Source organism: Equus przewalskii, chromosome 14 (genome assembly GCF_037783145.1).
Source record: "Equus przewalskii isolate Varuska chromosome 14, EquPr2, whole genome shotgun sequence".
Taxonomy (NCBI): domain Eukaryota; kingdom Metazoa; phylum Chordata; class Mammalia; order Perissodactyla; family Equidae; genus Equus; species Equus przewalskii.
Genome location: NC_091844.1, coordinates 11,284,017 through 11,539,059, shown reverse-complemented (window position 1 = coordinate 11,539,059; position 255,043 = coordinate 11,284,017). Strand labels below are relative to the sequence as shown.

Sequence of the window (255,043 nt, the reverse complement as noted above, 5' to 3'; positions counted from 1 at the left end):
GTTGTTGTGAATGGGATGATTGTATCCTTTTGTATGGCTGAGTAGTATTCCATTGTATATATATACCCTATCTTCTTTATCCAATCATCTGTTGATGGGCACTTAGGTTGCTTCCATGTCTTGGCTGTTGTAAATAATGCTGCAATGAACGTAGGGGTGCATGGAACTTTTGGAATTGCTGATTTCAAGTTCTTTGGGTAGATACCCAGTAGTGGGATGGCTGGGTCATATGGTATTTCTATTTTTGAGTTTTTGAGAAATTTCCATACTGTTTTCCACAGTGGCTTCACCAGTTTGCATTCCCACCAGCAGTGTATGAGGGTTCCTTTTTCTCCACAACCTCTCCAACAATTGTTACTTTTTGTTTTGGTTATTTTTGCCATTCTAATGGGTGTAAGGCGGTATCTTAGTGTAGTTTTGATTTACATTTCCCTGATGCACAGCGATGACGAACATCTTTTCATGTGCCTATTGGCCATCTGTATATCTTCTTTGGAGAAATGTCTGTTCATGTCCCCTGCCCATTTTTTGATTGGGTTGTTTGATTTTTTGTTGTTGAGTTGTGTGAGTTCTTTATATATTATGGAGATTAACCCTTTGTCAGATATATGACTTGCAAATATTTTTTCCCAATTAGTGGGTTGTTTTTGTTTTCAATCCTGTTTTCCCTTGCCTTGCAGAAGCTCTTTAGTCTGATGAAGTCCTATGTGTTTATTCTTCCTATTGTTTCCCTTGTCTGAGAAGACACAGTGTCTGAAAAGATCCTTTTAATACTGATGTCAAAGAGTGTACTGCCTACATTTTCTTCTAGAAGCCTTATGGTTTCAGGTCTTACCTTTAGGTCTTTGATCCATTTAGAGTTTATTTTTGTGAATGGTGAAAAAGAATGGTCAATTTTCACTCTTTTACATGTGGGAAACTTTTTCAGTTTCCCCAGCACCATTTGTTGAAGAGACTTTTTTTTCTCCATTGTATGCCCTCAGCTCCTTTGTTGAAGATTACCTGTCCGTAGATGTGTGGTTTTATTTCTGGGCTTTCAGTTCTGTTCCATTGATCTGTGCACCTGTTTTTGTACCAGTACCATGCTGTTTTGATTACTGTAGCTTTGTAGTATGTTTTGAAGTCAGGGATTGTGACACCTCCAGCTTTGTTCTTTTTTCTCAGGATTGCTTTAGCAATTCGGGGTCTTTTGTTGTCCCATATGAATTTTAGGATTCTTTGTTCTATTTCTGTGAAGAGTGTCATTGGGATTCTGATTGGGATTGTGTTGAATCTGTAGATTGCTTTAGGTAGTATGGACATTTTAACTGTGTATATTCTTCTATGTGCATGGAATGTCTTTCCATCTCTTTATGTTGTCATCAATTTCTTTCAAGATAGTCTTGTAGTTTTCTTGGTATAGGTCTTTCACTTCCTTAGTTAAATTCACCCCAAGGTATTTTATTCTTTTTTTTTTGCGATTGTGAATCGTATTGTGTTCTTGAGTTCTTTTTCTGTTAGTTTGTTCTTAGAGTATAGAAATGCTACTGATTTATGTAAGTTGATTTTATACCCTGCAACTTTGCTGTAGTTGTTGATTATTTCTAATAGTTTTCCAATGGATTCTTTGGGGCTTTCTATATATAAGATCATGTCATCTGCAAACAGCGAGAGTTTCACTTCTTCCCTCCCTATTTGGATTCCTTTTATTCCTTTTTCTTGCCTGATTGCTCTGGCCAGGACCTCCAGTACTATGTTAAATAATAGTGGTGATAGAGGGCATCCTTGTCTCATTCCTGTTCTCAGGGGGATGGCGCTCAGGTTTTGCCCATTGAGTATGATGTTGGCTGTGGGTTTGTCATATATGGCCTTTATTATGTTGAGGTAATTTCCTTCTATCCTCATTTTGTTCAGAGTTTTTATCATAAATGGCTGTTGGATCTTGTCAAATGCTTTCTCTGCATCTATTGAGATGATCATGTGGTTTTTATTCCTCAGTTTGTTGATGTGGTGTATCACGTTGATTGATTTGCGGATGTTGAACCATCCCTGTGTCCCTGGTATGAATCCCACTTGATCATGATGTACGATCCTTTTGATGAATTGCTGAATTCAGGTTGCCAAAATTTTGTTGAGAAGTTTGCATCTATGTTCATCAGTGATATTGGCCTGTAGTTCTCCTTTTTCATGCTATCCTTGTCAGGTTTTGGTATCAGCGTGATGTTGGCTTCGTAGAATGTGTTAGGAAGTGTTCCATCCTCTCTAATTTTTTGGAATACCTTGAAAATGATGGGTATTAAATCCTCTCTGAAAGTTTGGTAGAATTCCCCAGGAAAACTGTCTGGTCCTGGGGTTTTATTCTTTGGGATGCTTTTGATTGCTGTTTCAATCTCTTTCCTTGTGATTGGTCTGTTCAGATTGTCTGTTTATTCTTGACTCAGCTTTGGGAGATTGTAGGAGTCCAAGAATTTATCCATTTCCTCTAGGTTATCCATTTTGTTGGCATATAGTTTTTCGTAGTATTCTCTTGTAATGTGTTGTATTTCTATGGAATCTGTTGTTATTTCTCCTCTTTCATTTCTGATTTTATTTGATTTTTCCCTATTTTTTTCTTCGTAAGTCTGGCTAGGGGTTTGTCAATTTTATTTATCTTCTCAAAGAACAAGCTCTTTGTTACATTGATCCTTTCTGATGCCTTTTTTGTTTCAATAGCATTTATTTCTGCTCTGATTTTTATTATTTCTCTCCTTCTGCTGACTTTGGGCTTTGATTGTTCTTCTTTTTCTAATTAAGTTAGGTGTAATTTGAGATTGCTTATTTGGGATTTTACTTGTTTGTTAAGGTGTGCCTGTATTGTGATGAATTTCCCTCTTAACACAACTTTTGCTGTATCTCATATGAGTTGGTCTGGCATGTTATCATTTTCACTTGTCTCCCGATATTTTTTGATTTCTTCTTTAATTTCTTCAATGATCCATTGCTTTATTCAATAGCATATTGTTTAGTCTCCACATCTTTGTCCGTTTCTCAGCTTTTTTCTTGTAATTAATTTCTAGCTTTTATAGCATTATGATTGGAGAAGATGGCTGTTATTATTTCAATTTTTTAAAATTTATAGAGGCTTGCCTTGTTTCCAAACAAGGCAAGAGAATGTTCCATGCTCACTTTAGAAGAATGTGTATTCTGCTGTTTTGGGATGGAGTGTCCTATATATGTCTATTAAGTCCTACTGTTTTAGCTTTTCATTTAATTCCACTGTTTCCTTGTTGATTTTCTGTCTGGATGACCTGTCCAATGATGCGAGTCGGGTGTTGTGGTCCCTTACTATTATTGTGTTATTTTTGATATCTTCTTTTAGGTTTTTTTTTGAGGAAGATTAGCCCTGAGCTAACAGCTGCTGCCGATCCTCCTCTTTTTGCTGAGGAAGACTGGCCCTGAGCTAACATCTGTGCCCATCTTCCTCTACTTTATATGTGGGATGCCTACCACAGCATGGCTTGCCAAGCGGTGTCATGTCCACACCCAGGATCCAAACCAGTGAACCCCAGGCTCCCGAAGCAGAATGTGTGGACTTAACCACTGTGCCACCGGGCCAGCCTCCTAGGTTTGTTAACAGTTGTTTTATGAACTTTGCTGCTCCTGTGTTGGGTGCATAGATGTTTATAAGCATTATTTCTTCTTGATGTAGTGTCCCTTTGATCATTATATACTGCCCTCTTTGTCTCTCTTTACCTGCCTTATCTTGAAATCTACTTTGTCTGATATAAGTATTGCGACATCTGCTCTCTTTTGTTTGCTATTAGCTGGAGTATCATCTTCCACCCCTTCACTCTGAGCCTGTATTTGTCATTGGGGTTGAGACGTGTTTCCTGGAGGCAACAAATTGTTAGATCCTGTTCTTTAATCCATCTTGCCACTCTGTGTCTTTTTATTGGAGAGTTCAATCCATTTACATTGACAGTGATTACTGATGTATGAGGGCTTAATGCTGTCATTCTGTCACTTGTTTTCCAGTTGTCCTGCATTTCCTTTCTTTCTCATCCTGTGTGTTTTGGTCTGCCCATTGATTACTGCAGTTTCTTATGCTGTGTTTCTTAGTTTTTTCCTTATTTATTTTTTGTGTCTCTGTTCTGCTTTTTAGTTTAGTAGCTACCCTTAAGTTTGTATTCAGAATCTCGTGTATAAGATAGTCCATTTTCTGGTGGCCTCTTATTTCCTTAGTCTGAACTGATTCAGTCCCTTTCCTCCTCCCCTCCTAAGTTATTATTCTCATATCTTATTCCAACTTGTGTTGTGAGTTTGTGGTTAAAGTGACAAGGTTGTCTTTGTTTTTGGTGTTTTCCTTCCCTTTAGCCTAATGTTATATTTGAATATTTGCTATCCTATTCTGATTCTATCTATTTGTGTCCTTACTCTGTGTTTTGTGACCCTTTCTCCCTTTTTTCCTTTTTTCAGGTGTGAGGGCCTTCTTTGGATTTCTTGTAGGGAGTGTCTCGCGGCTATGAAGTCCCTTAGCTTTTCTTTGTCTGTGAAAGATTTAATTTCTCCCTCATATCTGAAGGATATTTTTTCTGGATAGAGTATTCTTGGCTGAAGATTTTTATCTTTTAAAATTTTGAATATGTCATTCCAGTCTCTCCTAGCTTGTGAGGTTTCTGCAGAGAAATCCACTGAAAGTCTGAGAGGGGTTGCTTTGTAGGTTACTTTCTTCTGTCTGGCTTCCCTGAGTATTCTTTCTTTGTCGTTCATTTTTGCCAGTTTTACTACTATATGCCTTGCAGTAGGTCTTTTTACACTGACAAATCTAGGATATCTGAAAGCTTCTTCCACACACATTTCCCTCTCATTCCCTAGGTTTGGGAAGTTCTCTGCTATTATTTCTTTGAACATGCTTTCTCCTCCATTCTCCTTCTGTTCACCTTCTTGGATACCTATAATTCTTATGTTGCATTTCCTCATTGAGTCGGCTATTTCTCGGAGACTTTTTTCATTTCTTTTTAGTCTCAGTTCTCTCTCCTCCTCTGTCTGGAGCAATTCAACATGTCTATCTTTGATTATGCTGATTTGCTCCTTTGTGGTGTCCACACGAGCATTCAGGGAATCTATATTTTGTTTTATCTCTTCCATTGTGTCTTTCATCTCTAGTATTTCTGATTGATTCTTATTTATAGTTTCAATGTCTTTTGTGAAGTAGCTCGTGAACTTGTTCAATTGTTTCTCTATATTCTCTTTTACCTCATTGAGTTTTTGACGATAGCTATTCTGAATTCATTGTCATTTAGTTTATTTACTTCTGAGTCCTCAGGACATAATTCTGGGTATTTATTGTTTTCCCTCTGGTCTGGAGTTTTGATGAATTGCCGGATGCTGTAACTATGGGTTTTTCCCATTGTGATATTATTCAGTTGCAGTTACAGCCTATTGCCACTACATGGGGGTCAAGAGCCATGTATTCTGAGCCCCCAGACGAGATGGCGTGCCACAGCGTGGGTTGGGGTGGAGGTGGGGGGCATTTTCTCTTGTGTGCAGACTGGAGTTCCCACTCAGCTCTCGATATCTGGTTTCCTGGGGTCCTAGTTTGATAAGGTCACCCCACGTGAGAGCTTTCACCCTGTTAGTGGGCTTCCCTCTAGGCTGCAAGGGCCCTAGGGAGTCCTGGGTGATCCTGCAGATGTGTGACCCCTCCCTCACTCCTTCCCTCATGGAGCCTCCTGGCAGCAACCACAGTCTTTAGGGGAGGCAGTCAAGTTCTCTCTTACCCCATTCCAGCTCTTCCGAGGGGGGCTCCAGCCTCTCCACCCTCCATCATTTGGCTGCCATCACTCTGGGGATTCCTGTGTTATTAGGATATCTTCTGTTGGAATATGGTTGCTCCTTTTTGTTGTATGTTGGAGGGAGGAGAGTCCTGGGCAAGGTGACTCTGCCATGATGCTGATGTCACTCTGCAATCTATTCCTATCTGTTGGTCTACATATCTCTCTTTATGCCAGTACCACACAGTTTTGATTACTCTAGCTTGTAATATGTTTTGAAATCATGAAGTGTGAGCCCTCCAAATTTGTTCCTTTCTTTCAAGATTGTTTTGACTATTCAGGGTCCCTTGAGATTCCATATGATTTTTAGGATGGAGTTTCTAGTTCTGTAAATTCATTGGGATTTTGATACAGATTACATTGATTCTGTAGATTGCATTGGGTGCTATTGACATCTTAACAACAGTAAGTCTTCCAACTCATGAACATGGGATGTGTTTCCATTAATATGTGTCTTTAATTCCTTTCAGTGACATTTTGTAGTTTTCATTGTACAAGTCTTTCACCTCCTGGGTTAAGTTAATTCCTAAGTATTTTATTCTGTTTGATGTTATTACAGGCATATCTCATTTTATTATACTTTGCTTTATTTCACTTTGAAGATATTGCATTATTTACAAGACTCTCCACTGGCAAAAACATTACAAAAATTAACTCAAAATGGGGTTAACTCAAAATAACAAAATTAACTCAAAATTCAAAACCTAAATTTAAGAGCTAAAACTATAAACTCTTAGAAAGAAATATAAGTGTAGCTCTTTGTGACCTTGGCTTAGACAATGATTTCTTAGAGATGATGCTAAGAGCACAAGCAACAAAAGAAAAAATGAAGTTGGACTTCATCAAACTTAGAAACTTTGTGCAAGAAAGTGTGTCAAAGGTGAAAAGACAACCCATGGAATGGGGGCGAGTATTTGCAAATTGCATATCTGATAAGGGTCTAATATCCAAAATATATAAAGAGCTCTAACAACTCAACAATAAAAACTAACCCAATTAAAAATAGACAAAGGATTTGAATAGGCATTTCTTTAAAGACACACAAATAGCTAATACGCATATGAAAAGATGCTCAACATTATTAATCATTAGGTAAGTGCAATTTAAAACCACAATGAGATAACACTTCAAAACAATGAACAATAACAAATATGAAGATATTGGAACCCTTATATATTGTTGGTGGGAATGTTAAATGGTTCAACTTCTTTGGAAAACAGTTTGGCAGTTTCTTAAAAAGTTAAATAGATTTACCAGAAGACCCAAAAGAATTGAAAACATATGTTCACACAAAAACTTTTACATGGATGCATTATGTACACAGCATTATTCATAATAGCCAAAAAGTGGAAACAATCCAGATGTCCATCCACTCATGAATGGATAAATAAAATGTGGTCTATTCACATAATGGAATATTATTCAGCCATAAGAAGGAATGAGGCACTGATATATGTCACAACATCTGTTAACCTTGAAAACATTGTTCTGTGTGAAAGAAGCCAGACACAAAAGGCCACATATCTTATGATTCTATTATGTGAAGTGTCAAGTATAGGCAAATCCATGGAGAGAGAAAGTAGATCAGCGGTGGCCAGGGGCTGTGGGGAAGGGAGAGCGGGTAGTGACTGCTAATGGGTATGGGGTTTTTTTCAGGGTGGGGGAGTGGTGATAAAATGTTTTCAAATTAGATAGTGTTGATGGTTGCACAACATTGTGAATATACTAGAACCCAATGAATTGTACACTTTAAAATCGTTAAAATGGTGAATTTCATCTAAAAAAAAAAAAAAAGAATGCTGTCCGAGGAGCATTTATTGAACAGTCTGTCCTGGCAGCTGGGTTCATCTTTTGCCCCTGGGCTGTTGGATGACTTGAACCATCTGTTGTGACAGTCTGCACTGTAGCACTTAAGACCCTGGATGGGTCATATCTGCCAACTGTCATGCATAAAATTGTCAGGGACAAAATGACTATCAGTCCTTGCAATGGTCTTGAAGCCAAGGGCCTAGACTTTAAAACCTAGGTATGGAAAATACTGAGGGAGAAATTCCCAAATTAACGGGTGGCCTGTCACTGAGAAGCTGATAAAGCAATAGTTACGCGGCTTCTGCTTGGCGCTCCACTTCTGCGTGGTGTGACACGATCTACTGTGGGCCCGCACATCTCACCTTCTGATCGTTTATCAGTACAGGCAACGGCGATGTGAGGAAGATTTATTCATGAGGTTGATGGTGGGGTTAATCCTCACTCAGTCATGGCAGGGGACCAGCCCCTGATACTTTGTGTGTTGGTACAGTATTTGTAATGAACTGTCAGAAACTGCTAGTTTTTGTCAAGTTTAAAGCAGGTTTTGAAATGCCTTGGAATAGTTTACCACACTGACCAATAAAAACAGAAATTGCAGGCAGACCCATGGCTGAGTGGTTAAGTTCGCACATTCTGCTTCAGCGGCCCTGGGTTCACAGTTTGGGATCCTGGGCCCGGACCTACACACCACTCATCAAGCCCTTCTGCAGCAGCATCCCAGAGAGAAGAACTAGAATGACCTACAACTATCCGACTAGGATATACAACTAAGTACTGGGGCTTTGGAGAGCAAAAAAAGGGAGACAGGAAACAGGTGTTAGCTCAGGGCCAATCTTCCTCACCAAAAAGCATACTTAAAAAAAAATTGTTGCCACTTATTTATTTAAATTTTTTTATTGAGATATAATTGACATATAACATTATATTAGTTTCAGGTGTACGACATAATGACTTCATATTTGTATATATTGCAAAATGATCACCATCATGTGTCTAGTTAACATCCATCACTGTGCATAGTTACAATTTTTTTCCCTGAGAGAACTTTTAAGATTTACTCTTGTAGCGACTTTCAAATAAGCAATACAGTAGTGTTAACTATGGTCACCATGCTGTACATTACATCCTATAACTTATTTATTTCGTAATTGGAAGTTTGTACCTCTTGTCCTCCCACCCCTCACGCTGGCAACCACCAATCTGTTCTCTGTATCTATGACCTCTTTTTTTTTTTTTTAGATTCCACATATAAGTGAGATAGTACAGATTTGTCTCTCTCTGTTTGACTTACCTTGCTTAGCATGATGCCCTCAAGGTCCATCCACATTGTCACAAATGGCACAAAAGATTTCATTTTTTTTTTAAAGCTGAATAATATTCCACTGTGTGTGTGTGTACATATACATACATACCACATTTTCTTTATCCATTGATGGACACTTACATTGCTTTCACATCTTGGCTATTATAAATAATGCTACAATGAACATGAGGAACATAGCTTTTTGAATATTTTTGATTCCTTTGGATAAATACCTGGAAGTGCGATTGCTGCATCATATGATAGTTCTATTTTTAGATCTTTGAGGAAACTCCATACTGTTTTCCTTAGTGGCTGCACCAATTTACATTCACATCAATAGCGCACAAGGCTTCCCTTTTCTCCACATCCTTGTTATTTCTTGTCTTTTTGATAATAGTCATTCTAACAGGTGTGAGGTGACATCTCATTGTGGTTGATTTGCATTTCACTCTGATTAGTGATTTTCAACATCTTTTCATGTACCTGTTGGCCATCTGGATGTTCTTTGGGAAAATGTCTATGGAGATTCTCTGCTTATTTTTAAATCAGATTGTTTATGTTTGCTATTGAGTTGGTTGAGTTCTTTATATATTTTGGATGTTAACCCCTTATTGATATATGATTTGCACATATTTTCTCTTATTCTGTAGGTTTCTTTTTCATTTTATTGATGGTTTTCTTTGCTGTGCTGTGTTCCCCTGCCTTTGCTTAGTTTTTTATAGCTGTACTCCAACTCATTTATTTTTGCTTCTGTTGCCTTTGCTTTTTGGTGTCAAGTCCAAAAAATTATCGCTAAGACTGATGTCAAGGAACTTACCGCCTATATTTTCTTCTAACAGTGTTATGGTTTCAGGTCTTAACATTCAAGTCTTTAATCCATTTTGAGTTAATTTTGGGGTTTGGTGTAAGATAGTGGTCCAGTTTTATTCTTTTGCGGGTAGCTGTCCAGTTTTCTGAATGCTGTTTATTGAAGAGACTGTCCTTTCCTCACTGTATATGCTTGGCTCCTTTGTCATAGATCAATTGACCATATATGCATGGGTTTATTTCTGGACTATCTGTTCTGTTTCACTGATTTACATGTTTGTTTTTATGTGAATACCATACTGTTTTGATTACTATAGCTTTGTAATATAGTTTGAAATTTGCAAGCACGATACCTCCAGCTTTTTCTTCTTTCTCAAGATTGCTTTGGCTGTTTGGGGTCTTTTGTGGTTCCATACGAATTTTAAGATTGTTTGTTCTATTTCTGTGAAAAATGCCACTGGAATTTTGATAGGGATTGCATTGAACTTGTAGATGCTTTGGGTAGTATGGACATTTTAACAATATTAATTCTTTCAGTCCACAAACATGAGATATCTTTCCATTTCTTTGTGTCTTCCTCAATTTCTTTCATCAATGTCTTATAGTTTTCAGTGTACAGGTGTTTTGTCTCCTTGGTTAAATTTACTCCTATGTATTTTATTCTTTTTGATGCAATTGTAAATGGGATTTTCTTAATTTCTTTTTCTGATAGTTTTTTATTAGTGTATAGAAATGCAACTGATTTTGTTTATTGATTTTGTATCCTGCAACCTTACCGAATTGTTTATTAGCTCTAAGCAGTTTTTTTGTGTGGAGTTGTTAGGGTTTTCTATATATAATATCATGCCATCAGAAAATAGTGACAGTTTTACTTCTTCCTTTCCAATTAGGATGCCTTTTGTCTCTTTTTCTTGCCTAACTGCTCTGGCTAGGACTTTCTATGTTGGATAAAAGTGGCAAGAGCAGGCATCCTTGTCTCGTTCCTGATCTTAGAGGAAAAGCTTTCAGCTCTTCACTGTTGAGTGTGACATAACCTATGGGCTGACATACATGGCCTTTCTCATGTTGAGGTTTGTTCCCTCCATACCCACCTTGTTAAGAGTTTTTATCATAAATGGATATTAAGTTTTGTCAAATGCTTTTTTTCCCTCTATTGAAATGATCATGTGATTTTTATCGTTCATTTTGTTCATTGATTGATTTGTGGATGTTGAACCATCCTTGCATCTTTGAGATAAACCCTACTTGATCATGGCATATGATCCTTTTAATGTATTGTTGAATTCAGTTTACTAATATTTTGTTGAGGATTTTTGCATTTATGTTCACCAGGGATATTGGCCTGTAGTTTTCTTTTCTTGTAGTGTCCTTGTCTAGTTTTGGTATTAGGGTACTGCTGGCCTCATAAAATGAGTGGAAGTGTTTCCTCTTCTACTTTTTTGGAAGAATTTGAGAAGTATTGGTATTAATTCTTTTTTTTTTTTTAGATTTTTAAATTTTTTTCCTTTTTCTCCCCAACGCCCCCTCGTACATAGTTGTATATTTTAGTTGTGGGTCCTTCTAGTTGTGGCATGTGGGATGCTGCCTCAGCATGGCTTGATGAATGGTGCCATGTCTGAGCCCAGGATTTGAAGTGACAAAACTCTGGGCTGCCAAAGTGGAGCGCATGAACTCAACCACTTGGCCATGGAGCTGGCCCTTAATTCTTTTTTATTTTTATTTAAAATTTTTTTATTGTGGTAATATTGTTTTATAACATTATATAAATTTTGGGTGGACATCATTATATTTCGATTTCTGTGTAGATTACATCATGTTCACTATCCAAAGACTCATTACAATCCATCACCACACACGTATCTAATCACCCCTTTCACCCTGCTCCCTCCCTGCTTCTCCTCTGGTAACCACCAGTTCAATCTCTGTCTCTGTGTTTGTTTGTTGTTGTTTTATCTTATATTTAGGAGTGAGATCATATGGTATTTGACTTTTTCCCTCTGACTTATTTCACTGAGCATAAAATCCTCAAGGTCCATCCATGTTGTCACAAATGGCCAGATTTCATTCTTTTTTATGGCTGAGTAGTATCCAAAGTATTACATCTTCTTTATCCATTCATCCCTTGATGGACACTTAGGTTGCTTCTAAGTCTTGGTTGTTGTGAATAAAGTTGCGATGAACGTAGGGGTGCATATATCTACATACATTTATGTTTTCATGTTCTGTGGATAAATATCCAGCAATGGAATAGGTGGATTGTATGGTAGTTCTATTCTTAATTTTTTTGAGGAATCTCCATGCTGTTTTCCATGGTGGCTGTACTAGTTTGCACTCCCACCAGCAGTCAATGAGAGTTCCCTTTTCTCTACATTCTCTCCAACATTTGTTATTTCCTGTCTGTTAATTATAGCCATTCTGATGGGAGTGAGGTAGTATCTCAAATCTTTTGATTTGTATTTCCCTGATAATTAGTGATGTTGAACATCTTTTCATGTTCCTGTTGACCATCTTTATATCTTCTTTGGAGAAATGTCTGTTCAGATCTTTTGCCCATTTCTTAATTGGGTTGTTAGTTTTTTTGTTGTTGAGATGTATGAATTCTTTATATATTTTGGATATTAACCCCTTATCAGATATATGGTTTGCAAATATCTTCTCCCAATTGTTAGATTGTCTTTTCATTTTGTTGATGGTTTCCTTTGTTGTACAGAAGATTTCAGTCCTATTTATTTATTTTTTTCTATTGTTTCCCTTGCCCAGTCAGACATGGTACTTGAAAATATGTTGCTAAGACCGATGTTGAAGAGCATACTGCCTGTGTTTTATTCTAGAAGTTTCATGGTTTCAGGTCTTACATTCTAGTCTTTAATCCATTTTGAGTTAATTTTTGTGTATGGTGTAAGATAATGGTCTACTTTCATTCTTTTGTATGTGGCTGTCCAGTTTTCCCAACACCATTTATTGAAGAGACTTTCCTTTCTCCATTGTATGTTCTTGGCTCCCTTGTTGAGGATTAGCTGTCCATAGATGTGTGGGTTTATTTCTGGGATCTCGATTCTGTTCTATTGATCTTTGTGTCTGTTTTTGTGCCGCTATCTTGCTGTTTTGATTACTATAATCTTGTAGTATATTTTGAAGTCAGGGATTGTGTTGCCTCCAGCTTTGTTCTTTTTTCTCAGGATTCCTTTGGCTTTTTGGGGTCTTTTGTTATTTCATATAAATTTTAGGACTCTTTGTTCTATTTCTGTGAAAATTGTTATTGGAACTTTGATAGGGATTGTATTGAGTCTGTAGATTGCTTTAGGAAGTATGGACATTTTGACTATGTTTATTCTTCCAATCCAAGAGCACAGAATATCTTTCCATTTCTTTATGTCTTCTTCTCTTTCTTTCAACAATGTTTTATAGTTCTCAGAGTACAGGTCTTTCACCTCTTTGGTTAAGTTTATTCCTAGGTTTTTTATTCTTTTTGTTGCAATTTTAAACGGGATTGTAATCTTAATTTCTCTTTCTGCTACTTCATTGTTAGTGTATAGAAATGCAACTGACTTTTGCATGCTGATTTTGTATTCTGCAACTTTACTGTATTCATTTATTATTTCTAAAAGTCTTTTGGTGGATTCTTTACGGTTTTCTATAAAATCATATCATCTGCAAATAGTGACAATTTCACTTCTTCTTTCCCATTTGGATCCCTTTTATTTCTTTTTCTTGCCTAAATGCTCTGGCTAGGACTTCCAATATCATGTTAAATAAGGTGGTGAAAGTGGGCATCCTTGTCTGGTTCCTGTTCTTAGAGGGATAGCTTCTAGTTTTTCTCCATTGAGAATGATATTAGCTATAGGTTTGTCACATATGGACTCTATTATGTTGAGGTACTTTCCTTATATACCCATTCTATTCAGGGTTTTTATCATAAATGGATGCTGTATCTTGTCAAATGCGTTCTCTGCATCTATTGAGATGATCATAATCATTTTTATTCTTCATTTTGTTGATTGATTTGTAGATGTTGAACCATCTCTGCATCCCTAGAATAAATCCCACTTGATCTTGATCTTTTTAATGACCTTTGTTCTGTAATTTTCTTTTTTCGTTTTTTCAAGAGTTTTTTTTGTGTGTGTGTGAGGAAGATTGGCTCTGAGCTAACATCTGTTGCCCATCTTCCTCTTTTTGCTTGAGGAAGATTGTCCCTGAGCTAACATCTGTGCAAGTCTTCCTCTGTTTTGCATGTGGGACGCTGCCACAGCATGGCTTGATGAGTGGTGTGTAGGTCTGCTCCTGGATCTGAACCTGCAAACCCTGGGCAACTGAAGTGGAGTACGTGAACTTAACCACTATGCCATCAGGCTGACCCCCAATTTTCTTTTTTTGTGTTGTCCTTGTCTGGTTTTGGTATCAGGGTAATGTTGGCTTCATAGAATGAGTCAGGAAGCTTCCCCTCCTCTGCAATTTCTTGGAAGAATTTGAGAAGGATGGGTATTAAGTCTTCTTTGAATGTTTGGTAGAATTCACCAGTGAAGCCCTCTGGTTCTGGACTTTTGTTTTTTGGGAAGTTTTTCATTACTGATTCCATCCCCTTACTAGTAATTGTTCTGTGCATATTTTCTATTTCTTCATGATTCAGTCTTGGTAGGTTGTATGTTTCTAGGAATTTATCCATTTCTTCCAGGTTGTCCAATTTATTGGTATATAATTGTTGATAGTCTCTTATGATCCTTTGTATTTCTATGGTATCAGTTGTAATGTCTCCTTTTTCTTTTCTGATTTTATTTGAATTCCTTCTCTTTTTTTTCTTGTGAGTCTAGCTAAAGTTTTATCAGATTTGTTTATCTTTTCAGAAAACCATCTCTTAGTTTCATTGATCTTTTCTGTTGTCTTTTTAGTCTCTCTTTCATTTATTTCTGCTCTGATCTTTGTTATTTCTCCCCCTGTACTAACTTTGGGCTTCATTTGTTCTTCTGTTTCTAGTTCCTTGAGGTGTAAAGTTAGGTTGTTTATTTATGACCTTTCTTGTGTCTTGATGTATGCATATACATCATGTAAATGTCCCTCTTAGAACTGCTTTTGCTGTATTCCATAAATTTTGGCATGCTGTATGTCCATTTTCATTTATCTCAAGGTATGTTTTGATTTCTCTTTTAATTTCTTCTTTGACCCATTGGTTGTTCAGTAGCATGTTGTTTAATCTTCACTTATTTTGTGAATTTTCCAGTTTTCTTCCTCTAATTGATTTCTAGTTTCCTACCATTGTAGTTGAAAAGATGCTTGATATAATTTCAGTCTTTTTAAATTTATTAAGACTTGTTTTGTGGCCTAACATAGGCTCTATCCTGGAAAATGTTCCATGTATGCTTGAGCAGAGTGTGTGCACTGTTGTTTTTGGGTGGAATGTTCCATATATATCTGTTAAGTCCATCTGGCCCATCTGGTGTCATTTAAGGCCAATGATTCCTTATTGATTTTCTGTCTGGATGATCTATTCATTGATAAAAGTGTGTTATTAAAGTTGCCTACTATTATTTTATTGCTGTCTATTTCTTCCTTTAGGCCTGTTAGTATTTGCTTTATATATTTAGGTGCTCCTATGTTGGTTGCATGTTTACAAATACTATATTCTCTCGTTGGATTGACCCCTTTATAGACCTTTTTGACTCTTATTATAGTCTTTGTCTTAAAGTCTATTTCGTCTGATGTAAGTATAGCTACCCTAGTTCTATTTTTGTTTCCATTTTCATGGAATATCTTTTTCCATCCCTTCACTTTCAGTCTGTGTATGTCCTTACATCTGAAGTGAGTCTCTGGTAGGCAGCACACAGATGCATCTTTTTTTTTTTTATTTTTATATTTTTTAATGTATTTAGCCACTCTGTCTTTTGATTGGAGAATTTAGTTCGTTTACATTTAAAAGCAATTATAGTAACTATTGATAGGTATGCACTTATTGTCATTTTATTGTTTTCTGGCTGTCTTGTGATCCTTTTGTTCCTTTCTTCTTCTCTTGCTCTCTTTTTCATTTGATGGTTTTCTGTAGTGGTATGCTTAGATTCCTTTCTCTTTCTCTTTCATGTGACTATGAGGTTTACATAAAACAACTTATATTTGAACAGTCTGTTTTAAGTCGATAATAGCTTAAGTTTGAACACATTCTAAAGCTCTACATTTTTATTCCCCTCCCCACATTTTGTTTTTGATGTCACAATTTACATCTTTTTATATTGTGTATCCATTAACAAATTATTTTTACTACTTTTGTCTTTTAACCTCCATGCTAGCTTTCTAAGTCATTAACCTTTACACCTTTTCACTCTATGTTTACCTTCCGTGAGATTCATACTTTCATATGTTTTCCTGTTACTAATCACTGCCCTTTCGTTTCATGTTAAAGATGTCCCTTCAATATTTCTTGTGAGGCCCATCTAGTGGCGATGAACTCCTTTAGCTTTCACTTGTCTGGAAAGCTCTTTATTTCTTCTTCAATCACGAAGGACAGCTTTGCAGGGTAGAGTGTTCTTGGTTAGCAGTTTTTTTCTGTCAGCACTTTGAATATATCATGCTACTCTGTTCTGGCCTGCAAATTTTCTGCTGAATATTTTCTGCTGCTATTTTCCCTGTAGTGATTACGTAGGTGTAAAAAAGAAGTATTTTCTATGGCATAACCTTGCCTTTGGATAGCTAAGAGCAAAATGAGGGCTGTTATGGTCGTCCTTGACAACTCTGAAGAATGAACTTAGTTTGCTGGGCTTTCAGAGCAGAAAGGGCTTCATTTACGACGTCTGCAGAGATTTCACATTCATTTTGAACCATCCTCTCTAGTTGTTTGGTTCCCTTGGTAGAATGATAGTTACAGAGTATGTGTGAAGACCAAATCAATGATCCCTTTTGGGAAGTTTTTTGACTAACCTATGATAACGTTATTTTGGATTATGGGTAGTCTTTTTAAGAATGGGTTAGTGGAAAGAGGGTATCTGTAAATATCTGGGAACATCCAACAATGCCTCTGAATACACAGGGTGATTGCGTGTGGTAGACAGATATAAGCCTGCTATCCAATAAGCAGCACCCCACCAAAGCATAGACTGGATGGGGAGATAAGCATTACTTAGTACAGTAGGGGTGAATTTCCTGTGTGCCTTTTGCATGGAAGCCTATATCATGCAGAGGTGAGTGTTTTGGATTTATAGTTTGCATCTGTTGAGACAAGGCTGGAAATGAAATGTTTGTAATCACATAGGATCTAAGATTGGGGTGAAATTTCAAACTGTATGAGGTGGCATGTTAGTAATTCAATAAGGAGGTAATGTGGGCCCCAGAGGAGGTTGATCTGATGAACACTATGCTAACGGTAATCTTTTAAGTCACAGAATTTAAAAAGTTTCTGAAAGGTTTGCTAATTTTACTTTTAAAATTTCACTAGTTCTGTTTTTCTAGAGGATTTTGGAAGGACTGGATTAAAGGGAAAACTTGATCATGTTTCTTACCAACAGTACTAGAAAAGTGAGAACCTCTGTCATTAGAGAGCGAGGTGGGGATCTGCCATGTTGGAAAACAAACTTAAGCACTTTTTCTTTTAGTTGGGTCTCTTACTCTCTAGCAAGGAAATGTTCAATCCACAGTGAAAAGAAACAAATCCACAGAACTTATTTCTCATCCCTGGCAGCAGGCATTTGTACAAAGTACCCTCGGAGCTGTGTGAAGGGCCGTCAGCCTCAGGCTCTGCCCCATGTCCGCCTTTACAATTTGCCAGGATTGTTTTGTTTGCAGGGAAGACACATTTAGAGACATCCTTGGCAGTATTTCTACCACCGCCCCGTGAACAGTGGTTTAATATTGTTGTCAACTGACCTCCGCAATTGTGAGTAGTATCAAGAACTTTGTTCGACTGCACTGTCAGTGTTTTTGGTGATGTGCGTACGCTATTCTAAGCTGTAGTGCACATCATAACTTCCCTCCTTTTCTTTTTTCCTAATCAGGAACTTGTTCTGACAGTTAATAATTGCCTCTCTCAATTTCTCCAACTTTTCCTACCACTGAGATTAATGGAGTCTTTCTCCAGGTTAATCTGGTTTCTTCAGCGTGGTGTCAGCCCAAGCATTTACCGTAGGGTCCAGGTCTCAGCGCTCTTTTATTGTAATTATAGCCATGTTCTTAGACAGAATCAAAGCATCTAAAATGTCTTTGTTATTCAACTTTTATAGGCTTTTGTCAAGGTTAGAAGCCTTTTTGTTTTTAAAGCATCCAAATTGGGTGGACTATCCCCCAAACACATTTATTTATTCTACCAGTATAGATATTTGCTTGTATTGTTTTGCCAGTCTGCCCAGCTGTGGGTAAATATTTGCGATCTGAGATGATCTAATTTCTGGAATTGGTCTATATTTTAAGGATGAATTTAAGTCTGTGATAGCATTTTTTTTTTTTTTTTTTTTTGGTGAGGAAGGTTTGCCCTGAGCTAACATCGCTTGCCAATCTTCCTTTTTTTTCTGCTTGAGGAAGATTAGCCCTGAACTAACATCTGTGCCAATCTTCCTGTATTTTCTAAGTGGGACACCTCCACAACATGGCTGATGAGTGGAGCAGGTCTGCATCCGGGATCTGAACCCATGAACCCGGGCCGCTGAAGTGGAGCATGCAGAACTTTAACCACTTGGCCATGGGGCCAGCCCCTGTGATAGCACTTTTAGGTAGGAACAAATAAAATGAAGTCAGGGCTAATCAATGGAATCTCTAATTATAATCTCTAAATTATAAAAGGTGTGTAAAAAAGCACCAAGAGTTAATTTGGTGACAAAAAAGAATCTCTTTTCACTGGCATAATTTAAATCATTTCACATGAAAAACTCAAATTCTAATTTTACTCCTTTGGTACATTATTTATGTAAGAAAAGTTTTAAAAGGACCTATTAATATACCTTTATTTGTATGCATTTAGGAATATAAACATAAAAGAGGTAATGATTCAGTTTTTATAGCTTTAAAATACTCTTCAGTATATTAAGTACTACTATATATCATGTTAAATTTATTAGGATGAATTGTGACAAGTTTTAAAAATCAATAGAAAAGCACATGGTCTATTGTCTCTGCAATGGCTGTACCCAGTGTACCCACCAGCATTAATGACGACCTGTAATAGTAACGGACTTGTACTTTTCTTCTTCAGACATGAGACTTAGAGAAATACAAACTGTTAATATTTTATTAGCATTTATATTTTATTACTTTAAAATTTTGAGATGGCAAAAACATATTATCATCTAAAAATATTTGCATATTTTGTTAATCTATTGACATTTTAAGAAATAAGGTGAATCAAAATTAATTCTTTCTGTATTTTTTCAGAAACTATGTAACTATTTAAAGGTTATTTATAAATTAATTTAGGTCTAAATTTTTAAATTTAGTTACCAATCTGGACATTGAAGTTGTGTTAACATATTAAGTTTTCATGAATTGTAGTATTTTAAGAATTTTATAAAATTAAACTATTTAAATTTATATAAATACTATATATATAAAATTTATATACATAAATCATTTTATATAAGTAATTTTATATATATATACAAAACTTTCAATCTTACATTCAACCCTAGCCTAGTACAAAGCAAAGCATTGTGTTAGGAAAGTTTTCACTGTAAACTGCTAGAATCCCATCAAAGCTTCAGGTTTGGTGGTGAGCATGTTGCTACCACCCGCCCTGAGAGTTATTTGGAAAACCTGGGTAATGGCAGAAACCCCCCATTTTTGTATTTTTTCCTATTTTCAAGTATACGGTGTTTCTCAGTCCTGCTGACAAGAACAGCATGGGGTAAAATTAGAACTTAAAAAAGGATGGCCTCTGGGAGTCTCGGGTGACCCGATGAAGGACCAAGTGGGGAGCCTGGAGACGCCCTCTGAGGTAAAGTCTGCAAATACGGGCTGGTACGAAGCTCACCTGTCATCACAGCTGTGCATCACCTTATTATTTGCTTCGGTGGGGAAAGAAGATCTCAAGCCTTAAACATGTCCTGAATTCGCAAGTGCACACAGAAGACCCCGCCAGCGAGGCTGCACAAGCTCCAGGTCCACCATCCGCCATGAGCCCAGAGCACTGATTGTACAAGAGTCTGGTATGTGGCAGAGCAGAGGTTGGAAAAGCGATGTGGCTGGTTTTCTGAGCTTTGGTGTAAAGCAGAGAAAAGGCTGGACTCAAAAATCACTCCTTGGGGATGGTTGGATTCTTCCTGATATAAATGACCTAAAACAGAATTTATTTCTGTTTCTTTGGTGAGGAAGACTGTCCCTGAGCTAACATCTGTGCCAACCCCTGTCTGTTTTGTATGCGGGATGCTGCCACAGTGTGGCTTGATGAGCCGTGTGTAAGTCCGCACCCTGATCCAAACCTGCAAATCCCAGGCCGCCAACACGGAGCCTGCAAACCTAATCACTACGCCACCGGGCCAGCCCCCAAACAGAACGTTTATGTTCAGCATCTCCTGGTTACCCAGTAAGGGCTGTGTGTCCAAAGGCTGGCTTTGAAATAGACTGGAAATAAAAGGACGAGAAAAGCCAGCCAGAGAGGGCAAGACATTCTGAAGGACCAACCCAGGCCGATGCTGTGGCATCCGGAACTTGCCAGGTGTCTGCAGTCTCCACATGTACCATCTGGAGTTGTGGGAGCTTTAAAATTGGAAAAGGGTCAACACACTTCTACTTAAAAGGAAAAATACATTTTAGATGTGTAGACTTTTTCCTATCAAGGACCTTCAGGGATTACCATGGAAATACACAGAACTTAATCAGAGCACAGCGAGTTCCAGCATGATAGATCAGACTCCACAGGATAAGGCAACCAGAGAACGGTTCACCTGGTGTGAGGGAATCCAAATAAGCGCATCTTGCACGCAAAAAAAAAGACATACAACAACTCAAGGCTTTTGAAAAAAGCATCATTTATTTCAAAGTACAACACAAAGTTGTATTTTTAAGAAATACACATTCAATCTTGTATTTCAAGACTTGGCTATGTGCATTTCAGTTTATCTTTAAAATAAATTCAGGTATACAAATGTTACATACCTCAAGTACAAACAGCACAGAAAATGCATATGGTCTCAACCGAATGGTCTTACAGTCATTCACTGTCTTAAAGGTGACTGCCATTTCTGTAATCTGCTTTTAAACCAAGAGAGCCTTATTTTATGAGACTGAAAAGACAGCCTTATTTTAAAAAAATACTCTGTATTTTTCAGCACAAAGTCCTCGTACATTTTTAAAATTAGATCTTGGTGCAGAATATTGCGAAATTATCAAAAACCAAACTTGGTAATTTAATAAAATTGTCACATGCCAGGACTTCTGATTCAACTCAAATTATTTCCTTAGCTGTAATGTCAAGTTTGTGTTCATACAGATAAATAAAGAATGGAAGAAGACAGGTGGTGGAAACTTGGTAACAGTTAAGGTTCTCAGATGTACAGGTCTTATTAGAATTTGTGGCTGAGTCTAGACTTTTCTCTAAAAGCACAACAGCAAATCTCATTCTCATAATTGCAAGAAAGATCTGAAAGAAGCGAGTGGTACAAGCCTGCCCTGCTGGAGTCTGTTTGCAGAGATGAGGAGGGTGCGGAGTTGGAAGCCACAGCAGCAAGAGCCTTAAAAAGATGTCTCAAACACAGGCACACCATGATGCAGACAAGGGGCCCCACTTCTTTTTTTTGCCTAATTTCAATTCTCATGAGGGAAGTGCGTATTAGACCAAGGGTCGGAGCTTCTCCTTCCGATGGCGGGGCTCCAGATCTGCCACGGGTTGTAGGTTTGCCTCAGATCATCAGCTGGACTGGAGGTGGAAGGAGCATGAGGAGCAGAGGAGTTCTCTGTGCCCATGAGGCCGATACTTGTCAGCGTGTTTGCTGGAGTGGTGAACGGAAGGGCACTGTTGAGGTTGCTGGACCAGATCGAGCTGCTGAACGGAGTGGTGGACCACAAGCCACTGGTGCTGCCAAGGATCGACTGACCAAAGAGAAAGCGCACAACACGGAGCATTAACATCGAGACAGGCAGGCAGACGGTAAAGTGGCGAAGGTTATGCTAAAAAAGGCCATGGAACGCTTCACTTTATTTTAAAGCAAATGTTTTACACATATAGCCATCCCAGAGTCTGAGTAGATGGCTCTGATATTCTAGAGAAGGGCTGGCAAACTAGGGCCAGGGGGACAAATCCAGCCCTGCCTGTCTTGGTGAATAGAAGTGTCTCTGGAACACAGCCACGCCCACTTGCTTCCGTGCTGTCTCCCGCCACTTCTGCACCACCATGGTGGGGCTGAACAGAAATAGTAGGACCCGCGAAGCCTAAAACATTTCCTGATCCCAGTTTTAAGGAATGGCTAAGATGCTTTGAAAACTGAAGCCAGAATGATTCCAAGTAAAGGCAAACTTTGGAATCTATGAAGTTAAAATATCTACCATTAAACCTTGCTTGTCTAATTTAGTTTTCCTGAGAACGAAGAAGTAATCACAGTGGGATCATATTTTTGTCATAATTTTGTGAAAGCTTAAACCAGTAATTATTTTCCTTGGTAAGAATACTTTTTTGGAGTATGATCTTCGCAGAAAAATTTAGCCAAAAAGCAAATAAATGCACACTGGAAAAGCTCAAGTGAAGACACAGGTGTTTCTCAGAAACAAATATAGGCAAGCCCGCAGCCGCTGGCTCCTGGGGCCGCCTCCTGTGGATGGCAGAGGCCGCAGTCAGTCACCGTCTGACCTTGGACACAGCAGAACCTAAGACAGGCCCACAGCCACACTTGGGGTCCAACTCACAGGTCGAGAAGGGGCTGAAATGGCCGTGTGCTACTAGGAGAGAATTCAGAGAGCAGCCCTATAGGCGCTCAGTTGTTCTCCCCATAATTTCTCGACTACATGGGCCACTTTGGCAGAATATGAAGATACAGCAACAGGGATGAAAGGACCAACCCGGCCCGGTCACCCTGACAGCTGTTGTTTATAACTGTGCCGGTGCCATCTGAGTGACAGTGTGGCGGTAATGACGAATGAGCAGAGAGGCCCAGGTCCAAGTACTCACTGTGGCCGTGTGGGTTGGGGAACCAGAACTGGCTGGCCAGGAAGGGCTGGGATCCGTCGCTGGAGAGTCCCACAGGTATGAGGGGCCACTGCTGAACTCATTCCAGCTCCTTTGGGAGGCCTGATTGCAGGACCGAGATAACCCGAGTTTGCTGAAAACTTCTGAAAACAAGGAAGCAACTGTCAAGTCCCTATTTCATTTTGCTGTGCTCACCTAGGACAAGACAGGGCATTCACCCAGTGGCACAAATCCCACCGTGGCTCACTTGGGGCCATCACATCTACTTTGTCAGCTCCCACCACACTCCAGAGGGGATGGGGGACAGGGGGATATTCCTCAGAATTCCAGCACAGAGCACAGGATTTGAACACTTCCCCCACATCTACAGCTGGGTGACATCACATGCAAACACCCCACGACTTGACTACTATGATTGTAGCTAACGCAAAACTCACATCCTTGCTTCTAATTCTGGACAGCAAGAAAAGATAAGGAGCCCCAGCCTAGTCAGGAGGCATATTTCAGACACAGCATCCTTTCCTGAAGCTCTTAAATAAGTCCAGTGGGCCACAGACCCGCTGGGACTCACATGGCATGGAGCCTGCTGCACCGCACATTTGGGCTGGTGGCGCAGCGTCAGGGGCCCTTCCGGGAGCCTCCTGCTGGGCCTCCTCCCACGTGGGCAGCCGTGCCAGGCCCCCGAGCATGTGTCCGGGAGAGCAAGGACAGACCCACTTTCCTGAGGTCAGCTCACTTGTGTCTCTGTGTTAGTGCCTGACCACAGGTACAAAGAAACAGGTCTTCTAAAAACGTCCTCAATGACAATCACGCCCTCCTCTTTCTCAGGGAGCGTCTCCACATGTAGAGCTAGACCTTGTCTGCCTTCCTTCTGTGTCCACAGCTCATTAGTGACAGGGCTAGTGTTAAACACTCACCACCAGTTAGGTTAAAAGAATTTCCAAAGGCCGAGAACGAATTGAGGGGTGTGAAGTCTGGGCTGCTGGGGTTGCTGACGGGACTCCACAAACCCGAGCTGGTGTTACAAGAGGAAAAGGCAACACAAAAATGTATGATGTTAGTGGAAACGGATCCTTACATACAGCTTCACAAACAGGACAGGCCGTGTCAACGAGGGTACTCAAATATTAACAACGAAGACGAGGGCAGAACCGAAGAACAGCTTCCACACCACAAAGGAGTGAGGCACAGACTTCCCGAGCCCCAACGCCCACCACAGGCCGAGAGCATGGTGGGAAACAAGAATTTCGCAGATAAAACAGGTATTTCTTCCTTATGTTTACTTTTTGGTAATGGAAGATTTATTAAGAAACTATTTCAAATCTAGGATGCGTTTCCTTTTAGTGTCAAGCAGGTAAAATTGGGGCTCTACTTATGGACACAGTCTTTATTATTATTGTCGTTATTTATCTGGGAAAAGAAACCCGGGTGACCACTCTGTGCCACCCTGACTTTTGTGGCTGCTCTGGGTCAGGAAAACTGGCATATCCAATAATTTACTGTAAATTCTCCAGTATTTGCTCCAATTTCCTTTCCCTCAAATATAGTTTTGTTCTTCTATTTTTAATTATCAGATCACATCCTTTCTTACAAGAGACCATGATAGTGAGAAAGATGAGAACAAATTTGGAGTGCAGAACATGCATCTCCCTCTCTGCTGGGGGCGCCGTGTTGTGTGTGCCACCTTCTCTCTGTCGGGGAAGCACAGCCCTGGGCTTTCTGCCTCCACCCGACAGGCAAGAGTTCCCAGAGGCACCTGACGCCTTCTGACCACAAATGCCTACTGGTGATCTGGGGGTAAAAATGCCTGAGACACATGTGTGGACAGAAGATGCCGAGCTGACCTGAGAGCCCGCTCTATCTAGGGATTAAGAATGGTTACTGTACCTGTCTGAGCCATCGCTGTCAACAGGAGTGTGTGAAATGCCAAGGCTGCTGGAAAAATCTGTTTTGTTTGAAGAAACTTTAGCAAAGCCATTCCCACCTGTAACAATGGACTCTGAATCAATCAAAGGCAAACGAGCCACAGGTAATTCCACAGTGCCTGAGGCCCAGCCAGGGCTGTCTGTGGATGTCAAGCCACTCACCTGGGCTCTTGTCGTACCCGGCCGCGACCGCAGCGAAAGTGGGGTTGCCGTTCTTGCCAGGGAGCGAGGCTGCTTTTGTCAATCTGTGCTTGCTTCCATTGGGCTGCTTCGTTTTAGGGTCACTTGAAGGAAGTAGCAAAGAGAGAACAACTCATTGCTCGTCAGCACAGCCCACTGGCGGCCCATCGGGGGCACCTGTGCCAGATGACTGGCTCCCGCAGGACCGAGCCCAGGCAGTGCCTTCATGGCAGCCGGGCCCCGGTTCTGCCCGGTTCTGAAAGGGCAGCTCACAGGGCACAGCCCAGCCTCATGTAAATGCTCTGGGATCTAAAACTGTGTAATTAGATGGAAAATAACAGATTTTGGGGGAAAGGTAAGAAAACGCAAGGTCACTAGGAAAGAGACAAGGGCAGGTATCATAATTTAGGGGCTGGAAAAGGCTGCAACCCCATTTTAGAGACGAGCACTGGTGAGGGAGCCAGTAGGCCAGGGAACCAGAGGCAGCACGTGAGCATGCTGGCAGGCAGCAGCACGGGATGGGCCGGGCCTTGGGGCGTCTCCCCACGCTCAGGACGGGGTGGGAGCTCCCAGCCTCAGGGGTTACTGCCTCTTCGGGCAAGAGTTAAAACTGGGCAGGTCTGCTGTGGGTGCCAGCTGGGGCCTCCTCATGTGGAAAGCATGCAGGTGACAGTGCCTGACCTGCGCTCATCAGGAGGAGGAAGTGCGGTGACACCTGCACGGTGCTGAGAACAGTGCTGGTGCCTGGTGAGTACGCAACACGTGGTCACCATTATCCCTGAGGTTCCTGTCACGCCAACAGTGAGGCAAGCGAAGCCCAGCCCTGTGCTCCAGGGAGGCCTGGCAGGAGGCCTCCTTCCTGTGTGCACGTCACCCACCACAGCGCCTCCTGCAGGGGCGGTGGCCTTGTTCCGGACCCTGCCCTTGGGACTGCTAAACTAAACTGCTGTAAGGTCAAAATAAATGTCCCGTGAGCCCATTTCCTCGACTCCCAGGGCGTCTCCTGCAGATCTTCATTTAATGCTTAGTATGCTTACTGCCTCTTCAGTTAGAACCTAGTACTCATAAGTTGAACGATGCATTTCTCAGTCCACGGGTGACAGAAGCTAAAGGATGGAAGGGGCTACTGTGGGAGTCAGGCAGCAACATAGCAGCCAGGTGGGAGAATGGGCCCAGGTAAAGGGCGGAGCAACTGCAAATGGCAGACATACGAGGCAAGACAGGGCAGCGGCCTGCGGCCACTGAGCGTTTCCCTTTAATGGAGCGAGCGTCAGATTTCCTGACATCCAAGGAACACGAAGTGACCAGGCGCGTACCTGCTGTTGACGATACTGCTGTAGCTACCCCGGGCAGTGAAGGGGCAGGGCGCGGCCGGGGGGGACGGAGAGGCAGGTGTCGGTGAGGTCTGGCGTTGTTTTAAGAAAATGTCTGCGTTGAGGGTTTGCAGAGAAAGTTTATAAAGACTATCGGTAGCTGGAAATTAAAAATAAAAGATCTCAATGTGATATTTTGATTTCCACTCTTCAAGAGCAATTACTTTTGGCATTCTATCTAATACTATGCAGAACTCAAGTGCTTCTACAAACAAAAACCACACTAAAGCTTTTATATGTGTTCTGTTTGAAGGTTTTAAAGAAAAAAAGGGAAGTCGTGTCTCTGCTTTATGGGGCTTTTCAGGAACGAACGCCGTGACACATCTCTCCACTGCGCTGTGCGGGCCTCCCGCACCGTCTGGGGAAGTCACTGCTGGGGTCTGCAAGAGTCTCTGTGCTTCCACACAGGCTCACACCCGTGGCAGCTGTGGGGTCCGGGCAACATCCCCCAGTTCCACCACGACGATACCCCGCTCTCCCAGTTCCACCACGACGATACCCCGCTCTCCGCGGGCATACCTGGTCCCTGTTTTACAAGGACCAAACTCCTAATACTCCTGCTGCCTTTTAGTGTAATGTCTGCACAGCTGTTTTAAAATTTTAAAACAGAAAAATTCGGGTGTTGTGAAGCATTCATTCTGCACTCACTAAACGGAAGCACACACACAACTCTGCTCAGAAAAGGGAACATCTGCGCACCCGTCGTGTGTGCCTCGGCGGTGCTCCAGCTACTGCGATGCAGAGAGAGGGCTCTGGTCTCTGCGACTTCAGTCTCCGGGGCCCCAGTCTGCGAAGCCGCCCACTTACCCACAGTCACCCTGGCACAACTGCCCTGCTGTTTCTCATCCCTGCCTGGCACAGCGCTGCCAGCTTGGCGCATTGCCCACCTTCCCCGCTGGCTGGCCTTTCATGCCCGCTGCGAGCCCCGTCTACAGAGAGCATGGTCTGCTTTGCTCCCCTTTCTGAGGGTCCGTTCCACCTCACTTCCAGAACTGAAGCCAGCTTTGCGCGGTGGCCCCACCTCCCTTGCAATTATCTCCCGCACCAGCCACTTCTTCCCAGACCCTCAGGGCTCCAGGCCTGGGCGAGGCTATGCGCTCCTTGTCTGCGTCAAGGCCCCAGTTACAGCACCTCCAAGAAAAGGATCCTTCTCTTTGAAGCCTGAGCCATCTACTCCTTATCCTTGGTGCCACCTGGTGCCCACCCCAGGAATTCTCTCCGACCCTCCTCAATGGTGCTGGCATCTCCATCCCTGTCCTTGTCTCTGCCCCAGCCCACCTCACCCTTGACTACGCGGATAGGCCCTTCCTCATCTGCTGGGTTGTTTGTGGACCTCAGGCCCACGCTCAGGCCCATCTCAAATGCCAACTCCTGGATGAGCCCGGCTCAAATCTCTCCACCCTCCTGCCCTCCTTGGAAGCCCCCACAGCACAGTGTGCCTGTCTGATACCAAATCTGCACGGCAGAGCATGATCTGTACAGCTGTCCTGACCCTTCCCTCCCCACCACCAGAAGTGCCTGCCCCTCGTGAACTGCCCACCATGCTCCGCCCAGTGTGTGCTCGCCCGAGGGGCCTGTCCCAGGGAAGGTGTGCATCCCTCGGCCAGCTCTCCTTTACTGGGATGTGTTTCATTGGACCCAGTGCTGCAGAAGCACCTGATAAATATCGATGGAATGAAACAGGGAAAGTTAAGAAAAGTTAGAAAAAGACTTTATGGAATAATGCTTGAGTAGAAAGAGAAGACGGGGGAGGGAAAGAGGCCAAAATAGCACAGGGGATGTGCAACCAGAGAAGTTTTGGATTTAAATATTAACACATTTCTTCTCTGTGGCTTTCTGTTGGCTTTTCCTTTTAACACCCCCTTGCATTTTTTGTCTTTGTAAATCATGAAATCACTCCAGGGGAGTTTTCTGAGCATCTCATATGGGTCAGGGCACCATGCTACCCTGGCTCGAGAGATCTCTACACACAGGCAGCAAAACTCCCCCTGTGATCACAGCTATGCCTGGGCCTGCACCACCCTGAGTGGGAAGATGCTTTACCCTTGGGAATGCCAGGATGCTAAGCGCTGCTAACAGAGTGCGTGGAGGGCCAACGGTCTATGCAGGACAAAGCAGCAGAGGAGGAGAGGGCAGGAGAGGAGAGGAGAAGGCAGGGAACAAAGAGGTACAAGTGAGAGAGTGTGTCCTGGACTGATTCTTACTGGTTTCATTAGCCATGCTGTGCATCTAGTGGAGGCCTGCTAGAACTTTCTAGTATGGCTGGTGGTGAGCAGAGAGGTTACAGAGCTTGGGACCAGTGTAAGGAATTCCTTGGCTAGAAAAACACAAAAGAATTTTGCAGATGCGAGCTCTGGGCAGAGTAACACACTTTTTCCAGTGGCAGAGCCATCTAGCTGGATGACGTGGAGCTTGGCCCTGAAGCACGGAGCTCCCGGAGCATCAGCTGGCCTTCCTGGATGAGCCTGGGGAGGAAACAGGCCCGGAGCACCGTGCTTTCCACACACATTCCTCTCCAGACTGTCTGCCTGCTGTTTCTCACATTCCTCCCTCCCAATTCTCACAGGGCCAGACCCTGTCATCCTTTTCTCCTTCACCCCAAAGGAGTGATGCCGACATGTGCCTCAGGTGCCACTTGGTAGCAACAATGCCACAGCCAGCTATCTTGTTCTGAAGGCTGTGTGTGGCTGACGTCCCCTTCCTGCACAATAGCACGTGCTCTGTCGTTCCTTACACCACCAGGGCTTATGTTCACTTCATTGGGCCGCAGACAGTCCTAGGAAGCTGGCTCCCTGCAAAGCTGAAACACAGCTTCCGCTGTGGTGGAAGCGGCATCTGCTTAATGGGGAACTGCCTGAATAACAAAGTATAAGCCAAGGACAAATTTCCAGCTGAGACCTCAGATGGGGTCTAAGGAACCAAAAGCATTCAGCCTGGACAGAGGGACCACTCAGTGACTCATTCAAGATCTCTTGAATGACCAGGGCTTTAGGATTATATCTCATCTCGGGCAAAAAAGTTACTAAAACATGCCAGAAAGTCTCAGGGCAAACAGGGGCTCCAAGTTTTAACAGAGAGAGCTTCTCCATGCAGTATGTATTCACACAGGCGAAAAGGTAAGAGGCGGCATGTTTACTGTACGCCTCACCTGAACCTCCAAGTTCTCTGCCCTCACTCAACCTACCGAGGCTCCAATCCCCTGCTCTTCACTGAAATCCCTTCATCTCAAACAGTCTTGTCACTCAACCCTGACCTTCCCTTTGGGACAAACAGGCCAAACGTGAGTTCACTCTAACACCACAGTGAGTGCAGACAACTCAGTCCTAAGGCTAGGACCTCTCTTGATCCCAAATCCCGGCCATTAGGCCCTTCCTGTGCTTGTCCCTGTCGTCTTCTATTTCTGGTCCTAAGTACCTAGAGGGCCAGGACCTCTACAGTATCTCCATGGACTGTGCTACTGTCACGATTTACTGCAGGCCATTCTGAGAAGCAAGGTCATGAAGCCAGTGAGGAAAAGAACAAAACCTTCACAGAGGCTGTTTATGTAAAAGATGTGGGTAAAGTTGAGAGTAATTAAACTTTCACAAAACGATCACAGTGGAGATGTAGAGGGACCAGTCAGGTAAGGATGGCTGAGTTAACGCTCTCGCAGAGGGCCACTTCTCTGGATGCTGCACCCTCCACACACATCTGCCCATTCCGCGCTCCAGGCAGTGGTGCGCCAGCGCACCAGCTCTCTGGGAAGAAGGGCCCTCATGTGAACTGTCAGCTGACTTCTCTGGTGTAAATACTCCCACCTCGGCCAACTAAGCGACAGCAGTTTAACAAGTGGCAGGCTGGTACACGCTGCCAGGACCACCGACACTGGGTCTCCTTGAAAGCAAAAGCCCTTGCAGAGTTTTCATGCCCAGAGCAGGGGTGGGCTGTGGGTGCACGGAGCGCCGCGGTTTCTGAATCATCATACTTACAGCTGCCGGGTTTATGGACTGGCACGGAATCCCACTCCGGTGGTGGAGAGTCTTTTTCACCTTCTGAGCTACTGGTATTGCCTAGTTCTTGACTATTTGGGAGGAATTTTGCTAGGGCAGGTGGCCTGTTGTCCACTAACTTATTTGTACCTGCACAAAAATGAGAAAGGAAAGTTGCTGATGGAGGACAATTCCTTTCTTTCAGGTCTATTTCAACCAACCTTCTAATGAGGACGAGGACAGAACCTTAGCCTTTCATATGACTGAAAACTACTAACTGGTTACTGGTAACTCACAACTAACAACTATTAACTATTAAACCATGAAAATGCCTGTATGACTAAAATGAAAATACCTTTTGTTTTCTGGGCATTCCGTGACTTGGATCCGCTGGTCAATGCAGCTGGAAGCGGAATCTTGGCTGGGAGATTTCTACGTTGCTTACTTTCCAGTGGGGCAGTATACGGTAGCTCTAAGGAACTGAAAGACAACCACGGATGGAAAATTCACATTTATCCCTTTGTTTTGGAGCAGAGAATAGAATTCACTGATTACTGTATAACTTCAATTGCACACTTTACTAATTTGGCTTCCTGAGGCATTATCTCCCCGTGGTCCTAACTTAGGAACGGCCCCGCATTCCAAACATTTCCACGACCGTTCAGGAGACCTACAGCACTCACAGATCCGTTCTGTGCTTTCGAGTGCGACAGTGAGGTGAGCTCTGTTATTCAGTAATGCGAAGGGCCCAGGGCACCCACCTCACATAATGTGTCCAAAGCCTTTAGCACAGACTTGCTGGCTCGGGGCTGCTAAGTGTAAAGTCATTCTGCTTGTGAGTGAGTCTCACCCAGCATCTAGACTACTGGTGGGACTCGAACACAGAGATTCTGAAAGGTCTCAGCCTTACAAACGTCAAAGGTTCTGCTATTCAAACTTTGAACACGTTTTTCTCACAGAATTAGGAAATGAACCAGCGCTAAGCTCCTGGGCTACCTACAAAGGTGCTCTGAGCCCACTGCAGAGGCGCGGGCCTGCAGTACCTGCCTAAGGTCTAGCGGGAGTACACTGAGATGAGTTTTCTTCTTGACTCTTGAACTCGGGGTTATCCTAGGCAAAAATCTAAATATTCTTTTTATTAATTTACTTAGACTGTACATGCTTTCTAAAGATTCAGAGGTAAGTTTAAGATAATAAACATGTGTAAATAGGATGACTGGCTCTGAACTTCCTGTCAGCCAGCACAAAATGGGAGACATGAGGGCTACTTTAAGTTCCTACAGCCCGAAGAAGAAAACACTGGAATCTGCTGGGAGAGCAGCAATCTCCAGGAGAAACGGACTGGGCGGGTGGCCCGGATGAGGGAGCACTGTGAACAATGGAGCTATCTGGGCCACAGAGACATTCTTTACAAAGCCGCTTCTGTAACGATCAAGTCGCAGGCTTGGGAAGGCCTCTGACGGGTGCTAGGCCTGTGTGGTCCAGGAAGGGCATCTTCTGGGGAAAGCTGAGACATAGCTGAGAGAATCCGGTGTCGCCTTACGAGAATTCCTCCCCAAATCATCAGTGATCTCCAGCATGCTCCTGGTGTGGCTGGAAAACTGCCAGTCCAAGGCTCAGCTGACACCATCCTTTTCATTAAAAATCCTACAAAGTTCAGTGACTGACGTACATGCTCTAAAACGGGTATGTCTCTGGCATTTTCTACCTTAGTGCACTTCCTGTCCCCAACCCTCAGGTGAGTGACTCCAACATGCCACTCAGGCCTCCCTCGGCCCCATCTTTTGGGTTCTTTAGGCACCACATTATCCCCCTTCCGTTGCTACTTGACGTTCCACTCCTGGAAGGCAGCCCATTTCTAGGTTCTGAGTCTACTGTACTAATTCAGACCACATTTCAAAGGTCAGAATCATTCAAACTCTCTAGATCCCATGGCACCACAGCACCTGGCAACCCCCCCAAAAGGTGAGCAGATGATAGAACAATACATAAAGTGTGATCTCATAAATAAATATATATATATATATATTTTTAAAGATTTTCTTATTTCCTTTTTCTCCCCAAAGCCCCCCGGTACATAGTTGTATATTCTTCGTTGTGGGTTCTTCTAGTTGTGGCATGTGGGACGCTGCCTCAGCGTGGTCTGATGAGCAGTGCCATGTCCGCGCCCAGGATTCGAACCAACGAAACACTGGGCTGCCTGCAGCGGAGCGCGCCAACTTAACCACTCGGCCACGGGGCCAGCCCCATAAATAAATATATTTTAATGGAGGCTATTTACAAACGTTTTATAAGGTAGTAGGTTAAAGGTCATTTTCTTTTGTTTCTTTATATTTCACAAATTTTCTAGGTTTTATACAGGTAATTATATTTGGAATTAGTAAAAGAGCTAACCAAAAATCCAAAGGGTCTCGGTTAACCCAAGTAAGTAAAATTTTAGGCAGGATAACAAACTGACGTGAAAAAATCCATTGTTTATGGACAGTTTTATAAATCTTCCATCCTTCTACTTCTGACATACATGGTTATTTAAAAACTGCATCTTTTAGAAAAGCCAAGGCTCCACGACACAGACACCTAGCCTCCTGGTTGTGCTGGTGAAGGTGGGCGGGTGTGAGCTATTTAAAGTCAGTGTGGGGGATGGGGGCTGTCTATTTATACAAAGCTTAAGTCTGTGCCACTGTAAAATTAGTTGGTTCTTAAGAAAAACAGCGCCAGACAACTATGTATTTTACTTTTGCTGATTCATACTTTCCTAAATTAAGCCAGAGGATCTCTATCAAGAAATTTTTTTTTCAGGCTTCTGAATAAAATGGCTAAGAGTCAACTTAAGTGATTCTTTCTAAAAGGGAAAAAGAGAAGGGTGGTTCAGGTGCCAGGTTTGACTTTTGCTCATGGAATACATGGGACAGGCCCCTGTCTGGGGCGGCCGGGAGGCACAAGGCTGAGGGCGAGGTTAGGGCCATGCCAGGGCTCATGGGCCTAGAGGTCAGCGTGTGGAATGTGGCACCCACAACCCTAGGCGCGCTATCTGAGCAGATTATTAGAGAGCACGATTATTCTATCAAGCGTTTTTTGCTTATTTTAGATTATTACATTTAAGTTATATAAATGTGTAAAATATTGATGAATATAAACAGCAACCAAAAGGATCAATGGAGAGCTGGTATCCTAACCCAGCAGGTTCTGCAGAAGTCCTTTCAGTGGCTGAGATCTAACTCATTCCCTGGCACACATGACCCAAAATAGCCTCTTTGGGAGGTCTACAAGGTTTACTTCCCTAGTGCTGAAGCTGGGAAAAAGGGATGGAGCGGGTCTCTGCCGTTGCAACCCCGTGCTCCACACTCCTAGCAAGTGATTTCTTTGAAGTCATCTCTTGGGACTGTGGCAGGTTGGGGATGCACGGGCAGAGACTGTGTCTGAGGCACTCCTCTGGCTTTACCACCACTGGTTTTTAGGAAAACGAATTCTTCAACTTTTAAGGATTTAGGTCTCCTGGTCTGGAAATGACATATGCTACAATAAGGATAATATTTAAAGCCTAATTTTCGATAAAGCAAATGTAATCTAAGCCCACAAATACTATTAACACTGCAAGATCAGGTTTTGGCTAACTGATATGTAAGATAAATACTTATTCCCAATCAGATAAAGCTTCCAAAAGACAGTGATAATATATGCCTTATTAATGGTATCTCTTTTAAAAAAGGTGCATATATTTCCTTCAGATATGTGAAATCTGACAGTGACACACTGAAAGCACTCCTGACTGGGGACAGGAATTTCAGGCGTCACTGATGCTGCGACTAACGGCAACTTGACCTGAACGACAGCACAAGCCACTTACTACCACAGCTCAGCGCAGACAGGGAACGGCCCAACTCAGAGAGGCCACCGTTCTGGTTATTAAAAAACCAGTCTTTATTTGTTTAACTCCATATGGGATTGATGTACTAATGAATTTTGATTCTCAATACTTTTATCCTTGAGTTCAGACAACCACAAAACAGTATCAGTGACTTTAAAAAGATTAGGTAAGGAAGGTCAGAAGACTAAGGATATGGATTGCTTACAGATTTCTCCAGTTACAAAAGAGAATTTAAAAAGTTACGATTCAGAGTCCACTGCCTCGCCTGTCTCCTGGTAACGCTTTCTCTCTTAACTGCCTATCTGGAGAAGGCGGGCTGCTGCTGTAACTGTCCCTGACTGGGTGCTGGAGAACTGGCCGCTCCCGCTTCCGCTTTTCCAGAGAACTCCACATCCCTGCAGACGCCGCGGCACTCAAGTTACTCTTCCACAAACTTTCCAAAACCAACTCTGCTAGTGGTCAACTTATTTCATAAAAAGGTCAGAACACAACGGAAGTCAGTGGAAGAGGGATGAGGATTAAGGTTAACGTGTACTATTTGTTTTAAAAATATTCTATCTCAGGTGCTGAGCTCAGGCATCAAGGCTAATTAACAATGCAGATGGGGTGACAGTCACCTATGGAAGGGTTTCACTAAGATATTTCTTAGAAGCTTGGCTTTAAAATTTGTGATCATAAGAATTATAGCATGATTGTCTATTCTCACAAGATCTCTGCATATGTAAAAACTAAGGTTTTTCATAATTTGGATTTTTTGGCCTCATTTACTTTAAAATATCTGATCAATTACCTAAGCTTGAAAAGGGCCTAGAATAATAATCCCTAGCCACCAAATGAATATGATTCCTGTCCTGCGGCACCAGAATATTAGCACCAATTAGGGCCTCAGGCCGACTTTTCTCAGGAGAGATCCAAGTGTCAACCATCCACCCCTTGATATTCCTTCTAACCGGGTCAGATCGTTCTCAAAAAATTGAGGGACTGGGTTACTCAAACTAACAATTTGCACAGGAGTAAATTTTAGGTATAAAGACTTCAATGCTAGTCACTGCCATACGCTGCGTTATTTCATAAGTTCAGGGACAGGGTTAAATTTTACTGCAGTAATCACTAATTTCTTCTTAGCTTTTGGTTCCACAGAACAGACTGTTCCTCTTCAGTTAGACTGTACAATCTAGAGATAGAGTCTAGGTTATTGGTGTTTTTGCAAAGCTCAGGTATTGTTCCCAGAATCAGAGTAAGAACAGACCTTTCACAAATCTAAGGCCGACTGTAATGCTAACAATGTCTTCCTTTATTAACTTATACCTAATTCCTTCAACTTCTTGGGTTAATGCCCACGTATCACACAAGAAGGCAAATATTGACTTCCATGCTGATGGCCATTTTATATGATGAACTAGGAAGGATATTATTAACAACACTAAAACTAAAATTAGTTTTTTTTTTTAATTTTAGGAACATTAGCCTTGAACTAACATCTGCCACCAGTCCTCCTCTTTTTGCAGAGGAAGGCTGGCCCTGAACTAACATCCGTGCCCATCTTCCTCTACTTTATATGTGGGGACGCCTACCACAGCATGGTGTGCCAAGTGGTGCCATGTCCGCACCCGGGATCTGAACCGGCGAACCCTGGGCTGCCGCAGTGGAACGTGTGAACTTAACCGCTGAGCCACCGGGCCGGCCCTAAAATGAGTTTATTAGGTAGATCCAAGGTTTAATGAAAGTACGAAGAAACCTTAGTTGATAACCCAATAATTCAACACATTCATTAACTGCGGAAACATTCTGCAGCAAGCCTCCTTGTGGGGCCCACCAGAATCCCATCCCACGGGGACTGGAATGGAGTTATTTCATGGTAGTAATGTCTGACTGATTGGTTATATCTGCCCTGAGCATTTTTTAGGTAAGAATAAATTCTTCCAAGTTTTATGGCACATTCTAGAATTTATGGAATTCTAGGTCCCACCTGCAGCTGTGGGTTCGTGAGCAGAGTGAGAGTTGTTCCTGAAAAAGGTTATGCTCGTACCTGTGCCTAAACCTTCAAGGTCATCTCCGTGCAGAAGTGAAATGGCTCTCTGCCTAGGAATGAACTGCCACCTACATTTTTGCAATAAGTTGTTAATTTTACCTTTGACATATGTGACATCAGAAGCATGTGGCTGTCCCTCAACAATGACAGTGACTCTTAGGCATTAGAAATAACCCAAGAGGAACGTGATGCGGTACATGGCTTTTGTTGCAAAAAACTCCAAAACACAACCAACCAAACAAAAACATCACCGAGCTTTCACCAGCAATTTCTTTCATCTACCTTACCTCTCTGCACTCATCTGTCTCTCACCTGGGTTTCGCATCTGTTGGGATCTCTTTCTTAACATTCAACAGTTTTCTGCTTTTTTGCTTCACTTGAGACATTTCATTTTCAGGTTTTTCGGGCATGGCTTGTTTTCCCTTTTGCTTTTCTGTATCCTGTAAAAAATTTACATTTAATTGCTGAGAAGGATTAATAAAAATGACTGATATAGTCCCATTTGAAGGTGGAGACACAAACCACAGATGTAGCAGATACACACACTGTATGGATAAAAACGATAGAATCCTTTCTTCAAACTATCTTTGACGACTGTGGTTCTGTCAATTGTTTAGCCTTTAATTTACCATAATTATGTTTTGCTGAGTCTGAGTTACAAAGAAAGTCATGTTAATTTATACTCATATCCTGACTAGGGTGGGTGGTGGCAGTGGAAAATTGGTAGCTTCTTATTTTTAAGTATTGGGGAAGAAACCCTTGCCTTTATTTACAAGAAAAGTTCCAGCTAGGATTAAAATATAAAGTTAAACACTCTGGCAATGTTCCTAATCCCGAGCATAACAAAAATCTAGGGCAAGAAAACAGTGCGTGCACCTCTAAGTGTTCACATCCATTCAGTACGTGCTTACAAGTGACACTGTGGCTTTCAATAGTGTTATCGCGGGTTTAATGCCAACAACTACTCACATTAATGGGAGCGGGCTTAGCTATTCATTCACATAATACACAAACATTTACTGGTCACCCACTTGGTGCCAGGCAATGGGGTTACCAAGAAAGCCTAGTCCCTTCCCCCAAGGACTGTGAAGTCTAGGAGGAGGGAGACACAATGACAGTTAGGGATCAATCAACTTGTACCTTCGTATAGAAATGCTCATTCGTATATTGACAAGTCATGTCTGGGGCACAGAAGAGCTGTCTTGCCTGGCTTGAGTGTGGTGCCTGGACTGAGAAGGCCATACCCAAGTTGCATCTTAAAGCTGTGTTACTCAACTGGTCCAACTACTGTTCCTGGTCTGAGACTGGGTAGATGCAGAAACTGCACTTATGCTTTTTTTATAGTAATGTGACACTGTTGCGGCATCATGAGATCAGTGGACTGTCTCCGGAAGGGCGCCTATTCATTCAGTATTGTTGAACTTGCTTGGGGAGTTGAACATGGAGTGGGTGTGTACTACTTGTGTGCAGTAGGACCACATACATGACACACTGGAAATAAAAAAAGACCTGGTACTTCAGCACAGAGCTTGAGCAGCACTGTGTTTAAGGATACACTGAGGCTAACCGGGGACAGTAGGGGAAGGACATACTCAGCAAAAGGGATCAGCTGTCTGTACAGGGGAGCATAAGCACATGGTGAATAGAGTCTACCCAACAGCGTCCAGCTTCATGGTTTATGGTCATCAAGGCAGCCGGGATTCTAACAGGTCACACCAGGTCAATCTATTTAACTGTCAAGAGTAAATAACCAGAGAAAGGGCTAAAACACCCTCCTGCCCATACACCTTTTGAGACTATTCTGAGTTATTGAAGAAGTATTTCCTGAACACTTGACTCATCAAGAACTTCGTAGACTGTGAGCTCTCTGAGGATAAGAACCTGGTCTTGTGTCCACTGCTGTTCCCAAGCACTCAGCACAGGCCTGGCACTCAGGTACTCCGCACGTTTGCTGAGTGAACGGGCAGAACAGGGTTGGAAAAGACAGACGAGAGAGAATGACCTGTCAAGTTCGTAATCTAGTTGGGAAGAAAACACACACAACTGGTAAACAGATCAGTCACGAAGAAATAAAAGCACACGAACTCTGTGCAAGAGTGCTGAGAAGGAGTAAAAACCGATGAGAGGGGAGAAGGGTAGCGGTATGGAGGCCACACGGAGGATGGCAGTTCCGAGCTGCGTCTGTAGGGAAGCAAATGACAGGGAAGGAGGTGGGAGAAACAGGAGGAGACGAACCCCAGAGAGGTGGGAATTATGCCACTGGGTGCCCAGGACATTGCAGGTGAGGTCAGCTGGAGAGGGGGCCACGGAGGAGGGGTTAGGAAAAAAGCCGGAAAGGCAGAAAGAGAGGAGAAGTTGTAAGAAAGCCTGTGCTGAAAACGCTTTCCTGTGATTGTGGGACCCACTCAAAGATTGGCAGGAGGCATCCTGCTGGCTGAAGCAACACGTTCAAGTGGCCATCAAGTGCGGACTCCACACCAGCTGTGGGCTGTGCCGAGGGCGTGCGGAGAGCCACACCCACTGCCAGGATGCCAAGGGCAAGGCCGCTGACAAGAAAAGTAAGTTACAGACGAAGTTTGTTCTAAAAATTAACACATGCAGATGACACTGAGGGATCTCTGTAAGATGACTCCTTATGTCACTGCATTAAAACTGAAGAAGAAATTCTGGTCTACAACATAAAAGGCTATATTAGCCCCATTTTAAATTTGAAATATAGTTATCTAAATATAAAAATGCCATGAAAGAACTATGCCCTTACTTTTCTTCACATCACTTATACCTCACACTCTCAGACATATTCACAACAGGAACTCAACTCTCCATTTACCTAACACCCACTATGTACCAGGCATTTTGCAATATTATTCCTGATGCTAATGACCACTCTGAGAGCTGAGGACTCTGAGGAGGCAGTTTTCTTTCTTTCATTTTTTGCTGAGGAAGATTGGCCTGAGCTAACATCTGTTGCCAATCTTCCTCTTTTTGCTTGAGGACGATTGTCCCTGAGCTAGCATTTGTTCCAATCTTCCTCTATTTTGTACGTGGGACACCACCACAGCACGGCTTGATGAGTGGTGTGTAGGTCTGCACCTGGGATCCAAACCTGTGAACCTCAGGCCGCTGAAGCAAAGCATGCGAACTTAACCATTATGTCACCCAGCTGGCCTCAGGAGGCAGCTTTCTTGATGTGCTGATGTGACTGCGAAACCTGGGGTCTTTCCCTGGACCACATTTCTCTCTAGGACTGCTCTACCTGCGTGGGCCAGCAGTGATAAGACAGAAGTCCAGTGTGATTAAAATGGTGTAATTCCTTCTCATCCTCTTTTGATACTTAAAATTTGAAACAAACTTCAGGAGCCAGAGTAGTTACTCTTCTAGATAACCCCTAACTTTCAAGCAGTGTCCCCAACTTCTATTTTACTTTATTAACATGTTTCCAAATGTCCTTCCCTGAGGGAAACAAAACATGCACCCCCAGAGCTGTGGCCGCTTTCTGCAGGAGAGCGACTATTCGAGTGACCATTTCAGCACGCCTGTGCACACTGAGAACTAATCCTCAGAACATGGGCATTATGTTAAATATAAAACATTCGTTCTGCATCAGAAAGACAGAGTGTCACGTGCTCCAGGAGACACTTCCTTCCCTCATCCGTTCGCAAGGCCCGGCCCTACCTCCTTGAGGAGAGGCTCTGTGTCGGGGTTGGAGGTTTCTGTGGTGGTGGAGGAGCTGTCGTCGTCAGCCAAGGAGTCTTTCAGTTCATCCTCCTGGCTTTTTCCCTTTCCCTTCTTCTCCTTTTCCTCCTGCTTCTTAGGTGGTTTAACCTTGCGTTGAAGATGTTTTCCTTTCCCTGGGGACGAAAGTCAAAGTAAAATAACTCTTTAATTTTTAAATAGCTCAGAAAACAGTCATTAAAACTTTTTAAAAAAGGCTGGACTCTTTCTGATAATAAAGCTTTCTTTATTTCTTCCCTAATTAAGACTTTCCAATTCACATTTGATTTTTTGATTGGAATATTTTTAAAAATCAACTTTATTGAGGCACAATTTCCGTAGAATAAGATACACCCATTTTAAGCGTAAGTTCAATGAGTTTTGGCAAATTCAGTAGTCTTGACAAATCTGTATGTCTGTCTGTCAGAATACTTTTTCATACCCCAGAGGGTGACGTAGCCTTGAAAAGTCATGGAAGAGAAAATCAGAGATCCTTTCAAACCTGGAGATGGAAGCCTGATGGTGACAGAGGACGAGCTGCCCAGTGTGTCACCTGAGGGGCGCTAAGAGCCCCGGCAGCAGAGCCCTGACGGCCGAGTCCAAATCCTGGCTCTCTCCTAACCGGCTGTGTGGTCTTGGCCTCTCAACTGCAAGCCGGGGGAGACCAGACCTCACAGTGCTGTAAGGAGGAATTACACAAAGCCCTTCCAACAGTGCCTGGCACATAACGCCATGTTGTGTTAAACATGGACGGAAAACAAAACAGAGCTGCAGGAAGTCTATTATTTTACAAGACATGGATGCTCCCAAGACAAATGAGACAACACATCTGAGTGCCCCCTATTTGCCAGGCAGTGCTCCTTGTCCTGGGAAAACAGCAGTGAACACCAACAACTTACTCCTTGCCTCACGGAGCTTGCAGGCCAGCCGGTCCAGACAGCGGCAGAGAAATCTCCAATTCCAGTTCCTCAGACTGCACCCTCAAAACCCCCTGGGCGGGCAGGCTGCATAAAGCCGCAGAAGCCACACGAGCCACAGTGTAGCCCATTCTCTCTTTGTCACTTTAAAATATGTCCTTTTGATAATGGTGGCTTTATGTAACTTATTAAACCCTGATGTTTTATGGTCTCTGTTGATGGGTACCAGACATCCAAACTTTGGCATCGAGAACAGGGGCTGGCAAACTACGGCCCAGGGCCCAAATCTGGCCTGCGGCCTGTTTTGTGTGGTTTGTGAGCTGAGAAAGACCTTTACATTTTTAAGTGGTTGAAAAAAAGAAACAAAGAATATGCAACAGAGACAAGTTTGTGACACACCAAGCCTCCAATATTTACTCTCTGGCCCTTTACAGAGACAGTTTGCTGAGCCCAACCTAGAAAAAGAATAAGTACGGTTCTGACTGATATGCAGGAAATGTCCTTTCATCATTTACTCTCCCACTGACTCCAGGAGGTATCAGAAGTCAAACCATAACTGGGACATTAAATTGCAAAAACAGAGAAGCCTTTGTTTCAGCAGAAGACCGGCCGGTGGTTTCACAGCTCCTGCCCAGCCTGACCACCCAGAGCTCCTCTCCATCCCGCAGAGGGGCGGGGGCTGCCCTGCTCTGGGCCCACGAGCCCCAGGATGTCTCAGATTCTGCGAGTTCAATAATTCGTGCTTAGAACACTTGACTTTACCACAGGACCAAGATCGACCGGCATGCAGCGAGCTTCCCACCTGCAGTTCTACAGTTTTATCATGCTGAGGTTCGCGGGGTCAGAGGCACTGTCTGTATAAGCGATTTGTATTTACAGTAACCTGAAATTTTCTTCTCAATAGGAAAGGGCTGGAAATGTTTTTTCCCTGAAGCCATGGACACACAAATAAAGGGGAAAAAGAAATACTTAAACCAATAGTTAAGTTGAAAATTTGGGTTAAAAAACTTATTTCATGAAGGAGTAGTTTACATTTTTTACCTCCAAATGCCCCTCTCTTATTAACTTCTTAACATGCTGCACTTTGACTTCTGTCCTCAGCACCTTAACGAATATGATTTGAAAAGGTGAACAATAACCCCTTAACGGTCACGCCGATGACCTCCAGCACTCCTCCTCCTCCAAGCCCTCTCTGTTCCGCTGGACGCTCTGGAAGCCCCCCGCCCCTGCTGGACCCAGCCAGCATCTCCTCCTCTTCCGGCACTGTGATTCTCCTGACGTTTCTGTGGCTGTTTCTTTGCTGGTGTTCCCTTGAGACCTACCCTTGGAACAACTTCTCTTTTCCCTTTATATTCTTCCCATGGCTCACTTTAACTAAGTTGACATAAGCAATTCAAATCTAAAATGTCCAAGCCCGAGTTAAATATCCTAAAAGCATCTTTTGGGTTCTCAGTCTATAATACTGGTTCTTAACCTGCTGCACTTCAGAATAACGTAGGAAGCTTTTAACAAACATTGCTGTATGGACTCCACCCTGAGAGAATCCGATTAAAGCAGCTCGAGTGGGACCCAGATGTGGGGATGTTTTTACAAAGCTCCTCTAGTGACTCTGCTGTGCCACTAGGCTGAGGCTCACTGGTCCACAGTATCAACGGCCATCCAACCACTCAGCCTAGCAGCTACCTCACCGTCATGTATGATTTCTCCTGCTGCTTCTATTCCCAAATCCAAATGTCAGCGGGAGGGGAGAGCGTGCTTTCCCCAGAGAAAGGACTAATAATCTGGCTGGGTTAGACTGACGACGGGCCCATGTTCGCCCACAGGCAGGGTCACTGTGCCCGGCAGGCTGCACACACGGGTGACTCAGCCTTCCTTTTGCCACTGGGTGGGGTGAGGGAGGAAGCTGACTCTCAGGCAAGCTTGTGCCCAAGGGTCTCTCCTCTTCCTCAGGGGCTGGTTTCCAGTGTAATGACTGGGCTTTAGGCAGAGGAGAGACCCTTTAAAACCTTTTGTTAGGTCAGTGGTTCTCCAAGCGTTTTTCCCAGACCAGTGGAATCAGCACTACCTGGAACTTGTTAGAGATGCAAAGTCTATGGTTCCACTCTAGACGCACTGAACCAGAAACTCTGAGGGTGGCCCAGCAATCTGTTTTTTAACAAGCCCTTTAGGTGACTGTAATGACAGTTAATTTGAGAATTCCTGGCTTAGGCTATAAATTCCACCTGGACTCAGGAGAGCATCTGTGTTGGGCACCAGGGGCACAAGATCTGCTGGTGATAACGTGGTGCCTCATTTCCTACTTCTCAAGACCTCTGTGTGTCTATATCCTATGGGTATCTCAGAAGGAAAGGTACCTGAAGTTCAGAGTAGAATTTGGGGAATTCTGAGTTATCTGGATGAAATTATCTAAACAACTCAGCATCACCATCAATTAATCAGTCAAACGGATTCTCCCTTTAAAATCTCTAATTCCTTTCTTACCTCACCCCCACGAACACTTCCTCAGCTCAGGACTTCTCCATCTGTTGCCTGGCCTGGAGAAATAATCCAGCACGAGTGACGGGTTCCTCAGGCTTCATACCACTGTCTGGATGAACTGTCCCTGGGGCCACTCACCCTCTGTCTACCTACTCCCACCGTCACTAGACTCCTGATGGAGGATGCCGGCTGATCCCCTGGTCAACGCTGACCTCCTTGGCGCTCTTCCTCATACAGTCTAAGCACCTGAAAGGCAGAGATCAGGCCTTACTGATCCCTCCATCTTCAGCGCCTTGAATGGTGCCCAGCACGTGGCAAGTGCTCAGCCAGTGTCTGCCAAGCTGCACAAGTTGATTTTGTGCCTTTCTCAACAGTGAAATACACCGACAGTGTGACTTGCTACCTCAAGACCAAAAGCTTATCCCTCTCGATGCTTTATGAGGAACTTATGCAGGTTTCAATCAGTCACTCTTCATACCAAACTGCATGATTCCACTTATATAACATTCTTGATACGACAAAATTATAGGAAAGAAGAAGAGATTAATGGCTATAAAGGAGGGGGAAAGGAGGGGGTCGGAGGGGGAGGGAAGTGGGTGTGGCTAGAAAAGGGCACACAGGGGATCCTTGTGGTGATGGAAAAGTTCTGTATCTTGACTCTGTCAATAGCAATACCCTGGTTGTGATACTACAGTTTTGCAACATGTTATTGGGGGAAATGGGGTAAAAGGTACAGAGATCTCTCTGCATTATTATTTACAACTGCATAGGAATCTACAATTATCTCAAAATAAAAAGTAAAAAAAAAAACAGTGCATCTCAGTTAAATTTAAAAGCAAAAAGTCCCCAAGAGCTCACATGTAACCAAGTTGTGGCATGTTCATGGGGTGAGTACTAATCCTTGCCAACTATATTAATTCTTCAGAACGAACCAAGTGTTTACCTTTAAAAAGCTAAACACACTTTTTTTCTCATGCAAATAATAGGTCCATTTGGCCTGAAAGGCACCCTTCCAAACCCTATTCCAATTTTCTTTTCACCATGCCAAGGACTGCATCTCTCATTCTAATCTTGTCCGAGAAAAATGAAAGATTTACAGAGGTCTACCTCACAACTGACCACTGCCATACGCTGCTTCCCTCACTGAGAAGAGAGGAGGAGGACAGTGTATGAAGTGGACAATGGTTTTCTCTCAAAGCCTAATATCACAGATGGACACTCTAGGCATGATTATTTTAAATGACACGCTGCATGAGTTAACATACTGCAATTACAAACCCCGTCCTTAGATATTTAGGAATGTCCTTTTTTTTCTTTTTGAGGAAGATTAGCCCTGAGCTAACATCTGCGGCCCATCTTCCTCTACTTTATATGTGGGATGCCTGCCATAGCATGGCTTGACAAGCAGGACATAGGTCCGCAGCCAGGATCTGAAATGGCGAACCCCGGGCTGCCGAAACGGAGCCCGTGAACTTAACCGCTGCACCATCGGGCCAGCCCCATAGGCAGTTTCCACTTTTCACCATTATAAAATATGGTGTATGTAAGATTATTTCCTGATGCTAAATTTCCAGATATAAGCTTACTGGTTCAAATGATGTGTGTGCATTATTTCTTTTTATGGCTTTTGACATACTTCAGAAAACTTGCTGCTTTCTGCAATCTATGCATACACAAACTTCTTTGTAACATAACTACCACTGAAAATTATTTTCTACATATAATCTATGGGTCCTAGGCTACTAATACTTTTAGAAATATATAATTTGTGTGCCTGAATAAAAGAAAGTGAGAACAGTTATTTGACAGAATGATTTGGGTGTAAGCCCGTCTACACAGCAAATCAGAAGATAAGCCTGCCAGAGACAAGGCTATTATGACGAGCTACAGCAGACTCTGACGTGTGGCTGGCCGGTGCTCTCACGTGACAAGCTCCCCTGCTCTTGTCTTCACGTCCTGCCTCCAGGGGGCAAGAAGAGGTCTAAATGCCCCCGTGCGTCCCTCCCTCAGAAAACGCTGGCCGTTCTCCCTCATTCACATGGCTGGTTGGAAGAGCAAAGCTGGGTGCCTTCTGAAGCCCCAACTATCCACCTCATGCTCTCTCCTGCCATGCCCAAATACACAAGTTCTGATAAGAAGTTTCAGACCTGGAAGGGAAGCAAGAGGCCTCACTTGGACTCTCAGCGTAAGATTCTTTCTCCACCTAAGTTGTCATTGGCAGGGAGGTGGTAGGGAGGAGGTTAAGGGGTACCTGATGGTGATTAAGACAAGCGTACTTCATTGCTCATTGTGTGCACACTTCTATGGCAGAAGACCTGAGAGAAAAAAGGGGTGCACGGTAGAAAGCCAGGCACCAAAACCCACCTCACCCTGCTAACACCTGATAATCATTCAAGACTCAATGGCTAGTACGAAACACTCCCATCCAGCTTGGAGAGGGCATACTTTCTGCAACTCTCCTCAAATCAGATATTCAGTTGGTGGCTGCTATGCCTGCTCTTAAAAATGGTCAGAATGAAACAGTTTCTTCATTGCTTTAAAGCCTAATTAAGTACATTTTTCCTAATAATTGAGTGAATTCAAAACTCTTCATAGACAAAAAACATTTGTCTCTACCTGGAGGGCACCTTGGTGCTAACACGCGTGTACAAGAACACAAGGCAGGCTGCTAAATATTTGTGACCGAGTGCTATCCACTGCTCCTGGGTCTCACACTTTCACCTCGCAGTGAAGTTCTGACCCCTATCAGATACCCCAACTGGGAACTGAATACATACACACCCCAGTCAGCATAAATGCTGTGTGTGTGGGTGCGGCTAGGCGTACATCTGAGAAGCAAGATGCAGATGAGGAGTCATGATTTCATGTTACGAGGCCAGTCAATATAGAGCACCTGTGTGGGGAACAGTCCCATATTCTCCTCAATAAAGACACAATGCCCATTCTATCATTCAGTGTCCTCAGGTTCAAGCAGGAATGCAATGCCAACAAAGGCTGTTTTTTCAGATGAACTCTCATACTTCCTCTTTCTGCATGAGAACTACATAATGATGTTTTACTTTGCCCTTAGCTGCCAGGAAATTTGCAGCTCAACTTAATACTTAATGGTAACAACAAACTTTATTCTAGGTTTCTGTTGAGATAGCACCATAATTAAAAGCAAACAGATAAAAAAATAACTACTTTCTGACTTTCACTGTTTTATAAATGTGCTTTAATAATTTTAACCACCTCCAATCATTTTAAAAGTAGGCAAACTGAATTATAAATTTAAAGAACATGTCCTGCTCGTTGACTTTTTCTTTGTCTTCACTAAGTAGTGTAAAAATGAATTTGTAATCACTAGTTTGGCAAGTTGCTTTGGTTGACTCTCTCTCACTTTAAAGCATTTCATTTAATTTCCACCCAAAAGAACTGCTTCAGGGGAGTGTGAATTACTAGAGCCAATGGTTTCTCTGAACACGTGCAGTCCCCGGCAGCTGTGGACCCAAGTCCAGGCTTAGGCAATGTCAGTGACAACACCTGACGGGAGATTCTGGAGAATCTCTACAGAATCACCAATTCCGGCAGGAATGTGTCTTCCTTCTCATCTTGTGGCTGTTTAAAAGGTCTAAAGTGAGGCCAATAAATTATACAGACCAACACAGAATTTACTTGAGTCAGTACTGGTCATGTAAATTTATTTTCCTCTATTTATTCTGAAATAATACCTTTATAGGAGTATGATAAACTAAAACACGCCAAAAGTGCATATGAAGAAAACTCTTCAGAAGCTCTTTAGCTAAAGTAAATATTATTTTCAAAATTATAGCAAGCATTATTTTTTCTTATTAATCTCTGTGCTTAGATAGCAAAGATGCCTGTTTAGCCCAATAGAAGGTAGAAAAGAATTCCTATTAAGTGAAAAAACCTTACTTCTATCCCAGGGAAGGAGTTAATACTGAGTTTGAAAGACCCATGATCTATTCTGTTGTGGTTCTTCTTTCATCGGTATACCGTTTGCAGCACTAAGCAGAACCCATAACGTACACCAGACTAGGGAAAAAAGGTAGCACAACCCAAACTTCATAGGATACAGAGGACAATTATTTAGGGTTTTCATAAAATTAAGACGTTCAATTAGATTTTGGATTTGTTTATTCTAGAAATAGTATCATGGACATTCATAAAACAAACTGACTACAATTTAACGTTGGGAGAGGACAGCTTTTGTGCTTCTGTTTAGGTATTTCTCTCCAACCCCTTTAAGGGCAGTTCCTTGCCTGCCTAAAAAACCACTAGATGGGACCAGTGCCCACCTCCCAAGGACACTTACTGGTTACTTTCCACTAGTGGGTGGGCTTATAATGGCTAAACACAGGTTATCTAATCGCCCGTGGATCCTGTTAAATGCAGATTCCTATTCAACCCAGCAGTTTGGGCTGGGGCCCAAGATTCTACATTTCTAAAAGTTGCCAAGTGATGTTACTATTGCTGGTCCTGGACTGCAAATCCGGGTAGCAAGGCCTTAACAGACTCACCCCATACCCTCTCTTCCAGGGAATGGCTCCTCTATGTGGGTAAGCCACTGCACTTCCGGCCCCAGGTGGCCAGCTGACCTCAGAGGGCCAGCTTCCCTGGGCCAATACTAGCCCTCTTCTCTGCTCACTCTTGTCCAGCTTCTCTGCCTGTGTTGGACAAACCAGGTTAGACTGACTCCGAGGACCGGTTAGCTCTGCCTGTGGGACTATAAACATTAGTAGAGGAGGGAGTGGGAAGCCTACGGAGCAAGGCCCAGGCTTCACCCATACTTATCAGACGCCCTGCTTCTGGAGGGAGGAGAGGTTAGGATGGGTTTTGTAATTTAGCTCTGAATCTAGTCTGTCTGTCACTCAGCATGCAGCCTGGAAGGCCGGGGGGGTGGGGCGGGGAGGGTGACCAATCAGATCCATGCACCAAGAACGATCTACATCTAGGACAACTACACACCCACTCCATTCCTACACACTCTGTCGGCCTCTCCACCATAGCCTAAGGATCTCCTGGCTCTTCACTAAAGAGCCTGGCATGAGACTCACTCACTGACCTCTCTTATCAGTGACTCTGAAATCCAAATTTCAAAAAGCTCTCAAAGCTCTTTTTCCTTAACTCATTTAGAAACAAAAATTGATGACTGAACTTTTTTATTTTTCCAGGAAGATTAGCCCTGAGCTAACATCTGCTGCCAATCCTCCTCTCTTTGCTGAGGAAGACTGGCCTTGAGCTAACATCCGTGCCCATCTTCCTCCACTTTATATGTGGGACGCCTACCACAGCATGGTGTACCAAGCAGTGCCATGTCTGCACCCGGGATCCTAACTGGCAAACCCCAGGCCGCTGAAGTGGAACATGCGCACTTAACCGCCAGGCCACTGGATCAGCCCCTGATGACTAAACTCTTTTGGTGGCACAGCCTAAGCTGAGCTGACGTGGGGCTACTTTCATAGTCTTCTGAATTACATGGTATATGCACTGTATACCTTTCCAAAAATCTGAATCCCCAAACACAGGTGACTCCCAGACTCGTGTAAGGGACTGTGGACCTCTAGCTCTGTGGCCTTGCTGCTGCCAATGGGCTTTACTTCTGTTACTCTTCCACATCCCATTTCCGAGGCTGCACCTAAGAACCTGTTATTGCCCAGAACTGCTTTTTCTCTGAAACCCTAAACTCTCCTGCCTCATTTTCATGCCTCAGTCTCCTATCATCCTCTTGCTTCCACGATCCCTGCAATTTGACTTGTTGGATCTCCCAGCCCTTGACTTGTTCATGCTCTCCCTGTCTGTGAGGTTTCTTCTGGATTAAGGTCCTTCCCTATCCTGCTAATTCCACACAGCCTGGCACATCCTCCACTCTCCTGCGAGCATCTGTGACATTCTTACCCTGTATCTTTTTGCTGTCCCTGTCCTGTAGAACTCCAACACTGTCTCAATCCATCCACCCAGCCTTCAGTCTGCACCTGTGGACTGCAGAGCATAACGGAGAGAAAAGACAGAGGTTCGCGGCAGTGCCATGGAGACCCTCAGCGGCGTCCCCAGTGTTGCCCGAGGGGCTGCTCTGCAAATCCAACTCTCATGTGCCCTGGACTCCCGGCTACAGAAATCTCAGCTATCTGGAATGTGACTATTCTGAAGTGGCTCTACTTTCTGTTTCTACCCTACCGCTTCTCCCTTTAGGCTCAGCAGCTGTGATTTTAGCTCAAATAAAAGCTCCCCTGTGCCATCTCTTCATCTCTATCAGTTCGCCTGCATCAACATGCCTGAGGAATAAGCGTTCCTGCTTTTATAATCTACTGAACTGGGTCTCATGCCAACCCACCTCCTTGGGCATTTGTTTTCACAAGTATCTCGTTTGCTTCTCCTTTCTGGAGGCGGCAGTGTAGTGCAGTTACCATCTGAGGGGTTACAGTCAGGCCTGGGCTTGGTTCCCATATCTGCCTGACATTACCTTTCTCAGATTGTATTTCCTCACTGCAGACACAGCAACGCCAATCACCAAGGTGCACGAGGCGTGTGCAGTCCTGTCTGGAACATTGTCCTTGAGCCGTAGATATTTTCAAGCACCTTGTTTTCCATTTTTTTTGTCATTAAAAATACTACCACGCGTGGGCCTGGCCCCGTGGCATAGCAGTTAAGTTCGCACACTACGCTTTGGCGGCCCAGGGTTTGCAGGTTTGGATCCCGGGCGCAGACCTATACACAGCTCATTAAGCCATGCTGTGGCAACGTCCCACATACAAAATAGATGAAGATGGGAACAGATGTTAGCTCAGTGACAATCTTCCTCAAGCAAAAACAGATGTTACCTCAGTGACAATCTTCCTCGAGCAAAAAGAGGAAGATTGGCAACAGATGTTAGCTCGGGACCAATCTTCCTCACCAAAAAAACCCCCACCAAAAAACACAAAACAGAAAAAACCACTACCACACAATATATGCATCTCTTATTCTTATTAAAAATTAAAGAACATGGAAACTACAGATTAAAGGGTAAACACTCCCTTTCACTCACTCGCCCCCAACACATACACTAAGCAGTGGCCACTGTTAACAGTCTGATGTGAAAGGTACTCTCCAGCCACAGCAACCTGGTTTCTAGTCCTGTCACTTCACAGAAACTATTCTTGCCAAGGTCAAATAATGTCCTAACTGCCAGGCTCTGTTCTACTTTGCTTCCTCTGGCCTTGCTGGGATATGCTAACCATATCTTCCACTTGCTTTCTGTCATGCTGTCTGCTGGCCGCCTTCTTGCTGGCCTTGCTCTCAGGAGTCTTAGCCCTCTGCTTGTTCCATTTCTTACCCTCAAGACCATGTTCCAAGCAGACATTTCTGCTGGGATGTTCCAGAGCCACCTTCCACTCAGCAGGCTAGAGATGGTGTGCACCATTTCCTTCCCTAATAACTATCATGGCAGTAGCTACACCCTACAAAGTAAGTAGTAGCTATCCTCTCCATCTTAAAGAGAACAAACGGAGACTCAGAGAAGTAATTTTCTCCAATGTCACACAGTTAGTAAGTGGCAGAGACAGGATTTGATCTGGGCCTGACTGATGGTAGCCCCTGGCCTTGGGACCCCACATCACTCTGCTGCTTCCGACCCTACATAAAGCCACCCTTCAGATGCCAAAGGTAGAAACAAGGATGGCTGCAGATTGCACTACTTGTTCAGTTAATGCAGATACTGAGAACTGACTGCACCAGGTTCAAAGCTTTCTGAGGTTTTAACCCTCAATCCAGCAATGGCCGCTGCCCAGTCCCTAGGGCTTACAGTTATCAGGGGAGAAACCACAGAAGTACAGAATCTAATGACTGCCCAACTGTATGAGGCCCTGCTTAGGCCAGGCACGAACAGAGGGCATTTCTGGGCTCCACCTTCACAAGGAATAGTGACTGGAGGCATAACCAGGGAAATGGCTGGCTGGCCTGCGAGCCACTCAACTCGGAGACGGCGGGATCTAGGGAGGTCACATTCATCTGACGAGAGGTCACTGTGAATACTCTCCAAAGCTAGAAATGACAAGAGTCACTAATAATGTGGTATCCACGGTCCATCATTAAATATCTTTTAGTAGGTCGACTCTAGGACCACTGTGAAAATTAAAAAGCATTTTTTAATTGTAAAATTTACACTCTAGAGGAATGACCCTGAAAATAAAAATGGACCTGTCACACTGAGGTTAGAGGACCAGCTTAGACACAGGCAAGGAGCATTCCACTGATTGCCAAACTCCCTGTCAGAAAGGATAATATATGTTTCTATTATCCATGCCCTCAATATGGGAAAACACATTATGTAACTTGATCTAGTAAAAACAAGAACTTTAAGCATTCATTTAATCCCACTATAAAATTACCCTAAAATGTATAAGCTCTATTAATAATGAGTTAACAGAAAAAAAGATTTCTGTGGAAGAAGTTAAATAACATTCAAGACATTTTACTGTTTTACAAATCCAAATGCAGGTAATTCTAAGAGGACTCAACACAACTAGTCTTCGGATCACTGGGATTAAGAAATTCTCTAGAAGAAAACCCTGGGCTCTGGGACGTCAGGTTTCTTCTGACCTCCTGGGGCTGCCATGTTCCCTGTTCCCTGTGTTAAGTCCTTGGTACATCAGCGAGGGAGGTACTTAAATACACTTGGAATAACATTATTAGCATGGCTGCCACAGGAGAGAAGGGAAGATGCAAAAAAGTTCAGGCTCTAAGGGACTGAACTGAAATATAGCTAGAGGACATTTACTAGTTTTTACATTTGGATTTTGGAAGTTACTAATCAGCCCACCTACATATGTGTGGTATGTGGACTTCTAAGGGGGCTCCAATGAGCCCCACCTCCTGGTACTGTATTTATGCTTCTGTGGAATTCTCTTTCCGGGAGCGTGGGCTGGGCCACACTTCTATTGAGCAGAGAATACTGCAAAACTGATGGGTGTCACTTCCAGGAGTAGGTCATAAAAGACTGACTTTCACTGGGCCAGCTTGTTTTCTCTTTTGCCTTCTTGTTTGCTCGCTCTGGTGAAGCCAATTGCTTTGAGCTGCTCTATGGAGAGGACAGGCTGCTGGCCAGAGCCAGCGAAGAATCGAGACCCTCAGTCCAATAGGCCATGAAGAATTGAATCGTACATCAACCACCAGAGTGAGCTCAGAAGCAGGTCCACCTTGAGCTGAACCTTAAGATGTCTTCAGCCCTGGCCAACACCTTGATCGTAGTCTTATGAGAGCCAGAGAACCCAGCCTAGCTGTACCAGATGCCTGACCCACAGACACTGTGAGACAGTAAATGGTGGTGTTTTAAGCTGCTAGGTTTTGGGGTAATTTGTTAATGAGAAAACAGATAACTAATACAGTATGCAGAACTCTAAAGGAGGGGTCAGCAAACTTCTTCTGTAAAGGGCTAGACAGTAAATATTTTCACATTTGTGGACCTCGTATGTCATAACTACTCAACTCTGCTGTTGCAGCACTTCGGAAAGCAGCCAGACATACGTAAACGAATGAGCATGGCTGTGTTCCAGCAAAACTTTATTTACAAAAACAGGCGGTGATTTGACCCACTGGCTGTAGTCTGCCAACCCCTACTCTAAAGTGGAATCCTAGTTTTGAGTTAAAGGGCAGACGATATCCATTTTACCACTACGGTAAAAATTATTTTAACAATTAACAAAAAGCTCAACCTACCACAACACCACAATAATCACAGGCAGGAAAGGAAAACAGTAGATGTCCAATAAATTTCTCAGTGTGGTAAGTAATCTAAGAAACACAAATATCTTTCATGATAAATGGACACCTCTACTTGCATTCTGACAGGGAAGCGCTGAAGTCCAATACTGGAGAGAAACTTGAGCCAGAACACCTACTGAATTAGCTGTTTCTCACAACTACGATCACAGCAGCTCTTAAACGTGCACTAGCTTTCCCCTCAGGCATCGCGCTTCTCTGACAGTGAGAACAGACGATTACCTTTGCTTTTTGACAATGGTGATGGCGGCTGCTCTGTAAACACTTCTAGGGGCGGGGAGTCGTGGTGGTCGAAGTCCTTGTCCATGGCTTCTATGAGACTGGTGATGTCGGAGTCCTCTGAGCTGTGCCTTGTGCTGCTGGCACGTTCTGGGTGGGAAGGGTGCACGAGGGGGGCGGGTGACAGCCTTTCTGGCTGTGGCTCCTGGTGCTGAGGCACTGGCGGTGGTGGTGGAGGTGGAGAGTGCTGCTCCAGCGGGCTGTGGACATGGTGCTGGCTGCTGTGCTGGCTCTGCTTCGGCCCTCGGGACTTTCTGCCTGCTGCATGACTCTGGGCCACTGCACTGGAATCTAAGACAAGGGGGCTTGCTTTGCTAGCCGACTGTGCATTAGTCCTGCTAGAGGTACTTGAGCTGTTTTTGGCTCTGACGTTTTCCACGTCAGCTGAGTTTCTATTGCTGTGGCTGCTGTGCGGGTGGACTGACGGGCCACACTGCTTATGACTTCCTGCACTGGGTCGGGATGACGAGCCACCTGCTCCACAGAACCCCCTGCTGTGACCGGGGTCACAGCTGAGTGTGTTCAAGCTGAAAAAAGGACCAACTGCAGATCAGTAAACAGCAACCTACAAAATCTAAGATTAAAAAAATTTTATTTCATCAGTATAGCCACCACAAATATAAACTACCGTGAGGAAAAAACGGCAAGAAATAGGACGCTTTTCACAACTCTATAGGTTTGTTCTATCTGAAAATTTAGGAATCGAGTCAGTGATACAACCAAGAATATTTTAACCCTCACTACCATAATAAAAACATGGTATTTGCTATGAGTTCTTAGTAATTGAGAGCTATACACAGGGTATTATTAAGTAATGAGAATTAAGACTTCCCCCCCCGAGAAAGGAAGAAACTTGGTTCTTCCTTTAATTACACAAGCCAAATCTACGTATTCTAGAGCATTTATTTCCAGCACGTGCACATACTTTCCTTCAGATGAAATACCAACGATTCTCCTGAGATCAAATGGTCTTCCCACATCAAAGGGCGGGTTCGAGGCCTCAAAAGATAGTCGCCTTCGGAAGGGCTCCCAAATTCCTTGAGCTTCTAAATAGGCCGTTCCAATTACCAAAAGAAACAGTGCACTGCCGGGTACAGAAGTCAGAGAATTGGGTTCATTTGTTAGTGCAAGAATAACAAAAGCTGATATGAAAGGCAGAGCTTCTTGGTAAAGTACAGTACGATATAAAAACCAAACATGCCTGTGACAATTTTTAGTGGAGAAGACACAATGTGCCACAGATAAAAGTGTGCACATCAATTTTTCAGAACGCCGACTTAACACAGAGGCTTATCTAGAGGAAATCACTATTTGTGTCAGGAGGATACTTTCCAAACTTTTACCAAGAAGCAGCTTTTATCTTTTTGGTTTTAACTCTGTAGGCCAACTCTTCTCCCTTAAAGAATGTGTGGGCTAACAATATAAATTAATTTAGAGGTGAGTAACTCTAATTCTCAAAACACATAAAGAAATATACTGAAAAAAAGATAAGGATGTTGAGGATTTAAAAAATATTTCTAATCAGTTTCATGTTGCACAGGTATGATTCAAGAAAAACATACTATTATGTTGAGTAAATTACATATGCCCAAATCAAGAAACTTTACCTGGTAAATTATGAGTGTTTTTTTCCTTGAAGAAATTAACATGTACTTAACGTGTATACCAAATTTCAAAGGCAGAAAAGGCTTCTGTTTATCGTATCTACCACCCAAGATGGGTTCAGTTCTGACTGCTCCTCTAGCATATGTAAGCTCGACTAAGGCAGAGGTCTGCTTTGTTCGCTGGTGGATCCCCAGCTCTCAGAACAGTGACTGGCACACAGTGGGCACTTGAGAAACAGTGTCAAGTGATGCCTGAATACCAACCTCAAAAGAAGACACAAGTACCTCATTATTCCTGAGATGATGATGTACAAAGCCAGCTCCCAGTTAGGTCTGGGGAGGGCTTCTGCACAGGTTGCTAACATATGGTACGGAAGGGATGCATTCAATACAAATACAAATTCAGAGCCACTCGTTGTTATAAACTTCAGTTCACGAATAACTCTAGAAGCTGTGAAATCAGGAGTAAACCTAAAACAGAATGATGGCAGTAAGACTAAGTTTTAAAACCATACCCCAAACAGTTTAAATACAATACCAATCTCATACGCCTTTGAAACAACACAGAATTTTAGTTTGATACTTATACTCAACTTCTTCATTCTAAGAAGAAAACATTATCTCATGAAGTTAATAACAAAAACAACTATATTCTGTGGATAACTGGAGAAATTACAGAAAAAAAGAACAATAATTAGCTCCCCATAATTATTAATTCAGAAAGTGGCCTCTGCGTTTCTTTCCTGTCCCTTTCCCTCTCTCTTCTATCTATATCCACACTCTTCCCCCAGGATACATTCCCAATAATGCCTTTTGTGTACACCATCCTAGCCCTAGTGATCCTGTCTTCATCTCCTGCAGTACTGCTTTCTGCCCCAATTCTTTTATTTTTTGTTAACTGTATGCTCCCCAACCAGATGATCTGCACCTGAGGGAAGGAGTCATTCCTCACTGTGCCTTTGGGTGCCAAGTATTATGCCTTACATGGGGTAAGGTAGTTACTTATTATGTCAATATTCACGGAAGATCATGAAATTACCATTCAATTAAGGAGACAGAGGTTACATTTTACTACATATGCTGCAACTATTACCGATATAATGATTCAAAACCAGAATATCACACATTCTTACACTGCACAACATGGAAAAACTGCACTGGATACAAGCGTTCGCTCTGTTGCTCAGACTGCGAATTTACACTCAATTTCCTACCAACGCCTTATGCTTTAATACGACCCTGAAAATAATTTTGAAACTGGTTTCCTAGATTACCTGATCCACTCTGGAGATAGAGAAAGTTTCACAATTTTGAAAACAAAGACATGAAGATTAAGTGGAAAAAAAACAGCAAATACATTTGTGGATAAAGAGCTTATTTTTCTAAGTATGAAAATATACCTTTCTACAGAGTGTGAACAACTCGAGTATAAAAAGTTAATGAGAAGCTAGTGAGTCATTATACCTTATAAAAAAATACTTACAATATGATTATGTCTTTAGAGGCGTTGGCACTTAGTGCAAACTCTTGACAATTAACAACTTTAAAGCCATATCCCTCACATGAGTACCCACTGACTTCAATGGTTTCTATGTGAATTTGAAGTTGTCCTGTATTCTCTACTTTAAATGTTCTTTTCAATGTGAAATTTGGTTCTCTTAGTTTCAAACCTAAAGGAAAAAAATCAGGAGGGTGCATAAATTTTGCTCTCATGTGCTCCAGGTCCAAACCATTAACACATTCTCCACGAACTACTATATGCCAGAGGTTATGACAACCTCCTCACGCCAAAGACATCAGCTATTACCCAGATTTCATCAGGAAGTACTCCACTTTGCTATGTCATTTTAGATGGCAAAAATTTAATTATGTTTTATTTTTCACACTCAGAGTCAATCACCTAAAGCATGCAAGGAATATTGATACTTTAAATCTCTTAAGATCCAAAACAAACAACCCTGAAAGCAAGTCAGAGTGTTTCCTTAAAATCTTAAGTGTTCATCACGAATAGATACGTGTACACATACAGAAATACTGTCCTTGTTTCTGGAATTATTTACTGTTGGAAACAAATGCTGAAATTTTTGACCTTGGAACTGTTAGGAATACTCACTATCTGTACAATCTTTTAATAATGCTTCTGTGATTTTAAAGCGTAAGGAACTCCCTGGACCCGGAAGCTTGCCTGCCACCCTCAAGCTCTCGGTGGTTCCTTGTCCCTGGACCATCACAGCATCCATCACGGTCAGGTTATTTCTATGCAAACAAGAATTACAGATTATTCTTCCATTAAATTTGCATAATCTTTCGATCTGTAATTTTTGTTGTTATTTTATAAATCACCATGTAGAAATTAATACACTAAATTTAAGAGTGACAAGTTTGGAATTTAAAAATATTTACAGAGAGAAGAGCAAGAGTTTTTCATTTTTAAGAGACACACATAGTACAGTAAGATACCATTCAGGGTCTTTAGGTATAAATGTGATCACAAAAGTGTATTTCATCAGGCATGGTGTGTGTGTGCGTATTTTGGACAAAGTGAATACTTATTTCGTAAATTAGTTATACAAACTCATATTGAAACAAATCAAGTAAGGGCTTGTATATAAGTACCAAAAATCAACCCACACTTACATCGCAGAACATACCTGATTATGATTAGTGAAGAAACAGTTCTGTTGTGAATTGGAGTAAACTTTACTTTGACAGATTTCTTTTCTCCAGGTTTTAAAATGAGGTTTAAAATTAAATGTTGAGAGAGGCCCTCTGTAAATCCTGTTGAACTTTGCAGGGGATGAGCCTTGAATCATTGGGTAAACAAGCTGGAGTCATTAATACAGTCTCTGGAAAAACGTTTTTTTCATTTATCTCATTCACAGTCCAGTATAGTTTCTTGGATTAATTAAATATGTAAACAATTTTATCCCTCATGATTTAGACACTGGTTAGCTGGCAAGCACAGCTGGGCAACCAGTGATGACACTTCATATTCTACATGAAGTCCCAGAAGGGGCTTGGTTTCCCAGGCCACCAAAGTCTTCACATTTGTACTGGGCATGTGTTTTTGTATAGACTTTTTTATTTTTAACTTTTTAAATTTTGAAATATAACACACATACAGAAAAGGACACAAACCTAAGATGAATAGCTCAATGTTTTAGCACAAAGCAAACAGCTGTGTAATCAACACCCAGCATCCCGAAGTTGTGAAGCTGTCCCCACTTTCATCACTGCTCTCCTGCTTCTCCTCTCTGAAGTGTATCAGCTGAAGAGTCTTAAGGTTGCATCACATTTGTTTGTAAAAATATTTTTAACTCACGTCAATCTCTTTGAATTTAATTTTGAAAGCTAAGCACAAGATCGTGTTTCATAAACATGTGACGACTTGAAGATCAAAATATGACTTCCTGCCAGTTACAGATAAGATTAAAAAATATTTATTTATTAAAAAAATAATAGTTTACACATAAGGATATACTGTTCTGATTTTTAAGCAACATTAACCTTAAATTTTTTGAGGGGGGGAGGGCTGGCAACGCTTGGCTATAAATGTCCATAGCTCTTCATTGCTCTGCTAACGTGTGGAAGGAGAGTGAGTTTTGTATAATTTTCTACTCCACTTGGCATAGTTAGGTTTAATAATACAGATCTGTCTATTTGCATTTAGCATGATTCCACAAATATAACTTACAGTCAAGAGACTTAATGAAGCGTACTGCTTTTTTACTCTTGCTTTTGAGGCCAATTTTTTCCTGCATCTAACATTCTTCACCATCAGTGTCTACTAAGACAACAGAATATTCCAAATGCTCCAAAATGGTTGGTAAATAAGTTCCCTTTTAAATAAACTATTCTGAGTAATTGATGGACACATTACATACTGTACATTTATTCCTAGCAAACTCTGATGACTTGGGAAACACTCTAGGATGTCGTGATGGCCCAGGGATATCATTCATGGCCTGAGTAATCCTTAGTAATTTTATAGTGGTGGTTCTCAAACAGTGACCCATGGAGCCCCAGGGATCTCAGAGATCTTTTCAGGGTATCCGTGGAGTCAAAAATATTTTCACCACACTGGCAGGCACTATGTGCCTTTTTCACTGTGCTGACATTTGCACTGATGGTCAGCAAAAGCAACGATGGGTGAAACTGCCGACCGTCTGACATGAAGCATGGCGGTGGTATCAAACTTCCCCAGAAGCCATTGTCTTCTTCACTGCCATGCACTTGTGGTTAAAAAAAATTATTACAGATTAAGCAGCAATAAATAATAATCTTATTAAATCTCAACCCTTGAGCACATGCCATTTTCACATTCTGTGTGATAAAATGGGAAGTCTGCACAGAGCATTCCTGCTACACACTGAAGGGCCACGCTGTCTGGAAAGGCCATCGCTGGAAATGCAAATGGAACTAGCTGCCTTTCTCATGGAATATCATTTATGTTTGAAAGAATGATTGACAGCCAGTCTATGGTTATTCAGACTGGGCTATCTGCTAGACATTTCCACAAAAATAAAACGCACCTGTCTCATTAAGGAAAATCCAAGTATTTGTTGCTAATGACAACATTTGAGTGTTTGAGTAAAATTTAGACTTTTGGAAAACTTGTATCCTGTGAGCTTGACAGCTTCAAAATAGTTAAAGAATTCTCTGATGAGATTGGTGCTTATATTAATGAATATGATTTTCTGGATATTGTAGAGTGAATTGTGTCAACATTTGGAAGCTCTGCATATCTGCTGAATCAATACTTTCCACATGGCTGAAGCATGGTATTATAATTAATTAAAAAGGCATTAAAATACTCCCTTTACAACTACATGTCTATGTCAGGTCAGGTCAGATATTTATCATATACTTCATCCAAAACAAATATCACGAGAGAGTGAATGCAGAAGCAGGTATAAGAATTTATCTGTGTATTAAGTCAGAGTCATTAAAGAGATTTGTAAAAATGTAAAACAATCCACTCTTCTTGCAAAATGGTTTTTTAATATAGCTGTTTTTCATTTTTATGATATCTATGTTAAATGGAATGGGTTTATTATTATTTTAAATGAATTAATATTTTAAGGATCTTTTAATTTATAATATGGTAATATTGATAGATGTAACCCACATAAACAAAAAAAGCCTTTGAAGTTCTTAACTTTTAAGACTATAAAGGAGTCCTGAGACTAAATATTTTGAGAACCAGTTTTATAGCACTGTAGAGAACTGTAATAGAATTTATCCTAAGACCTCCTCCAGAATTTCTTATTTAGAATAAATTTCTCAGGTCTAGAGTATTCTTGTTCATCTTCCTATCTCTCACAGTGTCTACTTTAGAGTTTTACATCTTGTAAGTATCTCTAAAGTACATGCATTTGGTAAGATAAAAAAGTTAAATAGCTCATTTACTTCTTATGTGTATCTCCTCCCTTATAACAGCAAAGTGAAAAGAATTTCTGGTTATTGAGCTTTCTGGTTATGTGGAGTCCAGATAACCTTGGACTTATTACGTTGGCATTTTATGAATGGAAAAGGCAAAGTACAAAAAGATTCCAAGAGAAGGGCACGAGACTAGAATATATGACTGTAAATTTCAGCCTAGTGTTCTATCCATTATTTGGCAGCAAAAAAATACAACATTGAAAATTACTTTCTTATACAAGATTGACTTAAAGACAGACTTATAAAAACTATTATACAAAGGTTTGGCTAATGTGTGCCTTATAGATTAAAACACAAAGCTCTGGGAAAGAATACAGGTATTTCCAGAACTATTAAACATCTGGTTTGACAGGCTAATTAGTGATTCCCAACCAGCAATGACTGTGTGGCATGATGGTATGGGCAAGGGCTCTGGAACATGAGAGAGCAAGACTTGAATTTGGCCCTGCCAGTTATGACAGGTATGAACTTGGGCAGGTTACTTCCTCTTCCCGAGCTTTGCTTTTCCCACCAACAAACAAGGGAAATATTTGTCTCTTAGGGCGGTAGGCAATTGCTCAGCCTGGCTGCTGTAATGATTACATGAAATCATAAATATGAATGCACACTGCATAATGCTGACACATGCTAAGTGCTCATGAAATACTGGGAAGGATTCTTCATTACAGCCCCGAAATACTGAAAATTTCTCCACTGCCTTTCTTTGCCAGCCTAGTTAGCCACAGATTGACTTATCCAGTCAACATTCACTGAGGGCTTCCTATGTCCCAAGAAACCAGTTGAAGGGTGTCCATGTGAGTTTGTTTACTCTGTATCTGTAAAATACACATTATTAACTTCACATTACAAGAGAGGAAGTTGAAGGTTCAGAAAGGTTTATTTACTTGGTCAAGGTGACAAAGCTAGAAGGTACAAACCTTGTTCTAAGTGAGAAATAGCAAAGCTACAGCCTGGCAGGAAGGCCTCCTGCTGCTGTGTGATGACTGTGACCCACAGTGAGCAAGAGAGTCCACAACAAGGAGAGGAAGGAGGTGATCATTTACTGTTTTCACTTCAAGTAATTTAGATGATGGAGGATGAACTAGCTTCCTACTCTTATTCATTCAACAACTTTTATATTATTAATATGGGAAAGAAAGAAGATATAAAGAAGACAAGCCCTCAAGGAGATTATACCCAGATTTGGAAAACAAGGTATCACACATCAAAAAGGAAACAAAAACCAAAATTAACATGGGTGTCAATGCCGAGTCAGGGAGAATGAAGATACCCTAATTGGTGAAGGCTTTGCAGCAAGCAGGCTGGCATAAACAGGAGGTTTAAGGAGGGATGAGATGTAGCTGGAAGGAAGGGCACGGAGGCCAAGAGACCTGGGCCAATTTGCAGGTGGCTTTAGTTCCAAGTGCTGATTTCCTGACTGACACATACCCTAGACTTTAAGGCCTTATATAATCATGACTAGTTAGTGGCTGCTTAGCCTGGCCTGTATGAGAGAGGATTTTTTTTGTTCTTAGAACAAACCAGTTCATGTATACGTTTATTAATTCAAGAATATCTACTGAGTAAAAACTATGCATGCTACTGTGCCAAGTATGAATACAGCCAGCCACGGGTCTGGCATTCATGGAACTTACAATTTTATTAGAAAGTAAATATTTAAATGACCAAGCTCAATATTCTGAGGTGTAATAAAAGTAAATTATGTGTTAGTATATACCTCATTTATATACTCTCAGAGTTTCTGGCAGCCATTATTATAAAGCTTCATGGGCTTCATGCTTAATGCCTGCCAATAGGAACCTTCTACTCAGCGTGTCTCACATCGATCTAAATCCCACTCATTCCTCTCGGGTTTTTTTGCCTCTAAAATAATTAGTGGACTGCTCTGACTTCTCTAGTAACATGCCCTTCAGCCAATTTTAAGGGCAGTCAATAGTTTTCCCTCATATTTGCACTGATTACCTCATAGAACTATTTCTTTGGAATAGTATGAAGTTTGAATACTTACACAGTTTCTGAAGACTTGGAATTCTAGTGTTCTTAAATCTATCTTTGCCACCTTACTTAAGTTAAACCTAAAATAAAAAATGTACACATATTTTTTCACAAACAGCATCATGGTTAAAGGGGTTATAGAGTAATTATCAACCTTGTGCTTTGCTTGCAAATTACCTTTTGGCAGATTTTGAGATCAATATTACCAGGTTAATACCCTTCAAAAAATTAAAGGCTACAACTCATAGTTAATATTTTGTTCACTTTTTAAAACTATCATGTTTGAAAGGTTCCATTTGCTTTCTCTCTATGATTTTTTAGGAAGGAATTCAATATCACTTTTTCTTGTTTTAAACTCAAAGCTTTTCTAGGTGTTTAACATAGTGTCAATCTCTCTCCAGAACCTTCTCTCAACTTTAAATACAGATCTAGAATTTCTATAAACCTAATCTATTACTGCAGGAACTGCAACAAAGTCTTAAACGTATAAAATAATTCAAAGCTAATACAGAAACATTTTGATTATCTAAAGAAATGCTTACCTTGATATTAACTTATCTACAAAGACTGAAGGGTTGGAATATAAAGCCAGAGGAATAAATTGAATATAGATGGGAACATCTGCGGGATTTTCTAAAGTGATCTCTTCTTCCTTAAACAAAGTAATGAAACCGTAAATGAAAGCTTTCCACAGTTAAATGAATAGATACTTTATAATCCTATTACGTATCTCCAAAAGCCGATGTCACCTTGAATACTTACCGAGGAGCAGTTCGTGTTAGTAAGTGGAAATCTCAAGTGCCGGGGTGAGCTAAGTATGGAAGGCCAGGAGAGCTCAGCAGTGATTTTTGATAGTATATTTTTTTGAAGGTCTGTATTTACTTCAAAAACAGCGTTCAATCTAGAAAAAACAATTTGTAAGTCACTGCATCAAAATGAAATATCTGAGTTTTCTAAATACAAGAAATTCTATTAGGCCTGTGTACTTGAGAAATTTTATTCTGGCCCTGAATACACAGGTTTATTTGCTCTAATATTTTAATATGCTTTTAATAGAGACATGTACAAAGATGCCTCTATTTTGGCACAAAGAGCTGTCAAAATATCTGTCACTGATCACCTGCACTGTTTTTGTACTGAAAATACAGAGGAAAAGGCAGGCATATATAGATAACATATGACAATATGGGGATCCTAAAGGACCTCGCACACACGCCTAGTGAAAACATCTAGACACCAATAGCATGGTGCTAAGAATATTTTCAATAGAACTAACAAGAAGGCAGTACTTTGTTTGGCATATTGCTTTTTTTCCCCTTGAGACAAAAAACAAAGCAAAATCCTGACATGCAATGAAGATGCCAGTTGAAGAGGTAACACATACGAGGTTGTGCAGACATCTGCAGAGTCATCAGCAATATTCAGGACCGCATTTGAATATTTCCCTACTTATGAGTGTTTATAAGCCAGCTGTTTAGAACTCAAAACACCTTCCCTAAGGAAGCAATATTATAAATGGGGCTAAGGTCTTTGGGCCCAAATGTTGAAGCCTATTTTAACTCATACCGCCACTGAATTATTACACTCTAATACTGGTAAGAGTGCAGGTTTTATAAGACTAGTAAGAGAAATTCTCTGTAAGATGCACACTGACCAGGTAACACAAGGGCAGGAGCAGGGAGAATGCCACATTCACTGTGCAATGGGGACATGAAGGTGGGGAGACACAGAGCCTGGGTCTTTGGCGGTGGAATGCTGGGCATACAGAGAAGGCAGGAGTTTTGGTGGGTGGGAGGTGAAGAGGTTCCTTGGCAGCTGAACCCAGGGCAGCACTACAAGTTAATTATTCATAATTGGATGTTAATATTTGGAGACTGCCTATATATTATGATGTCCACTATGGAAATGTGGGGGACCAAGGAGTATTTTAATGAGTGTTGTCTTAGTGAGCTCATTAGAAGAAGTCTCTTTGTACTGATTTTAACCATTTTAAAGTAAAAATTTAACTCTTTTGCCTTAAGTAAACTTTCACAGCAGACAGTTCAGATAAACAGAAATCCTCAGATTTAATTGTTAACCGTTTAAAATTTTATAGTACTATAAATTGGAGTATCTTGATGATACTGACAAATACATTTCAAATTAGCCAACTGAGAAGAGCAGTTTTTATCAGTGGTCATATTATCATTATTCTAGTCAAAGTCTCTTCAGAAGTCAAGAAAAGATCAAATTTCTACACTGCTGAATAAGTGTCTGCTTTTGAATCCATATAGTACTGATCCACATAGTACCCACATAGTACTGATTTGTCATTAGCACATCATCTACCTGCCAAAGACACACCGCTGAGCCCATGTGGACTGGGCCGGGCCCCTCTAACAGCTCAGCACTTGGCAACGCAGGAGGCTGTTCTTTTCACAATGAGCAAATAGATACTTGGTCTCCACTGCGGGATTAAACCTAGAAAATGTTTTCTTTGCCTTTAACATAGGTGAGTGGTAGTTAAAAACTTTCTTTCTTATGCAAATAGTATGTCTAAGGTGAACACTGTAGTCATCTTACATAAAGGTAACTTCAAATAGTTTCTTTGATTTTAAGGAAGCACCTAGAGCACTGGAGAAAAGAGGAAAATGGTAGTGTGCATATTTCTGCGTAATATACAATTAAAATGGTGACTCAAGATGCTTCATTAAGAATTTTCTGAAGATAAGGCATATTTTCTTAGCTATAGAGAAAACTACCTAATATAAGAATAACATTCAGAATAATGAGCAAGAACAGCATCAACTGAGCTGTTTCAAACTTATAAAAATAGCTAAAATACTTAAAGCAAAACCACTCACCTATGACCTGAATTTTCCTTTATTCCCATCCATCCTTTGAATAAGCTTTGATGCAAATCCCAGTCAACATCCCATGCATCTTCCTGCATGGCTACACCAGGCTGCACTTTGGGTTCAGCTAAAACAAGGAAACATATGTTATGACATACTCAGTTCTACACTTATATCCATTTGTCAATTTTCCTTCAGATAACTCTATAGCACCAAGAGATGGAGTGCACATTAAAAGTGGCAGCCTTCCATTAAAGAATACTTTGGGGGCGTGATGGGCATGAGAGAGAACGGTGAGATAACTTACATTTGGATAAAAAAGGCAGGCCAACATAGCAATGATCCCCACACTGCAGTCCAGGATCAAAATAAATATTTGCAATCTATAAAGAGGCACAGGAGAACCATGAATCCCAAAGCTACAGAAGGTCACAATAACAAAATACTAACAGATGGGAATTCTCAAATATAACATTTTCAAACCTTTGATTTTTTTCCTGGTTCTAAGTCTTCCTTATTGCCCCGTAATCGTTTGTAGTAAAATCGCACATCTTCTGACAAAGACCGTATTTGTTGTATCTTTACCTTCTGTGAGAAGGAATTCATAATATTTAAACTTTGATGAACTATTTTCCCCTGAAGGAAGAAAAGAAACAAGCAAACTCATTTGTATATGGCTGGATTTTCTTAAGGACACTCACTTTAGAGCTGACAGACATATTTCTAGGAGACCAAAGCCCAAAGGACACTAGGATTTTCAACAGTTAATAATCTCAATTTGTAAGGAGAGCCCCCTCAAATATATATATATAAATACACAAGCACACATGTACATCTAAAGTAAAAATGTTCACATTTCATGTTAAAATATTGAGGATGCTCACAAAGGTACAAACAGAGATAGGGCTGAATAAAGGAACTGGTCACTGTCAGTTTATTAAGCAAGGTTTGTTTATACCAAGGCCAACTTGCCCTAAAAGCATCCAAATTCAGGATGAAATAACTAAATTCTAAAATCCAAACTCAAACAAGACCAAAAAAAAAAAAAAATCAGATCTATTTTCCTTAGAAGAAAGCCGGGACTTGGCAAATGCCTTTAACTAGCTGCGTCTTCCTGGCAGCTACTGGTCTTCGTGCACCTGTAATAACTCCTCTCGTGCCCGTGTCTTGTCTCTCAGGGGTGTCATGGGGATCAAAAGAAGTAACAGTCACAAAAGTTCCCTTTACAATGGTGATCAAATACTAAGAATTAAACTATGAGTTATATAAAATGTTTATTCTGAAGTATTGTTTCCATCACTTAGCTCTAGTAATCTCCACGTGATAAGGGATTTTACAGAATTTGGTAATTGTTATGAACTGAACATTTGTGTCCCACAAATTCATATGCTGAAATTCTAACCCCCAAGGTGACGGAATCAGGAGGTGGGGCCTTTGGGAGGTGATTACGTCATGAGGGTAGAGCCCTAAAGAATGGGATTAGCGCTCTTAAAAGAAGAGACTCAAGAGCTTGCCCTCCCTCTGCTCTTTGGCTATGTGAAGACAGCACAAGACAGCCGTCTGCAAAACCAGCATGAGTACCCTTCACTGTACACTGGATCTGCCGGTACCTTGATCTTGGACTTCCCAGCCTCCAGAACTGTGAGAAATAAATGTTTGTTGTTTAAGCTACCCAATCTTCAGTAATTTGTTATAGCAGCCCAACTAAGACAGTAATATCAAATTAATTTGTAATTCCAAAAAAGATCTGGTCCTGTAAGCCATCTAAAGATACTTGAAAGCTTAACCTGAAGTAGCTCAAAACCAAGACCTTGCTTTATACAGATGCTTTCTCTCATTTACTCTACCCACGGGTCTTTCACTGTGTCATCTACTGAATTACTTCCTTCTAGGATTTATGCAGTAATTAAGGAGATCACTGATTGAAAGGCAATTGAAAGAAGGAACAAGGTCCTTTTGGATAAATAATGAATCAAAAGTTCCATATAGTCAGTGCAAATTGGAATGACAGGAAGACAGACTTAAGTAAGACCCAAACTTAAATGTGCTGAACATATGAATTCAAAATTTATATTTTTAAGGAGCTAAATTTTGAATTTGTTTTACTGTATACAGCATTAAGATCTTCCAATGTATTGTTTCTCTTAACCCACCGAGTCTCCTACCAGAGGATAAGAGACAGGTCTACATTTGCCCCAAGGTGCCCTGAATTGACCACATCCTCTTCCGGCAAACGGGGGCGCCATCTGCTGGTTCTCCAGGCTCAAACCCTAAGTCCAATTTTTGACTACTCTATCTACCTGCCTACCCACACCTGCTTCAATTAATAACCTCCTCAGGATGCTCAGGTACAGTTCAAATAATTCATCTGAAACGCCTCTTGCCAATGTTCTCTTCTCCATCATTTTGCTCCTTCATCCATCCATTATCTACTAAGTGCCTGCTAGTGAGCATAAAAGATCCCTCATCCCTTTCCTAGAGGATCTCAAAGTTGTCAGGGGAGACCAAAACATAAGGCATTATTTATAGCACAATGTGAGGCTTGCTGCAAGAGAGGTAATTTCAAATTGTTCCAAGATCATATGTGTAACCACCATTACCATCTAGAATCAAGAAATCTTCGGAGAGGAGATGACAATGGAATTGAATCTTGAAAGATGTGTAGGAGTTCTCTGAAGGCAGAAGAGGATGGAGGACATTCAACGCAGACTAACAGCAAAGGCTTGGAGGGATGAAAGGGATCTACTGCCTCTGCCAACGCCCTAAGCTCCAACTGCCCCCTTGACATTTTTCATGTGGACTCTGGCCAGAGTCTCTGGGTTGGCCTCCAGGCACTCACTCTATTGTTACTTCTGTATGTCTTCTATATTTACTTCTGCCAGAGAGCCAATCTTTAAAGCTCAGCTCTGATGATGTCAAGCCACCGCTCAAAAACTTTAGATTTTCTTAGACTTAAGTGCATGTAATTTTTTCATGCTATCACTCCAATATACCATTTCCATATTGAAACTTCCCTCCATTCTTGCCAAATGGGGCAACTCACTACTGCCTAAAGCCATCTCAGACTTTACTGCCCTCATGTCTTTATTTGGTTTGTTCCCTGGACACCCCTTATCCATCCCTGCGAGAAGACATTCTAAGCTGGCTCACACGGCACCTTTATCAATTACATGTGTATTTCTCTCATACCACTTTATTTTTACACCTCTTAGGGCAATTTCTCCATCCTGCTTTACATCTGTGAATCATGGGCCCATTTCCCATTCTAGATAGAAAACTTTTTGAGAGAAGGGACTAGCTCTTATTCCTCTTAATAGCTCCTAAAGAATCCAGTACAATGTTTTACCTTAAAATAAATGATTAATAAAGAATAACTGACTTTACTGCTGAATTCTAGGAACAGAGAAGTAAAAACAAAGAAAAAAATTAGCAAGAAGTCTAAAAATTAACTGTCTTACTGGAAAGGAAGGCGGAAGAACCATATGCTTTGGGAAGCAAGTCAGTGAGCCCACTGCGATCACAGCCTTCACTGGAATTGTCAGGATCTGTGGAACGAAGAAGCAGACCACAAGAAATAAGTGCTTCAGTCTGAGATTGAGCTGGACAGTTCAGCACATTATTTTTGGGCATTAAAAAAAACTCATCTTGGGACTTACATTAGCAATAACCAACTCATAAGCAATATTAAAATCATCCATGGATACTGTTAATTTGTCCACTGAACTCCATAAAAGGCAATGAAATACAATAAATTTATATGTATTTCTCAGTGATTCACTGAAAACATGGTAAACAAGACCAAACAACAGGGAAGGAATGAAGAATAGATTTTCCATATTACAGGTTATTTTGTAGATTATTAATTTAAAAGGGAAAGTCAAACAGTACTCTTAAAACAATGTATGAAAAATCTAGCATTTTCTAGAGTTACATAGCTCTCTATTTTTGTATATAGCAATAAATTAACATCAACCAATTTAAAAAAATGAGTTGAGGGGCTGGCCCCGTGGCTGAGTGGTTAAGTTCGTGCGCTCTGCTGCAGGTGGCCCAGTGTTTCGTCGGTTCGAATCCTGGGCACGGACATGGCACTGCTCATCAAGCCATACTGAGGCGGCGTCCCACAAGCCACAACTAGAAGAACCCACAACTACGAATATACAACTATGTACCGGGGGGCTTTGGGGAGAAAAAGGAAAAAAAAAAAAAGAAGAAATTTAAAAAAATGAGTTGAACATTCTAGATTTTGAATCTGTACTCACACTCTATTTGTAACTTTGCAACTCACAAAGATACTTCTCTAAGATATTTTCCCCTAATTCTTATTTTCATCCATACTAAACAAAACTTGCCTTAGCCATGAAATGTACTTATTTCCACCATGAGTGATAAACATGAATCCCTCACTTGTGGATATAATTGACATACTCCCAACAAATCACTTATTATTAAATGAACAATTCTGTTTATTCTGAATTAGTTTTCTTCACATGGGGGTTACATGTGCTGAAAACAGGTAGGAGAACAAGGGCAGCAACTTGTGGAATTGAGCTGTCCTCAACTTCCCAAAGAGCTTTTAAATATTAAATTAAAATATTTAGCTTTGGCAAAAATGTATCCATTCAAAATCTCACTGAATGCAACATGCCAAACCTCACAGAAGTCTTTAAGAAGCTCAATGATCAGCCTGAGAATATAACAGAAAATATGATTCCTTCAGAAGTGTTTACAAAGGACTCTTCAAAGTACTGGCATAGAGATGCACCAACAACTTATAAACATGTAGAGTTTCTATGCAGTTACTGTCCTCACCACCCTACTGGGCCACCATTTGACTCCACTTATCCAACTTTCTTCTGCAGATTTGCATGAACGTAACCTTGTGACAAAACCCAGCTGAAATATCTCCCAGCAAAGTGCTTCCTCCTATGTCCACCCCCTGTAATTTCCAACACCCTTCAAACGCTATCTATTGTTATGTGAGGCTTAAAGAATCCTTCTCCAAACTAACCAGACTAGATTGGTTAAAATTGATCAGTACTAAGTATTGATAAGACTATGATGCAAAAGTACATGGTGTACCCTCATACACTTCCATTAGGATATAAATTTGGAAAATTAGTAGAGATGAATATGGACTCCAAAATCAAAGAAAGTAAAAGAAAGAAACATTTAAAATTTTTAAAATAAAAAATAAAAATTATAAAAAACAATGAACATATGTTTAGACAATACAGAAATTCCTCTCCTAGGCATATTTTCTAGCAGTGTTTCTTAGCCTCCAAGGATATCTATGAATAAAATTCAAGGGCAGTGGTAACTTAGATGTGAAAAAATTACATCTTTATTTTCAATAACCTCTAATTGAAATTTAGTAGATCTTAGGGCCAGACAGTTTTACATATGAGTTTACCAAACTGTCAAGGAACGGACATTCTTATCTTATTCAAGTTATTTGGCAAAAATCAGAGTGAAACCTGCCCAATCCTTTCATTTTTATTTCATAGCTAGATAAAGACAGCACAAGAAAATACAGCTTTTTGGTTTATTTCACTTATCGATGTGGAAATAATAAATAAAATATGAAACAAAATGTTCATATTCTACCAAATAGAATGTTCTGATAATGGCAACATTTGGATCAACCTTTCTGTAGGTAACAACTATAAACTCTAAGGCAAAGTATTTTTTTTAAAACTTCCTGAAATCAGGATCTCAAAGAGATATTTGCACTCTCATATATATTGCAGTATTATTATTCACAATAGTCAAGACGAGAGAACAACCTAAATGTCCATCAATGGATGAATGGATAAAGAACATGTGGTATATCCACACAACAGAATATTATTCAGCCTTAAAAATGAAGGAAATCATGCCATATTGAGAAAACATGGATGAACCTTGAGGACATTATGCTACGTAAAATAAGCCAGTCACAGAAGGACAAATACTCCACGATTCCACTTAGATAATGAATCTAAAATAGTCAAACTCATAGAAGCAGACAGTAGAGTGGTGGATGCCAGGGGCTGGGAGAAGGATAAATGGAGAGTCATTATTCAACAGGTACAAAGTTTCAGATACACAAGGTGAATGAGTTCTAGAGATCTACTGTACAACATTGTGCCTAGAGTTAGCAATACTGTACTGTACACGTAAAAATTTGTTAAGAGATTGTAGATCTCAGGTTTAATGGTACCACCCACACACACACAGCTCAATGATCTTCATTTGGCTTCTTGACGTAGAAGGACCCGTGTAAATACAATTGTGAGAACTCAAATTAAGATTTGTTCTCCTGATTGTATCTTCCTTTTTGGAAATGTTACACAGGAGGATATTTATGAGTGCAGAAAGAATCAGAGATACCTAACAGGGATTTTAGTCAGGATCTGTGCAATGCTATTATAACCATCTGTAAGCAGGTTTCTAGTACAGCAATGCTAAATGTGCCAAAGGCATTTTTCTGAAGTTGTTTTTAGTTAAGAGGTTTGGGTTTTACCAGAAAACTATGAGCTAATGAACACCAATGTTCTGTAAACCATTCTCAAAAGCTCAGTTTTTAAGGTACAAAATTGGTAAACTGTAACTGTACGAATAAACTTAGTTCTCTGCTTCTCCAAAAACCAAAAAAAAAAGGACTGAATTATTCACAAAAATCCCATTAATGTGAATCCTCATGAAGTCCTTACCTCATAGTCTGTTGTGATCTGAATGGCTCCATCGTGAATCCCTTCCAGCTTTTTTGCAGTAAGTTTGACTCTGAACACTGCAAAATAGCCTGAAGCTAATATTACCTGTATGTAGTAGAAATGATTCATTAGTCTTGCTAGTTGAAATTTCTCATTAAAATGAAAAAGAGGGCTATAGTGATAAGCTGACTTCCAAATCCTAACATACACCAGTATGACACTGAATTACCATATCGTCATGTACAAATATCTCAAAATAATGCCATCTCTAGATGATAGCAGATGGTTTATCCAATACACTTATTCCATGGGCCACCGAGAAAACCAGCTCCCTGAGGAAGAGTCACATTTCCGGCTGCCAAGGTGGGGAGGGCAATGGTCCTCACATACCAGCCATGTGGCTGAATGGCCAAAGCAGGGTGATGGCTCGAATAGAGGGACACAGTCTTCCACCAACCCCTCGGCCACAGCAGGGCACAAGTCCATAAAGAGTTGGTTCTGCTTCAAGTTCTGAATTTAACTCTGTCATGTTAATAATCATACCTTCAGAGTAAGAGAGGTTGGGTCATGTGAACATCAAGAATCACAGAAAGAAGGGTTAAGCAATAACAATTTGAAAGAAGAACGGGGATCTTATTTGTTTTCTCAAGCTATTTGCTGTTTCTGGCATTTACTCTCTTCAACTGTGAAATATCCAAAAAACATGAAATTCAATTTATGAAGCTGTACTTTAGTTATTAGTAGTTGTATTTTGTCTAGAATGCACATTTACCTCAAAATAAATGTTGACACACCAAACATACTCACTTCTCTCTTTTCGAAGCATTTCTGCCTTGGTTCTGTGCAATTCTAATGTTTCATCATGACTCCTGACTACCCAAAATCAGAACACGAGTCTGAAGAGCACAGAGAATTGTTGGCAATGTGTGCTTCATAAGGAACAGGATGCCAATTTAGTTCCTAAGTTTGGCTTTTGGGAAAACTGTTGAAAGTTTAGGAATTACATACTTAAAAAAAATCATTCTGCTATTTTGAAGTTGGCAACTCACTACAACGTCTTATTTTAAGTAAGGGCTCATAATAATGATCTCATCTTTCTGTCTCTCGTTTTTATATTTATAGCTTTATTTAAAAGCTAATTCTAAGACCTAAATTGTCTAACAGGCTTTATGTATGTTGTATGGATCTCTCAAATTTAAATAGTATGTGTTAACGCATACTATTTACTGCTAGGAAAGGATCCAGATTTCTAAAATTATTAACTTATAATGTCTTATTAGGAAACTATAATTCAACCATCTGGAATTAAATATACATACAAGTTTACTCTAACTTCATTGTTGAAAGGAACACATTAATGGCTGGTCTCATTATTACCCTTTTTCAGCATTCTCTTTGTATTAAAAATAAAATCTCAGCTGGAGTGACAAATATTACTTCTCATAGGCATTTCCTTTTTTGTTTTAAAAGAAGGCTTTATTTCTGAATCAAATTTTAAACATTATAAATTATTTAAAATGTAATCACCCATAAATCTACCACTACTCACAAATATCTGATTATGTAGCTTGAATGTCACATAGCTGCAATTAAAATATTATTTAGTACGATTTCCCACTTTCTCATGAATCCTTTTCCAAGTTTCTACATGCAATCATGTTTTCAATTTTTTATTTGCATCAATATTCAATCATAAAATCACGATTTACTTCATGCATTTGGCTGTTTCCAGTTATTTGGAATTATTAACAAAGCTATTACAAAAATCTTCATTCTCATAGCTTTTGGCTCTTTAAATTAGTTCCATGGGAAGAATTCCCTGGAGTGGCGTACATTGCCAAACTGCACTCCAAAAAACCTGCTTTGGGGGGGTCCTCCAGCATAAAATGTTTAAATCAACTTTTATAACCTATGGCATTCCACGGAAGTGCGTTTGTCAACAATCTCTGTGTCTCAGGACATTTGCTTTTGCTTCCATAAAGTTGTTGCAAGAAGTTCTCTCCTAACCCACAGATGACATCTGTCATGCTCCTCCTCCCACAAGGCTATTCTGCTAACCCTGTCGTGAGCAGATATAAACTTCAAGTTCTCTCTTCAGTAGGGCTGAGGGCTTAGAGCGACACATTTATTTTCTCTTGTTTTGTGCTCTTTTATGACCACTGCATGTATTAATAAGACAGAGTGACAGTACATGGGTAGGGCTCAAACAATGTTTACCTCATTGACACTCTCTTCTCATCAGTACAGAAAGTGGGCCAGAACTATTACCATATAATTGAAAATATCTTCCACCAATGGGGAGGACTATCTCTTTTGCCCAGTAAATTCAATGAACACAGGGTTAGTTAAGTACTAAACTATGTTAGTTTAGGGTTCATTTAATACTACACTATGGAAATTTCTCCTATAACGACATGAATTACAAAAGTATCATTTAAATTTTGCCTGTTATAGAACATTTTATGACAAGGTAGAACTTAACCCCTTTAAGTTTCGAGTGCCTTTGTCATAAAAGGAGGGGGCTGAAGTAAATTACCTACAAGCCCCTTTCGATATCAAATAACCAAGGCTATTGTGAATTTCGTAAATGTGTTAGCTGAAGCCTGCGACATAGCAAGTCTTTTTTTGGGGTTTAGACATACATCTAAGTTTAAGCAAACAATAAGAAAGCTTACTTACTGAGGACTGGTCTGATAAAGAGGATTTTTCTAACTCTGGAAGGCTTGAAATGATTGTAGTTCTGTTGCCTTTTTCAGTAGCTACGAGTTCTATTGATAAACCGTCTCCTATGATATGCCAACTTTTTATAGCCAACTTAAAAAAGAGAAAGACACGAAAGTGATTATTGTAGCACTAGCATAAAATCCTTAGATGTGATTTAGAATAAAAACAGATTTTTTTACCTCAATTGGATTGCTGTTTATAATTGCAAATAAAATATTACTTGCTTCTGTAGCACTCAGTATGCCAAAATCTATGAAACGTTCCTCTATTTTGGGAGGTAATACAAAGTACTGGAAAGATATAAAAGAACGAGATTAAACAAAATTATTCTTATGTAAAAGAACATTATCAAGAGAAAATAACTATATTAAGATATACAAAGGCTCCTATATTTTATGTAAATATACACATATACAGACACATATAAAATATAGTTAAGAACTTTGCACAATGAAAATATTTTGAGTAATCACAAATGAAACACTCAGGGCCTCCACGGAACAACTATTTCTCCTCTGAAGGCACATGAAAGCAGCAGGTGGTGAAGGCACCAGGAGGGGTGAGGGGGAGCCTGAGGGAACTGGGCAGAGAGTCCGGGGTCTCAGGCAGTGCCATGCCTTCAGGAAAGCAGCTATGGAAAGGTGGTCATTCAGGCAAAAGAAATGAAGAAGGAGCAGGATAACAGTGAAGGGCCTTCCAGCTCTGAAATTCTTATTGATGCTGGCTTTTTGGAGAAGTACATTTCCATATGTTCTAATTTTCTTTTTCTCTTTTCTAGTAGTTTTGTTTCTGATCTAAACTTCTTTCATTGATTACTCCGGGGACAGTTTTGTTCAGAGTTTTTTTTCCCTGGCTTATTTTCTGTACTAGAAACACCTTTATTCTTTCCTTCTGTGCCGTATTTAGATTACTATTCAATTGTGCAGCTCTCCTGCCTTACTTTCATCTTTATTACCTGGTTCTTTTCTTCATCCTGATATTTCCTGGTTTGGGTCATCTCTTCCCTGCACAGTTCCCTCTTGACCCTCCCTGCATTATTTTTTTTCTGCTTATTATTTTTCCTCCATTTAGTTTCTTTTTCTCTTCCCCAAGAATGTAACAATTTAAAAGCAAAGCTGGGGCTGGCCCGGTGGCACAGTGGTTAAGTTTGCACATCCCACTTCGGCGGCCCAGGGTTTGCCGGTTCGTATCCCAAGTGCGGACCCACGCACCGCTTGTCAAGCCATGCTGTAGCAGGCATCCTACATATAAAGTAGAGGAATACGGTCACGGATGTTAGCTGAGGGCCAGTCTTCCTCAGCAAAAAAGAGGAGGATGGGTGGCAGATGTTAGCTCAGGGCTAATCTCCCTCAAAAGTAAATAAATAAATAAATAAAAGCAAAGCCAAGAGAAGGCAGAATGTGGAAAAGATCGAAGTGGAGGCTGTAACTAGAGGAATCAACTGTATCCTGAGGAGAGACGACTGCTGGGAAGGGTGAAAACCAGTTATCCTGGAAGTACTGACCAGGCGAGAATTAGACCAACTTGTACAGCACAGAAAATGGCAAGATTTAAGAGTGTGCAACATGATTGCCTAATAATACCTGAAAACACAAAAGATAGGCAGAGTTATAAATTTTAAAGGTAGATAACATACTTACATCTAAAAAGCCTGTATATACCCGCACAGGTAAATGAAATTTAGAAGCATTGGTAATAAGTAAAATATTGTTATCTATGTGCATGGATGATGTGGATGGCATAAAAAACAGAGTAAAAATGTATTCCGACTCATTTGGAAGAATTAAGACTGGTTTGCTGAAGTTGTGAACCTAGGAAATGATGGGAGAGGAAAAAACAACGTGTCAGCATCATCTATTTGGTAGATCAGTAAAAATAAAAGTATGAGGTTCCCAGACATACTTTAAACATTGTTTTGGCTTCTTCTGGTAGCAACACATCATGAATGAGGATCGCAAAACTGAAAGTGTTTGTAAGGTAAATTGGCCTTTCCACAGCATCTGCAGGACTGTCTCGGATGTGAAATAATGTTGCAGCGTGATCAAATCCCAAATAACTATTTGAAAAAACAAAAACATGAACAAAATAAACCATTTTTATTTCCATATGTTAATTTAAAATCCAAGTTCTTTTGTTCTGAGTGATAATTTATGTTTAGCATTAAGGACTGTTATTAGAGAATTAGAACCTTAGATATTTTAGTGATTGACCACACGATTTAAAACAAAATTTAGCGGCCAGCCCCATGGCCGAGTGGTTAAGTTTGTGCGCTCTGCTTCTGCGGCCCAGGGTTTCCCTGGTTTGGATTCTGGACACGGACATGGCACCGCTCATCAGCCCACGCTGAGGCAGCATCCCACATAGCACAACCAGAGGCACTCACAACTAGAATATACAACTATGTACTAGGGGGCTTTGGGGAGAAGAAGAAGAAGAAAAAAAACGAAGATTGGCAACAGTTGTTAGCTCAGGTGCCAATCTTTAAAAAAAAAAAAAAACTGAAATATAAAGAACAATTCTCTACTAATTAAATGTAATTAAACAATTAAAATCAAGACCGTATTAAAGGAAAAAGTTTTAAGCTACTTAAAAAAAATGTCCATCATAAACAGCTTTGTTAAAATGAGTCCCTACCAAGCTGGATATTAACTATTATTGGTTAAAGTATAATCAGAAAATGAACTATGTATGTTACTGCTCATTTACAAAAAGACGTAATTCTAGACAGTGTTTATGAGTTTATAAAGGAATGTAAATGATTTTTTTTTTCAAGTGACAATACACTTTAAGAGCAAGCCACAACCACTTGCATACAAAAAAATTACAGAAGGGAAATAACTCAAATGATTTAAATATCATTTAAAAATCATAGATTCATTTTTCTACTGCATTAGTAAATCATTAAGACTTCACTAAAGCTCATATCATATGATTCCATTTACCTTTTTCTTCTAAAAGAGTAAAAAATAAACAAAATACAGGAGATTTTTCTCCTTTATAGTTGAAGTTGCTCTTTCAATAATAATTCCGTGGAGTTTACGTGAAGTTGGCTACTACTGCTGCTAAGGTCAATGAGTAGGAAAACAGAACTTAATGATTAGTAAAAAGTTATAAAGCATATTTTAAAGAGAAACTCACCCATCTAAAACTTCTGCTTGATATGGTATTTCTAGTTTGGAATAACTCTTTTCCTTTGCTTTAACAGTTATTTTCCCAGAAAACTGAGATGGTTTTTTGGCTTTTGAGGCTGAAAGGAAGCAAAAAAATAATCTCCGTCGCCTTTTGCCACTAAAGATTTTACAGAGAGGAGTATGAGAGTGACTTCACGTAGACTGACAAAATCTTAGAAAGAAAGTTGAGCTTTCAAATTGGCAAACAGAATACTTTTACAACATTTTAAACCAAATATCAAATTTTTCATACAAAAAGGAAAAATGTTTTAATTTTCTTGGAATGGGATAAACAGATAGGGAATTAGCAAGTAAACACAAGTCAGGAGGAAAAATACTTTATTTCAGCTACTTCTCTATAGCCGTAAGCTTTGGCTTTACTTACAGCAGGGTTTCTCAACCTTGGCATTATTAACATTTTAGGCCAGATTAATTCTTTGCTGGGGGTGGGGCACTGTCTTGTACATTGTAGGACATTTAGCAGCACCCCGAGCCTCTACTTGATAAGCTATCAGTAGCACCCCCAGCTGTGACAATTGAAGTGCCCCCATTTAAGACCGCTGGTCTACAGCTGTATTTAAGAAATAACATTCCGGGGGCCAGCCCTGTGGCCGAGTGGTTAAGTTTGCATGCTCCAGCTTCACTGGCCCAGGGTTTCGTAGGTTTGGATCCCGGGCACGGACACAGGACCGCTCATCAAGTCATGCTGAGGCGGCGCCCCACACAGAACAATCAGAGGCACTCACAACTAGAGTATACAACTATGTACTGGTGGGCTTTGGGGAGAAGGAAAAAAAAAATATTGGCAACAGACGTTAGCTCAGGTTTGAAAAAAAACCCAAAGAAATAACATTCCTTGTATGGCTAGAGTCTTGCTTTAAATACCAATAAAATGTACCACAGTGTAAGCAATGTCAAGAGTTGAACTCTGACTTCTTATATTAGCCAACCCTAACTCATAGTATAAGAGGAGACATATACCCTCTCTGCTATCATGTTGTCCTCACAGATGAAGTAAAACCTTTAAATTTTGTAGCAGTTGTGAATAATTTCATCTGGAATTACAGAAATAGATTCAGCTGGATCCAATCTGGGTACCCATTAGCTGTTCCTTTCAAAGCAAATAAAGAAGATATTTATCTTTATGACCTTTAAAGTACTTCATGAATACTTCCATTTAAGAGAAGAATTTATATGTGAATTCTGCAAATGTGTGTTATCCAACTTTTAGCACAAAAAAGAACAATAAAAAAATGGTATGACATCTAGTATGTGGCTATGTAGATGGTGACTTCAGATTTTTTAAATTCCCATTAAGCCTCATTTCTTTCTGCTTGCTGTACAGTAGTCACCCCTTATCCACAGTGTATATGTTCCAAGACCCCCAGGGGATGGGTGAAACCGTGGATAGTACCACACCCTATATATACTGTGTTTTTTTCTATACATACATACCTATGATAAAGTTTAATTTATAAAGTAGGCACAGTAAGAGATTAAAGAACAATAACTAGTCTTTGGCACATCTGAATTGCCAGCATCACCACTCTTGTGCTTTGGGGCCATTATTAAGCTAAATAAAGGTGACCTGAACACAAGCACTGCCACACCTCAACAGTCCATCGGATAACCCAGACAGCTACTAAGTCCCTAAAGGGTAGGTTAGCGTATACAGTGTGGATACGCTGGACAAAGGGATGATTCATGTCTAGGGCAGGAGAGTGAGATGGCATAAGATTTCATCACACTACTCAGAATGGTGCACAATGTAAAACTTATGAATTGTTTATTCTGGAATTTTACATTTACTATTTTCAGACTGAGATTGACCATGGGTAACTGAAACCGTGGATAAGGGGAGACTACTGTATAGCCATTTCTGGATGCTTTTAATTTTTTGCTGTTTATTCTGACGTAAGGCTGATCACAATGGCCAGAATTTAGGCATTTCATAGTAACTTATCAAGTTGTCTTTTAGCAAATGAAGTGGTCAAAAACCTCAAGAAAATTCAGTTAAAAATGATAAAAATAGTGACTTGATGAGAAAGATGTTTGCTTGGAAAGTGAACACTGCAGAGTTCATATATTTGGCACATTCTGAAAATATTAAACAGTAAGTAAAACACACATTTCCTGACTGATTTTCACAGCATCTCAGTGGCATTTTGCATTGGAATCTGGGGTGGGGGTGGGGAGGTGGGAAGTGGAAGGTGGAGGGATTTTCCCATGATAATAAAAACCATGCGTAAGAAATGTAGCACTTGCTTTAAAACATGCTTTCCCTTTGTCTTTGTACTGGATTTTACAAAATTTCTTTAAAAAACACTTTTTTAGAGTCTATGATCTCAGAAGAACCAACATTACTGACATTCACTCATCTCAAGAATGGACGCACTCACTGGGTTGTCAACAGAGGAGCTGGAGAAGAGCGTGTGGGAGAACTAAGGGCACAAGTGTCCCCAGGACGCACTCCCCTATCCCCTGCGTTTACCAGAAGGGGGTCCTAACTGTTCTGGGGTCAAGAATTACTACTGGCTGGCTGTTCTCTTTCTCAGTGAAGAGAATGTACCTGCTGATACTCATACTGGTGGTCATGACTCTAGTATCTTAGCAACACAGCAGACAATTTATCACAGATTTGGAAATAACTGTGGCATCAAAACTTTCTATAATACTATTTCTTGATAACTGGATTATGAAGTATGCCTCATGTTTAATCTTGATTTCTTCGGGAGTCTTCTCTGAGCTCATGGGATGATACTGAAGCAGGCACCCGGGCTGTGCAGGTGCCCCAGATCCTCCCCAGAACTCTCCACATGCGAGGAGTGAGCACAGCTGCCCTCACAACACTGTGCAGAGTGCCCCGCATCCTGCTGCACTCAGCAGCTTGCCCAGTGATCAAATGCTCGCTTCTGATGAGTCCAGCGTTGCAACGTGGACTATGAGCAGAGGTGGTTTTATCAGAAAGTCAAAGATTGAAGCTTTAGGGCGACTCACTCACATGGGGAGAGAAAAGCCTGTTCCAAGTTTCAGTTCTCATTAAATTTAATTACATATATGGGTTAAACAGCCATTAAGTCACTATTTTAAAAATGTTGTGACAGCAAATTCAACAAATGTTCTAGTAAAGCGGGAAAAACTGAATAAAAATATGCTATTAAAATATGTTAAAGTCTGGGTTAACATTTCAAATGTCAAAATACACAATATAAATGTTTGAAATAATAGTTATCTAATTTGACAATTTTATCATAAAGATTATTTTTAGCTTAGGCAGGACTATCTGTCATGTTTATAAAAGCCAATATATGAAAATGTTACAGAGAATAATTTATTTCTCTTTCAAATTCAAACGTGCTTTTGAAACTCAAATATATTATCACTCAATTATAAAAATTAATGACTTCATAATTAAGGCAAAGTTTAGTAGATATATACGTGAAAGAGGCCAAATTATGAAAATGTAATTCCAATCCTAATGTACTTGCTAATATTAATTTAGGTTTATGAACTTATGATATTATCCTTTATGAAACAAAGAAGAGTCTGTGACAGTTAACAAAAAAATCAACCAAAGCAGTAATATAAAATCTGATTGTGAAACGGTCTGGATTTCTACGTAAGGATGTCAACACAGATGTCTTCTAGTTTATCAAAATAAGACCACTCTAATAGAGAGAAAAAGTTGAATTCTTACCGTCAAAACTAATACTTGCAACCTTGGTATATTTACTTTCTGAAGCTTTTAATGTAATTGGTTTAAAGTGTACCGTTATAGCATCATTTTGCGGTGTAGGTCGAACACTCTGCAAAAAGAAAAATATATATAGCAGTATTTTAGTCTAATGGTTCAGTTACATTATACTGGAAAGTAAAGCAGAATCAAAATTCGAAAAGTGTAACTTTAGGTGTTCCTTTTAAGTGGAGTAGGCCAAAATGGAAAAACTGCAAATAAATTTCATTAGAGTATCTTTATGAAATAAAATCATGACCAGAGGAAAAATGTCTGATAAACAAATGAAGATAACAATCTAAAGACAAACTAGTACACTGGGTATGAATACAAAATAATAGGAAAAAGGTATTTATTTTCTAAACAAATGCTTAATTCGTACAGTGTACGAAGAGAAGACGACAGGAAGATTTACGATAAGGTCCCCCTCAAAGAAATTCACAATGCTAAATGTAACATCTTGACTCTGTGAAGATGAAGAATGAACATGAATTTGGAGCTGGTGCCCCTTTGCCAAGGTGACTTTGCAGATCCCATTTCTAATGGTGTTTTCTCTACTTCTCCAGGGGGCGCCTGTGCGAGCGGGGCGGGGCTGTCGAGAGGCCGGGCTGTGCTCCCGGCTGTGGACTGAGCAGTGGGGTGGACTGTGGCACTGTGCAACATGGAAGAGATCAGAATACTTCAAACTTAAAAAATAAGATCTTTCTATTCAAACAACTAAACCCAAAATAACAAAAAGACAGTAAAAGCTTACACTTTTGGAGCAAGCTTAAAAAATAGATACATTTTAAGGTGCAGTTACTTTTTTATCGATTATCCTTCCTGACACAAAGCATTTTTCACTGGAAGGGATTCGAAAGATCCCAAGCTCCACGCCTATTTTGTAGATGAAGAGACCGTGTGACGCTGAGTGATGTTTCAATAGCTAGGCATCAAGAGGCAAAACTGGAAACCAGGTGTCCTTCACCTGGTATCCTACTGCCCAAACATGTATTAATGAAACTGTGGCACTGTACACAAATCATGATAAAAAATCTTCCACTAGAATGCAATTAGGATCTTACTTTGGTCTTAAAACCCTTCTGGAATTTTTAGGGGCTTTATAGACCTGTTGTCAAAGACTGACATTTCAGAACAGTTCTGTTCCGTGAGACTTATCAGGCATGCCAGGTAAGGTGGGTGCCGTCAGATGCCTGCAGGTCACCGGCTTCTACCCCCGGCTCCCCACCCACCCTCTCAGCTCATTTATAAAGGTGGCATCTGCCTAAACTGAATGAAGGGCAGACCCTTGAAGGCGCAAGAGACACCTGAGAAGAGTGTGAAGAAAAACTGCCCCTTTTGCATTGTGTCTGTGATTCAAAGGGAACACAGTTGATTACATACTAATCACAGGTACTGCTTTTTACGCCCAGTCAGCAGAGCATCTTCCTTCCCACTGCTGGCTAGTCCTTAGTTCTTAGCAAGTCTTTCCTGGGCCTGGAATGATGGCCCTAAGGATGGTTCTGTAGTTTTCTGTGCTGGAAATCCTTTTTTTTTCTTTTGAGGAAGATTAGACCCGAGCTAACTACTGCCAATCCTCCTCTTTTTGCTGAGGAAGACTGGCCCTGAGCTAACATCCGTGCCCATCTTCCTCTACTTTATATGTGGGACGCCTACCACAGCATGGCTTGCCAAGCAGTGTCATGTCTGCACCCGTGATCCGAACCGGCGAACTCCGGTCCGCCGAGAAGCAGAACACATGCACTTAACCACTGCGCCACCAGGCTGCCCCGATGTGCTGGAAATCTTAATGGCTTTTAGCTCTTGCCTCAGGCTCGCTTAGCATTTTGACCCTCCTACCTTTCTTCCCTTTTCTTCCTTGAGAATGCCTCCTCATTTGCTTTGGATCTGCCTGGGGCTGTGAGTTGATCTGTTTATACTGATGTATTTATTATCCATACACTCGCTGTTATTAGCAATCATTCAAAGTACAAATCTCTTCATTCCTTTGAAGGGCTGTATGTCAGTATGTGTGTGCGTGTATTATTTTTGAACAATAAAACAAAGCAATTTGAACTGCAAAATATACTACAAACTGGAGAAAGTTTAGTTTGGTTTCATTATACTACTATACTAATACTTTTTCCAAAGGAAAGGAAAGTAGTACAGTAGTATATGTGACAACCCCATAGAGACCAGTTTATGCAACAAAAGATTATTAACTATTTAACTAGAACGTGAGCTTAAGCGGCCCATCTACTCTGGGCCTAATTTTCCCACCTGCAAAACGCTAGGGGATTGGATTATTTTCTAAGACTCCATCTATCTACAAAACATTGTGATTCCATTAATTTTCATGTTTTGTCAAATTAGCCACTTTTATCCTGAGGTCAAGATTTGTTAGAGAGATGATCATAACGATGATCACGAAGCCTTGTAGTTTGTGGAGGACATTCACAGATACGGCTCGTAATTCTTGCGTCTGCTCCACTGACCACGACAGAGCAGCAATGGGAATGGTCACACCAGCTTAAAGACGGCGGGCGGCACTTCATCAGTAACAACCGCATGCTTTCTGAGTGCTCTCAGCCTGCACGACACCATGCCAGAGACAGCTACGCAACGGTATTTATTAAAATATAGTCACTGTAAGCAGTAAGAGCTTAGAATAGTTGATGGGAAAAAATGTTTCTCTCACATGAGACACACCACTTTAAGATTTTCCTTACCAGAGGAAAACTTTACATTCAGTATTATTTCCTTAAAATATGTTGCACTAATAGGAAGCAACTATTCAGTCGACATGTTTTATACAAATTGTCTGAATTGTTCACTTATTATTAAACCCCCCCTAAAATCAGTTAAAATCCATTTTTTCCAAGGAAATAAAAACAAAGCAAAACAAACAAAACACTTAAATAGTTGGCTCATTTTGGTGGCTTTAAATGACAAGTAATATGTAATCATTAACTTGTAATAAGCATATTTACACTAACAATCTGTTTAGTATCAGTCACTAACTATTGCTTACTTAAAGATAATCAAGAAGTGGAAAAAGTATGGCAAGATTCCCAGGAAAGGCAGCTTGCTTATGTTCTAAATATAGTTCCAGCCTTTTCTCATGACATTCATACCCGCTGATGCTGAGTAACTCTCAAGTGAGACTCAAGGGCTCAGAACATTCTGCAACCATTTACAAAACATTCGAGCAAGCAAGGAAAATAACCTTTCAGTATATAACAATTGTGTTTTTAACAGTAGGTGTACAAATTCGCTAAAGCTCCTATCAAGTTGATGTCGGTAAAATTACTAAGTACCTCTGTGATTCTTACTTATCAATTAGCAAGGAAACTTCACGCAGATGTTCCTCTTTAGACATCTCGGGTAAACTTATTCCATCATTTATGTAGCATGAATGTTCCGCAAATTTTGGGAAAACCATGTCCTCAAAGTTGCATTATAGTCGATGTCAGGAAGGCTTGAACCTGGTCATTTTGTCCATTAACAGGTGAGGAACTTGTACTTGATGCTGCTTGCTTTAGTAGCCCTCTATTTAGAAAGACGAAGAGACTCTGAATTCCCTGAAGTGGAATTTTAAGAAAACCTCCAGAGGCCGGCCCAGTGGTGCAGTGGTTAAGTGCGCACGTTCCACTTCAGCAGCCCAGGGTTAGCCAGTTCGGATCCCGGGTGTGGACATGGCACCACTTTGCAAAAGCCATGCTGTGGTAGGCGTCCCACGTATAAAGTAGAGGAAGATGGGCACGGATGTTAGCTCAGGGCCAGTCTTCCTCACAGAAAAAAAAAAAAAAAAGAAAACCTCCAGCTTCTAGCGCTGCTTAGCCCATCTTAAAAATTCTATATATTTGTCAAAGGGAGGGATGTATCGACCCTGCTAAAAATGCATCAGTCTTTAAGTCTGGCATATTATGCAGAAAAATACAGAAAAAACCTTAGGAAACTCTCTTAAAACTCAGTTTCCATGGTAGACAGCCTTCTCCCCTGACCGATAAGGCAAGAAGTCTAAGTGACCATCACATCTCAAGTGGACACTGCAACACATTTCCAACCTTCCATAGTTCATTCTCCACAAAGTAGCCACAGTGACCTTTCACCACACATAAATCAGATGATGTCACTCCTTGCTGAAAATTCCATGATTTCCCATTGGATTTACAAGAAAATCTCAACACCTTCCAGAGCCCAGGGAGCCCCGCTTGACTGTTTAGCCTTCACCTTTTACACTCAATTCCTTCGTGTCTCCCACTCAAAGCTGTTCCTGCCTCGGGCCTTTGCACTTGCTGGTCCCTTTGCTGGGAACATTGGTCTGCCAGCTTTTCTTACGGGTGCCCACTTCTTACTTGTCAGTTACTACCTCAAATGTCAGCTCCTCATAGACAACCCTTCTAAACCAGCTCCCTCCCCAGCTTCCACACCATTCTGTTTCTTTCTTTCAGAGAACTTGGTTCCATTTACAATTCTGTTGCATCCTTGTTTGTTGTCTATCTCCCAGCTGAAGAGAGAGCTCGATAGGGGCAGAAGCTGTGGTTGTCTGATTCACTGTGTTCTCAGTACTCAGCATAGAAGCTGGCATATAGTTGATGCTCACTGAATATTTATTGAATAAATGAATGAATGAATGAAGAGACGAATGAAAGAGGAAATGCCACAAAAATTACCAAAACACGGGCAGAGTGTAGGCTTTGGATATTAGAAAAAATACATACAAAGGTAGATACAGAAGTAGATCTATAGACATATACCTAGATCAATAGATTTTTAATAGAAATATTGAATACAAAGTTAAATTGATAGGTTCATGAAGACTTGATTAGTGTCATTATATACCTAATTTATTTTCACAGAACTTTTGAGTTTTTATGGTTGAATAAGTCATTTAAAAAAAAAATTCTCTGACTCATTTTCCCTATTTGGAAAACTAGGACCTGTGTACCTTATAGGATTGTTGTAATATATCAGGTAATCCATGTTAAAGATGCTAGCATAGTGCCTGACCCACAGAAAGAGCAAAAATGTTCACTTATAATGTATCCTCAAACTCCTTAATAAGAGAGAAAAGGAGGAACATGATCTAATTCTTCGTCATAAATGAATTGAATACTACTTTTTTTTAATTTGCATTCTTAGGATTCATTGCTAATTTCATGTTTTTAGAAAATGTCTATTGAAAAAGACACTTGTTTTGGTCCATTCATTGTATGTGAAAAATCAGACCAGAGGGCTTGGGCTAAGTAAAAGCACTTTCCCATCAAATCTCTAAACCCTCACATTTGGAGCAGTGACTGCAGGACTGAAGTCCACCCAAGAAGCACGAAAGTTCCCACCCTGACCCTGCTCTGCACAACGGTATCCCACAGACCCTTGAAGAGGCCAGTAACAGACAGCACGCAGAACACACGAAAAATAAAAATGATCTGATGTCTCAAACTGAGGCAAAGTCAAGGGGATCTACCAACAGCCAGTGTCTGCCCCATAGGCCAATGCACTGCCATCCACAGCTAAAGAGGAATCTCCAAACGCTGCCGGGAAGCTGTGCTTCCAGGTGCTTCCTCTGCGGAGGACAGTGACCTGAGCACATGAGAAGGACAGGGCTGGGAAGAAAGGTGTGCAGCCATTACCACGTCTACAGTAAATGTGCTCCATGTAGCCAACTGGGCTAAAGGAGAATCCAGCATCAAAAAGTTCAAAGAAGCTAAGCAGGTTACGGCCAACGCAACCTGGACAAATCTCGCAGGACGAATCACCCTCTCTTACAGAGGAAACTCCGATATACTAACCTAGAAAATTCTGAACAAAAAGAGTCACAATTCTAGGTATAAAGTAAGATTTTAAAATGTTAACACACAGCAGTGATTCTCGGGCCTTTCCATTTCACTGGCAAAGTCTAAAATGTGTGTGTGGGTACTTCTGGAGGTGGAGGGAAGTCTAACAGAAGTTTTCTAACCTTTTATTTTGCAAATGTGAGGATGCTGGTGGCAGGGGGAGGAGGAGAATTTCCTATTATCTACTACCTTTATTCATAAAATAAAGGATATTTTAATGTCAAAAAAGAAAAACGAATAGAGAAAATTAACAAAACCAAAAGTTAGTTCTCTGAAGGAATCAACAAAAGTGACAAATCTTTAGCTAGACTGGCTAAAAAATTTTTTTAAATATAGAAAGAAACCAAATTACTAAAATCAAGAATGAAAGATGGGATGTTACTATCTACTTCACCAGAAAAGAAAACGTGTCATAAGGGAATACTATGAACAACAGTATGCCTACAAATTAGAAAACTTAGATGAAATGAAAAAATTCCTAGAAAGACATAAACTACTGAAACTGATGTGAAAAGAAATAGAAAGTCTGAATAGACCTACACCAAGTAAAGAGAATGAAGTAGTAATTTTAAAACTTCCCACAAAGAAAAGCCCAGGCCCAGATGACTTCACTGGTGAATTCCACCAGACATCTGAAGAATTAATACCAATTCTTCACAAACTCTTCCCAAAAACAGAAGACAAGGGAACAGTTCCCCACTCATTCTATAAAAAAACAAATACCTACTACCTTTATTCATAAAATAACAGATATTTTAATGTCAAACAAAGAAACAAATACATTATTGCAGAATAGTGCTTTTCTAGAAAGGGTGTTTATAATTTCATATTAACATATACACACTCATACTTTTATGACATTTATATTGTTCTTATTTTGCTTACTTTTCTGTAGACTAGTGAAAATTTCAATACAGATTAAGGAGCCAAAACCAATCACTAACCCCTCAATACAGTAGTAACAATCAGCATTATGTATTTTTCAGAAAAATAGAATTATTGCTATAAATAGAAATTACAAAGAAACTGTACAATAGAAATATTCCCTGTAATATTTTCTTATGTAACAGGTCATTACTGGAAGATATGCTGATAGTTTGAATTCCACAGAGACTTTGATGACAATCATTCAAAAAACTGAATGAGAAAAAAAAGAATTAATGGGGCCAGCCCTGTGGCCGAGTGGTTAAGTTTAAGCGCTCCGCTTCGGTGGCCCAGGGTTTCGCTGGTTTGGATCCTGGGCGCAGACATGGCACCACTCATTAGGCCACGTTGAGGCGGTATCCCACATACCACAACTAGAAGGACTCACACCTGAAATACACAACTATGTACTTGGGGGATTTGGGGACAAAAAGCAGGAAAAAAAAAAAAGAAGATTGGCAACAGTTGTTAGCTCAGGTGCCAATCAAAAAAAAAAAGAATCAAGCAAGTCAGTGAATCAAAAAAACGAATATATTTTTGAAAGCAAGCATATACAAACATATACACTAAGGTTGCTATTTAAGAAGAAAAATAACAAAAAACAAGAGATTTAATACTGCTGTTCATTGATTTGGTATCTTGTTTCAATGGTATTAGGAAGGCTAAGTCAAAGAAGCTGCTCCTTGTCATCTGTGGAAGGGCCCTGGGCCCTGGAAGACCTCCCTGAAGAACACGGTGTGAATCACAGCCTGCCTAATACTGGAACTCCAAGTGGGGTCATTGCAATCCCACTGTATAGTGGCGGAAGCTCTCTACCAGACCCCATTACCCTAAACCTCCTCCAACTCTTCTACTCAGCAGGAAGAAATCCTATCAGATATCAGGACACTGCCTGGACTATGACCCTACTAGTGAGCAAGGTCACTATGCATTAAAATGTGGTTACCTGGGATGACCATCTCTCACTTTCTCATTTAGGGTTTGTGTACTCTGCTCTTTTTGGTCTCTACTCCACGAGCTAGTGGTAAACTCTGGGTTTGGCCTTGGATGGACAAAGGTCCCTTAAGTCTCAAGCCCGTTTGATCCACCTCATTTTATCAGAATTTCCTGAATTGAGGTTTATGACATCAGCACAGGTTATAATAAAAATGTACTGCTTTCCTTTTCCATTATTCCCTATGAGTGTATCCTGGGGACCTCATCAGGAGGTGAGGTTGTAGGCCAAGGCAAAATTTGGATATCCCTGTCTCTTTTTTTTTGCCTAAAATCATGTAACGGCACCCCAATTCCACTATAAGGCATAAAAGTCACTTGCTCTGCGTGTATGTGTGAGAGGAAGAGAGGACCCTAGTTTACAGCGTGCTATCTAGGCTAACCACAATAGCTGTGACAAATGTTAACAGCACTCTACCATTACCTACCATTATTATTTCTCTTCCCAACTCACCCGAATCTTTTTTCTTTTTTTACTTACCCATACTTTAAGTCTAACAAACAAACCTGATGGAATCCTTATAACCTTTTTTTTTGTACATGGCACACAGATCCCAGGATTTATCAGACTCCGCAGGCCTCTTACATGACTCTGCCTAAATAGGAACCTCAGGAACTTTCATTCAAAGTTGGCTTGGAGAAGACTGCCTACTTTCCTTCTTATGCTTAAAATCTGGTGGTTAGAGGCAGAGCAACAGAACAGGTTTCTCACATCACACTTAGAATCAAAGTGTCACCAGGTCACCACAAAATGGAATTCCTTTAGAGCAAGAGTTTCATTATTTATAACTTTGTCATAAGTTTAAAAACAAAGAATATATAAGTTAGGAGAAAATAAGTAAAAACTTACTGTTATTGGTACATCTTTTGTTCCTGAATTTAATAAATGAAGATTTAAAACTTTTGGTAGATCTGTTAAAATTGAGGAAAAGAAATATTTCTTAAAAAGGTGTGCTTTATAGCAAGTTAGAATCTTTACCTTATTAGACATCAGACTGAATCCATTCTACAATGTGAAAAAGAATGACAATCACATTAATGAAAAGAATGTGACCCTACCCAACTTATAGGTAGGAATCACCTTACTCATAAACACACTGTGCATTACAAGAATTGCCCCCTCCTAAATAACTAAATCACAAAACAAAATTTTTAGTGAAATTAGACATTATTACTAATCTTCTAGTTTCAGTAAAGCATTATGAAGCAAATTAATAAGGTGGAGTGTGAAACTATATTAAAACCAAATGTACTTTTCAAAAATGGGTCTTCAATCCTAAACAAGCAAATTTTAATTACATACGGCCCACAGAAATCCCAAATTACAAGTACTCCTACTTTTTCCTTAGTAAATCCTCCAGTGGGTTGTTTTCAATTTTAGAATTCGAATTCTTTCTCTGGCCACATGGGACAAATTTTTAACATGCTGTCATTATAATGAAATTGAATACTCCATATCTAAACAAACATCCAGAAGTAAAAAGTTTTATTTCCTTTATTCTACTATTTAAAAAAGATTCAGTATAACTGAATAGGTGAGGAATTGGATTAGATAACTCAGAAGCTACTCTCTGCCTCAATTTTCCATTTTAGAAGACTTTGCGTAAGTTACCCCATGACTCTGCTTCCCCACCTGGTAAGCAGTGGTATCCCCCAGGGGAATGGGGGATACCCTGTGAGGGCTCTGAGTTCCCAGAAGCAGATTTCCACAAAATCATGTAACCCACTGAGAAATACTTTTCAAAGCTGAATTACAAAGGAGTTAAAGTGGAAAGTGGAACCATTCAGCACTGAACATAGGGATTTCTTTTTAAAACCTACAAAGACACTGTCTTTTTTTTTTTTTTTTTTACCTTGTGTTCGTAGCGTACCAAAATCCAACATTTCGGTTGAGGAATAAATTCCAGGAGCTTGGAAAAAAGAAAAGTAAACAATCATATTTCACTTTGCCAGAGTAAGATGTACTGAAAACAAAACGAACAAATTTGCACTTCCTTCAGTTTTCCACTAACCTGTTGTAACTTCAACCTCGACAGGAAGAATGATAAACTCTGTGCTGTCTGAAGCATTAGTCTTTATTCTGATGAAGGCTGTGTGATTATCTGCTTCTCTAGATGAAAAACTGGCTCTCATCACTCCCTTGGTTTCATAAGGAGGAATTTCCTGACAAGTTAACAGACCATAATGAAGCACAGCTTTTGTAATGTCGCAAAACCACCATCGTTTACTGAATAAGATGACACTGACTAAAAGATGCATTGCCAGTTAAACAAATATATTCCACGGATTGTAACACACACTCCAATTGTGGAGGATGTGAAAAAATGTGCATCTTAGAATTGAGGAAGCATGGGATGTGAAGTTGAGCAAAGTGAAAGACATAAAATTATCTGAAAACAAATTGTCAGCTGCAAAATCCCCATTAAAAGGCAGAATTGATCTATAAAATCAGTTATTCTTTAATGTTATGCTTAGGTATACAATTCAGTCCTGAAATTCTTTAACTAACAGAAATGTCACCACCAGAGGGAAGTGCTTTTCTGGACGTCTACAGGAATCTCTTTAAATGATAACCAAGAGAGCTTAGACTCCATTTCCTTTCATTTAAAACCTAACAAAGCTTCCCAAGCCAACTTACAATTTACCAGTTACATTCAGTGAGGCTCTCAGCATGTAAGATAGCAAAGATTTAAAGGCCTGTAATGAGGGAACACTCATAGATACACTAGAAAGAAGACTCACTGAGAAAAATTTTTTTTGAGATGTAATTCTTTCCCTGGTTTTAGAACAATCTGGCTTCCTTGGAACCACTACAACTTCTCTGCACACCTTTCAGTATATTTTAGGAAATCCTTGTGTTTTAGAATTTACTGGTCTTCACTTACCTCTACTCTTAATTTTTTAGTCTCAAAGTACGAAAGAAGTGATTGGAACCCTCCTGGCCACTAGAGATGCACCGTCCATTTCCCCATTGCTGGGGAGCTGACTTGGTCTCTGGGGTTTTCTTACGTACACTGAAAGGGGCTGAGGGTGAGGTCAAGGCCAATTGACATTTTTCTTACTCTAGGTTTGTAGGAATAAGAACCACTATCTTTTCTTGTAGCTGCTGGGAGTATTAAAACACTATGCTATCTCTGCTACCATTCTTTACAGTTCTTAGCTAATCAGAAATGTGAACTCTTATGTTTATTAGAAATCAATTATATTTCATAGTAAATTCTTAGTTGTTCTATCTAGAATTACAATACAAATTTAATAGCTTACAGTTAATTCTCGGAAGCTCTGTTTTATACACTATTTCTCCCAAAGGCTTTTTGAACAATAACATAGTTTCAAGGTAAAACATTTTTGTGAAAGGATATAAATGGACTGTCCATTATATATTTCTACCTGCTACTGTGTTTCTACATCTTAGGAGTTAACCAGATTACTGACAAATTTGTTTCTAAATGTTCAAGTCAACAACCTAAAAATGCCCCTCTACCTCCCTTCCTTGGTTGAGACGCATCAGAAGACAAAATCAAGAGGCTAAGTGTGTTTAACAGAGCAATTAATACAGAAAACTTTGGTCTTTAGAACTTAATCACAGTGGTAAAGTCAGTATATCTTCAATTATGGATGAGCAGTGATTTGAGTGACCTCGGTACAAGAAGTGTATTTATGTCGTCTTTCCCCTCTTTGATTAAAGCATGGTAAACAATGCTAAAAAAAAAAACCCAACTGCCCTAGGGCAGGAACCTTTACAAATAAAGCAGTTACCACATATTGATTAATTTGGTTAATATTTGCTAGTATTCTCCAAAAAAAAGCGGTTCTCTAAAGCACTGACACAACTATTGTTAAATATTGAACAGTATTAAAGGTGGATGTAGATCACTTAAGAATTTAAAGTTTTCTAAGTCACCAGAAGGGCTTGACTACATTCCCTCTGAAAATGCCATCTCTAGCCACAGTAAGTCTGAACGTTCAATTCTCTACTTTCAAAAACATACTGGATCCTTCCCAGTAGTGCTTTTTTTTAAGATTAGTGTAAAACACACATTACAGATGATTAGATTCAGAGGCAACTTTACCAATGTTCTGAAAAAGAAGAGTTGAAATCTCTTCCCTTCCACATAGTGGGTTAAAGCTCCCACCAATTTTGTTCAATGCACTTTCCAAAAATCACTACTTATACTTTTCTCACTCTCTCTTCCAATTTTCACATATATTTGATATAAATTTAATATTAAGAAACTAATTAAGGAAAAGTCACTCATATTTCTTTAGGTGATAAAGAACTAAGTATTTTCTGGTGTATTTAATTGGTTTTATGTCACCACACATGAGAGGAAAATATGTTAGCACTCACCCACAGTTTTCTGGTGCCTCCCTGTTGACCTGTTGGAAGTTCTAAGTGAAGATCTCCTCCACTAGAGTACATTTCTACAACCTGCGACAAAAGAGCACGTGACGATTAAGTTCAAAATCATATTCTCAACGCAAATGATTTGCTGTTATCTAGAAATGAGTTTGACACCCTAATTGTTTATCAGAAAAAATGTGTAAAAACGTTTACAGATATAAAAGCAGTATAAGTACCATGTCATATCACTAGATCAGTGTCTCATCTGTGTAAGCAATGGTGGTTTAAAACAAGATAACTTTGAATATTACACTTAGAACCAGTGTAGCTCTTTCAGAGACTAAATTTTAAAAAATCCATCCATAGGATACTTTTTAAATTTTTTCCAAAGGAAACAGTTTATCAAATTTTAGAACTATAATTTTTGTATTTCTTATACAGTCATGTACCACTTAACAATGTTTCAGTCAATGACACACTGCATATATGAAGGTGGTCCCACCAGATGAGTACCATACAGCCTAGGTGTGTAGTAGGCTATACCATCTGGGTTTGCGTAAGTACTGTAGGAGAGGAAGAAATTTTCCTCTACCCTTCAGGGTTCTTCAAGCTGGTCTAAGAATTAAATTGACATGAGACAGATTAACAGGAGAAAAACAAACAAAGTTTAATAACAGCTAATGGGAGAAACCCAGGAAAATTGAGTAATTCACCAAAACAGCCAAAGCCTTCACATCAAATACCATCCTTAGCTAAAGACAAAAGAAGATGTTGGGGGTGGGGAGAGACAAGGAAAGGTAATTCACAGGAAGGCGAAAAGGAGCAAAGGTTTGGAAAACAACTGTTCGATCACACAGAAACAGAAGAACACAGAGAGGAGCCCAACCAACAGGCTTTTCTAGGATCCTACCTGTCTACCACCTAGTTTACATCATGCCAAGGTGAGCACTCTCTTCCTGAGACAGGTGTTTTTTTAATCTGAATTCTTTTAGGGACTTAAGGAGGAGGTAACAGGAAAACCTGAGTCTTTTGTTTCTTAAAAATAACCAATCTAAAATAATCCTCAGGTTAAAGACACACATTTTAGGGTAGCAAATTTTGTTCCCCTTCAGTACACTCTATGATGTTCATACAATGACAAAAATTTCCTAATGATGCACTCTTTGAAAATATTCCTGTTGTTAACAACATGCAACTGTAGTAACACAAGTGTTTCTTTATCTACACATCTGTAACAAGATCTAGCAGCGGATCTAATAACCAGTATAACTGTGAAATAGTGAAGAGCGTATTATTCGGAGATACACGCAATAATTTTAATGTAGTATGAAAATATTTCGTAGTGGTGGCAAAATCACAGGTACTGTTAATAAAACCTCTGTGGCTTGTACCTACACTCTTGATTATGTGAAACAGTTTTGCTGGGGTATAATTTATGTACGATAAACTACACATATTTAAAGTGTACAACTTGATAAATTCTGACATACGTTTACAGGTGTGAAGCTACATTGCAATTAAGATGTTAAACATATCCATTACTGCCAAAACGTTTCCTCAGGGCCTTTGCAAGCCATCTGTCCCTCTCTGCCTCCTCCCATCCCCAGGCAACCAATGAACTGCTCTCTGCCACTCTAGATTAGTTTGTATTTTCTAGTTTTACACAAATGAAGCATACAGTATATACTCGTGTCTGGTTGCTTTTACTCAGTGTAATTATTTTGAGATCCATCATGTTGTTTCATGCGTTAATAGTTCATTTCTTTTCAATTTTATGGATATGCCACAATTTTTTATCCATTCACCTACTGATGGACATTTGGGTTTTTTCTAGTTTTGGGTCATTACAGAAAAAGCTGCTATGAACATTGCATCACATAAGACTTTGGACATCTGCTTTCCTCTCTCTTGGGCAAACACCTAGGGAGAGAAGGGCCACATGGCGGGAGACTTTCCTTTAAAGGTAGGTAACCCTATCTCTTAAAAAGAAAGAATACCTTTAATTAAATGAAAATTCGGGGTGAAGTAAGAGAATGATGGAAAATCTTCTATCACTTGTTTTATCATAAAAGCCCTCCAGGAGTGCATAAAAAAGGACAAACCAGGAAAAACAGCATCATTTTAGTAAAGTACTTAAAGATTTTTGGGACGTGTTGTTGTTAAAGTAAGGCATTTAGCAAAGACTAATAAGCTAAGATTTTCTCTGAGTATTATTTCTTGCCTTTCAATTTATTACACTGCTCCCCAACAGCTCTGACTGTATTAATAGCAATAGCACCTTAACTGGTGGGGTGACTGCAGAATGTTTTCTGAAAAGTCAGAAAACATCACGTATTATTTCATTTAATCTTCTAAGAAGGAAACAAGCATAATGATTTTGGAAACAAAATATTTAAAGGCAGACTACTGATGAAAGGAAAAAGAATAAGGAAATGGGGACGGAAAAAGGCTATGTCATAAAATCGAAGGAAAGATTACATTAAAACAAGGAAAGTGACACATTCCTGCTTTTTAGTACATTGCTATTTATCCTAATTGTAAAAAGTTTAGGAAAAAAAGGAAGCTAACAATAAATTCAGAAGATAATTGATGTAAAAAAAATTCCCACAAGGAATGTTTATTTTTCTGTGTCCCCATATATGTTTGCACATGCACAGAAAAAGGTGTGACATGACACACACCAAGATCATTCAAGTAGTAACTACGAGGAAGGGTTTGAGATTGCAGCTATGCTAATACAATAGTTAGATACATGTGGCTGTTTAAATTTAAATTAATTAAAATAAAATAAAATTAAATGTTCTTCAGACACCCTAGCCACAAATTCAAAGGCTCAAGAGCCACATGCGGCTGGTGGCTACTGTACTGGACAGAGTAGATACAGAACTTCTCCACCATCGCGGAGAGCCTACCCGACAGCAGTGGATTGCAAGGCAGGAAGTTCAAGGGACTTTTGCTTCACACGTTTGAACAGCTGACTTTTTTTCAGGGAGAACATACTTGTGTTTGTGTTGTATAATGAACCAATCAGATGCAATTTCTTGCTCTACAATATTTTCTTAAATTTAAGGAGAAGACTAATGACACCCTAACATGCTACAGGACTATCAGGTTAAGAGTGCCTTCCAGGTAAATAATTTATTTTGGTTCTAAGAGGGCAACTTTGGTTTTCCATTTGCTCTCCTGTATGATGGTGAAAAGTCCTCTGTGGTAAATCTTCTTGAATTAAAATGTTAAAACTGGAAAAAGAACAGATGAACAACAACAACAAAGATCAGAACTGAATTCAAAGAGATAAAACTGTTCTACATGATAGCTTGATGACTCCAAAGGGTGACGAGAGAAAGTGTAGACTATAAGGCTACTTGGCCAATACTTGCCAAGTCCTGTAACCTCCAGCCTTCCAAGCAGGAAGCAAGGTCCTCGGTCTTTGGCTGGCAGCCAGAGAGAGGGAGTGCCTCCCTGGGGTGCTGCGTAATACTGCTGCCACAGCAGCGGGTGGCAACTCATGCAGCAGGTATGATACAACGAAAGCATATGTTTTTATTTCTTTGACTGAAAACAGTCAAGGAAAGAAAGCAGCAAGAATTTATGAGGTTTCTGTATAGATTTGTAATAAAAGTTGGCCAGAACAGGGAAAATACACCATTACTTAAAGTAGCAAAAGGATATAAATGACAGAGTGATGATGAAGAGCAAACACTTTTTACTCGTAAAAGCAGGACACAAGGGCATTTTCTTTTGTGAAGAAGATATCTAGCTAACAATAATTAAAATTTGGGCAGAGTATTTTTATTAGTAGCTATCCTCACCCAATGTCAGCCAAGTGTTGGGGAGAAACCTCTTTCTTGCTACTTTAGCATATAATTCTTAAGCATTTCACAACTCAGGCTCTGAAAATCTCATCTTCTTCTTCCTCATTTTCCCCTTCATTGCTTATGAACATTTCTACCAGCGGGTTTTAGGATGACAAAAATCATTTTGGTTGTCAAAGTTCTGTAGCTTACCAGCATATATAGCATCTTCCCTCCACTCGTCATTTTCACACTCCTGTTAGGTCCTGCAGTACTGGTCCTAGAGAGCTCTGGGAGCCTTGGGTGTGGATATTATGGACTATTCTGGAAAGCATCCACATCTCCTTCCAACACAGACAACACAACTAGAAACTACAGTGGCAGGAAATGTCATATAATTGGAAGTCACTTGGGATGTGGCGTGGAGATTTTAGGAAACATTTGAAGGAGCAACAACAGCCCCTCCCACTGTGGAAGAGACAAGGAACTAGAGAAGAGATTTCAAATTTGAAGACATTTAGTACTAAAAGATTGGGTAAGATAAGGAGTTGTATTTTTTAAATTAAAAAGTGTTTGCTTTTAATCATGCTTCTCTATTACCTTTCCCTTGGATTTTATTTTCCAGGCTGCCATCACCAAAAAATTTATTATTACAAGAAATAAATATGAACCATGTTTTTAAAAATTTATATTGGGCCAGAAGGAACTTACAGGCAAGAAAAGCAGCGTCCGGGTATAGCTGAGAACCCTTCTTAAGTTAAATGAAGAGCTGCCTAAACTGTAACACCACAGTAGCCACAGTTGTTTTAAAAATGGTTCTAAAAACTCAATATCTGGACCGCTGTAATCCAAAATTCAGACTACAGCAAGCTGCACTAAAAGAACATCCCTCTTCAATACATCTATAAAACTCCACTATTTTAAAGTCTTGAAAAGTACATGAAAACTGTGATTTCATGCTAAGCATTAATTTCTACCAAAATGAAACATTCAAAATCCCCATCATAAACTCACCTGTAAAGGCTCACTGTGAGGATTGTGTATGTTTATTATAGGTGAAAAACTACTATTCACAGGGACTCTGGCCCCAAGAAACGGCCTCAGTCGGTAGGGATTTGGAACTCCAACACCAAATACCTATTTCAAAGGAGAAAGACATTCAGTTTGAGTTGCTTTTATAACTAACACTTTCATAGTTATAATTGATTGATCTAGGGAAAAGTGGTGAGGCTAATTTAGATGGAAAAATCTTAACTCCCTTTAAAAAGAACACACGTAGTTTCTATACTTGATTTGGCTACATATCTGATTTACTATATATATATGTGCATTTGGAATGATTTCTATAATATACTGGAAATTAAAATGGAGCAGTCCTTCATGAGGTCACAAGATAGATGACAGAAGAAAATAGGGAATCAAAAAATTTCCCTACTCCAACCGTCAGAAGATGGATCTAGGGCCAAGACAACCTCTCAAACATCAAGCTGAGCCCCAGGTCACTCCCAGTGGGAAGGCCCTGGGTTCACTAAACAGGGGGAGTCATTTACTCAACAAGTGTATGTTAAATGAGTGTCACCTACACAGCACTTCAGTTACTCATCTATAAGGCATTCAAAAGTTTCCTGACTGCCTACTAAAGAACCATTAAAGACTCATTCACCACAAATAAGCAAAAGTTTCTGACTACATGGAATGTTTACTCTGACACTAATTTTCAAAATATACGAAATGTTTTGGGTACTGGAGAAGAAATTTTCAAAAACAAAAGCATAAAAATTATAAAGTAAGACATTAGCTAAGTTAAGGATTTAAACAATTGAGTTTCACGGGCAGCAGAGCACAATGGTTAAGAGGATGGTTGTTGTAGTTACAAAGACATGGGTTTGAATCCCTTGCTCAACAACCTTCTAGTAGTATAATTGGGGCAAATTATTTAACTTTCCTAAACTTCACCTTCCTTATCTAAACAAATGAGAATAACGGTATCCGCAATGCAGGTAGAAGTGCATGTAAAGCATGTAGTATACTGTGCCATATAAGCAATTATTCTTCCTAATCTCGATAACCTTGATATATAAAAAAAAATCTCGATTCATAAAACATTAACTATCTTTAATAGCCTAAACATTGATTGTACACAAAAAATAAGTATATCAAGAAGTAGGTTTTAATCTTGAAACTTATCAAGTATGCTTCACAAGTGTGCAAAAAGTAAAGATTAGAAAAGTTTAGAGTCAGTATGAAAATATTTTTACTATTCTTTTCCAATCAATCTTACATTCGCACTTAGCTGTAGCTTTAAGATTGTTTGTTCACAGTCTGATTTGAATAGGGATATTCACAGACACAGAAGTTAAGTATAAACTCGACATTTTCTATTATTCCTGAGTTTTTGAAGACAGTTCTTAAAAGGCTATCATGATAAGAAATTAAGACTATATTTTACAAAATAAATGAAAGCTTTAATTCTGTTTCTTACCTGGTAAGTAAATACCCCATGATTAGATGTGTTAATAAATAAAGTATTTTCTACATTTCCCACTACTCTTGCAAGGAAAACTACATCAAATGATGTATTTCCTCCTGGAAGAATTTTCTGAAAAAGAACAGCAACAAACAAAGTTAAATTAGTAACCAAAAGATCAGATTATGCTGATCACAGTTAGACAGCAAAAGTTCTCTAAAACAAACATCTTACAATCATTTCCATAAAGTAGCTTTTTTCCTATAAAGGTTTAAGCTTTAACTTAGTCAAACTATTCTGCAGTGGAAAATAACAAAAAAGATGTCTTCATATTGGACGTCTACAGTCACTATCTTTGTCAATTACAAGTCTAAACCCCTGTACAACAGGTGGTTTCCTTGGATTCTGTTCATTCAGCAATCACTAGGCTAGAATGAAGTGCCTAATGATAGGCTGTTCCTTTATCACAGTCAGGTAGGAGGTGAGCTGAAGCTGAGCTTCTTATACAGATGTACTACTTTACTAACTAAGCAGCAACCTGTACTATTTCGCAGAAGAAATAAGCCCAGGCCTCAATTCCTTGACCTCTGTCACTCACTCTCACGAGGCACAAAATGTGCCAGCAACTTAAATTAAGGAAAGAAGGCAAGGGTGAAAGTATGTGCAGGAACTCACTCCTGTTATTTTGTGCAGACTGAGAAAGTCACTGTAGTTAACAAAATAAAATTTTATTACAACAAAACAATAGGGCTGCTCCATGAACTTCAAGAGACTAAGCTCGCAGTTCTGTCTGCAATGAAGCCTTAAAATGCATTTTAATATGTAAAGTCATCAACCTCTCTCATTGCGCCTCTATGGCTAGAACTCTAAAATGTTCCCCAAATTATACCTTAAAATACATAGCATTGAGACTGCTGGCTTCACCTTAGGATACAGAAAGCTAGAAAGAGCATTTCTCCTTCATTATCAACAATGAAAAGAATAATCTACAAAATCGTAACTTTTCTTGAACCCATCACAGAGTTTGTGTACCAACGAGATCAAAATTAAAGGAACGACAAGCACCTCCAAGGAGTGATGGAATGTGAATACTGGCTCACCCCTGGCAGAGAATGGAAAGTTGAGGCTACCATACAAGAGGGTAAAATGAATTCAGCTACAATTTTTACATGCTCCTAAAAGTCAAGTGTGGGCTAAAATGAGAGTATAGAGCCCCTGGAAGCTGCAGACACTAGATGGAAGTCACATTTGAGCCAAAACCAATAATAAAAAAGTATTTGCTAAATCCCTAAGTAGTTTGAAATTAAATAACCCACTTTCAAATAAGCCATTGGTCAAAGAAATAGTCACAAGGGAAATCATAAGATATTCTGAATCAAGTGGAAATCAAAAGACAACATACCAAAATTTGTTGGCTGTAGCTAATGTGATACTTGGAGGTGAATTTACAGTATTATATGCTTATTTTGAGAAGAAATGTCTCAATTAATCATCTATGTTTATACCTTGAGAAACTAAAAAAACAGTAAATTAAACCCAAAATATACAAAAGGAAGAAAACAATAGACAGGAGCAGAAATGAATGAAATAGAAAACAAAAAAATAGCGAAAAATCAGTAAAACCAAAAGCTAATGTTTCAAGAAGGTCCACAAAACTGAATCCTAGACAGGATGACCAAGAATAAAAAAGACGACAAAAATACAAGTATTTTATATTTGAATGTGGACAGCATTATATAGCCTTTACACATAAAAAGGATGATAAAGGACTATTAAAAACAATTCCATACCCATAATTTACTAACTAGAAGAAATGGACACATTCTTTGAAAAACACAATCTGCCAAAGCTCACTCAAAACAAAACATATAGCCACAACAGTTCTATATCCATTAAAGAAATTTAATTTGTAGTTAAAAATCTTCCCACAAAGAAAAGCCCAAGACCAGATGGTTTCACTGGTAGAATTCTCTACCAACCATTTAAGAAAAAATTAATATCTATCTTACAGAAACTTTCCAGCATACAGAAAAGAAGAGAACATTTCCCACCTCATTTTATGAATCCAGCATTACTTTGATACCAAGACCAAAGACTTACCAGAAAACTACAAGCCAATATCCCTCATGAATGCAGACATACAATTATCTACAAAGTACTGACAAATTAAATCCAGCCCATATGTAAAAAAGGATAATACATCATGACCACGTGGTTTTTACCCAGGCAATGCAATTCTAGTTTAACATTCAAATGTTAAATCAATGTAATTAATATTACCAACTTACTAAAGAAGAAAAGCAATATGTTCATTTCAATGGGTGCATAAAATAGTCTGACAAAATTCAATATCCATTCATGATTAAAAATCTCAGTAAACTCAGTGGAAGAGAACTTCCTCAACCTGATAAAGAGCATCTACAAAAACCCTAGAGCTACCACATCTTACGGTGAATGACTGAATGCTTTCCCCCCAAAATTTGGAATGAGGCAAGGACGTCTCCTCTCACAACAGCTACTCAACACTGTATTGATGTCCTAGCCAGTGCAATCAGACAAGAAAAATAAATAAAAGGCAAACATACTAATTTCCTGGTTTGGCTAAGTGTCCTGTGATTATATAAGATGTCAGCATTAGGAGAAACTGGGTGAGTGATATATGGAGACTATCTGTACTTACTTTTCTACACATCTAAAATTATTTCAAAACAATGTTATAAAAAAATGTTAGTGAGATTTTTTAAAAAAGAAATTGACACGCTAATTCTAAAACTTAGATGGTAAGAAATGGAAATAAGAGAAGAACAATTTTGAAAAAGAAAAACAAAATTGGAGGACTCACAATACCTGATTCCAGGAATTACTAAAAAGCTATAGTAATCAAGACAGTGTGGTATTGGTGAAAGGGCAGATATATTAGAGCCGATATCTATTAGGTACATATTAGAACATAATGGAGATTCCAAAAAACAGACCCACACACATACAAGGTCAATTTAATTTTTAATTAAATTAATACAATTAATCATACAATTAATTTTTGACAAAAATGCAGAAGGATTTCAAAGAGAAAGGATAGTCTTTTCAACCAACAGTGCAGAAACAATGGTATATCAATATACAAACAACACAAAGTAACTCTTGATCCATATCTCATACCATAAACAAACATTAACTCAGAATGGGTCATAAACTAAATGCCAAATTTAAAACCACTACACTTCTGAAAGAAAAATTGGAGAAAATCTTTGTGGCCTTGGTTTGGGCAAAGAGTTCTTAGCCATGACTCCAAAAGCATGACCATAAAAGAAAAATTTGATAAAGTGGACTTCATGGAAATTACAAACTTCTCTTCTCTGAAAGATTCTATAAAAAGAATAAAAAGACATGCTGCAGACTGGGAGAAAAGGTTTGCAAATTACATACGTGATAAAGGACTTATATTCAGAAGGTATAAAGAACTCTCAAAAACTCAGTCACGAAGAAAACAAACCCAATTAAAAAACAGGCAAAAGATTTGAGCAGACATTTCACCCAAGAAAATACATGGATGGCAAATAAGCAAATGAAAAGATGCTCAAAATCATTAGACATCGAGGAATGTAAATTAAAATAAAAATGAACTAAAACTATACACCGATTTGAATGACTAAAATTGAAAACAAATAAACCCAAACCTAACAATACTGAGTGCCAATAAGGATGCTGAACTGGAAGTCTCATACATTTCTGATGGGAATGCAAAATGGTACAGTCACCATGAAAAACTGTGAAATATATATGTAGCATAAGATCCAGCAATTCCACTCCTAAGTATTTATGTAAGGGAAATGAAAATTTATCTTCACACAAAAATCTATACATAAATGTTTACAGTGGTCTTATTTATAACTCCTCCAATCTAGAAACAACCCAAATGTCAAAATGTCTAGGTGAAAAAAAGAGCCTAGAAGTGAGAATACAAGGTCTCTGATAGTTCCCAATATCTAATCAAGACTTGACTCTACTGTTATTTTAATACTTTAAGAAGATGCTGAGAGACACAGATAAAACAAATATTTCCCTAATTTTTTTAATAACAGGGAAAATCTAGTTCTAACTGACACTTAAGGGCGTAACAAAAACGGTGATGAAACAGAACAGCAAACTCAGGCTCAGAAATGTAACCTTCCCATAAGAATTCATTAGATTTGCTACAATTCATCCTTTTGTTCCCTTTGCTACACATTTTCTAGATGGAATGAATTTAGTGTGATAAAAAAAATTAGAGCCAGCCCTGATTGCCTAGTGGTTAAAGTTTGGTGTGCTCTGCTTTGGCAGCCCAGGTTCAGTTACCAGGCATGGAACCACACCACTCGTCTGTCAGTAGCCATGCTGTGGTGGTAGCTGACAGAGAAGTAGAAAGACTTATAACTAGAATATACAACCATGTACTGGGGCTTTGGGGAGGGGGGGATAAAAAGAGAGAGGAAGACTGGCAACAAACGTTAGCTCAGAGCAAATCCTTCTCAACCGAAAAAAAAAAATTAGAAAACAGTAGAGAAAGTAATGAAGACACACCAGGTGTGCTAGCTTTACTCTAACATTATCAGCAGCTAAGTAGCTCATCTTTGTACCAGAGCTCAGTCCCTGGCCTTTTGCTCCCTTGGTCATCTTATCCAGGTCCATGGCTTCATATCTTCACCAGTGGCTCCTACACTTCTATTTCAAGTCCACTCCTCTCTCACATACACCAAACCCAAATACAAACTGCCTACTTGGCACCTCCCCCTGGATGTCTAGGAGACCTGTCAAATCTAACATGTCCAAAACCGAACTATTCACCGTCCTCCTGAAAGCTGCTCCACCCTCAGTTTTCTCTCTCTTAGTTGATGGCAACTCTATCTTTCTAGTTGCTCAGGACAAAAACTCTGGAGTTAATCTTGACTCTTCTCTCACTCAATTCCATATCAGGAAATCCTGTTGGCTGTATCTTCAAGACACATCCCAAATCCAACAGCCTTCTTCACTTCTCTACTCTGGCCCGAGTAGTCATCTCTTATCCTGGAGCACTGCAACAGCCAATGTGACTGCTGTCCCTCATTCTCCCCTGGCCCTTCTTCAGTCTATTCTTATAAACAGTGATCCTTATAAAACATAAGCTATCATTTCATTCCTCTGCTCAAAACCCTGTGATGGCTTCCCATTTTGATCAGGATAAAAGTCAAACTCCTTATCATACCTTGTTAGGCCCTTCACAACCTGTCCCCTCCCAGCCACTTTTACTTCTCCTCTTACCCTTGCTCACTCTGGTCTAGTCACACTGTCCTCTTTGTACAACAGGCATGCTTTCACACTGGAGCCTTTGTACTGCCTGTACCCTCTGTCTGGAATGTTCTTCTTCCATATATTCCACTTCCCTCCATACAGTCCTCTTACTTCCTTCAAGTCTATTCAAATGTCACCTCCTGAATGAAGCCAACCATGACCATCCTATTTGAAAACCGGAGGACCGATGTCAGCATCACGGCAGTGTAAGATACTCTTCCTTTTTGTCCCTCTTTTTAAACAATGATTAGAAGTCCATCCACAAACAGAAGTGCCTTTGTGGAAGTTGTGGGATCCAGCACCATATGCCAGGGGACCTGGGAGTTGTCTCGCCCAGTAATAAGGGGACAGACTTTGATACAGGCTGTGGAACCAGTGAACCTGCCCCAACCCCTCTGGCAGTTGGGAAAAAAAACCTGGAGAGTGCTGGGTAGATACCCAAGGATGAGACAGATTTTGCAGAAGTTGAGCCTTCCCAAGGAGACATTCCATCAAGCCATTAGAGCAAAAAACATATGAGTTTGGTCTCAGTGGAGACCATAAGATGAATTTTCCCAGCACCACCCCTCTTCCTCCACCTGGCCAAGGCAACACTGCACAGGACGGAGGCATCTAACAGTGGTGAGTGCACTGGCTACCCTAGTTGTACAGCACGTGAGCAGAGAAACCTGTTTCTCTCCAGCAGCACCCAGAGTACTGAGGCAGGACCTCCTCAACTGGGGGAGGGATGAGATCAGAAAGAGGCTGATAAGAATATCAAAGGGTGTTAAAGGTACACAGGTCCTGCTGACTGTGCTTAGGACTTCAGCAGGAAGTCTGCCCATGAGCATCTGGAAGTACCTCACCTGAGGATCTCCCCACTAGGTCTATGGGCACCCCGAATGCCCTGAGTACTAAACTCACCCCTTGCCTCACTCTGTAGCTGGCTCCCTATGGGCACTCCCAAGTGAAGCAGTGAGAGCACGTCTGGTAATGGACTGCTATCAGAAAAACATAACAGGGTCTGTGGGCAAAGGAGAAGCTACACACTTGAGCTATGGCACTGCCCTCCAGAAAACCCAAAAGGTGAAGAAAACCTGAGCTATAACAGGACCAATGAAGAGTATATTCTATCTGAAGGCAACTAGTACAGATTTAAGGAGGTGTCTGCTACTTCAAATGCAAAAGCAGCAACACAAAACTACAAGGAATGTGAAAAATCAAGAAAACATGCCACCACCAAAAAAACAATAATTCGCCAACTGAGCTCAAAAGCACAGAATTTTGCAATATACCTGATAAAGGATTCAAAATAGCTGTTTTGAAGAAACTCAACAAGCTACAAGAAAACTCAGAAAGACAATTCAAGGAAACCAGAAAAAAAATACATGAACAAAATGAAATATTTACCAAAGAGAAGAAATCATAAAAAAGAACCAAAAGGGCAAGCCCTGGAGGCATGGTGGTTAGGTTCGGCACGCTCCACTTCAGCAGCCCAGGTTTGGTTCCCAGGTACAAACCTACACCACTTGTCTATCAGTGGCCATGCTGTGACAGCAGGTCATATACAAAATAGAGAAAGACTGGCAACAGATGTTAGTTCAGGGTGAATCTTCCTCAGCAAAAAAAGAACCAAACAGAAGTTCTGGAGCTGAAGATTTCAATGAATAAAAAGAAAAAAATGCAATAGAAAGCATATGCAGCAGAGGAGAGTAAATGGAAGACAGAATAAGTGAGCTAGAGCATAGGAATTATGAAATAACCCAGTTAGAGCAGAACAAAGAAAAAAGAATTAAAGAGTGAAGAAAGCCTACATGACCTATGGGATTCTATCAAAGAACAAATATTAGCATAATTGGAGTTCTGGAGGAGAAGAAAGGGAGAAGGAGGCAGCAAGTTTATTTAACGAAATAACAGCTGAGAATTTCCCAAATTTGGGGAGAGACTTGGACAACCAAGTTCATAAAGATAACAGATCACCTTGTTACCTCAATGCAAAAAGACCTTCTCCAAGACATATTATAATGAAATGACCAAAAATCAAAGATAAAAGAGAATCCTAAAAGCAGCCAGGGAAAAAAGGACTGTATAAACTACAAAGGAACCCCATTAGGCTATCAGTGATTTTTCAGCAGAAACCCTACAGACCAGGAGAGAGTAGAATGACATATTCCAAGTGTTGGGGGAAAAATTACCAGTCAAGAATATTTTATCTGGGGCTGGCCCAGTGGTGCAGTGGTTGGGTTTGTGTGTTTTGCTTCGGTGGCCCAGGATTCGCCAGTTCAGATCCCAGGTGCAGACCTATGCACCGCTTATCAAGCCATGACGTGGAGGCATCCCACATATAAAAAATAGAGGAAGATGGGCACAGATGTTAGCTCAGGGCCAAACTTCCTCAGCAAAAAGAGGAGGATTGACGGCAGATGTTATTAGCTCAAGGTCAATCTTCCTTGAAAGAAAGAAAGAAAGAATACTCTATCTGGCAAACTTATCCTTCAGATATGAAGGAGAAATAAACTTTCCCATACAGACAAAAACTGAAAGACTTCGTCACTATTAGACTTGCCTTGCAAGAAATGGTAAAAGGAGTTCTTCCAGCTGAAATGAAAAGACACTAAACAATGACATGAAAACATACGAAAGCATACAACACACTGGTAAAGGGAAATACACAGACACAGAAAACTCTAATTCCGTAATAGGATGGTGTGTTAACCACTTAACTATAGCATTAAAGAAGAGTATTAGAAATAATTATAGCTACTATAATTTGTTAATGAATACACAATGTAAAAAAGAGGTAAATAATGACATCAAATATACAAAAGGGGGAGAGCAAAAGTGTGAAGTTTTTGCATGCAATTGAGGTTAAGTTGTTATCAACTTAAGATGGACTGTTTTATCTATAAGACGTTGTATGTAAGCCTCATGGTAGTAAAAACCAAAAATCTACTCACTATTGTGTTATATATACTGCTGCTATACACTAACAATTAAGACATCTGAAAAAAGAAATAAAGAAAATTACCCCATTCATAATAGCATCAAAAAATAAATACTTAGGGATAAATTTAACCAAGATCTGTATAATGAAAGCTCCAAACTGTGATGAAAGAAATTGAAGACGGCACAAACAAATGGAAAGATATCCCATGTTCCTGGATCAGAAGAATTAATATCGGTAAAATGTCCGCATTGCCCAAAGCCATCTACAGATTCAATGCAATCCCTATCAATATCCCAATGGCATTTTTTTTCACAGAAATAGATAAAACAATCCTAAAATTTGCATGGAACCACAAAAGACCCTGAATACAAAGTAATCATGAGAAAGAACAAGACAGCCAGAGGCATCACTCTTCAACTTTCAAACTATACCACAAAGCTATAGTAATTAAAACAATATGGTATCATCATAAAAATAGATATATAGACCAATATGAGAATAAAGAGCCCAAAAGTAAACCCCCCGCCTATATGATCAACTAATATTTGACAAGGGAGCCAAGAATACTCAATGGGGACAGGATAGTCTGTTCAACAGATGGTGTTAGGAAAACTGGATAATCACATGCAGAAGAATGAAATTGGATGCATATCTTACACCACTCACCAAAATGAACTTGAAATGGATTAAAGATTTAAACAAAAAACCTTATACCGTAGAACTCCTAGAAGAAAACATAGGGAAGAAGCTCTTTGACATTGGTCTGGGCAATGATTTCCTGGATACCATACTAAATGCACAAGCAACAAAAGCAAAAATCAACAAGTGGGACTACATCAAACTAAAAACCTTCTGAATAGCAAAAGAAACAATCAACACAATGAAAAGGCAACCTACAGAATGGGAGAAAATATTTGCAAATCATATACTGGATAAGGGGTTAATATCTAAAATACATAAAGAATTCACACAACTCAGTAACAAAGAACCCAAACAATCTGATTAAAAAATAGGCAGAGGAACTAAACAGAAATTTTTCCAAAGAAGACATCCAAATGGCCAACAACTATATGAAGATGCTAACAATTCTAATCATCAAGGAAATGCAAATCAAAACTACACTGAGATCACTTCACACCTGTTAGAATAGTTAGTTATCATTAAGAAGAGAAGATGGGGCCGGTCCCGTGGCCAAGTGGTTCAAGTTTCATGTGCTCCGCTTCGGCAGCCCAGGGTTTGTGGATTCAGACCTACTCCACTCATCAGCCATGCTGTGGAGGCATCCCACATGCAAAGTAGAGGAAGACTGGCACAGATGCAGGCTCAGCGCTAATCCTCCTCAAGTGAAAAAAAAAAAGAGGAGGATTGGCAATGGATGTTAGCTCGGGGGCAAATCTTCCTCACAAAAAAAAAAAAAGAGAGAAAAGTGTTGATGAGGATATGGAGATAAGGGAATCCTATACAGTGTTGGTGGGAATGTAAATTGGTTCAGCCACTATGGAAAACAGCACGGAGATTCCTCAAAAGATTAAAAATAGAGGGGGCCCACCCAGTGGCATAGTGGTTAAGTTTGCAAGTTCTGCTTTGGCAGCCCAGGGTTCATACGTTTGGATTCCAGGCACAGACCTAGCACTGCTCATCAAGTCACACTGTGGCGGTATCCCACATAAGATAGAGGAAGATCAGCAACAGATGTTAGCTCAGGGCCAATCTTCCTCACACACACACAAAATAAATAAATAAATAAAAAATAGAACAATAGATGATCCAGCAATCCCACTTCTGGCTATACATCCAAAGGAAATGAAAACAGGATATCAAAGAGATATCTGCACTCCCATGTTCATTGCAGCATTATTCACAATAGCCAAGACATGGAAACAACCAAAGTGTCTGTCAATGGATGAATGGATAAAGAAAATGTGATACACACACAATGGAATAGTATTCAGCCATGAGAAAAAAGAAAATCCTGCCATTTGTGACAACATGGATAGACCTGGAAGGCATTATGCCAAGTGAGATAAGTCAGACTAGAGACAGACAAATACTTTATGTTATCACTTATATGTGGAATCTAAAAAGCTGAGCTTGTAAAATGAGTGGAATAGTAGTTACCAGGGACTAGGGGGTCGGGTAATTGGGGACAGGCTGTTGATGGGTATAAACATGTAACTAGTAGATAACTAAGTTCTGGAGATCTAATCACAGAATAGTGACCACAATACTGTATTATAAACTTCAAAGTTCCTAAGAGACTAGATCTTAATTGTTCTCACCACAGAAAAGAAATGATAATTATGTGACACGATAGAGGTGTTGGCAACCCTTCGGCAGTAATCATGCTGCAATATATAAATGTATCAAATCAATATGCTGTACACCTTAAACTTACACAATGGTATATGTCAGTTATATCACAATAAAAAAATACAGACCGCACCTCCTGCCACACTCCTAATCCCCTAATTTTACCCTTCTTTTTCTTAGCTTTTATTATCTTCTAGTATTTTATAACACTCATTTATTTATTACTCTTGCTTCCTTTCTGCTGCTGATGTCACCCAACCCCCCTAGAGGCAAGTATTATAAATGAAGCAGCTCTGTTGTTCACTGACAAATCCAAAGTACCTGGCACACAGTAGGTACTCAATAAATATTTGTTAAATTAATCAATTTATTTCTACACAGGTGGAAAACTATTTTTTAATTTAAAATTTCTTATATGCCTTCAATTTCAAAAACAATAAGCGCTTATTTTACTCAGTGATACAGTGAAAGGTGTACAAAGTTTATACCACCAACCCTCCTCCATTCTTATCCTTTTCAGCGTACCCAGTTACCCAGGTATATCTATCTGCACCTTACTTTGGCTTTTATTAATATATCCAAATATATACAGATTTTATACTTTTTATAAAAATGGCATATTCTACTCTACAATGTGCTTTTCTTACGTATTAACATATATATCATAACACATTATTCCATACCAACAGATACAGATCTAATTCATTCTTTTTATTTTCTGCATAATAATATTCCATACTACTGCTATCATGATATTTTGTTCATTCAATTCCCAGTAACATGCAGGGATATCACAGTTTAATCTGAAAGAGAATAAATAATGTCTAGGCTTCTACATTTAAATAAAAATAACCATTAATATTCATTAGTGACCTTCAACCCATGAGAAGAGACTGTCTATTATATTAAGCATATTAAAATAAGTGGGCTAAAATATTTTAATTTTAATCACAGATTGAAACAATGTTTATCCTAGTTGATCTTCAGTTTATCTGAAAATTTAATCAACAAAAAGGATCTAGACAATCAAGAGAAAAATAATTTTTGTTTGCTTACCAATGTCTGTAAGATACCCCATTTCTGCAAATCTCATGGTAATCAAAATTTGATGACTATAGAGTATTAAAAAAAAACCCTATTCTTTGATACAAAACATATATTACATATTTCACGGTCAACATATAATATAGCCATGAAAGATGAATAGGCCTAAATTGCAGTCAAGTAATTTTAAGTTATAACTAATTAGACAATTATAGTTAATTAACAGATAATTATAAATACAGGTAATTATTAGAAGTTATATACAGAAAAACAAATTGTCACATAACCACATTCTTACTACTCTCATTCTTCTTGATTTCCAGGTGGTCTTAAAATCAAAACCTTAGTAAGGAGTATTATTTGTGTGTGCTTGTTAAAATATGGTTATGTAAAACTTGGCTTTTTAAACAATAATTATTCTTTTCTGTATTTCTGTAATTACACTGGTTAGTCAATAATCAAAAACTTAAGTGAGTTACAGAAAATGTTTTATTTTCAAAGAAATAAGATCTGACTAGGAATTCTGAAGGTGGCAAAGGCAATCAGAGTTAGAATAAAAATACAGAAAGGCTTTGCTCTCCTGGACATGAGAAACTCTTTCCATTTTTTTCCCAAAGGGTTTTTATCACAGGCATAAAATTGAAGAGGAGGGGAAATAAGGTTACTTCTTCCCCCTCAGAGCTCCTTTCATCTCACCCTTCCACTTCTTGAACTTATCTTACTGTAGTCACTATCTTACTGTAGGGAAAAAAAGACAGAAAGCAACAAAAAGAAAAAAAAAGAGAAGGTAGCACAGATTTTGGATATTTCCTTTAAAGCTAAATCTACATTTCCTAAATGTAGATTTTGATAGGTATAGATTATTTTTATTGTTTAATTCTATCTCCTGATGATGGAAAATACATATTGTTTTTTAACTTGTTCTTTGACTACATACACATTTAGTTTATCTTTTCAAGGACTTTCAGAATAACTATTCTCTTTGCATAAGGTTCATGGGTAGACTTAAGTCCTTGGGAGAGTTCAGAAATGTCAAATTTTGTTTGGTCCACACTATCTGTCTTACTAAAATTGAATTCGTTTTCATCATGTAAAAATTGGGAGAAATCATATAAAAATTCCTATTTCTGACTCTTCTTGGAAACCAGAAGAACTGGGCATGGGCTTACACTCCCACACGGCAACCACTGGCTGGACTCAATAGGAGCCGATTCCTTTGGATGGGCCACATGCTTTCCAGGTCACCCCTTATTCTACTTGGCCTGCTTCTCTCGTCTACACTGTCTACCTAGCCCCTGTAAGAATCTGTGTCTGTTAACTCTTTCTCTAATCTCTGTATTGTGATGATAAAAGGAAAAAAGTGAAAACCTAGGCCTTTAACAAGGGTGAAGCTTGGATGTTTAGAAACAACAAGACGTTGCTTGAACGAGCAAACTTAGTTAACGTGCTAAAAATAAAATCTGCAGTGCAGTTGTGAACTATTTTTAAACTGTTTTCATTTTCACTTCTCAATTTTGCCCTTTAACCCAAAACATTTCTGCACATTAGTAATGCCTGAAAGTTGAGTGGTTCCTTTTACACATAAATGTATCTCTCTCTATAGGTTGTAATGTACACGCCGCACACTGTAGCTCAGTACACGCCGCACACGGTAGCTCAGTACACGCTGCACACGGTAGCTCAGTACACGCCGCACACGGTAGCTCAGTACACGCCGCACACTGTAGCTCAGTACACGCCGCACACGGTAGCTCAGTACACGCCGCACACTGTAGCTCAGTACACGCCGCACACTGTAGCTCAGTACACGCTGCACACTGTAGCTCAGTACACGCCGCACACTGCAGTTTAGTACAATACAAACCACTGGGTAGACCAAGAGAACCCAGACCCTCCCTTGGCCCTTGTCACTAACTGCTAATAACCAGTGGCAAATCCCCCTGGGGTTCAGCTCTTCATTTGTATAATGAGGGTACGGACTAGATGAACGAATACACAGGTCTCTTCCAGCATTGGGATCCCATTATTTGAGACCATCTGTACATTTATAAAAATTGTGAAAATATCTTTTAGGTAATGACATAAAAAATAATTGAGAGAACTATCACTTTAAGAAATATTTTATATAATTATAAAAATTGTGAAAACATATTCTAGGTAACAGCAAAGAACAAGTCAAGGGTAACTTATTTTAAGAAACATTTTAGAAAAGGGATGTTTTCCATAGTATCACAAAAAAATTAAAATTTTTATTATCAAAAGTAATATGCTAATTTATGAATTCCTCATTTATAAAATACTTTTAAATTTAAAAAAGCCAAAATTGGGGCTGGTCTGGTGGTACAGCAGTTAAGTGCACATGTTCTGCTTTGGCAGCCCAGGGTTCGCCGGTTCGGATCCTGGGTGTGGACATGGCACTGCTTGGTAAGCCATACTGTGGTAGGCATCCCACATATAAAGTAGAGGAAGATGGGCACGGATGTTAGCTCAGAGCCAGTCTTCCCCAGCAAAAAGAGGAGGATTGGCAGCAGATGTTAGCTCAAGGCTAATCTTCCTCCAAAAAAAAAAAAAAAAAATTAAAAAAAGCCAAAATTGTATGTCTTTTTTTTTTTTTTTACTCTGGAAGTTGTTAGCTAATGACAACATATGATGAAAGAGGATTTTAGGAAGGAGGATAGTAAAAATGTAAATAATTGATAAATCTTATATGCTTAAAAAAGCTCCTTCTTATTTATTTAGTTATATCTCTTCAAAAGAGTCAGTCAAAACCCTGGGAAGATGAAAGTAGGTTCCACTCATTTACTTTCCTCTGATAACTGCCATTTAGCTAGTTATTTTGGCAGTCTACATAGTAAATCTTAATGTATTATCTCAAATTCAAAATTTATTAAGACCAGTTTTTTTGGTCAGAAAACCTTCTTTTAAATAACAAGTTTGCATACCATCCACAAAAATGATTATAAGTAAAATTTTAAAGGATACTTGTGGTAAGTAGAACCCTAAAATAGCCCTCCCAATTTCCTGTCTTAATCTCTGAGATTGTGAATATGCGCAGACACCACAGTTGCGATCATTTATATTATATGATAAAAGGGATTTTGCAGATGTAATTGAGGGTCTGAGTTAGCTGACTCTGAGTTAATCAAAAGGAGACTATCCAGGTGGTCCTGACCCAACGACACGATTAAAGCAGCATTTTCTCCACTGACGCAGAAGAGGGAAGCCCAAGGGATCTGAAGTATGTGGGAGACACGACGCACCAGTGCAGGCTTGAAGATGGTAACGAGGAATGTGGGTGCCTTAAGGAGCCGAGGGAGGTCCCCGGCTGACAGCCAGTAACGAAACGGGGACCTCAGGTCTACAACCACAAGGAAGTGAATTCTACCAACAACTTGAGGGAGCTTGTAAGTGGATTTCCCGAGTCTCCAGTGAAGGACTCAGTCAGCCCAGCCGACATCTTCATTACAGCCTTATGATATCCTGAGCCAAGAACCCAGTGGACTTATGACCTACAGAACCATGTGCTAATAAGTGGATGTTGTTTTAAGCTATCATGTTTGTGGTAATTTATTATGCAGCAAGAGAAAACTAACACAATGCTGAGAAATAACTTATTATTAGGAAGGAAAAGAAAATCACCTGACTATATGAATGCTACATTTTTCAGTGTTCAAGGTTCAAAGTTGATTTGTTAAGCTGTTTCATGCTGAGAAAAACAATGTGTGTTTAAGAGGAGAAGTGATAATTCTTAGGAAATGGGGCAAACTGAAATCCAGAAGAAATATGAAACATTCAAACCAGATTTTAATTACGGCAAAACAAAATCATACATCAAAAAAAATCTGAACGTTTCAATTTCAAATTGAAGAGAAATAATTTATAACACAGAGAAACTTACCCTATTTTGAAAAAATGATGCATGAAAATGTGATGTTGTAGCAGATATTGATACTAAAGTAATAGTTTCTTCAGAACTAGGGTTATGTAAGTAAACTTTTTCCATTTTTGGCATTCCAACTGGCCTGTAAAAACAAAAAGAAAACTGTCACAAATACTTCAAAGATAATTTCTAGTTGTTGAGTTAACTTCTGGTTGTTAAAAAAATTACACATCAAAATTGTTAGACAAATACATATCCAAACAAATAAAACTACTTATTAAATTGGTTTATATTTAAAGTTACATATAGAAATGCATTTAGCCATTCAATAAATATTTAATGAGTGTCAATTATATGTCACACACTGAGCCAGGTGCTGGCATAGAATGAAGCAAGTCTCCACCTGGCTGAAGTTTACAATCCAGTGAGGAAGCAGGCAGGGGACAAAATGGTCAGATTTTTTCTTTCTTTCTCCAACACCACCCTGCCTCCCTACTAGTTCTGAATCACATCCTCCTCTCCCTAAATGCCACTGATACACGCTCTTCAATTTAGGAGCAGAAATTGAGTGGCAAAGTTAAGTGAGCAGATCCACCTTATGAGTTGGGGCTGCTATTATCCTCATTTATAGATGAGGACACTGAGACCCAGAAAAATTAACTAACTTGCCCAAGTCATACTCGGAGCCTAAATTTGAACCCAGGTCATCTGGCTCTGGCCCATGCTCTAATCCACTGCATTCAACTGCCTTCTCTCAAAGAAACAACGTAAAACACCCTCAATGGTCTAACGTCCACACATCCATTTGAATGTTCCCTTTGGCATCCACATTATAGTTTGTCTTAAGAGAGAAACCTCCTCCTCAGTGTGTTTCAGCACTTATGTAGCTAATCTTATCTGTACAGGCTTCCTAACCTCTACAGCATCAGAGAATTCTGCATATAAACTACGTTTTTTCACAGTGCTCTCTAATCATTTAACTGGCACCAGTCTTATTTCCTCAACAAGATTATCAGCACCTTGGGGACAAAGGTGACATTATAATGCCTGTGTATTCCCCACATTATCTAGCACAGCACCAGGCATGTGGTAAGAGCATACATGGGCGAGTTCGCTCCTCCCAGCCCCCAGTGGTTATTAAGATCCTCCCTAATCTGACATCATTCAACCTGAACAAGTAACTCCTCATGTTTTCACCATGTAACCTTCCACTGGAGGCAGGCTGGCTCCACGTGATGACCCCTGCGCCGTTACCAATCTCTTTGTTCTGTCTTTACTCTCCATCCTCTACGCCAATCCAAACCCTCATTTTCTAATTCAACTACAACTTCTTTCACAAGGTTCTCTCCTCATACAACCCTTCTGGTCCATGTTTTCTGAAATTTTATTTCCTCTGTATAAAGCTCAAATCCTAAGTAGTTGACGATGCAGAGCCAGAACGGTGTTTTATATTTGGTTCAACTGTCCTCCATGCTTTTGTCCTTCAGGAAGTTTTCCCCCACCTTTTCTTCAATTCAGTTGACTGCCTCTAATTTATAGTTTGGGAAAGCTGATAAAACAGTGAACAACTTTCAGAAGCTTAAAAAAAAGAATCAGGGGCTTTGGGTTCCTTTAAAGAATTAGTTAGTACATGCAGCTGGTTCTCCCTGCCCCCGCCCCGCCTTTCACATAAACAACAATGCTGGGAAAATTCAGAGGTTAGAAGGAGGTACCGACTCCAAGGATTAACCAAAAAACAGTAAGAAACCCTTAGGGGTACAGAAGGCTGCCTGGACTGGCGGGTAGGAAAAGTGAGGGACAAAGAGCAGCCTAAGCTGGCAATGAGAGGCTAGAGTAGAGGGAGGCTTCGAAACTCTTTCGTCCACTTCCTCCCGTTTGCCTTGGCACAACCAGAGCCTCCCCCTTCAGGCTAGAAGAGCAGAAAGGCTCACAGGGGTCAGAAGCTGACAGTTGGCTGCCCTCCAGCAGACCTGCCTCTAACTCCTCTCTCTGGGTCTCAAAGCCCTAAGGCTAGTAGATTACAATTTAGGAAGACACCTCTGTTCAGATGGTTCTGCCTAAGCATTGTCAGATAGAGTGGCGGCAAACCAAGGACAATCCACAGTTTTCCTGTGTATTGTGTGTGTGGAGCTGGAGCTCTCCACCTTGGTGATCACCTCCCTTCTTAAATTCACAAGAGACAAAGACCAAGGCTTGGCCTTCTGTCCTTCCTCAATACGTATTACAAGACAGGAACTTATAAATTCACACATCAAAATAACATGATCTGTGAGGAATGCAATCAATTAGGAAACACATACAATGTTGCAACAGACTGTAATGTTGTTCCCAATTTGCTGATGGAACCTGTGAGAGGATTATACTTGTCCATTTCATTAACACTAGGCTTGGCCATAAGACTTGCTTGGGCCAATGAGATGTGACCAAAAGTGACATATTAAGTTTCAAGAGCCTTCTTATACTCTTTTTCCTCTGCCAAGAAAATGGCGTTTCCCAGACACGAGTACTCTTTCAGTCTAAATCCTATCGAGATTTTGGGGTTGGCTGTGGTCATGGCATAACCGAATAAAGGCTGAAGAATACACCCCCAAAACTGGAAAAGTTGAACCAAGAATTTAAAAATAAGTATAATGTGATATACTTAAGGAAGTATGGCAAGATATTAGTAAAATGAAGCAACTAATCACATAGAAAACAAGAGAAAATATTACTATTAAAATATAATGTATAAAGGTAATAGATGGGATAAGTAGACAAAAATCTATTAGCGACCTGGAAGATCAAATTGACAATTTAGTTAAGAATTCAGTGAGAAAGAATATGTAGAATATTTTTAGAGATAGGGTTATAAAAAACCAAACGAAAATCAGGTATGTAGGGCATAACTAGAAGTGGTAATACTTGGAAAATGGAGTGTAGGAATATTTGAAGAATATGGAGAAAAATAATGGGCAAAACCCAAAATTTAAAAAAGGATGACATAATTCTTGATTGAATGGGTTTATGAAGTGTCAACAAAGAGAGAGAAGGAAACCCCTTACTTAAACACACAATAAAATTTAAGGAGTGGCAAGAGTTCTTTATATATTGTAGACATAAATCTTTTATGAGATGCTTGCAAATGTTTTCTCACATTACGTAAGTTGTCTTTTCACCTTCTTGATGGTATCATTTACAGCACAAAAGCTTTTAATTTTTATGTAACCCAATTTGAATGTTTTGTCTCTTGTCGTTTGTGCTTCTGAAGTCATAGCTAAGAAACCACTGCATAGTGGAGATACATTTCAAAGTTTTCTTCTAAAGGTTTTATAGTTTAGCTTTATTATATTTACATTTAGCTCTATGATACACTTGAATTAATTTTTGCGTAGGGTGTGAGGTAGGATCCAACTTAATTCTTTTGCATGTGGATATCCAGTTGTCCCAGCTCCATTTGTGGCAAAGACTATCCTTTCTCCATTTAATTGTCTTGGCACCCTTGTCGAAATTGATTGGCAATAAATGTAAAGTTCCATTTCTGGAATCTAAAATCTCTTCTATTTATCTATATGTCTATCCTTATGGGAGCATGACAGTGTCTTAACTATTAAAGTTTTGTGGAAGGTTTCTGATATTGTGAACTATGAGCCTCAACACTGGTCTCCTTTTAAAAGATTACTTGGCTACTCTGGATCTCTCATTTCAAAGTGAATTTTATGATCAGCCTGTCCATTTCTGCAAAAAAGTCAGCTGGGATTTTGATGGGGATTGTTTTGAATCCATAGATCAATTCAGGGGGTACTGTCATCCTCATTTGTATGTGGATATCCGATCTATGAATATGGGATGGCTTCTATTTATTTTATTAATTTCTTTTGATAGTTGTTTGCTGTTTTTAGTATACAGGTCTTACACTACTTTTGTTAAATTTATATCTAAGCATTTTATTCTTTTTTATGCTACTGTAAATGGAATTGTTTTCTTAATTTTAAGTTTGTTCACTGCTAGTGTATAGAAATATAAGCTATTTTTGTATACTGATCTTATGTCCTGCACTTCAATGAATGCACTTATAAGTTCTACTTATTTTTTAAGTGGATTGCTTAGGATTTTCTATATACAAGAGTATAACTTCCGAAAGTAGAGATGGTTTTACTTCTTCCTTTCCAATCTGGGTGTCTTTTGTTTCTTTTTCTTCTCTAATTGCCCTGGTCAGAACTGCAGTATAATGTTAAATAAAAGCGACAAGAGCAGACATCCTTGTCTTGTTCTCGATATACAGGGAAGTCTTTCAGCATTAACTATGATGTTAGCTGTGGAACTTTCATCCATGCTGTTCAGTAGGTTGAGGAAATTCTCTTTTATTTCTAGTCTGTCGAGCATTATTTTCATGAAAGAATGTTTGTATTTCTTTCAAATGCTTTTTTTGGTGTTTATTGACATGATCAGCGGGTTTTCCCCCTTTATTCTATATTAACATGGTGTTACTGCACTAATTGATTTTAGATGTCAAACTAACCTTCCATTCTTGGGATAAATGCCACTTGGTCACAGTATAATCCTTTTTATGTGTTGCTAATTTCATTTGTTAGTATTTTGTGGAGAATTTTTACATCTATCTTCATAAGGGATGTTATTGGTCTCTAGTTTTCTTTTTGTGTAGTTCTTTGTCGGGTTTTGGCATCAGGGTAATACAGGCTTAACAGACTGAGTTGGGAAGTGTTCTCCCTTCTATTGTTTGGAAGAGTTTGTGAAGGACTGAAATTAATTCTTTGAATGTTTGGTAGAATTCAACAATAAAGCTTTCTGTGGGTCAGAGCTTTCTTTCTGGGAAGTTTTTTGATTACTAATTCAAACTCTTTACTTATTGTATATCTATTCAGATTTTCCATTTCTTTTAAAGTTAGTTTTGGTAATTTGTATCTTTTCAGGAATTTGTCCATCTCAACTAAGCTAATGAGTTTGTTAGTATACAGTTGTTCATGGAATTCCCTTATAATCCTTTGTATTTCTATAAGGTTGATAGTAATGTACCTCTTTCATTTCTGATGTTAATAATTTGAGTCTTTTCTCTTTATTGCTTGATCTAGGTAAGGGTTTGTTAATTTTGTTGTTCTTTTCAAAGAATCAACTTTTCGTTTTGCTGATTTTCTCTATTGTTTTTTATTCTGTATTTCATTTATTTCCACTCTAGTCTTTATTATCTCCTTCTTTCTCCTTACTTGAGTTTACTCTGCTTTTATTTTTTCAGTTTCTTAAGGTAGAAGGTTTGGTTTCTGATTTGAAATTTTTTTCTTTGCTGATTAAAACATTTACAGCTGTAAGTTTCTTTCTGAACAATGCTATTGCTACATCCTATAACTTCTGGTATGCTGTGTTTTCATTTCATTCATCTCAAAGCATTCTCTGATTCCCCTTTTGACTTCATCTTTGATTCATTGATTATTAAGGAATATGTTGTTTAATATCCCAAGATTCTTTTTTTCTGTATGACTTTCCAATTTATTTCATTAGAGAATGAAGTCATCAGAGAACATACTTTGTATGATTTCAACCCTTTTAAATTTATTGGGGCTTTTACTGTGGTCTAGAATATGGTCTATCCTGGAGAACATTCTGTGTGTGTCCGAGCAGAGTAAGGATTTTGCTGTTGTTGAGTGGAACGTGCTATAGATGTCTACTAGGGTCTCGTCATTCTGTACTGTTTTCAAGTCTTCTATTTCCTTTGTTATCTCCTGCTTACATAGTCTATCCACGATTGGAAGTAGGGCACTGAAGTCTCCACCTATTACTGTTAAATTGTCTATTTCTCCCTTCAGTTCTGTCAGTTTTGCTTCCTAGACTTGGGGTTTCTGTTGTTAGCTGTGTCTTGCTGTTTTAATCTGACAATCTTGGTCTCTTAATTAGTGTGTTTAGACCATTTATATTTAATGTAATTATTGATGTGGTTAAAGTCCACCATCTTGATAGTTATGTTCTATTTGTTTTATCTCTTCTTTGTTCATAACTCTTTTATATGTGGAATTTTCTAGTTCTGGTCCAATTAAACTAGAAGTCAATAACAAACACATAACTAGATTATCCCTATAAATACGTAAATAGACCAACATATGTGCAAACAAAGAAGGATCAGAGACAAAATCTGAATAAAAATTAAGAACTATCTGGAACTGAATGAAAATGAAAAAATTAACTCATTAAAAACTTGTGGAATACAGATCAAGTTGTGCTTAAAGGAAAATTCATAAATTTAAATGTACATATCTGAAAAGAAGAAAGCCTGAAAATTAATGAGCTAAGCACCCATGTCATTAGAAAAAGAAAAGCAAATTAAACCCAAAGAAAGTACAAAGAAAGAAATAATAGAAATAAGAGTGGAAATAAATGAAGTAACACACATAAAACAGAGAACCTACAAAGCCAAAAGTTCTCACTTTTTTGTGGAGGATAAACTAGTAAGTTGATAACTACCTGGCAAAATTGAAAAATTAAAAAAGAAGGCACAAAATATCAACATCAGCAGTCATAAAGGAGACATCACTATAGATGCTACAAACATTAAAACAATCATAAAAATATTAACAATTTTAAGTTGGTAATTTGAAAATTATCCTGAAATTGCTAAACTCTTAGAAAAACATAGCTTACGAAAACTGATAAACTAAAAAAATATATATACAAGCATTACAGCAAATAAAACTACTAAAGAAATTAAATCCATAATTTAAAACCTTCCCATGAAGAAAATTCCAGTCCAGGACTTTACTGGCAAATTCTACCAAATACTTAAAGGGAATATTCTACCAAATATTTTGGGGAAAAGGGAGATGCAGCTACAAAATGGAGAAAGAGGAGGCAGAACTCTGTGAGGCTGGATTTGAACTGGGAAAATCTGAATTGGAATTATCAGTAGGAGCCATGATTTATATGTACGTATACATGTATATATATATACCTCAATAGATCTGTCCATGTGAGCCTAGAAGCAATGAGATCCAGGGGCAAGGAGCAGTGACACTGAGGAGCAATGAGCACACTTAGTCCCCGGATCTGGATTTCTAAATGTCGTTCCCCATTAAATAAAACAAACAAACGAAAAACCCAGGACTTCATGTAGTTTTATCTAATTCCAGGTCTGGGACAAGAAAACCAGAAGGAAGTCTAGAGCATTTTGCTGTATCAGAAAGCAAAGAAGTGTTCATAGAGGGACATTTCAAAAAAAGATACAGGAACCAGCTTTAAGAGGCTTTCATTGGCAACATTTATAAAATTTGGAACAAAAAGAATAGTGAAAGTAAAGGGTTATAGCACATTGAATAAAAAGGAGAACCCATGAGTTTATAACAAGGATCAACAGCACTTTTCTAGAAAGGGCCAGACAGTAAATATTTTAGGATTTATAGACCATGCAGTCTCTGTCACAACTACTCAACTCTGCCACTGTTATAAAAAAGCAGTCATAGACAAAATGGAAATGAATGGGTATGGTTATGTTCCAATAAAACTATTTACAAAGACAGGTGACAACGGTCATAATTTGCTGACCCTTGGTCTATAGTTATGATCAAAGCAAAAAGAGAGGGGAATATTTCTTTACAGAAAAATCTCTGTTCCTAAATGAAAAAGCAATGACAGAATTTGAAGCAAAAAAGAAGAACCACTATTTTGCAACTATCAACATAATAACTGATTAAGGCAAGAGGCAATGTGTGATGAGTAGGTAGAACTACTGGATGAAAGGTTGTTGCAGAAGAGGATATTAACCCCTCAGATTATTTATTAACTACAAAGAAGAAAAGGTACCTTTGTAAATTACAGAATCTGGCAGATAGTACATTAACGAGTGTTCAAACTTATCATCGACAATAATTACAAATATGGACGTTGAAGGCCACCTGAAGTGATGTAATGGGGAAATATACAACATTATCTATGTAATACTCTTGACAAAAATGTTTAGCTTGAATCTAATCATAGGGAAGTAATCAGGCCAATCAAATTTGTAGGCTAGTCTATAAGTCAACTTACCTGGACGACAAAAATTTCAAGCTTCCGAATGAAAAAAAAAAAGGTAGGGAACTGTTCTTGATTAAAGACACTTATCAACTAAATGCAATGTGTTACCCTTGATTTGATCCTGGTTGGGGGATGCTAGACTTTAATGAACATGCTTTTGGCAATTAGGGAAATCTGAATATAAACTATATATTAGATGATGTTTATTGTATCAATGTTAGATTCCTTGGGTGTGATAATGGAATTGTGGCTATGGAGGAGCAGTCCCTTAGGAATCACATACTGAAGAACTTAGGAATGAAGTATCATGATGTCTACATTTATTTTTAGGAAAAAAAGTGATGTGTGTAGGTGCACGCACACATAGAAGACAGAGAGAAAACAAAAGTGGTAAAAGGTTAACTCTTGGTGACTCTAGATAACGGTTATGTAGTTGTTCATCAAATTATTCTTCTAACTTTTCTGTACTTTTAAATTTTTCAAAAGTTGGGCTAGGGGCTGGCCCCGTGGCCGAGTGGTTAAGTTTGCATGCTCCACTGCGGCGGCCCAGGGTTTCACCAGTTCGAATCCTGGGCGCGGACATGGCACTGCTTACCAAGCCATGCTGGGGCGGCATCCCACATGCCACAGCTAGAAGGACCCACAACTAGGAATACACAACTATGGACCAGGGGGCTTTGGGGAGAAAAAGGAAAAGAAAAAAAATAAAATCTTTAAAAAACAAAAAAAAGTTGGCTACATATTAAGATTTTCTGTTCAATGAAGTATAGGATGGGAAAAGTTAAACAGATGACAAACTAGGAAAAAATATTTGCAACGTCTAAACATCTTTTTAGACTTTAAGGTTAAGGTTATTTCTATACCAAAAAAGGAATTTCTAACAAATTAGTAAGAACCTCAAAAGAAAAAAAGGTCAAAGGATATGAACAAGCAACTTACAGAAGAGGAAAACCAATAGGCCAATAAGCATACAAAGAGGTGGATACTCAAACTTACTAGTGATGAGAGAAATACAAAATTAACAATGAGGTATCACATTAACTAATAAAATTAGAAAGTTAGCTGATGTTAAGTGTTAGTGTGAATATATGGGATGTGGAAATATAGGAATGCACATGCACAGCTCTTAGTAGTACAGAGTGGCCCAGTCATGCAACTGGGCAATATCTAGACATACGAAGTGTACCCACACTCTATGACCTATGCATTCTACTCCTGGACTTACATTGCAAAGATATTCTCATAACAGTCCATAAGTGAACCTCTAAGAGGATGTCATTGCAGGACTGTTTGTGTGTAGCCACCAAAGAGGGATTTAGTGGGTAAAATAGTGGATACTCTGCTGTATCTAGTATTTCTTATTAGAAATAAGAGAACAGATGGACATCTAAGAAAAATGGGCCTTTAAAAAGGTAAGAGATGGAATGAGCTATGCAGCCACTATGGAAAACAGTGTGAAGGGTCCTCAAAAAATTAAAAATAGAACTACCACGTGATCTAGCAATCCCACTCTGGGTATATATCCAAAGGAAATGAAGACAGGATCTCAAAGAGGTATCTGCACTCCCATGTTCACAGCAACATTATTCACAGTAGCAAAGATATAGACACAATTTAAGTGTCCATCAATGGACGAATGGATAAAAAAGATGTGGTATGTATACACACAATGGAATATTATTCAGCCATGAGAAAGGACACTCTGCCAAATAAACTAAGTCTGACAGAGAAAGACATGATCTCACTTATATGTGGAATCTAAAAAAGCTGAACTCATAGAAACAGAGACTAGAATGGTGTTACCAGGAGGTGAGGGGGAAGGGGAGATGTTGGTCAGAGTACAAACTTCCAGTTAGAAGATGAATAAGTTCTGGGGATCTAATGTACAGCATAATGATTTAAGTTAACTACTATTTCATATACTTGAAAGTTTCTAAGATCATAGATGTTCTCACCACAAAAAAGAAACAGTAATTATGTGACCTGATGCAGGTGTTAGGGAAGAAGGCTAAGGTGGCAATCATTCTGCAACAGATAAGTACGTCACCAACACATGGTACACCTTAAACTTACACAATGTTATATGTCCACTGTAACTCAGTAAAGCTGGGAAAACAGGATAAGCCATATCACAATATTATTTATATATTAAAATATAATTACATAAATTAAAAATACATCATAATATCTAGCTGGGTGGCAGATGTAAAACTACATATATGTCCTACGCATTCTTCTGTGTGTATATTCTAACTGTCACAGAGACTAGAATGTCATGGTAAAGTAATGAAAACACTCTGGAAAGTAACACTACTCTACGACTGTTAAGCATCATCATATAAAAGTGGAATAAAGCCTTCAGTCTTCTCTTTTTTTTTTGCTTTAGAGTGGCTTTGCTGTGTAAGTTGTTTACCTGAAGTCAGTGAATGGAAAGCTCTCTGCTGAGGAACTACATTTGAGTCACATTATAATAACGCTACCTCATTTTTACAGTTGGTTCTAATATAACAATCAACGTCGAATCCTGTTTAGTCAGATGGGGAACCCCATATGTTGTGATATGATTCCTCAATAAATCAATTTGAAAAGTACTTTAACAAATGCTTCTAAAATAGGATATTAGAGAACTCAGGGTGGAAGTGTTATAATTAAACGTTATGATAAACTCAAAGCTCATTTTATTGTTCTACGAGAAATTTTAGTCTGTTTCCTTATAGGTTCATCTAACCCCCTCATTAGGACTTCATAATTTTGCTTTTTTGGGGGCAAAAATGTCAAAGTCAAAAGTTAGAATTTCAAGTGTTCAACCTGACTTTTAATATAGTCACATCACGTCACTTGATTCTCATAACCCGTAACATCAAAATCGAATTCACCACTACTATATGCAGTTCTTCTGCAGCTTCATTTACAGTTGAATCTTGGATTATTTTAAATATTTCGTCTTTTCTAGAATGGAATAATATTATCTTCTTTCCATATTGCCCAAAAAAGGTCAGGTTCATAGGCATAAGGTCCACAAATTATGTAAATAAGCACTCTTCATTGTCTTTTGTAAACATTTAACACATTTTTAAGGTTTTGATAGTGGTCTGCGTTGCTGTTGTCTTACACACCATTTAAGAATTTCTGTATAATGCTGACGTGAAGTTTTGTTGTTGTTAAGTTAAACATTTTCTGGTGCCTCTAAGGCCTAAACCAAGTCATATTCCCCTTCTCAGAGGTCATCACTGCAGATGCTACCACCTTTTACCAAAAGTGGGAACGATGTGGAGAAGATGAACTCCCGTGAAGTTTCTCAGCTGAGAGGAGATGATTCTGCTGCCTTTGCAGTCACCAGGGAGGCTGGGCCCAAAGACTGCCCTTGAGAGGCAGGATCCCACAAAAGAGTTTCTCTGCTTTACCCAGGAAAGCAAAAACTGTCCAAAATCATTCCATGGCTTACAGCCCAGCCATCATGAGGTCCAAAATCTTTCTGTGGTTTAACAGTCCAGCCATGAGGACACAACCCAAAGGTGGAACCAGGGCTTTGGTCCTGAAGAAGGGACAGAGGAATATCCAGAGGCAAGTTTGTGACAACACATTTTGGGTTAGGAAGCAGGAAGATGAGTGCCTTCAGAAGCTCCCCAAACCCAGCAGCCCCCAACGTATGGAATTCCTCTTGCCTCTGGTGGAGACTTTCTCAGAAGCTAGACCCCTTAACCAATAGGCTCACCAATTTCAGGACCACGAAATAATTAGGGAAGTAGGTAGAGATCCAGCTGGGGCCTCAAACTGTGGCCATGATGCTGCAGGGAGAAGCTGTATAAAGACAATATGGAAGATAAAATTCTTCTTCCTCAAGCTTTATACAGACATGTAAGTATAATAACAGTACACAGAAATAAAATGTCCTCCTTACATCCTGAAAGTTCGCCGATTATGTGCTGTCTTCAACAAATATGCTCTTTTACAATTCAAATGTCCTGAAGGCTAACTGGAATCGAGTCATTTCACTTCCTTAACTCATTCTTAATGTTTTTCCTCCCATGACCTCAGTGCAATCAACCTTACTTAAGATAAAGAAGACAGGGTATAAGATGGAGAGGTAAGCTAGGGTGTCCTTCAAGAAGACAGGACTCAAGACGGTCTGCAACAAGTGACGACTTTGGGGTAGGGAAACAAGCCTGGAGATTGTAGACGCCTGGAAGCAGGGAGTGGATCAGAATGCTGAGGCTGGCCTTATCCTTTCTTCTAGGGATCAAAGTGAAAAGGCCCTGGGCCACACCCTACAGAAATGAACCCTTGCTCAGAGGAGAAGGGTCACCTACTTAGGTTATTAAAAGAAGTTTGGAGTAACAAGAACAGAGGGAACATCATGGGAAGGGCGTCAGCAGGCTATTGTAGTCATGCACACTCTAACAGAGCAGGCTTCTGTAGTTCTGGGCAGTCTACACCACAGGAAGCAGAGGCAGCATTCCTTGGACAGACCTGCTTACAGACCTCATATGAACAGCTTCCCCTGCCCCTCCCTCTCCTCAGTTCCTTTGGTGATGGATCCATGGCAGAATCCATGAGGAAATGGGAGACTGAAGAGAGAAGTCACACTAAACCATGGAAGACTTTGGTCAAGTACTAATACATGCTTACTTGTAAATAAGTAGTGCATTGGTTTTCTGCTACATAACAAAACTACCAAAAACTTAGAGGCTTAAAGCAACGCTGATTTATTATCTTATAATTCTGTAAGTCAGAAGTCCAGGCACAGCATGACTGGTTTATCTGCTCAGGGTCTTACTCATTAAAGCTCAAAGTCCTCTTCTAAGCTCATTCAAATTGTCTGCAAAATTTAGGTAGCTCTCAGTCTCTTGCCATACGGCCCCTTCCATTTCCAAAACCAGCACAAAGAAACTTCCTTGCATCAAATATCTCTCACGCTTCAAACCTCCACCATGTCTGTTTCTGAGGACTGCTACAGCCAGATTTAGAGGGCTCATGTGATCAAGTCAGGCCCCTAGATTATCTCCCTTTCTTAAAGGTCAACTGATTTGGGAGCTTAATTACATTTTCAAAATCCTTTAGAGCAACATCTCAATTAGTGTTTGATTGAATACAACTGGGAGAAGGTGTGTGTGCATCTTAGAGGCCAGGAATTTGGGGGACCATCTTAGAATTCTGCCTGTCATAAGCAGCGTGTGTGACTGTTTGGCTAGACAGGATAAGATTTAAAAATAAAACAAAGATTTTCAAATGCTTGCCAGTGCTGGTCCTGTTCGTTTCCATTATCAGCTGCTCCAAAGACATAGGGCCAAAGAGGACAGTGTCAATTATTTATAGATAAACCAAGCTAAATCAAATATACGGTTGTTCTCTGTGCTGTTAGAGCACAGCTAGTGACTAACTCTCCCTATTTTAGAAGGATCTGAGGCTCAAAAGAATTAGGAAGAACCAGCTATGAATTAGAGACCAGCCTGGAAAGTAAGCTGCAATTTTGTGGTCAATGGCAAGTTTCCTATGCCACAGAAAGATGACAATGCAATGCCAGGAAACAGCTGAAGCAATGGCTGAGCAACTGCCCTTAGACAAACCTTATGAATGACAGTGACACAGCACCCTACTAAACACAACTTTTGGCAGGAAGTTGGGCCAAATCAATATACAGTACTTTGTACACTCAATTACCACAAGAAATCCAACCATCTTCTCAAACACATTTTACACTGAGGGCTGAGCTGGGGTGTTGGTGGAACAGTCAGAAATTGGAAAGTTAAAAGGTACCAAACGTCCCTTTAGAAAAGAGGAATACCAAAAAGTGATTAGGGAGAAATGCCTTTCATGAAGTGAATTTAACTTGACAATAAAGACCTCCATTTTTAGTGACAGTCTATTCAATTTCCATTTTTTTAAGGAATTAGGTCTCCATTTTAAGCTTTAGATTTGAAACCAAGATTTTCTGCACTTAATAATTATATAAACCAAAGAACTCAGTAAATCAAGTTTCCACTCAAAGCATTTTTTACAGTCAGCAACAAATGTTTGAAAAAAGGAGTTGTTACGGGAACAGAAAAATATTTAACAGTATTGGCATAAATAACTGAGGAGGGGGCAGAGGGAGGGGGGAGGTAGTCACACCCAGACTGCTCCAGCCAACTGTTATGGGGCAGAAGGGAGGAAAGGAGAAGAGGGAAGGAAAAGGGAGGGAAGGGGAAGGGGAAAAGAGGTAGAATTAAAGGATAAATTCAAACAAAATGGATGAAAACAAAGAAAACCTATTTGTGAAGAAAGTTAATCTGATTAATTGACTGTGAAAGAAATTCTAGAGCACAGCAGGGATGATGAGAGTAGTAAGAGGACTTGGCCTGTGGGGGTCTCGAAAGTGGCCAGGGAATCAGAGCTGCATATCCTTGCTAAGAGGCCTGAAATCCTCTTGGAGGCCTTTTGGCAATCGGATGCAATCTGGAGTGGTGAATTCCACCCAAATTAAAGTTTTCCAGATACTGCAAAGGGTGTTTTAAGATTAAGAGTGACTTCTGGTTTAGCAAAAATGACCACAAGCAGTGGAAATAGCTCACAGAAAACATAAGGCAAAACTTCAGTGCATAAATCAAGGTAGTGAACAATGATAACCCTGCTTACAATTTCTGGAAAAAATATTATAAAGTTTTCTGTTAATGATGCTTCTTGTCAAGTCCTAAAATTACTGCGATACGTATCAAGGCAATGAAACACTTAGAGATGGACATTCAATCAGTAAAGTGTTGGATGAAGAAGAAAAGGCATAGCAAACATTTAATGTGGTCCAGTGCCAACACCTGAAAATGTAAAACTGAAGCAGTTAAATCAAAAGAAGCAGAAGCAGAAGAAATCAGCTGGCAATCTTGTTGGACTTGAAGATAATGTACTGTATATAAGTGTTAAGTGTGAAGTTGTGTTAGACATACAAAGATAAATAGTGTGTATTTATCTTGATAGCCTGGTCTGGTAGGGGAGCAGACATCAAAACAAACGATTAGAGCAATAACCATTGCATAAATAGAAGTTAGGAGATGTCACGAGTAATGAAGACTCTAACTTCATTTTTGATGCTGACAGTTACTGAGTTTTCAAGCCCCATAATGTCCCTTCACCTTATGCCCCACACCTGAGCAAGCGAATAAGCAAGCCTGCACACTCTCTTGGATCCCGTGAAAAGTCCAAACTATGCAAGCCCACCCCAGCCTCACTCCCTAACCACAATAAAAGCCAAGCCAGTCTCCTTTTGCTGCTCTCTCAAGCCATTTTCCAGACCTGACTGGGAGCCCATCCTGCGCTCTCTGGAAAGCTTCACTACAATGAACTTTTTCATACCCTCTTCGTGTGTGTGCATATGATGTCATCAGTCTTCACATCTGAAGCAAATTTTGAGCGGGGATCCATCCTACCCTGCGGGGTAAACACAACACCATGGAAGCGGAGAGAAGGCAGTTTCTACCTCTGCTAGGCAGGCTGGGGAAGGCCTGCCTCACAGAGGAGAGCTATACTCTACAGTGCCGAAGGTCATTAGGGATTCAAGAGGCCAAGGAGGCTGTAACGGAGTTCAACTGGAGGAGCTGCCCACTGCATGATTTCTCTTCTCTGGGCGAAACCTGATAAACACAGGGACAACACCTGCAAAACATGTCCACCAACAAATGCCCTCCTTGTTTGGGGGGTAGATACCTGATCTAAGCCAGAGTGACCACTGCACTACTCTGAGATTTTTTTCCCCTGATGGAGCAAAGCTATAGAATGTGGGTCTGAAGAGCAGTCAGTGGATTTGTCCTCATCATTGTAGGAAAAAGACACTGGCAGTGGGAGAGAATAAGCCAATAAAGAGCGAGGCGGAGATAAGAGCCAGAAAGAAGAGTCCTGGTGGAGCTGCACAACGTGGATCCTGTTGTCTCCAGGCCCTAGCTGCATCTCTGACCTTTCTGCAGATACATTACGGTCCTCAGCACTCCTTCCAATATATCTTACTTTTGCCTCAGCTGGTTTCAGATAGACTTCTATCACTTAGAACCAAACAACTGCAGCACTGACCAAAACAGAGGGATTAAAGGCACTCTGTAATTGCCATTAATTTTCTTAAAATACTTACAGTACAATGGTCCTGTAGTTATATTGACTGTCCTTACTATATACGGAAACATGTGCTGAGGAATATCGGAATGAAATGTCATTATGTCTGCTACTTTCAAATCATTCAAGATCCACAAAAATATGGAGGAAACATGGCAAAAATGTTAATTATTGAATTTAACTTAAGAGTACATTCATTATCCCTTCTTTCTACTTTCCTGATATAAGAAACCTCCCATAAAAAATTCTTTTTAGAAGGGAGACTCAAAGTATGTATAAGATGCCTTGAGCTTAGAAAGATCAGTTATGTCAGGAAACGGTAAGTAGTTCTCCACAGGCTGGTTTAGGTGGGGGGCATACAAGAAAGGTAAAGGACAGATTTTATGTTAAGAAATTTAGCATTTATTGGGAAAACACTAGAAAACCATTAAAAGAATGTGGGGGTAGGAGGAGTATGGGAAATGATATGATCAGATTTTGATAGTAAAAGGATTTCTCTGTTGATAGTATAGATCACAAATTGGAAAATGGCAGGCATGTGGTAACAGTCTAGATAAGAAATGACGAAGGCCTGAATTAAAGGTTAGAGAAGAGTAGAGGTGAAAACTGATAGGATTGTGGTAATGGATTTGGTGGGGGAAAGGAGGGAGTGCTTTGAGGGAAAGGAAGGAATCCAGAAAGCCTCAGGATCCTGGCTTTGATGACTGGTTGTTACCATTCACAGAGGCTGGAATACGGAAGCAAGAGCAGGACACATTGAGTTTAAGGTGGTGTTGGAGACACAAGGTGAGTCATGAGGGCGGGGGTGAGACACTGATTGGAAAACCACAGGCCATGCCAAAGGCGTGGAAGAGATCACCCAGTAAGAAAGTGTGGAGCTTACTGTTAAGGGCTGAAGAAAGAGAAGCAGCCACAGTTAGGGGACAGACAGAGGACGAGAACCCCGAAAGAGACTAAGAAAAAAGGGCCTTAGACACAGGTAGAAAACACTGAGAGTGGTTCACAACAGTACAGGCAGAGAAAGATCTGAGAGGGAGGAAGAGGTCAGCAGTGCCATGTACTCTACAAGAGATGAAGAATGCCAGGACTCGTAACCTAACAAAAAGACTTAAATTAGGGCAGCTCCAGGGTTGATTAATTCAGCAGTTTGAAAATATCAACACAGATGCAAGTTCTTCCCATTTTTCTACTCTGTCAGGCAAACTTTGCTGGCTTTATCCTCAGACTAGTACCCATGACTAATCGCAAGATGGTTGCCACAGTATCCCAAGCATCACATGTAGACATTATTCAGCATGGAAGAGAGGTATTTCTTTCTTGTATCCCTTTTTTAGAGTGGGGGAAAAAAAATCCTTCCCCAGAAATCCTTTAGTAGACCTGACTTCATATTATTGGGCAGAACTGGGTTAAATCCACCCCTGAATTGATCACAAACAAGAAGAAAGAGATTATTACAACTGACTTAGATTAATCAGGATTTACTTCTGAGATGGGGACAGGGTTACTTTTCCTAAGGGCTGGATAACTGAAAACACTGGGGTTATATTAACAAAAAAAGAGGGGGTGGGGTGGGGTGGATGTTGAATAGGTAACTCAGAGGCATGAGGAGGAACCATTCTGTACTAAAGTATTCTAATCTCATTTTTCCCCATATCATAATATTCATTAAAGAAAGAGCAGGGATTTTTGGAGGCGGAAAGAAAAGTAGCCAATGCGGGAAAAAATTCAATCAACTAAGTTTCATGCTTCTGAGGGTGAAACAAAAATAAATATACAACAACTTTAAAAGAGGATACATCCTAAAACATCTCTGATTTCCTTTAGCAATGAGTTACTTCCCAGTCCACTGATAATTTACTTTCTGTAGTGAAAATGTACTTCATTTTCTTTTCCTAAAACTACTTTCAGGTTTCATAACAAGAACCTTGGCTCTAAACCTGCTGTGCAGATTCTTTCAATCATATCCCCTCTGATTTTCTAGAGTCAAAAGTTCTAAATTTAGGAACTCTTTGTTTACATCCATGTGGTAGCTTTGTGATATATCATCTTGGTTGGACAGAACTAGTCCCCAGAATTTCCTTTCTAGTACATTTCTGCTTAGGGTGGGTTACAAGTAATATTGTCTCCTGAGAGTTGGAAGACGGAAGGGAGGCAGCAGCCATTTTGCAGCACACACATACCTTCTCCCAGTTATTCAATCAAACACTAATCTAGGTGCTGCTGAAAAGGGAGTTGGCAGAAGTAAAGTCTCTTATCAGTTGATTTTAATTAAAAGGGAGATTGCTCTAGGTGGGCCTGTCTTAATCAGTTGCAAGCCCTTTCAACGAGAGCTTAGCCCTTGCCTGAGCTAAGAGACTCCAAACAGCTGGATCTGCAATTGCTCTGCTTCCTCGGGTCTTCCCTGAGCGCCTGCCTGTGGACATCGAGCTTCAGCCTGTGCCCTTGGGGTTCCAGCCCCCTCGTGACTTTCCCTTCCTGACTGCCTGCCCTGTACACCTCAGGCTTGCTTAATGGGCTCCCACAGTTGTATAACCCAATTCCTCATAAAAACTCCACACATATATACGTATACATACATATACTCATACACACACATAAAATCTCCAACCGGTTCTGTGTTTTTGATTGAATCCTAGTACACATGTGCTCATATCTGCCCCCAACTCCCACTTCTTGAGATCCACTTCTCCCTTTGTGAGATAAAACAAACTCCACTCAGCTGTCACAGACTGGACACAGAAAAGTTTAAAATAATGGTAGAGTAGTTTTCTTTTTCTTTTGTTTTCACTGTTTTGGGGCAGCATATAAATCTGCTGCTTTAGAGAATAGTGCAATGTAACTATTATATTTGTTCCCTGTGCTGAAACTGAGAGCTCACGCTGTACTTCAGATAATTTCCCTCCCTGTATGACCTGACCCTTGTTCATACTGGAGTTCATCTGTCCATTCACACGTCTTCTACAAGATCTTCCACAGTTTCTCTCAGCTCATGAGATCTCAGTTTCTCTAAGTCCAGCTCCAGTCTCTTAAAGAAATCCCATTTTTTTCCTCTCTAGTCATAGATTAATTTATTTATTCCTATAAGTTCTCCTTGTTCATGACAACAAATTATTCTCTAGCCTAAATATTAACTAAAAACCTTCATATTCTGCATATCCTTCATCTCACAATTCCATTTTTAGGACTTTCTCCTGAGGAAATAGTCATGGTTGTGTTTAAATCACTAGTTTCAGCACTGAGCATAAGAACAAAAGTTAAAACAATAAATGAATTTAACAAATCTATCTATACATCTGATATTCTTTGATACCATAAAATAACGTAACAAAATACAATGGAATAAAAAAATGCACAATACATCATGTTTAGAAAGCAGGTTACAAATTAGTTTATATTCAGAAAATACAGTTATGTTTTTGTAAATAAATAAATATAGATGCGTAGGAAAAGGACTTGAAAGACAAAAGCGCAATGTGAATGTTTCTGAGTGGTCGGACTGTCGTCGGTAATGTGTAACTTTCTTCTTTCTGCCGGTAAGTGTTCTGAGCTTACTACAGTGGACACGCACTGCGAGGGCAATAAGCAAAGCCCCAGGAAAGTTCTGCAGTGGGGATTTGCTGACCTGCAGTCTAGGACAGGGAGTCTTCAGCAGCCCTTAAGGATCCAGATATAGACTTAGAGGGGATGTCTATAAAATCCTTGAATCTACATGCAAAATGTTGTTTGTATGTGCAACTGTGTGTGTCTGCATCTGGGGAGAGGACGGCAGAGGTTCCACAGCTTTCATTTATTCCTAAAGAGATCAGGATCCAAAAAAGGTTAAAACCACCAGTACAGAATCTTGCTGGACTTTATCTCAATTTCTCTATTTTGGGGGTGGGGCATTATTTAAAAGGCTGAGGGACAAATAATTTGGAACAAGAATTCCAAATTCCAATTCAGAGATTTTGCATACCTGAAAATTTCTTTATCTCAAGGGAGGCATGAAATTTGAAGAACTCCATCAAAAAATAAATAATGAAGTGAAAAACAGTTGGATATAACTTCTGAAACAATTGCTCCAGAATGGTTACTGCTAAGCTTTTCAAAGTAAGAATACTCCTACTTTAGACTAAAAGTTTTGGTACCATATATTGATCTCCTCTGTCCCATCTGCATGTGTCATCATAAATGCCACTCTAGCCATAGTCTCAGAATGGAGTTCATCCGTCTCTATTCTGATCCACTCTAAAATGAGAGAACATACTTGAAGAGAGAAAACTCATTTTAAAAATAATGCACTCTCTTGCTAAAGATCAAAATACATGCCATGTTTCACTAAATATCCTGCCTTTGATGGAAGGAGACTATGAGTGATAGACGACTGTGATCGGATTAGAACTTTATGTTCCTTGCCATCTCAACATTGTATGTACCTAAACCTTTTTTAGAGGACAGAATTAACAGTGATATATTTCCTATCTAAACATTATAGTCTTTAAATCTAACACTCACAAGGCAATTTTACTTCTATAATGACTAGTCTCAAATACTGATTCCATCTAGAAGTGCACAAAGAAGCATGCAAACTTTTCTCTGCACTCCCCCCCCAAAATCCACGATCTCTATAAGAACATAATCTCCTAAGAAGGTGGAGCTGCTATCAGATATCTCTTACTTCTTACGCTAACTAGTCTACCAAGGTTCTGTACAAGTATAACTGATATATTTGATTACTCCAGGTTTGAGATTGTAAATAAATTATTAAACTTAATGGGTTTACTATAGTAAAAAAAAAGGCTAACTACAACTCTGACAACGTTAACAAAAACTACAATTTTCACTTATTGAACCAGAACAGATCTACATATAGCTTCCCCGTCACTTCCCTTTTAAACTCTTTTCTTCTGCTAACTTACCAGAACAGCATTGCTCTAGCAGTTATATCATTTAAAAAGTTCTTTTTACCCACCTGCTAAGTTGGGTTGGAATCAAGCAGGGTGAAGACTTGTTTCCCCCTTAGTGTATCTGAGATGTACAAAACCTGAGACCCAGAGGTGGAAGGGACGCCAGAAGTACGGTTTGAGGAAGAGTTCTGTGGTTGAACCACGTCTCTCTGTCGGATTTGCTTTTGCTTGCCCTTCTAGGTTGGTGATGATTTTATTTGGTGATGTATAAAAGTGTGTACTTTAAAAGCATATGCATCAAACGATAAATAATATGTCCTTCTATATCCGCAAAGAAAAATTTAAATAATAAAAATGGAAATAGAGTGCTAACCAGAAAAGGTAACCCACAAGCTTTATGCTGCTTCTGAAGATAAGATCCTCTGAACCAGAAACTCCATTATGAGTGTATTTTTCAAACTCCAAAAGTTATAAATACAGGTTAGACTCATAACACATACTTGATTCCCATTTTCAAACTGTGTTCAACATCATTTGTTTCCTGATGACCTGGAAATGTAGCTTTCTCATGTAGATAACACAGGCAAAAGGCAAGACAAATGCATGCATAAAATACATATAACAGTTTAATGGGAAACTATGGTGCGCAAATTTTAAACTTACTGTTCATGGAAATCCAGCATTGGGGGCTCAAATCGTATAGGTCTGCAATTACCCCGGTACAGAGATATACTGTAAGTAAAAAAATAAAACAGCATAAGAAGCAATTCTTCAAAATATATATTTCCCCAAACTGAAGTCAGACACTTGAGTTTTGTCATGAGAAACTTTTTTTTTTTTTTTGGTGAGGAAGATTGGCCTTGAGCTAACATCTGCACCAATCTTCCTCTGTTTTGCATATGCCATGCTCCCACAGCCTGGCTTGATGAGTGGTGTGTACATCTGCACCCAGGATCTGAATCACACCCTGGGCCGCTGAAGTGGAGCGTACAAACCCCACCACTATGCCACCAGGCCAGCCCTGAGAAAGTATCTTTAAGAAAGGTGGAGTCTAATGTTCTATTAGGAATGTGCATTACTTTTCTTCTTAGAGGAAGTCCATAAATGTTGTTTTAAAAAATGAAAAGAAAAAAATAGGGGTATATTTCCTAATCAAAGGTATGCAAAAACAGAAAAAGCTCAGGTAGACAGAATGTTGAAATTTATTTGGCTGTTAAGATTGATAACAATATACCTTGGTATGCTCACTCGGAGTTTTTGATACATGTACAATGAACAATACCTAGTTAATACAACCACACATACCTGGCAGAAAATACACAGACATGAAAACCTTGTAACTAGATAACCTTGTAATTAGAGGGCCAAAGGAACTAAAAAACGAATTTTGGGATAGAAATTTCCAAGAACTGAAATATCTTTTTAGCCTGAGAGTGTAGAACACACTGATCTATGATGTCTTGTTCTAAATATTTGAGCATCATTTCTAACTATCTCACTTGATACTAGAACTTCTCACTAAAACAGACTTCTGAATAGCAAACCTCTTAGACATCACCACAACCTAACACTGATGCAAAGTATAAACGACTTTGTCGGGTTGGGGAGCCCACATAGGTGAAGTCGTCTGTTTCTCATACTGACAAAGTGAGAAATTCAGTTAGCCACTAACATTTCTAAATAGTAGACGTTTATCTTTCTGCTGCACTTTAAGAAATGATGTTAGAGCAAAACCCATTTTGTGAGACTTTATTTCCATCACCACTGTAATTGACAAGAATATAAGCTTCAAATGATCCAGTAAGTTCAATCAGGAAGTATAGGAAATACACTAGGAATAGACAGGGACATGCAGAATATGTAGGAAATTTAGCTTTAACTCAATTCTATAAAGATTAAATAGTCTGAAATAGGTGAAGTGGATAAGAGGTACACACTTCCAATCATAAAATAAATGTAATGTACAGCATAGGAAATATAGTCAACAATATTGTAATAACTTTGTATGATGACAGATGGTAACTGGTCTTTTCAGTGTGATCATTTTGTAATGTAAATAAATGTTGAATCATTAAAAAAATAAAGTAAAATGGAAAATGAAATCAGAGACTATATTTAAAAAAACAGCTAAACAGTGGATAAAAGATGAATAACAAATATTAGAAATATAAAAGAACAGTAGAATCTAAGTATAACATATGGAGAAATAAAGAGGAAAGCAAATTAAAACAAAGATTAAATAGTCTGAGCAGTGGATTAATTGATCTAAAAGTAATAAAGCCTAAGGGTGTTTTTAGCTCTACTGATTAAGACTATTCCTCTGTGCTGCTTGATAATCTCTCTACATGTGTTGAACAGAAAAGATGACACACAAACAAGAAGGACACCACCAAACGTATAAGGCACAAAACTCAAGACGCTAGGACAGAGAAGGCACGGTTCCCCACAGGACAGCTGCCACATGGACCTAGAAGTAGAGAAGCTACCCCTCTCGACTGCTGCCTTTCTCAGGCATGCTATAACAAGGACACTCTCGTGCCTTTAGAACTAGAAATACTGATCAGCTCATCAGTTTCAACAGTATGAAACCCAAACTTATATAAAATCTTAGTCCAATCAAGGAAAAAAAACATAATGCATAAATAAATGTGTATAAGTCATTAATGCATATATATAAACACTGACTGGGTTAGATGCTAGAGATACAAAAGAGTAAGACAGTTTTTTCTCTCACAGAACTGAGAGTCTGCTCCCAAAGATGCAAATGGAAATGTGTAAAGTCACCAGGCAAGGTGAAAAAAAGTGCACACCCCATTCATTCAATAGAAATATACTGCATGCCAGGCGCTGCCTAGCAGCTGGGGCTACGGGAACAAAGCTAAGAGCCTGCTCTCGTGGCACCAACAACCCAGTAGGGAGACAAAAGTAGAACATATCAGGTGATGATGTGTGATATATAAAGACAGAGCAAACACAGTAGGAACAGAGAAGGTCTCTTTGAGGAGGGACATGAACAGAGAATTGAACAATGGAGATCTGCGGGAAGAAAAGGGGGAGGTACTAGGCATGCTGAGGAACAAGGAAGCTGCAGGGAAGGAGGGGGAAAAGGGAGGAGCTGAGATCAGAGAGGTACAAAGGCCAGGTCTCCTTGCAGGAGTCTGAATTTTATTCTAAGTGTAACAAAAAGCCTCTATGGTTTTGAGCAAGGAAAGTAACATGATCTGACATATATGAAAAGGTTAATGCCAGCTGCTGTGTGAAGAACAGACTGTAGGAGCCCAAAAGTGGCAGCAGGGAAGTCCTGCAGTAGTCCAGACAAGAGGGGATGGCAGCTGTGGTCTAGGGGGATTGCAATGGAGAGTGGTGAGAAGTGGCTCTTTTCCGAACATACGTGGAAGCTAGAGACAACAGGTCATGCTGACGCATTTATTTTGGAGTGTGAGAGAAAGAAGACAGGACTCAAGGATGACTTAATCCTGATTTTGGTCTGAGAAAATGGATACATAGTCATGACGTGGGAGGAGTGGGTTGGAAGTGGGGAAGAATAGATGGGCAGATACTCAAAAGTATTGTTTTAGACATTTAAATTTGAGATGTCTTATCTCGATGAAGATGACAAGCAGGCAGCTGAATATACATGGTTGTTGCTTTATATAAAAAAGTTATTGATTTTTGTGTACTGATCTTATATCCAGTCACTTTGGTGAATTAACTCTCATAGTTTGTCTGTAGATTCTTTTAGATTTTCTCTTGTCACTAAACGTGCTGCCAAAATGATCACTATCTGGACTATCTCTGTAGACAAATCATCTGCAAGTAACAAAAATTCTATTTCTTCCTTTTAAATCCTTAGACCTTGTTTTCCTTTTTTATGCCTTATGTGGGCTAAGACCGCCCATAAAGTGCTCCAGAGAAGTGGTGTCCAGCAACTGTTACTGTGATATTTACAGAACGCTCACAACATGAGATAGAGGGAGCAACACATAAAAGATGACTCCCTCATGAATAATGCATATTTTCAAAACAACAGCAGATCTATATCTAAGAAACAGTTTAATATTTGAGTGGGTACAATACAAGCCGTCATAGGTATAATCTTATTTTAATAGGACCAAAAATTCAATAACATAGCAGTCATGTATCCACAGCTAATTGAGATGGTCGCTACTACGTTTATTTAGAAAGGGTGTGACATCATTTAGTGCTTTATTAACAGAAAGCAAATGTTTCCAAATCTATAATGTTGAAAAATAAACTGGAGAAGAAGAATGTGAAAAATGGAAGCCAATTCAAAGAAAAGAATCTGAGACATTGTAACACTACAATACAGGGTTTTATGCTTTCTGCAGTAACTGTATAATTGTTTTGCAAGTCTCCATACAATCTTCTTATTTTCACTAAAATATTAACTACTTATTTGGGGATAAGGAGATGAATAAAGACTATTTTCTGACTTCAAGCAAGAGAACAACTAGAGAGAGAAAAGAAATCTCGTGGGACATGGTCTATGTTGCTCGGTGAACTATCAAGTGAAAGTTAAGCCGGTGGCTCCCAAAGGAAGCAGAGAGGGCTTCTCGGGGCTTTGGGAATTTGTTTAAACCAGGAAATTTAAAATGGTTTCCTAGGGGCAATTACTATCTAACAAAAGGCACTCTTTGGCCAGTATTTCTTGAAAAATGATTTGTGGTCTACCTACATCTTAATCATCTAGAATTGTTGTAGAAATGCAGTTTCTAGGGCCCCACCTCCAGAATCTGATTCCTTACATCTAGTACAGAGCCCAGAAACTGGCGATTTTATGTTCACTCTCACATTTGGGAACTAGTCTTTTGCATCTTGATCCACAATAAGCACTGCAAGCAGAAATAAGATGCAAAAAAAGTAGCTTCCAGAGTCACCAACAGTTTAAAATGGTTCCAAGTAAGATTTTTATTAGAGACAGCTAAAAAAAAAAGTGATTTAAAAGATATAGATTACTCTTATATAATATGTATATTTTTTCTATACACACACACACATACATTTTAGCTTAAATTTGCATTCCCCTAAAGACTAATTATGTTGAACATCTTTTCATTTATTTATTATCCAATTAGATATCTTCTTTTGTAAAGTATCTATTCAAAATTTTTTAACTGGGATATTTGTCTTATTAAGGTCTAAGAGGTCTTTATATATCCTAGATAAATCCTTCGCCAAATATATGTACTGTGAATATTTTTTACTTGTCCCTCCTTTTCATATTATTAATGGTGTCATTTGGGGGTGACATTGTCAAGACGGTGACATAGGTCGTTGCCCACTTTAGTCTCCCTCACAAGAACACCGACTGGCAACTATCCACAGACAAGACACTCTTGTGAAAATCCCAGAACACGAGAGCGAAGTTTAAGAACCGCTCTGGACCACAGAGACCAAAAAGGACCACATTAGAAAGGTAAGAGGAAGGGCTACCCTCTGATCCCATAGCCTCTCTACCAGGCTGGCACATGGCTGCACTGACAGGGCCACCTGGAGCCTGCAGTTTCTCCAGTGGGAAAGTGAGAGCCCAAGGTGGACATTCAGCTCCCCCAACATTGTGGGTTGCTTCCCAGAAGGCTCAGCTGAGTCTTGCCTCAAGGGGCTCATAGTGGGAATCTGTAGGGGCGAATCTGTGGGGCTTGACCACTGGAGATAAGACTGGGATGCAGGGGTGGGATGTACAGCAACCAACACATTAGCAGACCACACTCTTCCTTGTGACAACACCCAAGTGGAGATCCTAGCGAACAGCTCTGCCCTTCTGCAGAGCCAAGCCAGTGGTCCTGTCTGGCCAGGGAGCTCAGTGGACAATTCTGCGTGACTTGGGTCTCCACCCAACGAGCCATACCAACCACGGAGCCTATCCCGTGGCCCCGCCTGGGCTGAGAAGCAAATTCAAAGACCTGCTTATGGCGAATATAGCTTCTAGCCCCACCCAACCAGGACATGTTCACCTGGGAAGCTGCATAGACCAATCTACAGCCCTGCTTACAATGGCACTCCAGCCAAGAACCCAGCCAGTGGCTCAGCCCATCTGCAGAGCCAAGTTGGTTGTCCTGTCTGGCCAGGGAGCTTGGTGGGCAGCTTTGCCAGACTTGGGTCCCTACCTATAAGGCCATAATGGCTGTGGAGCATGTTTTATGGCCCCGCCTGGGCAGGGAGGCAAATTCACAGCCCCACCCAACCACTGAGTAGAACACCCAGTCCTGCCCAACTAGGAAGCCTGACCAGAGAATCTGGGTACTGTGAAGCCCATCCTACACCTGCACACGGACGGGGAACCAAATTAACAGTCCTATCCAACTGATTACAGCTAGCAGCAACTCTCCTCACCTCTGTGATCAGGAAGTGGCCTTGGCTAATAGAGACCCTGAAAGCAAGACCCACCTGCCCAAGGCCACTACCAGCTGACCTGTCAAGAACCCCGAGTTGAGCAGACTGGTGAAGAATTGTCTCTGCCGAAGTGAACCGGTAAAGTCTGGAAGAGGAGATCACTTACTCAAATGAGCAGATGCCAACTCAAGGAATCAAAGATCAAAATCAGGCAAATATGACACCAGCAAAGGAAACTAATAATGCTCCAATAACAGACCCTAAAGAAATGGAGATCTATAAACTGTCTGAGGAAGAATTCAGAATAATCCTGACAAAGAATTCAGAATAATCCTCTTAAAGAAGTTAATAACTGAAGGAAATTGGAAAAACAATGCACAAACAAAATGAGAAGCTCAACATCATCAAAAAACAAACAACTGAACAGAAATCCTAGAGCTGAAGAATACAATGACTGCGCTGAAGAACTCAATAGAGAGCTTCAACTAAAGACTGAACCAAGCAGAAGAATCAATCAACAAACTGAAAGACAGGTCACTTGAAATTATCCAGTCAGAGGAATAACAACAACAAAAAAGAACGAAAAAGAGTGAAGAAAGCATGCCAGATTTACGGGATACCTTCAAGAGAAACAAGGTATGTATTATGGCAATCATTTTCATATACAATCTTGAAAGTATATTTAAAGCAACAATGAATGAAAAGTTTCCAAATGTGGGGAGAGAAATGGACATCCAGATTCATGAGGCGCAAAGAACCCAATAGGTTAAACCTGAAAAGGGCTACACCAAAACACATTATAATTGAGTCATCAAAAGTCAAAGGCAAAGAGAATTTTAAAAGAAGCAAGAGAAAAGTGACACACCACATACAAGGGAACCCACATAAGATTACAGGCAGATTTCTCAACAGAAACTTTGCAGGCCTAGAGAGAATAGGATAATATAATCAAAATATTGAAAGAAAATAACTGTCAACCAACAATACTACACCTAGCAAAGCCTTCTTAAAGAAATGAGATAAAGACTTTCCCAAACAAACAAAAGCTGAGAGAGTGCATCACCACCAGACCTGCCTTACAAGAAATGTTAAGGAATGTTCCTCAAGTGGAAATAAAAGGATGCTAATTAACATAAAAAACACATGAATGTATGTGTAAAACTCACTGGTAATGGTAAATATATAGTCAAAGTCAGATTCTCTAATATTGTGATGGTAGTGTGTAATTCAGTTACAACTCTAGTTTAACAGCTAAAAACAAATTATTAAAAATAACTAAAACTACAATAATTTGTTATTATATACATAATATATTTATATTTTACTATAAAATATTAATATTTATATATTTAACATCAATAAACTAAAATGTGAGGGCAAAGAAGTAAAAGTGTAAAATTTATGTATGCTATTGAAGTTAGCTTAAAGTAGGATGTTAAAAATATGATATTTTATGTAAGCCTCATGGTAACTACAAAAGAAAAATCTGTAGTAATTACACGAAAGATTACAATAAAGGAGTCAAAGCCTCCTGCCGCATAGGATGATCAAATCATAAAAGAAGACAGCGAGAAGGAGCAAGAAACAAAGGATTTATGAAACAAAAAATTAAAAAGGAAACAGTAAGTCCTTCCTATTAATACTTACTTTAAACATAAAAGAATTAATTCTCCAATCAAAAGATTTAGAATGGCTGAATGGATAAAAAAACAAGATCCAGTGATAGGCTGCATACAAGAGAACAACTTCAGCTTTAAAGACACACACAAATTGAGAATGAAAGGAGAGAAAAAGATATTCCAACCAAATGATAATCAAAAAAAATTAGAGGTACCTAGACTTATAATCAGACAAAATAGGCTTTAAGCCAAAAATGGGCAAAAGAGACAAAGAAGGTCATTATATAATGGTAAAGCAGTCAATCTAACAAGAAGATATAAAAACTATAAATATTTAAGACTAACACCAGAATATCTAAATATATAAAGCAAATACTAACAGAACTAGAAGGAGAAATAAGTAGCAATATACTAATAGTTGGGAATTTTAATACTCCACTATCGACAATGGATATATCATCCAGACAGAGAATTAATAAGGAAACAATGGAATTGAAAAACATTATAGACCAAATGGATCTAACAGACATATACAGAACATTCTATCCAACAATAGCAGAATACATATTCTTCTCAAGCATACACTGAACATTTTCTAGGACAGATCAAACTTAGGCCATAAAAAAAGTCTTAGCAAATTAAGAAGACTGAAATCATACCAAGTATCTTTTCTGATTAAAATGGTATGAACAACAGAAAGAAAACTGGAAAATTCACAAACACATGGAAATTAAACAACAAACTCTGAAATAACCAAAGGATCAAAGAAGAAATCAAAAGGGAAGTAAAAAGGCATCCTGAGACAAAGGAAAATGGAAACAAAACACACCATAACTTAAGGGATGCTGCAAAAGCAGTTCCAAGAGGAAAGTTTATAGCTATAAATGCATACAACAAGAAAAAAGAAAGATCACTAATAAATAAACTATCTTTATATCTCAAGGAACCAGAAACAAACCAAACCAAGCTCTAAGTTAGCAGAAGGAAGGAAAGAATAAAAATTAGAGCAAAAATAAATGAAAAAGAACAAAAAAGGAAAACAATAGAAAAGATTAACAACACTAAGAGTTGGTTCTTAGAAAAGATAAACAAAATTGACAAACCTTGAGCTAGACTAACTGAAAAAAAAGAGAGGACTCAAATAAATAAAATTACAAATGCAAAGGAGATTACAACTGATACAACAGAAATACAAAGGATCATAAGAGACTACTATGAACAACTATATGTCAACAAATTGGATGACCTGGAAGAAATGGATAAGTTCCTAGAAAAATACAATCTACCAAGACTGAATCATGAAGAAATAGAAAATCTGAACAGAGCAGTAACAAATAAGGAGATTGAATCAGTAATCAAAATATCCGAACAAAGTAAAGCCCAGAACAAGATGATATCACTGGTGATTAACCAAACATTTAAAGAAGAATTAATGCCAATCTTTCTCAAACTCTTCCAAAAAACTGAATGGGAGGGAACTCTTCCAAACTCATTTTATGAGGCCAGCATTGCCCTGATATCAAAGCTAGATAGGGATACTACAAGGCAAGAAAACTACAGCCCAACATCCACGGTAAACTTAGATGCAAAAATTCTCAGCAAAATACTAATAAACCAAATTCAACAGCACATTAAAAGGATTATACACTGTGATCAAGTGAATTTATCCCTGGGATGCAAGGATGATTTAACATATGCAAATCAACAAAAGTGGTACATCACATTAATAGAATAAAAGAATCATATGATCACCTCAATAGATGCAGAAAAAACATTTAACAAAATTCAACATCCATTCACGATAAAAACTCTCAACAAACTAGGTACAGAAAGAATGTACCTCGACATCATAAAGGCCCCAAATGAAAAGCCCATAGCTAACAGCACAGTGGCGAAAAGTTGAAATGTTTTAAGATAAGGAACAAGACAAGGGTGCCCACTCTTACCACTCCTATTCAACATAGTACTGGAAGTCCCAACCAGAGCAATCAGGCAAAAAAAAAAAAAAAAGAAAGAAAGAAAGAAAAGGCATCAGAATCAGAAAGGAAGAAGCAAAATTGTAACTATTTGCAGATGATATGATCTTATCTATAGAAAATCCTAAAACCTCACCAAAAAACTGTTTGCTCTAATACACTAATTGGTAAAGTTACAGGATAGAAAAATCAACATTCAAAAATCAGTAGTGTTTCTTTACACCAACAAGGAATTTCCTGAAAAAGAAATAAAGAAAACAATCCCATTCACAATAGTACCAAAAAACAATAAAATACTTAGGAATGAATTTAACCAATGAGGTGAAGGATGTCTACACTGAAAACTGTAAGACACTGATGAAAGAAACTGAAGACACAAATAAATGGAAAGATATCCCATGTTCATGGATTGGAAGAATATTGTTAAAATGTCCATAATACCTAAAGTGATCTATACATCCAATGCAACCCCTATCACAATTCCAATAACATCTTTTACAGAAATAGAAAAAAAATCCTAAAGAGTTTGGAACCACAAAAGACCCTGAATAGCCAAAGCAATCCTCAGAAAGAAGAACAAAGCTAGATGAATCACACTTCCTGATTTCAAACTATATTACAAAGCTATAGTAATCAAATCAGTATGGTACTGGCATCAAAACAGACACATGCACCAATGAAACAGAATTAAGAGTCCAGAAATAAACTCATGCCTATATGGTCAACTATTTGACAAGGGAGCCAAGGACACTCAATGGAGAAAAGACAGTCTCTTCAATAAAGGGTGGTGGGAAAACCGGATATTCACATGCAAAACAATGACAGTAGACCCCTATCTCACACTACTAACAAAAATGAACTCAAAATGGATTAATGACTTAAATGTAAGACCCAAACCCGTAAGGCTTCTACAAGAAAATACAGGAAAAAAGCTCATTGACATGGGTCCTGGCAACAAGTTTTTGGATATAACACCTAAAGTACAAGAAACAAAATAAAAACTAGACAAGTGATGCTACATCAAAGTAAAATGCTTCTGTACACAAAAAGAAATAATCAACAAAATGAAAAGGCAATGTAGGGAATGGGAGGAAATATCTGCAAGTCACACATCTGATAAGGGATTAATATCAAAATATATAAGGAACTCAGACAACTCAACAGCAAAAAATCAAATAATCCAAATGTAAAAATGAGCAAAGGATCTGAATAGCTATTAAATATTCAAATGGCCATTAGCTACATGAAAAGATCCTCAACATCACTAATCATCAGGGAAATGCAAACCAAAATCACAATGAGATATTATCTCACACCTGACAGAATGGCTATTATCAAAAAGACAAGAAACAATAAATGTTGGAGAGGACGTGGAGAAAAGGCAACCTTTGTACACTGTTGGTGGGAATGTAAATTGGTTCAGCCACTATGGAAAACAGTATGGAGGTTCCTTAAAACATTAAAAATAGAACTATCATATGATCCAGTAATTCCACTTCTGGGTATTTACTGAAGGAAATGAAAACACCAGCTCAAAGAGATATCTGCACTTCCATGTTCATTGTGGTATTAGTTACAATAGCCAAGACGTGGAAATTACCTAAGTGTCCACTGATAAATGAAAGAACAAAGAAAATGTGGTAAATGTACAATGTACTATTATTCAATCAGAGGAATGAAGGAAATCATGCCATTTGCAACAACACTGATGGACTTTCAAGACACTATGCTAAGTGAAATAAATCACATAAATACCGTATGATCTCAATTATGTGGAATCTAAAAAAACTGAACTCATAGAACCAGAGAATAGATTGGTGGTTGCCAGAGATGAGGGGTGGGGTGTAAGCAAATCAGTGAAGATGGTCAACATTATAAATTTCCAGTTATAAAATAAGCAAGTTCTGTGGATGTAATGTACAGCATGGTGACTAAAGTTAACAATACCATAATGTATATTTGAAAGTTACTAAGAGAGCAGATCTTACAAGCTCATTACAGGAAAAGAAATTTGTAACTATGGGAGGTGATGAATGTTAACAAAACTTACTGTGGTAATCATTTCACAATATATACATATATCAAATTATTACTGTACACTTTAAATTTACACAATGTTACATTGTTATAAGTCAATTGTATCTTAATAAAACCAGGGGGAAAAGGGTCTCTGAAGTGCAGAAATTTTTAACTTTGAAGTTTGATTTATCATTTTTTCTTTTATGGTATCCTGATAATAATTTTCCCCGGCTGCAAAGATTTCTATGTTTATTCTAAAAGTTTTATACTTTCAGCTTTTACATATAGGCCTATTGTCCTGTTAAAGTTAATCCTGGGTTTTGGTGTGAGGTAATTTAATTTAAAGTTCATTTTTTGTTTCCATGTACATATGGCACAAAATGTCATAAAGCTTTTAAACTAAGTCTTCAAAAGAGGTAGTTTAAATCCTCCAATTTGGTCCTTCTTTTCAAAACTTGTCTGGGTTACCCTAATGCTCCCATGTAAGTCTGAAAACCAGTTTGTCAATATCTAGAAAGTCGTCTGCTGGGATTTAATTGGAATGCATTTAGTCTAAGCCATCTGGGAAGAATTAACATATTAGCAGTTCTTCAGTTTATGAACACAGAATCTCTCTTATTATAGAACTCAGTGAATGGGTTTCAAAAACTTTTTGTTAAATTTATCCTGAAGTATGTAACGTTTTTGAGGCTATTGTAAACGGCATTTTTCTAAAATATTTTACTTTTGCCCTTGTCATAAAGAAATAGAATTTCTGATATTGACTACATATGTCCTTCAATCTTGCTAAACTCACTTATTCTCATGGCTTTTTGGGTATATTCCTTAGGATTTCCTATGTATCTAATCATCCTGTTTGTAGACGAACACCTTTTATTTCTATTTTTTGCCTTAATGTAATGAATAGCACATCCAGTACAATATTGAATAGAGGCGATGAAAGTAGACATCCTTGCCTTGTGTTCTCAATAGAAAGAATGCATTCACTCTTTCACCATCAAGTATCGTGTTAGCTTTTGTTTTTCCACAGATGCTCTTTATCAGGTTGAGGAAATTCTTTTTGATTCCTGGTTTGCTGAGTGTTTTTAATCACAAATATTAAATAAAGATGATGAATTTTGCTACATGCTTTAATTTCCAATTTAAAAAATTTCCAAACTTTTCTTGTTAGTGATTTCTAATTTAATTCTTCTGTGTCAGAGAACATAATAATCTGCTATTGTTGGGTGTAATATTTAATAAATATCTACCAGGTTAAGTTGATTGATAGTGTTCTTCGAGTCTTCTGTACTCTTACTGATTTCCTATCTACTTTATCAGTTATTTTCAGATGACTGTTGAAATCTCCAACTATAATTGTGGATTTGTCTATTTTTCCCTTTATTTCCGTTTATTTTTTCTTCATGTATTTTACATCTCTGATATTAGGTTAACACAGATTTAGGACTGTTGTATCCTCATGGTGAATCGTCTCTTTTATAATCACAAAATGTCTCTCTTTATCCCTAATAATATTCCTTGTCCTAAAGTTGAATTTGCTGGATAGTAATATAACCACCCGGCATTTTTAAGACTAGTGGTACTTCCTCCCACCAATCTTTTTACTTTTAAGCTACTTGTATTTTTATACTTAAAGTACATTTCTTCAATATCAAGACTACTGACCAATAGGGAGATAATATTTGCAATATAGGACTAATATCTCTAATAAAGAAAGAACTGTTAAAAATGAAAGAAATAAAGATTAAAAGTCTTATAGAAAAATGGGTGGAACAAACATGAACAGATGATATCCAAAGATAAATATAAGCACGGCTCTTAGATATACAGAAAGATATACAACCCCACTTATAATTACAGAAAGACAACTAAAACGAAATGATGCTAGAATTTGATAGAATTTGACCTATCGGATTGACAAAAATTAAAAAGTATTATAACATATTCTGTTGTAAAGGCTATAGGAAAATAGGCACTCTTATTTACTGATGGTGGTTATGCAAATTGGCACAACTCTTGAAGTAGAATTTGTCAATACCTAGCAAAACTACATATGCATTTACCTTTTGACTCACCAATAGTGCTTCTTGGAATTTATCCTAAACATATACTTTCAACAATACAAATTACATATACATTTATCTTTTGACTCAGAAATCCTAATTGTAGGAATTTATTCTGAAGATGACTTTCAAAAATATGAAACTATATATACGCAAGGTTAGTCTTTTAAGCACTACTTGCAACTGCAAAATACTGGAAACAAGTTGCTCATATAGAAGACAATGGGTGAAAAAATGATGGCGCAACCACATAATATAGTATGTTGCAACTGCATACAATTAATGATAAAGGTCTCTGAACTGATATAGAGGTTTTCAGGGTATAATTTTAAGTGGATAAAACAAAATGCAAAAGAGAATCTATATGCACTTCCTTTTGCATAAGAAAGAAGAGATATAAGAAAATATTCATGCATTTGACATTTTTGTATCGTCCTTTTTGAATTCTATTGTTGCACATATTTAAAAAAGTGAATTTTTAAAATGGAGGTAAAAATCCCAAATGGAATATAGACAGAAACCAATGAATCAAACTTTATTTTGAATGAACATAATCACAATGGGGGGGCGGAGATGGAGGGCAAAGGATGGAGAGAAAGATGAAGAACATTATAACATGTATAAGTTTGGAATGTAATATTTTGACCATACACATTCAGACTAAAGAAAATAATGAATTTTAAACAAACATTGTAGTCTAATTAGTAGGTTTGTTTTTCATGGTGACATGAGTTAACAATTTTGACACAAATTTATCTGTATTCTAAGAGCAATCAATATACATATTGCAGACAACTGGACCCAGATTTCTCATTGTTGGAGAATAAACAGAAACAGAAAAGGGAAGGACAGAAGGAACACTGTGATGATGTATTAAAACTGGAGGTATCAGTAACAACTCATGGTTTTTAATATACATAGATACAGAAATAGATATAATATAGATAGTAGTAACTGTTGCAGGCAAGAATCAACAATAAATGCTAAAACTAGAGAGGGTTTGATGCCAAACAGTATATTTACATGGTCTCAAGGTACTTCTCTGCAAGATATTTATGAATTACAAAAGAAGAATGGAACAAATAGACCTCATGTGCTTCCTGATAATCAAATGAACTAGCAGGACATAAACTTAAGTGATACTCCTGCCCAAAACTGACAATCTGAATTGAATCATGAGGAAAACATCTGAAAACCCAAACTAGGATATTCTACAAAATAAATGGATTCTACTTTTCAAAAATGTCAAAGTCCTAAAAGATAAGAAAGATAAATCAATTGTTTCACATTAAAGTAGAGGCTAGAGACAAGAAAATTAAATATGAGAGACACTGGCTTGAGGCTTAGAACAAAAATTTCTTTTCTTTTTAAAATAAAAGTCATTAATGGGACAATTGACAACATCCAAATAAGGTCTATACACTAAATAATAGTATGCTAGTGTTAATTTCTTGATTTTGATAAGTACACTGAGGTCTTGTAAAATAATATCCATATTTATTAAAAAAAATACACAGGTTTTTAGAAGTAAAAGAGCAACATGTCTACAGTTGATTCTCAAAAAATTCAGAAAAATAGTTATATATGTATATACAGAAAGACATATAGGGAAAGGGAGGGAGGAGGAAGGAAAGAAGAGGCAGAGATGGAGATTATGAATGACAAAGCAAATGCACAATGTTAACAAATGGGGAATACAGGTCAAGGGCACAGGGGAATTCTTTGTACTATCTTTGCATCTTTTCTCTAAAATTATTTCAAAGCCAAAGGTTAAAAAATTAAATATGAATTCAAAAATAAAGTCTATTTCTTATTGACAGCATATGCTTGGATCTTTCTTTTTTAATACAGTCTGAGAACTGGTGTTAAAACCGTTGACATTTATTATAATTTTTCATATAACTGGGTTTAAGTCTAGCATCTTGCTATTTGTTTCCTTTTTACCCCCATCTGCTTTTTATTTCTTTTGCCTTCTTTAGCTGCCTTCTTTTCAGTGAACTGAGTAAATCTTTTAGTATTCCATTTTACCTCCTTGATTGCTTTATTAACTATACTTCTTTGGGTTTTTTTTTTTTTTTTTAATGATTTTAATGTTTCCTCCAGGGTTTGTTTCATCTTATCACAGTCTCACTACAAATAATACTATACCACTTTACATGTACTGTAAGAACTTCACAACTCAATTTTTCCATTCACTCCCCCCCTTTGTTCTATTGTCATCATACATGTAACATATACAAGTTATAAATTTCACAAAACATTGTAATTATTTGTTCTTTAAAGTCAATTATCTGGGGCTGGCGCTGTGGCCGAGTGGTTAAGTTCACACACTCCACTGCAGTGGCCCAGGGTTTCCCTGGTTCGGATCCTGGGCGTGGACAAGGCGCCACATGTCAGGCTACGTTGAGGTGGCATCCCACATGCCACAACTAGAAGGACCTGCAACTAAGATATACAACTATGTACTGGGGGGATTTGGGGAGACAGAGCAGAAAAAAAAAAGAAGAAGATTGGCAACAGTTGTTAGGTCAGGTGCCAATCTTAAAAGAAAAAAAACGGATTTTCTATATTAAAAAAAGCTCAATTATCTTCAAGTTTTTTTAATGAGAAAAAATGTCTTTTATATTTATCCATGTATTTTCACCTTTTTGGTGGTCTTCATTCATTTGTTTAGATCTGTGTTTTTGTCTGGATTACTTACTGCCTTCAGAATTTAAAGGAACTTCCTTAAGATTTCTTATAGTGACAGTCTGCTGGCCTCACATCATAGCTTTTGTCTGGAAATCTCTTTATTTGTGAAGGACATTTATGCTGGATATAATATTCTAGTACCAAAAGACAATTTTTCTTTTGGTACTCTAAAGACGCCATTTTGTTGATTTTTGGTTTGCATTGTCTTTGATGAAGAGCCAGCAGTCATTCTCATCTTTTGTGACTCTCTACAGAATTCTGTTTCCTGGCTGCTTTTCTATTTATCAGGTTTTCGGCAACTTGAATATATCATGTGGCTTGGTGTGGTTTCTTTGTGTTCCTCTTGCACTGGGTTTACTGCAGGTCTTTGACAGGCCCCCTTGCCACCCCCGCCAATTCCTGGGAACTCACTCACACATGAGTCAGATTGCCTGCTATTGTACCACAAGTCACCAAGGGTTTGTTTATTCTTTTTCTAGTCATTTTTCCTTCCCGTGCTTCAGTTTGGGTTACTTCTGTCACTATGTCTTCAAGTTCACTGAGCTTTTCTAATAACAATACATTGTTATTAATCTTACCCAGTGAAATTTTCATTTCAGAAACTATTTTTCAGCTCCAGAGGTTCCGTTTTGTTCTTTTTTTAAATATTGTCTACTTTTCCTTCATGTTTTCCTTTAAATTGCTGAACATATATAATATACGTACTAAATTCCCTGTCTGTTACTTCCATTATCTCTGTCATTTCTAGAACTGTTTCTATTCTTCCTCTTGATTATGGGTTATTTTCTTGCGTGTTCAATAATCTATGATAAAGGGCTGACTACTGTCTATTACATTACTATTTTGACAACTTATTTACATTCTGTATGAATTTTACAATTAGCTAGATTATAGGCAATTTCTACCAAAAAAGCCTGCTGGGATTGCGATTGGGACCACACCGAAATAGACAGATCAATTTGGGGAGAAGTGACACCTTAATGGTATTGATTCTTTTTATCTCTCCACTTATGTAGGTTTTCTTTAATTACTCTCAGTAATGTTTGGAGACTTCAGTGTACAAGTCTTGCACATCTCTGATCAGACTCATCCCTAGGTTCACTGACTGTCAAATCTACCCAGGTCTTTGCCCTAGGAAGCTGGGACATACAGGGCCTGTCACTCAGCCACCAAGCACACTAAAGAAGCTCTCCTACAACACAGCTGTGTAGGAGAGAGGGACTGTTCTTTTCACCAGCTGCCCACTCTGATCAGCCCTAGATGGTGGGAACTGAGTGTGGGGGGACAAGCATCACCTGACTGCCAGGAGCCACTCAAGATAAGCCTGTGGACAACGAGATCTGCCAACGCTCTCTGGCTGCCAAATCTACCTGGAATAGCTCTTCCACTCCAGCGAGCTGGGGGAGATGGGAACGTCCACTTGGCTGCTGAGCCCACCGAAACCTTCTTCTGCAAGGCAGAGCTGTGGAGCCCTGGGTGCCGCCTCCAACCTGAGTGCTGTGGCCTCCCACTTTCTTGCCAAGTTTACAGAGATTTTGTTGAATAAATATTTCTCAATTCATTCTACGTTCTTTGATCAATCTCCAGATACTCTGACTGATTGTCTTTGCTAATTGTGATCAGCTTAGGAAATCCACTTACGGGGAGAAGTCCCCGAGATCCTCACACCACCATTCCAGAAATCTCAATTCTGTCCCACTTAAATTCAAGGTGAAACTAATTTCTTGCTGTTAAAAAATAAGTGAGGTAAAACTAGCTTACTCACTGGAGCTTATCAACACCTGCTGTTGTGGTTTAATGCCCAGTAAACCATGTCTTTACTTAAATGCACTTTTGATAAGTTGCCTTGTCTGTCATCAACTTACTATAGTGTTCAAGATTAATGCAAAGTAGTACTACTCTTCTGCACATGTCACTTCACGTGCAGCTAAAAGCTCCAGGGCTGGAAGATAAATCCAAGTACAAACCAAATGAAATCCTTAAAAACAACTTCAGGCCATTCCCCTTTAGCTTTTTCACAAAATTTAAAACAGATATTAGTCAAACTGCAACTGTTAGCAGATTTTATCTGCCATTAAGATACTACCAAGTTTGGGATCTAACTCAATCTTCTAGACGCTTAGGTTAATTGTAGGCAATCAAAACGGTTGTATTTAGTATAAGCAAATTATACAGTCAGTTAAAGAACCTCAGCCACCTTAATTTGAAAAGTATGCCCCAACCCAATATTTTTTTGGCTTATTTTCCAGAGATACCAGGAAACTTAAAAGATCAGAAGATTCTGGTTCTTCTTGGGGACACTGAGTGTACACACACACACACACACACACACACACACACACACACACACACAGACTTCTCTCTAGCTGATATTTTATTTATTTGGTCACTTATTGTCTGTTTTCTCCATTAGAACACATGCTCCACCAGGGCAGGAGTCTTGACTATCTTCCTCATCCAGCACTGTAGTAGTTTTAAAATATGTTCACAAATTCTCTGATATTCTTCTCTTCAAGAGATGGCACTTAATTGCCCGCTCCTTAGCTTGGCTTCTTATGAACAGAATATGGCAGAAGTGATGGCATGTGACTCTTAGGACTTAATTACTAAAGACACTGTAGTCTCCTCCTTGTTCTTTCTCTTGGATCACCTGCTCTGGGGTCGCCAGCTGCCATGACGTGGGAACCCTCAAGCAGTCCTATGGAGGGTTCCACATGATGAAGAACTAAGGCCTCCTGCCAAGAGCTGGCAAAAACTGAGGCCTTTTACGAACAGTTATATGAGTGAGCTACCGTGAAGACGACCCACCACGCACAGGCCTTCAGAGGACCGCAGCTTCTGCTGATATCTTGACAGCAATCTCATGAGAGATCCCAAGCCACAACTACTTAGCTAAGTTGCTCCTAAGTTCCTCACTCACAAAAACAGAAACATGATAAAAATTTGCTGTTTTAAGCTGCTAGGTTTGGGGGTAATTTATTACACAGCAAGAGATAAGAAATACAATTACTGAATCACCAATTCTTAGAACAATGCCTGGTGTATATAAAGATCCCAGCAAATATTTGTTGAACGACTGAACAAATAAATTAGCAAACACCCACTGCTTATATTCATATAATATTTTAAAGTTTGCACACTACTCTTACTCAAATAAATCTTCCCATTTGATCCTCACAACAACCTTATATAATGCATAACCTTATATCCTATCAGGCAGAGAAAGGATCTTCCCCAGTTTGCAACTGAAAGTCATGCTCAGAGCAGTGAAGCAGTTTTGCTCAAGGCTACACAGCTGGTGAACACGGAACTCAGGGCTCTTGATTCCTCATCTCCCATCATAGGGCTATACAATACTAGGAAAAGGCATCCACAATAGGTGGCCTCACGTCACGCAATAATTAAATCGTTACTGGTACTCATTATAATATTTTGGTGTTCAAATGAAATAAACACTGATGGAACGCTATATGCACATCTTCCACTATTATACCATGCAGCCAGAAGCTTTTTAAACAAAATATTATCATGTAATTGATAGGTACATTTAAACAAATTAAAAGGGTGAGTCATAAAGTAGGAGAGAAATACAAACGAGAGTATCCTGAAAAATTCTGTTTTTAATGGTTTTACTTCCCACAATCCTGAGGTTACAAAAGCAGCAGCTCTTCCCTTTGCAGAATGTCCTGGAAGCCCTTAGAGCCAAGCCTCCCCCCAAAGCTGAAGCAGATGATAATGGTGCAGGGGATGGGGGGGTAAGGGGGAGGTGACAGGCAAGTAGGAAAGAAGGTGGGAGGTGACCAAATAGTAGCCAAAGGCCAGCATCTACCATTGTACTGCCATCCAATCCACTAGCTAGAGAATCATTTTGCGAACTAAGCTTTTCATGATACCCAGAGCAGGTTAAGTTTCGTTTTTTTTTTTAATTTTTATTTTTTTCGGATGTACATCATATTTCAAATTCTGGATACATTACATTATATTCACCACCCGAATACTAATTATAGTGCAACCCCTCACATGTGACCCTAATCACCCCTTTTGCCCTCCCCGCTCCCCCCATCCCCAATGGTAACCACCAGTCCAATCTCCAATGCTATGTGTTTTTGGTTTTTTTTTTTGTCGTTTTTATCTTCTACTTATGAGTGAGATCACATCGTATTTGACTTTCTCCCTCTGACTTATTTCACTCAGCATCGAGTTTCACATAGAGAAAGAGTTTTGACTCGGGAGATCATATAGGCAATATGAAAAAGGAGGGGGCTGAATTTATTGGCTTACTAGAAAAACAAGATGGCAGCATGTGGACTATACAGTTGGGGAGTATAAAAAGTTAGAAACGAATGCAGAAATGACTACAGAAGGTCAAAAGACAAAGTGTCCATCTCAGTGATTGCTAATGCTCAGTGGACACCGGGGCCGCCGCAAGGAGAGACTGGTGGAGGCAGCACACTCCAGAGTTGGAGACCAGGCTCTGGAGTCAGAAGCCAACCTTCCCCTCAGCTGTGACTTGGGCCTTGCGGCCTGTTGTGATGATGAGAGTGAGACGCCACGTGAAGCACAACACCTGTGTCAGGTACCTTGGTCCACTACAACTAAGCCCCGAGGCTTACATCACCTGATTATAATATCCCTTTCAAATGTGCTGCTTTCTTTCGCAAAGTGGACTGTTTTTGTCACTTCATCCACACATATGACTTATGACCTCATCAGAAATGGTATCTCCACGATCCTTCCCGATCCCTGAGGGCAGAGGCTGTATCCAGAGCCCAGCACAGGGCAGACACTTGGAGAACGGAAAGCAGACCGCGCGGATCTCTTGCCTCTCTTCAACACGCCTCCCCGCCATGCATCCCAATCCTGACAGCTTTCCCCCCACATGCCTCCGCTGCCTTCCCTACTCCTCCTTCACAGCCTTTCCCACTCCAATTCCTACTAACTCTATTTGTCCTCTAGGAATACTGGCTAGAAGAGAAAATATAGGGAATACTGAAGGATTACATATTTGACAGGCAAATAGTCAAAGAGAATGCAACACGGGGCCAGCCATCAGAAGATAATGACTTCTAACTGAAACTCTGCCACTCTAACCTTGAGCACACCCCTTGGTCCTAAGGGTCTCAGCTTGTCAAACATGCGGGCTCAATAAGATAATCTATTAGGGTCTCTTGTATATTACAACCATCTCTAATCATACGAAAACTTTCATCTTAGCCAAATTTTCAAAACCAAACCAAAACTCTGATACTTTTATAGAAGTTTGTTTTCGAACTGAGAAAAAAAAAGGATTACAATTTCTGTTGTTATCCAGCTACACATTTTATTTACATCTGTTGTTACACAACTGCACATTTTATATTTTCATTTCACATTCTATTAAAGTTCCTCTGATTTAAATGAGAAGTCTGGCAGTGTCTGATCTGACTGTGCAGCACTGAGCCACATATAGAAGGACTGGCTAAATCCTTCCAGTGTGGAAGCTCTGTTCTGATTGTCATGTGCTAGGTTAAGTATGGAGAACATATTTGCTTTTCCATGTCAGACACGTTTTAAAACGACTTATGAAGGGTGACTTACAAATACAGCTCTTTAGGTTAGTTTTTAGTTGCTTGATATGAAGCTCAAAAATCTAAATTTAGACTTTTATGCTGTTATGGATTGAACTGTAACCCCTCAAAATTCGCACGCTGAAGCCACGACCTCCAATGAGAGGGCATTTGGAGAGAGGGCCTTTGGGAGGCGATTAGGTTTAGATAAGGTCACAGAGAGAGGCTCTCATGATGGAACTAGCTCGTTTCTACCCTCTCTCTTTGCCATGTGAGGACAAAAGGGAGAAGGCGGCTGTCTGCAAGCCAAGAAGAGAGCCCTCACTGGGGAACCAGATGTGCCGGCACCTTGATCTTGGATTTCCCAGCCTCCAGAACTGTGAGAAATACATGTCTGTAGTTTAAGCCACCCAGTCTACACGGTGTTTTATTATAGCAGCCCAAGCCGACTAAAACATATGTTTAGTGCCTAATCCGGATCATACCCATATGAAAGAACCACAGGGTATTTTTACTGCATTCCAATTTGAACCAAGTGTTTATCTAATGCATGGTCTTGGTCAGAAAAAAAAAAAAGTGAAGTGTGATTATTTTAAAACTTGTCTGCAAATCCTCTGATATTCCTAAAATCTATAGGTGGGGGTCTTTGCCCCACCTCCCAACACCCGGAGGCCAACTTAAGTCACTGACTGACAAACAGCATATGACAGAAATAACACTATATGATTTCAGAGAGTAGGTCATAAAAGGCGATACAGCTTTCACTGGTTCAAGCTTGGAATCCAGCCATTATGCCATGAGGAAGCCCATAAGCCTTTGGGAAAAGACCACAGAGAGGGGCCCACATGTAGGTATTCTAGGTGACAGCCCCGCTGAGGTCCCAGGTAACAAGCTAGCACCAACGTGCCTCCAGCTCCCAGCCACTGAGTCACTGCGCTGGCATCTCTCCAGCTGAGGCCCAATCATCATGGAGCAGAGACAAGCTGTCTCTGCCGTGCCCTGCCTAAATTCCTGACTTACAGAGTCCGACAGTATAATAAAATGATTGTTTTATGCCAGTCAGTTTTGGGGTAGTCTGTTAGACAGATGTAGATGATAAGATAAGTGGAACATGAGATCAGAATATAATTATGTATTGATGTAAATTCTTCCCTTTTTTTGGTAAATTCTTCATTATACCAGGAAAATAACTTAAAGCCCAAATCTTGATCATGGATAATACCATCATTTTCATAAAAGTAGCCAAATATAATTCCATAGCTAATCTCCTAACTGCTAAGATAAAGGATCAAGAAAGAAGCACAAGATAATAGGTGTGCTTTTCTCCCCACTAATTTGGCTCCAGATGGGTCAGAGTTCTAGGGTTCTCAGATGGTCCAGCCAAGGTGGCATCAGGATAGAGTCACAGTAGTCTGGAAACAATCCACCCCAAGGCCAAAAATATCTGGGGAGGGGTGGAGGGATGGCAGGGTGGCATTATATTTTATAATCAGAGTAGCAGAGAAGTCTACACCTTACTGCAGGCAGCGAGTGTGTCCTTCGGGCAGGGTTCACAGGTAGAACAGGTCCCAATAGGGCATATGACATTAGGGAGAAGGACGAGCAATGGGGAAGCAGGGCCATGTTACTGCAGATATGAAGAGTGAAAAGAGTAAAAACGGTGAATGTTGAGGAGTTTCATTATTATATTTATGAAGTCGGGTTTTTTTTTTCACTGAGGAAGATTGCCCTGAGCTAACAACCATTGCCAAGCCTCTTTTTTTGCTTGAGGAAGATTAGCCCTGAGCTAACATCTGTGCCAATCTTCCTCTATTTTTTTGTATGTGGGACACCTCTTCAGTGTGGCTGGTGAGCAAGCATATCTGCACTGGGGATGCAAATCCATAAACCTAGGCCACCGAAGCAGAGCACCACTTGGCCACCAGGCTGGGCCCTGAAGTAAAGCTTTAATTGCCCTACTTAATTTGAGTATTTGCTACTTCTCTCTCAAAATAAAATTCTTTGTTGTTGCAGTCTGCATTTCACTACTCTGAGGACATTCTTGGGTGTACTGTAAGCATCAAGGATATCTAATTCACAGATAGCTCTCATTCCCCTTTAGATACCATGTGCAGGCCCTCACTGGATATTGAAAGGGAATCAGGCCAGCATCTTTCTTTTATATTGTCTCTCTAATATATGTGATAAGCTACCAAAACCCCAAAGAATCTGGAGGTGAGGAATGCATCTTCAAATACACATGCATGTATATATTTTCATAATATCTGCAAGTTTAACAACTTCCCTGTTATCACAGAGAATCTGTGTTTAAAAGGGGTCTCCTTTAGTCACAAGACTGAGTTTTACTGCCCTGAGTTCCTCCTCTAGGGGCCTGCAGACAGACCCCTGGTGACAGCTGAGGGCAGCAATGGTCAGTCCATTAAAGGCAGGGATAGTCACAAAAGAAGCCACTAGGGAGTTAGCTGGTCCTCTTAGAAAGCAGTTGGCATTTCAGCTATGAGTAAAGTCCCTCTGTATATGACAGGCGGACATATGCTACACAATGCATCACCTGCAAACTCAGATTTAAACCTCATTTTCCATACAGAATACTTGAAGTACATAATATAATGTGATTTATAACTTGCTTTCACTCTTCAGCAAAAAAGTATGGGGAAAGAGAAGAGCACTGCAGGAATCCCCCAGAAGGAACTGAAAGTATGTTAGCATCTTACTAAATGTATAAACTTTTATAAATTATAACATATATATACTTTCCTTCCTTACCTTTTTTGTTGATATGAACTGAGTCCAAGTGTTGTCTCAGTCTGTGAAAGGAAGGAAAAACTGGTGAAAATACTGAGACCAAATCTTTATACTACAGACATACAGAACATCAAATATTTTACTGTAGTTTCAACTTTGATCTTATACTTATACTTACTTGGATTTTCAGGTTAAACCTGATCCTCAAATCATACGAAATGATCTGTCACACTATGTAATTCAAATGAGAAAATAATTTGGATCAAATTTTAAACATCTATGGAAATAATACAAAGTAATGTGATTGATTTTTAAAAGATTGCTAAACTAACACATCCTACGAGAAGAGCCCCCTTCACAATCACTTTGTGAGGCTACGTGTGCCTCTTACTGTTCACTGCATACCTACTGTGTGCCATGTGCTGGTATGTAATGGTTCCTGCCATCATGGAGCACAAGGCAGGGGGAGGGGGAGGCCAGTAACTTTCAAACTAAATAAATGTGTTTATACATTACATAAAGGATTACCAAAATACCTTTCTGTGCTGTGAACAAGAATAAACAGACGACATGCTTAAATATGTCATGAGAGAAGGCCTGTCTGAAGAGAGAACATTTACACTGAAACCTAAAGGATAAAAAAGAGCGGTGTGTGGAAGCGGGATTAGGTGGTGGTGGAGACTAGCACATGCAAAGGTCCTAGTACAGGAAAGAGCTTGGATGTTCAAGAAACAGCAGGTCTACTTGGCTGGAGCTTAGATGGGAGGGGGAGAAAAGTAGACAATGAGGTTGGAGGGCCAGGCAGGGTCCAGATTATGTCGCATCCCTGTAAGAAGTTTGGATTGTGTTGGACTCCAGATGCTACACAAGGACTCTGAAGGAATAAGAGGGACAGAGACAGACATGGTCTACATTGTAAAGGTATTATTCTGGCTGTAGTGTAAAGGATGAATTAGAGGAGGAAAAGAGAGAATGCAACAAGTTAGGGGGCAACTGATGAAGGAAACGAAGTTGTTAAAAATGATGTGTTAGCAAATGCTAAAACTCTAAGGAATACCATCAGTGAACTTATTTCAAAAGGTTAGCTTCTTCAGGGGGCTGGCCCCGTGGCCGAGCGGTTAAGTTCGTGCGCTCCGCTGCAGGCGGCCCAGTGTTTCGTTGGTTCGAATCCTGGGCGCGGACATGACACTGCCCATCAAACCACGCTGAGGCAGCGTCCCACATGCCACAACTAGAAGGACCCACAATAAAGAATATACAACTGTGTACCGGGGGGCTTTGGGGAGAAAAAGGAAAAAATAAAATCTTTAAAAAAAAAAAAAGGTTAGCTTCTATGTTATAATTAGAAAAAGCAGAATTGTGGCATTATTTTTTTGCCATTAACATAAATTATTTTTAAATGGCATTTTGGAGAACTCATACAGGAGAAATATGGCAGATGTGGGAAAATGTCCTCATTTTTTGAAAGTGAATGCTCATGCGAAGTGAAGTGTCAGGATGTCTGTAATTTTCTTTAAAATGTTTAGCAATATAATTTGTTGTGTGTAAAAGTATGTGTGTATATAAAGCAAATATGGCAAAACATTAGTAATTGTTGGGTTTATCTGAATGGTAGGTGAACAGGGAACTGAACTCTTCTATTTTCTGTACTTAAAGAATTTCTTCAACTTTTTATTATGAAAATTTTTTACTATAGGAGAAAATATTTGCAAATCATATATCTAACAAAGGATTAACATATAATATATAAAGAACTCCTACAACTCAACAGCAAAAACCAAACAGCTTGATTAAAAAATTTGCAGAGAATTTGAACAGACATTTCTCCAAAGAAGATACACGAATGACCAGCAGGCACATGAAAAGATGCTCAACATCACTAATCATCAGGGAAACACGTATCAAAACTACAATGAGATACCACCTCATTCCTATCAGCATAGCTACTACCAAAAAAAACAGCAAATAGCAAGTATTGATAGGCATGTGAGAAAATGGAATCCTCGTGCTCTACTAGTGGGAATGTAAAATGGTGCAGCTGCTATGGAAAACGGTGTGGCAGTTCCTCAAAAAATTAAACATAGAATCATCATATGATCCAGCAACCCCGCTTCTGGGTAAATGCCCCAGAGAACTGAAAGCAGAAAGCAGAGGCGCAAACAGACATTTGGACATTCACGTTCACAGCAGCATTCATCACAAGAGCCAAAGCAGGGAAGCAACCCAAGCGTCTATCGCTGGATAAAGGGACAAACAAAATATGGTTTATACGTACAACAGAACATTATTCAGCCTTAAACAAGAAGGAATTTCTGCCATATGCTATAATATAGATGAACTCTGAAGACTAAGTCTACGCTTACACTAAGTAAAATAAGCCAGTCACAAAAGGACAAATACTATATGATTCCACTTACATGAAGTACCTGTGGGAGTCAAAATCATAGAGACAGAAAGGAGAGTGGTGGCTGCCAGGAGCTGGGCAAGGGGAATGGGGAGCTACTGTTCAATAGGTACAGAGTTTCCATTTGGGATGATGAAAAAGCTCTGGAGCTGGATGACGATGATGGGAAAACAAATGTGAACGTACTTAATGTTACCAAACTGGCTAAAACTGTAATTTTAATGTTATCCACATTTTACCAGAATAAAAAAAGAACTATAGCAATCAAGACGGTGTGGTACTGGCATAAAGATAGACAAAAAGGTCAACGGAACTGGAGGAAGTCCAGAAATGGACTCACACACATTTATGGTCATTTGATTTACAACAAAGGCATCAATGCAATTCAATAGAGAAACGTGTATCTTTTCAACAAATGGTGCTGGAATAGGGGGACAAACCTATGTAGGGGAAAAATAAACTTTTATCCTTATGTCACATCATGCACACAAATTAATTTTAGATAAAACATAGTTCTAAGCATAGAAACTAAAATTAGAAAGCTTCACCAAGAAAACATAAATTATCTTTGCAACTTTGAAATAGACAAATATTTCATGAACAGGACAAAAAAACCACTAGTTATAAAAGAAAAAAAATTGATATATTGGACTTCTTCAAAATATTAAAAATGTGCTCACCAAAAGAAATTGTTATGAAAATGAAGAGGCAAATCACTTATTGAGAGAAAATATTTGCAAATCACATATTCATGAAGGACTTATATCCTGAACATATAAAGAACTTGTAAATCTGAATAATAAGAAAACTACCCAATTTTTAAAAATGGGCAACTATACAAATGCCAGCTAAGCACATGAAAAGATGTTCAGTATCAGTTATTAAGGAAAAGCAAATATAAACTACAGTAACTTACTTACTACATACTTATTTATAATGTCCAAAATTGAAAAGACTGACCATACCAAGGGTTGACAAGAATGCGGAGCAACTAGAACTTTCATATACTGTCAGTGGGAATGTAAAACAGAACCACCACTTTAGAAGAAGCTTTGCAATTTCTCACAAAGTTAAACATACATCCACCATATGACCTAGATATTTGTCCAAGAGAAACAAAGGCATATGTCCATATAAAGACTTGTATGTGAATGTTTATAGCAGCTTTATTTGTAACAGGTCAATACTGAAACAACACAAATTTCCATCAACAGGTGAATGGGTACATGAATTGTGGTGCATCTACATTGGAATTCTACTTAGCAATAAAAAAAGATAAACTCAAAGACTGGAAAACTTTCTTTTTTTTCTTTAAACATTTCTTTATTGCTTTAAAATAAATATGTACCATTTTTTAAAGAATAAAAAATAACATTTGAGTGGAAAAAACCAATAAACTATTGATACATGCAACAACATGGATGAATTTCAAAACAATTATGCTGAATCAGACTCTCCCCAAAAGCACATTCTGAATGATTCCATTTATATAAAATGGCTTAAAATATAAACTAACTGATAGTGACAGAAAGCAGATGAGTGGTTGCCTAGAGATGGAGAGTGAAAGTGGAGGGACTACCAAGGGTCACAAGTAAACTTTTGGGGGTGATGGTTATGTTCATTATCTTAATTATAATGACGGTTTCACAAGTGTACAAACAGATCAAACTTTTCAAATTGTACACTTTAAACATGTACAGTTTATTGTATGTCACTTATATTTCAATAAAGAGTGTAACCTAAGAACTTCAGGACATGTTAAACTGTGGTTCTCACATGAAATTGACAGAAAGAGGGCTCAGGAAGTGTATCGCCCACGTACACTTTCCTGAGGGGAAAAAAGCATTCATGAAGACAATCTGGTCAACAAGATTACTCATCAAGAACTGCAAATGAGGAAACTGTCTTGTGAAAGATAAGCAGACACTCAAGGTAAAGGAACTGTGGAAATAAGGTTAGAAAAGCAGAAAGTAAATGTTTTTGAAGTATAAACCACAAAATAGAAAAATAATCATTTAACTTTAATAAACAAGAATAAAAATCTGATCACATGCCAACAATATACCCTACATATTGAGAGAAAGGAAAAGACCACAACAGACACTATTTTGTTTCTGAAGCAATTTGAGAGATAAAGGTTTAATCATATCTTAAACGTATATCTGAAAATTAAGCCTCTAAATCAAGAGACAGAAAATAACAAAAAGGAAAGCATAAAAATAAGACGGAAGAGACTGAACACATATACAGTATGATTAAATGAGATAAACTAGTCTATTTAAAAGAGACAAAAGGATTGTGTTGAAAAACCAAAGCCCAATTATAGACCCTAAATATCTAACACAAAATGATGCAGAAATGTTGAAAGTCAAAGAATGAACAAAAACAGACAGGATAAATGTCAAGAAAAGAGAAGAGCCAAAGCAAGCAAAAAGGGATTGCAATATTAATAACCTTACAGTGAAAAGATCTGATATCTTATGTAAAAATTTTTATAAATCAACAGCAAAAGAAAGAAAAATAAGGACTACAGGAAAAAGAATAGTGTGACTGAAATAAGCAAAGGGCAAGAAGAGGCAATTCACTCAAGAAAAATAAATGACCAACAACCATATGAAAAAGATTACCATCGCACTAAATAGTGACAATCCCTAGAAGATGCTGAGGTTTCACATTGCGCCATCTGACCAGCAGGAACCTTTGGACTTTATAAAATTTGTGCCCAGAGACAAGGGTCTATCAGGAGTACTCAGGGCCCTAGAAAATGCCTGTGCCATGTACTTGTGGATCTTCTATCAAGACATACCCACAACATTTCAAAGTAAACTTCCCCAAATCACAGAAATTTAAAGTTGGTAATTCTTGACCTCCTGCAAATGATCTTTTCACTGTGTCTATCCACAGGGACAAGCACAGACTCCTTCCCACCCACAATTTAGACTCCACGCTTCTGCTGCATATAAGGGATCCAGCCTCAGCCGAGCTCACTGCTAGGCTCCAGATTCCAGACCAATCTGAGCAGTCTCTCTCAGAAAGTATCTCCAACCCCAAACAGGATATGAAAATAGGAGGAAAGTGGACTATTCTTCCAATGGAATGGATAAGACTCTGCAAAAACATATGGGATACGTTCTCAAATATTTCTCTTACCACGAAAATAACACATGATAATTTTATCCCTATAACCTGGCAGTTCTCAACTTGGGGCAATTTTGTCCTCCAGGGGCATTCGGCAACGTTTACAGGCACTTTTGATGGTCACAACTGAAGGGGCCACTGGCATCTAAAGGGTAGAGGCCGGCGATGCTGAAAAACATGCCATAATGCACAGGACAGTCTTCTACTCCCTACCCCCTTAAAGGAATTATCTGGTCCAAAATGTAAATACTGCCAAGACTGAAAAGCTGACTGTGACTTGGATTTTATGAGGAGATAATAATTTAGATTTTCATTTGTAGTAACATCTCCTTGTGTTATGATTCAACATGCATGACTGTCACAACAACTATGTCTCTAATGGTCCTTGCAGTTGTTAACACACTGAGACATTCAAATACAGGATTATATTTTACAAATAAAGAAAATAAGCCTCTGAATGACTCAAATCACTTGTCCAGGATCAAATGGTACAAGTCAGAATTCAAATCCTGTGATCTGGTCTGTTATTACGTACCTATTATGACACATCTGTGGTAAGACTGTATATGCCTGAAACTGACTTCTTTTAGCTTACATGAGCTGAAGTTGGCCATATTATTGATAACAATTTTTAATGTGACCACCATTTTATACTGTATAATTGCTGAACAGAATATTTAACTTTCTTAGAAAAAAGTCAACTAATAAATGAAATTTACTACAGAATTTGGTATACAATACAGTTGCGTTCAAGGCAATGGGTGCTTAGAAATGAGACAAGGTCTATACAGGCAGCGCACATACACAGTTGGCGGTACCAAGGAGCCATGCTGGGCAGCATATGCGCGTCACAGACTGCAACTTTTCCCAGGACTATGCTTGAGAAAAGGAGCCAAGTGTCCTTGCAGGTGATCAGACTTCTTTGTCACTTTCAGATACAAAATCACATACTTCCTCAAGGATTGGGGTGGTGGTAGAGGATGAGGTTTGCTTCTGATTAACAAAACCTAAACATGTGACCTTCCCTCTCATTAACTATCCTCCCCACTCCCCTAAAAGGTGCTCTGCAAATAATCTCATCATTGCAAATGGACAAGGTATCTGTGAGGTAGTTTTAAGAATTTTTAACTCACAAAATGTCTTTCCTGACTATAAGAAATAAAATAACACAGAGAGGTACATTTTACTCCATTTCCCCCAATGTAACATTCTGCTAACATCACAACCAGCACACCAACACGCATACAATCCACATGTCTTGTTCAGATGGCCCCAGTTTTACTTGTACGCATCTGTGTGTAGCTTCAGGTACCCACCACCACAGTCAAGCTACAGGACAGCTCCATCACCACAAGGATGCTGCTCTTTCATAAGCACGTCCCCCTCTGCTTCCCCTCCCCCAACCCTGGCAAACCCTCCTTGGTTATTCATGTCTAAAATCTTCTCATTCCAAAACTCTCAGATAGATGAAATCACACAAAGATACTCATTTGGGATTGGCTGTGTTCATTCGGCATAATTCTCTGAAGATTCATTCAGGCTACTGCGTGTGTCAACAGTTTACCTTTTACTGCTGAGTAATATTTCATGGTAGGGATGTACCACATTCTGTTTAGCCATTCAGCCACTGAAGGACATCTGACATCTGGGTTGTCTTCAGCTTCTAGTTATGACAAATAAAGCTGCTGTGAACAGGTTTGAGTGTGAACGTAAATTTCCATTTCTCTGAGAGAATGTACAAGAATGTAATTGCTGGATCATATGATAACAGCATGTTTATGTTTCATAAGAAACTGCCAAACTGTTTTTCCAGAGTGGCTGTATCACTTACATACCCACTAGCAACGTATGAGTGATCCAGTTTCTCCACATCCTTGCCAGCCTTTGGTCTTGTCACTATGTTGTGTGTGGTTTCAATTTGCATTTTCCTGATGGATAATGTGGTTGAACAGCTTTCCATGTCCTTTTTTGCTATCCATATACGCTTTTCAGTACAACGTTGGTTGCCAATTTCGAACTGGATTTTTAAAAAAATTATTGAGTTTTGATGGGGCCAGGCTGGTGGTACGGTGGTTAAGATCACACACTCTGCTTTGGCAGCCTGGGGTTTGTGGGTTCAGATCCTGGGCATGGACCTACACACTGCTCATCAAGCCATACTGTGGCGGCATCCCATATACAAAATAGAGGAAGACTGGCACAGATGTTAGCTCAGAGCCAATCTTCCTCAGCAAAAAAGTAAAAACGAAAACAAAAAAATTATTTAGTTTTGAGAGTTCTTCATATGTTCTAAAAACTAGGTCCTTTGTCAGATCCATGGTTTGCAAATATTTTCTCCTACTCTATATTTTGGCTTTTCTCTTCTTCACTCGTTCTTTTGCAGACCAAGTTTTTATAATTCCCGGTATCCAAGAAATCACTGCCAAATCCAATATCTTGAAGCTTTTGCCCTATGTTTTCTTCTAAGAGTTTTACAGTTTTAGGTTTTACATTTAGGTCTTTCACCCATTTTGAGTTAATTTTTGTACGTGGTGTTAGGTAATGGTTCAATTTCACTCTTTTCATATGGATATCCAGTTTTTTTCCCAGCATCGTTTGTTAAAAAGACTATACTTGCCCATTAAATGGTCTTTGCAGGGTTGTCAAAAATCATCTGACCATATATGTGAGAGTTTATTTCTGGGCTTGGAATTCTATTCCCTTGGTCTATGTCTGTCTTTATGCCTGTAGCACATCGTTTTGATTACGGTGGCTTTGTAGTAAGTTTTGAAATCAGACCGTGAAATCTTCAGCTTTGGTCTTCTTTTTCAAGAAGACTTTAGCTATTAAGGGTATTTTGAGAATCTACATGAATTTTAGGACAGGTTTTTTTTATGTCTGCAAAAAACATTACTGACATTTTCATAGAGATTGCATTGAATCTGTAAATTGCTTTGGGTATTACTGACATCTTAATAATAGTAAGTATGTTAATCCATGGATATGGGCTGTTTTCATTTAGTTATTTTTTTTTTTTTTGGAAGATTAGCCCTGGGCTAACATCTGCTGCCAATTCTCCTCTTTTTGCTGAGGAAGACTGGCTCTGAGCTAACATCCATGCTCATCTTCCTCTATGTTATATGTGGGACGCCTACCATAGCATGGCTTGCCAAGCGGTACCATGTCCACACCGGGGATTCAAATCAGCGAACCCTGGGCCACCAAAGCGGAACGTGCGTGCTTAACTGCTGCACAACCAGGCCGACCGCTAGTTATGTTTTTTAAATTAGTTTAAGCAATGTTTTGAATATTTCATTGTTTAAGTCTTTCACCTCCTTGGTTAAGTTAACTTCTAAGTATTTTATTCTTTTTGGTGCTATTGTAAATGGAAGTGTTTTTCTTATTCCTTTTTTGGATTGTTCACTGTTAGTATATAGAAATGCAATTCATTTTTGTGTGTTGATTTTGTATCCTGCTACTTTGATAAATCTATTTATTAGTTCTAACAGTTTTTTTGTAGAATCTTTAGGGTTTTCTATATATAAGATCATATCATCTGCTAACTGAGATAATTCCACTTCTTTCACTCCAATTTGTGGGCCTTATTTTTCTTGTCCAACTTCTCTAGTTAGAATTTCCAGTACTATGCTAAATACAAGTGGTAAAAGCGAGCATTCTTGCCTTGTTCCTGATCTTAAAGTTTTCATTCTTTCACCATGGAATTTGATGTTTGCTGGGAGTTTTCATATATGGCTTTTATTACATTCAGGTAATTTCCTTCTGTTCCTGGTTGTTGAGTGTTTTTCTCTTGAAAGGGTGTTGAATTTTGTCAAATGCTTTTTCTGCAACAACTGAGATGATCATGTGGTCTTTGTCCTTCCTTCTGTTTATATGCTGTATCACACTGATCCATATACATACGTTGAACCATCCTCACATTACAGGAATAATACCACTTGGTCACGGTGTACAATCCTTTTAATATGCTGCTGAATTTGCTCTGCTAGTATTTTGTTAAGGATTTTTGCATCAATGTTCATGAGGGATATTGGTCTGTAGTTTTTCTTTCTTGTAGAATCTTTGGCTTTGGTATCAGGGTAACGCTGATGTCACAAAATGTGAGGAAGTACTCCCTCCACTTTAAATTTTTGGAAAAGTTTGAGATGGATTGGCAGTTCTTCAAATGTTTGCTAGAATTTACCAGTGAAGCTATCAGGTCCAGAGTTTTCTTTGTTGGGAGATTTTTTTTTTTTTATTATGGCTAGATTCTCCTTGCTAGTTACAGGTCTGCTCAGATTTTCTATTTCTTTTTAATTTAATCTTGGTAAGTTTTGTGTAACTTGAAATTTGTCCATTTAATTGAGGTTTTCCAATTTGTTGGTATACAGTTGTTTATAGTACTCTCTTAAAGCCCTTTTTATTTCTGTAGAATCAGGAGTAATGTGCCCCACTTTCATGTCTGAATTGAGTAATCTGAGTCATCTTTCTTTCTTAGCCCATGAAGGTAAAGTTTGTCAATTTTGATCTTTTCAAAACCAACTTTTGCTTTCATTGATTTTCTCTATTTTTCCTATTCTCTCTTTCATTTATCTTTGTTCTAATCTTTATTATTTCCTTCCTTCTGCTAGCTTTGGATTTAGCTTGTTCTTATTTTTCTAGTTAAGTTGTAAAGATAGATTATTGATTTGAGAGCTTTCTTTGTTTTTTAATATAAGCATTTATAGCTATAAATTTCTTCCTTACCACTGCTTTTGGTGTGTCCTACAGTTTTGGCATATTGTTTTTTTTTCATTCATCTTGAAATACTTTCGAATTTCCCTTGTTGTGTAATTTCCACAAATTTGTGAATTTTTCAGTTTTCCTTCTGTTACTGATTTCTGATTTCATCCCATTGTGGTTGAGAAAATACTTTGTGCAATATCTATACTATAAAATCTATTGAGACAACTTGTGACCCAACATATGGTCTATCCTGAAATATGTCTCATGTAGACTTGAAAAGAATGTGTATGCTGTCATTGTTGAATAGTGTTCTATATATGTCCATTAGATCTAACTGGTTTATTGTATTAAGACTTCTATTTCCTTACTTATCTTCTGGTCTAGTTCTATCCATTATTGTGAGTGGTGTATTGAAGTCTCCAACTATTATTATAGAACTATTTCTCCCTTCAACTACATCAGTTTTTGCTTCTGCTATATTTTGATGGTCTATCATTAGGTGCATAAACCTTTACAATTGCTGTATCTTCTTGTTATACTGAGCTTTTAAAAAAATATGTTGTGTACTTCTTTGTCTCATGAAAAGTTTTTGATTTAAAATCAATTTGGTCTGATATTAGTATAGCTACCTTCTCGCTCTTGCTTACTGTTTGCATGGAATATCTTTTTACAGGTGTCTTATTCTGTTCAGGCTGCTAGAAAAAAAATACCATAAACTGGGTAGCTTATAAAAAGAAATTTATTTCTCACAGTTCTGGAGGCTGGAAATCTAAGATCAGGGTGCCAGCATGACTCAGTGAGGGCTCCCTTCTGGGTCACAGACTTCTTGTACATCCACATGGTTGAAGAGGCAAGGGATGTCTCTGGGGTCTCTTTTATAAAGACACTAATCTCATTCATGAGGGCTCTACACTCATAACCTCATCGCTTCCAAAAGGCCCACCTCCTAATATCATCACCTTGGGCATTAAGTTTTCAACATATGAATTTTGCAGGGACACAAACATTCAGATCATATCAACTTTTTACTTCTAACATATTTTTGTCTGTATATCTAAAGTGATTCTCCTGTAGACAGCATATAGTTAAGATCATGTTTTTATCTATTCTGCCAATCTCTGCCTTTGATTGGAGAGTTTAATCTATTTACATTTAAAGTAATTACTGATAACGAAAGATTTCTGTCATTTTGCTATTTGCTTTCTGTATGTCTATATCTTTTGTTTCTCAGTTCCTTTGTTGTTGCCTTCTTTTCTGTTTAATTGATTTTGTAGTGTACCATTTTGATTCCCTCCTAATGTCCTTTTCTGTGTATTTTTTTGTTATTTTCTTAGTGGTTACCCTGGAGATTATAATTTATGTCTTAAATTTATAACAAACCAGTTTGAATTAATACCAACTTAGCTTCATAGCATATTTACTTCTGTCATTTTGTAATTTGTTTTCTATATGTCATAGATTTTTTTGTCTCTCATTTCCTGCATTACTGTCAACTTTTGTGTTTAGTTGATTTTTTTTTTGCAGCAAAAATGTTTAAATTCCTTTTCTGTGTTTTCCATACTTATTTTCTTTGTGGTTACCATGGGGATTAATTTAACATCCTAAAGTTCTAACATTCTAATTTGAATTTATATTAGATTAATGTCAATAACACACAAAAACAGAACTCCTTTATAGCACTGTCCCTACCCCTTGTGGTTATTGATGGCATGAAGTTTCATCTTTATATACAGCGTGTACAAAAACACAAACTAATAATTCTTTTAAGTATATTAGTCTTTAAATCATGTAGAAAACAAAATGTGAGGTTATAAACTAGTTACAATAATACTAGCTTTTAGACTCTTAGGTTTCTTCTTATAACGTTGGTCTCTTAAATCATGTAGCAAACAAAAATTGGAGTTTCAAATACAATAATACCAGCTTTTATAATTGCCAATGTATTTACTTTTACTGTGATCTTCCTTTCTTAATATAGCTCTGAGTTGCTGTCTAGTGTCCCTTCATTTTAACCTGCAGAACTACCTTTAGCATTTCTTGCAAGGCAGGTCTAACAGTAATGAACTTCTTTAGGTTTTGTTTATCTGGGGATGTCTTAATTTCTCCCTCACTTCGGAAGAACAGTTTGGCTGGATATAGGATTCTTGGTTGATAGTTTTTTTTTTCTTTCAGCACTTTGAATATATCAGCTCACTGCCTTCTGGCCTCCAAAGTTTGTGATGAGAAATCTGTTGATAACCTTACTAATGATCCCTTATATGTGATGAGTTGCTTCACTCTTGCTGCTTTCAAGATCCTGTCTGTCTTTCAAAAGTTTGATTATATAATGTGTCCCATTGGGTCTCTTTGAGTTAGTCTTAATTGGAATACATTGAGCTTCTTGGATGCTTATAATCATGTCTTTCATTCAATTTGTGACATTTCCAGCCATTATTTCTTCAAATATTCTATTTTCCTTCTGGGACTCCCATAATACATATGTTGGTCTACTTGATGGTATCCCTACAGGTCTCTTAGGCTCTGTTTACTTTTCCTTAATCTTTTATCTTTCTGTACCTCAGACTCAACAGTTTCCATTGTCCTATCTTTAAGTTTGCAGATTCCTTCTTTGGCCTGCTCAAATCTGCCTTTGAATCCCTCTAGTGAATTTTCCATTTTAGTTATATTTTCAGCTCCAGATTTTCTTTTTTCCCCCAACTGCACTGAGGTATAATTAGAAAATAAAAACTATATATATTTAAGGTGTGCAATGTGATGTTTTGATATATGTATACATCGTGAAACGATCACCACACTCAAGCTAATTAACATATCTATCAGCTCACATACTTTTTTTTTTGGTAAGAACAATTAAGATCTACTCTCAGCAAATTTCAAGTACATAATACTGTATTATTGACTAAGTCATCATGATGTACATGAAATCTCCAGAAGATATTCATCTTGCATAACTGAAATGTGGTACTCTTTGACCATCATGGCCCTATTTCCTTCAGCTCACAGCCCCTGGTAACATCATTCTACCCTCGGCTTCTATGAGTTTGACATTTTTAGATTTCACGTATCAGTGAGATTATGCAGTATTTGTCTTTTACATAGTATAATGTTCTCCAGGTTAATCCATGGTTTTGCAAATGGCAAGATTTCCTTCTTTTTAAAGGCTGAATAATATTCCATTGTATGTATATGTGTGTATATATATGTATATATGTGTGTGTATAAATTTAATGTCATCCACATTTTCTTTATTCATTCATTAATCAATGGATACAAATTGTTTCCATACCTTGGCTATTGTGAAAAATACTATTTCTCCCTTCAGTTGGGTGCTTATATATACTTATAATTGTTATATCCTCATAATGAATTGAGGATCTTTATCATTATATAATCACCTTCTTTGTCTCCTGTGACAGTTTTTGACGTAAAGTCTATGTTGTCTAATACAAGAAGAGCCACTCCTGCTCTCCTTTAGTTATCATTTGCATGGAATATCTTTTCCCTTTCAGCCTACGTGTTCCTTGAAGCTAAAGTGAGTCTCTTGTAGGCAGCATATGGTTGGATCTTGCTTTTTTTTTTTTTTTAATCCATTCAGCTACTCTATGCCTTTTAACTGGGGAATTTGATACTTATATTTAAAGTAATTATTAATAAATGAGGACTTATTGCCATTTTGTTAATTATTTTCTGTTTTGGAGTTCCTTTGTTCCTTTTTCTCTCTTGCACTCCTCCTTTGTGATATGATGACTTTTTGTTTGTAGTTGTATTCTTTGATTCCTTTTTCTTTATATTTTGTGTAACTACTACTGGTTTTTCATTTGTGTTTACTATGAGGCTTACATAAAACATAACAGTCTATTTTATGCTAATGACAACTGAGGTTTAATCACATACAAAAATTCTACACTTTCACTTCTTCCCCACACTCTATTATTGATGTCACAATTTACATCTTTTATATTATGTACCCACTGGCAAATGATTACAGTTATAGTTATTTTTATAATTTTGTCTTTTAACTTTTACATGAGAGTAGAAAGTGATTTACTTACCATCATTACAGTAGTATTCTGTATTTGACTATATACTTACCTTTACCAATGAATTTTATACTTCTATATGTTTTCATGCTGTTAATTGGCATCCTTTCATTTCAGTTTGAGTAACTCCCTTGAGCATTTTTTTTGTAAGGCAAGTCTACTGGTGATGCACTTCTCCAACTTTTGTTTTGTCTGGGAAAGTGCTTATCTCTCATTTCCGAAGGACAGATTTGCCAGGTACAGTATTCTTGGTTGTCAGTTTTTTTCCTCTTTCAGCACTTTGAATGTATTATCTCATTCTCTCCTGGCCTGAGAGGTTTCTGCAGAGAAATCAGTGGACAGTCTTATGGGGGCCCTCTTGTGATGAGTCGCTTTTCTCTTGCTGCTTTCAAAATTCTCTTTGTCTTTTGATTAATTGATTTTTGATGAATTGATTATAACGTGTTTAGATATTTTTAAATTTAACCTATCTGCGATCCTTTGGGCTTTATGAATATGGATGTCAATTTCCCTCCCCAGATTTGGGTACTTTTCAGCCATTATTTCTTTAAATAGGCTTTCTAGCCTTTTATCTCTCTCCTCCTCTGGGACTACCTTTATACCTAAATAAAATATGTAATATATTGGTTTGCTTGATGGAGTCCCCTAAGTCATGTAGGCTTTCTTCACTCTTTTTCATTCTTTTTTCTTTTTCCTACTCTTCCTGTGTAATTTCAAATGACCTCTCCAAGTTTGCTCATTCTTTCTTCTGCTCGAACAAATCTGCTTTTGAACCTCTCTAATAAATTTTTCAGTTCAGTTAATGTATTCTTTGGCTCTAGCATTCCTGTTTGGTTCTCTTTTTATTGTTTCTATCTTTGTCGATCTTCTCATGTTATTCATGTATCATCTTCGTGATTCTGTTTAGTTGTTTATACGTGTTCTGTTGCAACTCACTCAGCTTCAAGTTGATTGTTTTGAACTCTTTGTCAGGCTTTTCACAGATCTGCATTTCTTTGGGGTTGGTTAATGGAGATTAGTTTTCTTTCTTTGATTGTTTTGTGTTTTCTTCATCCTTCACGGTTCTTGTAGGTTTGCTTGTTGTCTGTGCATTTTATGAAGCAGGTTCCTCTTCTGGTCTTTATGGACTGGTTTTGACTGGGAGAAATTGCCACTAGTCAGCAGTGCTAGATATGAGGCAAGATAGAAACCAAACCCTCAGGAGTGCAATGTAAGGCTGGGAACAAGGCCCCTCTTGCTTCTTTCCCTATCTTCTGGAAGAAGAACTCACCTCTGTGCCTATTCCCAATTTCACAGCTCAGTTTTAGCTGTAAGGGCATGCCCTCCCCAGCCCTTGCTCTTAGCTGCCCAAGGGCACTGGGCACTGGAGGTCATTCAGCACTCAGTATGAGGCCAGACAGAAACCTGCTCCACTGAGGGTCCACTGAAATGCTGGAGGATAACGTTCTCTTAGCTTCCTTCCATCTGTTGTGGAGGAAAAAACCCCTCAGTTCTGTGCTTAGTCCCAATTTCAAAGGGCAGTGCTGGCTGTAAGGATATGCCCTCACCTTTCCTTTGTTCCTAGCTAGTTCCAGTAGACCAGGCTCTGCAGGTTGTTTAGCACTTAGTATGAATTGAGACAGAAACCAGCCCAATGGAGGGCACCCTGAGAGGCCAGGAGGCTAGAAGTACATTCCAATCTCACTTCTCTACTGGGGGAGAAATCATGGGCTGAGGTGATCTTCCTGGCATCAAGCTAAGCTAGTCTGGTGGAGGAACTAATGTGGGTAAAGTTGCTCTGCTCTTCTGACCAGTATGAATCTCACTGCTTTCAGTTTGTGGTCCTCTAGGGTGCTTCTACTTCTTAACTGGATTCTGAATTTCTCTTCAAGGTTATTTTGGTACAATATTATTGTGATCCCAGTGTTTCTGTGGAGGAAAGAGAGCTAGGGCTTCCTACTCTACCATCTTGATGACATCACTCTCTTTTTTGGTTTCCTTTTAGGTTTTATATCTGTTTATTAGTATTTCCATTTTGTTCATACAGCATTCTGACTTTCTCCACATCTTCCTTTAGTTCTTTGAGCATCTTTAAGACAATCATCTTAAATAGTCTTTGTCTAGTAGATCTGGCATCAGGTCCTTTTCAGACAGTTTCTGTTGATTCATTTTTTCCTTTAAATGGGTCATACTTTCATGTTTCTTTGTGTATGTTGTGATCTTTTGTTGAAACCGGACATTTGAATCTAATAAGGTAGTAACTCTGGATATCAGATTCTCCCTCTTTCCCAGGGTCTGCTGTTTTCGTTTTTGTTCTTTTGATTATTGTAGGCTGTCTCTGTGCCAAAAACAAGCCTGCGGTGTAAATTTAGGTCTTCTCATGTCTTTCATGAGCCTGCGCCTTTCCTCGAATATTAGTGATTTTTTTCTTTTTTTAATTTCAGGTGTACATTACTTTATTTTGATTTCTGTGCAGACTACATCGTGTTCACTACCCAAAGTCTAAGTGCCATTTGTCACTGTACACATTGTGCTCTTTTGCCCTTTCACCTCTTCCCTCCCCTCTGGTAACCACCAATCTTTTCTCTGTTTCTATGTGTTTATTTTTTGTTGTTGTTGTTTTATCTTCCACAAGAGCGAAATTATAAGATGTCTGGCTTTCTGTCTGATTTTTTTCACTTAGTATAATATGCTCAAGGTCCATCTACCTTGTCACAAATGGCAAGATTTCATCTTTTTTATGGCTGAACAGTATTCCGTTGTGTATATATACTGCATCTTCTTTATCCATTCATCTGTTGATGGGCACTGATGTTGTTTCCAAGTCTGGGCCATTGTGAATAATGCTGCAATGAACATAAGGGTACCTATATCTTTTCAAATTAGTGTTTTCATGTTCTCTGGATAAATATCTAGAAGTGGAATAGCTGGATCATACGGTACTTCTATTTTCATATTTTTGAGGAATCTCCATATTGTTTTCCACAGTGGCTGCACCAGTTTACATTTCCACCAGCAGTGTATGAGGGTTCCTTTTTCTCCACATCCTCTCCAACACTTATTTCTTGTCCTTTTAATAATAACCCTTCTGACGGGCAAGAGGTGATATTTCATTGTGGTTGTGATTTGCATTTCCCTAATAATTAGTAATGTTGAAGATCTTTTCATGTGCCTATCAGTCATCTGTATATCTTCTTTAGAAAACATGTCTTTTCAGATCCTCTGCCTTTTTTTTCTTTAAGATTTTATTTTTTTTCCTTTTTCTTCCCAAAGCCCCCAGAACATAGTTGTATATTCTTCGTTGTGGGTCCTTCTAGTTATGGCATGTGGGACGCTGCCTCAGCGTGGTTGGATGAGCAGTGCCATGTCCGCGCCCAGGATTCGAACTGACGAAACACTGGGCCGCTTGCAGCGGAGCGCACGAACTTAACCACTAGGCCACGGGGCCAGCCCCTCCTCTTCCTTTTTTTTAAAAAATTGATTGACTGAGGAAGATTAGCCCTGAGCTAACATCTGCCACCAATCCTCCTCTTTTTGCTGAGAAAGACTGGCCCTGAGCTAACATCTGTGCCCATCTTCCCCTATCTGCCATCTTTTAATTGGGTTTTTTGCTTTTGTTGTTGCATTGTATGAGTTCTTTTGCAATGATTTTCTAATTTCCCCTGTATATGTAATTGCTTTTGAATGTCCTACTCATTAATGCCTGGCTCCCAAAAGGGGAAAAAGAGAAAAATAAAGGGGGTGGGGAGGACTGTCAGCCCTTGAAATCTCCTGGGTTACTTCAAGGGGAGGAACTTTTAACAACGGAAGGAGGTGCAACCACAACAGCTGCCTGCCTCTTTCTCTACATCACTGAGCTCAGAAGAAGCAATCAGCAATCATGGCATAGATCCCCGATATCTCGAGAATAAGGTCCTTTTCTGCCCACCCTGGCACCTGCAAACTGTGTACAAACTGTTTGATGAACATAAAAACATCTCTAAGAAAAATAAAATCTTTTAAAAAAAAAAAGGTGGGGGGGCTGGCCCCATGGCCAAGTGGTTAAGTTCCCAGGCTCCACTTTGGTGGCCCAGGGTTTCACTGGTTTGAATCCTGGGAGCGGACATGGCACTGCTCATCAGGCCATGCTGAGGTGGCATCCTACCTAACACAACTAGAAGGACCCACAACTAAAATATATACAACTATGTACTGGGGGGCTTGGGAAGAAAAAGCAAAAATAAAATCTTTAAAAAACAAAACAAAAAACATCTGTGACCTACAATATCCAAGACAACCAACCTGACAATACATGGCTTCTGACAAAAAAAACGATGAAAAGCATACAGTGCTACTAGTGGAATGCAATACATTTCTGATGCTCACCATCTGGAGTTAGCATTAGAATCTATAGATTAAAGGGCACAGTCTCCAACAAGACAGTCCTCACTTCAGACACCAACCAAAAGTTAGGGCGTCCAGGCCATGTGCACTTCTAACCAACTGGCCACAAATATGGAGGGGTTTCCACGATTCCCCACTCAAGCTCAATAATTTGCTAGAGTGATTCTTAGAATTCATGAAAGTGCTATACTTACAATTACAGTTTTATTCTAAAGAAACATACAGGGCAAGGTCTGGGAGGGTCCCAAACACAGAACTTCTGTGCCCTCTCTCCATGGAATCAGGGCACATCACTCTCTTGGCACATTGGTGTGCTTACCATCCAAGAAGCTCTACAGAGCTTCAGTGTCCAGAGTTTTTATTGCTGTTTTATTATAGAGTTATGATTTATTGAATCATAGGCCACCAGGTGATTGAACTCAATTTCTAGCCCCCTTCTCATCACTGCAGAAGGCTGAGTTGGCTTAAAGGCCCAAACCTCTAATCACATGACTGTTTTTTCAAGTGACCAGCCCCTAGGTTGAGTCATCTTGTTAAGCAGAAACTCAGGAGTGATCCAAGGGACTCATGAATAACAAAGACATTCTTATTAATAAGGATATTACAAGGTTTAAAGTCTCCCTAGGGACAGAGATCAGTCATTTTCTTCACATTATACAACTACCACCTATGAAATATTCTTGCAAAGAAAAAAATTGAATCTGAATCTAATCAAGACTCTAGATTTAGCTAAACAGTTTATAGAAAATTCACAGAACAGACGAATATTAAACAACACCAAGAAGAAGAAATTATCTCAGCCTAGGTTCTAGGAAATCCCACAGACAAATGACTCAATTTCTTCAACAAAAATAAAATGGCATGGGAAGACAGGTTAAAAGAGACTTAAGAGACACAGCAACCAAATGCAATGTGCAGACCTTATTTGGATCTTGATTTGAATAAACCAAATGTAAAAAGCAATTTCTGAAACAGTGGAAGAAAACTGAACACAGACTAACCAGATATTAGATGACATTAAGTGTTCTGGTTATCTAGTGCTGTATAATAAACCACTCCAAAATTTAACGGCCTGAAACAGTAATTTATTATTATCCTTCAGACTCTTTTGGGCTGGCTGAGCTCAGTCGGTTAGGCCTCACTTGATGTTTCTCATGTGGCTGCAGTCGAACTGTGGCTGCATTCATCTGACGCTTCAAACGTGATGGTCATTGGCAGACAAGTGATGATGGCTGGTCGCTGGGGGCTCTGCAGGGACCACTGACCAGAGGACTACCTGTGAGCTCTCCGTTTGGCTTAGGTTTCTCATCGGGGCAACTGAGTTCCCAAAAGAAATATCCCAATTCCTAGAGGTCCAAGAGACCCATGCAGAAGCAGCCAAGCTTTCTATGACCTAGCCTTAGTAGTACCAGTGTTCTGCCACACTGTATTCACCAAGATACTACTACTATTGTCTTACAAAGTACATATTAACTTAGTTATCCACATACTTATATTTTTATTGCTCTTTATTCCTTTGCATTTCTGAACTTCTACCTGAGATCACTTACCTTCAGCCTGAAGAATATCTTCTATTATTTCATTTGGTGACAAACCTTCATTTGCTTTGAAATCTTTATTCCTCCTCTATATTTGAAGGATATTTTCACTGGATATCAAATTCTAATTTGGTAACTTTTTAAAAAGTAAATTTTATCCTTTTTTCCTGCTATGGTTTCAGTTTATGAGTCAGGCCTCAGGCTAATTCTAGCTTCTTGGAAGGTCTTCTCACTTTTTTCTCTGGTTGCTTTTAGAATGTATCTCTTTGCCTTGATTTTCAGTAGTTTTACTGTGTATTACTCAGATCTCCCTACAAGAACTTGCCATTCAGCTATGAAAAGCACCATTGGCTATCAGCCTCCAACTGCAGCACCCTTGGAATCAACTGCAATGTTTGGGGTAAGGCCAAGTTCTTTCTGAGCAATTCCCAGCCAATGAATGAGCACAGCAGGTGTACTAGGGCCTGGTGACCTTTGCCCAATGTGGGAAGCTTCTGGTAGGCAATCTATGCTCCACAGCTCCTCAGTGGGCTGGCCAAGATTCTGCATCACTGTCTGAGGCTCTCCCAGCCCAATCTTGTTTCCTTCCCCTTATTCTTCACAGGCAGTAATCCTCTAATAAATCTCTTGCACTCTTAACTCTATCTCAGGATCTTGCTGAAAACCCCAACTGACACATATGATAAAGGATATCTATGGGTGAGGGGTGGAGAAAAACTATAGTAAACAACATGCTTAACAGTGAAATGCTGAAAGGTTTATCTCTGAGATGAGGAATGAGTCAAAGATGCCTACTAAATATCACTTACATTCAACATCATGCTGGTTTGTAGTCAGTAAAGGCAAACGAATTAAAAACTAAAATGATTGGAAAGAAAGAAATAAAATGTTATTAACCTCAGATTATGACAGTTTATGGAGGTAGTCCAAAACATATAGAGGTAAGTTATCAGAATGAATAAGCAATTTAGCAAGCTTGCTGGATAACAGTCGATATATAAAAAACAACTGCATTTCGACATTTTATCTTGAGCCACATGAATTACCACTTTTATGGACCAGAAAAGGCAACAGAGCCCAGAAAGATTCACACATATATAGATACTTGATTTATGAATAAAGTGTCACTGAAGAATACTGGGGAAAGACAATACTGGAGACCAGTCAATAAAGGGTGCAGGGACAGGCGTATATCTATATGGGAGAAATAAAACCTTAACTTCACACCAATAACAAAAATCAATTCCAGTTAGAACTGTATACAATTATGAAAGGCAAAACAATAAATTTCTAGATTTTAAAAGATAACACGGGAGAATAACTTCATGACCTTGGATAGGAAAAGATTTAACTGGACAAAAAAACTATAAACTATAATGGAAAAGACTGATATATTGAACTACACTAAAATTAAAATTACACTAAAATTAAGAACTTAAGTTCATCAGAAGTCACCAGTATGCGTGGAAAGGGTAACCCACCAAGTAGGAAAACATATTTCTAATACATATAACCAGACTTTACAAAGAACTCCAACAAAACAAGAGGAAAAAAAAGACATGCAATCCAACAGTTAAAGAGGGCAAAAGATTTAACGAGTCTTCACAAAAGAAGATATCCAAATGGTCAAATAAACATGAAAAGTTGCTCCACTTTATTAGGAATCAGCGAAATGCAAATTAAAACCACAATAAGATCATTACCCACTCTTCAGAATGCTTTAAAAAACACGTTAAGTGAGTATTTCAGAGGAGTTCCTGAGGATGGGATTGTAAATTGGAACAACCACTTGGAAACTTATAAGGCATTATCTAGTAAAATTGAAGATTTACATACCCTCTAACCCAGCAATTACACTCTATTCAACCAGAAATGTATATATATGTTCACCAAAAGAACATTATTCATGATAGTCAAAAACTGGAAACATGTGAAATGTTCATCAACAGCAGAAATGATATATAAATTGGGACATACTCAATAGTATTCAGCAATGAAAATGAATAACTACAGTCACACTCAACAACAGAGAATCTTAAAAACATAATGTTGAGTAAAGGAGCCGGGGGGAAAAAAAAACTGTATGAACTTCAAAAAAACAGATGAAACTAAACTACAGTGTTTAGAGACACATGCTTTGATGGTAAAACTACAGGGAACGGAAATTACCATAAACTTCAGGACAATGGCTAACTCTTGGGGATAGCAACTGGGGAGAGCTTCAGGGGGAACTTATGTGAGTACTGGCATGTTTTTAGTTTTTAACTTGAGTGGTGGTTCTATATGGGTATTTGCTTTGCAAAAAACTCTCACATTTTATGCATCTATGTATGAATTATCTCTCACAATAGACACTTTAAAAAAAAATCAAATTCTTAGACCTCTTTTACACTCTCTGGAAGAAGACTCAAAATAGGGTCCCCATTAAGTGTTTAGAATCCATTTATACTAGCCTACCTCTAGGATGAGTCTGATTCATCTTCTTTCTCTAAGGCAGTTTCTAATGGCTCCAACTCCAGCTCCTTTCAGTTATACAAACTAAGAAAAATTGTCTAGGGGTTAAAGTTATCCTCAAAAGCCCTTTAACTCCTGTTGAGTTTTACTATAGCTGTCTTTAAAAACTAGTATCTTTTAAATGTAAGCTCATCCAAGAACAAGAGTACTACCAGGCGACCAAACTAGGCTCACTCATTCAATTGAGCATTTTGGTGGGTTGCAAAGTATTGTCTACACTTAAGGAAAAGGCCTACAGAGTCCCTTCCAGGCCAACCTAACACAGAATAGCAGGCAAACTCTCCAAAATCTTTTCCCCAACCTTCCTCTGAGAAGATTGGGCAAAGAATTATTTTTACAATATGAACAAAACACCCTCTGGCTGTCTAACAATAGTGCTGCAGTTGAAATCTGAGGGGCACAATAGGTTATCTACTGTTTTTGTATATCAATAGTTATCTACTGTGCATCACAATAGTTATCTACTGTGTTCGTATAAAAAGACCTCTTTGACCTGCACTACCTCCTAAGCACACCAATGAGGAATTTACCTCTTTTTCTAAAAGGCAACTTTGTTACTTAACCCTTAAGCAGTAGCCCAATGGAAAGTGAAGCATTAAGAGCTTTGGAATCAAACTTGTTACTGACTCCTCCTGCAACCCTTATCAGTGGTGAAATTTGGGGCTAATTAATGAACTAGCTGACACTCCAGTAAGTGCTCAAAAAGTGCTAGTTCTAGCTTTCCCTGCCTTCCAGTGAAGGTTTCCTATCTTGGGCACTCAAAAGCAAGGCAGTGAGTAGAGATAATAGATGCCTATATGTTATTAGAACAACCAATGAGCACCCAATAAGCACTGAGAAAAGAATATTTATTACCATCGTTTCTTGACCAAAGTTAGAAAACAAAATTATGGATTCCTATAGTTATAAGTTTTAAAAGACAAAACTCTGCATGTGCTCTCAAGCTCATTATAGAGCTTGCCTTCCAATATCTTAAAATTCTGTTTATTATTTTGGCGATGTAGTGAAAAAACTATAGAGCTAGCCTTTCCCTTGGGCTTTATCTTTATTTGTTTATAAGAAAGTTAGATTAGAAAATGTATTAACACTTATAAATGAAAGAATATCTTTTGTTATTCAATTTTACAATCTATCAAAGGAACAGGCTGGGAAGAGCCAGCCATTCTTATTAGTTAGGACCGGAATGATGGTTTGAGATAGTTGACCAGGTGATGAATCTTAATGCATATTTCTGAGCTGAAGAATCCTTAGTGTCTATGTTCATCTTGGGAACTTTTGCATCTTTCTACCTACTATAACCAATTCTTAGTAGCCTTGCCAAGTAGGAATAACAATGGCCAAAGCACCAACTACAGAAAACGTGGGCTAAGAGAATTCCAAAATCTTTTTTCCAAAATCTTAGAATTTCTAATCACTGCCTAACATTACTAGAGGCAGCCCTCAAATGCAGTGGAGAGAGCTGCACATACATCCTGCTGTGTTACGAGCTCTGAAACCAGGCAGGCTGGTATTTACTGGATGTTGGATTCCTGCTCTTACAGTTGAACACTGAGCAAATTATTTAACTTCTATAAGCCTCATCTCCCTTATGTTTGAAAAACAAGGAAAGCAAATCCAACCTTTCTAGCAAATTTTTTGAGTTTTGGTAATTTTTACAGACTTATCATCAATTAATTTTCAGGATTAAAAAATTACTATGAGCCAAGCCACATGCATGTGACATCAATTCCAAGATCTCGGAAGGAACGCTCTCAGGCAAAATTTTCATTTTAAATAATGTAAAACAAGGCTGTTGCTTTGACTCTCTCCCTGCTTTAGCTTTGATTTAATTTGGAGAAACCTGACATATATGCTGTTACAGAAATGCTACATGTACATACTTCTGTTCTAATCATACCATAAGAAACTGGGAATTGTTTAACAAACAGTTGAACCTAGTAGTAAATTATCGTCAGAAAGAACGACATATAATCACAATTGTTGTTCCGAGGAAATATCCTTCAACATTAAAATGAACAATTTTTATATATATCTATTCAAAAGGGTCTTCTATTCCACTACTTGAGGATATATCACACACTATATACAGTATCTCAACATCAGACATTCTGCAGGATCCTTAGTGAGGTTTCACTGTGGCTGAGGTAACCAACTGGTACTACCTGCCCTCAACATTTTTCCAGTCCAGATTCCTTTTGCCATAGAACTCTGAGGTCTCAACCAAGCTCTTGTCTCAGCATTTCAGCAGACCCAGAATACGAGCAAATCACATCCCAACCCACAAGCTCTTCCACAGCCACGTCCATTTAGACATGCACTGACAGCCTCCCCTGGCAAAAATACAAATCAAACTCCAGAATTTTCAAAATGGATTATCAACTTGCAACCTAGATGTCTAGTTCCTAAAGAATATGGATCCTTCTTTAACCAATAAAGAATAAGAACACTTGGAGAATTTTCCAGAAATTCAGTCCTGATTTGCCTGCTACACAGATCCTGCAAACCACCTAAAGGGAGCTATGAGTCATTTCTATAGGTTCTCCAAGTTCTCACCATGCAACAGAGTAAAGAACTAGCAAAAAGAGACTAAGGTCATTTTCTAGGAAAGTGCTTTACAAAACTTGAGAATCATTATGTTCAGTTTTTACTCAGTTTTAAAATATAAAAAAGCCATACAAAGACTTCTGCAAGAACCATTAACCTCTGCCTGCTATGTTTCTCAATATCTCTTATGTAAAGGTATGAATGATAAGTTCATTCAAACATTTAGAAGCAGGAAAAAAGTTGTCGTCCAGAACAATTCTTTGCTTTGTTGTCAGAGAAAAAGAACCTTAAAACCCATCGCCTTTTTTCTTGCTCTCTGTTTGCCTTACTGTCTGAAATCTAAATTTAAGCTAAAAGGCAAATAGAAATCTCATTCCAGGTTCCTAGCAGAATTCTTTCTCTATTGCCTTTAACTAACTTTAATTTTTACTTTCCTGCCTTTATTATAAGCTACAGAACTATTTAAGTCATGTATTTAGCTACAAATAAATAAACAAATACATCATAGGCAGCATGATGGAATAGAGAGACTAACAACCACACCTGGAGTGAGAGGACCAGAATGCTAATAAAAGTCCCATTACCACAAGATCATGGGATCTTGGGCAACTTTCTTAATCTAAAACTTGGTTTCCCTTGAATATAAAATAAATAAAAAGTTATGAGTCATGCTACCAAATAGCATGGTACCTGACAAACAAATGTTATCATTACAAAAGTGCTAAGTGCTATATAAGATAAGCATAGAGATAATAGAAGTTTGGAAGAAAGGATAAAAAAAACCTGAGCCATGAAAATCAGAGGGTTGATTAGCATGGCTTTTACTGTCTCTTCCAGCTCTGAAATTCTAGAAGTGATTTTTAACTGGGAAGACTAAAATAGGCTTCATGGTGATATCTGAGCTAGGTCTGAAAGGAAGGACGGAACTTTTATCAGCTTACACTTTCTAACTTTAGGCATAATATATTTAAAGATGTGGCTTAGGATGGTAAGTGGAAGCATGATGCAGATGTAAATCTACAGATGCAGTATATATGTAAATCTGTACTCTCTAGAGAAGTTCTTTTCCAGATGCCTATTTTGAAGTCCAACATCCAAATTCAGTGTTGCACTCACTGGCTCCAGATCCTTAGAGCTCACTACTGATCCCACTGCCCCGATCTGACCCTCCTCACCTGACCTCCCAAAACCCCCAGAAATATTTAAAAGATAACTCACATAGCTAAGGAGGTTTTTTATTATTACCAATGACTCTACTGACCTGACTGCACGTAAAGCTCATAAAATATATTTCATAGAAACCAGTTACATTTTTTTAAAGAAAAATAATAACCAGATATTATTCCAGGCTTGACACTGAGATGATTCTTTCACTTAAAATAAAATTACCTGCAGCAGCCCTCCATCATCGAAGCGCAGTACTTCTATGATGCTCTCCGACTGAATGAACGCTGTGAAGGAAACAAAGCACACTATCACTTAATCGGAACATAAATTTGATTTAAATAAAATCTCTTACCTTAAAGTTAATTAACACAATTTTCTACTTAAAAACGTACTGCTTAATGTTGATGGTTAAAGAGAAAAATATGACTAATACTTCAGGATTTTAGCAACAATGAAACGCTTTAAAAAAAACAATACAACTCAATCAGAAAGTAGTTTTAACTACCTGCAGTTTGTATAAACCACATGCAAAACAGCTATTCCTGCTAACCTGCCAGAAAGCCCAAAATAGTCAAACTCAACTAGATGCAGCTATTTTCTCTGACAGATTAATTGAAAATATAATAAACTCATAGAAAAGATCACTAGAGGATTATATTTCCCTCAAAAAACAATAAGCTGAAATTCTATATCATCTGCTCTTTTGTAGTGATGATATAACCTGGGATCAACAGTCAAAAGAGATTTGGAGGGGGAGCGCGCAGGCAAATGGCAAAAGAAAATTATTCAGTTTCAAGAAACTGAGTACGATGAAAAGACAAGATACTTTGAAAACCAACATTCTTTTACCATACAACCCAGCAATTAAGCTACTAGGCATTTACCCAACTGATTTGAAAACTTACGTCCACATAAAAATCTGCAAGCAATTCTTTATAGCAGTTTTATTCATAATCAGCAAAAACTGGACACAATTAAGATGTCCTTCAATAGGAGAACAGACAAACTGTAGTACATCCATACAATGGAATATTATCGAATGACAAAAAGTAAAAGAAGAAGCTACATACTATATAATTCCAAGTATATGACACTCAGGAAAAGGCAATACTACAGATATGGTAAAAAGATCAGTGGCTTCTAGGTGATGGGGAGAGAAAGGAAGGGTTGAATAAGTGAAGCACAAGGAAGTTTTCAGGGCAGTGAAACTATTTTGTGTGATACTATAAAGGTAGATAGACGATGCTGCGCATTTCTCAAAACAGAACTTTACAGCACAGAGTGAACCTAACATATGTGATTAAAAAAATCATTTAGGAGATCACGGGATCCTAAGATGCAATGCAGAATATGACAAAACAGTTTAACTATGTTACAAACGCATGAAAACGACTCACTGAAGGGGGAGCGGGGTGGGGAAAGATGCTGACCTAAGTAATCTGGAAACGGGTGGAAACTGTAAGACTAAAGGCAAAAGAAACTGTGCATAAGCACTGTACTCTAGTTGATAAAGTTATTTCCCTCAGGGGTTTGGGTTAATAATTCTGATGCCACTACACATGCATTGTGGAATTGAACAATATAATACATGGATGATGGACGGTGGGAGTGAGATTTCTCACAGTTGGAATAAGAGTTTACACAAAAACAAAAGAAGGCTAGAATGATCCACATAGCAATGGGCTAGCGTTGGCAATATCAGTATGAACTCATGTTTAGCTTAAAATAGATACAGATGGTTACATATAGAAATATTTATGGATGTGTATATACAGGTTAGTATACTCAGGATATATTTCCTCGCTCCTCAAGTTGAGAGCGACTAGAAGCAATTACACTCCAGCAGCAAAGAGCACACCCTCGTACCCAGATCTTGGTCCTAATACCATCCTCCAATAAAAGGAACCAGGCCTTCTTGGAGAAATGGCTGAATCTAGGACTGGGGCAGGATCCACACAAGATGTAACAGGATTATCTTATGGTGCCAGAAAGTAAGAAAGTGTTAAAAAAAAAAAAAAAAAAAAAAAAAACCAAAAAAACCTACACTGATGGGACTATGTCAAAGGGACATAAAAGTTAACAGAAAGAGTTCCCAAATGGCCAAAGCTGGAACGACTTGAGCAATAAACTAAACTACTACTGGATTACAACTCAAAGTATAAAATAAATATCCATGAGTCCAGACAGATATAAACAAATGACTGAATAAATAAATAAGTGGGAGAGAAGACACAAAACTCCCAGGCGGAAAAATTCTAAATAATTTCTGCAAAACTCTTCTATCTAGAAGGTGGAGTGTAACTTCCCAGTCCTTAAGCATGAGAGGCACATAGTGACTTTCTTCCAAAGAAAACAGTATGAGGAGGAGAAAAATGAGAGTAATTTTACAATGGAGAAACCCAGCAAACGTCAGTTAGATGATCAAGGTCAACATCCACAGTAACAAGTCATGTTGACAGCATGTGCCCTTGACATGATATAATAAAAATGGCACTTTATCTCTGTGGTCTTCCTCCCCATTCACTGAATCCCAGTCTCATCATGAGAGAAACAACAGACAAATCTTAACTGAGGGACATTCCACAAAATTCCTGACCAGTACTCCTGAAAACTGACAAGGTAAAAAACAACAAGAAAAGTCTGAGAAGTTGTTGTCAACCAGAGAAGCCTAAGGAGGCATAACAACTAAATGTACTGTGGGGTCTTGGATGGGATCCTAGAAAAGGAAAAGGGAATTAGCTAAAGCTAAGGAAATCTGAAAAATATACGGACTTTACTTAATAATAATCTATTAACACTGGTTCATTAATTGTAAAAAGAAAAAGCACTATATTAACGTAAGATGTTAATAATAGGGAAAACTGGGGAGAGCATAAGGAAACTGGATTTTCTTCGGAATTTTTTTATATAAATCTAAACTTATTCTAAAATAAAAGTTTATTTTTTAAAAACATGAACAATGATATTTTATTTGGCTTAATACGGCATTCACTGACTCCTCTTCGCTGGTCTTTGGGTATTCAGGGAAGAAGCTTACTGTCTAATTTCACATACCTGGCTTTCCCAGTATGGCTAATACCAAAGCCAAGCAGCAGAGTGAGATACTGGCTAATTAGATTACCCAACTAGACGGTGTTCTCCTGCCTGCCCAGAGTCGACTTCCCCTTATCCTAGTAATCACATCCTGATTTTATTTTGGGAAACCTTGTCCTCCATTTCTTGTGTTTCTCTTCAACCACAGTGCCAATCTGTTATACTTCTGCTCGTTCCCCAGCAGTTCTTAGTATATAGAGAACATTCAGTAAATATTGGGTGCACGAATGAAATCTCATCTTTTTGCTCAGGTATAAGTACGGATATTTGCAGCCATTGACGCAAATAACCTCCGTCTGGTTGTTATCTCTAGTCCCAGGTTACAGTTGAATGTCAAAACTGAGACCAGAGCTAATACCGCCAACAGAATTACTGACATAGAATCTATCTGGAGCGCACAAGAATGTCTCTGAAGAAAATAAACCATTCAGAAGAAAAGAATGTGAATGTAACAGGCTCAGGCCACTTCTCACCCCTTCCCCCACCTTCTACATAACTGAAATTTCAGATGATCCAGAGGATCTCTCTCTCTCTCTCTTTTTTTGTGAGGAAGATTGGCCCTGAGCGAATATCTGTGCCAATCTTCCTCCACTTTGTATATGGGACACCAATACAGCATGGCTTGATGAGCAGTGTGTAGCTCTGCACCCAGGATCCGAACCTGCAAGCCCCGGGCTGCCAAAGTGGAATGCATGAACTTAACCACTACGCCACTTGGCTGGCCCTCAGAAAATCTCTTTTGGTTATACTCCTTGTGAAGACAGATTTATTGATGTAAGGGTACAATGAACTAACAAGAATTAATTGAATAGCAGATGCTCACAGTATAAGAGACAAATAACACTGCCTAGTTAGAAGCCTTCCATCTAATTAGCACAGGAAACCAATAAGAAAATACTAGAAACATGCTATATTTGGTGGCTGCTATTAGAGATATAACGACCAACGCAGAAGTTCTCAACATCAAGCTAGATCAGACCTTTATCTAACTGATGAGAACTTAAGCAAATAAAGATAAAGGCAGTAATGAAATTTGGGTGTATATTTTTAATTAAGAGCTTTTTAAAATTTAAACATGAATTACCTTAGCTGAAAAAAATTAATAGCAGCAGCTGATTTATAAAGTCCTAAAAGGAAAATATCAATGGACAGCTAATCTTCGACAAAGGAGCAGAGGGCCTACAATGGGGAAAAGAAAGTCTCTTCAACAAATGGTGCTGGGAAAACTGGACAGCCACATGCAAAAGATTGAAAAGTGACCATTCTTTTTCACCACACACCAAAATAAACTCAAAATGGATCAAAGACCTAAAGATTAGGCCTGAAACAATAAGTCTTCTGGAAGAGAATATAGGCAGTACACTCTTTGACATCAGTTTCAAAAGAATCTTTTTGGACACTATAACTCCTCAGTTGAGGGAAACAATAGAAAGAATAAACAAATGGGACTTCATCAGACTAAAGAGCTTCTTCAAGGCAAGGGAAAACAGGATTGAAACAAAAAAACAGCTCACTAATTGGGAAAAAATATTTACAAGCCACTTATCTGACAAAGGGTTAATCTCCATAATATAGAAAGAACTCACACGGCTTAACAACAAAAAAACAAACAACCTGATCAAAAAATGGGCAGAGGACATGAACAGACATTTCTCAAAAGAAGATATGAATATGGCCAATAGACACATGGAAAGATGTTCATCATCGCTAATCATCAGGGAAATGTACATCAAAACTACACTAAGATATCACCTTACACCCGTTAGACTGGCAAAAACATCCAAAACCAAGAGCGACAAATGTTGGAGAGGTTGTGGAGAAAAAGGAACCATCATACACTGTTGGTGGGAATGCAAACTGGTACAGCCACTATGGAAAACAGTATGGAGATTTCTCAAAAAGTTAAAAATAGAAATACCCTATGACCCAGCCATCCCATTACTGGGTATCTATCCTAAGAACCTGAAATCAGAAATCCCAAGAGTCTCTTGCACCCCTATGTTCATCACAGCATTATTTACAATAGCCAAGATGTGGAACCAACCTACATGCCCAGAAACTGATGATTGGATAAAGAAGATATGGTATATATACACAATGGAATACTACTCAGCCATAAAAAAAGACAAAATTGGCCCATTCGCAGCAACATGGATGGACCTCGAGGGTATTATGTTCAGCGAAATAAGCCAGTCAGAGAAAGACGAACTCTATATGACTCCACTCATAGGTGGAAGTTAACATATTGACAAGGAGATCTGATCGGTGGTTACCAGGGAAAAGGGGGGGGTGGGGGGAGGGCACAAAGGGGGAAGTGGTGTACCCACAACATGACTAACAATAAAGTACAACTGAAATCTCACAAGGTTATCATAACATTAATTAAAAAAAAAAAAGGAAAATATCATGTTACCCATCATTACTTTTCCTAAAATGAAAAGAATTCTGGCATGCAACAAATTATGATATTTTGCTTTAAATGATCAATTACAATAACTTTAAACTATATGCCTAGATAAACAGTCCAATGCCTAAATTAGTCTACTAGCCTAAGTGGCCTTCCATGAGTGCTCCAAGCAGCTCCCTGCTATCCTCTATCATATGTCCAATTTTAACTCTTACCACAATCTGTGACTAGCTTCTGATTTGCTTGTTTGTCATCGATGCCTAGCACAAAGTCTGAAAAATGAAAGATAAGAAACATCAGTTGGGGTTGGCCCTGTGGCTAAGTGGTTAAAGTTCTGTGTTCTCCACTTTGGTGGCCCAGGATCATGGGTTCAGACCCCGGGTGCGGACCTACTCCACTCATCAGTCATGCTGTGGAGGCACCCAACATACAAAATAGAGGAAAACTGGCAAAGATGTTAGCTCAGGGCAAATCTTCCTCACAAAACAAATGAAAAAAAAGAGAAAAGAAAAAATATATATGTATTTGTTAAAATAATGGGATTATTTTAGAATTAATCATTATTAATGATATTAATCTGTCTTTTATAGTTATACTTGCTCAAGATTATTTCAGCAAAAGGCTCAGGAACAAAAATTTTTAAACATTCTGGATTAGGTTTGTATGGATCCCTTCTATCTGTAAATTTTACGACTGAAACTTTATTTCTTCCCTCACTAATCTTCTTATCTGAAAGATGTAATATATACCTAACTGATTTTCTTCTCACATTAAAAGTGCAAAGGAATTTATAAAAAGAACCAAATAAAGTACAATAATTGAAGTTCCCCAGTTTTTAATGAAGTACTATAAGAAATGTAAAGAAACAACAAAATATGGCCCATACACAGGAAAGAAATGCAAGAATAAAAACTGTCCCTGAGCAAGTCCAGACATAGGACTTACTAGGCAAAAACATTAAATAAGCTACTTGAAGTATGAGTACCATGTGCAATAAACTAAAGGAAAGTATAAGAATGATGTATCACCATATAGAAAATATCAATAAAGAGAAAGAAATTAGAAAAACAAAACGGGAGCCAGCCTGGTGGCCTAGTGGTTGAGTTCAGCATGCTCTGCTTCAGAGGCCCAGGTTTGGGGGTTCAGATCCTGGGCACGGACTTACACCACCTGCTGGCGGCCACGCTATGGAGGCATCCAACATACAAAATAGAGGAAGATTGGCACAGATGTTAGCTCAAAGCAAATCTTCTTCAAGCAAAAAGAGGAAGACTGGCAACAGATGTCAGCTCAGGGTGAATCTTCCTCAGCAAAAAACCCCCAAGAAAACGAAAAACAAAACAAATAGAAATCTGGACATAAAAAGTACAATAAATGAAAAACAAAATTCATCAGAGGGACTCAGGGTCATATTTCACCAAGTGGAAGGAAGAATCAGTGAACCTGAAAATAGGTTGAGATTATCTGGTCTGAGGAACAGAAAGAAATAAGAATGAAGAAAAATGAACAAAGCCTCAGTGACCCACGAGACACCATCAAGAGTACCAACATACACACAAGTGGTGTCCCCGAAGAGGAGTGAGAAAAGGGAGCAGGAAGAATATCTGAAGAACAGGTGGTATGAATCTGAACCAGACTATTATAAACTAGGTTGTTAATTATAATCCTCAGGGCAATCGTTAAAAAAAATGACTTAAAAACAATGTTACTAGAGAAAAAAAGACATTTTATAATGTTAAAGGGATCAATCTATCAAGAAGATAAACAGTTATAAACATACAAGCACCTAACAAGTGAGCTCCAAAATACATGAGACAAAAACGAACGGAAGTGAAAGGAGAAATAAGAAATTCAACAAAAATACTTGGAGAATTCAATACCCCACTTTCAAAAATTAGTAGAAAAACTAGACAAAAGATCAACAAGGAAATAACAATGAAACATAAACAACACTAGAAACCAGTAAGACCTAAAAGACATCTGTAGAACACTTCAACAACAGAATACACATTCTTCTCAAGTGCACATGGAACATTTTCCAGGAAAGAACACGTGTTAGGCCATAACACATTTCCAATAGCTTTAAAGGGACTGAAGTCATACAAAGTGTGTTCTCCAGCCACCATGGACTAAAATTAGAAATCAATAAGGGGGGAAATTTGGGAAACTCAAAAAATATGTGGAATTAAAAAATGCAATCCTAAATAACCCATGTGTCAAATAAGAAATCAGAAGAAAAATGAGAAAACATTTTAAAATGAAAAGAAAACCACAAAAGACCATAACTTATGAGATACAGTGAAAGCAGTGCTTACAAAAAAAATTTGAGTTGTACATGCCTATACTAAAAAAAAGATCTTAAATTAATAACCTATCATTTTAAGAAAGTGGAGAAAGAAGAGCAAACTAAAAGCAAGTAGGAAGAAGGAAATAATACAAGTGAGAGTGAAAATAAATAAAACTGAGAACAGGAAAACAACAGAGAAAATTAATGAAACAAAAATTTCGTTCTTTGAAAAGATCAACAAAATTGACAAATCCTTAGCTAGGTTGACCCAGAAAAAATTCATGAATGAAACATGGAACATTACTGCTGAACTTACAGAAATACAAAGACCTACCAACCTTACAGAAGTAAAAGAGATTATAGGAGAATCACTAGGAACAACTGTACAGAAACAAATTACATAGCCTAGATGAAATGGACAAATAACCAGAAAGACACAAACTACTGGAATTAACTGAAGAGAAACAGAAAATCTGAATAGAGCTATAACAAGAGACTGAATCAGTAATCAAAAATCTTCCCACAAAGAAAAGCCTAGGGACGGATGGTTTCATGGATGAATTCTACCAAATGGTTAAAAAATTAACACTAGTGCTTCACAAATTCTTCCCAAAAATAACAGAGGAGGAAACAGTTTCCAACATATTCTATGAGGCCTTATACTCTGATACCAAATCAGGTAATGCCATCACAATAAAAGGAAACTACAAACCAATCTCCCTTATGAATACGGATATCCAGTACTAAATAAAATACAAGAAAACCACATCCAGCAACATTTGCAGAGGCTTATACATCATGACCAAGTGTAAGACTAGTAGATTTTAAACTACAAAGCATCACTGAAAAAAATTAAAGAAGACCTAAATAAATGGAAAGACATCTGGTGTTTATATGCGAGAATATTTAACAATATTAAGGTTGCAATACTCCCCAAATTGACCTTAGATTTAAGGTACTCCTTATCAAAATCCCACTTTGCTTTTTTGCCAAATTGACAAATTGATCCTAAAATTCTTAAGAAAATACAAAGACCTATAACAGCCAAAACAATCTTGAAAAAATAACATAGTGGAGGACTTACACTTCCCAATTTCAAAACTTACTACACAAAGCTACCCTAATCAAGACAGTGTGGTAAAGGAATAAAGGTAGATGTATATAACTCAACAGAACAGAACTGAGAGCCCAGAAAGGAACCCTCACCTGTATAGTCAACTGATTTTCAACAGGAGTGCCAAGACAATTCAAGGAGGAAGCGATAGTCTTTTTAAGAAATGGTGTTGGAACAACTGGATATATGCGTGCAAAGGAATGAAGCTGGATGCTACTTCACACTATATGCAAAGGCTAACTCAAAACGGATCAAAGACCTTGGTGTAAGAGCTAAAGCTATAAAACTCTTACAGGTGTGGGGGCTGGCCCCATGGCCAAGTTCACGCGCTCCGCTTTGCTGGCCCAGGGTTTCATGGGTTTGGATCCTGGGTGCGGACATGGCACTGCTCATCAAGCCATGCTGAGGCAGCATCCCACATAGCACAACCAGAAGGACCTACAACTAGAATATACAACTATGTACTGGGAGACTTTGGGGAGAAGGAGGAGTAAAGAAAAAAAAGATTGGCAACAGATGTTAGCTCAGGTGCCCCTCTTAAAAAAAACAAAGAAAAGTAGAAATCTTTGTAACCTTGGATTAGGCAATGTTTCTCAGCTAGGATAGCTAAGCAATCAAAGAAAAACAGTGATAAATTGTACTTTATTAGAATTAAAACCTTTGTGCTTCAAAGGGCACTACCAACAAAGTGAAAAGACAACCCACAAATTGAAAGAAGATTTTTGCAAATGATATATCTGTTAAGGGATATGTACATAGAATACAGAAAGAGAACTCTTATAACTCAATAAAAAAAAGAAATATTCCAATAAAAAATAGACAAGAGATCTGAATAAATATTTCGCCAAAGAATATATACAAATACCCAATAAACACATGAAAACATGCTAAAGATCAGTCTTCAGAGAAATGCAAATCAAATCCAAAACAAGACACCACTTTGACACACATACCAGGATGGCTATAATCAAAAAGACAGACAATAATAAGTATTAGTGAGGATGTGGCAAAATGGTTAACCCATAAGTTGCTGGTGGGGGTAAAAAATGGACCAGCCACTTTGGAAAACAGTTATTCAAAAGGGTAAATACAGTAGGCCCCCATCCACGGTTTTAGTTACCTGCAGTCTGAAAACATTAAATGGAAAATCCCATTTAATACAATAAGATATTGTGGGAGACTACATTCACGTAGCTTTTATTACAGTATATTGTTAGAATTGTTTTATTTTATTATTAGTTATTGTTGCTAATCTCTTACTGTGCTTAATTTATAAATTGTTTTATCATAGGTATGTATGTACAGGAAAAAACATAGTATATGTAGGGTTCTGTACTATCTGCAGTTTCAGGCATCCACTGGGGTCTTGGAATGTATCCCCCATGGATAAGGAGACTACTGTATAGCGTTACCTAGACATAGTAAATCCACCCTTATGTAGATACATAAGAGAACTAAAAACATGTGCATACAAAAACTTACACACAGCAGCATTATTTATAATAGCCCAAAAGTAGAAACAACCCAAATGTTCACTGACTGGTGAATGATAAACAAAATGTGGTGAATCCATATGATGGAATATTTCTCAGTCACAAAAAAAGAATGAAGTACTGATACATGCTACAACACAGATGAACCTTGAAAACAATGCTAAGTCAAAGACATCAGAGACTAAGCACCACATATTTTACGATTCCATTTCTATGAATGTTCAGAAAGGGAAAATCCATAGAAACAAAGGTAAATTAACAGCTCCTAGTGGCTGGGAGGAAATGGGTTGTGACTGCTAATATATACAAAGGATAGTTTTTGGGGTTTGAAGTTAGAAAGTAGTGATGGTTGTACAGTTCTTTGAATAGACTTAAAAAAACCCCACTCAACTGTACCCTTTTAAAGAGTGAATTTATGATATGGGAATTATATTTCAATATTTAAAAATCAACAACAAAAAAAGATACGGCATGGTTTTATGCTCTATTCTCTAAATCTTTTCTTAAAAGGCTGCCTGAATGACATTTTTTTCTTTCCCCCTGGAGGAAATTTGCCCTGAGCTAAAATCTGTTGCCAATCTTCCTCTATTTTGTATGTGGGTCACTGCCACAGAATAGCTACTGATGAGTGGTGGAGGTCTGCGCCTGGGAACTGAACCCAGGCCCAGGCCGCCGAAGCAGAGCACATGGAACTTAACCACTAGGCCACCAAGGCTGGCCCCTAAATGGCATTTTAAAAACTGTATAACTATGGGACAGAATGTAATCTCTACTCCAGAAGAGTTTTAAGCTTTACAGTTCTTTCATGTATAGAAATTAATTTTTCAGTGTGCATGAAAGGGGAGAACAAATAGCAAATGATGAAGCAAATGGGGCAAACTGTCAACAAGACGTAAATCTGGGTAAAGGTACGTGAGTGTTTTTTATTCTATTTTGCTTCTTAGAGATTTTCTGAAAGATTGAATATATTCCAAATAAAAAGTTTACTAAAAAGAAAATCATTTATGCAAGACATAAAAATTTGAATGGTTAAACACACTCACTCTTTTAAAAAGCCTGCTATCAAGCCATAGTAAATCCCCTTACTTAATTATGCCAAGTCGGAAATACTAGTTATAGAGGTGTCTGGTATTCTTATTGCTGCCACACATTAACTGTGACAAGAATAATAAACTGAAGTGTCTGTTACTACAGTGGTACTATAGCCACTTTAAAACTATCAGTTAAAACGACACACTGACTCAGCTATTGTGCAGAGATTTTTATCATGTGTGTTTCTAATATGTGATTATATTTTATGATATACCATGGAGATATATATATATCTACATTGGATATATATAAAATACATCACATTCTAAATATTAGGTAAGTAATCATCTATATCTTATCAATAGTTTTTATCCCCCATGCCCAAAGAAGTGACTAATATAAGAAACCAGATGGGCCAGCCCCGTGATGACCGAGTGGTTAAGTTTGTGCACTCAGCTTCGGCAGCCCAGGGTTTTGCTGGTTCAGATCCTGGGTGCGGACACGGCACCGCTCATCGGGCCATGTTGAGGCAGTGTCCCACATGTCACAACTAGAAGGACTCACAACTAAAAATATGCAACTGTGTACCAGGGGGCTTTGGGGAGAAAAAGAAAAAATAAAATCTTTAAAAAAAAAAAACAAACTAGAAAACGAAAAGCAAATTAAACCTAAAATAGAAGAAAAATAATGAAGAATATAAACCAGTAAAATAGACAGCAGAAAATAGAGAAAAATCAAATCAAAAGCTTTTTGTTTGAGAAGATGAATAAACTGATAAAACCTCTAGAAAGACTGTGAGTAGCGAGAAGTCACATGTGAGAGACATAAGAAATGGGAGCTTGAACATGACTACACTCGCTATAGATCTAAGAGGGTTAACAGGGAGTGTTATTAACAACTTTGTTAACATAGTCAACAATTCAGATTATGATATGGACAAATTCCTTCAGAGACTCAAAATGCCAAAGATGAGTCAAGAAGAAAGTTAACCTGAATAGCCCTGTATGTAAAAAAGAAATTATTTTGCAGTTAAAAATCTTCTCATGAAGAAAACTCTAGGCCCAGATGGATTAACTCATGAATTTTCCCACGTAATTAAAGAAGAAAGACAATACCAATTCAACACAAATTCCCCCAGAATACAGAAGAGAAGAAACTTCTTGACTCATTTTGTGAAGCCAGCATTACTCTCATACCAAAAACAAACACAGTAAAAGAAAAGAAAAACTATAGACCAATGACCTTCATTACTACAGATGTAAAAATTCTCATTAAAAATTTCAGCAAATAAATCCACTAATGTATAAAAAGGATAAATACATCATAACCAAAGGGGGTTTATCCCAGGAATGCAGTATTGGTTTAACAGTCAAGAAAAATAATAATGTAGTCCAACCTATAAGACTAAAAGACAATCATCTCAAAAGATGCAAGAAAAGCATTTGACAAAATTCATCATCCTTCCAAGATAAAAAGATTTTGGCAAAGTAGGAACAAAAGGAACTGCCTTAAGTTGATAAAAGCCACGTACAAAAGACATGCCTAACATCACACTAAATGGTGAAAGGTGAGAACAAAGTTGAAGCTGTTCCCTCTCACCATTCCTATTCAACATCATACTGAAAGTCTTAGCCAATGTAAGACAGCAAGAAAAAGAAAAGCATGGAGACTGGAAAAGAGAAAATAAAATTGCCTTTTATGCACAGATATCATCATCTTCAATGTAGAAAATCCTAAGAAATCTACAAAAATTCTACCAGAATAAATAAGATTTAACAGAATGACAAGATACAAGGGCAACATACAAAAATTAATTTTAGTTCTAATTCTAGCAAGGAACAGTTGAAACTAAAATTAAAAACCACTTGCAATAGCATCAATATATATTAAATACTAAGGGATATATGTGACTAAATGTGGCCGGGAGACATTAAAGAATAACTAAATAAATGGAAAGATACACTGTGTTCTTGAATCAAAAGACTCAATATTAAGACACCAATTCTCACCAAATTGATGTAGATATTCAATGCAATCCTAATCAAAATCTCAGAGTTTTTGGTAGAAATTTACAAGATGATTCTAAAATATGTGCAAAAGCAAAGGATCCAAAATACTAAAAATAATTTTGGAGATTAAGATAAATATTGGAAGACAATACTGGCTGATTTTAAGACTTAAAATAGACAATCAAACCAGTGTAATATTGACAAAGGCAGTAGATAAATGGAATAGAATAGACACTCCAGAAAAAGACCCCCACATATATGGTCAATGAGTTCTGACAAAGGTACCAAGGCAATTCGATCAGAGGAAAAACAATCTTTTCAATAAAATATGTTGGTACAACTGGACAGTCAAACGGGAAAGGAAAAAAACAAGAATCTTGACACTTAGAAAAATCAACTTGAAATGAATAATACAACTTACTGCAAGAGCTAAAGCTCTAAAACTCCTAAACAACAACATATGAGAAAATTTTAGTGACTTTGGGTTTGGCAAAGATTTCTTAAGCAGGATACAAAAAAATCACGAACTATGAAAAAAAAAAGATAAATTAGACTTGATTAAAATTTTTACTCTTCAGGGGCTGGCCCCGTGGCCAAGTGGTTAAGTTCTCGCGCTCCGCTGAAGGCGGCCCAGTGTTTCGTTGGTTCGAATCCTGGGCGCGGACATGGCACTGCTCATCAACCACGCTGAGGCAGCGTCCCACATACCACAACTAGAGGAACCCACAACGAGAAATATACAACTATGTACCAGGGGGCTTTGGGGAGAAAAAGGAAAAAATAAAAATCTTAAAAAAAAAAAAAAAAATTTTTACTCTTCAAAAGACACTGTTACAGAAGTAAAAATACAAGCCACAGACCAGAAACAAACATTTATTTATCTGACAAAGGATTTGTATTCAGAATATGTAAAGAACTCTCGCAACTACTACTAATAAAGAATGCAATTTTTAAATGCACAAAAAACTGAACAAACATTTAAGCAAAGACAATATGAATGGCACATGAAAAAAAGCACATGAAAAGATGCTCAAGCTCCTTAGCCATTAGGGAAATGAAAATTAAAAATACAATGAGACACCAACACATACCCACTGAAATGACTAAAATAAAAAATTCTTACCATACCAGTGTTGGCAAGGATGTGAAGGGGCTGGAACTCTAACACAATGCTGACAGGACTGTAAAATAGTGCAACCACTTTGGAAAACAAGTTAGCAGTTACTGAAAAAGTTAAACATATATCTACCATATGATCTAGAACTCCATTCCTAGGTATATGTGCAAAGATTTGTACATGGACATTATAAGCAGTTTTATCTGTAATAGCTCAAAAGAGAAAACCAAAATTCCCTTCAATCAGTGAATGGATGAACAAATTGTGGTATATTCATACAATGGAATACTACTCAGCATTAAAAAGAATATGGAAACATGCAACATCATGGATGAATCTCAAATAATTAGACTGAATGAAAGAAAGCAGATAACAAGAGTACATACTATATGATTCTGTTTATATAAAAGTTTAGGACAAGAAGGCAGATGACAAAAGAGTATATACTATATGATTCTGTTTATATAAAAGTTTAGAGCATGCACATGAATATACAGTGGCAGAAGAGTGGTTGCCTGGAGTTGTGGGAGGAGGAGTAGATTACAAAGGGTCATAAAGAAACTTTAGGAGGGTGCATATGTTCATTATCTTCATTGTGGTAACAGTTTCACAAGTGTACACATGGGTCAAAATTCAAATGGTATGCTTTAAATGTGTACAGTTTATTGCCTGTCAATTATATCTCAATAAACCTTGTTTTAAAAAGTGAATATTTAGGGGCCAGCCTGGTGGCACAGTGGTTAAGTTCATGCGCTCTGCTTCACTGGCCTGGGGTTCGCAGATTTGGATCCCGGGTGCACACCTACACACCGCTCATCAAGCCACGCTGTGACAGCGTCCCACACACAAAATAGAGGAAGACTAGCACAGATGTTAGCTCAGGGCCAATCTTCCTCAAGCAAAAAGAGGAAGATTTGCAATAGATGTTAGCTCAGGGACAATCTTCCTCACCAAAAAAAGAATCAATGTTCCTTTCTATACTCTGTACATGGCTTGTTTCTTTGGTTATTTTTATACAACAGCTTTTGAAGGATTCCAAATCACTACCTCACATTAACTACAGGAAGGCTTTTCCCCAAAACTACAACCATCCTGTCTTATTTCTTGCACCTATGCACCCAACGGGCTTATTATATTGAAATATTCCCCCTTAGAAATACATAACTGTTATGTGATGATGATGACTATCAATCTCATTAAGTTAAATTTCTTTCTTGCAAAATATCCAAAATTTCAGCACAAGTAAGACAGACAAATAAATGCCTATCAAGCCAATATTCAACCATTGCATTAAAGCAGGTGAATGGGAAAAAGGATTTCCCAATGAAAAACAGTGGTAAAGCTTTATATTCTACATTTTCATCTAGATGATAGTTACACAAGTATATACATATGTAAACATTTAAAAAGCCTTGTATTTAAGATGTGTGCACTTTACTCAAAATAAGTTATGCTTCAATAAAAAAAAATTAGTCAAAGTTTGAGGGTAGCAGTACTATCTATTTCATGGACTTTCCCACCCTCCCTCCCTCTGACTTCTCCCAGACATGCCTCTGTGGCTTTGTAATCGCTGCCTTCTCTCCAGTATGCTATGATCCTCATGCCCCGAAACTTCCTTCTCCCCCAAGACCCCCTCCACATTCCAGTAAAGAGCATCAGGGAAGGCTCTCTTTACAAGATATTCTCCACCAGGTGGTAACAAATTGGGGAAGCAGTTAAGCTCAGTGACCTAGGAGAAACAGTATTCTGACTACTCTTTTTTTAAAGGTTAAGAGTACCTTAGAAATCAGAAGTTGAATGAGTTCAGAGCCAGAACTAGGGCATGAGCCTGCTGATTCCTAGAACCCAGTATTTACTACCACCTGATTTATTAGCTCAAGATTCCAATCTAGTTTTTTACACCATGGAATTAAAAACTGCTCAGTTGTCCACTTGTAAGCTAAGATGACTAAAATTTTAGCCAATAGATTCAAAGAGGGGATAGTAGGCTTTGTTTTTGTTTTTGTTTTTTTGAGGCAAAAATGACCTCATAACAGCCCAAATTTGCAGTAGAGGGCATACAGCGAGGCTGCATAGAGCCAAGAAACCAAGATAAACTCATTTCCTCGAGAACATCTGCACTGGAGTTTTAGGATTTATCAGAGTCGCAGATGTTAAAGTTAAAATGACTGACCAAGAAGCACAAAACCAAAGAGATCCGAATAAACCAACTCAACTGACGGCAAAGACTCACCTTAAGCACCACTGGACACATTTCAAACAGCAAAAATCCCTTTGATGAGGTAAAATTAATGATCTAAAGTGGTTAGAAAAACATGGCCTCATTTGGGTTTAGTGTGTAGGTTCTGGTCTACTTTTGTGGTCTGTAGTTTCAAAGATAGTTTAGTTTTGTAACAAGCCTTTGTGATGCTATACTTGTCTGCTTCGTTCTCTCAGCTCCGCCAGAGCCCCCACTGGATGCCTTCTGGTGCAGCACGAAGGGGTGGAAGGCACTTCCTTAGGCTACGTGGTAGGATTAGGTGACTGGGCGGAGGAAATGGCAGACCCTTGGGCGGATAGCACTTATCCCGGCCTGTTCTCTGGCCATCCTATTGGAGAGCTTCCCACTCTCTCTCTGCCGGGGCTACTGCTGCAGGCAGACCAGGCCTGTCGATGCCACTGGGTAAACATCTCACTATTAAGTCTCTGCTGGTCCTACGGTCAGAAAGGGCAGGTTATTTCTGTTCTTCTGTCTATGTCTATTGGCGATTCCAAGTTGTAGGCCCCTCCACTCTGGGATATATGGAAAATAAAAAGGAAACACAGGGAACCCATCGTGGTGTCATTCTTAAGTTCTGGAATCCCAGTTAGTCCACCTTCCTTCTGCCTTTTAGAATCTTCTAATGACCATCTGTTAAACTGCTTCCAAGGTATTTAGTTGTACTTAGATGGGAGAAGCAGGGATCGTAAGCCATCGTATCCCACTAAACCTGAAAAAGTAAATGCCTGCTAAAATAAAAGATTTAAATTGACCCATAGTCTCCTAACATAACAGACAACATCTCTGAACACAACAGAAAGTCACTCATTATATACTAAGAACACACAACTTGAATGAGAAAAGACAATCAACTGAAGCAAAAAGCAAGATGAATCCAATGTTGGAACCGACAGAGGTTTTAAAGCCATCACCATAATACTGTTTCAATAAGCAGTTACAAATTCCCTTAAGAAAAATGAAAAAATACAAAAACTCAGCAGAGAAACAGAAGTTATAGATAGAACTGAAGGTTAAAGCATTGAAAATAAAATTCTATATGAACAAAAATTTCCCAAATTTGGTGAAAGATATAAACCTACAAAGCAAATCCTACACAGGACAAACCCAAAGAAGTCTATGCCAAGACATATCACAATTAAATTTCTGAAAGCGAAAGACAAAAAGTCTTAAAAGTAACCTAAGAGAAATGACGCATTACCTCTAGCAGAAAACCAATTCCAACGGCAGTGGATTGCTCATCTGAAATCAGGAGGGACGTGGCACAACATTTCTTAAGTGCTGAAATACAAGAACTGTCAATTGTGAATTCTATATCGAGCGAAAACATCCTTCAGGAAAGGAGGAGAAATATAGACATTATCAGATGAAAGGAAATGAAAAACTCTGTCACTACCCTGCTCACCTCTAAAGATAGCTAAAGGAAGCTCCCTCAAAGGAAAGGAAATGACAAAAGAAGACTGGGGGTCTCTGACAAGTTTCTTAAATCATACTTGATGGCTGAAAGAAAATTATAGTAACATCTGTTGTGTTCAGTGTATGGAGAGGAAATACCTCAGAAAATTATATTTTAAAAAGTGGGGAGGGCAACGGAATCTTAATGAAAGCAAGGTTTTAAAATTGCGAAGTGGTAAAACATTGCTATCAGCAGGCTGTGGTAAGTTACATATGTATACTGTAATGCACAGAGCAACACTAAGAAAAATATACAAAAGCAATATACTCAAAAAACAACATAAATAAAACAAGATGGAAGCTCTTTAAAAAGAATTCCTTTAAAAAAGAAGAGCAAAATAAGCCCAAAGCAAGTAGAAGGAAGGCTATACAACAAAAATAAGAGCAGAAATCAATGAAATTGAAAACAGGAAAATAACAGAAAAATGAAACCAAAAGCTGGTTCTTTGGGAAAAAAATCAACATAATTGACAAAGCTCTAGCACGACTGATACACAAACAAGAGAGAAGACACAAATCACCAATACCAGGAATGAAGCAGGGGAGAGCACTATAATTGCTGCAGGCCTTAAAAGATTAATAAGAGAATACTATGAACAACTTCATGCTCATAAATTCGACAACTTAGGAAAAAATGGACCAATTCATCAAAAACCACAAAATACCAAAGCTCAGTCAAGATGAAACAGATGGCCAGCATACATCTAGAGCCATAAAAACAATGAATTTGTCAAAAGAAAGATCCCCCAAAAAAGAAATCCTCAGGCACAAATGGCTTTACTGGAGAATTTTATCTTCTTTAATATTTAAAGAAGAATTAGCACGAATTTTACATAATCTATTCCAGAAAAAAGAAGATGAAGTACTTCCCAACTCACTTGATGAGGCTAGTATTACCCTGATATCAAAGTCACACAAAAACAGAACAAAAACTTTTTTTTAAAACAGGCCCTGGCTGGCCCGTAGCCAAGTGGTTAAAGTTCTGTGTGCTGGGTTTCGGTGGCCCAGGATGGTGGGTTTGGATCCCCAGATCGGACCTATTGCACTCATCAGCCATGCTGTGGAGGCATACCACATACAAAATAGAGGAAGACTGGCACAGATGTTAATTCAGGGCAAATCTTCTTCAAGCAGGAAAAAAAAAAGATAAGAGGAAGACTGGCAATGGATGCCAGCTAAGGGACAATCTTCCTCAAGCAAAAAGAGGAAGACTGCCAATGGATATTACCTTAGGGCCAATCTTCCTCATCCCTCTCTCCCCTCAAAAAAAATCCAACACCCATTCATGATATAAATTCTCAGCAAACTAAGAACAGAATGGAATTCCCTCCACTGGATAATGAGCATCTGCAAAAAACTATTGCTAACATACTTCACAGAATGGTTTCCCTCTAAACTGGGAAAAATGTGAGGATATTACTTTCATAACTCTTATTCAGCAAAGTATTCAAAATTCTAGCCACTGCAATAAGAAAGATAAAATGTATTCAGATCAGGAAGGAAGAATAAAACCATGCCTATTTGCAGATGACTCTAGAGTTTACATACAAAACCCAAAGGAATCCATGAAAAACGCCAAAACTCCTAAAAAAAGTGAGTTCAGCAAAGTAGCAGGATATATCAACATACAAGAATCAATAACATTTCTATATACTAACAATGAACACGTGGAAACCAAAATTAAAAACAAAACACCATTTACAATCAATCCAAAAAAATATTTAGGCATACACTTAACAAAATACGTACAGGATCTAGATGCTAAAAACTACAAAATGCTGATTTAAAAAAAATACTTAAATAAATGAAAACACATATTTGTGGACTGGAGCACTCAATACAGTATAAATATCAATTCTCCACAAATTAATATACAGGTTTAATCAATTCCTATCAATATTTCAGCAAGGTGTTTCATAGACATAGACAAGCTTACTCTAAAATTTACATAGGAGGACACACTCCCTAAAATAGCTAAAAGAATCTTGAGAAATAAGAATAAAATGGAAGGAATTACTCTACCCAATAGTAAGGCTTCCTATATAGCTAGAGTACTCGAGGCCGTGTGGTACTGGCGGAGCGATACACACAGATGCACGGGATAGAACGCAGAACCCAGACACAGACCCATACAAATATGCCTGATTCTGACAAAGGTTCATGGGAAGAAAGCTGGCCTTTTCAGCAACAGGAGCTAGAGTAATTGGACACCCATAGCAAAAAAAAGCCAAATATTTTAATATCTTAGAACCAATTTATTTTGTTTGTTCTAAGTACAAATGTGAAATAATTACAATGCTCCATCACATAATTGGTTGATTAGATAGATAACCCTTTTTTAAAAATTCTATTCTTTGTTTTAACTCATGTGGTATTGATCTCCTATTGATCTTTGGGTGCAAATTAAAATTTCAAGTTTCTTTCAACAAACTCTTACAAATAACAGTTAAGTCATACTCCCTAAGGGGTAAAAGAAAATAAAACTTCTGGAGAAGTTTAGAAAATTTTCTTGGGCATTGTAGTATTCAGGGTGAAAATAGATAAATGATGCCAAATTGAAAAAGTGTTATAATTAGAAGAATTTAAGAATATTTTCTTTCTTCGCTAAGAATGCAAACTAGAATTTTTTTTCTTACTATTAAACATGACTTTTGTAAATGCATGGTTCAACAATTTTATTCACTCTCAGTCTTTAATAGTTTATTCCCCACCTCTGACATAAATTTTAAGCTAAAAATATTGTCTAACAGCATTAATTTAAAAATGAAATTAGATGTTTGAACCAATGTGAGATTTTTGACAAAGAGAAAAAAAAAATTAAAAGACACCAATTTGGCAGCTTCCAAACCAACAAAAACCAAAAAACCAAAAATCCTATTGTGTCCCAGTACTTAACGTTTTATTTACACACCAATTTTAGCATTACTGTGAATTTTGATTTATTATTTTACAATTTATTTACTTACTTTATGTTATTTGATTACATAAATACAAAAATGTAATTATAATATTTTTCCCCCTCTAGCAACTAACACAAATCTGACTTTACTCTAGTCCATCCTAGTCTGCTGCAAAGCTCGAGGGACACCATTTTTGGCACTAACCACTGGCTATAAACAGAAGCATAGGATAGGGAGGGGCAAGTTTACTTTATGATCTCATTGTGGGGTGAGTCAATTACAAACCTAAACTTAAAAAAAGAAACAAGTTACCTCTTCAGACATTAGAAAAAAACCTGTTCAAGTGCTAAAATTTCTACTCCAAAAGGACATACATTTTCTGTTTTGAAAATGTGCTAGAAAGTTTCCTGCCTGTTAGCATGGCTGCCAAGTATGTTGACAAACAGGTCAGGAAGAAAATTTCAAAACTAGGCCTCCAAAATACAATTAGCTGATGTCATAGTAGGTACTCTGGTAAATTACTTTTAAAAAACAAACAAGAAAACTTTTAACAGGAAGCTACTGTGCACAGGCACTATGCTGGGGACTAGGGCTGGACACTGCCTGTCCTCAGGGAGCTCACAGACTAAGATGGGCACAGGCAAGTAAGTCAAGTACTGGGGGCTCCCAGAGCATGGGCACCACCAAGTTCAACCACGAGAGTCTGCAGATGCCTCCAAGTAGTTAGTGGTTAATATGAAAGACAAGTGAGAGTCAGATAGGTGTGTATTCCTACCAGAAAGTACAACAGCGCAAAGGAATTAGAGGTATGAGAAATTATGGTTCTCTCAGAAAATAACAGTCATTTAGTAGGTCTGAAATTTAAGGAGCACTGGGAGGAACTAGAGAAGAGGTTGGAAAGGAAAGCAGAGGCTGCGCCACACCACATACTAAGCCCTGGAAGTTATGTGCTGTTTTCCCCATTTTTTTAGTAACTTGCCCAACGTCACACAGCAGGCAAACGGCAGGGTCAAGATGGGAGCTAAGTCTGTTTTTCTAAAGTTCAAGCTCAGGCGGCCTGTCAACAATCTTTCATACACAGAGGGGGTCTCTCAAGAAGATTGGCTTCTTGAAGGTAGAGGAATCCAATGATGAACTAGAAAAATAACCAACCCTTAAAGTGATCATTAAAACAGCAGTTCTCAAAGTGCAGTCCTTGGATCCCTGCATCAAATTACATTGGCCCTCAGTAAAATGGGGATTCTGAGCCTACTTCTAAACCTACCGAACCATATTCTCGGGGAGTGAGCCTGGGATCTTGATTTTTTATAGTGATACACACAAGCTTTGGAGGTTGGTGATTTCAATGCCTTTTCAACTGAAGCCAGGTATGGATGACCAGATTTGGAGGGGAGTATGAAGAAAGGAAAAAGATTAATTCAACTCCAGACATACAGGATTTGAGACAACAATGGAATATGCAAGTGAAAATGCTGATGCAGGCAGTCCCAGAACAGTCTCTGAGCTTGGGCAAAGAGGTCACAGTTGAAGACACACATAGAGAGATGAAAACTGAAGCTCCAGGCCTTAAAAAGCCAGTAAGGAAGAAGTGGGAGAGAGCTGAAGGGCTTTCATAAGGGCAGAACCTCCCTGAGGCAGCAGTAGTGCTACTGACAGTAGAGGTTTCTGCGAAAGAGGAACAGAAAAGCACAGCATGTGTCATGAAGGCCAAGACGAGGGTTCAACAGTGTCAAAGGCTATCACACGGAGAGGATGGCGGGAAGGGGCGGCAAAGACTTTAACGACTTTAAATAAGCCACCAGATTCAGCCAACTGGAAGTCATTGGTAGGTCCTGAGACAGGTTTCTGAGTGACAGAGCAGAAGCCAGACTATAAAGTAGTTGCCTGAAAGACTCAAGAGAAGAGGTGAAGGGTTAGCCTTGGAAATGCTCTTTCTAAAGAGTGAAATAAACAAACATGTGGGTGAAGAGACACAAACTGAGGTTAAGAGAAAGGAGCCGATGCTGTAGGGTCTATTTTCTTTTTTCTTTTTTTTAAAGATTGGCACCTGAGCTAATAACTGTTGCCAATCTTTTTCTCCCCCCTTCTTCTCCTCCCCAAAGGCCCCAGTACATAGCTGTATATTCTAGTTGTGAGTGCCTCTGGCTGTACTATGTGGGACGTGGCTCATCAGCGTGGCCTGATGAGCGGTGCCATGTCCGATCCCAGGATCTGAACCAGTGACACCCTGGACCGCCGAAGCAGAGCCCACAAAGTTAACCATTTGGCCACGGGGCTGGCCCCATGGAGGGTCTATTTTCAATAAGCTAAGACTCAAGGTCATCTGTGTCTGTGCTTTGAAAAGGGGTAGGGAACCAGGAGGCATGCTTGTAGAACCAACTGCTTTCAGCCACATGGTAAAGACTGTGGCCTTGACTCGCAAATAGGAAAACATTTTCTGCCAAATCTTTCACTGTCGAAAACTTCAACCTAAGAAAAACTAAAAGAATGATATACTGTCATATTTATTTTAACACATTCTCCCTTCCTCTTTTGCTCTCCCTACAAATATTCACTTTTTTTTTTTGCCAAAGCATTTGAAAGTAGGCTACAGATATCACAGTATTTCCCAGTAAATACTTCAGCATATATCCTCTAAGGATAAGGACATTCCTAGACATAATCACAATTCTATTATCACATATAAGTAGTTTCATGTTGACACAATATTAAAAAATACGTAGTCCATATTTAAGTTTCCTCAACTGTCCATCCAAAAGTGTCCAGTTTTTCCTGTAGTCCAGAATCCAATCAAGAATCATGCATTACAGTTGGTTGTAATGTTTCTTTAGTCTCCTTTAAATCAGGATAGTCTCTTCAAATTTTATCTTTCATGACATATTTTTTAAAAATCAAGACCTAGTGTTTTACACAATCTCCCAAAATCTTGATTTGCTTTACTCTTTCCCCAAGCTTAGATTCAGATTAAACATTTTTGGCAAGAATAATACATCGATGACATTGTGCATCTCATTAATACACAGATATGTCAATCTGTCTGACATTACTGGTGATGCTAAATTGGAGTAGTGGGAGAAATGGAAAGAAAGGACCACTTGGTTAATGTAGTATACACCATATCTTTCCATCAAAAAGATGTCCTTTTCCTTTTGTAAATAATAAGTAATCTGTAGGGAGAACAGTGAGAGAGTGTGCATCTGTCCGACAGCCTTTTCAACAATGATTTTAACATCCACTGATGATTTCTGCTTGAAGCAATTATTACACTGGTGGTTGTAAAATGCTTTTATAATTCAATCATTCCTTGTACATTTACTACATGATGTTTTTTGGTAATGCCATTTTCATTTCCTTCTACCCTTTTCATGTTTGAGTATCACTATAGACTCACGAATTTTTCTCCCAATACAATTGATTACTATTATTATTCCTTTCTGATGCTCAAAATGCCCTGAATTTGGCCAACTGGAGTCCCTTGAAGTCAGCTCTTGTGTCCTTCTGACATGTTATCATTAGTCCTTCAGAACTTGTTTGCTTTCTGCCACAATAAAATGTTCCAGGATCACCTTGTAGTTTTCCTGTCTAAGCTCTAGGTTTCTGAAACAATTTAAAAGAAATAAGACCAATTCTATATAAATATTTCAACATTATAGGAGAAAATACCTCTCAATTTCTTTGAGGTCCACATTATCCTGGCACCAGAAACAGACAAAAAATATCTAAGAAAACTAAAACCAATATCCATCATTAACAAAGACACAAAAATGCTTAACAATGTTTTACCAAATTGAGTCCAGCAATATATAAAAAACAAATAACATAATGACCAAATGAGGATAATACCAAGAATGTGAGGTTGGTTTAACATTTAAGGAAAAATGCATTAAAATACACTAACATACTAAAAAAAGAAAGAATACAACTATCTCAACAGATAAGGAAAAAGCATTTGACAAATTTACCAATTCGTGATGAAAACTCTCAGTGAACTAAGAATAGAAAGGAATTTCTTCAACCTGATTATGAGCATCTATGAAAAATCTACAACTAATATCATACGTAATGGTGTAAGAGTGAACACTTTCCCTCTAAAATTGAGAACACGGTGAGGATCCATTCTTGCCACTTTTACTCAACATTGTTCCGGAAGACTTAGGCATTGCACCGAGGCAAGAAAAAGGAGCAAAAGGCATACAGATTGGAAAGGAAGCTGTAAAACTGTTTCTATCCACAAACATGATCATGTATGTAGAAAATCCTAATGAATCCACCCAAAAAAGGGCATTAATAGAATAAGTAAATTAATTAAGGCTGCAGGATACAAAGTCTATATACAAAAATCAATTACATTTCTATGTACGAACGAACAACTGAAAAATGAAATAAGGGCCGGCCCCGTGGTCGAGTGGTTAAGTCTGTGCACTCTACTTTGGCGGCCCAGGATTTCGTTGGTTTGGATCCTGGACGCAGACGTGGCACTGCTTATTACGCCATGTTAAGGCAGCATCCCACGTGCCACAACTAGAAGGACCCACCACTAGGGTATACAACTATGTACTGGGGGGATTTGGAGAGAAAATAAGAAGAAAAAAAAAAAGATTGGCAACAGTTGTTAGCTCAGGTGCCAATTTAAAAAAAAAACAAAAATGAAATAAAACTACAATTCCAATTACAAGAGCATTCTTGTATTTGTATACTGAAAACTATAAAATACCACTTACGGAAATTAAAGACCTAAATAAACAGAGATGCAGAACCATGTTCAAGGACTGAAGACAATGTTATGACGTCAATTCTCTCCAAACTGATCTATAGATTCAAAGATTCAAAATCCCAGCATCTTTTTTTTTTTAGGAAACTGATAAGGGTGAAATTTATATGGAAATGCAAATAAATTAAAACAGCTAAGCAATTTTTTAAAAGAACAAAGTTGGAGAACTTTAAATTATCTCTTTTAAAGACTTACTAAAAAGCTGCTGTAATGAAGACAATGTGCTACTAACAAAATGATAAATGTATAAATCAATGGAATAGAATTGGGAATCCAAAAATAGACATACGTGTATATGGTTAACTGATTTTCAATAAGATGCAGAGCAATTAACCGGGGGAAGAGAAGTCTCTTCATAAATGGTGCTGGAACAGCTGAATATCCATATGTGAGTAATGATCTATCTCACACTATACACAAAATTACCTCAGAGTGGATTATAGGCCTAAATATAACAGCTAAAGCTGTAACAGTCTAGAGAAACACACGAGTAAATCTCTGTGGCTCTGTGGTAGGCAAAAATTCTTACAGGTCTCAAAAAGTACAGAACCATAAATGAAAAAGTTGAAAAATTAGACTTGATTAAAATTTAAAATATTTGCTCTCAAAAAACACACTAAAAAAATGAAAAGGCAAACCATACACTTGGAAAAAAATATTAGCAATACATATATTTGATAAAAGAATCACATGCTGAGTATTAAAGAACTTAGAAAAGTTAGTAAGACACAAAACAATAAAAATTAGGCAAAGGATTTAACTAGAAACATTAAAAAAGGAGATCTATAAATAGCCTAGAACCACATGAAAAGATGCCTACATCATTAGGCATTCGGCAAAAACAAATTAAAACCATAATGAAATACCACCAAACATCCACTAAAATGACTACCACCACCAAGTGGCTAAGGATGAACAGCAAGAACAACTGGAACTCTCGTAACAGTACTGATGACGGTTTGGCAGCTTCTTATAAACATAACCTTACTAAACACTCATCAATCCCACTCCTAGGCATTTACTTACAAGAAATGAAAATATTCATTCACAAAAAGACTTTTACTTGAATGTTCATAAAAGCTTTAATCACAATAGACCGGAACTTGAAACAACCCAAATGTCCATCAACAGGTGAACAAATAACTTGCAGTATATCCATATAATGGATCACTACTCAGTAATAAAAAGAAACAAACTTTTACACATGCAACAAGAATCCATCTCAAAAGCATCATGCAAAGAAACAAGTGAAGCACAAAAACTGCAGCCAGTATGATACCGTCTATTTTAAAGTCTAGAAAAGGCAAAGCTATAGAGGAAGCAGATCAGTGGTTGCCTGAGGCCAGTACCAGGGGAAGGTATTGACTGCAAAGAGGCACAAGGGAACTTTCTGAGATGAAGAAATTGTCCTGTGACAGTGGTAGTTTCACAAGTGGGTATGTTTGTGAAACTAATCAAAGCATACACTTAAAACTGGTGAATTTTATTGTATGCAAATTATCCTACAATAAAGCTGGTAAAACATGAAAAAAACAAACCTGGCACAAGTTCAATAAATTTCACTCACCTCACAGGGCTATTTTAGGTGCATACTACTATCGATCGCCACATATATTCTAAACACCCCCAAGGCATACAGCTGCTGCCTAGTTTTCGTCTTTTATTAATCTCCTATGTGTTAACAGAGAAAAAGGAGTTACATCGCTTCTAAATGTTTTTTTTTTAAGGTACCAGGAAGCAGTCAGTTTAAAACAATTTTAAGATTACTAGAACAATTTGATTTCACTTGAAAAATGAGGTAATGTTTGCACTACATTACATACTAAAAAGAACTTTTCTTCTATGTAAAAGTAGTGTGGTAAATTTCTATTAAAAGTTCCAAATATTTGGATATGGAATTAACTAGTATTTGAAAGAATCATGTTATCTTATCAAATATAACATTTTTCTCAATCCAGTTTTCTGACCCATAGGCTTACATAAAAGTGGCATAGGTATAATAATGTTCCACAATACTTCAACCTAATGCCAAGAAAACTGGCAAACCAAGCATTCAGGTTCCTGAATGTTCTGCGAATAGGATGACAGCAATCCCTACACACCCATAACCACATACAGCTGCAGTCAAAGTCTCTTTCTCTTTCTCATTCAGAACTCCCACGTCCCCAGACACAAAACAATAAAGGAGACCATCATCTACAAGTTCAAAGATACTGCTTTTAAATTAAAGAAACTGGGAGAATTGTTACGGCATTCTACTTTTATACTAGGTTTATTCAAGGATGATCTTTGACCTCTATTTCCTTACAATTTTGCTCATGTCACTTCCCATTAGTGAAATTGGTATGCAAGTCACACACCACACTTTTAGAGTAAATTCAGTCCTACTGCAAACAAATCACAGGGAATACAGTTAGGGAAGAAGTTAATATTTTCCATAATTTCCTTAAAATAGTCAAATAAAGTTGCTGAGGAAAGTAAAAATCACATATAAGTAAGAATAGAGTTTGTTAAATACACACTTAAGATATAATGCCCTTGACTAATCAATGCTACTACAATCAGACTGTTTTTCCTTATACTACACCTCCACTTTCAGACAGAAAACACTTCAAAATAAAAATAACCACTGTAAAATGTCTAACAACATCTATTGAATGCCTTCTACATACTGAGCACTGAGCTAGGAAATTTGCATGCACTATTCTTAGTTAATCCCAACAAATCCTGGGATGGAAGATGATAATTTCTAAAACAGAGCGACATTATCAAATGGTAAAATTATTAAATATACACTATTAACTACTACCAAGAAAACTTGCAAAAACATTGACTTTAAACCCTAGTCCCCTCATCTATAAAACAGGCACACATTTCTTGTTACAACAGGCACTACTGTAGAGTATCTGGCACATCATGCCACCACTTCCTAAGCACCTACTGGCAGGGCCATTTACGGGGCTACTCAGTTAAGCACCTGGTGGAAAGCAAGAATGATGAATCTGTATGGTGTGATAAACCCCACGACTGGGCACCCACTCATCTGAACTCACAAACCGCAGACTGTTTAAAATTTCCCTGGTGTAATACAAATTACTGCTTCTAGAAATCTGAAGAAATTCTCCAGTGAATTTAGATTGTGTAAGCTGGCCTTCCCCTAGACAGGCTAACTTCGAAGGCTAGCTTCTACCTTTCTTTAGTCTGCCCATGCAGAAACCATCTAAATATAATTCTGAAAATCACATAAAGGCAGAAACAGGTGGCATTAGCCAAGTTTCCTAGCATGGCTCTTTCAACTAGATCTAAAAATTTAAATGAATACAGAAAGAATAGTAATGTAAGGATAACTCAGAAAAAAAGAGAGGGTGCAGATAAAAGAAACAAATTAATCAAAAGCATGATTAGAAATTAAAGAACAATTTTACATGTCAGATTATCCTACTTAATTTTTAATTTAAATTGTCATCATTAATTTGACAGGGGAATCTATATTTTTTCCCTTACCGTGAAGTAAATTCCTGTCATGGCTATCTAATATGTTAAACTGTCTGATTACCAGGGCTGACAGAATGCACACACTGAACATGTAAATCACAGAGTAAGCTGACTTGTTCTCTGCTCACTGCAACCTAATTCAGCAGGTGTTCAATCTGTACAGTGTCTGGCATCAAACTCAGATGAAGTCTTTCTGGGGTGGTTAATAAGGTCTGGAAGGGGCAAATTTACTTACACTACCTGATATTCTACTTTAAAAGAGAAAACCTCTTTCTAATCTTCTTATTTCTTCCACTTTTCAAATCTAATTCTTTGAGTGTCCTGATCTTAAAGGACACTTTGGCAAAACAAAGAGTACAATACAAGTAGAAACTACTTGAAAGACAGGAATCACCCCTTATTCATCTCTGAGGCCTCAATGACTAACCCAGTGTCTGACACACTCCTCAGCCCTCACTAAGTGTTTGCTCAGCTGAACACATGGAATACCTTCAGAGCAAGGAGTCAGTCCGGTCCAACTGAACACAACTGCAACCTGGCTAGCCTGGTATTACACAAGCAGTCAGGACTGAAACACAATGTGAATGTGTACCCACAACAAGAGCTAGCACTAAACTAGCACTTACTACACGCCAGGCCCTACAGATGATCTAATTCAGGCCTCCCACCAACCCTAGAAGGTAGGTATTCCTACTATCCCCATTAAAACATGTCAGGAAGCTGAGGCATGAGGGCCAGACCCCCTGCTCAAGGTCAAAGTCAAGGCAGTAACCAAGTCAGCTGCATGTCTAGTCCCTACCCAGAGCCAAGCAGCCAGGCTCCTAACGCAAGATGACAAGACTGATCACTTATCGGGAAGACGGAACCTTGTTCTGACCAAACTTCTTCCAAGAGTATTCACAGGTCTGAATTCAGCCACATCTGCCCACAACTTGAAACAATAAAGTGCACACTTACTAGGTGGGTGGCAGGGGTGAGCTGAATGAACTACAAAGCAGTGTTCTAACTCATTGTAACACTGGGTTATGTGGATCCGGACCTATAATCCTCAGCAATACTGTTCTCTCCAGTAGACTAGCTGACCAATACATAGGTTTACTTATACAATCAACCTGAGTCCCTCCTGTGGCACACACAACCTTGGTATCTTTACCCCTGCACTGTAATTATTTGTTTATACCCATCTCTCTAACAAGAAATTCCTGGAAGCTAATGACTGTGTTACTCATAAACATATGCCCAGAGCCCAGCAGTGTGCTCACCTTGCTTAGGTCTTTCTGCCCCGACTCCCCGCATCCCTGCAGACTTCCCTCTGCTAGCCTGTTACCTCTTTCCTCCCCTAACTCTGTCTACAGACACCCAAATGCCTATCTCACGTTTTCTAAAGCACTTCTTTTTCAGAATCGGTTGAACGATACTTTCAGGCTTTCTCCAATATCTCCGAATGCATCTTTCTGTGCTGATGCTCCTCTACCCAGGCCGTTACTCCAAAGCCTTGGAGCACTAATTCTGCGATGATTCATAAACGTATCCACACATCACTATACAACCTGCTCACACTAAAAAGCTGACGCAGTAAGAGTCTACAAAAATCGAAGCACCAAGCTGAAAGCCAAACACCTCCCACCAAAAGCTGGTATCCACCACATGCGTTTGCTTCCAAAGCAGCCTGTCATACAACACTGGACTACCGGTGTTACCGTAAATGATGCAAAATCGTCCACTTTTCTAAATTTTACTCAGTGCCTTTCACAACAACTTGTCTGATGCTGATCTGTGCAGGGACCCGGGAGGGTCCAGGTTAGTCTACTGTTCAAATCAACACCCTGGCAACATTCCATCCCATTCTCCTTGTGGACTGAGAATTACTGTAACAGTGCTGCTGTCGCCAGTATACAAGTGTTTCCAGGAATGTGCTGCTGTGAACTAGAAGTAGGAAACATGAGACATTTTCCAGGAGTATCCACTTGGGAAAAATTGTTTTTCTATTGAAATCAGCATGGAATGAAATGCAAAATTCGCATACATTATTAAAATAAAACACAACACCTTAAAGAAATGGTTACCTCTTTGGGGTATGTCCTTAGGCCTCTCTTGCCCTCCAAGGAATTGCTTAGGAGGGAGCATGAGGTATTAAGGGTTGATCTAAGAGACAAAAGCTCCATGGAATTTTTTCCCTGGATGAAAGGGGTTGGAAGATGTAAAGAGAGACACAGGCCAAAGGAAATAGCATAAAAAAGGAAGAAAAAGATTTTTTAAAGGTAGGAAATCTTCTCTATAAAAATATCAAAAACTAACATTTGAGTACCCGTGTAAAGTGCTTAACAACTCTATTAAGCATGTGTATGCCCATTTTACGGCTGAGAAAAGTCCACAACTAAATCATTTGTCCCAAGGACACACACAGCTAGTAAATGATAAACCAGTATGTGAAGAAAAGTCATCCACCTGCAAAGCCTTGAACTTGTCTATTTACCAGGCACCAGATTCCAGACAAAAACCAGGCAGGTGGATAAAAAGGTGCTTAGCCAACTGGAGTCCAGGTTCCAGAACTATGGCCAGAGGAAGATGACAACTTGGGCCTTTTCCTCCAACCAGGACAATGTGCTGTGTGTTTTGGCCAACTTCTTACTAGTCTGCCATGCTGGGCACGTCTAAATCACTTTCACCGAGCAGTGTGCCAGTGGCAGCAAAGCAGAAGAAAGAAAGAGTAGAAGGCTTCATAAACAAAAGTCACTGGCTTGACTGTGTGGTCCAAAATCTGCCTCTATTCACCTTCAACTGTGCTTGGACATATAAAAGATTGGTTTGTTTTGTTTTTAATGCAAGGGGGAGAAGTAATAAAGAGTGATTAAAATATGCATTATCATTCTGTGTTATTTTTATTAATTTTGTGCAGTGACTTCTAGCTTAAGTAGTATGAAGAAATATATTACACAACTACTTTAGAATTCCATCAACAATTATTTAGACATAATGAGGAAGATGGAAGTCACAATTTAAAGACAGCTGTGGAAGGAAAAGTGCAACAATAATTCAGAGCTGCTGTACATAAATTATTCTGTCAATATTAAGTACACATAACTCTGCCCAAAGAGTCATGGGTAAAGGTCAGGGAGAACATCGTGGGTCTACAACCCTGACATTTGTCAAGGAGCACTGAAACTGTTGACATGTGGGAGATGACACTGCTAAAGGCCTGATAGGAAAAGCACACACACAGGAGAGACCAGCTGCTTTGCACGATAAAAAGCGACAAACAACACCCGAAGTTAATGCTGATGGGGAGGGGGAGATACTATTGTATGGTTTTAAAAGAAAAAAAATTGAAATAGAAGATAGGTTTACACCTGCCTAAAATTACATTTGTGGCAATAAATCAACTCCACAAGCTGGAGAAGTTTCTATAGAGTGCCAGATACTATGGGCTGAAAAATAACTTTGTGCAGTAATCCATAAAAATTATCTGAATCGTATCAAAAAGTAAAATAAACTACCTCTAAATATTATGTACAATACACAAGCTATACACAACACATTTAAAAAAAGTGTAGGTTTACAGAGTTTCATTGTTTCTAACAATATTTTTTAATGCAGGTAGGTTAAGAAGAAAATCTAAAAGATCATTCTTCTTTGCTCCAAAATAAAAGAAAACACGTGAGGCAGAGGAAAATGGTGCTGAAAAGGATGCCACCTATCTGAGGCAGATGGGGTCCTAATCTCAGGAGGCTGTGAATGTCTTAGGTCACAAGGCAAAAGGGAATTAAGGTTGCAGATGGAATGAAGGTTGTAATCAGCTGACTTTAACAAGATTGTTCTGGATTATCTGGGTAGGCCCAATATCCTTAAAAGTGGAAGATGGCAGCAAAAGAAGGACTTAGCCAGACAATGCTGGCTTTGAAGATGGAGGAAGGGGCCACAAGCCAAGGAATGTGGGTGGGCCTCCAGAAGCTTGAACAGTCTCTCCCCCGGAGCCTCCAGAAAGCCCTACCAGCACCTGACTCTAGCCCGTGATATCCATTTGAGACTTCTGATCTCCAAAACCGTAAGATAAATTATTTTTGTTTTAAGCCACTAAGCTTGTGATTATTTGTTACAGCAGCAATAGGAAACTAATACACCATCCTATCTTGATATTAACTACAAGATTTTTTTCTGTAGCAAGAGGTGCAGGAATAACACAGGGAAATAACATGGAACTATACTAGAGAATAGTAACCAATATAGATGTCTAGACTTCTGCTTTTGGGTATGACGGAATTACAAGGACCATATGTGCCCTCCCACAGGAAACAACTGAACACTCAGACAAAATACATGAAACGATAGTTTGCAGACTCCAAATATCAGTCAGTAAAGGACAACAATCCCTAAGAGATGGGAAACAAACAAGGTGAGCCCTCTGATTGACCCAACTTACTGCCTTGAGAGTGTTACGAGGCCACAGTGCAGGGAGGGGAAACTGTGATAGAGCCTGATAGACTCTCTGAGTTGACAGAGACACAGCTCAAAGTCCAAGGAAACCAAGGCAGTGAGAGTTCATAGGACAAAATAGCAGGGAGGAGAGAGCTATAGAGAGAAGCCTGGAAAACTAGAGAGGATCTCCATCGAGTACTCAGCAGCGTGCTGATCAGCACACGTGTGTGAAGTAACTACCTAAGGCTAGGAAAGAACCATCCAAAAGGATTAGAGGGAACAGTGCCTCGCACTTCCCAGAGCCAGTTACAGTGCCTGTTTCCACCAGTCAAACTAGAAAAACCCACAATTCATGGGATATTAGATAGAGCACTCAGGAAGGTCTTGCCTCAGCTATGGGGAATAATTAGTCCTAGACCGAGCACTGCTCCAGACCCACCTAACAAATCTTAAAAGCAAGACCCCAAAAAGATCAAACTGTTTCTAAGTAACTTAACTGCATCTCAGAAGGAAGCTCAAGGATATTTCCAGGAATACAAAAATATAGCACCCAACAAAGCAAAATTCACAATGTCTGACACCCAATTAAAGATTACTGAGCATACAAAAAAGAAAACATGAACCAATGTGAGGAGAATAATCAGTTGAAACCAACCTAAAACTAGCACAGATATTAAAATCAGCTGACAAGACAATAAGGTATTATATCTGTGTTCCATATGTTCAAAAAGTTAAGTAGAGAAATGAAAGACATAAAAAAGACTGAAATCATACTTCTAGATATGAAAACCACATGTGAGATGAAAAATACACTGGATGGGATTTATTGCAGATTAGATATTGCAAAAGAAAAGATTAATGAACTTGAAGGCATAGCAATAGAACCTATTCAAAATGAAACACATGAAAAAAGAACAAAAACTAAATAGTACAGTGAGCTGTGGGATCAACTTCAAGTTGATTAATACATGGATAACTGGAGTCTCCAAACTGGGGTTGCAGAGAGGAGGATAGGAAAAATATTTAAAGAAATAAAGCCGAAAATTTCCCAAACTTAATGAGACCTATAAATCCATAGATCCAGGAAATTCAACAAACCCTAAGCACAAGAAACATGGAAAAACTATAGGAAGAGACATCAAATCAAATTGCTCAAAACAAGTGACAAAGAGAAAAGCATAAAAGGATCAAGAGAAACGAGAAATGCTATATACAGAGGAATAAAGATAAAGGTGACATCAAATTTCTCATGGGAAACAATGCAAGAGCAAAGACTGAAGGTAACATCTCTAAAGTACTAAAAGAAATAAAAAACACGTCAACCTATAATTCTATAACCAGTAAAAACATCTTTTAAAAACAAAGGCAAAATAAAGGCATTTTCAGACATACATAATTTGAAAAAATTCATTACTGGCAGAAACACACTACAGAAATGTTAAAGGAAATCCTTCAAGCAGAAGGAAATGATACCAGATGGAAACATGGATATACAAAAGAATGGAAATGGTAACTACTTGTTAACTAAGTATAAATATATATACACATATCTTTTAAAATCTTTTTTAAAAGTATTGATAGTTTAAACAAAAATAATAATGATGTATTGTGAGACATAAAACGTGTGTAAAATAAAAGATAAGGCAACAATAGCAGAAAGCTCAAAGAGAAGAAATGTAAGAAAACTATTATAAGTGGAACAATCCTTAAAAGTTGATTGTAATAAAGATGTATATTATAAATCCTAAAGCAACCATTAAATAATGAACCAAAGAGTTATAGCTAATAAGCCAAAATGAGATAAAATATAATTAAAAAAAATTCAAAAGAAGACAAGAAAAAAGGAAAAGAAAACAAAGAACAGATGGGACAAATAGATAAAGAGCAAGACAACAGACTCAACCCTAATCATATCAATAATCACATTATATGTAAATAGTCTAATCACTACAATTAGAAAACAGAGATTATCATATTGGGTAAAAGGCAAAATTCAACTCTACAAGAAACACTCTTTAAATATGAAGACACAAATAGGTTAAAAGTAAACAGATGAAACAATATATATTAACACTAGCCAAAAGAAAGTTAAAGCAGCTGAATTAATATCAAACTAGATTTCAGAGCAAAGAATATTATCAGGGATAAAGAAGATCATTTCATAATGATAAAGGGGTTAATTCATCAAGAGGACAAAACAGTTCTAAACATTATATACCTGATACCAGAGCTTCAAAATACATGAGACAAAAACTGATAAAACTGTAAGGAGAAACAGATAAACACACAATTATGGTCAGAGATTTTACTACTCCTCTCTCAGTAACTGATACCACGACTAGGTAGAAAAGCAGCAAAATGGCGAACTTGAACAACACCAAGGACCAACCTGACCTGACTGACATGTTAGAACACTCCAACAAGAGCAGAACCACATTCTTCACAAATGCACACAGATATTACCAAGATAAGCCCACAGTCTAGGCCATAAAATGAGTCTTAAATTCAGAAGGATTCAAATCATGGCAAGTATGGTCTCTGACCAGAATGAAATTAAATTAGAACTCAATAACCAAAAAGATCCTTGGTAAATCCCCAAAGGCCTCAAAATCAAAGATATCAGTTTCCACCTTAAGAAACTAGAAAATGAAGAACAAATTAAGCTCTAAGTAAACAGAAAAAAGGAATATTTTTGAGAATAAAATTGATAAGCCTCTAGCCAGATCGATCAAGGAAAAAAGAGGGAAGACATAAATTATAAATATCAAAAATGAGAGGAAGTGATGTCAGAAACATGGTGGAGTGAGCTGTGCCCTTTATCTCTCCCCCTTTGAACTATAACTACACAGACATTCATTGACCAGTGGAGGATACCCACACAGCACAACAGGACTCCTGAGGGCCCACACAGCTGTACATCTGAAGGTGGAGGGACTGGTTCCCCAGGAAGTGGTGGAGATAGGTGAGCACTCCCCTATGCTCCCCAGCAGCCCCGTGTGCATGCCTGAATGCCTTCCTGGCCAGATGAACACCTGCAGTACCACTGCAGCCCCCAAAGTGGGAGTGTGCCTCAGTGCAACTGTAGGAAGGGGTGGTGGCAGCCCTGGGCCTGCAGGCAAACGCTATTCTGGCCATGGGAGAGCCCAGCCTGCCTCTGCGCTCCCGAGTGGCCTATGCTTGGATCCCGCAAAGAAGCCCCGTCACCAAGCACAGCCGCCAGCACGGATGTAAAAAGAGGTGGCAGCAGACATATGTGCACAAGAATGCTTTCTGGTCAGCGTGAGTACACATAGTAGCACTGTGGCCCCACCAAGTGGGAACGTGCCTTGGCAGGGTGGCAGTCCTGTGCCCACGCTTTCCCGGCTGGTGGGAGAGCCCACCACATTCACACAACTTGCAGCAGACAGAGGGGGGATCAGAAACACAGCTCCTGCTGAGGTAGCAGATGGAATCTGTGACTTGATACTACCACAAATGCACCAACAAAAGAGTAGTTTATCAAACACCATGAGAAACTACAGCAACAATTCAGAGCAGAAGGAAAATGACAACTCTCCAGAAATCAACCCTGAAGTCACAGAAGTTTACAATCTAAATGACAGAGAATTCAAAATAGCTGTCATAAACTCAATGAGTTACAAGAACGTTCAGAAAGACAGTTCAATGAGCTCAAGAATAAAATTAATGAGAAGGAATACTTCACCAAAGAGATTGAAACTACATTAAAAAAAAAAAACAAGCAGAAATTCTGGATATGAAGAACACAATTAATGAGCCGAAACCTTAAAAAATAGAGCTGATACGATGGAGGAAAGGATTAGTGAGTTAGAGGATAGAAATATAGAAAGGTTTCAGGTAGAGGAGAGAACTAAGATTTTTAAAAAAGTAAATGAAGGAATTCTTCAAGAAATATCCAACTCAATTAGGAAACGCAACATAAGGATTATAGGTGTCCCTGAGAGAGGAGGGAGGGAGAAAGCAGCAGAGAGCTTGTTCAAAGAAATAATAGCTGAGAACTTCCCAAACCTGGGGAAGAAACCAGACTTACAAATACTTGAAGCCAACAGAACTCCTAATTACATCAACACTAAAAGACCTCCCCCAAGACATGTAATAGTAAAACTGGCAAAAATCAACAACAAAGAAAAAATATTAAGAGCAACAAGATAAAAGAAAATAACCTACAAAAGAATCCCTATCAGGCTTTCAGCAGATTTCTTGGCAGAAAGCTTACAGGCTAGGAGAGAATGGAATGATATACTCAAAATACTGAAAGACGAAAACTTTCAACCAAGAATATTCTATCCAGCAAAACTATCCTTCAGCTATGATGGAGAAATAAAAGCTTTCCCAGATGAACAAAAGCTGAGGGGGCACATCGCCACTAGACCTTCCCCACAAGAAATTATCAAGGAGGCCCTCATACCTGAAACAAAAAGGCAAAGGTCCAGAAAGCTTTGAGCAAGAAGATAGACAGAGAAAATGAGAAAACTGCAGCTGTCTACCAGAACAGGGTAGCAAATCCTTAATTATAACTTAAAGATAAAAGGAAGGAAAGCATCAAAAGTAACTATAAACACTTAAACTTAGTCACAAACTCACTACACAAAACAGAATAATGTGCGGCAACCATAACTCAGAAGGGGAAAAGGAAAGGGATGGAACCTGCTTAGCTAATCAGAAGCCCAATGACGTTCTTCATGGAAATAGAACAAAGAATCCTAAAACTTATATGGAACAACAAAAGACAAAGCAATCCTGAGAAAAAAGAACAAAGCTGGTGGCACCACAATCCCAGACTTCAAAATACACTACAGCATGGTACTGGCACGAACACATACACACAGATCAATGGAACAGAACTGAAAGCCCAGAAATAAAATCACACATCCATAGACACTTAATCTTCAACAAAAGAGGCAAGAACATACAAGGGAGAAAGGAAAGTCTCTTCAACAAATGGTGTTGGGAAAACAGGACAGCCACATGCAAAAGAATGAAAGTAGACCATTATCTTGCACCATACATAAAAATTAACTCAAAACGGGTTAAAGATGTGAATGTAAGACCTGAACCATAAAACTTCTAGAAGAAAATACAGGCAATACGTTCTTTGACATTGGTCTTAGCAGCATTTTTTCAAATACCATGTCTACTCAGGCAAGGGAAACAAAAGAAAAAATTAACAAATGGGACTAGATCAGACTAAGAAGCTGCTGCAAGGCAAAGGAAACCATGAACAAAAGGAAAAGACAACCCACCAACTGGGAAAAAATATTTGCAAATCATATATCCGACAAGGGGTTAATTTCCAAAATATATGAAGAACTCATACAACCGAACAACAACAAAAACAAACAACCCCATCAAACAATGGGCAGAGGATATAAACAGACATTTTTCCAAAGAAGATATACAGATGGGCAACAGACACATGAAAAGATGTTCAATATCACTAATTATTAGAGAAATGAAAATCGAAATTACAATGAGGTATGACCTTACACTCGTCAGAATGGCTATAATTACCAAGACAAAAAATAATAAATGTTGGAGAGGATGTGGAGAAAAGGGAACCCTCATACACTGCTGGTGGGAATGCAAACTGGTGCAGCCACTCTGGAAAACAGTGTGGAGATTTCTCAAAAAATTAAAAGTAGAAATACCATACGATCCAGCTATCCCCCTACTGGGTATTTATCCAAAGATCTTGAAATCAACGATCTAAAGAAATTTATGCACCCCTAATGTTCACTGCAGTATTATGTACAATAGCCAAGATGTGGAAGCAACCCAAGTACCCTGCTACGCATGAATGGATAAAGAAGATGTGGCATATATACACAATGGAATACTACTCAGCCATATAAAAAGACAAAATCATGCCATTTACAACAACATGGATGAACCTTGAAGGTATGATGTTAAGCAAAATAAGCCAGACAGAGAAAGACAAACGATGCATGATTTCACTCACATGAAATCAGGGCTACGCTGCCCTGTGGTACACAGCTGCCTCATGAGTGCTGATGGGCAGGGCAGGCCCCAAGCATGGCAGTGCACAATTGGGAGATAAACAAATACATGGATAAAGAGAACAGACTAGTGGCTACCAGAGGGTAAAGAGGCTTGCAGTGGGCAAAAGGGGTAAAGGGGCACATAAGTATGGTGATGAATAAAAATTAGACTACTGGTGGTCAGCACAATGCAGTCTGTATAGAAATTGATAAATAATAATGTATACCCAAAATTACACTGTTATAAACCTTTATGATTTCAATAAAATAATTGGAAAAAAATGAGAGAGGTGTCATCACTACAGATTCTACAAATATTCAAAAGATAACAGCAGAACATTATGAAAAACTTTGTGAATAAATTTGACAACTTATATGAAGTGGACAAATTCTTCGAGAGATTTTAATTTCCAAAGCTCACGCAGAAAGAGAGAGATAACCTGAATAGCCCTGCATCTCAAAAATTGAGATTGTAGTTAAAAACCTCCCCCAAAGAAACTCAAGGCCCAGGTGGCTGAAAGGGTAATTCTTACCACACATTATAGGAAAAACAACACCAATTCTATTACAGACTTTTTCAAAAAATTAAAAAGGAAAAAAAAGCCTCTCAACAAAACTTCTGAGGCCAGTATTACCCTATTGCCAAAAGCAAAGACATTACAAGAAAACAGAACATTATCCCTCATGACCACAGACATAAAAATTCTCAACAAAACTTTGGCCAAAAAAGTCCAGTAATACCTTAGGAGGATAATATATCATGATCAAGTAAGAAACTCAAGGTAGATAATTCACCATATGAACAACCTAAAAAAAGAATCTCAACAGCCACATGAAAAGCATTTGATAAATTCAACATCCATTCCTGTTACAAACCCTAACCAAGCCAGGCATAAAAGAGAACATCCTCAACCCAAGAAAGGGTATCTATGAAAAATCTACAATTAACATCATGCTTAATGGGGAAAGACTGACTGCTTTCCCTCTAAGATTATGAACAAGACAGGGAGGTCCGCTCTTACTGTTTCTGTTAAACACTGTACCAGAGGTTCTAACCAGTACAACCAGGCAGCAAAAATAAAAGGTATTCAGCTTAGAAAAGAGGAACTAAAAGTGTCTTTATTTGCAGATAATCATCTATGTAGAAAATACAATGGAATCTACAGAAAAGCTATTAGAACTACTAAGTCAGTTTAACAAGCTCAGCAAATACAAGATTAATATTCAAACACTGATTTATTTCTATATAGTAGCAATGAACATCAGAAACTTGAACTTTAAAAAACAATGCCATTTAGAATAGTATTAAAAATACGAAATACTTGGGAGCTAAATCTGACAAAAGATATAAAAGACAAACTGAAAACTACAAAATATTGCTAAGAGAACTTAAAGACGACCTAATTAAATGAAGAAAAACCCCATGTTCAGAAGCCTAAACATTAAGGTATCAATTCTCCCCCAAGTGATCTACACATTTAACACAATCCCAATCAATACTCCAGCAGCCTTTGTGGCATAAAGTGATAACCTCACTCTAAAATTCATAAGGAAATACGAAGGACCTAGAAAAGGCAAAACAATTCTGAAAAACAACAACAAAGTCGGAGAACTAACACTATGTGTTTCAGTAATTATTACAAAGCTACAGAAGTCAAGACAGTGTGGTACTGGCATCCAGACAGACAAATTAATGGAACAGGAGACACCAGACACAAAAACCACACATGTACAGGCAATTGATTTTCAACAAGTGCAATGACAATGCAGCAAGAAAAGAACAGACTTTTTAACAAATGGCACTAGAACAACTGGATATCCAAATGCAAAAAAATGAACTTGGATCCATACCTTGTGCCATATATAAAAATTAACTCAATGTGGATCACAGAACTAAATGCAAGACCTAAAACTGTAAAACTTTTAGAAGAAAACAAAGGAGAAAATCTTTGATATCTTGAGTTGGGCAAAGATTTACATACAATACCAAAACATGATCTACAAAAGAACAACCTGATAAATTGGACTTACTCAATTAAAAACTTCTGCTCTTCCAAAGACACTGTTAAAGAGAATGAAAATACAAGCCACAGACATGGAGGAAATCTTTGCAAACATATATCTCCAGAGGACTTAGAGCTAGAATATATAAGGAACTCAAATCTCAGTAAGAAAAAAAAATGCAAAATAAACATGGGGAAAAGATCCTGAAGAGCCACTTCACCAAAGAAGATATATGGATGGCAAATAAGCACATGAAAAGATGCTCAACACCATTATTCACTGGGGAAACAGGAATTAAAATTATGAGACATCACCATACACTTGTTAAAATGGCTAAAATTGAAAAGACTGATCATACCGAGTGTGACAAGGAAGTGGAGGGACTGGAACTCACACACTGCCGGTGGGAATACAAAATGGTACAGCCACTCTGAAAAATAGGTTAGCAGTTTCTTAAAGTTAAACATGCCTCTACCATATGATCCAGACACTGCACTCCTAGGTATTTACCCAAAAGAAAAGGAAATATATCTGCACACAAAGTATAATATGACTTACAAGTTGATTGTGATAAAGATGTATATTATAAATATACATGAATGCTCACAGAAGCTTTATTTGCAATAGCCAAAAACCGGAGACAGCCCACATTTTCATCAACATAAGAATGGGTACACAAATGATGGTATATTTATACACTGAAATACTACTCAGCAATAAAAAGAAATAAATGATTAATACACACAAGAAGTTGGATCAATCTTAAAGGCATTGTGTTGAATAAAAGAAACTAGTATCAAAATCACAGAGTCTCAAAACTAGACACACTATATGATTTCACTTATATGACATTCTCAAAGAGAGAAAACTAGCGTGATGGAGAACAGATCACTGGTTGCCAGGAATGAGAAGTGTGGACAGAGGGTGTGACTATCATGGCAAAGCATAAGGGAGTTTTAGGGGGTAACGGAACTGTTCTGTATCCTGATTGTGGTGGTGGTTACATAAATCTATACATGTATTAAATGTATCCATCACAAAAAGCCATAAAAAAATTAAGGGAAGCATACTCTATACACTCCCTCCCTCCCTCTCTTTTGTACCCTGCTGCTTTCATTTTGTAATGTATTCGGGTAATCACTGAATATCAGATTCTAGAGGTCTTCCTCATTCTTTTTGCAAGGGCATAATAATAATCCGTTACGCAGATGTAAATAATTTATTCAACTACATATGGACTTTTAGGCAGTTTCCAATATTTTTCAATTACAAATAATCACACCGAGAATAACCTTGCGTTTGTATGTCAGGAGTGTATCTTCACGGTCAAGTCCTAGGACTGGGATTGCTAGGTGAAAACTGTAAACATGTATGGAGTTGTGTCAGATATTGTGCCAAATTTCTTTCCCTTAAGGCTATACCTTTTTTGCATTCCCACCAGCAACGTGTGAGAATGTGTGCTTTCCACAGCCTCACCAGAGGTGCTAGCAAGCTTTTAAACTTTTGCCAATTGGTAAGTGAGAAACGGTATCTTGTTTTTTTTTCTTCAACAAAAAGGATATTTGTCAACTTCTGAATAAACGTTTTACATAACAGCTTTATTGATATATAATTCACATACCACACAATCTGCCCATTTAAAATATATAATGCAGAGCTTTTAGTATATTCACAGAGGTGTGCAATCATCACCACTATCCAATTCCAGAACATTTTCATCACCCTAAAAAGAAACCCCATATTTATTAGCAGTCATTCCCTACTGCTACCTCTCCCAGCCCGAGGCAACCACCAACCTGCTTTCTGTCTCTGTCGATTGGCCTCTTCTGGACATTTCATTTAAATGATTTTTGTGCTCACACCTGGTTTTTTGTGACTGGTTTCATTTGCTTAGAATGTTTTCAAGGTTCGTCTATGTTTGTAGCATCCATCAGTACTTTATTCCCTTTTATGGCTCAATAAGATTCCATTTTATTTATCCATTCATTAGTTGATGGGACATTTGAGTTGTTTCTACTTTGTGGTTGTTTTGAAAAATACTTCTATGAACATTCCTGTACAAGTTTTTGTGTGCACACATTTTCATTTCTTTTGGGTACATACCCAGGAGAACTGCTGGATCATAAGTAACTCTTTATTTAGCATTTTGAGAAACTGCCAGAGTGTTTTCCAAAGCAGTTGCACCATCTTATATTCCCAATAGCAACGTATGACATTCCAATTTCTCCACATCCTTGCCAAGACTTGTCATCATCTTTTTTATTAGAACCATACTAGTGAGTGAGAAGTGGTATCTCATTTTGGTTTTGATCTGTATTTCTCTGATGACTAATGATACTGAACATCTTTTCATGTGCTTATTGTATATCTTCTTTGGAGAAATGCCTATTCAGATCCTTTATCCATTTTTTAATGGGGCTGCCTTTCTCTATTGAGTTGTAAGAGTTCTTTATATATTCTAGGTACATGTCCCTTATCAGATACGTGACTCGCAAAAATTTTATCCCATTCTGTGAGCTGTCTTTTCACTTTTTTGAAAGTGTCTTTTGAAGCACAAAACTTTTTCATTTTGATGATGTCCAATGTATCTATTTTCTCTTTTGTGGTTGCGCTTTTGGTTTCTTATCTACCAGGGAAGCTCAAGTACAGACTCAGTGTCTGTGGTAGACTGAATAATGCCTCCCCAAGATGGCCACGTCCTAATCCCCAGAATATGTGCATGCTACCCTATATGGCAAAAGGGATTTTATACATGTGATTAAATTAAAGATTTTGAGGTACGGGGTTATCTGGAAGGGTCCAATGTAATCACGGTGGTCTGTATAAGAGGGAGACAGGAGATTAGAAAGGCAGAAGGGGATCTGACAACGAAAGGAGGAACTTGGAATGAAGCAAGACAGTGGGGCATAGTGAGCAAGGGGCCATGAGCCAAGGAACACAGGAGGCCTCTAGAAGCCCACAAACGCAAGGAAACAGATTCTCCCTTGAAGCCTCTAGAAGGAACACAAACCTTCCATAACCTTGATTTTAGAATTCTGCCCTTCAGAACTATAAGGGAATAAATTTTTGTTGTTTTAAGCCACTAAAGTTGTGGTAATTTGCTAGAGAAGCAATAGGAAACTAATACAGGGTCCAAGGTTTTGAGTGGGGGCTGGTCACATTGGCACCCTCTGCCTAGCACATTCCAGGCTCCCAGAAGGAAAGTAAGAGTTTAGCATAAACCACATGCACTTACGTCTATATATGGAATTTCTATTCTATTCCATTGGTCTATTTATATACCAATACCTTCCTGTTGCCAATTAATAATGGCTTAAGAGTATGTTTTAATAACTGCTTGTGCTAGTCACACCTCGTAACTTTTCTTTCTCAGCATTTTCCCAGCATTCTTACATGTTTACTTTCCCATATGAACTTTAACATCAACTTTTCTAACTCTATAAAAAGTTTTATTGGTATTTTAAAATTGCAATTACGTTAAATTAATGTTAACTTAGGAAGAACTGACATCTTTATGATATTATGTCCCCCTATGCAAGCACAATGAATGTCTTCCCACTATTCAAATCTACTTAAAGTTTTCCTTAGACTCTGCACATTTCCTGTTAAGTTTATTCCTAAAACTCTTTGTTTTTGTTGTTGCTATTACTATTGACAGTTTTTGCAATGTGTCTGAACTATTTCAAAAAACTTTAAAAAGTGTTTTGGTTAAAAAAAAACCCACAATATATAAAAATACACACAACTAGAGGAAGCAAATGTGTGAAAGAGTGTGAGAGTGGCCTGTTAGTTACCAGAGCCCAAGTCCAGCGGGCATCAATGGCTGTTTCCTAGGGGGAAGAGAGACATGGATTACAGTCACCAGGAGAGTCCAGTGGAGCTGAGTTAAGGTAATTGCTACTGTAATGCAAACAGCTTAAAGTAAAAAAGCTAAGACAATTTCATCTGATAAAGCATAACATCTGTCCCTAATAACTCTTAAAACTAAAACTCTTAAAAATGCAAGAAATTTCCTATTATAAAGAACACCTAAGTTCAACTGACTACCACAATCATACTTCATAATGAAACACAACGATTTCCTTATAAAGACTGGAAAAAGATAAGGAGGTCTGCTTTTTCTCCACTCTTCTCTAATGCTGCTCTACAGCTCTAGCCAACGCAACAATACCTACAAACACACACGCTAATATTGTACGGAATAACTAAGCTGCTATTCAATCACTTCAGACCTACAAAAATGGCAATTTCACATAGTTCAACTCAATACATGTGTTTGTGTGTGTGCACGTACATACACATGAAAGGAAAACAAATAGAAAACATTATAAACATTCAACAAGTTCCAAAGATGTCTAACATTTTAATGCAATTCTCATCAAAAAGTAAGCAGGAATTTTAAATTTTCTTCAAAAGTGATTTTAGAGTTTATAGGGAATAAAAAACAAGACAGACAAAAATGTTTCTGAAAGAATAATAATTTAGGGGGAGGAGATGACCTGCCAAGCTAGCTAATAAAATGGACCAGTAAAGATGTAGTACTTAAAACAAACTTAAAACAGAAAATACACAAATACATTTGTGAGGAAAAAAACAAAAAAAATCAAGAAACAGATCCAAATATATAAGAGAATTTGCATGAAAAGGAAATATGGTGCAGAATTCAGCAAGTGGTATTAAGGCACCAGACCATTTGAGAAAAATAAGATTTCCTACCTGATATCAATAGATTCTGAAGAATTAGAGATTTGCATTTAAAAACAGACGCATGAAGATAATGTTGGTGAATATATAAACTTTATACACAGGGCTTTTTAGGTGTAACAACAAAGGCAAAAACCATAAAGGAAAAGAGTGACAGATTTGGTCAATAAGTTTTAAAATAATAATAATAAGTAGAAAATTAAAACAAAAAAATTCAAATGCAAAAGGAAACAGAAAAATATGAAATCTTTAATTAAGCATTCGTTTAAGCCAGAAAGAAGAATTCAAACACCAATGGAAAAACTGACAAAAGACACGATCAAATAATACAAAAGAAATACGAATGGCCGGCAAATGTATAAAAGTTTTCAGTCTTACCAGTAACTTTTTTTTATGTGTCCGGCATTGTGCTAAGAGTTTTACACTCACCACCTCAGTAAATCTCTGCAATAACTCAATGACAGAGCTGCTATTTTTACCCCAACTCTATGGACAGTGAAACTCAAAGTGGTTAATCATACTTAAACTAAACTCACACAGCCAGAAAGCAGAGGATAGCCAGAGCCCAGAGGCATACTCTGAATGATTTTTCTACTTCCCAACTTATTACCTCTTGGAGCCCCAGGTAAAGCCATGAATCCTCTCTCATTAACTTAGATAACTCAGTTTTGGTATGTTCTTCCTACCCCAACTCCTTGCCAGGAACAGCAGAATGGAGTTCCCAGAATACTTCCCTTGTGGACACAAATTTTGACTTAGGGCCACATGTGCAATACTGCCTAGGGTCACCAGAATTTCTCGAGGTTACGTAAACCTTAGTACACCAGCTGGAGCTCTACCCTTCCTTCTCTCTCTGAACTCGAGATACGTTTTACACCTAACTCCATCACTCAAACATGGTAGGAAACCACGGTGAAGAAACACCAGTAATTTTTAAAAATGAATTAACGTTATGACTTTTCTTGCCAGATTGGCAAGGACTTAAAAGAAGGGTAACAGCCAATGTGGGAAAGTTGGCACCTTCACTTAGTATGCTTGAAATGTGAATTGATAGTTTTCTTCAAAGGCAAATTACCTCTTTTTTAAGTAGGGAGCAGGGGAGAAGAAGAGAGAGGAGGAAATAGAGACTAGAACACTGATGACTGATGTTGGTTCTTTCTACTTGATACATCAGAGAAATTTTTCTCCATTTACTCATCTGTATTTTATAATTTGTTTCATTTTTACAATCACCATGAATTTTTTGTGAAATTAAAAAAAATTTTCCCAAACCAACCTCTCAGTTGTATGCAGAATTATTACATATTATACTGTCCCATTTTACTGGAGATTAAAATCATGTATTATACTGTCACAAACAAGCACCCCCCAGCAGTACTGACAGCCACAGAGGAATTATAGCCAGAAACAAACAGATCTGGGGGGTGAGTGAAGAAGCACTGTCACCTCAGACAGAGTTAGTGTGGAGATTAAATAAGGCATGCAAAGCAATCAGCACAATGCTTCCCACAAAAGTATTTGACAAACATCAGCCATCATCAAGTAATTACAGGCATTACCAATTATAGGCAATAATTGCTTACATCATATATTCCTGATAGGGTGAAAAATAAAACTTAGATAAATATTATCATTTCAGAAATACTTTTTCTTCATTCTGGTTCATCTTTAATTGGTTATAGTCCACTGCTTCTCCCACCAAGAGAGACTTCAACGGATTGAACCCCTTACAATGCTATGTCCAGGAAAAGTGCGACCTGGTCCTTTAAGTCCAGAAGCTCACGATCCTACACAAGTACAAATAAAATCAGATGCAGTCAGTAAGGAACTGACAATATTCAGAAATTATTTTCTATTTACATGAATCTCCAGGATTCCAATAAAATTAGATCTAAACAGCTTCTTCTTTCTTACATCTTTCTTCAACACGATTCTCAGTAACCTATTTTCACATCCAGCCTTAACCCAAGAGCATCCCCAGTACAGTGAGGTAAACCTCCAATATGAAGTAACGCCCCTACACGTGAAACCTAACTACCGCTGCACCAGCTCTGCAAAGAGAAATGACCTCCTGGTTGTGCTAACCACCACTTTATTCCCCATTTGCAAATCAAGAAGCAATACTTCAGATGAGCTCACGTCACCAGTTCATAGAAGACTTTTTTAAAGTGGCTCAGTTGGAAGAGCACACTGGCTTCTCTTATACACTGCTCTACCAAATAACTTCTGAGATGACTAACTTAAACCATACCTCAGGGCTCTTTATAAATACGTTAAAGTTTCAGAGAGCACCTCTGCATCACAAATAATTCCCCAGAAAATCTTCTGCTTCCACTTTAATCATTCCCAAGAAAAGAAAATCCAAGTAGGGCCCTTGCCATACCCGGAATACAAACTGCTAATATTGGCTTAGGCTATTTCTCAACCTTTACCGAAAAACAGTTTTTTACCAGCACACGCTTTGATCCAAATGTAATACTATAACTACATAGAAAAAAATTAGTTTTAAGAAGCAAAGTTGGACTGTCATGTCATTTTGCAATCATAACTGATTTAGAAAATAGTCACAAATTGTTAGAACTCAAGAGGGCTTAAAAATCATTTCATTTTATAGGCAAATAACCTACGGAAATACTTAAGCATATAGAATTTTTTGTTTCAAATATGGAGTATGTTTCTTTTATCAAAAACTGCATGTTCACAACTCTTAGTCATACAATGATTGAAATCATTTGTTCAAAAACGCAGGTTTGGTCTACAAGAGCATCAAAAAGAATAAAATATCCAGGAACAAATCTAATAAGCAAGGAGGTGAAAGGCTTGTACACTGAAAACTACAAAATGCTGCTGAAAGATATTAAAGATGCAAATAAATGGAAAGACATTCCGTGTTCACAGACTGGAAGGCAATCTTGTTAAGATGTCAATACTATCCAAAGCAATCTACAGGTTCAATGCACTCCCTATCAAAACCACAACGCCATTTTTTGCATAAATAGAAAAATCCATCCTAAAACCCATATGGAATCTCAAGGGACCCCACACAGCCAGATGAATCTTGAAAGAGAAGAACAAAGTTTGAGACCTCACATTTCCTGATTTCAAAAGATATAACAAAGCTACAGTAATCAAAACAGTGTGGTACTGGCATAAAGAAAAACAGACCAACAGAACAGAACAGAGAGCCCAGAAATAGACTCTCACATATATGGTTACATGATTTTCACACAAGGGTTCCAAGACCACACAACGGGGAAAGGACAGTCTCTTCAACAAATGGTGCTGGGAAAACTGGATAATCACATGCAAAAGAATGAATCTGAACCCGTATCTTACATCCTATACAAAAATTAACTCAAAACAGATTAAAGAACAAAATGTAAGACCCCCAAATGGTAAAACTCCTAGAAGAAAACACAGGGGAAGAGCTTCATGACATTGGATTTGGCAATGTTTTCTTGGATATGAAAACAAAAGCACAGGCACCAAAAGCAAAACTAGACAAATGGGACTACATCAGACTTAAAAACTTCTGTGCATCAAAGGATACAACCAACAGAGTAAAAAGGCAACCTACAGAAAGGGAGAAAATATTTGCAAATCATCTATCTGATAAGGGGTTAATATCTTGAACATATAAAGAACTGCTGCAACTCAACAAGAATAAAAATAACCAACTAAAAACCAGGTGAAGGACTTAGATAGTGCTCTAAAAAAAGATATACAAATAACCAACAAGCATATGAAAAGATGTTCAATATTACTAATTATTACACAAATGCAAATCAAAACCACAATGAGATATCACCTCACATCCATTAGGATGGCCACTAAAAAAAAAAAGAAAAGAAGTGTTGGTGAGGATGTGGAGAGAAACTGAACCTTTGTGCACTGTTGGTGGAAGTGTAAAATGGTGCAGCTGCGATGGGAAACAGTATGGCAGTTGCTCAAAAAACTAAAAATAGAACTACCATATGATCCAGCTATCCCACTTCTGGGTATACACCCAAAAGAATTAAAGGAAGGATCTCAAAGAGACATTTGCATACCCACGTTCATAGCAGTATTATTCACAATAGCCAAGAAGTGGAAGCAATCAATGTCCACTGATGCATAAACAAAATGCAAGAATGGTACATACATACAACAGAATATTATTCAGCCTTAAAAAGGAAAGAAATTCTGTTACATGTTACAACATGATAAACCTTGAGGACACTACGCTAAGTGAAATAAGCCAGTCACAAAAAGACAAATCCTGCAGACTCCACTTCTAAGAGTATTTAAAGCAGTCAAATTCATAAAAACAGAAAGCAGAATGGTGGTTGCCAGGAGTTTGGGGAGAGAGAGAAACGAAGGAAGGGTTGCTGTTTAATGGGTATAGGGTTTCAGTTGTGCAAGATGAAAAAATTCTGGAGATCTGTTGCACAACAATGTGAATATACTTAACACTACTGAACTGTACACTTAAAAATGGTTAAGACGGTAAATTTTATGTTATGCATTTTTTACCACAATTATATAGAAATAAATGAACAAACAAATAAAGCAGGTTTAACATTTTATCATGACAGACCATGTTAAGGATTCTTAGACCTCAGCCGTTTTTCACATCTGTGCCCTAAGTGCTGTACGCCACAAAATGAATCAAGCAGAGTTATGGCTTTCTAAAAATCTTTCTAAAGCAATCACACAGGAATGAAAGAAAATCAAATCCAGTATTACAGATGGAACTAATGACCACTTAGTCCAAAAATGCCTTCATGAGAAAAGACATGAACTTGTGGAGCTTCCTGAATCTCTAATGGATGTCTGAAAGAGACTTCCCCACTGTCAAAAGCTGATGCCACCACCAGCCTTTGGATTCTCTCCAGTTCCTTTTAATCCAGGGCGAGCTTCTGAGACTACTCCACATGTCTAGACTCACTTGTCACACCAATCTAGAACTAAGGAGTATTCACAGAATGCAATATAACTTAATCTTAACTTAAGCAAGATACCAGGTACCTAAATCATCAACAGCAGAGAGTCAGTAACTTCCAATACCAAATATCTGTTTCCTGGATTATCCATTCATGCGTTTTCTTTTAAGAATGTGCATGATCCTGAATGGCCTGTGATCGCTTTAATGGTTAACAAATTGATAGAAAGTGATACAGATGTTTGTGGCTATTAAAAAAAAGTGCACTTCACTTGAGTACTTAATACACTGGTTTTGCATGAACTGGCAGGCCTGGTCTTTCTGCAGGTGGTATACAACACAACAAAATCTACTACCTTAAGGACTCAGGATTACATAGCTTCACTCTAGGGACAGATGGCTTGGGACAGAATCCTGGTTCAACCTACCAGCTCTGTTACCTTGGGAATATTACTTAATTTCTCTGTGCCTGTTTCATGATCTATAAATTGGAGTTTTATGAGGATCTGAAATCTTAAAATCCAAACTTACAAAAATGATGGCCTAGGTAACTATACAGTACTCATTTTAGTTACAAGCGAAAGCAATGTGTAGGGAAGAAAAAGTGGTGTCACCCTAAGTCCTATTATAGCGGAATCCCTAAGGATACCTGCAGCTGAGTTTACAGTTTTACCTGTATTTTTTACTCCCAATCCAGGTGTCAAGTATGAGAAGGGAAGGATAAGGCCATTTTATGAAGACCTTCATTTAAAACTGAATGCCTGCTATGGACACAGTGCAGATGCTGACAGAGGTTCTGCCCTGCAAAAATTCCAGTATGGGTGAAGAATGACACCCATAAAATTAAGTAGTTAAATGAGGAAATACATGATTACGTGTCAAAATGAATGAGAGCTGAGTAACAAAAGACAATGCAAATTCAGAGCGCAGACTGGGACTGCAGGACTGAGCAGAAATGGAGAAAGTTGGGAGGTGAGAACCTCCTGCAGTTCCCCAGGCTGGAGGCCGTGGGAGAGCTGATCAAGAGAGCTAAGAGGCACTGACATCACTTGGTAAAGGGTCAAAAACGAGACCAATGCGGCACAGCGAATAATCATGGTATTAATAAAAACTGGGAAACTGGAGGTGGCGTGAGATAATTCTGTCCTGGACACGTGCAGTGTGTGCTGGTGGCTTGACAAGCATACGAAGGAAGACATCCAATGGGCAGCTAAAGAGCAGTGACTGACAACGAGGGCAGGATGATAACCAAGAAGTACAAAGTCACAGAAACCAAGGGAGAGATGTTCCAAGAAGCAGCTATCAACAGTGCCTGACGCTGCTTACAGCAGATAGTAAGGAAAAACTCAGTCATAGAAAAAAGGCCTCTGCGTCTCTCAAGGCCAATCAGAAAGCTCAACCCACAGGCAGATGAAGGAGAACTTCTAAAATACTATTAAGCACCCAGCAATGATTTAATTTTTCCCCAAGAGTAGTTTGGCTTATTACTACTGCAGATGATAACAAATTAGATGATTTTACATCTATCCCAAAAGCTGATCTTTTTGGCAGGTGTCTAATGAGAATCTGCTGCAAGGATTATAAAGTGGAGGAAAATAGTCATTAGCCAGAGAAAGAGAGGACGCGCTTCTTCCAGCTCCAGGATTCCAATGCTCCTGGCAGTAGCAAACAGCTCAAAAGCAAGCAACAAGAGTTGACCAGTGAAGCAATATTAATTAAGTAATATTCTACTTACTAGGCTCTAAAGAGTAGCCACTCTACCCCCATACAAGGGATTAAAACATCTCACTCTTAAGAAAATTATTTTTTAAAATATTTTTACATTATAAATAATTTGATTAGAAAAAAGTAAATACCTCTCCTAATTAATTCTATCATCCTAAGACAAATCACCCAATCAAATTAGGTTTTTCTCTCTTTTCTTCTTGCCTTTATTCCCAAGCTGTTTTTCATATGCTTTGTAGATAAAACACTTTTGCACCCTCCTTCTGCACTTCTGTCACGAATACAGTTTAAAACAAAAATTTGTGCATAAAACTAAAGTATCCGGCAAACAAATTTAAAAATCCTAATAAAGACTGTCAAACTTTGCCTGCCATTAATAGCCAATTGATGATAGTACATGTGACATTGATATTTAAATGGTCACGGACTGAAACAATCATATTAGTGAAAATTTATCCAAGTTTATAATTACTAGATACATAAAATGTAGCTTTTTATTTATAATAAATTAAAAGACAACAATACCTTCCAAAAACCCATTTCACAATGAAACTATATTACAGGATATATGATGCTTTTTTTCAAAAGCTCTTATTTGCTGGTCATAATGGGCTGATTTACATATCAAACTACCACTAAAAAGTATAAGCTTAATATATACACATACATATATTTTCACTACACACACCACACACCTATATTTACTTTTCCCAATATCTAGGTCTCAGCTTCAAGAAAAATCTTGACGCTAGTCCAGAACAAGTGAGTTATTTGTAGTAATTATAGTCAGTTCTACTTCTGGCAACTCTTTCAACAAGTCCTTGCAAACTGTAGCGCTCAGCCAAAACATTCTCAAAGGTCCCTCTTCTCTGGACTAGTGATAACATACCCCCAAAGATCAGTAAAGATGGATGCTAAGATATAGGAAGGGTAAGACAAGGAATAGCTCATGACTCTGACTTAAGTAAATTAACAACATCTAGTCCAAACATGAAACACTGCTTTAGGTAATCTTGCCATTTCTGCGGCTTTTCTTCAGGACACAATGAGTTTTATTTTGTTTTGAAGATTTTCTAGTGAAATTTTGCTGCAATGAAGGAAAAATATACAAAATACTCAGAGAACCATCATGAAAATGGCAGGTAAATCTTAACTTTGAAAAATTAAACTAGTTTATATCACTAAAATAAACACAAAAAATCCTCAGGGTGTAAACGGACAAAGTGAATTCAGCTACCTTCAGAAATCTGCCCAGACATGCTGAAAAAACTCAACAGCACCCTTTTGGGGCAAATGCTGTATTTGTGCCCCATCAGATGCGAAACTCGCAGCATTACCATCATGTAAGAAAATCAATCTCATTTCTCCTACTTAGTTAAACAAAAACAATACTAGAATTTGATCAGCAAAAAGGTTGAAAGCACAGGCCATTTTTGGAGCTACCTTCCTGGAATATTTGATTAGAACCAGACCCATTTATGATGGGCAGGGCCTATGTTTTGCATTAGTATAATTACTAGCAATACCTTGAACAGCTAGTTTGTACATTCAAATTGTTCGTACAGACACAATATGGGCCACAAAAAATGTCTGATTCTGCCAGGACCACTAGCTGATTTGGCCACATCTTTTCATACTTTACACCCTGGCATGTATTCTCCTCACCTGACCCTTGCATTTATGGGTATTAGAGGGGTGCACTAAAACTTATAAGCTATATAAATAGGAAATTAGCAAATATAATTTAGGCTGACATTTCTCAAACAAGGGATTTGTCTACTACTACACACAGAGAATTAGCATATAAAACGGCTTGTTAGAAAAATAAGCAGCAGGATAATACAAACTTAATGTTTTACCAGACTCAACCATTATTTTATTTCCCTGTGCTGGCGGCCCATGAAGATAGTCATTCACTCAAACAAATGTTAACTGCCTACTGTATGCTTGGCACTGTGCAAGGTAAGCAAAGGAACAGGAGGACACAATACCTGCCAAGGACTACTTTAACCTCAAGGAGACATGCCCATTAAATTACTGTATTATTTTAGGTTTACTGGACACCAACCACATGCCAGACCGTGCTGGGTACTGTGGACACACACAAGAACAAGCAACTAACTGCAGATCTGCAACCTATGAGGAACTATAACAACCCCAGGCCTGACTAGTCCTAAAGCAGCAATATTATATTCTAGAAATAATCTTGCCTATGTCAATTAATGCTTTCTATAGATGGCAATTCTTTGAACAATTTCAACCTATGTTAACCCAGACTAAGGTTGCTTAGAGAATTAAATGAGGAGTTGTAATGTTTTGAATAAAAATAAAGAAACAGTAAACTAGAGTATATTTGCACTTTCATACTAATTTGGTTTGCATCTGCTGTTACCTTCAATAACAATAAAAAGCAAGGGACTTTAGACATCAAGTAGAACATCAACCCTAAAGTTACTGTGGCAAGCAATGACTTTCTTGTAGCGGCAGTTTAGTGTGGAACGGAAGCTAAACTAACAAGTTTTGCTTAGCTTTTTAAAACCCATTCACTTTTTGTGATTTCCTCATGAAGGTTCTGTGACCACTCATTTCCCTAGGCTCAAAAACAGGCAGTGCCAACAAAACTACAGATTTGGACTTCTAGGTTACAAAATAATTTTTAACCCTGTAAAAGTATCGGTTTTACACTCATCCAATGCTAATGGCAGGTTTTAAAATAGAGGCCAGCCCTTAACTGTGAGGTATAGATAAAGGTTAGCAAACTAGAAACTTGACATTTGTTTTACAGATAATGAGACCCAATTACGCATCTTAAAATAAATTTTAAAATGTAAACAGACTTTCAATAGCTTCCTAGAAAGCTAAACAAAACTGTATTTTCTCTCTCTCTCTTTCCCTCTATACAAAGATAGATAGAAAAAACTGTGAGCTAATCATCAATACTGCAAAGCGATACTGGAGAGGGAAACTGAAGAAACAAGATTCCTCTCTAAGAATTGTTTAAACAAAGTCAAAGTGAAATTTTTAAGCTGTGTTTTGAAGCCTTTCCACCAGTCTCGCTGTTTTTACTACGACATTTTAAACTGAGCTTTGTTTGCGTGCCGTTATGAAAACTGCAACCAAGCAAAAGAAAAAGTCCTAAAATTTGCCTATTAACAGCAATCAAGTCTAAAAATATGCCCCTCCTCCAGAGTGGGCCAAGTGACAAGAACATACGAGAACTCAGGAAGTTTTGAAATGGCAGTGACAGGAGACACAAGGGAAGACAAGGGGAAGGAATCACGGGGGACAAGAGCAACTCCGCGCGGCCAGCGCCGCGAGTTGGCATCCGCACCGCGAGTTCCCGGCTCGGGACGGGACCCGACCGAGCAACTTCGCGCCGGCCGCAGACCCGCGCTCGGCTGCCCTCCAAGCCCAAGCCCCGAGCCCCGAGCCCCGAGCCCCGAGCGAGCCCCGAGCCGCGGCCCTTCCTCCGCGCTCGCAGCCCGGCAGCGGCCTCCGCGAGGGCGCGGTGACAGCCGCCGGGCCGGGCCTGGGAGATGCCGGCCGGCTGACACCCACCTTCCTTCTCGGCCCGCGCTGCGGCCACGACGACGGTCATCACCAGGTGCAGCGCTCCCAGGAGGCCGGCGGCCGCGCTCCGCGGACCCCCGCCGCGGCCGGCCGCGGGTTCCAGACCGGCCCCGGCAGACGTGGAGGCGGCAGCGGCTCCCGCTGCTCCCCCTCCCGCCCGCTTCCCCATCTCTGCCGGCCGGGGGCCGCCGCGCTCGGGGTCCGGCGCGGCCCTTCTCGGCGAGGCGGCGGCGGCGGCAGCGGCGCGGGAGCCGTGGTCCGGGCTCTGGCTGTGGCGCCGGGAGCGAGAGCAGTTCCGGGCCCAGGGCTCGGGCTCGGGGCGTGGGACTGGGTCCGTGCGTGCGTGTGAGCGAGAGTGTCAGTCACGGCCTCGGCCTCAGCATCGGCTACGAGGAGTCGAAGCGGAAAGGCCGCGGGTCAAGCACGGCGGGCGGCCATACTGGAAACGGGCACGGGCCGCGGGCTCTGGGCGCTGGCCTGCGAGGGGCGGGGCGCAGCCCTGGGCACCGCCCCCGCCGTGCCGTCACCTGCGGTGCCCGCAGGTCAGTCTGTCGGCCCGGGAGGCCGTGGGCCCGAACTCCTCGTCCTGCTCTCGGGGGCCCACGGCTTCACTGGCCAGGCGGGACGGGGGCAGCACAACCCTAACCCGTCCCCGCTGCCCCGCGGGGGAGGAGGAGGGAGGCAGGCCAGGCCCGGCCGCCAGGACTTATGATGGCGGCTCACGCTTCGCGGAGGCAGTGACGGCGATCACGTGGAAACGGCGAGGCCTGGCTGCGCAGCCGCCGTGGTGGGTGGGCGGGGCCAGGGAGGGGTTGCGAGGCGCTAGGGGAGGGTCGGCCGCTGCTCTGACGAGGGCAAACCTCCGCCTCTTCGGCGCTGCAGTGCGAGAGCCTTCCCGAGGGCTGAGCGCGTATCCGGACTTCGGGGCCCAGCGCTGAAAATCCATTCCAGTGACTCCTGGTCGCGCCTCTGCCTCCCAGCCGCTTCTAGAATACCGCGGGCCTGATTCAGTTCCTGGTCCTGCTTCCTTGAGGACGGGGATCTGCTCTGTTCATCTTCGCATCCTTCAAGACGCAGTACCCCGGACCGCTTAATGAAATCTTCTTGCCCGTGGATTGTGCCCACTTTGCTGCGGGAAAACCCCGCAGTGACCCCGGAGGGAGACGGCAGATTGTTCTTTAGAAAAGTGTCCAGGGGCCATGCTTGCTTTCTCTGTCTTGGAATGATTCATGAGACGTTTTATTCACATATTCCCTTCAAGGCCCAAATCAAATGTCATCTCCTTCACGAAGCCATCTCATGCCTCTTAGATGCTCGTTCCATCTTAGGTTGAGGTTCTTGGTGTATGTGGCTATTCTGTACAAAATTTAAACACCTTGAGGGAGTTCCTCTTTACTCATTTTAGTAACTTCCCCTAACTCCTAACTTAATGACTATCTTAGTAACTTCCCCTGACTCCAGAGCCGTTTACTTATGCTTGGAAGGATTTGTTGAGTGAATCAATGCATTTTTAAGACTAAGTCCACCCCTAATATGCGTAAGAGCAAACTGCATAGAAAAATAAGATTTCAGAAAGACTTGCAAAAGGAATTCAAAGAGATTACCCTATGCAGTAGTCTTCTTTGTCAAGCAAGCACTTAAGTTTATTTGTAAATTATTAGATTTTTAAACGACCTAACCCTAATGATTTTGAACAGCAGTTTCGTTTTTCTGAATATTAGTGTTAAAACTGAGTAATCAAATTTTATTCTTGATGTAATGAAATAGGAATAATTATTATCTCTAAGTGGGCATTTCTGTCTTTGTACATACCTGAGGCAAGGGGTTTCTGGAAGACTTTTAACTTACTGAAGAAATCAAGCCCAAGGATGAGTAACCGAGTGCCTTTGCTGGGTGAAAGCTCAACTTCCAATGTGCAGCGCAAGGAGTCGGCCTCTCTTCCCCCACTTCCAGGTTCAGAGCAGACAAGCCTCCCCAGCCGTGAAATGCTCAGGTTCTCTTACACAGGAATCAACCACTTCCTCTGATTAGCCTAAGGCTCAAGAGCTCCATGGGAAATAACTTGCATACACCTATAATTGGAGCTTAGACATCTATAGACATGTTTGATGGGAGGTAGATTTCCCACGAAGTTAATGAAGCTTAAGCTTTAGGGTCCCTCTCTTGCACAAGTTCCTTCCACGGTGCCACACCTAACTGTGTGTTTATAAGCTAGTATTCTTGTTCTTAAAGGGCCCCCCCAATAGTTGTGTAAGCTTTGAAGGCTCACCATACCTGAACCTCCCCTGTGCCTGATGGACATTGGAAGCTGGATGATGGGAGTTCATTCCCCGGAAAAGACAGTAAGACTGCTGGGAGAATAATAGTAAAAGAAGAAAGACTCTTGCTAGACAACTTGGTGAACTGTGTGTTGGAGACCACCTGGAGTTGAGCCACCATGACCCCATCGTCTCGTCCCCTCCACCCATGTGTCTTGGGAAAGAGAGAGCTATGAGTTAAAACTGAAGGAACTATCACCAAGGACCCTTCTGAAGTTCTGATTAGCTGTGGACTTCCTTTCTCCCCTTCTGAGCATTAGAGGAACCTAGGCATCTGGCAGGTGGAGGCAGGCTGTTTAGCTGGCAGAATCAGGGGAAACCAGTGGTTCTCAAAGTGTCCTCCTCAGACCAGCACTATCAGCAACACCTGAGAACTTGTTAGGAATGCACATTGGCAGGCCGCATCCTAGACCTGTGGAATCAGAAACTCTGGGTCGAGGTGCAGCAGTCTGTGCTTTAACAAGCCACCCGTGCGATTCTGACACACGCTCGAGTTTGAATATTGTTGTCCTGCGTGGATAAGTGCCAGGAACTCCAAGCTGTTGGGACGCCTGCTCATCTTCTACTCACTTTGCTCTCTGCTCGGATTAGTAAACTACGATTGGAAGCAGAGTTAAAAGGGACTGAGGGGAATTTGCGCTTAAATCCCAGCCCTGCCTTTATTAGCTATATGATGCTGGGCAAATTACTCAACTTTTCTGGCCTGTTTCCTTACTTGTAAAATGATATCTAATAAATTTGGGGAGATTAAGCAATATATGTTTATAAACATATAGAATAGCATCTGGCACATAGCAGGAGATTGTAAAAGGATCTGTTATTCAGTACCTACTTTTTCAAAACACCATATCAGGCACAGTGAGAGTTTCAAAGATCACTGATTGATTTAAACACCCGCTTCATGCTGTAAAATATTTGAGAAGGCTTACAAGAATGCTTGCATTGTAATAAAAATAATGTATGAATTAAAATTTGGGACCAGGAGGGGAAAATCCTGTCGGAGTCCCCAGGGTTCTACCTCACTAGCTCCCTTGGTGAATGTACATGTCTCCTGGTATTGAACACCATCTGTACTCTTCCAAGTCCCAACTTTGTCACCAGCCAGACCTCACTGTCTCTATTGCTATTCCCACTCAGGCATCTAATGGACATCTTAAACTCATATGAACTCCTAATTTTCTGCCCAAACGTGCTCCACCTCCAGCTTTTCCTATCTCCAGGACAACTCCAACCACACAGTTGCGCAGGCCAAAGACCCAGGATTCCTTCTTTACTCATCTCCAGATATATCCAGAATCTAACTGCTTCTCACCTCCGTGGTACACACTAGAATGAGCCAAATCATCTTCTAACTGGATTTCTGCAAGAGCTGCCTAACAGGTTTCCCTGTTTCCAACTGTGAAAGGAAAATTTTCCACTTACACCACTTAACTAGGAGATATCAAAATGGAATGCTATGTTATACCTCACCTGGTTCAGACTAACCGAAGCTGATAAAGGACTGTGAACTTTGAGTGAGCTCTAGGCGAGACCCTTATTAGACCTAACTGAAGACTCGTTCCTGTACAGTGAACAAAGGATTCGTTTTATCCAACACTGTTCTTTCCTCTCCGGAGTGCTGGTTTTCAATCCTTGATTAGCATAACCACCATGAATTCTTCCTTCTTTCTGGAATTTAAAAAACCCTGGCTTTCCCCAGCTCATGAATTACTCAGTGAACTTTTTCATGGTGTATTTCCTTACCTATCAAGGATATAAACTCAGCTTTGATTTTTTTTTCGTTTTTTTTTTTTTTAGTTCTGGTGGTCTTTCCTTTACATTTTGACATAAATTTGCACGCTAATAGTCTCTTGTCAACACAGCAGCCAGAATGACCCATTTAAAACATAAGACATCCCATATCCTTCCTGCAGTGGCCCCCATCTGAGGGTAAAAGCCAAAGCTCTTATGATGGTCCACATGGCTCTGCACCAGCTGGCTCCCCATGACCTTTGACTCCCATTTCTAATGCACTCCTCCAGATTCAGTCTATTTCAGCTGAACTCACTGCCATTTTGTTCCTCAAACACACCAGAGATGCTTCTGCTCTAGGGCCTGTGTTCTGGCGCTTCCCTCTCTCTCAAGTGCTTTCTCCTCCCCCAGTTCTCTGCTTGCCTCACTTACCTACCTCCTTTCAGTCTTGGCTCAGTTATCACTTTCTAAGTGAGGCATACTCTGATCACCACTGTTAATACGCTGGTTTAATATACTCACCCTCAAGTCCCAATCCTCCATACTCTGTGTTCATTTTTCCTTTTTTTCCATAAAACTTAAGACTTTCTAGAATACTAATAATTTACTTAGTCATTAAATGTGTTGTCATTATCTGTCATTCACCCCCATCTGTTTTGTTCACTGATGTATCCCAAGCTTCTAGAATATATTAGACACTCAGTAACACTTACAGAATGAATGAAGGGATGGATGGATGGATGGATGAATGAATAGAACCAAAAGATAAAGATCAGTAAGACATAGTCCTCCTCCTTAAGGGAACTTAAAATCTAGTGGATAAGACCGACAAGTACAAACTATAATGGGAGGGAATGAACCAATGGAGAGAAAGGGGGAGGGAGTGTTAATGAGGACAACTCTGGCATCTACCAATTTCTTTATTTATCCAGCCTTTTCAACTTCTTCAACTAATTTTTCTTTGTTTTCAGTTCTAGCTCTCTTTCGTCTAGTTCAGAGTATGAATAAAGGCCACAGCAGTCAAGTGAGTAAGAAGAGGTGTAGCATATAGACAGTCTTCTTCAATATACAGAATAATTGCTCATTTTGTTGGCTATGGGCCTTTTTCTTTGGTAGGTTTTCCTTGGTGTTATTCTTAAAAAGAAAACAAATCAACTCACAGAGCCCAAGGTTCAAGCCTGTTCAACTTAGTAGGTAAATTGCTGCAGCCTAGGGTTGGGCAAATAAACCTCAGACAGGTTCATGCTGTTGGATGGGGATAGTAGCTTGTGAGGTGGTGGGCTGAGCCTGCTATCTATGTGAATTCGCTCCTATTTGAAGCTCTTTACTCATATATTCCTCAAGAAAACTAGATTCCTGGGGCTGGCTCCGTGGCCAAGTGGTTTGCATGCTCCGCTTCAGCAGCCCAGGGTTTCACAGGTTCGGGTCCTGGGTGCAGACAGGGCATCATTCATTAGGCCATGCTGAGGGGGCATCCCACATAGCGCAACCAGAGGCACTCACGACTAGAATATACAACTATGTACTGGAGGGCTTTGGGGAGAAGAAGAAGAAAAAGAAAACAGATTGGCAACAGATGTTAGCTCAGGTGCCAATCTTTAAAAAAAAAAAAAAAGAAAGAAAACTATATTCCTTTGACGTCTCCAAATTCACATGAACTAAGGCCTCATCAATGACCATAACCACTACCACATATACATCTCTACTATTAAGCAGAAGGCATTTAGATGCTAGCACTAATTATGGTTTTGTTCAATATTTTCCTCCCGAGCTGACTGACATGTTTTATAAGCCTTTATTAATCTTTCTAGCATTCATAAGAAATATTTTCATGGCACACATCCTAGTTTGAAATAAACCAAAATTTCAGGCTGCCATTTCAAATTCTCCAGAGTAGGCTTCGGGGCCTGTCTAACTTATTCTCTCCTAAAAGACTTACTATTATGACTTTCTGAGATGTTTCATGTAGTTTGGTGTTCTTTCTGTTAAAAGGAGGGAAATAATATTCTTGAGGACAGAGGATACCTCTAGTATTTTTCTTGTTCCTCCCACCTTCCCTACCATTGTCTTCTCTAGTACTCACTAAGTACTTTGAAATTGAATGTTAGGCTGCCCTGAGTTTCTGAACTTTCCTGAACACCATTATTAAAGAAACTTACTTCAGCCATCATTCAGTGAAACCATCAACCTAAAATGTCACGGTTTGTTGGTAATTAGCAGCCTCGGAAAGCCATTTGAGAGGAAAAAAGACATTAAACAATGTCTTGAGGGACTTTTGTGTTCCCACGTCTCCCTGTTATTTAACTGTTTGTAACTATAAAAATTCCAAGAATATTCAGTAAAGGCGAGGATCAATATATTCAAGATGCTCAGATGGAGACCGGAAAGAGTGAAAAACAAAATTAAAATATTAATAATATACCACAGTAAAATAAGGATGTCTGCCGAAAAGAAGATGCAGTAGGAGAGACACAACTCTCTCCGCCAGTGTGAGTTCCCTAAACGAGTAACCGAGAACTGGCCCTTTGCGGGGAGCCTGTAATGGCAGTCTGAGAGCAGGCATCACGGCTGTAACACACACGCCTGGGCAGAGTTTTCCATAAAGGGAATTCCACTTTCTCTAAACGTCATTGCTTTAATTTCTGGTATTTTAACCACAAGTAAAATTTGGTATTTTTGAATTTGGTATTTTAAAACCACGTAACATGGCTGGTAAAATGTCTTTATGACCAAGAGTTAACAAATCTTTGAATTATTCCGAAAAGAAAAATGTCAGGAAAGAAATAGTGTGTGGAAGTTCTCAAGGGGAATATTTGTGATTCAGAGTTAGTCTGCATTATGGTTAGCATCTGTATTCTATCATAAAGATTTGATGCTTTGAATACCTTTTATAGTACACAGGCCAGGGAATATTAGAGCAGAGTCCTTGATCTTCATAAGATATGTGTTCTGTCACATGACAGAAAATATTATTGCAAGTAAAAGAACTATTCTTTTGTTGGAGAAAATATTATTTTCTTTTTGACAGTGTGGTTTTACTCATTGCAAATAACCTCACACCAAAAAACCCATTGGATTTTAGAACAAGAAATGGACCTTAAATATTTAGTTGAGGCTGGCTTTGGAAGTGTCCCCTCCACTTCCGCGTATTGTTGGGCAAATTACTCCGCCTCTCTAAATCTCAGTTTCCACAATTTCGTGTTTTAAAAAAATGGCAAAAATAACTACTGAAGGCCAGTTGTAAGGACTGAATAAACTAAGTTCCACGGAACTATGTAGCACATCAGATGCTCAACAATGTCACTGTTATAATAATGATTATCATTACAGAAAAGGAAACAGAGGCCCAGAAATGAAGGACCTGTCCGAGATAATGGCAGGGCAGAGACTCAACTCTCCAGGCCAGGGTTTCATCTTCTGTTTCATCTCTAGGTCCATTTAATTTAATATTTTGTATGTCTACAGTATTTTATTTGGCACAGTGCTCTTATAATTATTGTATCAATCTTATAATAATGTCAAGGCTAGAGAATTAAAATTCTACTGCTCCACTTAAATGATAGCACAGATCAATTCAGTAATGTCATAAGAGGTGAAGCAAATTATTCCTCAAGAGGGCTCTCACTAAAAAGTTATTAGCCGTAGCTTGAACTTCCCTGAAATCACCTGCTCAGGGCTGAGCACTCCATATGAGTCAAGGTAGGCCAGGTTGTGCTGTGATAACAAACAACTTCAAAATCTCAATGACTTAAAATAACAGATTTGTTTCTCTCTTCCACCACGTGTTCATCCGGGCTCCGGCTGATGGAGTAACCCAGGTCACTGGAGCAGAGGGATAAGAATGCTTGGGAGGGTCTCATAATGACAATTAAATTATCTGATGGGAACCGATATTTCATCACTTCCACTCACAACTCTGGTCAGAACATGTCATGTGGCCACACCTCCCTTCAAGGGTCTGGGGAAGTGCAAGACTTCCCGTGGCTGGAGGGAGAGGGCAGCACAATTTATTAACCCTAACGACTACTGCAGGCTTTAACTTACTTTCTTTTCTTCTGGAAAAATAAGAAACAGCAGCCTGAGAAAAGATGACAGAAACTGGTTTCAGTTTCTCGGAAATTATCAAGTTATAAAGAACAACTTTAAGTTTTTGTCATTTATATCTTTTTTATTGGTTGGTTTAATATATTTTTATTGTGAATATAGTCACCAATGAAATATGAATGCTTTTAAAAGCAGTTGGGGGAATTCAAATTTTAATTTTTAGAGTTCGTACATTAAAAAAGCAGTACAAGAGAATATTTGAATACGGCTGGATTTTTTATGAGATAATTATCTTAGGTTTGATAATGGTTATTATGGATTTTTTGGAGAGACTTTATCTTTTAGAAATATATACTGAAATATTTATGAATGGAATGATATGATGGGATTTGCTTCAAAATAATCTACAGGGTAAGTGGGGGCAGTGGGAAGGGTTATAGATGAAAGAAGATGAGTAATGAATTGATCATTGTTGAAGCTGGGTGATCAGTGCATGGGGGTTCATTATGCCAGTCTCTCTACTTTTAGGTATGCTTGGAATTTTCCATAATAAAAAGTTAAAAAAAAAAGAAAGAAAGAAAGAAAGAAAAGCAAGAACAGGCCTTTAACTGCTTCAGCCCCAAATCTAGCTTCTATAGCCATCGCTAACAAGAGGTCCTGGACCATCACTGGTGCCAGCAGGGGCTGGCCTGAGAGAGCAAATCATCGAGCCCCAGGAAATACTTTATCCAAGAATTTTTATACTTGCCAAACATTTGAAACAACCAAACTTAGCCCAAGGAGGCAGCAGATAACGCCCAAGCCTTGCAGCATCTGGCAGGACCTCAGGACTACCTACTGTTGCCTCCTGAAGAGGCTGAGTGTTCAGAGCTTCCTGAGGCCACAGTTGCTTGTACAGTCCAGCATGTAAGACTTAGTCCAACTCTGAGTTAAACTCCTCTTCTCAGGTTACTCTGCGACCCTGGCAAGACACTAAAGTTCCTTTTGGTCATTAACATGGTGCACAGAGACTTTTGATGTCTCTGAGGTATGCAGAAATGTGTGGGGGATAGCCTGGGCCATAAACAGACCTGGGATGTGACACAAGGGCTACTAAAGTGCTCCTTGCTGCCTCCTATGGCCCCTGGTCTTCATCACAGATCTCCTCTGAGCCAGCTCTCTCTCAATTCTAGCCACCTGTGGTTGTAAGCATCACCAGGGGGACACCTGGCACATAACTCACCCTCCCTCTGTGATCCCTGCTCCCTTGCCCACAGGGGTCGACCTCCGCACATGGGTTTACTCTTCATGATCTTCCTTTCCCTGCCCTGGTTGATTGGTTAAGGACTCCTAACCCAAGCTAGTCCAATCAAATTCTCTTGAATTTTTTTACTAAGAGATATCAACATTAAGGATGAATTCTGAGTTATGTAAATGGCAGAGCTTACACATGAGCATCTACAAACTCCTGCTGCAGAGTCCCCAGAGCTGCCTTGAGTCCCACTCTCCTGGGGACTGGTTGCTTAGCATTTCCACGGATGCCATGAAATAATCCAGTATCATCATATGTATATACATATATGACTGAGGTTCCTTTCTTTGTTGAGTGCTGCGAGGAGTGTGATAGGAAACCTCTACGATGGCCTCCAATTATCTCCACATTCTGTTATTCACACCTTCCTGTAACCCACACACCACACCTTGGGTGTGGGTTGAATCTAGAAACACTTCTAATGAATGGAATAGGGCAAAAGCGATGTGATTTTTGCTTCAAGATTAGGTTACCAAAATCTCTCTCTGTGCCCTCTGGGGGAAGAAAGCTGCCATGTTGTGAGCATCCCTCTGGACAGGCCCACTAGTCAAGGCTCTAGCCCACAGCCAGCAAGGACCTGAGGGCTGCCAACAGCCACAGGAATGAGCTTGGAAGCTAACTGGTGCCTTGAGATGACTATGACTACGGGTCAGGCTGACGCTCCAGTTACAGACTTGTGAGAAACCCTGAGCCAGAAGTACACCACTAAGCCAAACCCAGATTCATGATAGTAAATGTTTGTCATTTTAAGATGCTAAGTTTGGGGATAATTTGTTACACAGCGGTAGGTAACGAATACAAGGGATTGTGAATAATTCAAAATAAAAAGAAAATCTTAAAAACTGATGAAAATGAATGGAGAACGAGACTGATCCAAAGTTATAGTGCTGATTTTAATACTCGTCTGTCAGTATTTAATTTAAAAAGTAGACAGAAATCATAAAAAGAGAGAAGCCTTACATAACACTTTTTACCAACTTGCCCTAATTGATGTTTATGGAACATTCTACCTAAGAAGAGCAGAACACAAGCTTTTCAAGTGTGTATGAGTTCATCAAAATACACCATCTGCTGGGCCATGAAACAATCCTCAATAAATTTACCAGGACTAAAATCATACAGAGTACGTTCTTTAACCACAGTGGAATTAAAATAGAAATCAATATGAGAAAGATGTCAGGAAAATGAAAATTCCCCCCATAT

General features: G+C 38.9%; 1 protein-coding gene across 5 annotated transcripts; it reads right to left on the bottom strand.

Moving 5' to 3' along the window:
• Positions 1-20,628: 20,628 nt before the first annotated feature.
• TMEM131 (transmembrane protein 131) lies at positions 20,629-245,192 on the bottom strand. Of its 5 annotated transcripts, none has more exons than XM_070572090.1 (42): positions 244,445-244,920; positions 193,385-193,441; positions 187,892-187,953; positions 161,283-161,323; positions 136,912-136,980; positions 115,310-115,433; positions 99,840-99,956; positions 98,372-98,494; positions 93,570-93,650; positions 91,231-91,381; positions 91,072-91,128; positions 90,069-90,130; positions 81,447-81,555; positions 77,718-77,826; positions 76,482-76,635; positions 76,220-76,390; positions 74,759-74,869; positions 74,535-74,669; positions 71,856-71,960; positions 68,622-68,708; positions 65,647-65,799; positions 65,471-65,546; positions 65,173-65,290; positions 63,092-63,230; positions 62,872-62,981; positions 62,343-62,409; positions 57,544-57,695; positions 57,006-57,148; positions 56,376-56,562; positions 55,178-55,363; positions 54,214-54,372; positions 53,232-53,815; positions 39,817-39,992; positions 36,454-36,581; positions 30,597-30,721; positions 30,242-30,391; positions 26,217-26,373; positions 24,883-25,004; positions 24,683-24,779; positions 23,713-23,810; positions 22,778-22,938; positions 20,629-21,705 (listed from the first exon to the last, which is right to left on the bottom strand). In XM_070572090.1, exons 1-42 carry the CDS (start codon positions 244,623-244,625, stop codon positions 21,421-21,423), a joined length of 5,679 nt encoding a protein of 1,892 aa, XP_070428191.1. In that variant the 5' UTR covers positions 244,626-244,920; the 3' UTR covers positions 20,629-21,420. The 5 variants fall into 5 exon arrangements, with proteins under 5 accessions (XP_070428191.1, XP_070428192.1, XP_070428193.1 ...); XM_070572091.1 differs by having other exon boundaries at positions 22,778-22,935; XM_070572092.1 differs by lacking the exon at positions 193,385-193,441 and having other exon boundaries at positions 244,445-245,192.
• Between the last annotated feature and the right edge of the window lie 9,851 nt (positions 245,193-255,043).

What these genes read in the sequence shown, in the direction of transcription:
- TMEM131 (XM_070572090.1), bottom strand. Translation starts at nt 244,625, where the DNA reads ATGGGGAAGCGGGCGGGAGGGGGAGCAGCGGGAGCCGCTGCCGCCTCC. An exon ending in ATTAAAAGATTGTACAGATA is followed by an intron (nt 56,563 to 57,005) that starts GTGAGTATTCCT and finishes TTTTTCCTTTAG; the next exon opens with GTTTGAAACTAAGAGAACCA. An exon ending in TTCTTTTAACCTAACTGGTG is followed by an intron (nt 22,939 to 23,712) that starts GTGAGTGTTTAA and finishes CCTTGTTTTCAG; the next exon opens with AAGTTTTCAGCAAACTCGGG.